Source organism: Telopea speciosissima, chromosome 8 (assembly GCF_018873765.1).
Source record: "Telopea speciosissima isolate NSW1024214 ecotype Mountain lineage chromosome 8, Tspe_v1, whole genome shotgun sequence".
NCBI lineage: Eukaryota > Viridiplantae > Streptophyta > Magnoliopsida > Proteales > Proteaceae > Telopea > Telopea speciosissima.
The window spans coordinates 36,563,516-36,818,644 of record NC_057923.1 but is presented as its reverse complement, the minus strand read 5'-3'; the positions used below and the strand labels follow the sequence as shown (position 1 = coordinate 36,818,644).

The following is a 255,129-nucleotide window of genomic DNA, read 5'->3' as shown; positions in this document are numbered from 1 at the left end:
GTCTTGGGCATGCAAGCTAACATTTTGTTCTAGATTGCAGTGTAGTAGCAATATCATACATCAAAGAAGTGTATATCAACAGGGAAGTTTATGCATGACAAACTAAAATAAAACCTATGACAGGATGACATTTTTTTTTTTACTTGTGTCTAGGAGGCAAGTTGTTCCAATCTTTTTCCTGTGAAATAGGCCTGTAGGTCTAGGTATGCTAGGTCACTCCAAACCTCGTCGACTAATGCAAGATAAATAAAACGGTCCTCCGGGCTACAGGTGTCAGCATGAGCTAAGTATACTATTAGGTACTTTACTGCTTGGTTTCTAATCCTCTGGATGGAGCTAGTCTCTTTCTTAGTTGTCTAATTTAGTGCATGTCATTGGGGTCTGCCAAGCCTGAACAACACAACCTGTCCCTGTCATGGAAAATTTTGGGCATTACTTAGGGTAGGTGTACTTAAAGCTACAAGAACTCAAGCAATACACATATGGAGAATTATAAAAGGATATGACTCAAGGATGTATGGAAGCAGTAATGTCTCACCAAATTTCACACAACAGCCAGGTATATGCATATTTGGAAACTTAAATGACGAAGCCAACTAATACCCTTACCTGCATTTCCTATATTAAGCATTGAGTTAGGTCTGACCATTGGCAAATATACTCTCAATGCTTGTGGCGTGGTACTGAAGATAACTAATTCTTCTTTCAATGACATTGAAATCCCTAGTCATGATGTCCATGTTATAGTGCATCTGGTCCTGTAGATACCTATGGTCACTAATCATAATTTTAAGCTTTTGGTTCAACTCATGTATGTTGTCCTCATCATAGTGATAGTCCGAATTAGCCTCAGGAAGTATCCCATTGTGAGTTTAGTTCTCCTGCTTGTGTGTCGGCATGTCACTCCCGATACCTAAAATATTCAGTTAGATTCACATATGGTTTTCCCGTCCTTACCTATCTATTTATAGATTTTCGATCACAAGTTCGTACATTCTAATATAGGTATATACATTCATACACATACATATGTATTATGCCATTCCCCATTCTTTAATCATTTCAGTATTATATTATTATTATTTTTTATCAATGGACCAAATATCACCATGTCCAATTAAATGTTTTCGGGGTGTCCATGATAACCCAATTATGCAGACTGGTTCAAGCCTCTGCAAGGAAAATAAAAGAATTTGTTGTTTGCCATTCTCTGGGCGTTTGGCTGTATCCCCAGTGCGAACGCCCAAGGAATCGGGGGCTGCCATTTTACTCAGTCCGAATCCCTTTTTCTCATTTCATTCTTCAGGTCTGTGAGCTCTAGAGCTTCTAGGTTGCGCCCAGAGGGTCTTGTATGTTACTCCCCCACATTCCAAGACACTCCATGAAGATTCCTCGCATTCACATGCGCCCTAGGTGAGTTCAAAGTGGATTTTCTCCCCTTTTCCCAAATTTTCTGAATTTTTCAGCTATATTTTTGTAAGAACCGTAACTCCTTTCTATTTGTTGCATTGCAGCCATGTCCATGAGCAAGAGACATAGTACGGTAAGGAAATTAGTAACCCTCAAGCTTCTTCGATCAAATCCATCGCCATCTTCATCTTCAACCGTCCCTTCTCCAAATGCTAGTGATGGATCCTCGTTCGATGAGCATGAGTTTGATCGATTTTGGTTCTCATGTTACCAACATGAGCGAGAATGGAAGGATTTCCAGGATAAGCAGGTGGTAAATGAGAGTGGTGAAGGTGGAGGACTTCCAACAATTCCGGCTTTAAGCGAGGTTCAATGCCCTAGGTTGGGCATCAATGCTATCTCCAACTCTCCCATGCTACCCGAACCTGGTTCGGCACTTTTATGGAAATCTCGTTCTGAAGACTGAGACACGGGGCTTCAGGCTCAAGAGTAGAGTGAAGGGGGTTGACATAACTCTTACTCTAGCTATCTTGGACAAAATTCTCCAGGTTCTAAACAGAGGGAAAAAGTGTTATCACAGGCCCAGGGTGGATGTCTCATATCAGTTCTCTCTGGAAACTAGAAATTTGGTGTTCAAGGCTCTCATTAGATCAGAAAAGGCTCCGAAGTCCGAGGGAGACTACAAGCCCACAGCTAGGATTTTGAATAGGTGCATCTCCTACAACATTTACCCCAAGGGTGGTAATTGGGGAAGTATCTCAATGCTACGGGCATATATTACCTATTTCTTACTGATGGTGGGTAAGGGAAATCTCATTCTGACGATTGAGACACGAGGCTTCGGGCTCAAGAGTAGGGTGAAGGGGTTGACATAACTCTTACTCCAACTATCTTGGCCGAAATTCTCCAGGTTCCAAATAGAGGGAAAAAGTGTTATCACAGGCCCAGGGTGGATGTCTCAGATCAGTTCTCTCTGGAAACTAGAAATTTGGTGTTCAAGGCTCTCATTAGTTCAGAAAAGGCTTCGAAGTCCAAGGGAGACTACAAACCCACGGCTAGGATTTTGAGTAAGTGCATCTCCTACAACATTTACCCCAAGGGTGGTAACTGGGGTAGTATCTCAATGCTACAAGCATATATTACCTATTGCTTACTGATGGCGGGTAAGGGAGGACCTGAACTCAACCTACCCTATCTGCTTATGGAAGTCATGTTTCATCATGCCATGAACCCAGCGGATGGGAATCTACCATATGGGAGGTCTCTTTCCCGGATTTTTGCACACTTTGGGGTTACCTTGACTGGAGAGTTTGAGGGAGGTGAGGTAAGAAGCCAATCGACAAGACTTCCATCAAGAAATGGTAGAGGAGCCAAAGAGCAGCTTAGAGGAGGAGGAGGAAGAGGAAGCTGGGGATGTAGGTGAAGGGGAAGAGACTAAAGATGTAGATGAATGGGAGGGTGATCATATGGATCCAGGTACACAGCTTGAGGATCTCCCTGTGTATGGCCATATAGAGGCTTCTGGTTCACATGCACCTCCCCCAGCACCTGGAGGTTATGGTTGGGAGGATAGGATGGGATAGCTAAAGGATATACAAACCCAGCTTACCCAGGTGTCATCAAGGATGGACCGTGGCTTTACTTCCTTTGAGGGAAGAGTGGGTTCCATTGAACAATGGCTAAACTTCTAGGATGCTCATTATCAGGTTAACTCACGTCAGCCTCAGCCTCCATAGAATCATGATCCAGCTCAGGAGTACTTCCACCAGCTCCGATGTCTCGAGTTTAGGAATTTATGTTTTACTTTCAAATTATGTTTTAAGTATTTCCTTATTATCAGCTCTACTTCTATTTTCTAAATTGTAATTGGAAGTAGTACCTCCAACCTTACACAAGATGTAATGGCCTATGCTAATTTGAATCTATGAAATCCTGTTTCCTTTATGTTATGTTAGCCCCTATGGTGTTTTATTAACAGAGTTATCTCATGTTGGCTTAGTTTTCTATTCGTTTAACTTTCTGTTATTAATTATCCTATCTCCGCTATTTGTGAATATAGAAAGAGCTTCTCGCTCTAATACCAAGCTCTGTAACACCCCAAACCACCCCTAGGAGGAATAGGCAAGTGACCCGGATTGCATGTTAACAATCTGCCAAACCCTAAGGATCCAGAAGTAGTTAATATCACTAAAAAACATACACACCCATAACAATGGATAAATAGAACACAGAGTGCTGCAGAAGCTAAAGCTTTACATTAAACATAAAAGTTAATATTTACATCATTGTTCTGGTTCCACTTCACCATTTCTGTGTAGTCTATACATTTCTAACCAAATAGCTTACATGTATACAAAAGTTAGCAAGAGAACAAAAGCTTAAGTAAGTTGTACAAAAGGAGGGAAGGCAGTAGATCCTATCTACCCAAAAAGAATCCCTAAGGTTAGGATAAGTATGCTGCCCATTTGGGCCATCCTCAAAAGTCACACTAATCACCCGCACCAGAGGGATAACCTCCGTCTGGGTCCACACCTGATGAGCACATTTATGTTTGAAATTATCCCATTTAGCTTTGCATTTTTATTTGCTTAGAATGGAGCTATTCGGGTACTTTTCTGTATTTTTAGGGTACATGGGTATTTTCGGTATATTGAAAGACTTGGAGAAAAAGTGCATTTTTGGAGCCTAAATTGAGAAAATCAATTTGGAGGAGTTCAATGCTACACAAGCCCAGCCCAATGAAGACCTCTTGTATTTTCGAGTTCAGGGGTTGGCCCCCACCTATCTCCATCGAATTTGGTCTTAGGGGGTCATGCGCATAAAAGATGCTGAATGGAAGGATTTGATGCAACCTAGGCACCAGTTTACCCATGGATTGATTCACATATGATCAAAGGCGAGATGGGAAGAAGTTTCACTGAAGACCCAAGGGCATAATTGTAATTTCAAAAAATTGGGAAATTTTCAGAAGATATCCGATATTGGGCTCATATCGTCCGGAACATTAATTGGAGCAACTTTAATTCTTGAATTGGGTTCATCTGGGGCCAGGATGGAGAGTTATTTGCACAAAGAGGATTTTGAATTTAGGTTAAATTCTCTATCCTCCCTAATATCTCTCTCTCTCTCATCCCACTACAGTTCCTAACTTTCCTACTTCTCTCAATTCTCTTCTCTCTCTCCTATAGCTTCTCTTCCCTATAATCTCTCTTCTCTCACATGCTGCCCACATATCACTCCCATCTCCCCACGGCTCTATCACCTAATCTCTCCTAAAATCCTCCACGATCTCATCTCCCTCATGATTCCCAATCCCTCTCCCCCATCTCTTGTTATATCTCTTCACTTCCTCACACTTCCCCATCTTTTCTTTATCACTCTCATCTCTCCCATCTCAGACTAACTCTCCAACGTCCACAATACAACACCATTACCGAACCAGCATCATCTCCATCATCACTTTCTTCCAATGTTTTTCTTCCTGGACAGCAACTCGTAGAGATTGCCAAGCACACCTCCATCCAGCGCCTCATCGTCATCATTGTTGTTGCATCACTGTCCACCTGCGTATTGTGTTCCATGGAAGATCACTACTACTGCCCCTGTCTCTTAGCGCCATGATCGGCTAAGTATTCTCTATCTTTAGGTGTAGATGAACCAATGGTAGTTGTTATTTAAAATTCTGGTTTGCATTCTTAATTGCTTGATGTTGAGACCCCATCCCTATTTAGATGATTTTGATTGATGTATTTAGTTGAGGAATTTTGTTTCTGTGATTCAAATTTTTTTCCTTCAAGCAATAGTACTTTTTCTTTTGTGATTGTACCGATGATGGATTATAGCTGAACGAACTAAGCGTACCAAGCCCTATAGCAAAAGACGATAGTACTCATCAAGATAGTCCATACCTAGGAAGAACCCTACATTCTGTGGTGTTATTAGGCCCGTGGTTATAATAAACCAAAGCATGCCACTGAATTGAATAACAACCCATTGAGGATTCAAACCCTAAAGATAGTCCTCTCCCGTATTTGCATATCATTGTTAGCTTAGATTCGTTTCTTTCATTCGTAGTTTAAATCATATTTATTGCACTTTAATTTTCATTACTTTCATCTAATCATCTTAGTAATTTAGCCTTCCAGTTCCCTGTAGATCGACCCCTTACTTGCTACTTGCTAGATTAATTTAGAGTTTTATTTTTGACCGGTTAACGACACGATCAAATTTTGGCGCCGTTGCCAGGGAACCGAGGCATGGTTGCTAAGATTGATTTGTGTTAGTGTGTTTTAGTTCTAATTTTATAATTCCAGAATTTAACTTTTTATTTTTTTATTATTAGGTTAGTTTGAGTACCGTATAACTACCATTCTCTTTGTTTTTACAACAAACCGAGTAGATAGAGTAAGGACAGATTTTGCATTTGGACTGCTCTTTTTAGTTTCGGTTCTTTTCTAGATTTTATGTAATTAGGGTGTATTTTATTTTATGTAATTTTTATTTCCATCATTAAATTGGTTGTTTCGATTTAATTTTAATTTCCCAGCCCCTTAAGAACATATGTGTAACCGTTCATCGGGAGGCAGCACGTGGAATTGCGCAACCGCCAACACCAGGTAAGTATTTTCGTTAGTTTTAATTAGTTATTTTTTTTAGTTCTGATTTTTATTTTTATTAATTGGTTTTTTTATTAGTTACCACGTTTTAATTTACTAGTTTTAATTTTTGTTTAATTAGCACATTCAACTAGTTGTTTGTTTTATGCATGGTCGTCGTTCCTTGCACCCTAACCTAACTACCCTTGACCTGAAAATAAAGCAATCTTGGGCTAGACCTAAGGTAGTAATAAAATGGGTGACGAAAACCAGCCAAGAAGGCTGTTGAGTGAGCACTTCACTCCAATTGCCTACATCCCTGCGTCTTGTATTCAATTGCCTGCCATTCAGGCCGCTCAATATGAGATCAAGTCCAGCATCATACGGATGTTACCATCCTATTATGGACTTGCTAATGAGGAGCCTTACAAGCATCTTCATAAGTTCTTAGAGGTATGCTCTACAGTCAAAATCCAAAGCCTCTCTAAAGATGCCTTAAAGTTGCTTCTGTTCCCATTTTCCTTAAAGGACAAAGCTAAACACTGGCTTCATTCCCCAGATTCAGTTAGGATTTCTTCATGGGCAGGAATGCAGCAGGAATTTTTGAAAATTTTTTTCCCATTGGCCGAACTAATAGCCTTCGGTGAGTTATTACCAGTTTTTCCCAATTAGAGGGCGAGCAATTACCAGTTTTTCCCAATTAGGGGGCGAGCAATTTCATGAAGCGTGGGAAAGACTTAAGGAATTACTTCGGAAGTGCCCCTACCATGCTGTCCCAAAATGGCAGTTAGCCCAGTGTTTTTATGATGGTCTCCATGACCGATATAGGCAGATGGTGGACTCCTCTTGTGGAGGAACATTTATGCATAAGAATGAGACCGAAGTGTAGGATCTTTTTGAAACTATTAGTGAAAGTTCCCAACAACACGCTTCAGGCTCTCGAGCTGAAATTCCACACACAGGGCAACCAAAGAAGGGTGGTCTCTATGAGATCAACCTAACTATTGAGATGACTGCTAAGGTTGACATGCTGTCCAAGAAATTGGACTATTTGATGCCTATAGGGCAACATCCTATATCCCCTTTCCCAATGAGTTTCCTTCCACCCAATCAGACTGAAGCCTATGCCCTATGTGCTAGCCCTAGTCACTATGTGATGGACTATCCTTCGGCTGCACAATACCTTGAGTTTGTTTAGGAACAGGTACAAGTGGCTCAACGTTTCCCTACACCGAGTAATGGTCCTTTTTCCAACATTTATAACCCGGGATGGCGAAATCACCCAAACTTTTCATGGAGAAACTCAGTGCCTAATAATCCTCCAAACCCACCATATAGGTCACCATTTAATGTTCAAACCAATGCCTATAGGGGTGGATAGCCACCATATCCTCAACCCCAATAGAATCAACCCTTTGAGGAGAAGGTACTAAACTCATTAAGTGGACTTGAGCAGAACACACAACTGCTACACTCACATACTCAGTCAATTAATAAGCTAGAGAACCAACTAGGTCAGCTAGCCAATACTATAAGTAGGAGGGAGGCTGGTCAATTGCTGAGTCAGCCAATAGGTAACCCAAATACTCAAATGAGTCCAGGGAAAGAACAGGTCCAATCGGTCACAGTCCTGAGGAGTGGTAAAAGGGTGGGAAAACCTGATGCACCCTTAGCCACTAATGGGACCTTACCTACTAAGTCTCAAAACCACGGAGAGCCTGAGTCAACCCTAGAGAATTCTGGTGATGGTGTAGAAACACATGAGTCCATTACTGAAACACCACTTGTGGAAATCACTCATCAGTTCCCAAGGAAGGGGTTGCACATTCCTATTATGGAGGGACCGTCACCTGATTCCTACATTTCAAATGTCCCTTTCCCCTAAGCCCTTTAAACACCAGCCCCATACTTTCTAGATAAAAAGGGTGCAAAGATGCAAGAGATGATAGACTTATTCCACCAAGTTCGCATCAATCTCCCCCTTTTGGATGCTATAAAGCAAGTTCCTGCTTACACTAAATTTTTAAAAGACCTCTGCACCCAAAAGCGTATGTTGAGAACACAAATCCCTAAGACCGTCCATTTGACTGAACAGGTTAGCTGTGTAATTTCCAGTAACCTACCCCCTAAGCTTAAGGATCTAGGTGCACCTCTTATTTCCTACATCATTGGAGATCTCTCCATAAATAGCGCACTACTTGACTTAGGGGCTAGTGTGAATATCTTGTCTAGTTTGGTATATGAAAGATTTGGCTTAAGAGAGTTGAAACCCACTGAGGTCATCCTTCAGTTGGTTGATCGTTCAGTCAAGACACCTCGTGGATTGCTAGAGGACGAGTTGTACTTTCCTGTGGACTTCCTTATCCTTGATATGGATACAACCACCATAGCCAAGCTTCCCCCTATCATTTTAGGGCACCCCTTCTTAGCTACTGCAAATGCTTGCATAAATTGTAGATCGAGTGCCATGGACATCTCTTTTGGGAATAAGAAATTTAGGCTTAATATTTTCAATGCATCCTTAGGTTCCATTCGAGAGGAAGAGTGCTTTGCATTAGATTTATTAGATGAAGTTGTGGCTGATCATACTTCTCACATGCTTATTGATGATCCTTTACAGTACTATGTAATGTTTGGAGATGAGTCTGAGGCATATATTGAAGAGGTGAACACTTTGCTAGATTCCTCATCCTCTTCAGAACGGTCACCTTGGACAGTTAGGTTTGAGTCTCTTCCCCCTTTGGCTACATCTCCCCAGCCTTCTTCTCTATTATCCCCTCCAAAGTTGGAGCTTAAACCTCTCCCTTCCACCCTTAAGTATGCATTTCTAGGGAAAGGAGAGACATTGACTGTTATTATCTCATCCAATCTTTCATCCACGCAAGAGGCTCAACTTTTGAAAGTTCTTTCTGAGTACAAGGCTACCATTGGTTGGTCCTTGGCTGATCTTAAGGATATTGACCCTTCAGTCTGTATGCACAAGATCTATTGTGAGGAGGGAGCAAAACCCTTTAGGGACCCATAGCATCATTTGAACCCTAATATGAGAGAAGTAGTAAAGTGGCTTGATGCTGGCATCATATACCCCATCTCGAATAGTCATTGTATCAGCCCCACTCAGGTTGTCCCTAAAAAGTCCAGCATCACGGTTGTTCCCAACGACCAAGGTGACCTTGTCCCAACTCGTACCACTACGAGTTGACGTGTTTGTATTGATTATCGAAAGCTAAACAAGGTCACCCATAAAGACCATTTATCTCATATTCCCATTGATCCTTCCACTTCTAAGATGGTTTAGGAAACCTTTCTTGATGAGCAGTTATTTATTGTACCTTCTAAACCAGCTCCTTGGTATGCCCATATTGTGAACTACTTTGCAAATGGGAGGATACCTTCTGATTGGGGTACATCAGTTAAGGATTGCTTCTTCTCATCGCTTAAGTACTACTATTGGGAGGATCCTGAGTTATTCTGATACTATTTAGATCAGGTCATTAGATGTTGTGTTCCTGAGAGTGAGTTCCAGAGTATTTTATCTTTCTGTCATACTCTCGCCTGTGGGGGACACTTTGGTGGTAACAGGACTGTAGCAAAGGTGCTGCAGAGTGGCTTCTATTGGCCCACTTTGTTTTGGGATGCGCCTATTTTCTGTAAAACTTACGTTAGATACCAATAGGTTAGTAATCTTTTCTAATGAGACATGATGCCCCTCAATCCTATTCTAGTTGTTGAGATTTTTTATGTTTTGGGGATTGATTTCATGGGCCCATTTCCTACTTCGTTTGGTCATGACTACATCCTAGTGGCAGTCATGGGTCAAGGCTAAAGACACCAAGACTGATGACCATAAGGTAGTTATGTCCTTTATTCAGAGTCACATTTTTAGCCACTTTGGTTTCCCTAGAGCTATCAACAGTGACGGTGGCTCTCATTTAAGGCACTGGAGAGTTGGAGCCTTGTTGAAAAAGTACTCCATCACTCACAAGGTCCACTACCCCCTATCATCCATAGACATCTAGTCAAGTAGAGGTTTCTAACCGTGAGATCAAGTGAATCTTGGAGAAGATAGTTAGACCTGACCGTAAGGATTGGTCCACTCGTCTAGGTGACGCTTTATGGGCTTACCAGACAGCTTATAAGACTCCTATTGGTATGTCTCCATATCGATTAGTTTTTGGTAAAGCTTGTCATCTCCCAGTTGGGTTGGAGCATTGGGCATTTTGGGCTATCAAGACATTTAATTTTGACATATCCAAAGCTGGCTCCACTTGTCGTCTTCAGTTATCTGAATTGGATGAATTGTGCAATGATGCTTATGACAACTCGCGACTCTATAAGGACCAGACTAAAGCTTTTCATGATAAACATACAGTCCGAAAGTCCTTTGAGCCCAATCAGCGAGTGTGGTTGTTTAACTCCAAGTTGCATTTATTTCTTGGAAAGCTTAGATCTCGGTGGGATGGCCCCTTTGTGGTAGTGGATGTTTCCCCTCATGGTGTTGTGGAGGTTCGTAACCCTCAGACTAGACATACCTTTAAGGTCAATGGCCAACGACTGAAGTCGTATGTCGATGGCCTTGCTGATGACCAACTTATTGAGTCATTGGAGTTGCATGATGTGATCCTTGACTCTCCATGAGTCATTCTAAGTCTGGCTGAAGACTCTAAACTTAGCGCTTTGTGGGAGGCAACCCACCATTTTTCTTTAGACCATTATTTTCTTGTGGTTGTTTGTGTTTTGTTTTTTTAGGTAGTTGTTCCAGTTTGCTAGATGCACTGCTCTGTCGTATCTTGATGATTCTTGCTATCAGGTATATTCCCTCCTTATCCTTATTCTTTATTTTCTTCATGCATTGAGGCCACTGCATAATTTAAGTGTGGGGGGGGTGTGAGCTTGATTGGCAGATTTTTATTTTGGCTCTTGGTAATATTTACTTGTCTTTTTGTTACTTTGATGCGAAGAGTAGGAGAACCGTAGGAACCCTAATCTAAAGTAATGAAAACCCTGTTGAGAGGACGGTAGCTAGTATGTATCTTGAGGTGGGATTTGACTCAAACAATAAGAGCCCCACCTTGTCTGAATTGACGGACCGCCTGCCTGTCTTGTGATTCCTTGAGCTTTTGGTTAGGAGTTGAGACCAAGTTTTGGCATGACAAAAAAAATAATAATAAAATAAAGGAAGGAGATAACAAAAGTAAGAGTTGAATTCCTTAGAGCTAGACAGGGCACTCCGCCTCAGGAAGCGAGGTGACTTGATCGATACTCCTTGGGGATAAAACATCTGAAAAAAAACTCTAGCATCACTATCCTTGTTGATATATGTAAGAAGCAAAGCTACCAAGTAGCTCGGCTGTCTTGTGTAGTGACCATGCATGGTGTTTGAGGAACAGTAGTGGCGTAACAAATGGAGTTCAGTGTGATTCAAGAAAGAAAAAAAAAAAAAAAAGAGAAGAGAAAGAAAGAAATGTCATTGCCTTGGTACAATTGTATGGTAAAAAATGCTCCGAAACCTAAGTCTTTGGTTCCCTTGACGTTATGAGTGGTCTTACCTTAAGTAAGGTGGTGTTTGGAAGATATGAGAAGATTCTCTAATTAAGATGTGTACCTATTGCTAGAATCAATACTGGGTAATAAGAGCTCAAGTGTGGGGGGTACCTTTGTCTTCTTGATCTTAACTAGAGTATCTTGGTTTCGGATTTGGTGTGTGCTTCTTACCCTTTCTCAAAGTTTAAATTTGCAATATTTTTGGAATCATGAATTGTGTGTATATTCCCTACAAACACTCACGAGACAAAATTCGTCCACTAGGGGTAACCTAGGGGTTTAAAGGGTTGTTGCACATGCTAAGTGCAACCGTGATTCCTACGAAAGTGAGTTAGGGTTTTTGTTTTCTTTATTTTCTTTTTGCTCAAGGACTAGAAAAATCTAAGTGTGGGGGTATTTAATGAGCACATTTATGTGTGAAATTATCTCATTTAATTCTGCATTTTTATCTACTTAGAATGGAGCTATTTGGGTCCTTTACTGTATTTTCAGGGTACAGGGGTATTTTTGGTATATTGAAAGAATTGGAGAAAAAGTGCATTTTCAGAGCCTAAATTGAGAAAATCAATTTGGAGGAGTGCAATGCTACACAAGCCCGGCCCAATGATGACCTCTTGTATTTTCGAGTTCAGGGGGTGGCCCCCACCTATCTCTATCAAATTTGGTCTTAGGGGGTCATGCACATAAAAGATGTTGAATGGAAGGATTTGATTCAATCTAGGCACCAGTTTGCCCATGGATTGACTCACATGTGATCAAGGGCGAGATGGGAAGAAGTTTCACTGAAGACCCAAGGGCATAATCATACTTTTAGAAAATTGAAAAATTTTCAGAAGATATCCGATATTGCGCTCATATCATCCTGAACATTAATTGGAGCAACTTTAATTCTCGAATTGGGTTCATCCGAGGCCAGGATGGATAGTTATTTTCACAAAGAGGATTTTGATTAAATTTAGGTTAAATTCACTCTCCTCCCTGTCTCTCTCTCTCATCCCACTATGGTTCCTAACTTTCCTACTTCTCTCAATTCTCCTTTCTCTCTCCTATTTCTTCTCTTCCCTAAAATCTCTCTTCTCTCACGTGCTGCCCACATATCACTCCCATCTCTCCTAAATCTCTCCCATCTCCCCACGGCTCTATCTCCTAATCTCTCCTAAAATCCTCCACGATCTCATCTCCCTCACGATTCCCAATCCCTCTCCCCCATCTCTTGATATATCTCTTCACTTCCTCACGGTTCCCCATCTTTTCTTTGTCACTCTCATCTCTCCCATCTCGAACTAACTCTCCAACATCCACAATACATCACCATTACCGAACCAGCATCATCTCCATCATCACCTTCTTCCAATGTTTTTCTTCTTGGACAGCAACTCATAGAGATTGCCAAGCACACCTCCATTCAGTGCCTTGTCATCACCATTGTCGTTGCATCGCCATCCACCTGCATATTGAGATCCATGGAAGATCACCACTGCTGCTCCCTGTCTCTTAGTGCCATGAGTGGCTAAGTATTCTCTATCTTTAGTTGTAGATGAACCAATGGTAGTTGTTATTTAAAATTCTGGTTTGCATTTGTAATTGCTTGATGTTGAGACCCCATCCCTATTTGGATGATTTTAATTGCTGTATTTAGTTGAGGAATTTTGTTTCTCTGATTCAATATTTTTTTCATTCAAGCAATAGTATTTTGTTCTTATGTGGTTGTACCGATGATGGATTATAGCTGAACAAACTAAGCGTACCAAGCCCTGTAGCAAAGGACGATAGTACTCGTCACGATAGTCCATACCTAGGAAGAACCCTACATTCTGTGGTGTTATTAGGCCTGTGGTTATAATAAACCAAAGCATACAACCGAATTGAATAACAACCCTTTGGGGATTCGAACCCTAAAGATAGTCTTCTCCCGTATTTGCATATCGTTGTTAGCTTAGATTCGAGTCTTTCGTTTGTAGTTTAAAATCAGATTTATTGCACTTTAATTTTCATTACTTTCATCTAATCATCTTAGTAATTTAGCCTTCCAATTCCTCGTAGATCGACCCCTTACTTGCTACTTGCTAGATTAATTTAAGGTTTTATTTTTGACCAGTTAACGGCACGATCAAATTTTGGTGCCATTGTCGGGGAATCGAAGCACGGCTGCAACATGATTAGCTATGGGTTGGTGGTTTGGGTCCAAGCATCAAAGAAATCAGGTAAGCATAGCTATAACCAGACTCATAGCACCATTAATCCATATAATTATCATGAGATCAAGTCATATTTACCTACTACAGTTGCTATCCTAAGCTATAATTTAATAAACATAGCAAGCATGCAAAGATCTATGTCTTTAATCAACCATTCATAAGATGTATACATGTTTTATCATGAAACCCACTATCTAACATGGTTGGAAAACAAAATTTATGTACCAACAGACTGTAATAGAGTAGATGATGAATAAGTCATAAGGAATTGAGCATGCATGAATGATCCATAGCTGTCCTAGTGTTCTAGATGATGATTCTATAACAAAACATGCTTGGTGTCACGCCCCTATCCCAAGCTTATGCCATAAGCGCAGTCAAGAGAGTGATTAGGATGACACACATCACCCCAATTCCTACCAGGATCAATGACACAGTGTCCCAAAGCATAGTCAACAACCTAGGACCCACCCAAATAATTACATTTGAGCAAAGGGAAGTAAATATTCCAATCATTGTCAGAGTTATCATAAGCGGAAGCAATATTTACATAAGTAGTTACAGTATATTCACCTGACTAAGTGATAATATAATAGTTAGTGCTGACACCAGCTGACCATGACATAACTACTTAAAAATATAGTAAGTTATTACAGAAATGTTCATAACGGGCACAAAGCCCCCAAAAGAATCAAAAGGAGGGGACAACTCCCCAACAACATCAATGCCCATATGCACAACCATCACAGAGGTAACCATCGCCGTGTTCCTCTGACACGTACTCAGGCTCCTCTGCGCCGATACTATCATACTCCGCCGACTGAACCTCTAAGCTAGCCAAGTAACCATCCCCTGCATCAAAATCTAAAAAGTTGTGTACACAGGGGGTTAGCTCCACTAAGCCAGTGAGGGGAAAGGGGAGTGCACAAACACACAATCACACATAGTCCATAATGCATGAAATGTTAAATATATTTTCCACCTAACAAATAGTCTAAGTCATGGTATGTGCTACTGTGATAACTCAGGAGACACTGAGGGTCACTTATCCTATCGTCCGAGTGAAACCTCAATTATCATGAGGGAGCCTATGCCGATAGAAGCCATAGACTACCCAGTGGCCGACCCAGACATCATGTGCTCGGACTATCCAACACATAAACCCCTGTTGGCAAGGGTCGTAGCATAAGGGAGCATAAATTCTAGCCACAGTTATACAACATGCAATTCCTATCGTCCTGAGAGGTATTCCGGGTGCATCAACGTCCCATTCGATCTAGTACTAGGGTACCAGCATGGCACAATGCATACTGACCAGGATGACAAGCAATGAATATAATAATAAGAACTTTGGGGTTCCGGCACTGGCATACCCGGCACCGTAACCCAATATAATAAAGTAAAGCAATATGTTCTCATATCATCAATTCATATCAATCATGGTTTTATATGCAAGGATGCAACATAGCAAGAATGAATGCAGCACATAAACCATCGTATAATCTATGTAGTTATACTTCTACATGTATATATCAAGCCTAAACATTACCCAAAGCCCACTCACAGTTTGTTTGCTTGTCGATCGGTGTGTTTGGTAAGGTTTGCTCTAGTGTACGCACTCCCATACAGATTCTAAATTCTGAGGATGCATGAGAACAGTGTTAGAAGTGTATAAGTGAGCCCCATAAAGGGTCCCAACAATTTACTTAAAGTTTGGGCCAAGATAGCAGGGGCGGATGCAGGAACAGAGGCAGCCAGGTGAGTCCAGTCGTGAATCCGTCCAGGCCATACCCAGAAAATATAGTGAACGGACTCACGGGCGGATGTAGAACATGGATCCACTCGTGCATCCGTCCAAACCCTAAGATTTTCCTGAGAGCGACCTAAGCTACGGACGATTCACTAAGTGAGTCCACTCATGGCTCCACCCAGGTTCAATAGCCAAGTTAGACTGAACGGACTAACCGGCGGATACACGACAGTGAGTCCGATCGTTCATCCGTCGCCATTCCTTTGAAAGCTACGAAGATCTCCACCTCCAGCCCTTCATTCATGGATCCATAAAGGTCCTAGGGTTAGGGAGGTGAGTCCAAACCTTCATTGGGGGTCCAATACACATAGTCCATTAAAGAACTCAAAAGCTTTAAGAGATTGGATCCATCTCCAAGGTTCTTCTCAGGACTAAGCTAGGTTTCCAATGCTTGAACAGCATCTAGGTTATTAAATCCATAGAAGCATTAAGGGAAGAGGATATATGTCTCAAATGAAACATTACATGGGGTTTATTGGGTTCCCAGGGGAAACCCCAAGCTTGGAATTGATCCCAAGGGGATCTCCAAACCCGAAAATGGAAAAGAGAGGGACAAAGATGACGTAAATTACCTCAAGCTTGGATTTATGGATGGTTCTCCACCTCCACAACCCCTCTAAGCTCTTCTTCTCCAAGTCTTCAATGCTTCCACAGCTCCAACATTTTGGGTAGGTGTAAGGAGTAAATGAGACTTAAAAGCCAAGGTCTTGGTCTTATGACTAATCCCTACCTAGGGCCTGTTTGGATTGGGCTTTTAGAGTTAAAACTCATTTAAAATGGTAAACTCACAAGCCAAGGGGACCACGAGTGAAGCCAATCCTCATCTAGGTGCCTAATTAGGAATGTCCGGGGCATAGGGTATGGGTCCCACCCAAGAAAACACACAAACGCCATAAACAGCACGGGTGGACTAACGGGTGGATTCAATCTTAGTGAGTCCGCTCATGCGCCCGTTGCTGCTGTAAAGGGCAGAACCCAAGAAAATTGGTCGGGCTTTGGCCCAGACTTCAGGGCCACTAAGGGGAGAATATACTATCATTCACAAAGGTAGTATCTTACCCCTCGACCATCACGATGTGTCCTTCATGATCCTGAATAGTTTCCCAATCACGATGCTAAGCTCATCGCCAAAAGAGGCATCTAGGTGTGGGGACACAGGGAACGCCTTTTGATACTCTTCACTCCGTGGACTCATGCTAGGAGGATGATTGACGAAATCATCATCGATAAATCTTCCCCACTGTCAGTTAAGAAACCTCTCCTCCATAGGCAGTCCCATGAACTAGTTAATGATCTTGTGGCTAAGTTTGACCATAAGTGAAAATAGCTCACCAATGTACACAGTGGCAGAAGCTATACGTCACAAGAGAGAGAAATTATAATTAATTATAAATTCGGGCATGGGTGTAACATCCTCCCCACCTTACAAAAATTTCATCCCCGAAATTGTCTTACCTTGTAGGAATCCAAGGGAAGGGTACTTTGCTCGTATTTCCACCTCGGCTTCCCAGGAGGCTTCTTCTTCTGTGTGGTTGCACCACTTCACTTTCACATAGTAAATAGGTCTATTGTGGAGATTCACCACCTTGCTGTCCAAATTCTTCTTAGGTTGTTCTTTATAAGACATATCTACTGCCAGCTCTGGTGGTTCCTGGGATAGAACATGGCTAGGGTCATGAACATACTTTCGCAACATAGACACGTGAAAGACATCTTGCATGCCATCCAAGGATGGTGGGAGCGCTAGCCGATAAGCCACATGTCCAATCTTTGCAAGAATTTTATAGGGCCCAATATATCTCAGGCTTAGCTTGCCCTTCTTGCTGAACCGCATCACGCTCTTAGTAGGCGATACTTGAGAAATACCTTGTCACCAATAAGGAATTCTAGATCCTTCTGTCTTTGGTCTGCATAGGCCTTTTGCCTAGACTGGGCAGCCTTGATTCGCTCGCGGATCAAGTCTACCTTCTCATAGGTTGCTTGGATCAATTTCGGTCCAAGGATATGCTGCTCACCTACTTCGTCCCAGTACAATGGAGTACAATATTTCTTCCCATACTGAGCCTCAAATGGAGCCATTCCGATAGTAGCTTGGTAACTATTATTGTAGGTGAATTTGATAAGCGAGATATGCTCATCCCAAGTGCCCTGCATATCAATGGCACAGGCTCGAAGCATGTCTTCCAATGTCTATATTGTCCTAGTCGACTGCCCGTCGGTCTGTGGATGGAAGGCAATGCTAAAACTCAATAGGGTACCTATAGCTCTCTGGAATCCACCCCAAAACTTGGATGTGAACCTAGGATCCCAATCTGAGATAATGCTAACTGGAACTCCGTGCAGGCGAACCACATTATCAATGTACAAGCGGGCCAGCTTATCCATAGAATAGGTGACTTTGATTGGAATGAAATGAGCTATCTTTGTCAACCTGTCCATAATAACCCATAGAGCATCAACACCTCTGGGTGTACAAGGTAGTCCAATGACAAAGTCCATGGTGACATGTTCCCACTTTCATTCTAGCATGGGCAATGACTGTAAAAGGCCATGGGGCTGTTGCCTATCTGCTTTCACTTGCTGATAAGTGAGACACCGGGCCACAAATTCAGCTACATCCCTTTTCATCCCACTCCACCAGTAATGTCCTTTTAGGTCTTTGTACATTTTAGTACTACTTGGGTGAATTAAATAGGGAGATTCATGTGCTTTTGACAACACTTCCTTCCTCAGCTGATCATCTTTAGGAACACATAGGTGATCCCTAAACATGAGAACGCTGCTATCTGTTAATGTGAAATCCAAATCTTGCTGTGTGTCACCCTGAATGGCTTCAATTATCTCTTGAAAGCGTTCATCTGAAGCTTGAGCTGTCTGAATCCTTTTAACCAAGGTTGATTGTACCAATAAGGCTGCTAGGGATAGTGTAACACCCTCTACCAATAACTCCAAATCCATCCTCCTAGCTTCTTCTATAAGCTCCTTACTAACAGCCAAAGATGCGATGGATAGGTTCTAGGATTTTCGACTAAGAGCATCTGCCACAACATTTGTCTTACCCGGGTGGTAATGGATAGTGCAATCGTAGTCCTTCATGAGTTCCAACTAGTGCTTTTGTCTCATATTGAGCTCCTTTTAAGTAAAGAAATATTTGAGGCTTTTATGGTCACTGTAGATCTCACTCTTTTCTCCATATAGATAGTGTCTCCGGATCTTCAGGGCAAAGACCACAGCCGCTAACTCTAAGTCATGAGTTGGGTAATTCCTCTCATAATCCTTCAGCTGACGAGAAGCGTAGGCCACCACTTCTTCATTTTGCATCAAAACACAGCCGAGGCCCATTTTCGATGCATCATAATAAACTATCATCCCTCTGGTACCATTTGGAATGGTAAGCACCGAAGCTGAAACCAGACGTCACTTCAGGTCCTGGAAGTTTCTCTTGCAGTCATCTGACCACTCGAGCTTCCCTCCCTTTCAGGTCAGTCGATTCATAGGAGCAGAGATTTTGAAAAATTATCGATAAATCTCCTATAATAGCCGGCTAGATTGAGGAAACTGTGAATATCTGCTACACTCTTGGGCATCTCCCAGTCAATTACGGACTGGACCTTACCGTGGTCAACTTCAATAACCTTCGCAGATACCAAATGACCTAGGAAGGCCACTTGTTGTAACCAGAAGTCACACTTGCTGAACTTAGCATATAACTGCTTCTCTCTGAGGCGCTGTAGTACAAAGCGAAGGTGATCAGCATGTTCTTCTTCGCTCTTGGAGTAGACCAGGATGTCATCAATAAATACGATAACGTACTTATCCAGCACATCATGAAACACCCTGTTCATTAGCTCCATAAAAGCTGTCGGGACATTGGTCAGCCCAAAGGACATAACCAAAAACTCGTAATGTCCATATCGCGATCTGAACATGGTCTTGTTGATGTCACTACCTCTGATCTTTAACTGATGATACCCCGAGCGGAGATCAATCTTGAAGAATACCCTTGAGCCTTCCTATTGGTCGAACAAATCATCGATCCTAGGCAGCAGGTACCGATTCTTGATCGTAAGCTTGTTGAGTTCACGATAGTCAATGCACATATGCATACTAACGTCCTTCTTCTTTACAAATAAAATAGGTGCACCCCACGGGGAAACACTTGGCCTGATGAATCCCTTCTTCAATAGATCATTAAGCTGCTCTTGAAGTTCTTTCAGTTCTGATGGGGCCATCCTGTATGGTGCCTTAGACACTGGGGCAGCACTGGGCATCAGGTCAATCATGAATTCCATTTTTCGATCCGGTGGTAACCGTGTGAAGCCTTCCGGAAAGACATTAGGAAAATCTCTTACTACACTTATCTCTTCCATAGGTGTAACCTAAGCTTTAGTGTCTAGCACGGAGGCTAAGTAACATTGACAGCCTTGTGCTAAGAGCTTCTGAACTTGGAGAGCTAAAATAATTATCTTTCCAGGCTTTTTACTTTTGTTGCCCTTGAACATAAATTCATTGTCTTCTCCTGTCCTGAAGAGTATCTTTCTCTCTGCACAGATCAGGCTAGCTCCATGAGTGGACAACCAATCCATTCCCAGAATGATATCAAAGTCTCTCATATCTAGGATGATCAAACTGCCCTCAAGTCTATGGTCGCTCACTCAAGCAGGGCAAGAGTTGAAGGCTTGGTCAAGCTCGACCTTGCTTCCCGTTGGAGTACAAACTATCAGCTTTTGTTCCATACTAGCCTATTCAATTGCTAATTTCTCGGCAAAGGAAGGTGATATAAAAGAGTGCGACGCTCCCGAGTCAAATAATACATATGCAGGTAAGGAGCACACAAAAATCATGCCTGACAAACACCGAATAGCCAAACATGATAAACTCAACATAAATAATTCGACCAAGGTGGTTGAGCACAATACCTGTGATACCACCAGGGTCAGATTGGGCTTCTTCATGAGTAACAGAATAAACCCGCCCCTGAGTCTTGCTTGCTGGAGGAGAAATGAGTGGGCGAACAGCAGTCTTTGCTTGGGGCACCTTGGAAGTCACAACTGGCCATGAACTCGGTTGTCGAGGTTGTGGACAATCCTTGGCCATGTGGCCAGACTCCTTCCAATTGTAACAAACAAGGGTCTGGGTCCCATAATAAGGAGCAGATGTAGCTTTTGACACTAGAGCCACATTAGGTCTATGGGACTGAATTAGAGCTACATTGTTGTAGGCCTCTCTCCTCTAGAACTTATTAGGTCCCCTAGAGTCATGAGATGGCATTGGCCTTTTGCCCGCTTGTATAGCCCTATAGTTCTCCCTCTGCTGATCTTCTATCAACTTGGTGGCTTCAACCACTTTGGCATAAGTAGGGTACTTGTGTAGTACCACAGAAGTACTCAGACTGGCTCTAAGTCCCCCTTTCAAACCTTCTTGCTTTAACGTCCTCAGTTTTCAAGTGTTTCAGAGCAAAGTAGAAATACTTCTCAAAGATCTGTTGATATTCAAGGACCAACTTAGATCCTTGATTGAGGCTCATGAATTCAATCTCTTTCTTCTCTAAAAAATTCCTTGGGATGTAATTCACGAGAAAGGCTTCTTTAAATTGGGCCCAAGTTGCATTTGGGTATTTGACCCAGAAATGTTCCTTCAAGGAACGCCACCATGCATCAGCGTTACCTCGGAGTTGGAAAGTAGCACATCGAATTTTCTCGAGATCACTACATGGTAGTACCTTAAAGATCCTTTCGAGATCCCGTATCCAGGTAGCCGGGAACATAGAGTCATGGATCAACTAATAAAAAGTAGGAGGATGATGCTTTTGAAACTTCTCAGAAAGTTTGGAGGCATCGGCCCATTCCGGTACCATATTTCTGAATGGTAAGGCAGCCGGAGGAGGAGGAGGTGGATTTTGGTTCACTTGTGCTGCAGGAACTTCATTTGGCCCAAGAGGAAGAATGATAGGAGTGTTGTAAGCTATGGGATTTGGGACTGCGTGCACCGGAGGTGGCACTCTTAGTCCTTCCCGACCAACATTTTGAAGCTGGGCAGTCACATTCTGCATAAAATCGCGCTGCTCATTCTGGGATTCCCAGTGTTCCCTTTGCATATCACACAAAATGTTCCCCAAGAGCGAGGTAAAATCCGCATTAGTGCTCAAGGGAGGTGGCGTAGGAAAACCTTCCTCGGAAACATCACCGGCATCTTCCCTATGAGGGGAACGATTCCGGTTGTGAGTATTGACCATGATTTAGCACCTGATATATTTAAGATGCGTCACATGTTAGCATAAATTTCTATACAAGGTGTGTGTAACATCACTGATGAGCACATTTATGTGTGAAATCTTAGGGCCATAGAGCATGCATTTTTATACTTGGAACGGAGCTACTCGAGGTTTTTTGTTTGTGTTTTTAGGTTTTAAGAGAATTCTCGTGAAAATGGAGCAAATGATGCTAAGGAAACGTTTTTAAGCTGTTTAGTGGTGTTTGGCAATAGCCGGAAACATCCAGGAGTCGAGAAAATAAAGTTTAGATTGAGCACTGAAATAATCATGCCAATTAGTTAAATTTGAAATTGAGTACAGTGGGCCCCTTAGCATAATTTTGAGGTGTTAATAGTATGGATGTGTAGCCCGTCGAGTCAGCTACGCAATGGTTCAAACGGCACTTGATTCCGAGTTGAAACGAAGAAGTTACGGCTGTTTTCGTAACGATGCGCGAAAATGGCATTTAGGGGTTTGTTTGTAATTATTGAAAATTGGCCGGGACAAAATAAAGCAAAAGTTCAGATTCGAGGGGCTTTAGCATAATTATCAAAAGTTATCTTTTCTGTTAGCCGAAAGATTCCATTTCGAAGGCTCTAGAGCAGTCCAACTTCAACTTGAGATATCTTAGGCTCCCGAACACTAAATTAGGCGAAATTTGGGTCTATTTTAGGTGATTTTTCGCAAGGAATGTAACAGTGAGGCCTATATAAGTATCCCATGCTCCACATTTTTTGAAGGACAGAATGGGGATTTAATTAATTCTTGAAGGGAATCCTAGTCATCACCCTCACTCTCTCTCTCCTTCAACTTTCCAAGGGTACTTTAGGGATTTTACTTTGGATAGATTTTTTTTGAAGAAGATTCTCTCATCCTTGGAAGGTTAAAAAGTCAAAGATGTTTTGATCTCATTGCTTGGAGAAGACACCTACAAAGAAAAGGAAGCACAAGAATAGAAATAGAAAGTCCACTTTTTGAAAAATAGAAGGTTTATGTAGCTAAGATTTTTATCGCTCCCACTTTCTATTTTTTCCTTTTTCTTGGGGTTCAAGCCTTTTTGTAAAGGAAGGAGAAGAGAATATTTCTCCACCTTCTTCTCTCTTCTTTTCTCCTTCTCCTATAAATACCCCTTGCTCTTAGGTTGTAAGAGTGTTAGTTCTAATTCAGTTTTAGTTAATTCTAATTCAATTTCAATTCAATTTTTGGTGCAATTTTTAGTTTAATTGCTTAGTAAATTTCTTTTTCTTCTCCTTCTAATTTGTGATTTTTGGCTTTCTAGTTCTTAGTTTTTATTTCATAAGTTTAATTCCATGGTTGTAATAGGTTTAATTCATGTTTTAATTTCAATTTATGTCTTCAATATGGTTGTAATCCTTTAATTCTAGTTTAGTTTTAAGCTTTCTAGTCTAGGCTTCTAATTCTAGTTAGAAGAGTTAGAGACTTGGAAGAAAAAGCCATGCAAGGATTATTCAAGTGTTCAAGCTTCTTCAACTATATTCATGCAAAGCCTAATTAATTCATACACTTTCAACTTTGGTAGAAGGGAGTATCAATTTCTTATTTTTAATTTTATGTTCTTCTTCTTCTTAACCTCTTAATTCTTCTAGTTTTTAATTTCTTCTTCTTATTCTCTACCTCTTTCTTCTTCTATTAGTTTTATTTTATTAGTATTCTCATCTCCATTAATCACTCTATTCTATTAGGAATTTTCATTCTCCATTGTTTTTATTTTCATTCCCATTCTCTATCTCTCTAATTCAATCATGTTTTTAGGATTTTATTTTTTCAGTTACTATTGTCATTATACATTATGGTAGGATTTTAATTTAATTATTTTTGTTTTAATTTCAGATTTGGTAGCGCCATTTCAAGTGTGGTAGAAGCATGCAATTTCAATCCGGTTCAAGCCCCTTCGGGTTTTACATCTCTAATCTCCTAGTCTCATTCTCCTTCTCTAATCTCCATCTTTTTGTTTTTTTTTTTTTATTTTTTTTTTATTTTTATGTGATTGTGATGTGTGGCTGCAATTTATTCTTTCAAATCCGCATTAGTTTTGATAGGTTAGATGCTTATGTGTTAGGATGCCAATTCAATTCCTTAGATGCGTAATTTTGATAGATGCTTGTCAGTTAGGATGCGTTAATTTTCATTAGTTTAATTAGTTTAATTTAACATTTTAATTTGATTCACTTTGCATTGCTTTAAAGTGAGTAAATTAGGGTGGTGTATATCTCCTTGAGTTCGACCCGTAGCTACGATTGATCTGTATGCTTGCTGTTATTATTTCTTGCAAACAATCACATAAGAAAAACTAGGGGCCCTAAGAGTAAGGCTGAGCTAAAAATATAGGCCAATAGCCCTTTAGACCACGGACAGATCCTTGGATCGTGGTTCTGTTTGTTCATCCGCTCAGTTCAGTAGACGAAAGGTCAGGGTTTTTATACTCAGCGAATTCACGGGCAGATTCACGATAGTGAGTCCGGTCGTGCGTCCGCTCAAAAAATTTTCATAAGAATACTAACCGCGCAGTTCAGTTTTTTTTTATCTTGTTGGTTAAAGGTGGAGGAATAGAGCAAGAGGAGCACAAACCTTGTCCGCTCGAAATTCTCAGCCCCAAGATCGTGGCTTTGAGTCTCTCCATCCCCAAATCTCCTCTCCTAACCTCAAGGTATGTTATTCCCTTCCCATTTTGGTTCCCTTGAATTGATTTGGATCTTCTTCTAGGGTTTTAACTAGGTTTTCTTCCCCTTTTTCTCAATATTGGGTTTTGTTGCTTGGAAAGATGTGGAAATCTTATTTTTCTTGTTCCTTTAAGTTCCAAACCTAATTGTGATCATGTTTAAACATTTAATACCCATCGATTAGGGCTAGGGTTAGTCCAACCCTTGCCAAAACCGAAAATATCCCGTTGTTTTGGTGTTTTGACTTTGGATATGAAATGTGTTGTTTATGCTCCCCACCTTACATGAGTTGGTTATAGATTGTTGATGTACTATTACTTGTTTGGCACCCATGTTAATGTCTCCACGAAAATTTGAAGGAATTCCCAAATTTTGTCATTTGAGAAGGAATTTTATTCTTAGCCTTGGGTGTAGGTATATTACCCCTTTTTTTGTTCTTTTAATTCCCTTTTACTGTCCTAATGATTTTTTGACCAATGGTTTGTTATATTTTGTTTTGAATTCCCCTATTTCATTAACATTGGAGTGGTCACTCACCCTCATTGTGTTCCTTGTTTTTAATTTGATGTGTAGATCATTTAGGTGGAAAAATGACTACTAGAACAAGGGGAAACAGGGCTCCTGCAGTAGCAGCAGCAGCAGCACCGGCTCTAGCCCCAACCCCAGTCCACTTCAATGCTAATTTCTTTATATCAGTCGAGGCGGAGGATCTATACACCAGAAAGCTTCGCCGAAGGAAAATTGAAGTAGGCAGAGATGTCATCGTGGAGGAGCTAGTGGCCTTTAAAGTGGGGCCAAGATTTGAGCACTTGGGGTGGTTCAACATGTTGGTCTTGCCCAGGTACTACTACCCCAAGCTGATTGGGCATTTCTACTCCAACATGACGGTGGTTCTAGAGGATGCAGGGAGACTGCGAATCAATCCTTTTGTGAAGGGAGTCAGAATCTCATTTAATGAGATCGAGTTGGGAGTCATCTTAGGAATTAGTTCTATGGGGAACCGGGTGTACCATCCACCTGGGAGAGATCCTTTGACATGCATGTCTAAGCCAGAGTACCAGCACTTATACAACACCATGACCAATGACAGGTTTGAATACCGGGTTAAAATGACTGCTTTTGGAAATTCTCAGCGGATTTTGACTATGATAGCCAAGTCCAATTTGGTGCCAATCAAGGGGCACAACACTGAGTCTTCCCTCATGTCTGCTACTCTGGGATACTGCTTGCATCAGGGTACCCAAGTAAGTCTGACATATGTCATTATCAAGCACAGGGAGCAAGTTCAATTCAAGTCTAGAATAGAGAAGACCCTACCCTATGGAAGGCTTCTTACCCGCATCTTTCAGCATTTCCAAGTCAACTTGGAAGATGAGCCACCTTGTGAGAGCTACAAGGAACCATTTGGGAGAAACTCCCTGGTCCGCATGCAGATCGTAGCCAACACATATAGTGATGGGGAGCCAGTGGTCCCAGCAGGTGGTGGAGATGTGGGTGCAGAGGCCAGTGATGAGGATGAGGGAGGGGTTCCAGTGCAGGCTGCTGCTGGTGCCTCCAGTTCTAGGACTTCAGATTTGGGTGTTGTTTTAGATGCCCTAGGCCAGATGAACATCAACATGGCCAGGCTCAACTCAGATATGTTAAAAGGTTTTGCAGGTGTTCATGGACAGTTTGCCTCCTACAACCATCGCTTTGAAAGGATGGAGAAGGATATTCATAACATCAATGCATACCTGTATTACGAGGGCAATGATGAGGATGAGGGCAGTGATGATGAGATGGGGGATTAGGCCCTAAGTCTACTGGAGTTTCTATTCACTTCTCCTAGTTTCAGTTTCTTCTTTTGTGGTTTGGTTTGGAAGTTTGTGAACAATATTTTTATTTTGGCTTGTCTTTATCTTTTTTTTTTATTTGAATATGTAATTATAGTCTTGCCGGCTGAAATTTTGGAACTTTCTCTATGGGTTTGTATGTGATTTGCTCGCCTCCACAGGAGGTTTGAGCAACAGACAGCTAGACGTAGTTGGAACTTACATCTATATATATATATATATATTAACTCTTTTAAACTCTCAAGTTGTCCATATTATTTTCTATGGTTCTCGAATTTCTCCCTAGTTAGTCTTCTTCTTAGGTTTTGCACACATTCCCATTATGCCTGTTAAAAGCTTTTAATTTAGACCCTATTATGTAGAGTAAATCAAGAGCCCTTGGTGGACCATGTATGGTGCAGAGCATCACTCTCTGATACCACACTATCACGCCCCTATCCCAAGCTTATGCCATAAGTGTAGTCAAAAGGGTGATTAGGACGACACACGTCACCCCAATTCCTACCAGGATCAACGATACAGTATCCCAAAGCATAGTCAACAACCAAGTACCCACCTAAATAATTACATTTGAGCAAAAGGAAGTAAATATTCCAATCATTGTCAGAGTTATCATAAGCGGAAGCAATATTTACATAAGCAATTACAGTATGTTCAGCTGACTAAGTAATAATATAATAGTTAGTGCTAACACCAGCTAACCATGACATAACTACTTAAAAATATAGTAAGTTATTATAGAAATGTTCATAACGGGCACAAAGCCCCCAAAAGAATCAAAAGGAGGGGACAACTCCCCAACAACATTAGTGCCCATATGCTCTGTAAAACGTTAATGGACTGGGCCCAATTTGTGCGCCCATAAGGGGCTGGCCGCGTGAGACCCGATGTAATACCCATGCCCAAAATATAAGGGTAATTTGGATTTTTTACTTTGTGTGCAGAATCTGTACCAATGGACCAATGAAGGGTGGAATTGTGGTTGTTAGCATGCACACTAGAGGTAAAACCTTGCTAGTATTTTATTAGTATTAGTGCAGGGTATGCTTATTTTTTTTTTTTTTTTTTTTTTTTTTTTTCTTTGTGCATGGTTATATGTTGCTAGTATCCAAATATATTTATTTATAAGTTTATTAACATCTAAGAGAGGTTAGCCTAGTGGTTAGGACCCCATATGGATTTGAACAAGTCTAAGGATCAATTCTTGAGGGAAGCAATTGAAAGGAATTTTATTTGTTTTGCTTTGGATAGCTTGGTGGACACAATATTGACTTTTGACTTGGGGACTATAATCAATATTGAAAGGAGAAGAAAGATTCTCTTTGTCAAGTGTACTTGAGAAGTTGAGATAAATTAAGGGAAGGGAGAGAATGAAGAAACTTAAAGTTTAATGAATCAATAAATTGTAAAATAAATTAAGAGATTAAAACTTAAAATTTAATTAAAAGGGGGTTGAAACCTATTCTAACAAGTAAAGAAGAGGAAATAAAGAAGGATTAAAGAAGAAGAAATAAAGAAGAACAAGGAGGAAAAACAAAAAAAAAAAGAGAGGGAGAAAAGAATTTCACGTAAGAGCAAGAGAGAAGAGGATTCATTGGACTTGTTTTTTTTCAAAAGGTATACATTTTAATGTTCTCATACTCTATTTCATGATCATTTGAATATAGGAGATTGATTCTTGAGGTTGTATTGTTAAAGTGTACAGTTTTGGATAGATTCTGTCCGCTGTTAGAAAAAAAAATTGTATCTCTTAATCGGTGAGGATTTTGGACCCCAATTTTGATGGAATTATAGATGACATGTAGATGAAATATTATTTCAAATTTGAGGCCCATCCAATTTCGTTTGGTATCCCATCTGAATGAGAACTTGGGACTAATCTGTTGTCTTGGCAGAATTTGAACCTAAACTTGGGAATAATGAAAGCCCAACTAATACTTGGAATTTAGGCTTGAAATTTGGTTTGCATCATTATTATTTAGTTTAGTTTAATACCAAAAACAATTTGGATTTAATAATGTTTGGGATATGATATTTATATATATATAATTATGTTGCGCAGATTCTGGCAGAATCTGTGCACTAAGATTGAAACAAATGATTTAAATATAAAATAAGATAATTTGGAGATGATTTTTGGTGGAGATCTTGGTATTAGGGTAAATTGGTTCCCTGTAAATTTTGAGAGTCTCCAAATATGTACAAGGGGGGAATATTGCAATTTGAGGGCTGCCCATGTTTACAAGTTGGGTACAGCTTTGTAAGGGTACATAAACCTATTGATTTTGCTATTTATAATCTATGTAGGGGATATTGGATCGTTATTTTTGTGATTTGAAGTGCAGTGAGAATTGAGTTAAAACTTACAAGGTGAGTGAGACCCCGCAGAACCTATGTATTATTTTCATATACAAATCTCTTTTCTTTGATTTGTCATTTTGTGAAATTTCATGATTTGAAACAACATGACTATTTGTGCATAATTGTCTTGAAGTTTATTTTGAAGTATTATGCATGTTTTGAAATATATTTTGATTTTTATGGAAAGAATGCATGATTTTTACTTTATTAAAAGTATGATGAGACTTGTCATTTTATAAGATATGATTTGAATGTAATATTGTTGGACTGCAACCCTTTCAACAGGGGGTTATGTGTTGGGGTGGATTGTTGAGCACAGGAGTGAGGCAAGAGCATGACGTTTAAGGACATGGTCCGGTTCTGTGAGCCAAGAGCTCGAAGCTCACAATTCCATTATGTTTGGTATGTGGACCGGGGGGTGAGGCAGAGCGTGACGTTTAAGGAACGTGGTTTCCCCTCCATAGGAGCCCGCTACCGGTTCTGTGAGCCAAGAGCCTGAGTCCCATCCTATTGATTATATTGGTGATATGTTAATTTTTAGCAGTGCCATTTTATGAACCTACTGAGGCTATTAATTGGAACTAGATTTATGAACTTTTGAACTCATGGCATGTTTTACTGGAATTTGTGATATTTTCAGATTTATATAACATATGTTTTGAGATTCTATTATATTTCAGGATATGCATTTGTTTATCGATATTTATGTTCTATTTCCCCTTACTCATTAAGCTTTTCCCAAGCTTACCGCTTTATTTAACCACACAAAGGACGAGAGTCAGGAGCCATGCTCATGTGATGAGTGCACTGGAGTTATTGGAGGAGATGATACTCAGATTGGGGATGATTAGAAAATTTATGGAATTAATTATCCTTTTTTTATTTAGAACGATTGTAATGATTTGGGTTTGTATTTGACCCTGATACATGGTTTATTTTAATATTTGGATGGATGGATGTAATAGGGATTTATTTTTACTTTTAGTTGTGGTGCCACCAAAACCTTAGTTTTAAATATTCGAATTCATATTAATCGAATGCTGAATTTAACTGTTTAAGTCTTTTGCTGTGTTATATGATGGTATTATTGAGGATTTATTTGGAGATTATGACTAATGGTTCAATTTTGGTTCATTTATCTAAAACCATTTCGATCTTGTGGATTTGTGTGACGACCCTTACCCCTAGGCCGGTTTGGGGGCGTTACACCCAAGCTTTGGAGGGGTTGGTCACTTAAGTGACCAACCGCTCCCCTTTTCTATTCGGTCTGGACTTCTAGTGGAAGTCGACCAAGTGAGAGGTGCGCCCAGGGTTTTTTGTCTATAAATAAGTATTAGGCTTAAACCCTAACACAAAGAATTCATATCTCTTTGAAAAGCCGTCTCTCTCCCTCTCTTTCAAGTTCTATATTTTCCTAGGGTTTCTATCGTTGCCTAGGGTTTTGTGGGGTGGAGTTCTTCTTCGTGAAGGAACCTTTTGACATTGTTCGTGATCGTGGTCTGCTCGTAACTACAAGCTACATTCGATCATCCCTTCCGCTGCGATTCCATTCAGTTCAGGTAATTCCTAAACCTCTGTGGTTAATAGAATGCTTATTTTCTAACAGTGGCATCAGAGCCGATTAGGGCTTGTTGTTCGTAGTTTTTTTTTTCTCTTCCCCTTCGCCTATCGATCGACCCTCCTTTGCAATGGCGTTGGCAAACGGGGCGACAGTAGCACACGGCTGCTATTGTTGCCATGTGCAAGGTACGCCGCAGCCTGCTACAAGTTTTTTTTTATTTAAAAAAAAAAGGATTGAGTGGGCAGCGGCCATGCTCGGTAGTGGCCAAGCACGGCCGCTGCAATCGGCCATGGTGTTTTTTTTTTACTTGGCAGCAGGAGGTTTAAATAAGATAAAAAAAATGATAAAACGGGGCAGCAGCCATGCTCGGCAGTGGCCAAGCACGGCTGCTGCAATCTTTATACGAATGAGGAAGAGGAAGAAAGAATGAAAGTAATGATAACATTATTAAAATAAAAAAAAATCATTACTATGTAATCATGAGCTTTTTGTTTAAAAAAAAAAACCTTGGAGAGACGTTCTCCCCTGTGGTGAGAATGGCCTCAATATGCCTCATTCTAACCATTGTCACAAAGTTGGATTTGGAACTCTACCAAATGGACGTTAAAACTGTTTTTCTCAATGGAGAACTGGATGAAGAGATCTTTATGGCTCAGCCTGTGGGCTTTGAAAAGAAGGGACATGAGCACAAAGTATGCCGTCTCAAACATTCCATCTATGGCCTTAAGCAATCATCCAGGCAGTGGTACATTAGATTTCACCATGCCATTACCACTGCGGGTTTTGACATGATTGAAGAGGACCACTATGTGTATGTTAAACGGTCCAAGGCAAGGTTTCTTATCCTGTCATTGTATGTTGACAACATCTTATTGGCTGGGAATGACATTGGAATGATTGTCTCCACTAAAGAGTGGTTGTCCTCTACTTTTGAGATGAAGGACATGGGTGAGGCCAACTTTGTGTTGAGCGTGAAGATTGTGAGGGATCGCATTAGGAGACTTCTTAGTTTGTCTTAAGAGACTTACATAAAGAAAGTCCTGGAGCGGTTCCATATGAGCAACTCAAAATCCGTTGATACTCCAATTGATAAGGTATGCACTTTGAGCCTAGACCAATGCCCTAAGAGTGATGAAGAGAGAAACCAAATGTCCAAAATACCCTATGCAGCGGCAGTAGGCAATCTGATGTATGCGATGATGTGCACGCGTCCAGATATTTGCTTTACCGTTGGCATGCTGAGCTGTTACCAGAGTAACCCAGGGCTAGCTCAGTGGTAGGCAATAAAGAGGATACTTCAATACCTACGTGGCATTGCAGACCTCTCGCTCACCTTCAGTGGTTTAGACTTGAGACTAAGAGGCTACAGTGATGCTGATTGGGCTAGTGATAGAGACGAGCGCAAGTCCACTTCGGGGTATGCGTTTGTCCTGGGAGGCGGGGTTGTCACTTGGAGTAGCAAGAAGCAGACCTTCATCGCCCTATCCACGATGGAGTCGGAGTACGTCGCATATTTGACAGTAGTACAGGAGGCCGTTTGGCTCATGAGGTTCTTGCAAAGACTTAGTGTTTCTGCTCACTCAGACGACGCTGTGCTTATACACTGTCACAGCACGGCAGCGCTTGTATTTGCGAAGGACCCCAAGTTCCGTGGCAGAGCCAAGCACATTGACATACGGTATCACTACATTCGAAACATGGTAGCGGGAGGTGAAGTGGTTCTTCAGCATATCTCCACTGGCAATATGTTGGCTGATCCTTTGACTAAGCCCATTGTCGGAGATGTTTTCCTAGTTCACGTTAGGAACTTGGGACTCAGGCAAATCTGATATGTATTTGCTTTGAGAACACTTTGTTTGTGATGGACATTTATCTGTATTTCTCTTACATTTATTGATGAGCATATATTTGTTTGAGTAATCTTGTGTGTATACATTCATTGTTTGTAAAGATGTCACCAGGCTTAGAATCGACCCACTCACATGGGTGATTCGGCTCGGCGCTGGGGTGTAGCGAGCGAGATGAACCCATGAGCATGTGTGCTCTATGGCGCCTTAGTTAGAGCTAAGATGAGACCTTTTCTTGGTCCAACTTGGAAGACACCACACTTCCAAGTAGCCTGTTAGAAGCCAGATGTGAGGTTCTAGGCAGAATCCATGAGGGTGACTATGTTAGAGACTCAAGTTAGGCGCTTAGAGTAGCGACTAGACTAAGATCTGTATGGCGTTTATTTATTGCGAGTGACAAGCCCACCCTAGTGGGAGTTACGCCATAGCCTGCACATCATACTACATGTGCTTATATTGACCGATTATGAGAGTGACCGAATGGATCCCTGCTTCCTCACTGTGTGAGCCACGTGGATTATATTAATCCCACAATACCCTTATTACCTGAGACGATGTCATGAAAAAGATGCCCAATGACGCTACTTTGACGTTCTCCTTAGGACCATGGATGATGCGGTCCAGCGGGAAGCGATTGGGAAAGCTATTAGGGATATTTGGATTGACATGAGGGGCTTAGGGAAAACCATTAGATGTTACACCTTTGTTATGTGACTCATTGCCCGGGCACCGCATAATATTTGTGATCGACGCAGTCATGAGTACATTACATACCAAGGATTAACACTACTCATCATGAGGGATCGAGAGTGTTAAATTGGGTGTAAGTGGATCGTTTGGGGTATTTTGAGACTTTTGAGAGTGATGTACTATGTTGGCTAGATGGAAGTTTGATATAGTACTCCTACCTTGTACCATCTCGACAGGTCGCACGCCCCATTACATGTATGGAGGATAACGCGGAATGAGAGAAACTTGAATGCATAATTAAATTTATGCACCCTATATGGGCGAGTGGGAGATGTAAAGCATTAATGGGCTGGGACCAATTTGTACACCCACAAGGGGCTGGCCGCGCGAGACCCAAGCTCTGGAGGGCTCGGTCACTTAAGTGACCAACCCCTCCACTTTTCTATTTGGTCTAGACTTCTAGTGGAAGTCAACCAAGTGAGAGGGGCGCCCAGGGTTTTTTTGTCTATAAATAAGTATTAGGCTTAAACCCTAACACAAGGAATTCATATCTCTTTGAGAAGCCGTCTCTCTCCCTCTCTTTCAAGTTTTGTATTATCCTAGGGTTTCGTTGCCTAGGGTTTTGTGGTGTGGAGTTCTTCTTCGTGAAGGAACCTTTCGAGATTATTCGTGATCATGATCTGCTCGTAACTGCAAGCCGCATTCGATCATCCCTTCCGCTATGATTCCATTCGGTTCAGAAAATCCCTAAACCTCTGTGGTTAATGGAATGCTAATTTTCTAACATGCTCAATCATCACAGGGGCAACCGTCATCGTGTTCCTCTGACACATAGTCAGGCTCCTCTACGCTGATCCTATCATACTCCGCCGATTGAACCTCTAAGCCAGCCAAGTAACCATCACCTGCATCAAAATCTAAAAAGTTGTGTACACAGGGGGTTAGCTCCACTAAGCCAGTGAAGGGAAAGGAGAGTACACAAACACACAATCACACATAGTCCATGATGCATGAAATGTTAAATATATTTTTCACCTAATAAATAGTCTTCATGGTATATGCTACTATGATAACTCGGGAGACACTGAGGGTCACTTATCCTATCGCCCCAGTGAAACCTCAATTATCACGAGAGAGCCTACACCGGTAGAAGCCATAAACTACCCAGTGGCAGACCCCGATAGCCATCACTACCCCTAACCTGGCCTCTCCCACCTCCACAGACATCATGTGCTCAGACTATCCAACACATAAACCCCTGTTGGCAAGGGTCGTAGCATAAGGGAGCATAAATCCTAGCCACAGTTATACTACATGCAATTCCTATCGTCCCGAGAGGTATTTCGGATGCATCAACGTCACATTCCATCTAGTACTCGGGTACTAGCACGGCATGGCGCATACAAACCAGGATGACGCAATGAATGTAATAATAAGAACTTCAGGGTTCCGACACCGGCATACCTGGCACCGTAACCCAATATAATAAAGTAAAGCAATATGTCCGCATATCATCAATTCATATCAATCATGGTTTTATATACAAGGATGCAACATAGCAAGAATGAATGCAGCACATAAACCATCATATAATCTATGTAGTTATACTTCTACATGTATATATCAAGCTCAAACATCACCCAAAGCCCACTCATAGTTCATTTTCTTGTCGATCGATGTGTTTGGTAAGGTTTGCTCTAGTGCATATACTCCCGTACAGATTCAAAAGTCTGAGGATGCGTGAGAACAGTGTTAGAAGTGTTCAAGTGGGTCCCATAAAGGGTCCCAACAATTTACTTAAATTTTACGCCAAGACAGCAGGGGCGGATGCAGGAACGGAGACAGCCAGGTGAGTCCGATCATGAATTCGTCCAGGCCATACCCAGAAAATATAGGGAACGGACTCACGGGAGGATGCAAAACATGGATCCGCTCGTGCATCCATCCAAACCTTGAGATTTTCCCGAGAGTGACCTGAGCTACGGATGGATTCACTAAGTGAGTCCGCTCGTGGCTCCGTCCAGGTTAAACAGCCAAGTTAGATTGAACGGACTAACGGGCAGATACACGACAGTGAGTCCAGTCGTTCGTCCATCGCCATTCCTTTCAAAGCTGCAAAGATCTCCACCTCCAGCCCTTCATTTATGGACTCATAAAGGTCCTAGGGCTGGGGAGGTGAGTCCAAACCTTCATTGGGGGTCCAATACACATAGTCCATAAAGAACTCAAAAGCTTTAAGAGATTGAATCCATCTCCAAGGTTCTTCCCAGACCTAAGCTAGGTTTCTCATGCTTGAACAACATCTAGGTTATTCAATCCATAAAAGCATTAAGGGAAAAGGATATATGTCTCAAAGGAAACATTACATGGGGTTTATTGGGTTCCCAGGGGAAACCCCAAGCTTGAAATCGATCCCAAGGGGATCTCCAAACCCAGAAATGAAAAAGAGAGGGAGGAAGATGAGGTCATTTACCTCAAGGTTGGATTTATAAATGGTTCTCCACCTCCTCAGCCCCTCCAAGCTCTTCTTCTCCAAGTCTTCAATGCTTCCACAGCTCTAATGTTTTGGGTAGTGTAAGGAGTAAATGAGACTTGAAAGCCAAGTCTTGGTCTTATGACTAATCCCTACCTAGGGCCTGTTTGGATTGGGCTTTTAGAGTTAAAACTCATTTAAAAGTCCATAAGGCCGATGGGTCCACCCAAATGGTAAACTCACAAGCCAAGGAGACCAAGGGTGAAGCCATTCCTGGTCTAGGTGCCTAATTAGGATGTCCGGGGCACAGGGTATGGGTCCCACCCGAGAAAACACACAAAGGCCTTAAATAGCACGGGCGGACTAACAGGTGGATTCAGTCTTGGTGAGTCCGCTTGTGCGTCCATTGCTGCTGTAAAGGGCAGAACCTAAGAAAATTGGTATGGCTTTGGCCCACACTTTGGGGCCACTAAGGGGAGAATATACTAACATTCACAAAGGCAGTATCTTACCCCTCGACCGACACGACGTGTCCTTCGTGATCCCAAATAGTTTCCCAATCGCGATGCTAAGCTCATCACCAAAAGAGGCATTTAGGTGTGGGGACACAGGAATGCCTTTCGATACTTTTCACTCCGTGGACTCGTGCTAGGAGGATGATCGATGAAATCATCATCGATAAATCTTCCCCACTACCAGTTAAGAAATCTCTCCTCCACAGGCAGGCTCGTGAACTGGTCAATGATCTTGTAGCTAGGTTTGACCACGAGTGAAAACAGCTCACCAGCGTACACGATGATAGAATCTACACGTCACAAAAGAGATAAATTATAATTAATAGTAAACCCAGGCACAGGTGTAACACTTGGACATGGTTACATGACTGAGATTTTGGGCTCACACACAAGGAACAGAATTTGGAACATGGGGAGTGGGGCAGAATAGACTCTAGTTTGATTATCTTCAAGCTAAGGTGAATTCGGCCAAGGCTCCTAGGCTCAATTTCCTTCTTCTCCTCTTCTTCTCCTTCCTTCTCCCTCTCTTTCCTTCCTTTTTCCTCTCCTCTCCAGCATTTGGAACAGTAGGGGAAATGAAAGCTAAGGCTGGCCCCTATTTATAGGCCATGGGTTACTAAGGTCTCTTTGGCCTAAGCTGTCCCTATTGAAAAATGCATTATTCACTTGATTCTCTCTATCTTATCTATGTATGTGGGGCCCACATGGTTCTAAGGTTGAGGGATGGCCTATATAAATCTAAAGGGATGTTTTGAATGTGTTTATTAGCACTGCACATGGTTCCCATAAGCCTGGAGTGCAAAATACCCTTTTCAACCACTTTGGGACATGCGCTAGGCGTTTGGGTGCAACTACTAGTGCATCGCTCAGAGAATTAATTTTTGTTGTGGCCTTACACAGGGGTTAGGACTTTCACCTGGGCATCTTCCCCCACACATTTATCAAGGCAAGATAGATGTAATTGTGGGTATGGCCCCTAGGTACACATTAGGGAGAAATTAGCTGGAGTCAGAGTCATACATCAGGTGATGGGCTCAGCAGCTGCATGATGTTGCAACCCACCTTCTTACAGGTATGTTGGATGCCATCCGCAGTGGCTCCCTACTAATCTTAACCACTGGGGTGACACACCACAAGGTATTTGAGTGGGTGATCTCGGGCTCTGATTCTACAGGCAGGGTTCCAGTTAGTTTGGGACAGGTTTAACAATTGGACCCTTGGACTAGTTCATTGATGACTTTGATTTGATCTTGGACACTATTCCAAAGGTCAGTGTGCCTGTCCCATAGTCTCCAATATCGTTCATCCATTCTTCGATTCACATCGCGGAGTTCTTCCATTCGTTCTTTTTGGGCCACAATAATGTTCCGACTCTCTTGGATCAGTTCTTCAATTTGCTCCCGACATTCTCTAAGGAATATTTGCATACCCTGTCGATGATTATTCATGTCCCTGGTGTGCCCTTGAATAAATTGGGCTAGATTCTTAAGCTCTCGAGCCATCCCCGTTAAGGACCTTACATCTTCGACTTGCTCATATTGCCAATATGTTCTTCGACTATGATGTCCAAATAGGTGAGGGCCTCTTGCAACATGGGCCCCCTAAGAGATGAGTTGGCTTCCTTTATGATGTGATAAGTCCTTTCTAGAATGTGGTACAGACTCTCATCTTGCTCCTAATGATCAAGACCAAGTGCTATGATTGCATATCTCAATTATTGGACGGTTGTGGCAAGCTCGTCCCTTTCTTGATTATGATCGTGTGACCGATTATCTTCATTCGGACTGTTGGGTGATCAATGAGGTGGGCTATATTATTGCTCGTTAGTACTCACATCAACCCAATAGCCCTATTGGCCTTCTTCATTTAAGCAACTTTCAGGTATTGACTCGTCGGGAATTTCTTCCTCTTGATGGGAATGTTCTTCGGTAGATTCTGGGGAAACCTCATCATTGCCAACCCCTATGTTTATCATGAGGACATCGCTAGGTAGAGCTTCTGCTCGTTAATAGTCACATCAACCCAATAGCCCTATTAGCCTTCTTCATTTAAGAATCTTTCAAGTATTGACTCGTTGGGAATTTCTTCCTCTTGATGGGAATGTTCTTCGGTAGATTCTTAGGAATCCTCATCACTACCAACCCCTATGCTTATCATGAGGACATTGGCAGTCACATTGCCAGGTAGAGCTTCTGCTAGAACGAGAGCAGTTAGGGCCTAGACCAATTCTTCAGTCCATTCTGCGACAGGAAGATCAGGCTGGTTTTTTACCGATGTGATCAAGGCTTATAGATTGATGGACCGATCTTCCTCTTCAAGATTGTTAATGACTTAGAATTTTTGTCATACTACGGAAGGGGGTTGTTCTAAACATTGGGTTGATTTGACTGGATTGCAAACTTCCCCTCATCAAGTAATCTTGGACAGCATGTTTCAGTTGGTAGCACTCATCAGTCGAATGCCCATTTTATTGATGGTATTCACAGAAAAGGTTGGGCTTGTACCATTTGGGTAACTGGTTCGGCAAGTTAGCCGGCTGGATATTTGTTAAGAGTCCCTTTTGGATCAACTTCTTGAGGACTAGGCTCAATGGCATGCGTATATCCGTAACTGTCTTCTCTGTCGGTTCGACCCTGCCCTTAGGGCATTGTTATCAATCACGAGTGGAGCCTCTATGTGTATCACCCTGAAGAAGGATGGTAGTATGCGGTTGTGTATCGACTATCGCGAGCTGAATAAGTTGACCATCAAGAATCGATATCTGTTGCCGCGCATCGATGACCTATTTGATCAGCTACAAGGAGCAACAGTTTTCTCCAAAATTGATCTTAGGTCGGGATACCAACAACTAGAAATCAAGAGCGGCAACATTTATAAAATGGCGTTCTGAACTCAATATGGACATTATGAATTCCTGGTTTTGTTGTTTGGGTTAACCAAAGCCCCGACAGCGTTCATGGATATGATGAATAGAGTGTTCCATGACGTGTTGGATAAGTTCGTCATTGTGTTTATTGATGACATTTTGGTGTACTCCAAGAATGAAGAAGAACACGCTTGACAACTTACTTTTGTGTTGCAGCGGTTTGCGGGAACACCAACCTTACGCCAAGTTTAGTAAATGTGAATTCTAGCTTCACCAAATTGGATTCCCGGGACACATCATCACTGAGGACAGCATTAAAGTAGACCCAGGAAAGGTGAAAGCAGTTCTCGAGTGGGAGACTCCGAAGAGTGCCACTGAGATCCAAAGTTTCTTAGGATTGGCCGGATATTACCAATGATTTATCAAGAATTTCTTGCGAATTTTGGCACCCATGATAAAACTTACAAAGAAGGGAGGGCTCCAAATTTGAATGGAATGAAGCATGCGAGAAAAGTTTTCAAGAACTGAGGAACCAATTGATAACAACTCCTGTCTTGACCATTCCGGACGGCACCGGAGGAATGGTAGTATATACTGATGCATCCAGGACAGGATTGGGTGGCGTCCTAATGCAGAAAGGTAAAGTGGTCGCCTACACCTCCAGACAATTGAAGGAACATAAAAAGAACTACCATACTCATGATTTAGAATTAGCAGCGGTAGTTTTCACGTTAAAGATATGGCGGCATTACCTATACGATGAGAAGAGTGAAATCTTCGGTGATCACAAAAGATTGAAGTATTTCTTCACCCAGAAGGAGCTGAATATGAGACAGAGATGGTGGTTAGAACTGATGAAGGATTATGATTGTGAAATCCAGTACCACCCTGGTAAGGCAAACGTTGTTGCAGATGCATTAAGTAGAAAATCTCAGACAGCATCTCTCGCTTCCTTGGTTGCAAGCAAACAGTTATATGAAGAAGCTCGGAAATTTGATCTGGAACTCGTGATCGAAGGAATGGCTATACAATTAGCAACTATGGATCTACAACCGTCGGTACAGGAAGAGGCAAATGCGAAGCAACCATTAGACCCCGAACTGGCCAAGATTATTTAGGAAGTACAACAAGGAGTCCATAAGGACCCAGATTTTTCATTAGCTCATGATGGTGCATTAAAGTTTCGAGACAGATTGTGCATGCCTGATGATTATGACGTCCAAGACCGAATCCTTAAAGAGGCACACAGCTCACCCTACACAATCCACCCTAGAAGTACGAAGATGTACAAGGACTTGAAGAAGTATTACTGGTGGATGAGAATAAAAGATACCATAGCAATATACGTGTCCAAGTGCCTCACCTGTCAACAGATAAAAGTAGAGAGACACCGACCGTATGGATTATTGCAGCCACTCCCTATACCTGAATTGAAATGGGAAAGGATTACTATGGATTTCATGACTAATCTGCCCAACAACAGGAAGGGCATGAACGTGATTTGGGTGATTGTAGACGGATTGACAAAGGCAGCTCACTTTATTCCAATCAAGATAAGTTATTCAATGGAGAAGCTTACCCAATTATATATAGAAAATATAGTCTGCTTACATGGTGTGCCTGCTAGTATTGTGTCTAACAGAGATCTTCGATTTACCTCAAGGTTTTGGAGGAGTTTACAAAAGGCATTGGGATCTCAACTGAATCTTAGTACAGCCTTCCATCCGTAGACAGATGGACAATCAGAAAGAACTATCCAGACTATCAAACCCTACCCCTGACTGGCTAAACTTGCTGTTGAAGAATAGGAACCCCTAACCATGCAACCAGGATCACTGTGGAGCATCACTCCAGTGACATGGATCAATAAAGAAACCCAGTGCATGTCCTGCTATACACCTATCAGAAGATGGATAGCAGACCCCTGCAACTGTGCAGCTCATAGCCTGATATATGACTTGGATCCCAGGTAATCTCTCTCCTCCCCAAATAGTGGGACCCACCCATGAAAAATGTGTACAAATCTCCTATTTGACATGTGGGGACAATACCATGACTTAGGGTCAAACCCTGTGCAAGCCCCATTGAAATTTAGCTTGTTGGAATTCTCTGGGCGATGGCACTAGGCGATGCAGCAAGGCCCAAAGACAACCCAGTAACTAATTTTGCATATTTTTAATTAATTTAATTATGGGGACCACCCATTATGGACATGGGCACCCTCCACTGATAAAGGGGAGTCTGAGGGACCACCTCATGCCCTCAATTCACTGTGGACCCCACCAGAGAGCCCAGAATCAGTCAGAATTAGTTCAAAAACTGATTTTCAAAAGAGACCTTCTCAGGAAAACAGACCTCAGTGAAGGGGGGGTCTATAAATAGGGGGGAATAGAGCTCATTTAGAGCTTTCTATCTGTTGGAGAAACCGTGGGAGAGTAGAGAGAAAAGGAAGGAGAAGAAGAAGGAGAAGAAGGAAGAAGGGAGGAAGAAGAAGGTAGCTGCCACCACCTCCATCTAGGTTGGAACCGAGCCTCTCTTAACTCTGTGCAGGTATAAGAACATCCTATATGCCTGCTGTTTCTATTCTCCTCTCTGATTTTCTGTGTTTATACTCTCTGGGCAGCCCAAACTAGCTAGGGTTTGCCCAGATCTGATCCAGATCAACCATGCACACCTTGTGCATGGAGGATCTGAGATTTTTATAGAAAAATAAAAGTCTGATATGCTGTTCCTGGGAGCCGAATCTGGTTGTGCCCTACTGCACTGCCCAAATTTGCTCTAGATGAACTGATTGGAGTTTTGGATGCAAGCTAGGGCTGCAGAGACCAAACCCTAGGTGGTTGCAGCCCTGAACCATTGTTTTTTAGACTTTTCCAGCCTTGCATGTGGCTGAAATCAGATTCCCAAGCTTGGCAAAACCCTGTGATACTATTCACTGGGACTGTCTGGGCAGCCATTGGTAGCCTGATGAGGGATCTGATGGATGATCCAATTGGACCAATAGGTGGGCCATATCAGGGGCTACCAAACCCCCTGATATGCAGGAGAACCAATCTGACCTCAGCCCATAAGGCCCCACCTTGGAAACTCAGCCCATATCGATTCGACAGCCACTGGGCGATGCAGACATCGCCTAGAGCCAACGCCCAGCGAAGGAAATTGGCTAGATTGATGGACAAACTTGGGGGATCTCACCCTTTGACCCCTGGACATTATAGGAAGGCTGGAAAATTCCCAAAAAGCCCTTCCTCATAGCTGTCCTTAATTGGAGATGCTTTGGAACCCTAGTGGGCCCCGCAAGTAGAAGAAACCCTGCTGTGCTTGGTCCTATAGCACAGACAAGCTGTGGACAGCACTGTAAACATTATCTGACCTAGGGTCTGGTACAACCATTGAAATGACCATTTTACCCTTTGAGCCACTGACATTGGTTGATGCACCGGGACATGACCTAAGGCCCAGTGTAAGGCCAATGATTCCAAGTAAGAACCAACTGAACCCCAGGTCAACCCAGTAAGTTTAGGGTAACCCTAGGACTTCCAGTGATAGACTGACAACTTAACATGACAACTTTTGATTTACATTTAGGACTTGATCCCATGCTCGAGGACCATTATCAAACTGCTGTGGGAACTAAGTTTGCAACTGAGGTCTTAGAACCCAACTCAGGTGAGTGAATAATACTATCATATGTGTAAATGTAATTATGATTTGATGCCGGCTAATAAGAATTGAATATATTTGCTGTGTTATTTACTTCTGTTCGAATTACTCAAATCACTGCATAATGACTGTCTGATGATCAACACTGTGAATTCTTCTATGATGATTGTGAATGTTAGACTAGATGCCGTAGTCAGCTTGGAAATGAGGCCCGTGGTAGCCCGCAGTATGGGATGCGGTTGACACCACCTAACTCATACGATGCCATATAGACATGGGGCTAGAGTTTCATCACTCGTGCTACACACCCTTGCCAATAGGGGTTTAGGTGTTGGATGCCTGTGGGGGCGACCATCAAAAAATGAGAAAAGAGAAAAAGAAATGAAAAGAACACCGGAATGGTGCACACGGGCTTTAAGCCAAAAAAGAAAAGAAAAGAAAGAAAGAAATGGATTACCCCATGGGTTAATCACAGAGGGCTGGTCGGGCTGACCTTGGTGAACGAATGCGGGAGCTAACTGGTCCTCTCCGACAACTCAATGGGTGTATTACCGGAAGGGGTTAGAAGCCCGCACCAGGGATACATGTATTGGGGATTGTAGTAGCACAAACCTAACTTAGTTGTATTGCTAGGTGGCTAATAATTAAACTGGACTTGCATATCATATAGGATCATATGAATTGTGAATTGTGATTGCATATGCATGCATGATTGATGTTATTTGCTCATGCGCTCAGCGGGGCTCACACTCTATTATACAATGTTTTCTTAGATGATTTTGCAGGTGGATGCCGCTATGGCATGGCAAGTCATCTCAAGGAGGAGACTTTTGGCTGTTACAATGATATTAGTGTGGACCCTGACGGTGGTCATACCGATCTTGAGCACATTTTTGGTGGTTGTTGATGAAGACCATTGAAGTGTGTTCGTGACAGCTTTTGACTTGGGGGCTCCTTTTTGGGTTAACTGGAGTTATCCCTGTTCTGACTTGGTTGATGTAGTTTTTTTTTCCTTTTTTTCTTTTTGGGGTTGAATATGCTCGCCCTGTACATGTCTTTGAATGTAGTACTATACTTATCAGCTTTGTTTCTTTGTTTTCTTTGTGTGTGGATTGGCGGAAAATGTAAAACTTTCATATGTATATATTATCACCATTTCCCCGTATCACTATGCTTCCTTTTATGTTTGAACTATAGTTCATTTGTTGTTGCACTCTGACCTTACTTATGGTAAAGAGATGGTTGTGGTTCCATGATCGTAAGCACTGCTTCTAGATCCGTGGGATTTGGCGGATTGCCGTTATTCAATTTGGGTCACCTACCTAATCCTCCGAGGGGTGGTTTGGGGGTGTGACACAAACTCTAGAGGATATGCTTCGAGCCTGTGTTTTGCAAATGAACAATAGTTGGGATGCTCACATACCCTTGGTGGAATTTACATACAATAATAGTTATCACTCCATTGGCATGGCACCATTCGAAGCTCTTTATAGACAGAAATGCCAAACTCCGCTATATTGGGATGAAGTTGGTGAACAAAAATATCTCGAGCTAGAGATGATACAAGCAACCTGTGACAAGGCGGATGTCATAAGAGAGAAAATCAAGGCAGCCCAGTCAAGACAGAAAAGCTATGCGGATAATTGAAGGAAAGACATTGAATTTGAAGTCGGGGACAAAGTATTCCTCCGAGTGTCTCTAACAAAGGGATTGCTACGTTTTAACAAGAAGGGTAAGTTGAGCCCGAGATTCATTGGTCCATATGAAATTCTTAACAAAGTGGGACCCGTAGCATATCGACTGGCATTACCACCATCTTTGTTGGGTGTCCACGATATTTTCCATGTGTCGATGTTAAGAAAGTACATCAACAACCTGACGCATGTATTATCAACTGAACCTGAACAGTTGGACGTGGATATGACCTACGAAGAGCAACCTACGGAGATATTGGACAGAAAGGAGCATAACCTCCGTAACCGCATAGTCGCCTTCATAAAAGTTTGATGGGGAAACAATCCCATAGAAGAAGCTTCGAACATGAGGAAGAAATGAAAGAGAAATATCCTCAACTCTTCGAATTGCAAGGTAAACAAATTTCGAGGATGAAATTTTTATAAGTTGGGGAGAAATGTCAAACCCTACCCCTGACTGACTGGAATCTTGACTGAAGGATAGGAGCTTCAGACATGGCATCCAAGCATACTGTGGAGTATCACTCTAGTGATTGAGATTGATGAAGGAACCATGTGCAGATCTTCCTATACACCTGTCAGAAGATGGACAGCTGACCCTTGCAACTGTACAGCTCATAGCCTAATGTACTACCTGGACTCTAGGTATTCTCTCTCCTCTTCACATCTGTGGGACCCACCCCTGGTAATGTGTGTAAAAGATCCTAAAAGGTATGTGGGTACAAGGCCCTGACCTTGGGTCAAACCCCTGTGCAAGCCCACAGAGTTTCAACCTTGCTGAATTCTCTGGGCGATGCACTGGGCGATGCAGACATCACCCAGAGACATCGCCCAGAGTGCAAAATAGTACTATTTTAATGATTTAATTTGTGGGGACCACCCATATTGGACATGGGCACCCTCCATAGGTTGAGGGGAGTCTGAGGGACCACCTCATACCCCTGGACCATTAATTCTAGCAGCAAGCCATCAAACTCATGGTCACAATTAGATAATGGAGGAATTTCTTTGTATTCTGAAATCAAATCTCAATTCCTGATAAACATCAAATAAGAAATAGAACATGACAATGGACAACAATCGCATACCTAGATCGATCGATCAATCAGAAAGGGATTAATGGCCGCCATGTTCTTTGGCGTCTTCTTGGTGTTCGAGATGACGACGCTCTTCGAGGGAGAGCGACTAGGTAGGAGAAGATCATGCCACCGAAACAGACATGGTAGAGAGGATCAATCGAGTCAGTCATGATGTACTTGCTATGATAGTTATCCAAACCTCTATTGATAACTTGTTTCACGTGATTACTGGAGAGAAAGGAGGGGAGAAAGGGATGCCTGCAACTCATCTTCCCCAATTTGGGGAAGATGAGTTGTAGGTGTTTTTTTTTTTTTTTTTTTTTTTCTTGTAAGGGCAATCCTGTTAGTTCAAGTTTAATTTTTAACATTGTTAGTCATGAACTGACGGAATGGGCTTATTTGTTACCGTTTGCAAACCTCAGGGGGGTAGGCAAAATTTTCCAAAACCGGGGGTTGAAAATATCCTTCCTTTAAACCTCAGGGATGGTATGTGTAAATTTCCCTTTTTTTTTTTGGTGAGAACCAAGAAGGAAGGTGTTGAACTCACGTACCCACCAAATATATAAACAAAAAAGAGGGAAAATTTCACGGACACCCCCTAAAAGTATCCAATATAGCTGAAACTTACCATATTTTGGCAAAAAGGCACAGACTACCCTTATTTTATGAAGATATATGAACTTAGTCCACTCCATTAGGCTTTTGGGGTTAAGCTGCTGTTAGATTTATCATAATGTCCAAATTACCCTTAGAAGGGATAAATTACCATAATACCCAATAAACAAAACAGTTCATTGTTTTACCAGCTAGGGCTGAAGGAAGAAGACGATGGAACTCATCTCCATAGCTGGGCTGTAGACAGTAACCTCCGCCATTGCTGAACCCATCTCCAAGCTTGGAAGACAAAGAAGGAAAAACCCCCTCTCTGCTTGTCACATCTGACCTCTCTTCTCTCCCTTCTCCCGCTGCTGTGGGCGACACCAATGATGACGACGAAGACCCTTTCAACTCTTTCGGGACTGTTCTTCTGCTACTTGTTTGAGGAATCGCAGTGTGGAGTTTGAGGTCGGTGGGTTTTGACAAATTTTCCCTATTTGTCCTCTTCATTTCACTAAACCTGAAGTAGAAACCCAGCGTTCCCATTTTTGATCTCCATCTCCATCATCTAGCATAGGAAGTGGTTTTGCCCATCCGACAATGAAATTAGGTACCTTTTTCTCTGGAAAATCGAGGGTTTCAGAGAGTAGAATACCACCAGTTGATCTGGAACCGTATGTGATTATATAAGGAGGGTAGATCTGTGAACAATTTCTCGAATTGGGTTCACAACCACTGCATCTCAATTGAACGTCAGAGCTGTGAAGCCAACTGCATTTCAAATTTTCGCAGCCTACAATCTTGATGGAAGAAGACAATTTGGGGATGAAAGTTGGGATACTTGAGGGGTTTTGGTTTACGAAAGAACAGTACATGCAGGTATAATGGCGGGTACAGGGGAATCAGACCAGATCACTACCTTTGTCCATTATAAAGGGGATGGTCTGAGGTGGAGTACCGAAGCTGAGGGAAATGGAGTATCCTCCATAGCTGTGAGGGAAAAGAGGGGTTTTAGAGAGAACAGAGATTTGAGGGTTCTTTAGGTGTTTGGCTTTGATTAAAGAGTCAGAAGCCAGGTGGGTGAGCTTCTGCCATGGATCTGCAGAGGGGTTCTTGTTGAATTGTGAAAGAGAGAAAGAGAGAGATATATCCAATTTTTTTGAACCTTCAATGTATAGATTAAACATCAGCTTAAATGAATTTCGATGGTTCCCCTTCTAAAAGAAAAAAAACCTTCAAGAGGTTTGTTGAGAGCTTCTTCTTTGCTTTCTCTTCTCTAAAAACCCTTGCTAGGTTTTCTAGGTTTGAGAGGGATTGTGTGAGAATTACCATAGTAGCAACAGGGAAAAAATTGCAGTGGCTGATTAGCCACGGCAGTGGGGTGGGGGTGGGGGAAAAAATTGCTGCGGCGGTGGGTTACGGGAAAACAGAGGAGGTGGGTCCTGAGACTTCTCGTCGGAGAGAAGGGGAGTAAGAGAGAGAGAGAGAGAGAGAGAGAGTTGTAGATGCAATCCTCGACATTGTTGAGGTGCAGAACAGTTTCAATTGTCGCACGGAGACGGGGTTGCAGGGGAGCAAGAGAAGGAGGGCTGGAGGGGGTGGCGGTGGTGGTGGTGGTGGTGGTGGCGGCGGCGGCGGAAGAAACAGCAGAAGGAGAAGAAGGGGAGAAAAAAGAAATAAAAAAAAAGTCATTAATTCATCATTAAGGGTATTATAGGGATTTCACTATGGTAAGGGTAATTTTGTCATTTCAAGATAGGATCGATAAAGTTCGAAGAGATCGCTGAAAAACAGAGCTTGAAGAAAGCTGTTCTTCACACTCTAAAGGGAAGAATATGGTATTTCCTAGTAAATTTTCCCTAAAAATTACTAAGGGGTAAAATAGTCATTTTAAACTTTGGATGATACTAGGAGGGTAAAATCGACATTTTATCTTGGGATATTTTGCCAAAATATGGTAAGTTTCAGCTATATTGGATAACTTTTAGGGGGTGTCCATGAAATTTTCCCAACAAAAAAACCGTCAAAACACAGAAGTCAAGGTGTTGAACCCACGTAACCAACCGGTTCCGGGTTCCGGGTTCCGGGTGCGGAGTTCGGAATTCGAAATTCGGAATTCGGAATTCGGAATTCGGAATCGTATCCCCGATACGCTCCCCCACCATTGATCCTTCTCTTCCAGAGCGATTGAGAGATGCGACGAATCGCACCTCACCTCGCCACGCCAAAAGAGAAAAGACTGCTACGAACTCGAAGTCGAAGAATAGTCAACAAACATAGCCACAGGAAGTGGCGTGTCCAATACGACGGTTGCTCAAAGAATTCGAAGTCTGAAGAAGATTTGTCAGCAAAACCTTATAAGATCAATCAATCCATTAAAGTCAAATGGAACGTAGCCATGGTCTTCCGGTACATCTATTCATCTTCTCATTGTCATCTCCTGTAAAGCTTTGTAAACGCGTCAAACAATGTCCATCACCCGCTCCCCTCTCGACTCCTGGGACTTTACGCTCCCAGGTCCACCAAGCCGCAACAATGGCGGATGTGCAGACTGCAGTATCAGCGGCCTCCTCGTTTACGGCGCCGGAAGCAGCGTCGCAGTCGTTGACGCGCGATCCATGCAGCTCCTCTGCGTCCTGCCCATGCTTACTCCCTCTACCTCCCCCACCGCTCTCACCCCCTTCGTCACCTCTGTCCGCTGGATCCCTCAGCCCCTCCGCCGCGACGTTCTCACACACGAACCATCCAATTCCCACCTCATCCTCGCCGTCGGCGACTGCCAGGGCCGCATCGCTCTCTGGGATTTCCGCCTCCGCCTCGTCCTCCTCTGGATGGAATTCGATCCTCCCTCCGACAGATCCAAGCTCGGCGTTCAAGATCTCTGTTGGGTCCGCGCTCGTGCCGATTCATGGATCCTAGCCTCCCTTAAAGGCCCTTCTCTCCTTGCCCTCTGGAATATCACCACCGGTCGCTGCATTTGGAAATACGACGCCTCCCTCGAATTATTGTCCTGCATTCGTCGTGATCCCTTCGATTCTAGGCATTTCTGTGCATTGGGGCTCAAGGGGTTCTTGCTGTCTGTTATGGTACTTGGGGACGGTGACGACAATGTTGCTATCAAGGAGCACCGGATCCCGACTGTTAGTGATTCTAATGAGTTGCACAAGTTTGAGAGAGACGCTGCTTCTGGTTCTACTGCCCCTGCGCTTTCCGTGTTTCCTCTGTTTGTTGCGAGGTTTAGCTTCTCACCGCAGTGGAAGCACATTCTTTTTGTTACTTTCCCCAAAGAGCTCGTTGTGTTCGATTTGCAATACGAGACCTCGCTTTCTTCGTCTGGGCTGCCCCGGGGCTACAGCAAGTTTCTGGATGTGTTGCCCGATCCGGACAATGACGTGCTCTACTGTGCTCATCTTGACGGAAACCTCAGCACCTGGAAGCGGAAAGAGTAAGTACGCTTGGACTTGCATCAATCTTGTTAGTAATTCGGATTTTCTAGTTTAGACTAAAAATAGTTGCTGCCATTACTTCTTACAGTTTATTGGTCAATTAAATGCGTAAGAGGTTGTAAGAAAGGTTTCCATGTAGAAACAAACTGGTATCTAAGTTCCACTTCTTTTGATTACCATTTAGAACCTTGTTTTTATGTTCATCTCCACCACACAACCTCTGACTTGTGCTTCTTATGTAATATTTATGCATGTAATTAAACTTATTGTCTATGGTTCTAATGGTCTGAATCATGGAAAGAAAACTACATGCTTTCCACTTGGTATCGACAGTTTCGACAGTTTTGAGGTCGGTCGAAACATAGTTGAACCACCTTGAACCAGGCCTATATAATACCTCATCTCGACCGAGAAAGGCATATCTCGACTTGCCTTCGACAGAAACCCCTCCAACTCGGTAGTTTCGACAGAAACCCCTCCAACCAAGGTTTCCCCAGGAATGGGGAAAACAGGTTTTGACCAAATCTCGGTTTCCGCTAGGTTCAAACCTGGTCGAAACCTGGTCGAAACCCGAGTTCTTGATCCTTGGTCTGAATCTTGTTCCTTTATAGTTCAAGGGAAAAAATAAAGAAGATAAAAGAAAGCCTTAAGTTAATTAATCAACTTAAGAGATCATCTACTATCTTCTTCATATTTATCTTTCGAGCTGCATTATCATTGCTTGTGCTTTCTTCATCAAATATGCTGTCAATTCCTCTGTTTCTCACAACCTTTTCTAATGGATGGCTTCTTGTGACCGTGGACCAGTTTAGTTGTATACCATCCTGTCCAGCCCAGGGTTGATATTGACCTTTGCTATGCAATTAGTTCAATGTGGTCTTAAGAAAAACAATGAGTGTAGTGTGTGCTGTTCATATGCAGCAGTTATCCACATGACACGGATACAGTTTGTATGCACTTATACTCACAAATACATATTACACTCATTCCTGGAAAGAAAATTGCTGTTTTTTATTAGCCATTTTCAGTTGGTTGTTATTGATTACACCATTGACGTTGCTTGAATTACAAAACCAATTTATCAGCGAATGATTACTTTTTCATAGCCGATATATATATATTTTTTATAAACATTGGATGTCGTGAGCGGAAGATAGTCAAAATTATAGCCAGTCACTAGATGCATGGGTAAGTTAGGATTTATTCTTAGATTTACAAACACATTCTTCATATTATGTTTAAGCCAAGATTGTAACCTTAAATGCATTCTTTAATCTCCCTATTCAATCCCTTGTACTTACCCAGCTTGTATGTGTGAATAACCCATCAAACCCTAGGGTATGTGAATCCAAATGATTATGGGACCCAAAAACCCTAGTTTAGAAGAGGGTACTTATAGTTAAGATGCATGCTAAACCCTTTGGGTATGCCTATTTGAGCCAAGAACCCAAACCCACAAAACCAAATTAAGATTTGGGTAATAAATGAAAAACGGTGGATGATGTCGGGCAATAACGGTAGATGCAGCCCAGGTGTCCATCTACCGTTTTAAGCATGACCCATTTACCGTTTCTTCACTGCCAAGAAACGGTAGATACAGTCCAGAACTGTATCTACCATTTTACCATTATACACCTACCGTTTTTCTTTTTACCCTTTTGAACCTTTTGATCATAGTTATCAAGGCGGCAAGGCGACCACGGCGTTTGAGGGCCTTCCAAAGCGCCTTGGCGATAGGGCGGCCACAAGGCGTCGCCTTGGCGAACAAGGCGTTCTAGTATTCTTTTTCTTATATAACCATTTTATTTGGTACAAATAGCATATTAAAAATTATATAATTCTACTTTGCTAAATAAATATTAATGATTCAAACCAATGCAAGATATTCATAAAAAAAACGAATTAACAAACTAAGTTCATCATATTATCATAGAAATATAGCATATAAATGTGGAACAACATTATAAATTATTAAATATAAAGAATAAAGGATTGCTAATACTTACCTCTATGATGCCAAAATGAGTGCCTAGGCAGTAGGCCCTAAGGTAGGAACAGCAGCATAAGAATTGCTGGTGGGGGAGGAGAAGCCACACTATCATATCATGATTTCGACAAAATAACAAAATGACGTCTACGATATGTATTCACAGGTCCACATTGTCTCAGGATGAGGATATATCATTCAATTTATTATAGGCAAAAGAAATGAGGATGGAAAAATAAAAAAGAAAAGAAAGAAAAGAATATAGTGCGTCACAGGGAAGGAGAAGGAAGAAAAAAAATTGTAAAGGAGGAGGAGGATGAGAAGAAACAGAAAAAAAATCGATTATCAGTAGGCCTAGGCATTAGGCCCTAAGGTAGGAATCGCCGATGGGGGTGGAGGCTGGAGGAGTAGCAGCAGCATAAGAAAAAAAAAAACGAAAAATCGAGGGGACAATGGGACATGGAGGCGCAGCAGCAGAATAAGAAAAATAGAAGAGAAGGAGAAGAAGAGTAGAAGGTTACTTACCTTGCTGGAAACGTGGTAGTCGGAGGAAGCTTCGTCGGAATCAAAGTAGCTGGCAGGAGAAGACCAATGCCAGAATTGATGGAGACTTGGAGTTGTTCCTTAACCGCAGGTTTTTTCTCCCAAACCCAAATAACGAAGATGAAAAGTCGAGGGTTTCAGTTTTGGACTCTAGTTGAAAAAGAAGAAGAAAAAGTCTTTTATACCCTTGATAACATTTATCTCAGTTTAGATAATACATACACCAGCCAATGAAAAGTTAGTAAATAGAATAAAACAATAAAAATAAATAAATGGGGTTTTTATAGTATTGATCCAATGTATCTTAGTGTAGATACTCCATATATACTTTCAAATAATAAGTTAGGAAATAGAATAAAAAAGTAAATACATAAAATAAATTTAACAACAAAAAGCGACCGCCTTGGTCACAAGGCGTCCTAAGGCGTCGCCTTGGTCGCCTAGGAGACGTCGTGGTGACTAAGGCGGTCGCCTTTCTTACATACCATAAGGCGCTCCACCGCCTTGCTCCCATATTTCCTCCTGGATGCCATGGCGTCGCCTTAATAACTATGCTTTTGATGGTTCTTGATTCCCTTGGGGACCCATGTATTGGTCATTTATATGTATTAATGTGTATTTAGGGCACCCAAGTACAGGGTCGTCTCACATTTTAGAACGCCGGATCACTTAACGCATAATCGACTCGGATCTCAAGGTGAGGAAATCGGATAGCTGAACCTATTTTGAAATGTCTAACATTTCGTTATGTGATTGTCATACATATACATGCTTTACTGATTGTCGAGATTGATTGATTAATGATGGTGTTAGCAAATTAGCATTCCATTAATCACAAAGGTTTAGGAATTACTTGAACCGAATGGAATCGCAGCGGAAGGGATGATCGAATGCGGCTTGCTGTTACGAGCAGATCACGATCACGAACAATCTCGAAAGGTTTCTCCACGAAGAAGAACTCCACACTACAAAACCCTAGGCAACGATGGAAACCCTAGGATAACACAGAACTTGAAAGAGAGGGAGTGAGACGGCTTCTCAAAAGATATAAACTTAATTGTGTTAGGGTTTAAGTCTAATACTTATTTATAGACGAAACCCTGAGCGCCCCTCTCACTTGGTCGACTTCCACTAGAAGTCTAGACCAAATAGAAAAGGGGAGGGGTTGGTCACTTAAGTGACCGACCCCTCCAGAGCTCGGGTCTCACGCGGTCAGCCCTTTGTGGGCGCACTAATTGGGCCCATCCCATTTACGTTTACATCTCCCACTCGCCCACACAGGGCGCATAATTTTAATTATGCATTCGAGTTTCTCTTATTCCGCGTTATCCTCCATACAGGTAATGGGGCGTGCGACTTGTCGAGATGGTACAAGTTAGGAGTACTATATCAAACTTCCATCTAGCCAATATAGTACATCACTCATAAAAGTATCGAAATACCCCAAACGATCCACTTACACCCGATCTAACACTCTCGATCCCTCATGATGAGCAGTGTTAATCCTTAGTATGTAATGTACTCATGACTGCGTCAATCACAAATTCGACACGTCGCCCGGGCAATGAGTCACATAACAAAGGTGTAACGTCCAATGGTTTTCCCTGAGCCCCTCATGTCAATCCAAATATTCCCAATAGCTTTCCCAATCGCTTCCCGCTGGACCGCATCATCCATGGTCCTAAGGAGAACGTCAAAGTAGTGTCATTGGGTGTCTTTTTCATGACATTGTCTCAGGTAATAAGGGTACTGTGGGATTAATATAATCCACGTGGCTCACACAGTGATGAAGCAGGGATCCATTCGGTCACTCTCACAATCGATCATCATGAGCACATGCAGTATGATATGCATGCTATGGCGTAACTCCCACTAGGGTGGGCATGTCACTCGCAATAAATAAACGCCATACAGATCTTAGTCTAGTCGCTACTCTAAGCGCCTAACCTGAGTCACTAACGCAGTCACCCTCATGGTTTCTGCTTAGAACCTCAAATCTGGCTTATAACAGGCTACTTGGAAGTGTGGTGTCTTCCAAGTTGGACCAAGTAAAGGTCTCATCTTAGCTCTAACTAAGGCGCTATAGAGCACACATGCTCATGGGCTCATCTCGCTCGCTACACCCCAGCGTCGAGGCGAATCACCCGTGTGAGTGGGTCGATTCTAAGCCTGGTGACATCTTTACAAACAATGAATGTATCCACACAAGATTACTCAAACAAATATATGCTCATCAATAAATGTAAGAGAAATACAGACAAATGTCCATCACAAACAAAGTGTTCTCAAAGCAAATATATATCAGATCCGCCTGAGTCGCAAGTTCCTAATGTGAACTAGGAAAACATCTCTGGCAATGGGCTTAGTCAAAGGATCAGCCAACATATTGCCAGTGGAGATATGCTGTAGAACCACTTCACCTCGCGCTACCATGTCTCGAATGTAGTGATACCGTATGTCAATGTGCTTGGCTCTACCATGGAACTTGGGGTCCTTAGCAAATGCGAGCGCTGCTGTGCTGTCACAGTGTATAAGCATAGCGTCGTCTGAGTGAGCAAAAACGCTAAGTCTCTGCAGGAACCTCCTGAGCCAAACGGCCTCCTGTACTGCTGCTGAACATGCGACATACTTCGACTCCATTTTAGTCAGGGCGATGCAGGTCTGTTTCTTGCTACTCCAAGTGACAACCCTGCTTCCCAGGACAAACGCATACCCCGAAGTGGACTTGCGCTCGTCTCTATCACTAGCCCAATCAGCATCACTGTAGCCTCTCAGTCTTAAGTCTGAACCACTGAAGGTGAGCGAGAGGTCTGCAGTGCCATGTAGGTATCGAAGTATCCTCTTTATTGCCTGCCAATGAGCTAGCCCTGGGTTACTCTGGTAACGGCTCACCATGCCAACGGCAAAGCAAATATCTGGACGCGTGCACATCATCGCATGCATCAGACTGCCTACTGCCGTTGCATAGGGTATTTTGGACATTTGGTTTCTCTCTTCATCACTCTTAGGGCATTGGTCTAGGCTCAAAGTGCATGCCTTGTCCATTGGAGTGTCAACGGGTTTCGAGTTGCTCAGATGGAACCGCTCCAGGACTTTCTTTATATAAGTCTCTTGAGACAAACTAAGAAGTCTCCTAGTGCGATCCCTCACAATCTTCACGCCCAACACAACGTTGGCCTCACCCATGTCCTTCATCTCAAAAGTAGAGGATAGCCACTCTTTAGTGGCGACAATCATTTCGATGTCATTCCCAGCCAATAAGATGTTGTCAACATACAATGATAGGATAAGAAACCCCGCCTTGGACCGTTTAACATACACACAGTGGTCCTCTTTAATCATGTCAAAACCCACAGTGGTAATGGCATGGTGAAATCTAATGTACCACTGCCTGGACGATTGCTTAAGGCCATAGATGGAACGTTTGAGACGGCATACTTTGCGCTCATGTCCCTTCTTCTCAAAGCCCACAGGTTGAGCCATAAAGATCTCCTCGTCCAGTTCTCCATTGAGAAAAGTAGTTTTAACGTCCATTTGGTAGAGCTCCAAATCCAACTTTGTGACAATGGCTAGAATGAGGCGTATTGAGGCCATTCTCACCACAGGGGAGAACGTCTCATCATAGTCTATACCCTCCTTTTGGGTATATCCCTTTGCCACAAGACGTGCTTTATACTTGTCAATTGATCCATCTGCCTTTCGCTTGACCTTCAGGACCCACTTGTTCCCGATGGCCTTGCGCCCAGGTGGAAGATCAACTAACTCCCAGACCTTGGTTCTTACTCATAGAACTCAACTCATCTTCCATAGCAGCTTGCCACATTTCCTTAGCTGGAGAAGAGAGCGCCTCACTCACTGAGGCTGGCTCATCCTCATCCCTCGGGGCACAGACGAGGGCAGCGTCCCCTTCGATCTCAAAAAGACGTCGGGGAACGTGTCCACGTGCGCTCTTACGGGCAGAGGGTTCTTGACCCGCAGGTTGTGCGCTTTCATTAGGTAGCGCACTCCCACTGGGCTGATGATCACTCTCACCCTCTCTGGCGATCTCTTGATGAGTGTTTAATTCCTCACCCTCGCCAAGAGTAGGTGAGACGCTTTCATCAGTCTCTATCTCAAAGAGATCACGGTCTCTGCTAGCGTCACGAATGCTAGGGAAATCGGTCTCTAAAAAATCCACATCGCGGGATTCATTCTCTGTCATTCCTCCATCTTAATGTTCACCGTACACTACATAGCCTTTCGAGGTATCGGAATATCTTATAAAGATACTCTTTTTAGCTCTAGGGCCAAGTTTCCCAAACTTATGGGAGGTACTATGAACATATCCTACACATCCCCATGGTCGCATATGCCCCAAAGTGGGCTTTGCGCCTTTCCACAATTCATAGGGAGTGGAGGAAACTGACTGTGACGGCACACGGTTAAGGACGTAGGCAGCAGTCAACATAGCCACCCCCCAGAAAGATATTGGGAGGTTGGCCTACGCCATCATCGATCTAACCATATCTAAAAGCGTCCTATTCCTCCGCTCTGCTACACCATTTTGCTGTGGAGTGTGGGGAATAGTCAGCTGCCTAGTGATTCCTTTTTCCTCTCGCATCTCTTTAAATTGATCAGACAAATACTCGCGTCCTCGGTCAGTGCGCAGAGTTTTTAACCTCTTGCTTTGCTGATTCTCAACCTCTACTACAAAGCGTTTGAAGCAATCTAGCGCTTCGTAGTGGTGAGCGATCAGATACACAACCATATCGCGAATAATCATCGATAAAGGTGAGAAAATAGGAAGCACCATGACGTGCCTTCTCATTGGTCCGCAGATGTCCGAATGGACAAGCTCTAGGGTCTGGGTTGCCCGTTTAGCCTTTCTAAAAGGCTTTCGGTGGGCCTTACCGGCTAAACAGGCCTCATATGTCGGTAGGTTGACTTTAGCAAGTGAGCCAAGAAGGCCTTCGCGAGCTAACCGTCCTATCCTATCTCGACCAATGTGTCCTAGTCTAGCATGCCAAGTAATTGAATCTGGACTAGTATTAGAATCAACTACAAAAGATGAAGAGGAAACAATAGGAATTATCAAATCTAATTTAATAAAACCATTCTCAAGCCTACAATGTCCAAAATTACTACCATCCAATCGTATCTCAAAAGAGTCACCATAAAAAAAAATGAATATCCTAAAGTCAATAAGGCAGTAACTGAAAGTAGATTATGCTGGATTTTTGGTGCGTATAACACATCATGAAGTAGCAAGATGTGCCCAGTGCGCAAGGTGAGCTGGTAGGTACCAACTCCTCGAACTACTTCACTTGTGCCATTCCCCATGTAGATACTTTGGGCGCCATCCGAAATCTTTCTATAATCTACGAACCCCCCTCGATCTCGCGCTATGTGTCTTGTTGCACCTGTATCTACAATCCAATCAGATTGGATTTGGGCAACCAAAACGTGTGTACATACAAAAGTACAAGGAGAGAGAGGCGGAAATGGTACCTGCTTCACTTCAGTGCTATCACGAGCGAAGTGCCCCATCTTCTGGCAGTTATAGCACTTGACCTTAGTGATATCTTTCTTTCCACCTCGCTTGCCACGTCGGCGCTTGGTGGTCTTACGCCCAGTTGGCGCAGCTTTCTGAGCTTGATCCTGATTCCCAGTGGTCCTTTGTCTCTTGCGCTTAGACCCATTCTTACGTTGCCCCGCTTGGGCGACAAGGGCATGTGATTGGGTCGTCTCTAGGCGCTCTGCCTCTAGTTCCACATGAGCGGCAATGTCGTTAAATGTCTTGACAGTGTCGTTATGTGTCAGAACTATCTTCATCTGCCCCCAAGAATCAGGCAACGTCCTGATGATGGCTTGTTCTTGCTGCTCATCGGTAAGGTGTACCCCAGCATCATCTAATTTTCGGATCATGTCTTTCACGACCCTGAGGTGTTCAATCATAGTGTGCTTGGGGTCCTTACGGTACATCTCAAACTTCAAGGTCATAGACCTAAGTCTGGTCGTGGATGTACCACCACAGTCGAGCCTTACCTGGTCCCACATGGACTTGGTAGTCTCGCACTTCTCATACTGGCCGATAAGATCATCGTGTATCGTGCTTTACATAAGAAAATATGCACTATGATCTCTCTTAAACCAATTGTTGTAAGCCTCTTTTTCTTGATGGTGACGGGCGGTAGTACCCACTTCGGGTGGGGCCATCTCAGTGGTCAGGAGGTCTAGATAATCTTGCTCATTAAGCAAGAACTTGGCCTTTCGGTGCCACATGTCATAGTTGGTGCCATCCAACTTGTTGCCTTGGTTAAGGTCGGCCACAACAGTTTTAGAAGTCATCACTACAATGTGCAAGGGAGGACATTTAGTATACATCTATAAATCCACAAATTTGTTCAAGAAACCTTAATTAAAATTAATGGTACCCTTTCCCACATGGTGAGACCAAAAACTTCGCTAAGCTGGTAATCAAATCTCACAATGTGTGGGTCTGAGGACGTGTAACTTTAACTGATTTCGAACAAATGTAGGAGAAAAACAAGAATCTCCTAACCACAGTTTAATGCGCCATACATACGGGTGCGCAAGGGACTCATACAAGAGACCTAAATTTGGTACTCGAAGTGATATGCCAAGTCGGTACAAGGTTGTGATACGCAGTGCAATAGCTCCCATTACATGGCTTCTCAAAAAAATATATTAAAATTACAACCGGCTCTTTACATACAAGATCCCTACTACAAACTACCGGTGAGCACTGCACTTTGTATCACTTCCAGGTACTAACTCTAACGCACATCTATCCAAATAAATATGTCACTTGACAAGTACCAAATCCATCCCATATGAAATAAATAATAAAACACATGGTTGCATGGGATAGGGTGTTTGATAGCAATACCCTAATGGCAGCGTCAAACCGGCCTGTACCGCAATGGGGGGAATCATATGTTTCTTTATTAACAAAGTGGCCCTGGGCGATCTCCAATACACATGGGAAAAATATGGGACGATTTGGGATAACACCATATCTCCCATTTTTCTCTCATGGATCTCATTAATGGGGGGTGTACAAGGGCCACAAGAACAAATCATAAACAATACATATACCAAATTATATGCATAATAAAAAATATGATTTATCCCTAGATCAAGAAACCATATAATAACCAACTCAATAACAATCCCCAATGCATGCATAACAGATCAAAGCATATGCATAAAATAAAAAACCATATCATATGCATGTAGTTAAAACTATATCATATGCATTTTGTTAGGACCAAAACCCCATATTATGCATATAGTTATAACTAAAAAACAAACATATATGCAATGCATTATAACTAAAATAAAACAAACATAAGAATAGGATTTTTTTCTTCTCTTTTTATTATCCATGGGCAGCCCACCATGCGGCTGCCAACAGGTTGCCTCTTTCTTTTTTAAAACATTTAAAAAAAACTATTCACCATGGCAGGCCACCATGCGGCTGCCAACAGATTGCTCCCTTTCTTTTTTTTTTAAATCATGTGATGCTCTTTTCGTTCTTCTTTTTCCTCTTCCTCTTCACTTTAAACTATTGCAGCAGCCGTGCTTGGCCACTGCCGAGCATGGCTGCTGCTCCCCTTTCATCGTTGTTTTTTTTTTTAAAAAACATGCTGCTGCCAGGTAAAAAAAACAACGCAGCCTGGGAACGTTTGCAGCGGCCGTGCTTGGCCACTGCCGAGCATGGCCGCTGCCCACTCAACGCCCTTTTTTTTTTGTAAATAAAAAAAAACTGCAGCAAGAAAAAAAAAGCCTGGCTTCAGTGCGCCTTGCACATGGCAGCAACAGCAGCCGTGTGCTGCTGCCGTGCCGTGCGCCAGGGCTGCTGCCAAGGGGGGTCGATCGATAGCCGAAGGGGAAGAGAAAAAAAACTGCGAACAACAAGCCCTAACCGGCTCTGATACCACTGTTAGCAAATTAGCATTCCATTAATCACGGAGGTTTAGGAATTACCTGAACCGAATGGAATTGCAGCGGAAGGGATGATCGAATGCGGTTTGCAGTTACGAGCAGATCACGATCACGAACAATCTCGAAAGGTTTCTCCACGAAGAAGAACTCCACACCACAAAACCCTAGGCAACGATGGAAACCCTAGGATAACACAGAACTTGAAAGAGAGGGAGTGAGACGGCTTCTCAAAAGATATAAAATTAATTGTGTTAGGGTTTAAGTCTAATACTTATTTATAGACAAAACCTTGGGCGCCCCTCTCACTTGGTCGACTTCCACTAGAAGTCTAGACTAAATAGAAAAGGAGAGGGGTTGGTCACTTAAGTGATCGACCCCTCCATAGCTCGGGTCTCACGCGGCCAGCCCCTTGTGGGCGCACTAATTGGGCCCAACCCATTTACGTTTACAGATGGAAATGCTTCCATGTTGAGCGTAGATGCTAGGATGTATTTACTCTCAAATTATTATAGTGATGTGATATTTGAATGAGAATATGGTTATGTGATGAGAATGAGAATGTGAATGTGAAAGAATGATGAGACAGGTATGTGCGATGAGAATATATTTGGCTTTATGAGTTGAGAATAAACATGGTATTGTGCGTTGAGATACTGTGAATGCGTGATGAGAATAAACATGGTGACACTTGTTGAGAGTGAATACGGCTATGTATGTGAGATGGATGTGGTTTTGGTGTTGAAATACGGGAATAACTAATGACTGTGAAATGTGTGAGAATGGTGGGATCCAAGTACCAAAGTGTGCGCCGGACTTGGGATCGATAACTAAATTGTTATTGGAATGTGCGCGTGTAAGCTAGAGGGGGCGAGAGGATAGCGAGCTCGGTTGAGGGACTATGGACTCGACCTCTGGCCTACATGCGTACATACTCTAGTAGGCATTAGATGTTGTTGGTTAGGTTGGTATCGTTCCTAGTGCTACAACCCTTGCCAACATAGGTCTAAGTGTTGGATAATCCCCACAGGAAAACCAGCTAGCCCGATAGAGGGATTGGGAGCGGCGATTTCGATGTAGGACCGGAACCGTGGTAATGGGATTAGTTCGGGGGTTTGCTACGTAAACTAGTGATGCCGATCGAGGTACTGGGGCTGGGGAGTCCGATGGAGGACCGGGACCGCAGGCTCCCTGTGCAACTTGGGTTTGACATCACCGAATAGGCCATTTGGGCGTGAGTGATGGAGGGTTGGGGATGCTACCTAGGGTGTTGCAGTAGCACTATACATGACTTAGACTTAAAGTTAGGTTCACAAGTTATTATTGCATTCATGCATCATGATATTGTCATCCATGCATATTATATCCAATTGCATGATTCGATTTTCTCATTGGGCTCATTCCTCGTGGAAACCTCTTTTAGATGGTGATGCAGGTATGGAGGAGCCAAGTGGCTCAAAGTATATGGCCCCTGAGGGCGGTAGTGGCAAGGACTAGTAGGCCCCTGAGGGAGGGGAGCATGGGCCAGGCTGCTATTGCGAGACGTGCTACCAGGGAGAGTAGCTTTATTGGATGCTGGGCCGGTGACCCCTTTTTGAACATTTTATATTTTGATATAAGGTTACTTGTTACTTCATCATTTTGGGTCCCGTCATGAATGATGTATTAATTAAATACTATTTAACACATAAGTCCTGATGGGAATATAACATAACTCTGATCATCGGTGTAATGCCTTGGAATATGGATAAACTTCAACAGCTATGGTATTTGTATTATCACATAGCTTCCGTTACTCTGATTATAATGATATATTCTCATCTTACCTTGTTATATCATGTGTGGTGTGGATGAGTTAGCTTAACTACTGCATCTGTGATCTTGGCGGGAGTGTGGGAATGTATTTATACGCTTTGGTCACAGATTTTGGTGGTTCAGGAATCAGGGTGTGACAAAAGGACTGTTGTATGCAAATCACAATTACTTGAGAGTGGAAGGCTTCACTGATGCCGATTGGGCTGGGATCCATTACAGACAGGAGATCTACCTCAGGCTATTGTACCTTTGTGGGAGGTAATTTGATTACATGGAGAAGCAAAAAACAGCATGTTCTAGCCAGATCCAATGCTGAGGCAGAATTTAGAGCTATGGCTCATGGAGTGTGTGAACTCATATGGTTGAAAAGGTTTGTTCAAGAACTGGGATTTGACACTAAAAGCCCTATGAGACTCTACTGTGATAACAAGGCAGGCATCAGTATTGCCCACAATCCAGTGCAACATGACAGGACCAAGTACATTGAAGTGGATCGATACTGTATCAAGGAAAAGATAGACTCAGGCTGCATTTGTACTCCTTTTGTGAAGACCGGTGACCAACTAGCGGATATCGTCACCAAGGCTCTGACCTCTGTTCAGTTTGATACTCTCCTGTGCAAGCTGGGAATGCATGACATTTATTCTCCAACTTGAGGGGGAGTGTTAGTGTTGTTAAAACTCATGTGATAAGGGTAGTTTCAGAACTAGTCTTATATCTAGTTGCCCTATTGTGTATTTTTTACTTTTTACTTTTCTTACCTTTTACCTCCCTAGGGAGGTGTATGTAATATTATCAAAGTCTATTGATGAAGTAATATAGGTGTAGAGAGCTATCTCTCACAATATGCATTCTACCGAAATATTGTTCTCCTTCTTCCTCCTCTCTTACTGTCTTAACCTAAAATCCAACTCAAAGAACTAATGTAAGACTCGGTTACTAGTCCCAAAAACCCACAAAATTCAAAAATTGGAATAACTCAGAATTAGAAACTTAGGGTTTCCAGCCAAACCAGCCATGTGATGGTGATCAAACTTGGATCGAGTGTAGAGGTTGGTAACAGGAATGTCTGCTCCAAATTTCATGCAATTGTGATGGTTGGATGCGGAGATATGAGAGAAGCACCAAAATAGACGGTTAAGGAAAACCTCACTGCAGTGCTGAATTTAGGCTCCAATGGTGATCAAGTATGGGACTCAATGGTGAGAGACCTTCCTGCAACTTTGGTCCAGTTTTGATGGTTAGAATTGAAAATAGAAGGTTAATGGTGCAGGCTAATCCAGCCAATGGAATGGAATGGAAGTGGGGTTGAGTGGGGTGGATGATAGGAGTGGAGTTGTGCTTCAAAACCCAGCAACTTTTGATGGAGGGATAAGGAATTATGCAGTCTTGAAGTTAACTGCAGAAACCCAGGAAGAACTTGAATCCGCAGGGGTTGTGCAACCTTGTCTTGTCAAATCAGCAGCAGCAGCAACAGCAACAATACTCTGAGGTGAGGGGGGATCACAGCAGCCTTCGGATGGTTTTCACAGTGTCAGCAGCAGGTTCAGAGATCACAGCACACAAGGAGATCAATGGAGTAGAAAAGAAAATAGAGATGAGAAGAAAATAGAAAGTGGGGGATAAGTGGATTAGGCTCTTACAGCCAGGCTCCTTCAGCCCTTCAAGTCACAATCAAAACTTGAGAAAGGAATCATAGTTTTCTAAAAACAATTATCATTCAATTAAGAAATCCTGGGGTGCTTCTAAAAGCCATTACAAATATATAGAGGACTATGCTTGCACCTCAAGTCAGAAGAAAAATAGAAACTTAACATACTTGCAACATGAAAATAGAAACTACTTTATATAATTAGGACTGAAATAAAATAGCAACAAAATAAAATCTTCACTCTCCAAAAGGTGCAGCTGAAATCTTCATGTGGTCCCCATCAAAGATGCCATTCGGCGGCCAGAACTTGCAATTAAAAATTTGTCAATTGAAATTGACATTTATACCCTTCACGTAAAGACTTGAAGTAGCCATAGAACTAAAACTCGCGAGATCTTACGAAAGTCTCGCTTTTTCAAGACCTCGAGGCAAGATCTTAGGCGATACAATTTATTACCCCATCTCGACCCGAGATATCGACCCGACCTAGATGTCTACCCAAAATCAAGCATATTAGTTCCATATCTCGACCGAGAGTCAAGATCTCGACTCTACCTTGATCGAGAGGTGCTCAGACCTTGCTCCCAAGCTGCTGCCAGCCATTTTTTGCCATGTTTCACCTGGATGTCGTTGTAGAAGCTTCCGGAGACATCATTCAGCTACTGTGGTGCAAGATTTGTGCATGATTTGTGGTTCTTCAACTCAATTTTTAAGAACTTTTGAAAGGTAAACCATTTTTTCCACAAATCTTTTTTTTTTCTTGAAAATATTTGTCCAAACCTTGGTAGATTCATGTTAATTTAATATATGTTACATAACTTTGGCCGATCTATCACTTGATGGAGTCCGAATTTTTTTTTTTCTCATATTAATTTTTATTATATTTTCTTAAAAAAAAAATGAATATTTTGAATTTTTTTTTGAAAATATAGGATGAATAGTGATTGTTTGGAAGTGATTTTCACATAGATCGAGAACTCGCGAGATCTCGTTGAGTTTCTCGGTTTTTGGAAAATCCGAGACGAGATTGCCTGCGAGTCTCAAAAGTGTAATATCTCGGCGAGATCTTGGTTTCGACCCTTTTTTTACCCCACCTACCACTTAAATACCTTACCTAACTTGCCAAAACTCGACATATCTCGGTGAGATCTCGGATCTCGGGTCCAGATCTCGGGTTGACCCAAAGTTGAGGCTTCGAGTTGGGAAAAAAAAATGCACCAACTCGGCGAGATCTCTACTCGTCTCGGTTTTTCCAAGAACCGAGTCGGTACCGAGACCCGAGTTTTAGTACCTTGGATTTTCATGTATGTTGGACACCTTTGGATGCTCTATGGCCTCCTAGAGTCATTTTTTGTCACCCATAAAAAAAATTATTTTATTTTCCGGAATTAATTAAAATACTATTAAAATTTGTAAAAAATATCAAATATTAAGGAAAAATACCTGTTTTTGTTGGAAAACTATGTACAATATATGTACTATATGTCCAAATTAAAATGGTGTCAAATACATCTTTCCATTATAATGTTTTATACTTTAAGGTATAAATACTTTTCATAGAAATTCTAAATTTTATTTTTAATTAAGAAATAAATACTGGGGTTGGGGGATAAATATGAGATAGCTATTTGATTTTTCTAGTAGCTTGACATGATGTTTAATAGTTACTGATACATTACTTTTAATCTTGTTAATTTTTTACTATAGAACCCCGATGTCGGAGGATAAAAAGAAGTCCAAGTGTAGATAGTGTAGGAAGTTGCTAAATTCTGGAGGAACCACTAGATTAAAGTAGCATTTGGCTGGTGGCTATAAGGATGTTCTCAAATGTACAATGTAACAAGTAAGACATTGTACATTTGGCTGGTGGCTATAGTTACTGATACATTACTTTTAATCTTGTTAATTTTTTACTATTACAAGCTTTTTTATGTAACAATGTAACAAGTAAGACATTTGGTACACAATGGGGATCGTAGTGATATAGCATGGCAACATGGAACCCCGATGTCGGAGGATAAAAAGAAGTCCAAGTGTAGATACTGTAGGAAGTTGCTAAATTCTGGAGGAGCCACTAGATTAAAGCAGCATTTGACTGGTGGCTATAACTCTATAAGGATGTTCTCAAATGTACCAATGTTCCTTATGAGGTGCAGTAGACCATAGCAAAGCACATGAGAGGAGGAAGAGAAAAGAAAGCTACTAGGGAAAGGCAACAAAGAGAGTTTGATGAGGCAGTGCTTGAGAGGCCTAGTGTAGAGATCATTGGAGATGATACTAGATATAGTCCTCCTCCTGGGGAGTTCTAATCAGAGGCTGAGCGGAGAATCTACCAGCAGACTTTGGTAGAGAGTAGACAAAGTGTTCAATTTGAGAATATGAGAGCATATGAGCAGGCAAGAGGAGCTGGTGGATCTGGCTCAGTTGCACCACAAGTAGTGCAACAAGATGAGAGGAGGAGAAGCACAAGACATAATCCCCATATCCCACGGCCCCTAACCCAACCACGAGTTATTGAATGTATATTTGCCTAAGGAGAAAAAAGGAGTTGAAAGAGTACATTGAGGGTCTGAAGCCAACGTGGGAGATGTATGGGGTTACCATTATAGCTGATAGTTGGATTGGACCTACTAGACAATTCATTATCAATTTCATATTGAGTTGTAATGGAAAGACAATATTCTTGAAGTCTTTGGATGCATTGGAGGAAGTAAAGGATGCATCATATTTGTATAGGGGATTGAAGAAAGTGGTGTAGGATATAGGACCAATTGGGATAACGGTTCTAACTTTAAAAAGGCTGGGGAGAAGTTGATGAACAAGAAGAGTAAGAGGATCCATCTCGTTTGGACTCCATGTGCAGCACATTCCATTGATTTAATGCTGAAGGACATAGGGAAGACAACTTTGGTGGCAAGTGTAGTCAAGAGGGCACGAAAAGTAACCACATTTTATGCATTAGCCATGTAGAGGGAAAGATGCAATGGTAATTTAGTGAGGCCTGTTGTCACTAGATTTGCCACCAATTACATTGCATTGAAGAGCTTTCAGACGAAGGTGGTAGGTCTGAGATCCTGACAGACTTGCTGGGGGCTTCTGCTGGATCTCCGGATACTGTTTTTTTGGATGAATAAATAATTTTATTACCAAAGGAAAGAAAAAGGGGGGGGGGGGGGGGAGGGCAACAAGCGTGGGCCAAATATAAGACTTGCCAAAACAGCAAGGGCTAGCAAAATAAAAGGCAAGAGCCCAAACAAGAACTACACCCTAAGCAAACAAAGCAAAGACCAACAAGATAACCCAGAGGCAGCCATAGCGAAACAAAACCTCTAGCTCGGATCCACAGTCTTACAGCAAAAAACATGATCTCTAGTAACCAAACTCAGAGGCAAAATCTTCTCAGCGTAGGGAAGGGAGTAGGCAATGTAGGGACGAATCTTAGGGAAAGGAGGGGAACTGGGGTAGTGGGGTTACGACGGCGGAAGACAGTTAAAGGCGGGGGGCTTTAGGTTGGGGCTTAGAGAAGGGAGCATCAATAGAAGAACTAAGGCCCAAACAAGACTGGGCCAAGAGACCAGGGTTGGAGTAGAGGGGCGAGGTACTAGGAACAACTGGACTGTTATGCCCAACTGGCCCAAGAGGCCCCGCCGAAACATCGGCAGAGGAGGGGGAGATGGGCCTAACCATTGGGCCCATGAAAGGGGGATCTGGCGTAGAAGATAAGAAGGGCTTTTTGATGCCCTTGAGATAGGCGGCAATCCTGAAGCTAAAAGGGGGAGAAATGGGAGAGAAGGAGAAGGAGAAGTCAGGGCGACAGAGGGCGAAAGTGACTCAACAACAGAAGAGGACAGAGTCTCTTCAATGGTGGTGACAGAGCCAGTAGGGATTTGAGAGAAAATCTCGCTAGGCTCAGGAGAGAAGGGGTCAGGTTGGTCAGGCTCAGTTCTCAAGACCAGAAAACGATTGTGACCGATGGTTCCTGATCGGAGAACCAGAGGGCAATCGGATGGGGTCTCATGGCCATGGGGGGAGGTGGAGGCGGAGGCACAGCGGTGGAGCTTGTTGCGTAGATGACTTTGACGACGGCCTCGAACAGCGGGAGGAAGAGCAGAGGGTTGGGGAGAGGACATGGGAGGAGGATACAGAGAGATGATGTGGCTATGGGTTTCAGGAGGGATCGCAAAGCAGGCTATGGGCTGAGGAGGAGAACTGGAGGGGGCAACAAAGGAGTTGTTGGCCGGAAAAAGGTTGGTGGTGTCAGTGTTTAGGGTGGAAGGGCAGTCCAAAGGGGATGGTGGTGCATTTATCGGCGGAGTGGCCGAAAGTTTACAGGATAAACAATGGGGAGGGATCCAGCCATATTTGATGGGCTGATTGAAGGAGAAGCCTTCGTCATTAACAACAAGCACAAAGGATGGCAGCGGGGAGTCAGCTGGAACATCCACACAAATACGAGCAAACGCGAGACGATCCTGGAGCTTTGTTCTACCATCAGAGTAGAGGGGTTTTCCAAGCACCGAGCCAATCACGTTAAGCCCTTTCTCACACCAGAAGTACAGAGGGAGACCAGGGAGAGAAACCCAGAGGGGCAGGGAGCTTAGGTTAAGCCGGTTCAGCTCAAGATATCTGTTCCATTGCCCGAGGAAGAGAGGCTTTTTACCGACGTTCCAAGGACCACCATCCAGAACTCTACTTTTGTCAACATCATCAGCAAACTTGAAAATAAAGAGGCCATTATCAAGTAGGTAAGTTTCAAAACCATTGCTGGTTTTCCATTGCTTTGTAAGGGAAGCCTTTACAAGGGGAAAGGGGGGCGGGTACCCAAAAAGTGCCCAACAAGGCAGTTTGCCCATTTTTTTGCTTCAAAGGACTGCAGGTCAGCTTCATAATGGGCTGCTTTAGAGCCACCGGTTATGGTAGGTGGGACAAAATGAAGGGGGAAACCTTCACGGAGGGAGGGAGAATTGCTGGGGCAAAGGGAGGACCAAGATTTGAGCTCGGGGAGGGAAGGCGATGATGGGTTAGGGGGAGGAGGAGCCCTGGGTGGTGGCGGCACCACCCCAGGGAGGACGGACATTGAAGGGTACTCCTTCCTACATCCGATCGAACTTGAAAGTCAGTTACCGATAAGATGTCATCTCTATCTTTGCCAGGCTCCATACTGGGTTTGCCGGATGCAAATCTGGTGGCATTCTGCCAATCAAGGCTCTTCAAGCCCTAACCATTCGGACTCGCTGGTAGGTTGGGAAATACAGCCCGAGAGGGCTTTTCTAGCCTAGGGTTTTGGGGATTTTCATGGGTTTTCACTTCCAAGCCCAAATCCTCCATGCATAATGCTTCTAGCCATGATTCCAAACTTGAAGATGAAGAAGCCATTTTCAAGCATGAAAGTCTTGACTAAACCCAGGGGCTTCCATTGATTGAAAAGGGAGGATTTGACAATTGGAAAAGGGGGGCGGCTACCAATAAAATCCCCTACTAGGCAGGTTTCCCATTTGCGAGCTTCATTGACCAGAAGGGTAGGATCGTATTGAGCAACCTTGGAGGTGCCATTAATGGTGGGTGGAACAAATTGCAGGCGAAGGCCATCTCCAGTAGGAGACTTGGAGTTGCCAAACAGAGAGGACCAAGACAGGCTAAGGGCTGGGTGACCAGTAGAGGGGGCGGGGGGTAGGAGGGTCCTTGGGTGGTAGCGACGCCACCCCAGGGAGATCGGACATGGGAGCCTATATCATCGGACCTCAGAGAGGAGCTGCGAAAAGTTTTTATCCAAGCACCGAGATCGTGTGTTTTTAATGTTATTCTGAAGTTTTTTTTTTTTGGTCTATCCTACTCAAGGGCCCACAGGCCAACTACAAGCTAAGGGGGAAGGCTAAGACAAGCCCACAATCTACAACTAAGAGGGGGGGGGAGGGGAGAGAGAAGTGCCTTTTTGGCACAAGACGCAATCCAGGAGAGTCGATCCCTTAACCTCCTGTGGGGCATGCACTCAACCGGCAATGCCTCCAACCAACCGAGCTGCCGGTTGTTTGCATTCTGAAGTATCACTACTATCAATGTAGTTGCTAAAGTTTCTGCATTATGTTGTGGTTATTGCTTTAGACATAGTTTGGGAGATATTGTAGCACAACATCTATTGGCTGAAAGTTTTCTCATATATGCTGATATTAAACCATAAAAAACCTGGCTACTTGCAGCAATAGTATTTTCTCTACCAATGTTGGTATTGTAATATTTCTTAGTGGGTGATTATTGGTCTTTATTTTGATGCCTGGTGCTTCTATCTGTCATGCTTACATTTGTTATCTATTAAAATTTGGAGATCATTTTCTTTCATCAATATAAGTTACTATTGCTGATCCCCCAACACACCCCTTCCCCACCTCCATGCAAAAAAGTTCACCTGTTGCACTTTTTTTTCTTTCTTTCTGAAAGCTCCTTGGAGCATACTTTATCTAGACTTCAGTAAATTTATTTATGCACTTATTCTTGCAGTGGAGAACAGGTTCATATGATTTTCTCAATGGAAGAATTATTACCCTCGATTGGAACACCTGTTCCTTCTCCTTCTGTTCTTGCTGTTGTCCTCTGTCAATCTGAAACAACTCTCCAGAATGTTGGCAAGCTTTATTCTGATCCATATGATGCTTCTTCACTTGCTCTGGATTCTGATAATCTATTAGATTCTTGGCATAAACCTTGTCTCATTTCTAAGACGTATCTGATCTCCATTACTGATGATGGGAAAATATGGAACTGGCTGCTGACAGCTGAAGGGGCTACAGATACTCTGAAAGATATCACAAATTCAAACTTGACAGCTGATGTAAGTGAAGTGACAGTTCCAGAAAGACTCACTAGCTCAATTGATACTTCCACCCTTGGACATGAATGCAATGCAGTGAAAAAGTCAGAGCTTGTGGATAGAAGTTTTGGTTGCAAATCAAAATTGGTCCATAACTTTGCAGATCTGTCATTTAAGGTTGGTAAAGAAACTTCTCCTGACCAGTATGGCATACTAGTTTCTACTTTTGTATGTTTAGATGGAAGAGAACACATGAATAAATGACATGAAGGGAGTCTGAACTGAGATTATATGAACTGTACCATTTTATTAACCAAGTTTTTTAACTTGTTATTCTGTTCTGATGCTGGCTTCTGGAAAAGAGCATGTAAAGTTTTTTTCAACAAAAGCTTAAGCCAGGACTGCAAGGATACTGCCAGTTGGTAAAAGTTACTGGTTTAGCTTTTCAGCTCTCACAGCTGAATTTTAACATCTATCCTCATTTTTCTAGATTGTCATATGCTAGCCTATATAAGATTCCAGTCATCTTGCATTCTTTCGGAAATATAATTTGATATTTGAATGTCATTTAAATGATCTATGCTACATTGCTACCACTGATTGTGTGGTAGTAAGGTGTTTGTAACATTTATATTTCTAGTCATTTAGACCAGATCCGTGCTATCATCAGGGTTGTGGTTGTTCCTTATTATGGTTAGCAACAGATTGGGTTGAGTTGGATCACCCTTATCCAACCTGAATCCAATTAGGAAATGATCGATCTGATCCAATCTGATGGATCACTTACATAGTGAGTTGTGAGTTGAATTGTAATCAATTAGATTGAATAATTAAATATCTCGTTATTTTGTACATAATTCAACACTCCCCCTCAAGTTGGAGCAAATATGTCAATCATGCCCAACTTGACTAGATTAGGATGGAACAATTTTCCAGACAATCCGTTAGTGAAGATATCAGCAACTTGATCGGTAGACTTCATTAAGGGAACAAATCAACCCTTCTTCCAACTCCTTAATGAAATGCCTGTCCACTTCAACATGCTTGGTGCGATCATGCTATACAGGGTTGTGTGCAATGCTGATTGCAGCTTTGTTGTAAAAGTACAACATCATACGAAGATGAACAGGAACATCAAGGTCTTGTAACAAGCCTTCCAGCCAAAGTAACTCACAAATGCCTTGTGCTATAGCACGAAACTCTGCTTTAGCACTAGAATGAGCCACCACATTCTGCTACTTTCTGCGCCAAGTGACAAGATTGCCTCTTACAAAAGAACAATACCTAGAGATAGACTTCCGATCTACCAAACCAGCTTAGTCAGCATCGGTATATGCCTCTACCTGTGGGTGACCATGAGGAGACAGAAGAATGCGTTTTCCAGGAGCTGACTTTAATTAGTGAAGAATCTGAAGAACAACCTCCATATGAGAAGAATAGGGCTCATGCATGAACTGACTCACAGTACTCACAGCAACAGCAATGTCTGGATGTGTGTGTGAGAGATAAATCAGCTTCGCCATTAGTCTTTGGTATCGGCCTTTATCAACAGGTTCACCCTCCTTTTCGTTGAGACGGACAGTAGCCTCCATAGGAGTATTTGAAGGGTGACACCCTAACAAACCAGTTTCAGCCAATAAGTTTAGTACATACTTCCGTTGGGAGAGAAAGATGCCTTTAGAAGACATGGCAACCTCAATCCCAAGAAAGTACCGTAGTTTCCCTAGATCTTTAATCTCAAACTCCTACCCAATAAACTTCTTCAACTGGCTGATCTCATCTCCATCGTTGCCAGTAACCACAATGTCATCCACATAGGCTATAAGAACAGTGAGTTTTTTCTCAGCCCTCTTTATAAAAAGAGTGTGATCAGCATTACTCTGCTTATAGCCTACAGAAATCATGGCCTTGTGAAAACGACCAAACCATGCGCTAGGTGACTGCTTCAGCCTATAAAGTGCTCTCTTCAATTTGCACACTTTACCTTGATTACTGTCTCAAGAAAACCGTGGTGGAATATCCATGTACACCTCCTCACCAAGTTCTCCATTTAGGAAGGCATTCTTCACATCCAGCTGTTGTAGATCCCATCCAAGATTTATTACACAAGATAGCAAAACCCGAACTGTATTCAACTTTACAACAAGAGCAAAGGTCTCCCGGTAGTCAATCCCATATGTCTGAGTGAAGCCTTTTGCAACCAGACGTGCCTTATATCGATCCATAGTCCCATCAACCTTCTGTTTGATCACAAACACCCACTTACATCCCACTGGTTTTTTTCTTGGAGGAAGAGCTACAATATCCCAAGTGTTATTTTTTTTTTAAGGCTCTCATTTCTTCCAACATAGCTGCCTTTCACTTTTCATCTGCATAAGCTTCCTACCAATTTTTAGGAATAGAAATAGAAGAAAGAGAGGACACAAATGCATGAGAAGACGGAGAAAGAGAACTATAAGAAACAAAGCGAGAAATGGGATGCAGGTTGCATGTCCTAGTACCTTTGTGATGAGCAATAGGTAGTTCGGAAGGAGAGGTCTCACCAGGAGGAGGAGGATCTGGATCTTGAGCCTGCAATTGGATAGGTGTTGGTGCCATAGTGGATTGATGCTGCCTTCTTTTGGAGCATCTCTTTTGGTAGTTGATGACATTCGAGTTGTCAATTCTCTTCTGAAAGTCACTGATGGTTCTCTGGACTGGAGTCAACTCCCCCAGACTAGGAACATGACTATCATTATTTTCTACAAGCTCCCCCCTGTAAAGGAATCCCTTCGGAAGAAGGGGCAGCAGCCAAAGGAGGCTGGGCAGCCGCTATATTAGGCTAGGTAGCAGCCGAAGGAGATGGGGCAGCAGCCGAAGGAGATGGGGCAGCATCCAATGGAGGCTGGGCAGCAGCCGAAGGAGATGGGAGAGGAGGAACTTCAAGGGGAGGAAACACAAACACATCTTCACTAGAACTAGAATTCTCCCCCTGAAGATGTAATGATGGATAATAGGAAAGACTTTCATGAAAAACAACATCCATATTGATTAGAGTACGACGGGAAAGGGGATGGTAACACTTATAACCTTTCTGGGTTGGAGAGTAACCTAAAAAAACACACCGCAACCCACGAGGTTCAAGTTTGCCATGAGATTTCGTTTCTCTGGCATAGCACACACAACCAAACACTTTGGGAGGAACTACAAAGGTGGAATTCCCAGGTAAAAGTTCGGCCGGACTGCGGGAGTCAAGAACACGGGAAGGCAACCGATTAATGAGATAGGTTGCAGTGAGAGCAGCACCCCCCCAATATTGGGAGGGAACATGGCGTGAAAACATCAACACCCTGGCTACTTCCAACAAGTGTTGGTTCTTCCTTTCAGCCACACCATTTTGGGTTGGGGTATCGACACAACTAGTCTGGTGAATAATCCCATTGTCGGCAAAATACTTTTGAAATTGAGTTTCCTTATATTCTGTGCCATTATCACTTTTCAAAACCTTGAGAGTATCTTGGAATTGAGTTTGGACCATTTTATGAAAATACTGAAAACAGGAAAAAACTTGACTCTTGGTGTGCATAAGATAAACCCATGTATGTCTAGAATGACAATCAATAAACGAAACAATCCAATGATGACCAGAAAGGGAAGTTTTATGACTAGGGCGCCAAACATCATAATGCACCAATTGAAAAAGTGAAGAACTCCTTTTATTTGAAATTGAATAAGTTGAACGTGGCTGTTTGGCCAGAACACAAGCCTCACAAAAAAAATTGGTCTTATCACATGTTTTGACCAAAGTAGGAAGTAAAGATGCTAAAATCCCTAATGGAGGATGACCTAATCTAGAGTGCCACTGGTAAATTTCAGAAGAGACTAAGGAGTTCTGATGTGGAGATGGTAATGGGGGTGGAGTGAGATGACCATCATCAAGCAGGTACAAGCCGCCATGCATTTTACCCAATCCAATCATCTTCCTAGATGTCAGATCCTAAAAAACACAATGGGAAGGAAAAAAGTCACTTTGCAGTTAAGATCACGAGTAATACTACTAATGGAAAGAAGGTTAATAGTAAAAGTAGGAATATGCAAAACAAAAGACAAAGGAAGGGAGGAAGTGCAGTTGATGATTCCTTTTCCAGATATGGAGGATAGGGAACCATCAGCTACTTTGACCTTGTCTTTCCCAGAAGTGGGAGAATACCGATGGAATAGGCTAGAGGAACCGGTCATGTGATCCGTAGCCCCAGAATCTATGATCCAAGGATGGGAAGTTACAGAAGCACAATGACCACCAAATGGAATACCTGACCGGGCAAAGTGCGAACCTGAAGGAGCAGAAGAGGTGGCAGGAGCTGATGTAGTAGTGGCAGCAGCAACGGAAGACCTTAGCACTCGTAGGGAAACCTGTAGATCATCTTGGGATAGACCAATGTCAGTAGCTGGGGCTGTAGGAATAGATTCAAAGTGGTTCGCCTTATTTTTTGTCTTCTTCTTGGCAGCCCGTGTTGCCTCAAAGTCAGCTGGTTTCCCATGAAGCTTCCAGCACTTCTCTTTGGTGTGGTAAGGCTTGTGACAATGCTCACAAGTAACAGTCCCTGTAGTAGAATCACCAAGAGAAACATGTCCGACAGGTGCAGGGCTAGCCTGGGTAGCAGTTTGGAGGGCTGATCTGTCAGTAATAGGAGGGTGGAGCATAGCAGCCTGACGGTTCTCTTCAAAGGAGACCAAAGCATAGGATTGTTCAAGTGTGGGAGAAGGGGAATGACTCAACACTTGAACACGAATCTGGTCATACTCTATGTTCAAACCAGCCATAAAATCGTACACCCTGGTTTTGTCCAGATGCTTCTTATATGCAGTGATATCAGCACCTGTAGTGGGATGGTAATCAAAAAACTGGTCCAATTTGCTGCCAGAGACTGCACAAAGTAGCATAATACTTGGAGACAGATAACTCCCCCTGAGTAGTATTATTGGCCTTCTTCTGGAGTTCATACACCTGTACATCATGACCGAGCTGTCCATATGTCTCCTTGCAAGCAAACCAGATCTGATGGGCTGTATCAAGGAGAAGAAAACCATTGGCAAGGTCTGATTGCATTGAGCGAATCAAAGAGGACATAATTATACCATTGTTGGAGATCCATCTGGTCAAGAGAGGGCCAGGGGCAGTTGGCATAGCAATAGTACCATCAATATGGCCAGTAAGCCCGTGGCCAACAATAGCAAAGTATGCCGAGCGAGATCAGATCAAATAATTGCTCCCATCCAGTTTGATAGGATTAGGGAGGAGATCACGGTTGTCATTCCTACCAAGCCCATCAGCAGCAGAAGTGCCAGTAGAGACTTTAGAGTCTCCTAAAATGCAGCAGAGAAACCCAAATCGCAGAGAAGGGCTCTGGTGATGAGAAACCCAAGAATTCCTTCAAATTAAGGGCTTAAAATTGGGGGAGAATCCCCTTTCAATGGGAGAATATATGTCTCCAAAAATCAGCAGCAATAGACAAGTGTAACCCCTAGATCGATATTGTCAGGGTTTTGAAAAAAACCCTGTTTGGCTGAAATCGATGTAGGGAAGAATGGGCCCAAAAACTGAATTGTTGAAGCTCAAATTGAAGTCGAGTGTGCCTTTCTAAGTAGAGAACCAGCCTTCAAAAAATCAGAACTACTAGAAGTCACCAACTTCTTGATCGATAATTGTCAGGGTTTTGACAAAAAAAACCCTGTTTTTGTGAAAAATCAATCTTAGGAGGTCTTGAATGCAATTGGAGATAGGAACTGAATCAGAGGAGAGAGCCTGCTGCAGTTCTTGGTCTTCAAAGAGGAGGATTGGTCCCTTGGGAGCAATCCCAAAAAAAACCTGAAGTTCCAAAGATCGCAGACAGGTAACTTTGTCCCTATTGATCAAAAAATTGCAGCATGGAAAGAGGTAATTGAGGGCTGCAACTGGATCTGTAGATCACCTCATCAGTGCTGCCCTAGTGGGAGAATGGAAACAAGGGGATCAAGACAGAAGAAGAAGAAGAAGAAGAAGAGAAGAAGAAAAAATTGAGATTGAAGGGGAGAAAAAAAAATCAAGAGTGGAGGGAGGGGAAGGTCCCTAATTCATAACCTGCTCTGATGCCATGTTGAGAGATTTTAGAATTAGAGAATAATGCTTCGGTGGTCTAAGGTAGACCCTAAGCCATATATTTATATTAAGAGATAGAAAATACATGGACAGAATTGTCCTTAACATAGCCGACATGGCTGTACTTGAAATAAATATAGGAAAAAGACCAGAATTCTGGTGTACATAATTCAATAGCTTTGCTATTTATAGGGTTCAGATGATAGAACAGTGTAGGATTTCCCAGACGATAGACCGTTGTGGGGATTCCCTTGCTTGATAGGTGGTCTCTTGGGTAGCACGCCTGTCAGAGGGTCATGAGAATGGTGTGACTCTCTTCAGTTAGGGTTTGCCTAATTGGTTGGTTACCCCTCGGGTTTGGTTAACCTGGGAGCTTAGTTGCTTGTTGGGCAAGTTATGAGCTGCTGAGGTGGTGACCGAATGGCCTGGATGTGGAAGCTGCATATGCAGTGACAATGAGGTCCATTTGGCATGACAGGTTGAATGGGATGAGCTGAAGTCTGACCTTATGGGCCAACCTGAAGTAAGATACCGTTCTTTACTAGCCCTCGGGTGGACCTAATAGACCAGGACGAGCTGAAGTCCGACCTTATGGGCTGACCTGAGTGGAGATACCGTTCTAGACTAGCCCTCGGGCCGACCTTAAATATCGGGATGAGCCAAAGTCCGACCTGAGTTATCATCTTATAGTTTAGTAATAATTTGGTTCATCAGAAGGTATGAAATTTGGTTGACATTTCATCTTTGGCTTTTTTGTGGTAATTTCATTTTTACCGCTGAATATACAAGGATAAAAGTCCTAACATGGTGGACCATATAGGGAGCTAGAATCTAAAACCTGACACGTCGCTAATCTCAAAGAGGACCAAAGATTCTGATGTAGCATCCGAGAGGGATTCTTGCAGGATCAATTTTGGAGGACAACTAGATTAAGATTAGGTTGTGTAGGACCAAAGGAGGATAGAAGGGTTGCTAGCTAGGGAAGATGAAGAGTCACCTAGCCACGGTTTGAGTTTAAGGTTGTTTGAGTTTAAGGCGGTTTGAGTTTAAGGTGATAGATGAAGTTGAAATTAAGAGAAAGAAGGTAAATAGAAAATAAAAGATAGCTTTGGGTGCTAGAGATACACTAGAGCCCACCTTAGGAGTCTACCTAGGTCCACCAAAAGAGATCCACTTTTGGATGTATTTGTTGAGATCAACAGCCACTTGAGATCCATAAGTAAATTTCTCAAAAGAGAATTGTTTTTTTTTTTGTTTTTTCAATTCATGGTTGCCAAGAAAGCTCTCATGATTTTACTTATTTAGCCGAGGCATGGAGGCTAATGCCTCTTGGAACTTACAAAAAAGTAATAAAGAGACCTTTGGGATTCCAAGACAAGGAAATTCCCTACAAGTCAGAATGATGAAAACTAAGCAAAACTTTAAAGATTAACACTAGACTCTAGTCAAAATTAAGTGACTTAACTAATAGTCTAGGAATAGGAAAAGGCTTAAATATGCCTTGGAATACAAAAAGTCAAAATACTAGAAACTAGGAAAATTAAATAGACATTTTGCTGGGATTGAAAAGGTCACTGCTGGGATTAACCAGCAAATACCCACACAACCCTGACCAGGCTTGCTGGCCATGGGCCTGGGCTGGGGCTAGGCCTACTGTTGGCTGGATTAGCTTGGGATGATGGTTCTCCTGCATCAGATTCTCTCTGCGTAACTCAAAAGGCCAGACCGTGTTGAGATGCCTCTCAACACGGATCATGAAGGAAGAAGCCTTTGACTATATGTATATACGGATAAGTACAATACATATTTTTTGGGGAGTTGATAAAAACAAAAGGGAAAATGATTAAAAGGCATCTCTAACCCACCTGAAAAAGTAATTAGTCTTCAAGAATTATAGACCTAATCTATATATGTAATGTTAGTATAATATAGGTACTGCATAAGTGTAATCCAACAACAACAACAAACTTAGCCTAGGTACTGCATAAGTAGATGTGATATTAATTGGTTCGGACCATGCTTGGATTGGATTGAGGAAACATCGAATATGCTCTGATTACTAACTGGATCAGTTTTAGTAATATTGGATCATGATTGGATGGAATGATTGCCTTATGAATTTGCCATAATCGAATTGGATCAGATCTGATCAGATCTGATCAGATCAAGATCCGATCCTTTGACTGCCCTAGTGTTTGTAGTTGTTTCTTGAACTGTATTTTGGTAGAATTTTGTTTTGTGGGTTTGTAAGTTAATGATCTGCTGTATTGTTCAAATGGTTGTAGTTGTTTGACTACTTGGTTTTCATTCATCAGTTCACTACTATCTTTGGTTTTTTAAATTATAGTTATATATTGATACGTGCAAGATAATTTGAAAGAGAAAATAAAATAAAAGAGAAATTATAGGGAGAGAAATAGAGGAAGAGAGATAAATTTGGGGCTTTACAGACGAAGACGCGGGACGTCCTGGCACAATTAGGAGGCTGCCAATCCTCTTCTCACGGTAACTCTTAAGAGGTAATTTAGGGGATAATAATCTACCAGCCTTTTCATTTATAATCACTATTAAATAGGGCTGAATAGCCGTTACATAACTTACAACTCATGACTCCTCCCACATCTGAATAACTAACCCACTAACACTGATAGTTATCCTAACTAACTCACACTCAATATTAACTCACGCACATCACAAATATAATAATTAATAAATATAAAATAATAGTTAATATATATAAATAACCATATAATTAGGTATGTAACATATATATTAGTACTATTGCTGTTTTGGTTGTCGTTTTTACTGTTCTGCTGCATCGCTAATTCGATGCCTTTTGGGACCAATAAACCATATGGTGGCAAGATTGTTTCTGGTTTTTGTTTGCTTTGCATATTCTATGCATTAAGAGGGAAAGAAATCTCATTTGGTTTCTTCATTGTATTTTTGGTTCAATGATGCAGATCAGCTTAGTTGGCCAACTTCATCTTCTTTCTTCAACTGTAACAACACTAGCAGTGCCATCACCTTCATTAATGGCTACTTTGGCCCGTAAGCTTGTTTGCTTTTTTTTTTTTTATTTTTAATTTTTTTTAATTTGAGTTTCTGTATAAATTTTGTTTGCAGTTTCAATAATTTGTTTTGAAAGATATTATATAATTAAACTGTGTGGTTCTATGTGAAGGTGGGGGGAACCATCCTGCTGCAGCTGTTCCACTGGTTGCTTTAGGAACTCAAAATGGAATAATTGACGTGATTGATGTTTCTGCCAATGCTGTAGCAGCTAGCTTTTCTGTACATAATAGCACTGTTAGAGGATTGAGATGGCTGGGAAATTCTCAGCTGGTTTCATTCTCGTATACTCAGGTATTTCTTGTCAGAGATGAAATCTTATCTATCATTTTTATTTTCCTTTCCTTTTATAACTTGGTAAAGAACAAAGAACCAATCAACCAAACAAAGAAGAAGATGTGAACAAGGAGAGAACAGAGAAGAGAATACGATGGAGAATAGAGGAGATTCTGAACCCAGCGACAGTGTCAGAGAGATGACTCTATCGCTGGCAGCATCCTTTATTTATAATGGGAAATATATATTACAATAAGATTAGGAAAGCTAGAAAGAAAAGCACTAGAAAGTAAATGATGTATCTCGGCTGTCCAAAACCGGCTGCAGGTGTAGGGATTCTTCCCTACACCAGCAGTAGGATAGGTGTAGGGATTCCCCCTACACCAGCATAAATCGTGGGATTAGGTCTAGGTCTTTATTTAGACTTTGTTTGCTGAAGTTGTAGTCCTAATTGGGATTCCTAGTTTAGTTTTGAATCCTAGTTGGGAATTCTAGTTCTATTTTGAGTCCCAGTTGAGTTTGATTTTTATTTCTTTGTTCAGCCATTGAAGCTATAAATATAGTTGTAACTTGTAATTGCTCAAGAGAGCCCACGATTTGAAGTAAAAAAGATATTGCTTTTAGCATCAGAATGTCCTGAGATAGGCTGTGAGTGTGAGATGCCCAGGCTGAGAGAGCCATTCTATTCCTCATCCCCCTTCTATCGATTTCATCAACAAGACCCAAGTCTGTCTTAGCCGATCTCTAGAAGAACTATTCAAGTTGCTGGAAATTCTCTGCACGGCTCAAGAACATCTTCAACAGATCTTGTGTTTGCTTCAACCCTTCAAGAAGGCCATTCGATCACTGTTTGAAGAAGGATCAGACCACAGCATTGTTTGGAATCTGGTTTTCTCCATTGAAGACTTGAACTGCTTGTACTCCAAGCTATTGTTTCTGCCACTTCTGAACTTCAAGTTATCAAATCTTATTTTTGAGCACAGCTTTTTGTCATCATTTTCTCAGCTCATTCCAAATCTGATATGCGATTGGTGACTGGTTTTTCTGAAACCCTAAACTTTTAATTTTATCTTCTACCTTCTAATTTTGTGATCTAGCATATCTTTACATTAGGCCATCAGCATTGCCCCTAATTTGGAGAGTTAATCCCAACTGTTGGGACCTGCACTCGACCTAAGTTTCAGCCCCATCAGTTGGTTAATTTCAGATCTCTGTGGCACTTCTAATTTTTGTTTTACAAACCTTAATTGGTCTGCTGATATTGGTTTACTTGCTGCCTGGGTTTATTTCTGCTAGGGTTGACTACTTCTAGTCATAGTTGTCATGGTGGTTAGGCGACCCAAGGCGTTGGAGAGGGTCAAAATTAAAGGCGACAACAACTAGATGAACAAGCCGTCCAAGGTGCCCGGACGCTGAACGTCTAGGCGACGCCTTGACGACTATGTTTCTAGTTGGCTCTACATTAGTAAAGTATCCTAACTAGTAACAACTAACAAGACTAGCTACAAATAGGACTGTCTCACGATAGGGACACTCCTATTGTGAGTACTAGCACACAATCACACAACACATTACCGCCAGCACCAGGTGGTCCAATAGGGTCCACTACTGTAACACCTTTTTTGTTGTAGCGGTATCTATTGTTTCCTTTTTCAGTTTTAAGTTTTAACATTTGACTGGCTTCTTTTCCTTCTGCTTTGTCCCTTTGATTAATGCCTTGAACATTCTTTTTATGTTCGATAAAATTCTTTGTGCTATTGATATTTGAAGGAACAAAAAAAAAATTGATTTCTCATCACTTATAAAGCTCCACGTATGAAATTGCCTCAATGATTATTTTGCGTATATTTACTTATTTATAGGTTTCATTAATTTTTTTTATATTATTTCTTTAGTCATCAGTCATCATCATTTAATATGTTGAATACTATGGTGTTCAGGTGAACGAAAAAGCTGGAAGGTATACTAATACACTCGTTGTCACCTGTCTTAGAAGTGGACTTAATCTAACTTTTCGAGTCCAACAAAAGCCAGAACGTGCTCCAATAAGAGCTTTAAAGGCTTCTTCATCTGGAAGGTTGATTTGAATCCAAAACCAGGTTTTTCATATTATCAATTTGCTAGATCCATTTGCAATTAATATTATGTGATAATATCATTGTATGTACCCGCTCCTAAAATCCCAGGATATAAGTGGTCACATGACATTTGGAAGGCTACTTATTTTTCATTTCAGATTATGATTCTGTGCATAGTTGTCACGGTGTCTAGGAGACCCAAGGCGTTGGCGGGAGCTTGGAACCAAGGCGAAACCAATAAGGCGACCAAGGCACCTAAATGCCTAGGCGACACCTTGACAACTATTCTCTGTTTAGTTTATTTGATGATTTTCCTTCATCTGTGTCTGTTTTATATTTATCAATTATGCATTTGATGCAACCAGTTGGTCACCTATGGCCATGAAAAGTAGGTATGACACTGGTCTGGTGTACCTGTGGTCTTAGGTTAAAACATGGTTCAAGAACTTGGTTTTGGGCCAAGATCTCGGCGAGGTGGTGTAAATTTTTTGTTTTATTAACTCGATGGCTGGTTTCGGTAGGTTTTAGACCTAGTTTGGGCTTGAAACTTGGTACTCAACCTATTTTAGGCCATTTAAATACAATGGCATTATCAGATTTTGCAAAAACAAAATCCTAATAGGAGTTTCACTTCGGACCCTAGGTTGGTAAGCGACGACACACTAATAGGCCCTATACTACACATAATTTTATAATTGAAAGCAATCAAATCATACAGTTAATATAAAACAACTTAAATAAACATTACAAATGTAAAAGTGTACACAATACATCAATCTTAACATATTACATATATCTCTATCACAAACCACCCTAAAAAATCCTCAAAAATTAGGCCAAATGCACATTTCTCTGTCGAGTTCACCGAGATAGTCAATTTCTGGAGAGATCAACTGTCTCGATCAAGCTATGTACATTATAAATGTAAGTTTGGTCCAAATCTCGGTCGAACTTGTCACACCCTACTCCTTAACACCGGGCAGTGTGACTGGAAAACACCCTTGTATTCCACACCAACACCAGGATTAACTCTTTGTGGTGCCATAAACACCAACCCAACAGTACAAATATAATTAGAGTCTCTGTGGAAGCATATAATTAAATAATTATACCATCATAATATAAAATCTATTGAGGTGATATCATATAAGTAATTGAAGTTTATTCCATCAAGCAAGGTTATCAATATTATATTATGTATATAAAAGTCCAAATCATTTAAAGAAGATATAATCAATTAATTACAACCCAAGTTCAAATCAAATGTTCAAGTAACCAAAGGGCCTCAAGCCTGCTCTACACCACTCCGTAAGCACAAGCCTCGCACGGGCACTCAGGTCAGCGCTCCTCCTCACTGGGAGAACCCCAAACATCTAACCCAACGCCATAATGGTAACCAGGATCTGTCTCAACGAGATCCGTGAAACCTGCATCCACATCGAAAAAGAGAGAACCCTCAAGAGATGAGCTTCACTAAGCCCATTGAGCAATTAGATCATGCAAGCAAGCACAAACATATATAAATGATGATCAGTACATATGATGCATGAATGCATTGTTGATTTTCCATCTAACATCACAACTAAGTCCAGGTTAAGTACTACTGCAACACCATAGGTAGCATTCCTGACTTTAGTGTCATAAAGAAGATGACAATCCGACAATGACAAACGTAACTTGCACTGGAAGCCTGCGGTACAAGACTCCTCCCTGAGATTGTCCGCAAACCCCTTATGCAAGCCCGTCCTAGTGTTCAGTTTGAAGTCACGGTTGGCACCTGAACTTCTCTGCGGGATACACCTGTGGGCTTGCCTGACACCTTAACTGCTGTCGGTAAGGGTCATAGTACTGGGTACAACCACATCCTAGCCAACATACAACTATATGCATTATAGGGTATGCACATGCGCAGGCCAGAGGTCGAGTCCATAGTGCCGAAAGAAAGGTTGGCTCGACTACCCTCTCGCCCCCTGTAGCTTACACATACTCATACAAGAGTACAGCGAATGTGATACTGAGATAATGGTCGGCCGGTCACAAACCCATTTCCATCCTAATGCAACAGTTATCACTAATGCACAGTTACACTACATGACCGAATACTTAAATGATTCATGGCGATCTTAAGTCCGGTGCCCACTCACGGCACTTGGATCTCATTGCTCACATTCATCTCATAACCCTCATCGCATAGTACTCGTGATCACCATTCACATTCACATCTCATCACATAACCAATATCCACATTCTCGATTCCATCATAACAATTCAATCACAAGAATATTGCCTAAGTCTCTAGCATTCTATCATAACTAATCCTAGACTAACATCCATATAAAAGATAATCTAAGTAAGCATGCATAGTGAGTATAGCATCAAGACATGTTAGCATAACACATGCATGAATGGCATACATCTTTCATAAATGAGAAACATTCCCAAATTATAGTCAAGTATCTAATCCACTCACTATCGTCGTATGTATATAATCTTGGGTCCCGTGCATATGTACGCGCTTGCTGCTGGTGTAAGTTACCTTGAAGAGTCAAATTATAGGTGTACATTAGGTGAGAGAAGGTCTGGAAGTCAAACCCTAAGTCAAACTTCAAAGACAACAAAATTTGGTCTTTGCGGACTGTCCTTGTGGACTGTGGACCCATTGTCCTCAGGCTGCAGACTGTGCAGTCAGAACTCGGTTTTCCTGAATATTCCATTCTTGATGTAGGAGGAGCGGACGATGCTGCACAGTCCGCAAGCATTGACCGCTCAGGCCAGTTTTTTTATGTTTTTCAGCAAAGGCCCGAGCCAACATTGTTCCAATGCCATGGGGTCAGCAGGGGATCGAATGTGGGGGGTATTTCTAACCTACGATGCTAATTATTATAGGATCTCAATCCAATTAAGGTTCTATAAGGGAAATGGAGTTCTAGGTCAAGAATGCTCAAATTGAAGATCCTTTTCATGGTAGCTGAGTGGTAGGGCTGGGAATTAACTAATTAGAGTCAGCAATTGTTGTCTCTAGCACCCAATTGAAGGATTAAATAGAGTAGAGCAAAAAGCCCTATGGTCTGAGCATGAATTGAACAGCTACCACCTAAAATCTAGAAGGAATTGCATAGAATTTAAGTAGAATGGATAGCTTATAGTGGAAGTTAGATTAGAAGTTTAGAACAGCAGTAGGGGGGCTTCTAAGCTGGAAATGGATTGAACTACTCCTCTTCCACGAGCTCCAAGGTAGAGTATGAGATCCTAATTGGTTGGAGTGGAGGTGAGGCTCAAGAACAGCTGAAATGAAGTTGGGACAGCAATGGGCCTCTTCCTCCTCCTCCTTATTCTTTTCTTCTCCTTCCTCCTCTCTTCTTTCTTTCTTGCTATCCACGTTTTCCCCTCTCCCTTAGGTTGAAGAATGAGTTGAACTGAAGTGGAGGCTAGGGTTTTACCAATTATGGACAAGGATGCTAAGGGCTGTTTGGCTAGGATAGGGTTTTATGCCTAGAAAGTGTTTAAAACACATATGAGTCCAAATAGGTATTAGTTTAGGAGTATGGATGATTAGGATAGGTCAATTAGACCTAAATTGATTTGGGAGTGTGAGGTGTCAGCCCCCAGGTCAAAGGATGAGGTGTCCTTAGTCAAAGATCTGATTTCTGGGCATTTTTAGCTTCTGCGGACATGATCCGCAGAGGGCATATCATGCTGAATCCAACTCCAAATGCAATGGGGTTTTCTCTGGGGTCTTTGTACACGCAAGGGGGTATTAATGGGTGATGATGGCAGACATAAATTCCATAGAAAGTATGTATAAGTGTTGAATGTTCACAGATTACCCGTTGATCCGTGACCCGGACCTAGATACATTAAAGTGTCCAGGTTCATTATGCACATGTTGCACATGTGATTTGACTAGGATTTTATTTCCTTTATTGTAATGATCTCTGATTATAAATAAAGAGCCTATGGGCACATTGTTCACAAGCCATTATTCAAAGATTTCAACATGGCATTAGAGCCAATCCGAGAATATGGGATCTAAAAATTTCTTTCCTTTTTTGGTTTTTTTCTCTCTTCTCTCCATCGTGAAGTCACCCTAGCAGCAGCACCACCGCCAGTCTTCCTCCAGCACTCCACACCACCGCCAGCCCCTCACACCACCGCCAGCCTCCTACCAGCCCTCCGGCAGTCTTTTCCCACCTTTTTTTCACACCACCGCCTCGCTCCCGCGACTCTCTCTCTCTCTTTTTTTCTTGCGAGAGGACTTCCCGCCTCCTTGCGATCCTTTTAGACCCTCCCTTGGTGGTGAGTTGTCTCCCACCAAGGGCTCTTTTTTCCCTTAAAATTTTTCCCCTATGCAGCAAACAAATCTGCGCTTTTTTTCCCATTATTATTTATTTTCTGACCAGTCACCATGCTTGACAACTCTGACGTTACGTCTGCTTCCTATGGCCCTGACGGCACATCGCAGCGTGACTTTGTTCCTTTTCCAGCCAGTCCTATAAATTTAAATGGGGCCAATTACCTCCTGTGGTCTCGTTCATGCTTGTTTGCAATCGGTTCCCGTGGTCTCTCTGGCTACATCACTGGAACCTCTGTCAGGCCTGCTGAAACTGGTTCTGCCCAAGATCGGTGGGAGAATTTTAATTTTCTGGTTATGTCCTATTTGGTGAATTCCATGGAGCAAGAGATTGCCGGACGTTATCTTCTTGATTCGGCGGCCAAGATATGGAAAACAACCAAGGACACATATTCTCAAGTTGGGGATACCGCTCAGTCCTATGAACTTTGTCAAAAGATTCACTCTACCAAGCAGTTAAAGTTGTCCCTTTCACAATATTATAACACCATGTGTACTCTGTGGCAATAGTTGGAATTTTTGGGCACCTTTACTGCAACAAGTGCTGCTGGTGCAACGACTTACAGAAAATGGGAAGACAGTGTTCGTGTTTTTGAATTTTTGGCCGGGCTCAATATTGAATTTGATCCGATCCGGTCTAATATTATGAATCGTGATCCTCTACATACTCTTGAGCAGTTTTGCCGAGGACAGTCGACCTATAGCCATGGTTAATCCTGTCCCTCAGGAACGATTGGCTCTTATTTTGGGTTCACAGTCTTCTGCCCGTGGCAGTACTTCCCGTTCTGTCCCTAGTGATCAGCCATCTGGGGATCGTCCTCCTATTAAATGTGATCATTGTGGAAAGGAGTGGCATACAAAGAATCGTTGTTGCAAGCTACATGGTCGCCCTGCAGACACTCGGGGGCGGGGCAGGGGTGGTTCCAATCGGTCTATTGGCACACGTGCAAATCAGGCATCAACTGAAGAGCAACCTGCGCAATCTCTTTCTCAAGTTATGGCTGAACTCAATCATCTCAGGGATATGGTGACTCGTTTTGACACGTCTTTTTCGGCATCTACATCCTCTTCATTGGCTGCCTCTGCTGTTTCTGTGCCTTCTACTACTCCTGCCACTCCTTCTCCAGGTAGTTCATTTAGTGGGAACTGCTCCTCTATCATTCCCGATTCTTGGGTGATTGACTCTAGGGCAACCGACCATATGACAGGTTCTTCATCTCTTTTTTTCAAGTATTCTCCTTTATCTGGTCATATTAAAGTCCGTGTTGTTGACGGATCTCTTTCTTTCTATCTTGGGAAAGGGATCTGTACTGTGCACATCTTCTCTTTGCCTTTCCTCTGTCTTGCATGTTCCAAAATTCTCTGCTAATTTATTTCAATTAGTAGTATAACCAGAGATATAAATTGCATAGTGACTTTTTTTTCTAACCATTGCTTGTTTCAGGGCTTGGAGACGGGTCGTATGATTGCATGTGGTAAAGTGGTTGGTGGTCTTTATGTACTTGATGGTGTGCCGGCAGCCTTGACATCTCAATCTTCCTCTACTGAATATGATTCGGCAATTTTGGAGTTGAATAATTGGCATACACGTTTGGGCCATCCCCTTATAGGGGTTTTATCTGATCTTTTTCCTAGTTTGGTTAAACGATGTAGTAAATTTAATCTTTCTTGTGATGCTTGCATTTTAGCCAAGCAAACTAGGATGGTTTATCCTATTTCTGATAGTAGAAGTTTATGACCTTTTAATTTGATTCATTCTGACGTTTGGGGCCCTGCCAGGTGTGTTTCTACTTCTGGCTTTCGGTGGTTTGTCACCTTTGTTGATTGTTGTAGTCGGACCACTTGGGTCTACTTGATGCACAATAAGAGTGATGTTTTCCGCTGTTTTACCCTATTTCATAAGATGGTTCAGACCCAGTTCGATGCCAAGGTAAGAATTCTTCGGTCTGACAGTGGCAAAGAATACATGGATGGTGCCTTTCGTTCATACTTGGAAACTCATGGGATTATCCATCAGACCTCTTGTGTGGATACACCTGCTCAAAATGGGGTCGCTGAACGCAAGAACAGGCATTTACCTGAGATGGCTCGATCTCTGATGTTTGTTATGGTTGTTCCCCCTCGTTTCTGGGGTGATGCGGTCCTCACAGCCACTTATCTTATATATCGGCTTCCCTCAAGAGTCTTAGGAGGACGGGGGTTGGATGTTTTATTGGGCTCCTCGACTTTTGTTGTTTGGTTGTGTGTGGTGTTTGCCCGCAACCAACATGTTCATGGCAAGTTCGACCCAAAGGAACTTCGGTGCATTTTTCTTGGCTACTCGTCTACTCAGAAGGGCTACAAATGCTACCATCCTCCAACCAGAAAAATATTTGTTACCATGGATGTTGAGTTTCGTGAATCCGAGGCCTACTTTTCATTACCGGAACCTCTGCAGGGGGAGATGCCCAGTTCAGGGGGAGAAAGACTTGAAGAATTATTCTCAGGGGAAGTTTTTTCCTCCTCATGGACCATTGTCCAAAGAGACCACTACCACACTACCTACTCGATTAGCACTTGTTCCGAGACCTCCCACTCATTCTCCTGGTAAGCCTCCTTATGATCCCAGTCCGGATTTACCTATTGGTGTTCGGAAGCCAAAGCGGAGTTGTACTCAACATCCGATTTCTAATTTTGTATCTTACTACTCCCTTACTCCTTTCCATGCCTTTGTGTCTTCATTGTCCTTTGTTATTATTCCTAACAATTGGTAGGAAACAATAGCTGAGCAAAAATGGAAGGATGCGATGCATGAAGCAATGCATGCCTTAGAGAAAAATCAGACCTGGTATTTGATAATTCCTCCATCAGGAAAGAGACCCGTTGGCTGTAAATGGGTATTTGTTGTGAAACATAAATCTGGTGGTTTAGTTGAAAGGTATAAAGCAAGGTTGGTTGCCAAAAGTTCATTCAAACCCAAGGAATCGACTATCAAGAAACCTTTGCTCTTGTGGCAAAGATGAATACAACGAGAGTCATCATTTCCTGTGCCGTGAATCAAGGTTGGGATCTTCAACAACTTGATGTGAAAAATGCCTTCTTACATGGAGAGTTGGAAGATGTCTACATGGAGATACCTCCGGGTTTTGCCTCACCAAACACTCAGGGAAAGGTGTGCAAATTGAAGAAAGCCTTGTATGCCTTAAAACAGTCTCTCCGGGCCTGGTTCGGTTGTTTCCATAGAGCTATGGCTGCTAATGGATATCAGCAAATCAATCTGACCACACGCTATTTGTTAAAAGAGTGGGACAACATATCACTATTTTGATTGTCTATGTAGATGATATAGTGATCACTAGAAGTGATAAACAAGAAATTCAGCGGTTGAAGACCTATTTGAGTACCGAGATTGAGGTCAAGGACCTGGGCAGGTTGCGGGATTTCTTGGGAATAGAGGTTGCCTACTTTGCTAAAGGTATATCTCTTTCTCAGAGAAAGTGTACTCTCGATTTATTGAAGGACACTAGGATGCTTGGGGGGTAAACCTGCCGGTATACCTCTGGAACCTAACACACACTTGAAGAGTAAGGATGGTGACCCTATTGATAAGGGCAGTTATCAGAGGTTGGTTGGGAGATTGATATACTTGTCTCATACCCGACCAGATATTGCATTTGCAGTAAGAGTAATCAGCCAGTTTATGCATGATCCTCACTCTTCTTACTTAGAGGCAGCATACCGATTCCTAAGATACCTAAAGTCCTCTCCTGGTAAAGGAGTCCTATATTCCTCACATAGTCATCTCCGGGTAGAAGCTTATACTGATGCGGATTGGGCAGGCAGCCCTGATGATAGAAGGTCCACCTCTGGATATTGCACCTCTGTTGGAGGAAATTTGACTAGTTAGAGAAGCAAGAAGCAGGCAGTGGTTGCTCGGTCAAGTGCTGAAGCTGAGTTTAGAGCCATGGCATAAGGCATTTGCGAACTTCTTTGGCTCAAAGGACTTCTCCAAGATCTTGGATTGTCAGTTGACCTTCCAATGAGACTATTGCGACAGCAAGTCCGCAATCAGCATTGCCCATAATCTAGTCCAACATGATCGCACCAAACATGTTGAGATTGATCGACACTTCATCAAGAAAAAGCTGGATCAAGGGGTCATCTGTGTTTCATTTGTTCTAGTGATCAAGTGGCTGATACTCTTACTAAGGGAATTGGTAGTAAATTATTTTGTTCTATTGTTAGCAAGTTGGGCATGTTTGACATGTATGCACCAACTTGAGGGAGAGTGTTGAATGTTCACGGATTACCCGTTGATCCGTGACCCGGACCCGGATACATTAAAGTGTCCATGTTCATTATGCACATGTTGCACATGTGATTTGACGAGGATTTTATTTCCATTATTGTAATGATCTCTGATTATAAATAAAGAGGCTGTGGGCACATTGTTCACAAGCCATTGTTCAAGGATTTCAACAATAAGATAGAAGGAAAACGGGGCCTTATATTCTCATGCATCGATTATTGTTAACTACAATGTATAATATAATCAAGGGGTCTAAAGCTAGATGCTCACCTAGTCGAAGTCTTCTTCCAGACCTCCAAAGAATTTTCTCATCTCGATGCATACCTCGCAAAGGCACCAAGTGTCGATGTTACAAGACACTGGATGTTTTCTTCAGTACTCTTCACTTCTAGGGTTAGTGCTTGGAGGGAAGTCAGTGAATTCATGGTTAACGAACCTTCCCCATTTCTGATTGAGGAATCTCTCTTCAACAGGCTTTTCCGTTCTCGGGTCGATGATCTTGTGTTGGCTTAATCATCAGCTTGAATAGCTCGCTAGCGTAGGGAGCTTCCGAAGCTACGCTACTGTTAGAACTGTTAGAATCGTAGGGGTATTTTGGACCCTCTTTTTGTTTCTTTTATTTTTTCTGTTATATGGGCTTTAGTCCCACATTGCTTACTTGTATTTCTGTCCTCTATTCTCAAGGATATAAATAAAGAGCTTGGGGTGATCATTAATCATCCAAGCCTTACTCTAATTCTAAATCTGTTAACATGGCATAAGAGCAGGTTTTGAATTAGGGTCCTCTACCTTCTATTTTCAGCTCCTTCTTCCTCTTCTCTCTCTCTCTCGATCTCCTCTTCTCTTCTCTCTTTTCTTCTTTTGTTTTCTATGCTTCAATAGGGCAGCACTGATGAGGTGATCCATAGATCCAGCTGCTGCCCTTTCTCACCTCATTCCATGGTTCAATAAGTTTTTTCGATATCAACTACACCTTGGCTGCGATATTTGAAGCTTCACATATTTGATTGATTCCACCTCAACTGTAAGAAACCAATCTCCCTTATTGAAGATCAAGAACTGCAGCAGGTTCCTTTGTTGAATTTTTTTTTTCTATCTCAGATCTGCCTTGAAGACCTCTTAGATCAATTTCTCCAAAAACAGGGTTTTGAAATAAACCCTAACAAATATCGATCTAGGGGCTGCTGTCTTCTGTTGGGGTTGATATTTGGAGGGGTGCTCAGTCTCTTCTAGACCCACACTCGAGTCAAGTTTCAGCTCAATCCAGTGTTTTTTTTGCAAGTTTCTCTCCCTACATCGATCTCAACAAAATCAGAGTTTTTTTTCAAAACCCTGAAAAAATTGATCTCAGGGTTTTGAGCCTCTGTTGGTGCTGATTTTTTGAAGGTTGGTTCTCCAGTTATAAAGACATATCTGCCCCCAATTTGAGCCTCATCAATTCAGTTTTTGGGCCTATTCTTCACTATATCGATTTCAGCCTAACAGGGTTTTTTTCAAACCCTGAAAAAATCGATCTAGGGGCTACACTTGTCTGCTGCTGCTGATTTTTGGAGACACATCTTGTGACATTGAAAGGGGATTCTCCTCTAATTTTCAGCCTTTAATTGGAAGGATTTCTTGTGCTTCTTGTCACCACAGCGCTCCTTTGCAGTTTGGTTTTTTTGGCTGCATTATGGGTGACTATGAAGTCTCTACTGGCACCTTTGCTGCTGATGGGCTTGGTAGGAATGACAATCGTGATCTCCTCATGGTACTAAATCTCGTTTTGTTTTGGTGTTTCGGTCTGATCGAAATTTCGTCGAAATCTCGGTCGAAATATGGTATTTTTCTGTGGGTATAAAATGCAAAAAATGACCGAGATTTCCGAAAATTTTGAAACGAGATGACCGAAATTACCGAGATTTCCGAAACGAGATGACCAAAATTTCCAAAATTTCATCAAAATTTTCGAAATATTGCATTTTTTCATATCGGACTTGCGTTTTGTTTCGGACAGGTCGAGATACTCGAAATATTCGATATCTCGACCGAAATTTCACAAGTTTTAGTACTATGGATCTCCTCCCTAATCCTATCAAACTGGATGGGAGCAATTACTTGATCTGGTCCCGTTCGGCTTACTTTGCTATTGCTGGCTGTGTGCTTACTGGCCATATTGATGGTACTATCACCATGCCAACTGCTCCTGGCACTCTCTTGACCAGATGGATCTGCAACAATGGTATACTTATGTCCTATTTGATTGGCTCAATGCAATCTAACCTTGCCAGTGGTTTTCTTCTCCTTGATACAGCCCATCAGATTTGGTCTGCTTGCAAGGAGACATATAGCCAGCTTGGTAATGATGCACAGGTGTATGAACTTTAGAAGAAGTCCAATAATACTACTCAGGGGGAGTTATCTATCTCCAAATACTATGATACTTTGCGCAGTCTTTGGGAGCAATTGGACCATTTTATTGATTACCATCCCACTATAGCTGCTGATATCACTGCGTATAAGAATCATATGGACAAAACTAGGTGCTGAACATGGAGTATGACCAGATTCGTGTTCAAGTATTGGTCATTCCCCTTTTCCCACACTTGAACAATCATATGCTTTGGTTTACTCTGAAGAGAACCGTCAAGCTGCTATGCTTCATCCTCCTGTTACTGACAGATCAGCCCTGCAGTCTACTACCCAGGCTACCCCTGCACCTGTCGGACATGTTTCTCTTGGTGATTCTACTACAGGGACTTTTACTTGTGAGCATTCTTACAAGCCTTACCATACCAAGGAGAAGTGTTGGAAGCTTCATGGGAAACTAGCCGACTTTGAGGCTAAACGGGCTGCGAGGAAGATGACAAAAAATAAGGGAAACCACTCATCTGTTCCTACAACCCCGGCTACTGACATTGGTCTATCCCAGGATGATCTACACGCTTTCCTACGAGTGATAAGGTCTTCCGCTACTGTTGCCTCTACTACATCAGCTCCTGCCACCTCTTCTGCTCCTTCAGGTTCACACTTTGCTCGGTCGTGTATTTCTTTTGGTGGTAATTGTGCTTCTGAAGCTTCCCATCCTTGGATCATCGATTCTGGGGCTACGGATCACATGACCGGTTCCTCTAGCTTATTCCATCGGTATTCTCCCACTTCTGGGAAAGACAAGGTAAAAGTGGCGGATGGTTCCCTTTCCTCCATATCTGGAAAAGGAATCATCAACTGCACTTGCTCCCTTACTTTGTCTTCGGTTTTGCATATTCCTAATTTTACTACTAACCTTCTTTCAATTAGTAGTCTTACTCATGATCTTAACTGTAAAGTGACTTTTTTCCTTCCCATTATGTGTTTCAGGATCTTTCCTCTGGGAAGACGATTTGATTGGGTAAAGTACATGGTGGCTTGTACCTGCTTGATGATGGTCGTCTCACTCCACCCCGTTACCATCTCCACATCAGAACTCTTTAGTCTCTTCTGAAGTTTACCAGTGGCACTCTAGATTAGGTCATCCTCCATTAGGAATATTAGCATCTTTATTTCCTACTTAAGTCAAACTATGTGATAAGACCGATTTTTTTTGTGAGGCTTGTGTTCTGGCCAAACAGACACATTCTACTTATTTGATTTCCAATAAAAGGAGTTCTTCACTTTTTCAGTTGGTGCATTTTGATGTTTGGGGCCCTAGTCGTAAAGCTTCCCTTTCTGGTCATCGTTGGTTTGTTTCTTTTATTGATTGTCATTCTAGGCACACATGAGTTTATCTTATGCACACAAAGAGTCAAATTTTTTCCTGTTTTCAGCATTTCCATAAAATGATCTAAACTCAGTTCCAGGCTGATCTCAAGGTTTTGAGAAGTGATAATGGCACCGAGTATAAGGAAAACCAATTTCAGAAGTATTTGGCTGATAATGGGATTATTCACCAGACTAGTTGTGTCGATTCCCCAGCCTAAAATGGTGTGGCTAAAAGGAAGAACCGACATTTGTTGGAAGTGACCAAGGCGTTGATGTTTTTGCGCAATGTTCCCTCCCAATATTGGGGGGATGCTATCCTCATTGCAACCTATCTCATTAATTGGTTGTCTTCTCGTGTTCTTGACTCGCTCAGTTTAGCCAAAATTTTGCATGGGAATTTCACCTTTGTGGTTCCTCCCAAGGTGTTTGGTTGTGTGTGCTATGCCAGAGACACGAAATCTCATGGTAAACTTGATCCTCGTGGGTTGCGGTGTGTTTTTTGGGTTACTCTCCAACCTAGAAAGGTTATAAGTGTTACCATCCCCCTTCCCGTCGTATTCTGGTCAGTATGGATGTCATTTTTCATGAAAGTCTTTCCAACCATCCATCCCACATCTTCAGGGGGAGAATTCTGGATCTAGTGAAGATGTGTTTGTGCTTCCTTTCCTTGTGGCTCCTCCTCTCCCATGTACTTTGGAGTCTATTTTGGCTGCTGTCCAGCCTCCTTTGGAGCCTATTTGGCTACTCTTCAGCCTATTTAAGAGCCCACTTTGGCTGCTGCCCCTTCTTCCGTAGGTATCCCTTTACAAGGGGAGCATGTAGAAAATAATTATGGTCGTGTTCCTAGTCAGGGGTTGTTGACTCCAATCTAGAAAACCATCAGTGAATTTCAGAAGAGAATTGACAATTCGAATGTTTTCACCTACCAAAAGAGATGCTCCAAAACAGGACAGCATCAATCCACTGTGGCATAATTGCCGGCTCAGGATCTGGATCCTCGTCCTCCTCCTCCTGGTGAGACTTCTCCTTTCGAACTACCTATTGCTCATCGTAAAGGTACTAGGACTTGCACCTTGCATCCCATTTCTTGCTTTGTTTCTTGTAATTCTTTTTCTCTTTCTTTTTGTGCATTTGTGTCTTCTCTTTCTTCTGTTTCTATTTCTGTTCCTAAAAATTGGTAAGAAGCTTATGTCGATGGAAAGTGAAAGGCAGCTATGTTTGAAGAAATGAGAGCCTTGAACAAAAAAAATCCTTTGGATCTTGTAGATCTTCCTCCAGGGAAAAAACCAGTGGGATGTAAATGGGTGTTTGTGGTCAAATAGAAGATTGATGGCACTGTGGATTGATATAAGGCATGTCTGGTTGCAAAAGGCTTTACTCAGATTTATGGGATTGACTACCAGGAGACCTCTGCTCCTGTTGCAAAGTTGAATATAGTTCGGGTTTTGCTATCTTGTGAAGTCAATCTTGGATGGGATCTACAACAGTTGGATGTGAAGAATGCCTTCCTAAATGGAGAACTTGGTGAGGAGGTGTACATGGATATTCCACTAGGGTTTTCTTGTGAAAGTAATCAAGGTAAAGTGTGCAAATTGAAGCGAGCACTTTATGGGCTGAAGCAGTCACCTAAAGATTGGTTTGGTCGGTTTCACAAAGCCATGATTTCCGTGGGCTATAGCAGAGTAATGCTGATCACTCTCTCTGTATAACGAGGGCTGGAAAAAACGTTACTGTTCGTCTCAAAGAAAAGGAGGGTGAACCTGCTGATAAAGGCCGGTACCAAAGACTAGTGGGGAAGTTGATTTTTCTCTCACAAGCATGTGCAGACATTGCTGTTGCTGTGAGTACTTTGAGTCATTTTATGCATGACCCCTATTCTTCTTCTATGGAGGCTGGCTATTCTTCGGATTCTTCACTACTTGAAGTCAGCTCCTGGAAAAGGCATTCTTCTGTCTCCTCATGGTCACCTACGAGTAGATGCATATACCGATGATGACTGGGCCGTTTTTGCAGATCGGAAATCTATCTCTGGGTATTGTTCTTTTGTAGGGGGCAATCTTGTCACTTGGCGTAGCAAGAAGCAGAATGTGGTGGTTCGTTCTAGTGCTAAAGCAGAGTTTCGTGCTGTGACGACACAAGGCATTTGTGAGTTACTTTGGCTGAAAGGTTTGCTACGAGATCTTAGTATTCTTATTCATCTTCCTATGATGTTGTACTGTGACAACAAAACTGCAATGAACACTCACAATCCAGTACAGCATGATCGCACCAGGCATGTTGAAGTAGATAGGTATTTTATCAAGGAGAAGTTGGAAGACAGATTGATTTGTGTTCCCTTTGTGAAGTTTACTAATCAGGTTGCTGATATTTTCACCTAAGAATTGTCTAGGAATTTGTTCCATCCTAATATAGTCAAGCTGAGCATGATTGACATTAGAACTGTTAGAACCATAGGGGTATTTTGGACCCTCTTTTGTTTCTTTTATTTTTTCTGTTATATGGGCTTTAGTCCCACATTGCTTATTTGTATTTCTGTCCTCTATTCTCAAGGAGATAAATAAAGGGCTTGGGGTGATCATTAATCATCCAAGCCTTACTCTAATTCTAAATCTGTTAACAGCTACAGTACACACACAAGTTCAAATTAGTACGAATTGGGGCACGGGTGTATTAGAACTGAAATCTCGAACCAAGATCTCGATCGAATTGGGGTAATATTTCATTCGCCCTAAGTCATCTTGCTTTTTTCAAAAAGAGAGATATTATCGAGATCTCGGCGAGTTCTAGAACTATGTGCTAAAAACTGAGTAAATTACATAACCCTCCCTTGGACTATGGCCCGATTGCAAGCCCCTCTCCTCGATTTGAAACAGGACTCGAACCTACCTTACATATTAAAAGGTCTTACAATTAGCCCAGTCCGTTAATATGAGTCCGTTAAGTGATGACATCAGGAGGAACTTCTTTCTTAAATGGTAAAATACCCTTGTAGAGAGGTGAATTTATCTTTTTACCCTTGATTGAAACAAAAGAAACATCAATGCACAGTCACATCCCTTAGCCTACATACAATGAATTTGGACATCGTTATCCTCAACAGTCCCCCTTAAGTTGGTGCATATATATCCCTCATGCCCAACTTGGATACAACAGCATGAAATGGCTTAGAAGTCAAACCCTTAGTGAATACATAAGCAATTGGTCTGCAGTGGTGACAAAAGGTATGTAGATCAGGCCTTCTTCAAGCTTTTCCTTAATGAAATGGCGATCTAGCTCAATATGTTTAGTTCGATCATGTTGAACTAGATTATGGGCAATGCTGAGTGCAACCTTGTTGTCATAATAGAGCCTCATAGGAACTTCAGCAGTAACACCCAGATCTTTGAGAAGAATTCTTAACCTGAATAGTTCACAAACTCCTTGTGCCATGGGCCGATATTCAGCTTTTGTACTTGACCTAAATACAACAGACTGTGTCTTGCTACGCCACATGACCAAATTTCTAGCTAGGAACATATACTATCCAGAGGTGGAACGTTGATCATCTACGGATCCTGCCCAGTCAGCATTAGTGAAGGATTCTAACTTTAAGCTATTGTTATTAGAGAATAAGAGACTCTTCCTTGGTGCAGACTTGTTAACAAGTTTAGAATTAGAGTAAGGCTTGGATGATTAATGACCATCCTAAGCTCTTTATTTATATCAATGAGAATAGAGAATAAAAGTACAAATAAGCAATGTGGGACTAAAGCCCACATAATAGAAGCATAAAAAACATAAGAGAAAGGTCTAAAACACCCTTACGATTCTAACACTCCCCCTCAAGTTGGAGCAAATATGTCAATCATGCCCAACTTGACTAGATTAGGATGAAACAATTTTCCAGACAATCCCTTGGTGAAAATATCAGCAACCTGATTAGTAGACTTCACAAAGGGAACACAAATCAATTTGTCTTCCAACTTTTCCTTGATAAAATGTCTGTCCACTTCAACATGCTTGGTGCAATCAGGCAGTACTGGATTGTGAGCAATGTTGATTGTAGCTTTGTTGTCACAGGACAACATCATAGAAAGATGAACAGGAACACCAAGGCCTTGTAGTAAGCCTTTCAGCCAAAGTAACTCATAAATGCCCTGTGCCACAGCACGAAACTCTGGTTCAGCACTAGACCAAGTCACCACATTCTGCTTCTTGCTACGCCAAGTGACAAGATTGCCTCCTACGAAAGAACAATACCCAGAGATAGACTTTCGATCAGTAGTGTCATACCCCGGCCCGATTTCTAAGGGCCAAGTATAACTGGATGTGTCTCACATCCAACTAACCCACCAGGATCGCAAGTGCTGTACTCTATTCGCAATCATATCTACAAATACAAAATTAAAAGTAGCGGAAGCAATTAAATGCATAAATAAGGCAGCAATAAAGGGAGACTAAACTGAACAGTGATATATATACATATTCAAAAGACCAGAGTTACACTGATTCTTCCATAAACAAAAGAATTAAAACAAAAGGTCTTATGTACATAAACTATACAAAAGTGTATAAGTAAAAGAGGGGAAGAAGCCTGAATCTACCAGTATCTCAGGAGAACGCGTAGTCATCGCACGAGCACGAAGCATCGTGCACCACCGTCTGAGGAGCATCAACTCCAAAGGCTGAAGGAGAGTCCTGCGTAGAGGAGACTCCCACAGAAGCAGCAACAAGATCATCTGAAAAAAAATAAGGATCCACGGGGGTGAGCTCCACCGAGCCCAGTAAGGGAAACACACAAGCAAGTGCAAATAGTCCATGATGCATGACCTAGATCTAAGAATGCACCTATCAGCAATACTAAGTCTCATGAGGTATAAGTGCTACTGTAGTACGTATGATATTCCCAGTCACGGAATGAACTCATCGGTCTTCCCAAGAATACCACTCTATTATGGTGGAAACCCGCCAGTTCCGGCATGAACTCATCGGACCCTAGCAGACCCCCAATGAGTAACCCTATTGTTTGTTCCCACAGCGAAGTACACACGCTAACATGGGATAGTGAATGACATTCCGGAATTAACCCCTCGGACCTACCACGGTTATCCAACACCTCAACCCCTGTTGGTAAGGGTCGTAGCACTGGGTTCATGCCAATCCTAACCCAATGCATACTATCATGATGACATATGAATCATAATAGATAATACAACAATTCTGTCCAACAACATCAACATCATAATAAATTCCAAGAATCAAGTAATAAATGCAAAATGCAATATGGAAATGCAACCTAATATTATGCACATCTAATGCAAAGAAGTTAAAGCTAACAAAAATGCATGATCAGTGTTGTTAGTATGATGCATGACATGGCAACCATAACAAAACAAAATTAAATATCACAAACACGCCGAAATTAAAGTCAAAATTCCCTTACCTGAATTGTAGCTTAGCCTATTGCAATTAACTCTCCAAGACCCAGCAAAACAGACAAGAACAGTAGAAACAGACCTATAACAGCATACAAATATCACTCATTAGGTCCTGAGACAGTCCAAAGCCAAGTCCCATAGGGTTTAGGTCATATGGGCATAAAAAAGGGGGAGCCGGATGCAGACTTCCAGGGAGCCGGTCAACTGCCCCTGGGCCTGCAACAGCATCCGGCCCAATGTCTGAATTTGGGGGTTTTGCTTCAATTGGCCAGATCTTTGCATGCATGGTCCAAATTTGGTGTTTTAGATTAAACTAAGGTGGGTCAGTCTAATTAGAGGTTCAATTTCATGTGTGGCTTCCTAATTTAGGGATTTTATCAATTAAACCTAAATTAGTTGGCTTAGGGTTTATTTCATAGTTAATAGTTTCAGCAACTAGGGTCAGATTGGGGTTAATCACACAATTTCAGGTTAATTGGTCTAGGACTGTTTAATTCATAGCAAAATTTCAATATTCAAGCTCAGCCTTGAAGCTTTAATGGTGGTAAGCTTGTTTAGGTGAATTTAGGTTGGAGAAGAAGGGAAGCAAAAAGAAAATTAGCAAGTTTTTCCATGGTCTACCTGAGTGTGGAAGCAGAAACAGGTGTAGGCAGCCCTTCAATTAAGCAGTTCAGTCTCATTTATGAAAAAGAAATTCTTGCCATTGTCAATGCTATTCAACGGTTTAGAATTTATCTTTTACCTGAGAAGTTTCTTATTCGAACTGATAATCAAGCGGTTCGTGATTTTCTTAAAACCAAAATCAAAGAAACCAATTCTCGCCGTATTAATTGGGCCAATCTTATTAACCAATATCAGTATGCGATTGTACATGTTAAAGGCACTGACAATTTTCTGGCTGATTATCTTAGCAGGCCGCCGACATCATGAATCCTCGGCATCCCCCTGATAAGGGTAAAGGTAAAGCTCACGCGACACCACATCGCAAGAGCAAAAAGAAAGCCTCTTCTCTTGGCTTACTCCCTACCCCCCGTGGTGGTATTCTCATTAGAGAACCCCAAGATATGTAATGGCGCATACCTACCCAATGGACTCCCCACTGGTTACACTCGAGTTCCCCGCCACAACAGCGGAATTCTCTCCTTCCCCTTCTCAGCCATTTAGTCCCTATTTCTTCCCCGGAAATAGTCAAGAACAGGACAGTCAGGATCCTTTTTATTTGTGGAATATACCCCCAGCCAGCTACTCCCAGATTGTACAACAACAATCAGCGGCTAATATTCCGCCTTCACAATTTGGTCAGTCGGTCTCCAACACCACTGACTTCTTTCTTCACGATGGCATACCTACCAAGTGGTACCATCAGTTGAACACTTTGTGGAAGACGCAGGTTGCCGGCCAGAAAAAGCCGTTTCGTACTGCTCTTACCGCCTTCTCCAAGGCTCTTGGATCTTTCTATGCCAAGCAGCTTAGCCTTCAGTCTATTGTACTCGACTCAATTAGACACACTGATTGGGACGATGTTACTTCCCCTGAGAAAGTACACTTTCTTATCGTATTAGATTGTATCGAAGATCATTTAAAAGATGCTCTCTTCCATAAAGCATACAAAATCTGCTTATATTTAAAAGCTAAAGAAATCCTTCCCTGAAATATTTCCAATGATTCAACGTCTATCAGAATCATACCCAATACCAGCTTATCAAGATTTTATGCTGAATTTCCCAAAAATATAATACGGATCGAACAACATAATCAGCACCGCCTTATCTTCTACCCTGCTCCGAACCATGGAGTACTGCTGCTGTTGAATGGGGACTAGTAGGCCAACTGGTCTTCTCTAGTGATAATACTGCTGTCCTCGACCAATTGCCCATGATGATCAGAACGATGATCTCCCATGCTGTCGCCAATTGGAGATTCACTGGTGGACTTGACTTCACCATCTACAGCACCCTCGGTTGGTGTGAACGCGAACGCTTCTTTCAGCCTATCGGCTCCGGCATCTCCGCCTGGCCTCTTGCTACGCCTTCGCCAACCCCTCCTTGTTACAGATGAAGCCGAAGCTCTGCATATTGCTAATTTGCGGATCCATGCGGAAAGCTTTGTACAAACAGTCCTTGATCGCCTTACGCGAAAGAAGCTCTTGAACTCACTCATCCTAACGGTTGTCCACGATACCGTTACCTTGTCTCAGACGGAAGACGACTCTTACGTCGCGATTCATGATGGATTACGAGATCCCGATGAAGTTGCTGCCGATACATTCCAAGCGAGTCGACCAGCTCCAGACGCTCTCTCCCGTTCTCGACATCCCTGGCACTCTCCTCGCCGATGTTGCCGAAGCCGTTGAAACCATGGCTGCAGCCGACGCCGCGAACTTGTCGCTTCAAGAAGCCGCCACGACGCTCTCCTCAACGAGCCCAATCCGCTCTTTGCGGTCACGCACGAAGATGACATCAATCTCGGATCGACTAACGCTATCCCCACGTCATCCGCAGTCCCACATGATGAACAAAGGCCGCCGCCCTACCGCCGCCCTACGTCACCCAGGACGTCATCTGGACCCCTGAACAGTGCTGAATAGTACCAGCCGCCCTACGTCAAGACATGTCAAGCATTATTCCGGAATTGAAATAAAATTTTGGAATCCGTGAGCCGACCTCTCCTTCTATATAAGGCAACTCATTTCTTCAGAGAAAGCAGACCTAGCTCCGCCAGCTCTCGAGTTCCGCCTCTCTCTTCTCTTCTTCTCTCTCTCTTTTGTAAATTGGTATCAGAGCTTTAGTACGCTCTTTTTCTTTTCTTTGTAACCGCACCTGACCAAACAGGTATAGAATTTGTTAATGATCTCTAGATAGTATCGAGGATCTACAAAGGATCGTCAATCCTATCTTCTGATCTGCAACAGAGTGAAAGAGGCAGACTTATTGCCAACTTATTGTAAGGTTATGCACATATATTGAAGTTTTTTGTTTTGTATTTTCTTTCTGTATGCCCCTATATTGCAGTTTCTTGTCTTTCCTTTCTGTTCTTTGTTGAGACCTATGAGCACACAACCAAAGACTATCTGCGAAGTGATAGATCGCTGAGGGTTACCCCCTTTGAGTACTGCGAAGGTCGTTTTATCGATCTAGAGTTCTGGTTAGCACACACACAGGTTGGTTTATTGTTGTTTATTTCTTTGCTTTTATCTTGTGACTTCCACGGCCATATATTTGCATAGGAGATTGATGTCCTGAGGAACACCAGGTTGGAAGAACCGTACGTGTTTAGGACCCTTGTCTCTCCCAGTATTGCAAACGGGTTTAGCCCCCAGGAAGTTATCTTTTTAATTGCTTAGTTAATTCATGGCATCTTTTCCTCCTTGTTTCGTGATGACCCACTCATCCCATATGACCACAGATTCACGCACAGCACGATCGCACTAGCACTAGCGGTGCACTTAATTTTTTAATTGATCTCACATTAGAACATAATGAAAAAATATCAAAAAAATTAAAAACCCCTCTCACTCTCTTGTCAGATCTGGTTGGAACCCAACCAGAAACACCCCCTGAGTGCCCTCCCCGGGCTACTTTTCTAGTTATAAGCACTTTTAATGAGGATTCTTCTTCTGAACCTCCTCCTCCTGATGATAATTATATTTATCATAAAGAAATTATGGATCATTGGAAAGATCGGTATAAAGCCTCCATAGATGATTTGGAAAAAACCCGCCTTCTCTCCATGATGCAACAATTCTATGTTGACAACCAACAGAGTTTTGTCGCACATAATTTTGTGCTTTTCTCTGACGATGACGACAACGATGAGATTCTCAACGAATCGTCCTCTGACTCAGTTTCGTCCTCCTCTGACTCAGACTTTGAGTCACCCCCCGAGTCTATCCCTAACTCATCTCCTGTTATCCACAGTATCCCAACTGTCGGTCAATCTTCTTCTTCTAAACGCAAGGTCGGTCCAACAGACCATCTTGACACTGATGCGGACTTTCAACCCCACACCGGGGCCCGCACTTCTTTTGGTACTGACGATGTCTTTACCACCTCCATCAACCTTGAGGTTCCCATCCTTACCCGAAAGGACGACCTCCATAAATATGGGTTAGTCTCCTATGGCACTTATTTGGATCTTACCAATATTGCCATCAAGGATTATGATAAGGCAATCACAGAATGGGCTCAAACCTTTTCTTTGTTGATTACCAATAACAAGACCACATGGAAAGTAGAACAATTCTTAGAATACTTTTGTGGTTCCTTGCAAGGTGATGTCTTGCAATTTATTAAAAAGTTTGACCAAACCGAAGATGGGAAAGTTGCAAAAACAACCCTTCTGACTTATGTCTCAAACCCTGAGAAAGTCTTGGTCGAATTCACGAAACTCTTAAAATCCGAGTTTTGTGGTTATCATCACCCTGACAAGCTTGCAGAAGATGTCAGTTTCAACCTCACCAAGATTAAGCTTAACAATTTAAACGAATTTGAAGCTTTTTCTAAAAAATATATGTCTCTTTTTCAATTATTAGATCATACAAAATCTGATTATTGGAAAGAACAGTTCTTTCCTAAACTCCCTCCTCCTTGGGATGAATTATGTCATACGACATACCCTGGTTTCATCAACGATTCCAAATCCGTTGATACGCTTGGCAACCGAATCAATTTCGTGTTTCGCCATATCTTAGATCACTGTTTAAAGGCACGCGCTGCCAAACAGTTGAAACAGAAGGTCTCCCCCGGCCTCTGTAAGGATCTTCTTCAAAACGAATTTGAGTTTGGTACTAAGCCATCTCAATTTTCCAAACCTAAACCTAAGTCTTTCAATTCCTTTCCTTTTCGTTCCAAGAAAAAAAGGTATCATTGGAAGAAATTCCATAAAAAAGACTTTCCTTCAAAGGACTCTTCTTCGTCCACGAACAAACGTTTCACCCAAAAACGTTTTGTTTCTAAACGTACCCATTACACTGGTAAAAAGGACAAATCTCAATGTACCTGTTACCTCTGTAATGAAAAGGGCCATTTTGCCAATGAATGCCCTAACAAATCCAAGAATGCCCGTAAAATGATTCGTTACCTAGACGAATGTAATTACGAGATTCTTTTCTTCTCCGAAGTTTTTGACCCCATAGAACTTCTCTATGAAGTCTTCTCTGAATCAGATTGCTCTGGTTCTGATGACGACTCCTCTGATTTCATCTTTATAGAAGACGAGTCTACTACCGATTCGGCTCCTATCGAAAGCCAACCGATTCCTTCTGCTGAAAATGACTCGGTTTCTCTTATTCATCTTATTCGTGAAGATGTCTCTTTTGACCCTAATCTCTTCACTAAGCTTAAATCCATTAAGCATGACGAGGTTTACAAGCTTTCCAAGCTTAACCTCTGGTCTCGACGTTTCTTTGACCAAGCAAGTGGCAATTCCACTGCTCAGTCTACGGATGATGCGTCTCTTGAGATCTCCCTGTTCAATCCGGCTCAAATCCAACGATTAGTAGCCAAACATCCTCGTTTGAGATACATTCATATTGGTCTCATTCAGATTGAACTCACAGCTCTCTTTCGTCAAGGACTGTTTGTACAGGCTTTCTGCATGGATCTGCAAATTAGCAATATGCAGAGCTTCGGCTTCATCTGTAACAAGGGAGGGGTTGGCGAAGGCGTAGCAAGAGGCCGGGAGGAGATGCCAGAGCTGATAGGGCTGAAAGAAGCGTTCGCGTTCACACCAACCGAGGGTGCTGTAGATGGTGAAGTCAAGTCCACCAATGAATCTCCAATTGGCGACAGCATGGGAGATCATCGTTCTGATCATCATGGGCAATTGGTCGAGGACAGCAGTATTATCACTAGAGAAGACCAGTTGGCCTACTAGTCCCCATTCAACAGCAGCAATACTCCATGGTTCGGAGCCAGGGTAGAAGATAAGACGGTGCTGATTATGTTGTTCAGTCCGTATTATATTTTTGGGAAATTCCAGCATAAAATCTTGATAGCGCTGGTATTGGGTATGATCACAATGACGTTGAATCATTGGAAATATTTCCCGGGGAAGGATTTCTTTAGCTTTTAAATATAAGCAGATTTTGTATGCTTTATGGAAGAGAGCATCTTTTAAATGATCTTCGATACAATCTGCAATCTGAAGAAAGCTGTGTACTTTCTCAGGGGAAGTAACATCGTCCCAATCAGTGTGTCTAATTGAGTCGAGTACAATAGACTGAAGGCTAAGCTGCTTGGCATAGAAAGATCCAAGAGCCTTGGAGAAGGCGGTAAGAGCAGTACGAAACGGCTTTTTCTGGCCGGCAACCTGCGTCTTCCACAAAGTGTTCCACTGATGGTACCACTTGGTAGGTATGCCATCGTGAAGAAAGAAGTCAGTGGTGTTGGAGACCGATTGACCAAATTGTGAAGGCGGAATATTAGCCACTGATTGTTGTTGTACAATCTGGGAGTAGCTGGCTGGGGATATATTCCACAAATAAAAAGGATCCTGACTGTCTTGTTCTTGACTATTTCTGGGGAAGAAATAGGGACTAAATGGCTGAGAAGGGGGAGGAGAGAATTCCGCTGTTGTGGCAGGAACTCGAGTGTAACCAGGGGGAGTCCATTGGGTAGGTATTGCCGCTGTTACTTGGGGTTCTCTAATGAGAATACCACCACGGGGGTAGGGAGTAAGCCAAGAGAAGAGGCTTTCTTGTTGCTCTTGCGATGTGGTGTCGCGTGAGCTTTACCTTTACCCTTATCAGGGGGATGCCGAGGATTCATGATGTCGGCGGCCTGCTAAGATAATCAGCCAGAAAATTGTCAGTGCCTTTAACATGTACAATTTCATACTGATATTGGTTAATAAGATTGGCCCAATTAATACGGCGAGAATTGGTTTCTTTGATTTTGGTTTTAAGAAAATCACGAACCGCTTGATTATCAGTTCGAATAAGAAACTTCTCAGGTAAAAGATAAATTCTAAACCGTTGAATAGCATTGATAATGGCAAGAATTTCTTTTTCATAAATATTATAATTTTGTTGCATACGGGGTAAATTTGCCGAGTTATATCCGCAAATTTGTTCATCAGAAGGGTTTTTAAGGGGTCGTGCTTTCAGGACACATCCCCAATGTTCATTGCTAGCATCTGTCTCTAAGATCAAGAGATCACCAGCAAGAGGGAAATAAACAGACGGGCAAGATTGGGTAATCTCGGTCTGTATGTCAAGGACTATCTGTGTGTCAGATGGAGTCCAAGAAAAGTCAACATCTTTTTTCAATTTTAATAAAAGACTTTTCTTTAGTTGAGAGGTCTTTTATGTAATTGCGTCCATAGTTCAGGATACCTAAGAACTGTTGGAGATGCTGTTTGTCGCGGAGGACAGAGGGAAAATCCTTAATTTTTATTAGGATGTGATCTTGGAGTTGGAGGCCTTGATCACTAAGGATGAGACCAAGAAATTCGATTTGAGTTTTTTCGAGTTCGATTTTCGGGGGAGAAAGGATTATTCCATGGGTGAGGAATAAATCACTGATGATACGAAGGTGTTTCGTATGTTCAGTAGGGGAATCGGAGAAGACGAGAATGTCGTCTATATACGCCACACAAAAAGAGAGGGAACCAAAGATGGAGTCAATCCAACGTTGGAAAACTTGAGGGGTAGTACATAATCCGAAGGGCATAACCGTCCATTGGAAATGGCGATTAAAAGGAGTGGAGAAAGCTGTTAGAGGTTTGGAGTCCTCGGTGAGCTTAATTTGCCAGAAGCCAGATTTTAAGTCAAACTTACTGTAAATCTTAGCCTGTTTGGCACGGTGGATAAGAACGTCTTTTCGCGGAATGAAATATCCGTCAAAGACAATTTGTTGGTTTAAACGTTTATAGTTTATAACCATACGGGCTTTGCCACGTTTTATTTCCGCATGATTGCGTACCATAAAAGCTGGGCAAGAGTGAGGACTTGTTGATGGTTCAATAAGTCGGAGAGCCAATAATTCGGAGATCTGTTTATCGAATTCTTCGATATCGGCTTTGATGTAGAGGATGGGTTTTACCCGAATAATCGTGTTAGGATTAGTGAGTTGGATAGAGCACCAACGAGGGCTTTTTTCCCAATGAAGGAGGGGTTGGTCAGTAAAGTGAGAAGAGAGTTTGTCAAGGAGCCAATGAGAACTGGCGGTGGTGACAGACTGTGACCGATCAACAGAAGTAACCTGTTGGAGAACGGAAGAAGAAATCCGTTAGGGGGTAAAACTGAAATCATCACAAACAGATTTGTGAGATAGGAGTAAAGGAAGAGAAACATCACCAGTAGGATGGTGTAGTTGAACAGAATCAGAATGCAGGATGAACGGTAGATACTTATGCATAAAGTTCGTACCAAGAATGAAATCACCATGCATAGTGGGAAAACAAGTGATTTTTGGAATTAGAAAACGCTTGTTTTGGAAGAAGATTGGGATATAGTGAGCACGATACTCAAGGGTCGTTATGGGACCCGAAACACCACTAATATACGTGGGTTGTTCCAATTTTTCCCAAAGATGGCCAGGAAGTGCAGTTGATTTACAAATGCATCCGGTAGCACCGGTATCCATGAGGACATCGAGAGTGTATGGTTTGAAACCGGAGAAATCAAAAGAGCCCGTAACATATGTGTAGTTTTTGGGGTTTTGATTCGATTGAAAGAAAATATCGGTGTCGGATGTGACATACCGATGAAAGATATTAATGACAGCAGTAGAATCGGTGTCAGAAAAATCCTTACGAAGGGGAGCTTTGAATGCTCGAGCAGAAGGGGGTATCCAGTTCTGCGGGTTCAATCCAGGCAGATTGCGTGGAACATAAGAAGAAACTGAATGGCGAGAAGAAGAGCCAATCGAGGTAGTAGATGAGCCAGGTATGGCGGATCTAAGAGAAAGAGTACTCGAAGTTCGAGGTGGAGAAGGAGAACCAGTAGAACGTCGGCGAAAATAAAGATTATTTCCAGAAGCCTGTAGTTCAAAGGTAGGAGGAGAAGGAGCAGTGATATTTTGAGGGGTATCAAGAATATCGGAGAGCATCCATTCCTGTGGAAGTTGGATATCAAACGAGGTTGAATCTCGTGTTCGAAAGGTTTTGGTTCGAAGAGTTCGACGAACCGTTTATCCGGAAGAGGCAATAGTTTGGTTGAAGTAACGTTAGTTAATTCGTGCAAACATTTCCAGCTAACAGCGATGTTATGGCTGTCGGCTTTCATGCCAGTCCATTGGGTCTTAATTTTAAGAACCACTGAATCACAAAGATTGGGATCCTGGACAGAGAGGAAGAAGTTGGGTCTAAGTTTGAACCAGACCGAACCGTGAATAAGGTTAGACTCAATTCCACCGATTAAGGCATTAATTGGGTCTGAAAGGAATCTTTTGTCAAAGACAGCAATGATAACAGGAGTGTCTATACCTTGACGAAAGAGAGCTGTGAGTTCAATCTGAATGAGACCAATATGAGGATGTTTGGCTACTAATCGTTGGATTTGAGCCGGATTGAACAGGGAGATCTCAAGAGACGCATCATCCGTAGACTGAGCAGTGGAATTGCCACTTGCTTGGTCAAAGAAACGTCGAGACCAGAGGTTAAGCTTGGAAAGCTTGTAAACCTCGTCATGCTTAATGGATTTAAGCTTAGTGAAGAGATTAGGGTCAAAAGAGACATCTTCACGAATAAGGTGAGTAAGAGAAACCGAGTCATATTCAGAAGAAGGAATCGGTTGGATTTCGATAGGAGCCGAATCGGTAGTAGACTCGTCTTCCATAAAGATGAAATCAGAGGAGTCGTCATCAGAACCAGAGCAATCTGATTTAGAGAAGACTTCATAGAGAAGTTCTGTGGGGTCAGAAACTTCGGAGAAGAAAAGAATCTCGTAATTACATTCGTCTAGGTAACGAATCATTTTACGGGCATTCTTGGATTTGTTAGGGCATTCATTGGCAAAATGGCCCTTTTCATTACAGAGGTAGCAGGTACATTGAGATTTGTCCTTTTTACCAGTGTAAGGGGTACGTTTAGAAACAAAACGTTTTTGGGTGAAACGTTTGTTCTTGGACGAAGAAGAGTCCTTTGAAGGAAAGTCTTTTTTATGGAATTTCTTCCAATGATACCTTTTTTTCTTGGAACGAAAAGGAAAGGAATTGAAAGACTTAGGTTTAGGTTTGGAAAATTGAGATGGCTTAGTACCAAACTCAAATTCGTTTTGAAGAAGATCCTTACAGAGGCCGGGGGAGACCTTCTGTTTCAACTGTTTGGCAGCGCGTGCCTTTAAACAGTGATCTAAGATATGGCGAAACACGAAATTGATTCGGTTGCCAAGCGTATCAACGGATTTGGAATCGTTGATGAAACCAGGGTATGTCGTATGACATAATTCATCCCAAGGAGGAGGGAGTTTAGGAAAGAACTGTTCTTTCCAATAATCAGATTTTGTATGATCTAATAATTGAAAAAGAGACATATTTTTTAGAAAAAGCTTCAAATTCGTTTAAATTGTTAAGCTTAATCTTGGTGAGGTTGAAACTGACATCTTCTGCAAGCTTGTCAGGGTGATGGTAACTACAAAACTCGGATTTTAAGAGTTTCGTGAATTCGACCAAGACTTTCTCAGGGTTTGAGACATAAGTCAGAAGGGTTGTTTTTGCAACTTTCCCATCTTCGGTTTGGTCAAACTTTTTAATAAATTGCAAGACATCACCTTGCAGGGAACCACAAAAGTATTCTAAGAATTGTTCTACTTTCCATGTGGTCTTGTTAATGGTAATCAACAAAGAAAAGGTTTGAGCCCATTCTGTGATTGCCTTATCATAATCCTTGATGGCAATATTGGTAAGATCCAAATAAGTGCCATAGGAGGCTAACCCATATTTATGGAGGTCGTCCTTTCGGGTAAGGATGGGAACCTCAAGGTTGATGGAGGCGGTAAAGACATCGTCAGTACCAAAAGAAGTGCGGGCCCCGGTGTGGGGTTGAAAGTCCGCATCAGTGTCAAGATGGTCTGTTGGACCGACCTTGCGTTTAGAAGAAGAAGATTGACCGACAGTTGGGATACTGTGGGTAACAGGAGATGAGTCAGGGATAGACTCGGGGGGTGACTCAAAGTCTGAGTCAGAGGAGGACGAAACTGAGTCAGAGGACGATTCGTTGAGAATCTCATCGTCGTCGTCATCGTCAGAGAAAAGCACAAAATTATGTGCGACAAAACTCTGTTGGTTGTCAACATAGAATTGTTGCATCATGGAGAGAAGGCGGGTTTTTTCCAAATCATCTATGGAGGCTTTATACCGATCTTTCCAATGATCCATAATTTCTTTATGATAAATATAATTATCATCAGGAGGAGGAGGTTCAGAAGAAGAATCCTCAGTTAGAGTGCTAATAACAAGAAAACGTAGCCCGGGAGGGCATTCGGGTGTTTCGTCAGTTCCAACCAGATCCGACAAGAGAGATGAGAGTGGTATCTAATTTTTTTGATATTTTTTCATTATGTTCTAATGTGAGATCAATTAAAAAATTAAGTGCACCGCTAGTGCTAGTGCGATCGTGCTGTGCGTGAATACTGTGGTCATATGGGATGAGTGGGTCATCACAGAAACAAGGAGGAAAAGATGCCATGAATTAACTAAGCAATTAAAAAGATAACTTCCTGGGGGCTAAACCCGTTTGCAATACTGGGAGAGACAAGGGTCCTAAACACGTACGGTTCTTCCAACCTGGTGTTCCTCAGGACATCAATCTCCTATGCAAATATATGGCCGTGGAAGTCACAAGATAAAAGCAAAGAAATAAACAGCAATAAACCAACCTGTGTGTATGCTAACCAGAACTCTAGATCGATAAAACGACCTTCGCAGTACTCAAAGGGGGTAACCCTCAGCGATCTATCACTTCGCAGATAGTCTTTGGTTTTGTGCTCATAGGTCTCAACAAAGAACAGAAAGGAAAAACAAGAAACTGCAATATATGGGCATACAGAAGTAAAAATATAAAACAAAAACTTCAATATATGTGCATAACCTTACAATAAGTTGGCAATAAGTCTGCCTCTTTCACTCTGTTGCAGATCAGAAGATAGGATTGACGATCCTTGGTAGATCCTCGATACTATCTAGAGATCATTAACAAATTCTATACCTGTTTGGTCAGGTGCGGTTACAAAGAAAAGAAAAAGAGCGTACTAAAGCTTTGATACCAATCTCTGACTCAGTTTCGTCCTCCTCTGACTCAGACTTTGAGTCACCCCCCGAGTCTATCCCTGACTCATCTCCTGTTACCCACAGTATCCCAACTGTCGGTCAATCTTCTTCTTCTAAACGCAAGGTCGGTCCAACAGACCATCTTGACACTGATGCGGACTTTCAACCCCACACCGGGGCCCGCACTTCTTTTGGTACTGACGATGTCTTTACCGCCTCCATCAACCCTGAGGTTCCCATCCTTACCCGAAAGGACGACCTCCATAAATATGGGTTAGCCTCCTATGGCACTTATTTGGATCTTACCAATATTGCCATCAAGGATTATGATAAGGCAATCACAGAATGGGCTCAAACCTTTTCTTTGTTGATTACCAATAACAAGACCACATGGAAAGTAGAACAATTCTTAGAATACTTTTGTGGTTCCCTGCAAGGTGATGTCTTGCAATTTATTAAAAAGTTTGACCAAACCGAAGATGGGAAAGTTGCAAAAACAACCCTTCTGACTTATGTCTCAAACCCGGAGAAAGTCTTGGTCGAATTCACGAAACTCTTAAAATCCGAGTTTTGTGGTTATCATCACCCTGACAAGCTTGCAGAAGATGTCAGTTTCAACCTCACCAAGATTAAGCTTAACAATTTAAACGAATTTGAAGCTTTTTCTAAAAAATATGTCTCTTTTTCAATTATTAGATCATACAAAATCTGATTATTGGAAAGAACAGTTCTTTCCTAAACTCACTCTTCCTTGGGATGAATTATGTCATACGACATACCCTGGTTTCATCAACGATTCCAAATCCGTTGATACGCTTGGCAACCGAATCAATTTCGTGTTTCGCCATATCTTAGATCACTGTTTAAAGGCACGCGCTGCCAAACAGTTGAAACAGAAGGTCTCCCCCGGCCTTTGTAAGGATCTTCTTCAAAACGAATTTGAGTTTGGTACTAAGCCATCTCAATTTTCCAAACCTAAACCTAAGTCTTTCAATTCCTTTCCTTTTCGTTCCAAGAAAAAAAGGTATCATTGGAAGAAATTCCATAAAAAAGACTTTCCTTCAAAGGACTCTTCTTCGTCCACGAACAAACGTTTCACCCAAAAACGTTTTGTTTCTAAACGTACCCCTTACACTGGTAAAAAGGACAAATCTCAATGTACCTGCTACCTCTGTAGTGAAAAGGGCCATTTTGCCAATGAATGCCCTAACAAATCCAAGAATGCCCGTAAAATGATTCGTTACCTAGACGAATGTAATTACGAGATTCTTTTCTTCTCCGAAGTTTCTGACCCCACAGAACTTCTCTATGAAGTCTTCTCTGAATCAGATTGCTCTGGTTCTGATGACGACTCCTCTGATTTCATCTTTATGGAAGACGAGTCTACTACCGATTCGGCTCCTATCGAAATCCAACCGATTCCTTCTTCTGAAAATGACTCGGTTTCTCTTACTCATCGTATTCGTGAAGATGTCTCTTTTGACCCTAATCTCTTCACTAAGCTTAAATCCATTAAAAAATTAAGTGCACCGCTAGTGCTAGTGCGATCGTGCTGTGCGTGAATACTGTGGTCATATGGGATGAGTGGGTCATCACAGAAACAAGGAGGAAAAGATGCCATGAATTAACTAAGCAATTAAAAAGATAACTTCCTGGGGGCTAAACCCGTTTGCAATACTGGGAGAGACAAGGGTCCTAAACACGTACGGTTCTTCCAACCTGGTGTTCCTCAGGACATCAATCTCCTATGCAAATATATGGCCGTGGAAGTCACAAGATAAAAGCAAAGAAATAAACAGCAATAAACCAACCTGTGTGTGTGCTAACCAGAACTCTAGATCGTCAATCCTATCTTCTGATCTGCAACAGAGTGAAAGAGGCAGACTTATTGCCAACTTATTGTAAGGTTATGCACATATATTGAAGTTTTTTGTTTTGTATTTTCTTTCTGTATGCCCCTATATTGCAGTTTCTTGTCTTTCCTTTCTGTTCTTTGTTGAGACCTATCAGCACACAACCAAAGACTATCTGCGAAGTGATAGATCGCTGAGGGTTACCCCCTTTGAGTACTGCGAAGGTCGTTTTATCGATCTAGAGTTCTGGTTAGCACACACACAGGTTGGTTTATTGCTGTTTATTTCTTTGTCAGGGTGATGATAACCACAAAACTTGGATTTTAAGAGTTTCGTGAATTCGACCAAGACTTTCTCAAGGTTTGAGACATAAGTCAGAAGGGTTGTTTTTGCAACTTTCCCATCTTCGGTTTGGTCAAACTTTTTAATAAATTGCAAGACATCACCTTGCAGGGAAGCACAAAAGTATTCTAAGAATTGTTCTACTTTCCATGTGGTCTTGTTATTGGTAATCAACAAAGAAAAGGTTTGAGCCCATTCTGTGATTGCCTTATCATAATCCTTGATGGCAATATTGGTAAGATCCAAATAAGTGCCATAGGAGGCTAACCCATATTTATGGAGGTCGTCCTTTCGGGTAAGGATGGGAACCTCAGGGTTGATGGAGGCGGTAAAGACATCGTCAGTACCAAAAGAAGTGCGGGCCCCGGTGTGGGGTTGAAAGTCCGCATCAGTGTCAAGATGGTCTGTTGGACCGACCTTGCGTTTAGAAGAAGAAGATTGACCGACAGTTGGGATACTGTGGGTAACAGGAGATGAGTCAGGGATAGACTCGGGGGGTGACTCAAAGTCTGAGTCAGAGGAGGACGAAACTGAGTCAGAGGACGATTCGTTGAGAATCTCATCGTCGTCGTCATCGTCAGAGAAAAGCACAAAATTATGTGCGACAAAACTCTGTTGGTTGTCAACATAGAATTGTTGCATCATGGAGAGAAGGCGGGTTTTTTCCAAATCATCTATGGAGGCTTTATACCGATCTTTCCAATGATCCATAATTTCTTTATGATAAATATAATTATCATCAGGAGGAGGAGGTTCAGAAGAAGAATCCTCAGTTAGAGTGCTAATAACAAGAAAAGTAGCCCGGGGAGGGCATTCAGGGGGTGTTTCTGGTTGGGTTCCAACCAGATCTGACAAGAGAGTGAGAGTGGTATCTAATTTTTTTGATATTTTTTCATTATGTTCTAATGTGAGATCAATTAAAAAATTAAGTGCACCGCTAGTGCTAGTGCGATCGTGCTGTGCGTGAATACTGTGGTCATATGGGATGAGTGGGTCATCACAGAAACAAGGAGGAAAAGATGCCATGAATTAACTAAGCAATTAAAAAGATAACTTCCTGGGGGCTAAACCCGTTTGCAATACTGGGAGAGACAAGGGTCCTAAACACGTACGGTTCTTCCAACCTGGTGTTCCTCAGGACATCAATCTCCTATGCAAATATATGGCCGTGGAAGTCACAATATAAACGCAAAGAAATAAACAAGAATAAACCAACTGTGTGTGCTAACTTAACTCTAGATCGATAAAACGACCTTCGCAGCACTAAAGGGGGTAACCTCGCGATCTATCACTTCGCAGATAGTCTTTGGTTGTGTGCTCATAGGTCTCAACAAAGAACAGAAAGGAAAAACAAGAAACTGCAATATCTGGGCATACGAAAGAAAATACAAAACAAAAACTTCAATATATGTGCATAACCTTACAATAAGTTGGCAATAAGTCTCCTCTTTTCACTGTTGCATCGAAGATAGGATTGACGATCCTCGGTAGATCCTCGATACTATCTAGAGATCATTAACAAATTCTATACCTGTTTGGTCAAAGTGCGTTACAAAGAAAAGAAAAAGAGCGTACTAAAGCTCGATACCAATTTACAAAAGAGAGAGAGAAGAAGAGAGAGGCGGAACTCGAGAGCCGCGAGCTAGGTCCGCTTTCTCTGAAGAAATGAGTCGCCTTATATGTAGGAGAGGTCGCCACGGATTCCAAAATTTTATTTCAATTCGGAATAGTAATCACGACGTGCTGCGACGTAGGGCGGCCGGTACTATTCAAGACCGCTCGTGGGTCCGATGACGCCCTGGGTACGTAGGCGGCGGTATCGTTTCATCATGTGGACTCGCGGATGACGCCGGGGATGACGTTAGTCCGATCCGAGATTGATGTCATCTTCGCCGTGACCGCAAAGAGCGGATTGGGCTCGTTGAGGAGAGCGCGTCGTAGCTTCGAGCGCAAGTTCACGGGCGTCGGGCCGAGCCATGGTTTCAACGGCTTCGCAACATCGGCGAGGAGAGCGCCAGGGATGTCGAGAACGGGAGAGAGCGTCTGGAGCTGGTCGATCAGTTGGAATGTATCGGCTGCAACTTCATCAGGGATCTCGTAATCCATCATGAACTGGGTGACGAAGAGTCGTCTTCCGTCTGAGACAAGGTAACGGTATCGTGGACAACCGTTAGGATGAGTGAGTCCATGAGCTTCTTTGTGTAAGGCGATCAAGGACTGTTTGTACAGGCTTTCCGCATGGATCTGCAAATTAGCAATATGCAGAGCTTCGGCTTCATCTGTAACAAGGGAGGGGTTGGCGAAGGCCACATGGAAAGTAGAACAATTCTTAGAATACTTTTGTGGTTCCCTGCAAGGTGATGTCTTGCAATTTATTAAAAAGTTTGACCATACCGAAGATGGGAAAGTTGCAAAAACAACCCTTCTGACTTATGTCTCAAACCCTGAGAAAGTCTTGGTCGAATTCACGAAACTCTTAAAATCCGAGTTTTGTGGTTACCATCACCCTGACAAGCTTGCAGAAGATGTCAGTTTCAACCTCACCAAGATTAAGCTTAACAATTTAAACGAATTTGAAGCTTTTTCTAAAAAATATATGTCTCTTTTTCAATTATTAGATCATACAAAATCTGATTATTGGAAAGAACAGTTCTTTCCTAAACTCCCTCCTCCTTGGGATGAATTATGTCATACGACATACCCTGGTTTCATCAACGATTCCAAATCCGTTGATACGCTTGGCAACCGAATCAATTTCGTGTTTCGCCATATCTTAGATCACTGTTTAAAGGCACGCGCGCCAAACAATAAACGAAGGTCTCCCGGCCTCTGTAAGGATCTTCTTCAAGACGAATTTGAGTTTGGTACTAAGCCATCTCAATTTTCCAAACCTAAACCTAAGTCTTTCAATTCCTTTCCTTTTCGTTCCAAGAAAAAAAGGTATCATTGGAAGAAATTCCATAAAAAAGACTTTCCTTCAAAGGACTCTTCTTCGTCCAAGAACAAACGTTTCACCCAAAAACGTTTTGTTTCTAAACGTACCCCTTACACTGGTAAAAAGGACAAATCTCAATGTACCTGCTACCTCTGTAATGAAAAGGGCCATTTTGCCAATGAATGCCCTAACAAATCCAAGAATGCCCGTAAAATGATTCGTTACCTAGACGAATGTAATTACGAGATTCTTTTCTTCTCCGAAGTTTCTGACCCCACAGAACTTCTCTATGAAGTCTTCTCTAAATCAGATTGCTCTGGTTCTGATGACGACTCCTCTGATTTCATCTTTATGAAAGACGAGTCTACTACCGATTCGGCTCCTATCGAAATCCAACCGATTCCTTCTTCTGAAAATGACTCGGTTTCTCTTACTCATCTTATTCGTGAAGATGTCTCTTTTGACCCTAATCTCTTCACTAAGCTTAAATCTATTAAGCATGACGAGGTTTACAAGCTTTCCAAGCTTAACCTCTGGTCTCGACGTTTCTTTGACCAAGCAAGTGGCAATTCCACTGCTCAGTCTACGGATGATGCGTCTCTTGAGATCTCCCTGTTCAATCCGGCTCAAATCCAACGATTAGTAGCCAAACATCCTCGTTTGAGATACATTCATATTGGTCTCATTCAGATTGAGTGCTAATAACAAGAAAAGTAGCCCGGGGAGGGCATTCAGGGGGTGTTTCTGGTTGGGTTCCAACCAGATCTGACAAGAGAATGAGAGTGGTATCTAATTTTTTTGATATTTTTTCATTATGTTCTAATGTGAGATCAATTAAAAAATTAAGTGCACCGCTAGTGCTAGTGCGATCGTGCTGTGCGTGAATACTGTGGTCATATGGGATGAGTGGGTCATCACAGAAACAAGGAGGAAAAGATGCCATGAATTAACTAAGCAATTAAAAAGATAACTTCCTGGGGCTAAACCCGTTTGCAATCATCGAGAGACAAGGGTCCTAAACACGTACGGTTCTTCCAACCTGGTGTTCCTCAGGACATCAATCTCCTATGCAAATATATGGCCGTGGAAGTCACAAGATAAAAGTAAAGAAATAAACAGCAATAAACCAACCTGTGTGTGTGCTAACCAGAACTCTAGATCGATAAAACGACCTTCGCAGTACTCAAAGGGGGTAACCCTCAGCGATCTATCACTTCGCAGATAATCTTTGGTTGTGTGCTCATAGGTCTCAACAAAGAACAGAAAAGAAAAACAAGAAACTGCAATATATGGGCATACAGAAAGAAAATATAAAACAAAAACTTTAATATATGTGCATAACCTTACCATAAGTTGGCAATAAGTCTGCCTCTTTCACTCTGTTGCAGATCAGAAGATAGGATTGACGATCCTTTGTAGATCCTCGATACTATCTAGAGATCATTAACAAATTCTATACCTGTTTGGTCAGGTGCGGTTACAAAGAAAAGAAAAAGAGCGTACTAAAGCTCTGATACCAATTTACAAAAGAGAGAGAGAAGAAGAGAGAGGCGGAACTCGAGAGCTGGCGGAGCTAGGTCTGCTTTCTCTGAAGAAATGAGTTGCCTTATATAGAAGGAGAGGTCGGCTACGGATTCCAAAATTTTATTTCAATTCCGGAATAGTAACTGCTGACGTGTGCTGACGTAGGGCGGCTGGTACTATTCAGCACTGTTCAGGGGTCCAAATGACGTCCTGGGTGACGTAGGGCGGCGGCACTATTTGGTGACGTCGAGTGACGTAGGGCGGCGGCACTGTTCATCATGTGGGACCTGCGGATGACGTCAGGGATGACGTTAGTCTGATCCGAGATTGATGTCATCTTCGTCGTGACCGGCAAAGAGCGGATTGGGCTCGTTGAGGAGAGCGTCAGCGGCGGCTTCTTGAGCAGCAAGTTCTGCGGCGTCGGCTGCAGCCATGGTTTCAACGGCTTCGGCAACATCGGCGAGGAGAGTGCCAGGGATGTCGAGAACGGGAGAGAGCGTCTGGAGCTGGTCGATCAGTTGGAATGTATCGGCAGCAACTTCATCAGGGATCTCGTAATCCATCATGAACTGGGTGACGAAGAGTCGTCTTCCGTCTGAGACAAGGTAACGGTATCGTGGACAACCGTTAGGATGAGTGAGTCCAAGAGCTTCTTTGTGTAAGGCGATCAAGGACTGTTTGTACAGGCTTTCCGCATGGATCTGCAAATTAGCAATATGCAGAGCTTCGGCTTCATCTGTAACAAGGGAGGGGTTGGCGAAGGCGTAGCAAGAGGCCGGGCGGAGATGCCAGAGCTGATAGGGCTGAAAGAAGCGTTCGCGTTCACACCAACCGAGGGTGCTGTAGATGGTGAAGTCAAGTCCACCAGTGAATCTCCAATTGGCGACAGCATGGGAGATCATCGTTCTGATCATCATGGGCAATTGGTCGAGGACAGCAGTATTATCACTAGAGAAGACCAGTTGGCCTACTAGTCCCCATTCAACAGCAGCAGTACTCCATGGTTCGGAGCCAGGGTAGAAGATAAGACGGTGCTGATTATGTTGTTCAGTCCGTATTATATTTTTGGGAAATTCCAGCATAAAATCTTGATAGCGCTGGTATTGGGTATGATCACAATGACGTTGAATCATTGGAAATATTTCCCGGGGAAGGATTTCTTTAGCTTTTAAATATAAGCAGATTTTGTATGCTTTATGGAAGAGAGCATCTTTTAAATGATCTTCGATACAATCTGTGAGCACGATACTCAAGGGTCGTAGTGGGACCCGAAACACCACTAATATACGTGGGTTGTTCCAATTTTTCCCAAAGATGGCCAGGAAGTGCAGTTGATTTACAAATGCATTCGGTAGCACTGGTATCCATGAGGACATCGAGAGTGTATGTTTTGAAACCGGAGAAATCAAAAGAGCCCTTAACATATGTGTAGTTTTTGGGGTTTTGATTCGATTGAAAGAAAATATCGGTGTCGGATGTGACATACCGATGAAAGATATTAATGACAGCAGTAGAATCGGTGTCAGAAAAATCCTTACGAAGGGGAGCTTTGAATGCTCGAGCAGAAGGGGGTATCCAGTTCTGCGGGTTGAATCCAGGCAGATTGCGTGGAACATAAGAAGAAACTGAATGGCAAGAAGAAGAGCCAATCGAGGTAGTAGATGAGCCAGGTATGGCGGATCTAAGAGAAGGAGTACTCGAAGTTCGAGGTGGAGAAGGAGAACCAGTAGAACGTCGGCGAAAATAAAGATTATTTCCAGAAGCCTGTAGTTCAAAGGTAGGAGGAGAAGGAGCAGTGATATTTTGAGGGGTATCAAGAATATCGGAGAGCATCCATTCCTGTGGAAGTTGGATATCATGCCAATCGAGTATGGTTTGAAACCGGAGAAATCAAAAGAGCCCGTAACATATGTGTAGTTTTTGGGGTTTTGATTCGATTGAAAGAAAATATCGGTGTCGGATGTGACATACCGATGAAAGATATTAATGACAGCAGTAGAATCGGTGTCAGAAAAATCCTTACGAAGGGGAGCTTTGAATGCTCGAGCAGAAGGGGGTTTTGGAAGAAGATTGGGATATTGTGAGCACGATACTCAAGGGTCGTTGTGGGACCCGAAACACCACTAATATACGTGGGTTGTTCCAATTTTTCCCAAAGATGGCCAGGAAGTGCAGTTGATTTACAAATGCATCCGGTAGCACCGGTATCCATGAGGACATCGAGAGTGTATGGTTTGAAACCGGAGAAATCAAAAGAGCCCTTAACATATGTGTAGTTTTTGGGGTTTTGATTCGATTGAAAGAAAATATCGGTGTCGGATGTGACATACCGATGAAAGATATTAATGACAGCAGTAGAATCGGTGTCAGAAAAATCCTTACGAAGGGGAGCTTTGAATGCTCGAGCAGAAGGGGGTATACACCTTTACCTTTACCCTTATCAGGGGGATGCCGAGGATTCATGATGTCGGCGGCCTGCTAAGATAATCAGCCAGAAAATTGTCAGTGCCTTTAACATGTACAATCTCATACTGATATTGGTTAATAAGATTGGCCCAATTAATACGGCGAGAATTGGTTTCTTTGATTTTGGTTTTAAGAAAATCACGAACCGCTTGATTATCAGTTCGAATAAGAAACTTCTCAGGTAAAAGATAAATTCTAAACCGTTGAATAGCATTGACAATGGCAAGAATTTCTTTTTCATAAATATTATAATTTTGCTGCGCCGGGGTAAATTTGCCAGTGTTATATCCGCAAATTTGTTCATCAGAAGGGTTTTTAAGGGGTCGTGCTTTCAGGACACATCCCCAATGTTCATTGCTAGCATCTGTCTCTAAGATCAAGAGATCACCAGCAAGAGGGAAATAAACAGACGGGCAAGATTTGGTAATCTCGGTCTGTATGTCAAGGACTATCTGTGTGTCAGAAGGAGTCCAAGAAAAGTCAACATCTTTTTTCAATTTTAATAAAAGACTTTTCTTTAGTTGAGAGGTCTTTTATGTAATTGCGTCCATAGTTCAGGATACCTAAGAACTGTTGGAGATGCTGTTTGTCGCGGAGGACAGAGGGAAAATCCTTAATTTTTATTAGGATGTGATCTTGGAGTTGGAGGCCTTGATCACTAAGGATGAGACCAAGAAATTCGATTCGAGTTTTTTCGAGTTCGATTTAAAAGCAGCCCCTTCTTCTCTCTCTTCTCTTCTCTTTTCCCCGTTTCTTTCTTCCTTCTCAAGGCTGGAACGAAATTTCTTAGCTTTCTTAATTTGTTTGTGATTTATGAATAGTTAGAATGAACTACATATATATAGTTAGTACTTAAGCACTAAGGGGCAGCTTGGTCATTTGGGCATAATATTAGATTTAAACCTGAATATTTGTATTTATTGCCTTATTTTCACCATAGAAAGATGTCATGCGACATCAGGGGTGATCCGGATACGCGTAATTGTCTGGAACAGGATTCCCCACTGGGGATATGGGTCCCACAGAGGCAATTTGACTAAAATACCCCTCTAATTCTATTTGGTCGTACAAAACATTATATAAATACATTTAAATTATATTTACAATAATTCTAATTAAGGGAAAGCTTCTGCATAGTCTCCAGGCAACAAATCCGACATAGGTAACTCCAGTGCAAGGTTCCATCGGGGTCCTCTGACTCCAGAAGGCCAAGTTGGGAAGGATCCTGGAATCCTCTATAGGTGTGTTGAGTATTTCATCTATGTCCTCGACCGATGCAGCCCATAGCATCTAAGCAATCATGGACACAGAGCTTGAACCTGAGATCATGCAAGTTCCAAAAAGTTTAAATTTATTGCGGATTTTACACTCCACCCCCCTCATTAGAATTTCGTCCTCGAAATTGACGCAGTTGGTAATCCGAACAGTTGAAGTCACTTCAACTACATTATAACTTACACTCTTAAGTCGTCTCCTGTATTGGGTACCGTACGATCTATTGGTCGATGGCTTTGTTGACCGGTTCCGGGTCAGACAGCATTTTAAACTGACCGAAGACACTACTCCCATTTCCTAAACTCTCCTATTCTTTCTGTAAACACACAAGAATAAACAACATGGGGGTCCTAGAGTATCTAATGTAGGCTGGGAACAATCCATTACAAGGCTCACTCAGCATTCGACAAAGTAAGTATCTACACTAAGAATCCAAAGAAAATATTCTCATTAGTATTGTTATCATTATTTTCGTTCTTATTACTCTTTAGTATTTGTTTATGTTCTTCTTGTATTTAAATTCCATTCTGTTCATGATATCTTCAGATAATTCGATTATTATACTTTTATCAATATTTTTGAAGTTTGGGTTGTACTGTATAAATTTGTACAATTCTTGCTTATAGGGTTTTTCCTTTATGAAGACTTTCACTTCTGGTTTTGTAATACTTAACTCAACTGTAGGATGAATTGGAATATTGATGGGATCCCTATTGCTCACTCCCAATAACGGAGGGGACATTCGGGGACCCATTACTCCACTCATACCTATCGTTTTGCAAAGTATTATCAAATCTTTCAGTTTCAGTCCCTTTCTATTCTCAGTTGTTCTTGTGTTGACTGCATTATGTTTTAAGTGAAGGAATTCAAAATTTTTTTTTTTTTTTTTAAGAAGAGCTTGTTATTCTAATACCTTTCAGGTGTTTGGCAGGATGCCTAAACTAGCATTCCTAGGTCTTTCATTATGAAATCCTTAAATTTTCCTATACCTTTCAATACTTGGATTGTTCATAAGTTTTCTTATGTGAAATTTCTTCTTATCTAGGAGGTTCTCCTTCTAATACTTCAGGTTACTTAAAATTTGATTGGGGTTTTAATAGATCCTAGGCCTTAGGTAAGCCTAGCCTAATTATATCAAATGTTATTATTCGCTTCTACACGTGTCCTATGGCTGCTTGGGTTGCTTTCATAGGGGGTTCAGTCACCTATAGTGCTATACTTTTTTTGGGTCTAATTTTCAATGCACTTTCCATGAAATTAGGTTAGTTCCTTATAGTTCGTATTAGGGATTTTATTGTGGTTTACTTAGTAGTCCTATTTGATCTTTGTTAAAGCCTATATATGTTTTTATCTTCATTAACCCCCTTGTATCAGTTGTGAGATGAGTTCCCATTTGTCTAGCTGTCTCCTATCCTTTTTCTTTTGTTTACTTAATCTAAGCAATGTAGTATTATTCTTCTTTTTATTTATTTAGTTATTATTATTATTATTATTATTATTATTATTTTTTTAAGGCAGTCCTAAGCTATATTATACTCCTAAGTCTTCACTTTTGTCACCCACAAACATAAATTCTTTCTCGGCTCTTGGCTTGAATAAGACTTTCCTCTCTGCATAAAGCACAACTACTTTGTATGCCGCCAACCAATCCATACTTAATATGAGTTCAAAGTCAGTCATATAAAGTTGAATCAAATGGGCAATCATCTCCTGGCCAGAAATCTTTACTGAACACGGTCCAGATACAGTGCTTAGTTCTATCACTGACTCTATGGGTGTTAAACAGTGCATATGCTGGTGATAAACAAACAGGAATGGTACCTATATGATAAGGACTTAGTGTATACACATGCATGATATCAAACAATGAATATACTAATGATGCATAGACAAGGGTGATACCTATAGCAACTGTTTGGTTTGCCCTAGCATCATCAGCAGAGACGGAGATAACTCGCCCCTAAGGCTGGTTTCCTTGTTGTCGATAAGGGAGTATGGGTCTCTGGTTGTAACAGGACCTTGAAAAGTGACTCGCTTGACCACAATTGTAGCATTTGGCTTCTTGATTGGCAGTAGGTATCGATGCTTCAATAGCCCTTATGGTGGGGTTTGCATATACCGGCTTGGGGGCCGATGGTTCTGAATCACTCTTTTGAGACTGAGATGGAGCTGAGCTATAATAGGAGGGCTTGGAGAACTTGTTGTATTCTCTGTCTCTAAACGGTACAGACCTCTTGCTAAGGCCTTGGTTTACTTGATAGGCTTCTCTTTGTTTATCTGCCACTCTCTTTGCCAGCTGTACTACCTCAGAGTAACCCTGGGTGGGTCGAGTAGTCATGATGGAGGCAATTTGTGGCCTCAACCCTTCTTCAAATTTCTGAGCTATAGCTTCATCAGTGTTTAGATGAGGAGGAGCAAAGAAGAAAAGCTCCTCGAACTTCTATTGGTATTCCAACACTGATCTAGGTCCCTGTGGCAACTCAGCCAATTCAATTTCCTTCTTCTTCCTTACACTGGTGGGAAAGTAGTTTCCAAAGAAGGCTTGCTTGAAGATCTCCCATGTCAGAATTGGGTGGGCAGCCTCTAAGTTAGGCCTAGTTGTCTCCCACCAAGCTTCTGCTTCAGACTGAAGCTTATAACCAGCACAGGTAAACTTCTGCTCTTCGGTATAGCCTAGAAACTTAAAAGCCTTCTCCATTTCTTTTACTCATCTCACGGGCTGCAGTGTGTCCTGGGTAATCCCAGCAAATGTGAGTGGCTGGATCTTCAGAAACCTCTCCATTAGGCGACCTTCTACATCATTATGCTGTGCAGGAGGGGTAGGGACAGCAGGGGCTGCCTGTGGAGTCTGTAAATTCCTAATAACTGCTTGGAATTGATCACCCATGGCAGTGACCATGTGATGCATTTGCTGTTGCTGCCTTTCCATTATAGTGTTCACAAGGCTAGCAACGTCATGTATAGGCATGTCAGGAGGGTTTCCTTGTGCACCCTCAGCTGGAGGATCATTATGGGCAGGGTTAGAGGAAGAGGCTGCCTGTGCACACCCCTTCAGTGGTACGCCTCTGAGAAGTGTTAGGATGCTGGCCCACCATAGTTGATCAGCTGAGGAAGAAATCAAACTATTAGCATATACATTTATAGTTTGATACAAGAATGTGCATATAAAGTATGAATGCAGCAACTGACAATATAGTATGCTTCATCATACACTATATGCAATATTAATAATAATAATAATAACGACACAAGAATACATATTTTAGTATCATAAGGTATTTAATTTCTTTCTCTATTCGCACTTGTTACAATAATACATATTTTTAATGTACATGTTTAACCTTATTTTATGTTCTATCTATTTTATTATTTTGATGTATCTTAGGTTCTATTTTATTTTATTTATTTTTATTTTTATTTTTTATACAAGTCTCACAATCAAGTTTCTTTTTACTTGGTAGCTTTTAGTTAAGGTTTTTATTTAACCCTAGACCGGACTCACCTTCAGATCAATGAGTCCAAGAGCAGCCGTATCATGAACTTGACTGCGAATAGAAATAGAGCATGATTACTCTGATACCACTTAAATGTCACACCCCGGCCTGGTTTCTAAGGGCCAAGTATGACTGGATGTGTCTCACATCCAACCAACCCACCAGGATCGCAAGTGTTGTACTCTATTCGCAATCATATCCACAAATACAGAATTAAAAGAAGCGGAAGCAATTAAATGCACAAATAAGACAGCAATAAAGGGACACTAAACTGAACAGTGATATATATACATATTCAAAAGACCAGAGTTATAGTGATTCTTCCATAAACAAAAGAATTAAAACAAAAGGTCTTATGTACATAAACTATACAAAAGTGTATAAGTAAAAGAGGGGAAGAAGCCTGAATCTAGCATTATCTCAGGAGAACGCGTAGTCATCGCACGAGCACGAAGCATCATGCACCACCGTCAGAGGAGCATCAACTCCAAGGGCTGAAGGAGAGTCCTTCGTAGAGGAGACTCCCACAGAAGCAACAACAAGATCATCTGAAAAAAAATAAGGATCCATGGGGGTGAGCTCTGCCGAGCTCAGTAAGGGAAACACACAAGCAAGTGCAAATAGTCCATGATGCATGACCTAGATCTAAGAATGCACCTAACAGCAATATTAAGTCTCATAAGGTATAAGTGCTACTGTAGTAGGTATGATATTCCCGGTCACGGAATGAACTCATCGGTCTTCCCAAGAATACCACTCTACTACGGTGGAAATCCGCCAGTTCCGGCATGAACTCATCGGACCCTAGCAGACCCCCAATGACTAACCCTACTGTTTGTTCCCACAGAGGAGTACACACGTTAAAATGGGACAGTGAATGACATTCCGGAATTAACCCTTCGGACCTACCACGGGTTATCCAACACCTCAATCCCTGTTGGTAAGGGTCGTTGCACTGGGTTCATGCCAATCCTAACCCAATGCATACTATCATGATGACATATGAATCATAATAGATAATACAACAATTCTGTCCAACAACATCAACATCATAATAAATTCCAAGAATCAAGTAATAAATGCAAAATGCAATATGGAAATGTAACCTAATATCATGCACATCTAATGCAAAGAAGTTAAAGCTAACAAAAATACATGATCAGTATTATTAGTGTGATGCATAACATGGCAACCATAATAAAACAAAATTAAATATCACAAACACGCCGAAATTAAAGTCAAAATCCTCTTACCTGAAATGTAGCTTAGCCTATTGCAATTAACTCTCCAAGACCCAGCAAAATAGACAAGAACAGTAGAAATAGACTTATAACAACATACAAATATCACTCATTAGGTCCTGAGACAGTCCAAGGCCAAGTCCCATAGGGTTTAGATCATAGGGGCATCAAAAAGGGGGAGCCGGATGCAGACTTCCAGGGAGCAGGTCAACCGCCCCTGGGACTGTAACAGCATCTGGCCCAGTGTCCGAATTTGGGGGTTTTGCTTCAATTGGCCAGATCTTTGCATGCATGGTCCAAATTTGGTGTTTTAGATTAAACTAAGGTGGGTCAGTCTAATTAGAGGTTCAATTTCATGTTTGGCTTCCTAATTTAGGGATTTTATCAATTAAACCTAAATTAGTTGGCTTAGGGTTTATTTCATAGTTAATAGTTTCAGCAACTAGAGTCAGATTGGGGTTAATCATACAATTTCAGGTTTAATTGGTCTAGGACTGTTCCAAAACAGTCCAATTCATAGCAAAATTTCAATATTCAAGCTCAACCTTGAAGCTTTAATGGTGGTAAGCTTGTTTAGGTGAATTTAGGTTGGAGAAGAAAGGAAGCAAAAAGAAAATCAGCAAGGTTTTCCATGGTCTACCTGAGTGTGGAAGCAGAAACAGGTGTAGGCAGCCCTTCAATTAAGCAGTTCAGTCTCAATTGGTGGTTCTTATGCTCAATTCGAAGTATGGCGTCGAAGCTTTCAAAAGCAGCCCCATCTTCTCTCTCTTTTCTTCTCTTTTCCCCTTTTCTTTTTTCCTTCTCATGGCTAGAACGAAATTTCTTAGCTTCCTTAATTTGTTTGTGATTTATGAATAGTTAGAATGAAATACATATATATAGTTAGTACTTAAGCACTAAGGGGCAGCTTGGTCATTTGGGCATAATATTAGATTTAAACCTGAATATTTGTATTTATTGCCTTATTTTTTCCATAGAAAGATGTCATGCCACATCAGGGTTGATCCGGATACGGGTAATTGTCTGGAACAGGATTCCCCACTGGGGATGTGGGTCCCACAGAGGCAATTTAACTAAAATACCCCTCTAATTCTATTTGGTCGTACAAAACATTATATAAATACATTTAAATTATATTTACAATAATTCTAATTGAGAGAAAGCTTCTGTATAGTGTCCGGGCAGCAAATCCGACACAGGTAACTCCGGTGCGGGGTTCCATCGGGGTCCTCTGACTCTAGAAGGGCAAGTTGGGAAGGATCCTAGAATCCTCCATAGGTTTGTCGAATATTTCATCTGTGTCCTCGACCGATGCAGCCCATAGCATCTAAGCAATCATGGACATAGAGCTGGAACCTGAGATCATACAAGTTCCAAAAAGTTTAAATTAATTGCGGATTTTACAAGTAGAACCAGCCCAGTCAGCATTGGTATATGCCTCTATCCGTAGGTGACCATGAGGAGACATAAGAATGCCTTTTCCAGGAGCTGACTTTAAGTAGTGAAGAATCCGAAGGACAGCCTCCATATGAGAAGAATCGGGGTCATGCATAAACTTACTCACAATACTTACAGCAACAACAATGTCTGGATGTGTATGTGAGAGATAAATTAGCTTCTCTACTAGTCTTTGGTACCAGCCTTTATCAACAAGTTCACCCTCCTTTTCTTTGAGACAAACAGTAGCCTCCATAGGAGTATCTGAAGGGTGACATCCTAACAAACTAGTATCAGACAACAAGTCTAGGACATACTTCCTTTATGAGAGAAAGATGTCTTTAAAAGACTTGGCAACCTCAATCCCAAGAAAGTACCGTAGCTTCCCTAGATCTTTAATCTCGAACTCCTACCCAAGAAACTTCTTCAACCGGTTGATCTCATCACCATTGTTGCCAGGAACCACAATGTCAACCACATAGACTATAAGAACAGTGATGATTTCACTAGCCCTCTTTATAAAGAGAGTGTGATCAACATTACTTTGTTTATAGCCCACAGAAATCATGGCCTTGTGAAACCGACCGAACCAAGCTCTAGGTGACTGCTTCAGCACGTAAAGAGCTCGTTTCAACTTGCACACTTTACCTTGATTACTGTCACGAGAAAACCTTGGTGGAATATCCATGTACACCTTCTCACCAAGTTCTCCGTTTAGGAAGGCATTCTTCATATCCAGCTGTTGTAGATCCTATCCAAGATTGACTGCACAAGATAGCAAAACCCGAACTGTATTCAACATTGCAGCAGGGGCAATGGTTTCCTGGTAGTCAGTCTCATATGTCTGAGTGAAGCCTCTTGCAACCAGACGTGCTTTATACCAATCCACAGTGCCATCAACCTTCTGTTTGACCATAAACATTACATCACACTGGTTTTTTCCCTGGAGGAAGATCTACAAGATTCCAAGTATTATTTTTTCTTCAGGCTGTCATTTCTTCCAACATAGCTGCCTTCCACTTTCCATATGCATAAGCTTCCTGCCAATTTTTAGGAACAGAAACAGAAGAAAGAGAAGACATAAATGCACGAAAAGACGGAGAAAGAGAACTATAAGAAACAAAGCGAGAAATGGGATGCAAGGAATTGGTAGTTTGGAAGGAGAAGTCTCACCAGGAGGAGGAGGACAAGGATCTGGATCCTGAGCCGGTAATTGGATAGGTATGGGTGCCACAGTGGATTGATGCTGCCCTCTTTTGGAGCATCTCTTTTGGTAGGTGATGACATTGGAGTTGTCAATTCTCTTCTGAAATTCACTGATGGTCTTATGAACTGGAGTCAACTCCCCCTGACTAGGAACATGACCACCATTATTTTCTACAAGCTCCCCTTGTAAAGGAATCCCTGTGGAAGAAGGGGCAGCAGCCAAAGTAGGCTCCAAAGTAGGCTGGATAGCAGCCATAGGCTCCAAAGTAGGAGGAGCCTCAAGGGGAGGAAGTATAAACACATCTTCACTAGAACTAGAATTCTCCCCTGAAGATGTGGTGATGGATAAAAGGAAAGATGTTCGTCATAGACACATCCATACTGACCAGAGCACGACGGGAAGGGGGATGGTAACACTTATAACCTTTATGGGTTGGAGAGTAACCAATAAAAGCACACCGCAACCCACGAGGGTCAAGTTTACCATGAGATTTCGTGTATCTAGCATAGCAAAACAACCAAACACCTTGGGAGGAACCACAAAGTTGGAATCTTTGTAAAAGTTCAGCCAGACTGCGAGAGTCAGGAACACGAGAAGGCAACCGATTAATGAGATAGGTTGCCGTGAGGATATCATCCCCCCCAATATTGGGAGGGGACATGGCGTGAAAACATCAACGCCCTAGTCACTTCCAACAAATGTCGGTTCTTCCTTTTAGCTACACCATTTTGGGCTAGGGTATCGACACAACTAGTCTGGTAAATAATCCCATTATCAGCCATACTTCTGAAATTGGTGTTCCTTATACACGGTGCCTTTATCACTTCTCAAAACCTTGAGACTAGCCTTGAACTGAGTTTGGACCATTCTATGGAAATGCTGAAAAACAGGAAAAAACTTGACTCTTAGTGTGCATAAGATATACCCATGTATACCTAGAATGACAATCAATAAAAGAAACAAACCAACGATGACCAGAAAGGGGAGTTTTACGACTAGGGCCCCAAACATCAGAATGCACCAACTAAAAAAGTGAAGAACTCCTTTTATTTGAAACTGAATAAGTAGAACGTGTCTGTTTGGCCAGAACACAAGCCTCACAAAAAAAAAAATCGGTCTTATAACATGATTTGACCAAAGTAGGAAATAAAGATGCTAATATTCCTATTGGAGGGTGACCTAATCTAGAGTGCCACTAGTAAATTTCAAAAGAGACTAAGGAGTGCTAATATGGAGATGGTAACGGTGGTGGAGTGAGACGACCATCATCAAGCAGGTACAAGCCACCATGCACTTTACCCAATCCAATCGTCTTCCCAGAGGCCAGATCCTGAAACACACAATGGGAAGGAAAAACAAGTCACTTTACAGTCAAGATCACAAGTAAGACTACTAATAGAAAGAAGGTTAGTAGTAAAATTAGGAATATGCAAAACTAAAGACAAAGTAAGGGATGAAGTGCAGTTGATGATTCCTTTTCTAGATATGGAGGAAAGGGAACCATCAGCTACTTCGACCTTGTCTTTCCCAGAAGTGGGAGAATACCTATGGAATAGGCTAGAGGAACCGGTCATGTGATTCGTAGCCCCAGAATCTATGATCCAAGGATGGGAAGCTACAGAAGCACAATGACGACCAAATGGATTACCTAACCGGGCAAAGTGTGAACCTGAAGGAGCAGAAGAGGTGGCAGGAGCTGATGTAGTTGAGGCAATAGCAGGGGAAGACCTTAGCAATCGTCGGAAAGGCTGTAGATCATCCTGGGATAGGCCAGTATCAGTAGCTGGGGCTGTAGGAACAGATTCAGAGTGGTTTGCCTTATTTTTTGTCTTTTTCTTGGCAGCCCCTTTAGCCTCATAGTCAGCTGGCTTCCCATGAAGTTTCCAGCACTTCTCTTTGGTGTGGTAAGGCTTGTGACAATGATCACAAGTAACAGCCCCTATAGTTGAATCAGTTGGAACTTAAAGGTAGGTCGAATCTGGTAAGAGCAGAGGTTTACAGCAAGACGAAGAGGGAGAGAAGAGGAAAGAAGAAGAAGAAGAGAAGAGAATGGGAGAATCGATTATGTGTGTTGAGTGATTCTCAACACACATATTAGCTTCATTAATTAACTCTTCCAAATTACACAAGCCTCCCTAGGGAGGTAAAGGGAAATAAGACAAGAAAGTAAAAATACAACTTAGTCATGTCTTATAACTAGACAATGACAGAACTACCCCTATACAAGATATTCTAACAACTCTAACACTCCCCCTCAAGTTGGAGAATAAATGTCCTACATTCCCAGCTTGCACAATAGAGTACTAAATAGACTAGGAGGGAGACCCTTGGTGAAGATATCTGCTACTTGATCACCTGTCTTCACAAAGGGAGTACAAATGCACCCAGAAGCCAGCTTCTCTTTAATGAAGTGACGATCAACCTCAATATGCTTGGTTCGATCATGTTGAAACGGATTATGGGCAATGCTTATGGCAGCTTTGTTGTCATAATAAAGTCTCATTGGCCCTTCAGTTTCAAAGTTCAAGTCTTGAAGAAGCCTTTTCTGCCATATAAGCTCACATACTCCATGGGCCATGGCCTTAAACTCGGCCTCACCACTGGATCGAGTAACAACTGGTTGTTTCTTGCTCCTCTAGGTAACTAGATTACCACCCACAAAGGTACAAGACCCAGAAGTAGATCTCCTGTCAGAGACTGAACCAGCCCAATCAGCATCTGTGTAGCCTTCAATCTGCAAATGGCCATGCCTGGCAAATAGAAGACCTTTTCCTGGACAGGATTTCAAGTATCTAATGATGCGATACACTGCATCCAGATGTCCACTCCTGGGAGCATGCATGAACTGACTCACCACTCCAACTGCATAAGAGATGTCTGGTCGAGTCAAGGAGAGATAGATTAGTTTCCCAACTAACCTTTGGTACTTGCTTGCATCTATAAGAGAAGAACCACATTCATCACCAAGTTTATGATTCGGATTAATGGGGGAAATGGCTGGTTTGCACCCCATCATCCCTGTCTCTTTCAGAAGATCCAAGACAAATTTCCTTTGGCAAATGTTGATCTCTTTCCTTGATCTAGATACCTCAATACCCAAGAAGTATTTCAAGACTCCAAGGTCTTTGATCTCAAACTGTTTAGCCAGATAAGACTTCAATCTATTTATCTCAGCAACATCATTCCCAGTCACCACAATGTCATCAACATAGACAATGAGAGCTGTAATTGTACCATTACCTCTCCTTATAAACAAGGTATGGTCAGCTTGACTCTGATAATACCCATTCTTTAGAATGGCTTGTCGAAATCTCTTAAACCAGGCCTTAGGAGACTGCTTTAGGCCATAGAGAGCTTTCTTCAACAAACACACTTTCCCTTCAGCTGAGGGACACTTAAAACCAGGTGGAGGCTGCATGTACACTACTTCTGCTAAATCTCCATGAAGAAATGCATTCTTCACATCTAATTGGTACATTGGCCAATCTTTATTGGCTGCTACTGAAAGAAGAACCCTGATGGAGTTATGCTTGGCTACAGGGGCAAAAGTCTCTTGGTAGTCAATGCCATACATCTGACTATACCCTTTTGCAACCAGCCGAGCTTTGTACCTTTCCACTGTACCATCGGATCTATACTTGATTGTATAAACCCATTTGCATCCAACTAGAGTTCTCCCCCTGGGAAGATCAACAAGTGTCCAAGTATTGTTCTTCTCTAGAGCTACCATTTCCTCAGTCATTGCTTGCATCCATTTTGGATTGGATAAGGCCTCTGTGACATTTTTGGGAATGGAAGAAGACTCAAGAGCAGTGGAAAAAGCAATACCTGTAGGAGAAATGGAGTCATAGGAAACAAACTGGGCTATGGGGTTAGTACAGGCTTTCTTCCCCTTTCTCATAGCAATGGGAAGATCTAATTCAGAAGGAGAGGAATTACCTGAGTGAAGAGGATGAGACTGAGGATGTGGATCCAAAGAGGGATTTTGGCAGGGTTGCTTATACCATGGTGGCTTCCCTTTTCCATTCAACAAGGATTTACCTCTTGTGAATACTCCATCTTCTTTGAATCTTATACCCTTGTATTTTGTTTCCCTGCTAGCATCACCACCACTACTAGCATCAATTTCAACAACACCATCATCAACAACATCCATTTGTTTGTACTTTCCTGTGAGAGTGCAGACCTGCAATCGTGACCAGTAGAGAAGAAGAGGGAAGAAGATGGAGAAGGAGAAGAGAAGAGAAAGATGGAGAAGAGAGATCGATAGAGAGAGCAGGAAAACTCCCTCACAATTCTAATTAATTGAATTGTGAGGGGAACAATATTACTTATATTGAATAAAGCCCATTACAAGAGTAAATACCTAAACTACCCTTAATATAGAAAATAAACTATAAACATAAATAAGTCAGAAATCAAACCAAACACCCCCTAGACTACTAAACTAATTGACATCTTTAACACTCCCGCTCAAGTTGAAGCGTAGACATCACCAAGAACCAGCTTGGAACAACCATCCAAGAACTGAGGTCGAAACAAGGCCTTCGTAAACATATCTCCAAGCTGAAACTGCGAACGAACAAAAGGAGTGACAATGAGCTTCTTCTGAACAGCATCTCGAACAAAATGACAATCAACTTCAATGTGTTTGGTCCGTTCATGAAAGACAGGGTTGTTGGCAATGTAAATAGCAGCTTGGTTATCACAGTACATTTCCATGGGCTGATTACTGGAATAACCAAGCTCAATAAGGAATGAATGAATCCACATCAACTCTGCAGCAGTATGAGCCATGGCTCTGTATTCAGCCTCAGCACTAGAACGAGCTACAGTCGTCTGTTTCTTGCTCTTCCAAGTGACCAAGTTTCCTCCAAAGAAAGTATAATAACCCGTGGTCGATCTTCTATCGCCATCAGAACCAGCCCAATCCGCATTAGAGAACCCAACCACGTTGATATGACCATGGCGACAATACACTAATCCCTTACCAGGAGCACTTTTGAGGTATCTTAGAATGCGACAGGCAGCATCCCAATGTACTTGCTTAGGGTTCTGCATGCACTGACTAACGACCCCTACAGCAAATGAGATATCTGGACGAGTAACTGTGAGATAAATAAGTTTACCAACCAAACGTTGATACTGATGTATGTCACCAAACTCTTTGTCATCAGAAGCACCAAACTTGATGTGGGGATCCATAGGAGTATCAATAGGTTTACAACCTAACATCCCTGTCTCATCAAGTAAATCAAGGACATACTTTCTCTGGGACAGGCTAAGACCTCGAGAGCAGCGAACAACCTCAATGCCAAGAAAGTACCTGAGGCAACCTAAGTCTTTGATCTGGAAATTATCATGTAAATAAGTCTTCACCTGTGCAATTCCAGAAGTATCATTACTAGTAACAATGATATCATCGACATATACTGCAAGAATGACCACGTTAGACCCCTGACGCCTAACAAAAATAGAGTGATCAAAATAGCACTGAGAGAACCCATAACCAGCCACAATACTGCTGAATTTATCAAACCATGCATGGGGAGACTGTTTTAGTCCATAAATTGCCTTATGAAGGCGACAAACCCGGACACTATCCTCCCCCTGAACAACATACCTAGGAGGTTGCTCCATATATACCTCCTCCTGGAGATCACCATATAAGAAGGCGTTCTTCACATCCATCTGAAATAGAGGCCAATCAAGATTGATAGCCAAGGAAAGTATGATACGAACAGAATTCAAACGAGCAACAGGAGAGAAGGTCTCAAAATAGTCGATCCCATAGGTCTGTGTAAACCCTTTAGCAACCAAACGGGCCTTGAGCCGTTCCACAGTTCCATCTGGATTGTATTTAACTGTATACACCCAACGACACTTAACAAGATCCTTACCAGGTGGTAGATCCACTAATGACCAAGTCTTACGAGAGATCAAGGCATCCATCTCCACATCCATAGCATGTTTGCACCTCGGGTGAGACAAGGCAAGGGTATAAGAAGTGGGAACAAAGGTAGAGGATAATGTAGTAGCAAAAGCACGATAAGAAGTTGGGAGATGAGCAACAGAGACATAATTTGCCAATGGATAAAGTGAACTATTTTGAGTGCAATTACGAGTACCTTTGCGCAAAGCAATAGGACGGTCATGAGCATCTAAAGGAGGATCCGCAGGCAAGGACTCAGCTGGTGGCGGTAGAGGGGCAGCAACAACATTTTGAGGTAGCACAGGCGGCGGCTGCTGTTGGGCCCGGCGGTGATAGACCCGCAGAGGATTGGCAACCAACGGAAGAGGAGGAACAGTAGGAACAACCGGACCAGCAACACCAGTAGCAACAGGGAGATCAATATCACTGGGAGAACCAGGAAAATAAGGAGTATTTTCGAAGAAAGTCACATCAGCGGAGACAAAGTGTTGGTGAGAAACAGGATCAAAACATCGATACCCCTTCTGGGTACGAGAATAATCAAGAAACAGACACTTGATAGCCCTAGGAGACAATTTATCAAGGCCAGGGCAAAGAATATGAACAAAACATTGGCAACCAAAAACACGAGGAGGAAGAGAGAAAGCAGCCCGCTCCAGAAAAACAGCATTAAAAGGAATTTGATCATGAAGAACCGAGGAAGGCATGCGATTAATCAAGAAACAAGCAATCAACACTGCATCAGCCCAATAGAGTTTAGGAACATTCATATGAAACATTAATGATCTAGTAATGTCTAACAAATGGCGGTTTTTGTGCTCCGCCACACCATTTTGTTGTGGTGTATAAGAGCAACTTGTTTGATGAAGAATGCCATTGTCAGAACAAAAGGAAAAGATCTCATGTTGAACCAGTTCCAGAGCATTATCAGTACGTAAAATTTTTAAATGAACACCAAATTGAATACGAATTTCATTATAAAATTGTTTGAAAACAGAAACAAACTCAGATCTATCCTTCAAGAGGTACAACCATGTCATCCGAGAATGATCATCAATAAAACTGACAAAATAACGAAAGCCCAATCGACTCTTGACCCTACATGGACCCCAAATATCAGAATGGACTAACTGAAATAAAGAAGTACTCCTAGACTCAGGACTAAAAGGAAAAACAGTACGATGATGCTTGCCAAGCTCACAAGCTTCACACTCAATACGGGAGACAGATTTGCAGCTAGGAACCAGATGTCGCAGCTTGGATAAGGAAGGATGTCCTAGCCGATAGTGCCAATGTAATGGACAAACATCAGAAGCAGTAGCAACAGCCGCTGTTGGAGAAGTTGCCAAATCAAAATAATAGAGACCACCCTTCTCATGCCCACCACCAATTGTCGTCCTCGTTGCGAGATCCTGGAAGACACAATGAGATGGATGAAAGATTATAGAGCAATTTAAAGATTTAGTTAACTGACTGACAGCCAAAAGATTAAGAGGCAGCCTAGGTACATGAAGAACATTAGTCAAGGAAAGATTAGATGATAAGGGGATATCCCCATGGCCAGTAACAGGAATAAAAGATCCATCGGCAATGGAAATCCGAGATGAAGTAGTAGACTGAGTAAAAGAGGAAAATAAATTAGGCTTACTAGTCATATGAGAAGAAGCACCGGAGTCAATGACACACGGAGAGGATGAAGAGGCGAAACATGCAGTAGTACCTGAGTGGGCGAGAGTAGCTGTAGGAGTAGAAGATGATGATGCCTCCAGTTGTTGAACTCGTTGTAACAGTTGAGAAATCAGGTCACTAGAAGTACTACCACCATCAGTAGGAGACCCATGATTAGTGTTAGAGGGATGCACAGAATCAGCCACTCCATCAGAGACTGCGGCATTGGCAAACTGCTCACGAGTCCATTGTGGTTTGCCATGTTTCAGCCAGCATTTTTCAACAATGTGGTTAGGACGACCACAATGAGAACACCATCGAGAACCACCATCACCAGAAGAGGAACCAGCCAAACGACCATGACCAGTTCCAGAACCACGACCACCTCGAGAAGAGGTACCACCACCACGACTATGCCCTCCAGTAGAAGTAAAAAGGGCAGAATTATCCTTAGAGACAGGAGCTGCATCAGATTTGACCGTGGAAGGAGAAACAACCCTTTGTATGCGACAGTAAGCTTCATTCATAGACGGGATCTTCTAACCAGTCAATAATTGGCTTTTGACTGACTGAAGATCAGAATCTAACCCAGAGAGGTACTTAGCAACAAGAAATTCAGAACGTTGAGCCTTAATCACAGCAGCATCAGTAGATATAGGCTGGTACACATTGAGTTCCTCCCACATGCCCTTCAAAGAGCTGTAGTATTCGCCAAGAGATTTTCCCTCTTGCTTGGAGGAGAAAAACTTTTCATACAAATCATAAATCCGTGAAAGATTAGTGTCTTGAGAATAGCTCTCCTTGAGTTCTTCCCAGACTCCCTTGGCAGTTTTATGAAACATCACATTTGAGGCTATGGAGGGCCCCATGCTATTCCAAAGCCTGCAGAGGAGGGTTGCATTCTCAGCCTTCCAATCTTTATATTTATCATCAGTAGAGGCTGAAGGAGTCATAGTAAGGTAAGACATCTTCCGGCGAGTAGTAACATATACCTCAAAGGCTTGAAACCAAAGAAGATAGTTCGAAGCACCATTCAACTTAATGGTAGTAATCTGAACATTAAAGTGATCTGTAGGAGGCTTAGAATCAGCCATGATAACCAAGTAGATGATATCTCAAAGCTTGGACAGATGCAGCCAACAAATAGGACAGGCCAAAACAAATCGATTTCAGCCAAAAAAAACCCAAAATAAGGCAGAAAAACAGAGGACCCGATAACCTTGAGAGCAGCAGCCAAAAAGGAGACCAATTTATGGCCAAATAATCACGAACAGCAGAGAAGAAAACCCCAGACCAGCAGCCAATGTAGAGAAAAGAAAAAAAAATCCAGGAGAAGCAAAATCGATTTCCACAGGGTTTTTGGAAAATCGATTTCAGGTTGGGGCAGAACACACTTCAATCATCCACCTTGCAGACAGCCAAACAGTAGCACAGCAGGGAACCCTAGTCCTTCATTATAATATGACTAGGGTTCAGACAATATAAGGCAGCATATGGTTGTTGTGGACCACGATAAGAGAGAACACAGAAAAATCTTCAAAACTGCAGGAGAGGAGCAGATCGTGGATCAGAATTTCTGTTCTGATACCATGTGAGAGTGCAGACCTGCAATCGTGACCAGTAGAGAAGAAGAGGGAAGAAGATGGAGAAGGAGAAGAGAAGAGAAAGATGGAGAAGAGAGATCGATAGAGAGAGCAGGAAAACTCCCTCACGATTCAATTAATTAAATCGTGAGGGGAACAATATTACTTATATTGAATAAAGCCCATTACAAGAGTAAATACCTAAACTACCCTTAATATAGAAAAGAAACTATAAACATAAATAAGACAGAAATCAAACCAAACACCCCCCAGACTACTAAACTAATCGACATCCTTAACATTTCCAATATCAAATAGGAATGGGGCAGTGGAGGTAGGCAAGGGAGATAGGAAGGGAATGACATCAGCATTCTGTTCACTGCTAGTACTCTCCCCCTGAACAGAATGGCGAGGGGACGAAGAAAAAAAAGGAATAGACTCAAAGAAGGTGACATCTTTGGAGAGAAGTCGCCTTCGGGAAGGAGGATGGTAGCACTTATACCCTTTGGTGGAATCAGAGTAGCCCAAGAAGATGCACTTGAGAGCTTTGGGATCAAGCTTGGTACGGGCTGATTTGTTGACATGTACATAACAAACACAACCAAAGACTCGTGGAGACTAGGGAAAAACTGAGGATTGAGGAGAAAGAAGAGCCAGGGGGTTTGGAGCCAAGGAGTGGAGTTGGCATCCGGTTAATAAGAAAGGCAGCGGTAAGAAGTGCATCAGACCAGAAGGTCTTAGGCACGTGCATACCAAAGAGAAGACCCTTGGTGATTTCCAGCAAATGGCGGTTTTTGCGCTCAGCCACCCCATTTTGCTGTGGGGTGTCAACACAAGCCAGTTGATGGTGATGCCATTATCAGAAAAGAACTGTTGGAGCCCCCATACATGTACTCATCCCCCTTATCAGATCGAACAATTTTGATGTGAATACCAAACTGAGTACTGATAAGTTGATAAAAATCCTTAAAAGCATCACAAACATCACTCTTTTGTTTCAACAAAAAAGTCCAAGTAGACCGAGAATAGTCGTCCACAAATGAAACAAAATAACGAAATTCAGATAAAGAAGTAGTAGGAGAAGGCCCCCCAAACATCAGTATGAACAAGGGAAAAAGGTGCAGTAGATCTATTACCACGATAAGGATAAGATGTGCGACAATGTTTAACGAAAATACAAGATTCACACTGAAAAACATAAGATTAACGAAAAGAAGTAAACAAGTGGGGTAACTGTCTCCTCATAACAACAAAAGAGGGATGACCCAAATGTTGATGCGAAAGCATAACAGACTCCAAAGTACTACGGTCATTCCAACCACAAACATAAGCTGCAACAGTATATTGAGCAGGTAACCGTGGCTCAAGAAGATAGAGTTCTCCTTTCTCAGTCCCACTGCCAATAACCCTCTTTGTCTCCAAATCCTGAAAGACACAATAAGAAGGAAAGAAAGTGACACAACAATGTAAGGATTTGGTTAGGTGACTCACTGATAATAGGTTAGTAGCAAAGTCGGGAACATGAAGGACAGACTCAAGGGAAATAGAAGGAGTAACTCGCACATTACCCTTACCAGAGACAGAAGAAAGGGAACCATCAGCAACCCTTACCTTGTCCCGGCCAGAGCAAATGGAGTAGGAATCATAGTATTGTGACATACCAGTCATGTGATTAGAGGCTCCAGAGTCAATAATCCAGGTGGGTGCAGTAGGAGGAGCAGACGAGACCTGTAGAGCTGAGGCAGAAGTAGTAGACCCTCCAGAGGTAGAACTAGTAGCTGACCCTCCAAGATGAGACATCAACCGACGGAGGGCTGCAATATCATCCTGTGAGAGGGAATCAGGAACCGACTGGGGTCCAGGTGGCTCAGACTCAGATGTCACAGAGTGAGCCCTAGCTCCCCCTCGCTTGCCTCCACGGGCACTATATGAACCACCACGCATACCAGGGGGCTGTCCATGAAGATTCCAACACCAGTCCTTGGTGTGTCCAAGCTTGCCACAATGATCACATTTGTATCTCTCACGGTGATCGCCACGAGGTGGCCCTTGGCCTTTCCCCCCACTTTTCCAGTCTCTGTGGGAACTAGAAATAAGAGCAGACCTCTCTGTTGATGGTGCAATATCCATAGTGGTCCTCCTGGTTTCCTCACTTTGCAAATAGCTGCTCACGTCATCCAGAGATGGAAAGGGAGATCTCCTTAAGATTTGCATGCGAAGAGGCTCATATTCAGGGTTAAGACCACCAAGCAAAATAAGGATCCTTTCCTTTTCTTGGCTCCTGTAGACCTTTGCCTGATCATCAGACTTGGACAACTGGAGATTGTTATAGTGATCATATTCCTCCCACAAGCTAATAACAGAGTTGTAGTACTCAGATATACTCCTATCACCTTGTTTCATATGAATGATCTTTTGGAGGATTTGATACACTTTCGTTGAATCTCCAACTCTATCAAAAACTTTGGATACACTGTCCCAAATATCTTTCGCAGTCTCCTTACTCATAAACCTCCGACCTATCTCAGGTTTCATGGAGAATATCAGCCAAGTCATAACAGTGGAGTTCTCAGTCTCCCACTTGAGATAGCCTGTATCGGTTGTAGCAGGAGCTGTGATAGACCCAGTAATGTTCCCAACTTTCCCCTACTGCGTAGGGACAACTTCATAGAACGGGACCAATCCAAATAGTTGGTATTGTCCAACTTCACAACCGAGATCTGGGTGTTGGGGTTATCAAAGGAAGCTATGGTTGGGAAACCACTACTTGGGCTGCCGGCTGTAATTGGTTCACTGACCTCAGAATCTTGTCCAGACACAGTAGACATAATGGGCAAACACTTCAACAATCAATATAAGTTGTTTGCGCAAGTGGGGTAGAGTATACCCAAACAAGGAGGCAAACCAATACACAAATGGTACTCAATCAACCAAACCACTAGGCTGAGACCAAGCCTAAAAAACAGCAAGCATATAGAGAGCAAAAAATTGCATAACTTAAAACCAAATTCTTCTAGCAGCCAAGAACCTTTAGTCCATAACATCCAATAAGTGTATCAAGATGCAATGCATTCCATTCTCAATCACATTCAGTCATCCAATACAGCAAGCTTCAAAGAAAGCAAAAAAAAACAGAGCAGCCGATACCTGTATAGCAGCAAGGAAAAATCAGTAGCAGTCCTCTTATCCTCCACCTTCAAGAACAGGCTCTTAGGGCTTCAAGAAGGCTCTCCCATACGATGTAAATGGGACAAGTTCCAAGGCCAGCCAAGCTGCCAAAGGCAGAATCGAATCTGAGACAGTCCAAGGCTGGCAGAAAAACAGGGTTTGCTTCCAAGATTTCAAAACATCTAGAAGCTAAGTAGCATTCCTTTCAAAAAACAAGAGATTAGGGGTCTGAAACAACACCCCTAGGCGATGCAAATCCAATAGGTCTCATGCCAAGAGATGGAGAAGAGAAGGAGAACCAAGAAAAATCTTCACAGGCTGGTGGTAACTTGGCAGTCATCTTCCATAGCTTCAAATCACCCTCAGCAGCTCCTAAACTCTCTCCATATGGACTTAACTTGGAGAATACCACTCCCAAGACTGTAAGAAATATAGTATCTCACATATACAACCTCTAATGGAACCCCCTTTACATTTATAGGGTTCCAAAGAGAGGAGAAGATAACCACTGAGCTCAGCTGACTCTCAAACCAGAGATGTTGGCTCTGATACCAAGTTGGAAGTTAAAGTTAGGTCGAATCTGGTGAGAGAAGAGGTTTACAGCAAGAAGAAGAGGGAGAGAAGAGGAAAGAAGAAGAAGAAGAGAAGAGAATGGGAGAATCGATTATGTGTGTTGAGTGATTCTCAACACACATATTAGCTTCATTAATTAACTCTTCCAAATTACACAAGCCTCCCTAGGGAGGTAAAGGGAAATAAGACAAGAAAGTAAAAATACAACTTAGTCATGTCTTATAACTAGACAATGACAGAACTACCCCTATACAAGATATTCTAACAACTCTAACAGAATCACCAAGAGAAACATGTCCGACAGGGGCAGGAGTAGCCTGGGCAGCAGATTGGAGGGCTGATCTGTTAATAACAGGAGGGTGGAGCATAGCCGCCCGGCGGTTCTCTTCAGAGGCGACCAAAGCATAGGATTGTTCAAGTGTGAGAAAAGGGGAATTACCGAATACCTGAACACGAATCTGGTCATACTCCATGTTCAAACCACCAAAAAATCATAAACTTTGGTTTTATCCAGATGTTTCTTATATGCAGTGATATCAGTAGCTGTAATGGGATGGTAATCAGAAAAATTGTCTAGTTGCTGCCAGAGACTACACAAAGTAGCATAGTATTTGGAGACAGATAACTCCCCCTGAGTAGTATTCATGGCCTTTTTCTGGAGCTCATACACCTCTGCATCATTACCGAGCTGTCCATATGTCTCCTTGCAAGCAGACCAAATTTGATGGGCTGTATCAAGGAGAAGAAAACCATCGGCAAGGTCTGAGTGCATTGAGCCAATCAAATAGGACATACGTACACCATTGTTGGAGATCCACCTAGTCAGGGAAGGGCCCGCTTCAGCTCGCATGATAGGAGTGCCATCAATATGGCCAGTAAGCCCACGGCCAGCAATGGCAAAGTACGCAGAGCGAGACCATATCTTGTAATTGCTCCCATTCAGTTTGATAGGATTAGGGAGAAGATCACGGGTATCATTACTACTATACCCATTATCAATAGAAGTTCCAGTAGAAACTTCAGATTCAGCCATAAGTCCAGCAGAACAAACCAAATCACAGAGAAGGCTATGGTAGCAAGAAACCCAAATTATCCTCCAAATTAAAGACTGAAAATTGGTGGAGAATCTCTTTTCAATGTCACAAGACGTGTCTCCAAAAATCAGCAGCAACAGACAAGTGTAGCCCCTAGATCGATTTTTTCAGGGTTTTGAAAAAACATTGATTTTGTTGAGATCGATGAAGGGAGAGAAACCTGCAAAAAAAGCACTAGATTGAGTTGAAATTTGGCTCGAGTGTGGGTCTAGAAGAGACTAACCACCCCTTTAAATACCAGCCCCAACAGAGGACAGCAGCCCCTAGATCGATATTTGTTAGGGTTTTGAAAAAAACCCTGTTTTTGGAGAAATCGATCTAGGGGGTCTTCAAGGCAGAAAAACTTCAACAAAGGAACCTGCTGCAGTTCTTGATCTTCAATAAGGGAGATTGATTCCTTACAGTTGAAGTGGAATCAATCAAATATGGGAAGCTTCAAATATCGCAGCCAAGGTGTTGTTGATATCGAAAAACTTATTTAATCATGGAATGAGGTGAGAAAGGGCAGCAGCTGGATCTATGGATCATCTCATCAGTGCTGCCCTATTGAAGAATAGAAAACAAAAGAAGAAAAGAGAGAAGAGAAGAGGAGATTGAGAGAGAGAGAGAGAGAAGAGAAAGAAAGAGCTGAAAATAGAGAGGTAGAGGACCCTAATTCAAAACCTGCTCTGATGCCATGTTAATAGATTTAGAATTAGAGTAAGGCTTGGATGATTAATGACCATCCCAAGCTCTTTATTTATATCAATGAGAATAGAGAATAAAAGTACAAATAAGCAATGTGGGACTAAAGCCCACATAATAGAAACATAAAAAACATAAGAGAAGGGTCTGAAATACACCTACGGTTCTAACAAGACTTTAAGTAATGAAGGATCCGGTATACAACCTCAAGATGGGGAGTCGTTGGATCATGAAGAAATCGACTAACAATTCCCACAACATAGGCAATGTCTAGTCTAGTGTGAGAAAGGTCCATGGTTTAAAGTATCGGTATCGTGTATCGTATCGGTCGGGTGATTTTGAGAGACATATCGTATCGTATTAGAGATACGTATCAAACGATGCAGAAACACATGGAAATGGTCAAGAAACAAATGGAAATACACTTTTGGACAAAAAAAACAATATAAACAAGCAATATAGTCACTCTATGTCTCTATCATGCATAACATTAAAATGGAGAATAATGTGTAAGTAGACAGGTGCGATAAATTGAAATTGTTATAAAAAATGAGGTTTCTTATATGTAGAGTCACTCTATAGCCATGAAGAGTGCCGGTGTGGTTCAAACGCATGGTTGGAAGGGTCTTAAAGAATAGGAGCGACAAGGATGATGTTGTGCACTGACCGAATATAACTACAATACTGACCCTAGTTGTAATACTGATGGCAATGTGTCTCCCACTAAAAAAAAAAAACTTTATGGAAGACATTTTCGTTTTTGGGTGAAAAATCATGGATTTGAATTCAAATCCTTGCAAATGTTCATCATGCATGCATCTAATAGCTGGTTGAACCTAAATGCATGTATATATAGCAAAAAACAGAACTAAAAAGCAAGATTTGGAGAAAAAAATCAAGTTTTTTCAAGAACATACCTTTTCCTACGAAATCCCCTTCAATCTTGGATTCCAGCTTCTTGGATGATGCAAATGATGGTGGCTTTTTCACAGATTGAGTCGTTTTTAGGTGTTGAATGGAAGCCCTAACTTGATTTGTTGGAAAGAACCAATTTTTCAAGGTTTAGGGAGTGGCTGGAGAGTGGTTTTTCTGCTTTTGCACTTGCTGGGTTGAAAAGAGTACTTTTTTGTGACTTTAAGTGGACTGTATCGATAAATATCGATACGTATTAAAGCCATAATGTCGGGAATGAAGGACGTATCGATATGTATCGAGCGTATTGTATTGTATCGACACGTATCGGCCGATACAATACAATATAATCAATACATTTTATTTTATTTAAAAAAAAAAGATACTTATTGCATTGTATCGTATCGATACCCTGCAATACCGATATGTATCAGCCGATAGGATACGATATGGTGTGATACTTTCATCCATGGGTATATCAGTCGTCCTACAAGGCACTGATATCTTTTCTTATCAGCCGGATCACCTCCTATGCTGCTAAGATGGTGATTTTCCTCAATGGGAGAATCAACAGGCTTACTCCTAGCGTACCGGTTTCTTCAAAAAGATCAAGAACATACTTCCTTTGGAAAATGAAAATTCCTTTTGTAGTGCGGGCAACTTCAATCCCTAAGAAGTATATGAGCTGTCCAAGATGCTTAGTTTCAAATTCTGCTGCTAACTAAGTCTTCAGTGAGGAGATTTCTACATCATTGTTGCCCATTATAACTATATTATATACATAGACAATAAGGGCAATGATTTTATTTTCTTGTGTTTGCAAACAAGGTATGGTCAGTTTGACTCTGTTTGTACCCAAACTTTAGCATAGCCTTCTGGAAGCGACCAAACCAAGCTCCAAGAGACTGCTTGAGGCCCTAAAGAGATTTCCGGAGTCTACACACTTTACCAACTGTGGAGTCTGAACTAAAACCAGGAGGGCTGTCCATGTAGACTTCTTCCAAATCCCCATTTCGAAAGGCATTTTTGACATGAAGTTGCTGAAAGTTCCTTCCAAGGTTTGCAACATAAGATAATAATGCTCGAACAGAGTTCATTTTTGCAATAGGAGCAAAGGTGTCTTGATAGTCAATACCGTAGGATTGTGTGAATCCCTTGGCAATCAATCTGGCCTTGTACCTTTCAATAATACCATCTGCCTCTTGTTTGATGGTAAAACCCATTTACATCCTATTGACTTTTTCCTTCAGGACAAAGAAACAATTACCAAGTATCATTGTTCTTCAAGGCATGTATTTCTTCTATCATTGTATCTTTCCATTCCGGGTCTGAGATAGCTTCTTTCTAGCCCTGTGGGATAGATACAGAGCATAACGAAGAAACAAAGGCACGATAGGAAGGAGATAATGACTTAAAGGACACAAGATTAACAATGGGAAGGTTAGCATCAGAAGGTGGAAAGGGATTATTAACAGGAGAGAGACTATTACCTTGTGTTGGATCTAGCTTAGGTGGCGTAGATGGAGATGGTAAAGTAGGGCAGGCTTTTCTTTCTTTCGAGTATAAGTAATGACGTCCTTGTTACTTGGATTGGGTTTCTCTCCTTGAAGATGAATAGTATCAATCATAAGAGGGGTAGTAGAAGGAGTCTTCCTCTACTAGATTCTCCCCATGAAGAGATGACTTGTAGTAGGATTGGGTTTCATGAAATGTGACATCCATTGTAACAAAGAGCGCTTTCGACTGGGGGGATGATAGCACCGGCACCCCTTTTGGGGGTGGACTACCCTAAGAAGATGCAACGGATTGCCCTAGGATCCAACTTGGAACGAGAGGGGGAAGAGTTGTGCACAAAATAGACACAACCAAAAACCCTGGGAGGAAGGTGAGAGGCAAGAGAATGGTCCATAAGCTGGCTGACCGGAGTCTTGAAGTGAAGGACACTTGAAGGAACCCGGTTTATAAGAAAGGCAGCAGTAAGAACTGCATCCCCCCTATAGAATTTTGGAACATTAGTGCTAAACATCAATGCCCGAGTAACATTAGGAAGATGGTGATTTTTCCCTTCTGGGATGCCATTCTGTTTGGGTGTTCAAACACATGAAGTTTGAGAAATAATGCCATGAGAGTCAAAGTACTAGAGGAAGGATCCATCAATGTATTCAATGCCATTATCACTATGTAAGATCTTGACTTTGGCATTAAAACGTTGCAAACCATATTGTGAAAAGATTGAAAACAAGAAAATGCCTTGGATTTGGTATGAAGAAGATAAACCCAGTTCAAGCGAGTACAATTGTCAATAAAGGTAATAAACCATTTAAACCCACCCCTAGCAACAAATTTAGAAGGACCTCATAAATCTGAATGTATAATAGAAAAGGGAATCAAACTTTTATTGTCACTAGGAAAATAAGAAGACCGGTATGTTTGGCAAATTCACAAGCATCCCGATGTAAATCATCCAAAGAATAATGTTTAACTAATGAAGGAAATAAATGACGTAAAACATGATAAGATGGATGCCTCAGACAATGATTGCCACTACTGGAACTGAGTAAGAGAACTCTCTGCCCGGGTAAAGGTATTAGCGGAGATCAACAGAGAGGGAGTTAGAGAGCTTGAGTTTAAGTAGTAGGCCATCCTGGACTTTACCATGTCCAATCATTGCCCCCGTCGCTAGGTCTTGAAAAACACAATGAGTAGAATAAAAGTGAACACTGCAGTTAAGTTCAGTAGTGAGACGAGAACTAGAAAGCAAATTGGCACATAAATTAGGAACATGGAGAACAGATGATAAAGATATGGTAGGAGAACATGTAGTGCCTTTACCAGAAATGGAGGAAAGGGAACCATCAGCAACCTGGACCTTGTCCTTACCAAAACAAGGAAGATAGGTATGAAAAAGATCCAAAGTGCTGGTGATGTGGTCTGATGCCCCAGAATCAAGGAGGAGCCAAGAGTTACTAGACTCAGAACATACTTGACTGGGCTAAATGAGAGGCAGACAAGGTAAAGGGTGCTATGGTAGAAGATGCAGAACCAAGCTGAGTCATCATATGTTGGAGCTGGGTCACGAGTTGTTTTGCAGACAGAGATGAAGTACCAATAGGAGCCTCAGTAGACTCAGTCAAGTGAGCCTGGAGATGAGTCGAACCAGATTTTCCTCCCTTCCCACTCTCTTTAGGATGGTCATGGAGTTTCCAGCAGGTCTCCCTAGTGTGACGAGGACGACCACTGCAGTCGCATTTCACGGGGTCACAAGTAGCACCAGACTTGCTAACAATTCCAGCAGTATCCACAAGTAAAGAGGGCTGTGGAGTAGTGACAAGGGCAGACTGAGTAGGGACAGCAGGAGGCATCATAACAGAACAGAGACGATGCTCATGCTGAATCATATTATAAGCCTCAAGAAGTGTAGGGAAAGAGCTCCTGTTCAAGACCTGAATGCGAATCTAATCATATTCTGGGTTGAGACTAGTGAGGAAATCATATACCCTGTAGAGAGATTTAAAATTAGGGATGGGCTTGGATGATTTGAGTCACCCCAAGCACCTCTTTATTTATAAGAGTAATAAAAGAATAATCATATGTACATGAGCAACGTGGGACTAAACCACATACAAACTACTAAATAAATAAAGAGGAAAAAAGTCCAGAATACCCCCCACGGTATTCTGGCCCATATCTAACACTCCCCCTCAAGTTGGAGCATATATATCATGCATACCCAACTTGACTAAGATAGGATGAAACAGTTTGCTACTCAGTCCTTTAGTGAACACATCAGCAAGTTGATCAGTAGTCTTCACAAAGGGAACACAAATGAGGCCGGCTTCGAGCTTTTCTTTGATGAAATGTCAGTCAACCTCTACATGCTTAGTGCGATCATGCTGGACAGGATTATGAGCAATGTAGATGGCAGCTTTATTGTGGGAAGATGGACAACAACACCAATATCCTGCAATAATCCTTTAAGCCATAGAAGTTCACAAATGCCTTGGGCAATCACACGAAACTCGGCTTCAGCACTAGACCTTGCCACAACATTCTGCTTGTTGCTACGCCATGTGACAAGGTTCTCACCCACAAAGGAATAATAGCCAGAGATAGATTTTCTGTCAGATTAACCAGCCCAATCGGCATCAGTATAAGCTTCAACCTTGAGGTGACCATTGGGAGATAAGAGAATTCCCTTTCCTGGAGCAGACTTCAAATACCTCAAAATACGACGGACTGCATCCATATGAGAGGAATAGGGATCATGCATGAATTGGCTCACCATAGTTACAAAGAATCGCTATGTCAGTCCGTGTGAGAAAGATAGATTAGTTTGCCCACTAACCGATAACCACCCTTGTCAACAGGTTCACCCTCTTTCTCCCTAAGTTTTGTAGTAGCATCTATAGGAGTATCTGAAGGATGACAACATAGCAGCCCTGTCTCAGTCAATAGATCAAGGACATATTTTCTTTGAGAAAGAAAGATGCCCTTTGAAGAGCGAGCAACTTCTATCCCTAGAAAATATTTTAGAGAGCCTAGATCTTTGACCTCAAACTCACGGCCATGGAGAAGCTTCAAATTCCTGATAGCAGCATCATCATTACCAGTCACCACGATATAATCCACATAGACTATGAGTAGAGTAACCTTGTCACCCACTCGTCTGATGAACAAGGTGTAATCAGCATTGCTCTCTGCTTATAACCTGCTGAAATCATAGCCTTATGAAATCTGCCGAACCAGGCCCTAGGTGACTGCTTCAACCCATAGAGAGCACGTTTCAACTTACAGACTTTACCCCTAGTCCTGTCATCAGAGAAGCCTGGTGGAATGTCCATATATACCTCCTCCTCAAGCTCCCCATGGAGGAAGGCATTCTTTACATCTAACTACTGAAGATCCCACCCAAGATTTGCAGCACAAGATAATAACACCCTGATAGTGTTGAGCTTTGCCACTGGTGCAAAGGTCTCCTGGTAGTCAACTCCATAAGTCTGAGTGAACCCCTTTGCAACCAGACGTGCCTTATACCGATCCACTGTACCATCAACCTTCTGTTCGACCACGAAGACCCATTTACATCCCACTGGTTTTTTCCCTGGAGGAAGAGCCACAAGATCCCACTTGTTATTTTTGTGTAGTGCTCTCATTTCTTCCAACATTGCAGCCTTCCACTTTCCATCTGTATATGCTTTCTGCCAATTTTTAGGAATAGAGACAGAAGAAAGAGAAGATACAAAAGCACGGAAAGGAGAAAGAGAACTATACGAAACAAAGCGAGATATGGGATGTAAAGTGCAAGTCCTAGTACCTTTGCGATGAGCAATAGGTAGGTCAGAAGGAGAGGGATTATCAGGAGATGAAGGATCCGGGTCTGGAGCCGGCAATTGGATGGGTACTGGTGCTACAGTGGGTTGCAACTGCCCTCTGTTGGATCTTCCCCTTGTATAGGTGATGATGTTGGAGTTGTCAATTCTCTTCTGAAATTCACCAATAGTCCTCTGGACTGGAGTCAGCTCCCCCTGGATAGGAACATTAACAACACTATTTTCTATGGTCTCCCCCTGTAAAGGATTCCCATCAGGTGAGGGAGGAACAGCCAGAGGAAGTTGGACATCCAAAGTAGGCTGGGCAGCAGCCGTGGGTGGTGGTAAAGTAGGTTGGACAGCAGTCGTGGGTGGTAAAGTAGGCTGGACAACAGCCTGAGGAACCTCTGGTAGAGGAATCTCAAAAGGCACCTCTTCACTAGAACTCTCCCCCTGAAGAGGTGGCGAAGAATAGTAAGAAAGGGACTCATGGAAAATAACATCCATACTAACCATGGTACGGTGGGAAGGGGGATGCTAACACTTGTAACCTTTCTGGGTTGGAGAATAACCCAAGAAAATACAACGAAGTCCCCGAGGTTCAAGTTTGCCAGGAGATCTAGTATCCCTAGCATAACACACACAACCAAACACCTTGGGGGGCACAATAAAGGAGGAATTTCCCATTAAAACATCAGAGGGGCTACGAGAGTTAAGAACCCTAGAAGGCAACCTATTGATGAGATAGGCCGCAGTGAGTACCGCATCCCCCCAATATTGAGATGGGACATTCCTCGCAAACATCAAGGCCCTGGCCATCTCTAAGAAGTGGTCATTCTTTCGTTTCTGGGCAGGGGTATCAACACAACTAGTTTGATGAAGTATGCCATGGTCAGCCAAATATTTTTGAAATTGTGACTATGTAAGTCTATATACTCTGTTCCATTATCACTTCTCAAAACTTTGAGAGTAGTCTGGAACTGAGTTTGTAACATTTTATGAAAATGCTGAAAACATGAAAAAACTTGATTTTTCGTGTGCAAAAGATACACCTAGGTATTCCGAGAATGACAATCAATGAAAGAGACAAACCAACGATGGCCAAAAATAGAAGGTTTATGACTAGGGCCCCAAACATCAGAATGCACCAAATTAAAACAAAAAGAACTCCTTTTATTTGAAATAGGATAATTTGAACGTGTCTGTTTGGCCAGAACACAAACCTCACAAAAAAAGTCATCCTTAGTACAAAGGGTAACCAGACTAGGAAATAAATGAGCTAAAATTTCGAAAGGGGGAGTGACCTAACCTAGAGTGCCACTGGTAGAGTTCAGAATACCCCCTACGGTATTCTGGCCCATATCTGACATACCCATTCTATTTTCATTTTCTTTTGCAAACGTGGCTGCATCAGTACTGCTCGTCATGGGAACGAGGTTATAGAAATCCAGCTGCTGCCATAATGTAGTGAGAGCATAGTAATATGCAGACACAGATAATTCTTTTTGTGTAATGTCCCGAACCTAGCGACGAAGCTCATAGATTTGAGTATAGTTACTAGCCTGACCATAAGTATGCTTCACTGCATCCCATAACTCCTTGTCTGAATTAAGGAGAACAAACCTGGAAGTAATGGTAGGCTCCATGGAGTTCAATAGGAACGACATAATCAATGCATCATTAGCTAGCCAATTGTCCTTAGGCGGAGCTTCAGTGGGCATGGGTGTATCACCAGTAATTTTTCAAAAACTGGTTACCATGAATGGTAAGGAGGCACACACGTGACCATGCAAGGTAGTTAGATCCATTCAATTTTGTTGGTCCTGGCTGAAGAGAATGGTAATGATGGGGAGCAGTAGGGCAACCCAAGTTGCTACTCCCAGAACCAAGGGAAGTACTAGAACCTTTTGGTCATAATGGTGGAAAGAAATTCCTCACAGGAAATGAGAAAATGCCAATCTCAGAGAACCATGTAGCAAGGCAGCAGTTATGCTCACAAAAAGGGCTAACAGGGGCTGTCGGATCCCCAAGAAGGCAACAAGAGGTCAGCGATGTGCTTAGAAGGGCCGGCAGAAGGCTCATGAGGTGCTGGGGAGGTTGCGATGACCTAGAGAAGCACGGAAGGGTAGGCGGAGCCTTGGGAAGCTCCAGCAGGCGGCACCAACAGAAGGAAAAAATGCCCCTGGGAGGGCTGACGGGGGCAGGCGGTACCCCTGTAGTCGTCGGCAGGGGGCAGTAACCAGTGGCAGGGCTGGTGGAGGGCCAGGCGAAGAGGTCAGGCAGGCGGCAGAGGGCCAGGCGGAGGTTGGAGGACAGCGACAGGGCCAAGCAGGCAGCGGAGAGCCAAGCGGAGGCTGGCGGATAGCGGCAGGGCTTAGGAAGCCCTAGGCGAGAGAAAAAGAGCTGCTGGGGTGCTGGTGGTGAGAAGAAGGGCGGTGGCAGTAGCCCTGGAAAGACATGTTCGAATTATAATGGTTGGGTGGTTAGGGGTCAGCAATGTTTAGCGTGGTCTAACATGCATTAACACATGTTCAGTCAACCATGCTGAACCATGAGGCCGAAGCCTCGGCGGTGGTGGTGATGCGACGGTGGCGGTGGTGGTGAAAGATTTCCCAAAAAAGATTGGGCACTCTGATACCAAGTTGAGAGAAAAGAAAGAGAGAATGATTTGGCTTATCAGATTTGATAGAGACCGCTCTTATTTATATTGAGAATAACTGGTTACAAATACGATATGATGGCTAGGGCTGAGTCATAGCACAGTCACAGCCCTTAGCCTACATACAATGAATCTGGACATAGTTATCTTCAACAAAGATCCATAATGAGATGGCAAGAAGCATCGCACCAACCATAACCCATTCATTTCGTGTGACAGGAGTCACAGGACCCATCTGCTACAGCTTCTTTGTAGGCATAGCAGGGGCGAATGGTGTGTCCTTGATTTCAGGAGGACAAAGCTTATATAGGATAAATAGGGTAACTAAAAGAGAAACACATGCGGGCAAACTAGCAGCATTGAACCAGGAAACCCTCGGGCTGGCAATTTTGACCCCAAGTTCTTCAGCGAACTTGAGGCAAACAGGTTTTGACCTGCAGCAGTTGGGAAGAGAGCACTTGTGTTTGCAGAGGACTGTCATGCATCACACAAGAGCAATGAATAATTAGATGCGATATTGACAGATGATCAAGTTCAGAAGATGAAGAGAACAATAACTTATTTTCAGTTTCTGAAATGTGACAGTACCAATTGAAATATTTTTTGTAAGTGAATGATTGAGAAAGAGTACCCTCGGCCACACTCTGGAACGGATCAACAATCCAATCATGGGTGTGATAAAGGAGTCATTCTGAACTAAATAGATCCAGAGCATTTTGAAAAGATGCTATAATCTGTTCGGCTGTCCAAGAAAACTGAAAAATGAAAACACCTTTTGTTGAATGGAATAGTGAAAAATGAAAACCTTTTGTTGAATGGAGTCATAAATGACCTGAAATCTTCATTAAGGACGAGGTAAAATTGAAAATTGAAAACTTATTATCTCCAACTATTTAGGAAAAAGATGAATGAAAAGATCCTTACACCTGGAACTGGGACTGAAACAGATAGGTAGCAAAGCATGCTGATTGCTCACATAGAAGAAGACCAAACTCAACGAATCAGCGAGATTTGCAGGGATTGTTCATGGTTCCAAGTTGGTATTTTGGCTTATACTCAGTTTCTGCAAATTGGTGAGCCCAATGAAGAATGTGGAAGGAATCGATCTGAAGTTATTGCTGTCTAAGTAAACCTCCTGGAGATTTGTGAGGTTTGCAAGGGTGGGTAACGGCCCTGAGATACCATTGTTTTGAAGAGCGAGGGTTTGAAGCTGGGTGAGTTGATTGAGATCTGAAGGGTACCAGATTGACCCTTGGAAGTGAGGTTAATGGTGGTGACCCTGTTCGAGTTGTCATATTTAATGCCTGACCATGAACATGGGTCGCTACCCCGTCTTTAGGGATTGAGGAGAGAGAGAGAGAGAGGCGGCTAGTTTCTTCATGATTGCAGCGTCCAGCGACGGCAGGATAAAACAGACAAAGGAAGATGAAAAAGAAGGAAGAGATGATCAGAAGTGAAGGAGACAATAGGATTTGCGTTCTCCCATTGCGGTGTTTTTTTTATTCTCTCTCTCTCTCTCTCGTTGCAGCTTTAAGTGTTCGCCAGAGAGTTGCAGCTCTCTTTCTGCCAGAAAGTGCAGGAGATTCTGAGATTTTCTTTGCCAGAGATGGGTTTGGAACACCCCAGATGATTCCCAATGGTTCTTCTTATCTTTTTGAAATCCAAAATCTATTTTGGGTTGAAGATGCAACAAGGGTAAACCTGTCTTTTACTAAACTTCAATGGTAAGGAGATTATTTTCTTTTTCCTTGCAAACCTTGTAGCTGTTCTTTGAGCATGGTGATGCACAAGCAAATGTGGACACATTTTCCACTTCTTCTCGGCAATATGTTTTCCCAGTCGCGGACATTGTTGTTGATCCGATGGTAACCTTTTCTTTGTCTCGATCCCAAGTATTTTCCTAGTCGCCTTGCAAGTGCAGTCTCTTCTCAAGGTATGTTGATTTCCTTCGGTAGGCTTTCTCTCCGGCATGATTTTCAGCTAAGATGCCTTCCTCTCTGCCTCTTTGATGTCGTCGTCTCCTCCTCCTCCCTCTCCTCCCTTGATTCAACCCCTTATCTTGCTGTTGCACCCCCTTGGAGTAGTCTCTTTGGTCCTGCCCCTTCTTCCACCCGAGAGGGCCTTCCTTTGCACTTCATCCCCCCTTTCTTTGCTCTTTGCCCCCTTGGTCTGCTAGATGATGAAGTAAAACTCTGGGAAAATTGCCTTGTCGGCCATTTTCTAGGCTCTCGTTCCCCTTTCCATATTGTGAAGCTTTCCCTTACCAAGCAATGGAGGCCCCAGGGAAACCTTGACATTCTTCTCATTGACAATGGCTTCTTCGTCTTCAAGTTTTCTGATGCTCTTGACAAAGTTTGTGCACTCGGAGGTGGCCCTTGGCAAGTTGGGAAGAAGCCTGTCTTCGTCAGTGGCACCGTCTCCTTCAATTGAGGAAAGTCGATTTATCCACCATTCCATTATGGATCTCCCTCCCTGGCCTTCCTCTTCATTATTGGTACACTGATGGGCTAAGTACTGTTGGATCAGTTGTGGGAACTCCTCTGTTTTCTAATGCTAGAATAATGAGAAAAGTTTGTCTTGCATTTGCTCGCATTTGTGTCGATGTTAACGCTGATGGTCCTCTTCCCACTTTCATCACTGTGAAGGAAGGAGATGACTTCTCCTTTGAGCAAGAGATTCACTATGATTGGATTCCTCCTCTTTGTCTCTTCTGTAAGACAATTAGACATGAATCCTCTCTCTGTGCCCCAAAAGTTGCTGAGATCACCCAAGCCGATCTCTACGAAGATACTAATGAGGGCTCCAATCCAGTGGAGAACCGCCATACTCAAACGAACTCCATTGTTCATCAAGGCCAGCCTCTTCCACCTCCCAGAGGAAGAACCAGGACTAGGAATCGCCGGAGAAATCAGCGGCAAGAAATTCCGGCTTCTAGTCCTCAAGCAACAGTGTTCTCCAGGCATTCTCCGACCACTGGTTTACCCACTGGTCACTATCGTTTTGCTGCTCTGAGCACTAACGATTCTGCAGCTCTTTATTCCACCCTCGAGCCTCCATCTGGTCAGTTACGTTCGATAGGTCGCAATCAGCAACGAGGTTCCTCTCCTTATTGGAATACCTTCGATCGTAGCCTCTCTGAACCACGTTACACTATGTAGAATCGTTTTTGTTTGCATAAGGTTGATCGAAGACTTTCTGCCCCTCTGAATCTGCAGTCTAATGTCGCCTTCAATCCCTTTTGCTCTGGCACAGAAAATCTAGAAAGCTCTCTGATGCTTGATTCCTTGTGTCGAGACCCCTTATTGAGAGTTTGAGACAACCTCCTAACCCCTCTACGCTCTTATCCACTGTGGTCCAATCCGAAGCCGTGAAAGATCTTCAAAGAGCTGCAGGCAGGCCATGATATTCTCAAAAGAACTAATAGAAGCCTTTGAGAAGATCATGAGATCATCAGCGGAGGCAAGGTGAGTTAGCTTGAGAGCTTTGCATTTGGGGAGAGGAGCAATGAGCTGCTGAGCTATGCAAATTTGGATGCTTCTTGAGAGAACTTCTAGGGCCAAAGTGAAGATGTAAGGGGATAGGGGGCAGCCTTGACAAATTCCCACTGAAGATGGAAAATAACCAGCTGGGCTACCACTGACCAACACTGGGAATCTTGGAGTGAAAATACACTGGTGAATCCAATGGATGAACACATGAGGGAAGCCCATCTAGATCAAAACTTTATCAATAAAATTCCATCTCAAAGAGTCAAAAGCCTTGTGGATGCCAATCTCCATGAGAGTGGCACGGGAATGAGAGTTTCTGTCAAATCCTCTCACAATCTCATTGCATAGGAGAATGTTGTCTGAAATGCTTCGCCCTGGGATAAAAGCAGACTGATCCTACTGACAAGGAGATCCACTACTGACTTTAATCTAGTAGCAAGGATCTTAGTAATAAATTTGTAAAGCAGGTTGCATAGAGCAATAGGCCTAAAATCCCCCATATTTGATGCATCCTCTGTCTTGGGGATAAGGCAAAGAAAAGTATGGTTGATTCTTTTGATTTGATTGGGGTTGAGAAAAAAACCTCTTGACAGTCTTTATGAGGTCTTCCTTGATGATGTCCAAAGAAGCTAGGAAGAATCCCAAGCTGAAACCATTAGGGCCAGGAGCTCTATTTTCTTTGAGAGAACGAATGGAAGCAACAATTTCATCTTCAGAGGGGATGTCCTGGAGAGAAGGTGGCAGCTCTGTGGGAATTGATTTACTCAACAAATTGTTAGGAATTGGGCCTGAAAACTCCTGTGAATCACTGAAGAGATTTTTGAAATAATCAACCACTAATTCCTTAATGTCCTTGACCCGATGTATAGTAGAACCATTTGAATCTGAAAGCTGTAAAATAGAGTTCATATTGGTTCTAGGCTTCAAAGAGCGGTGAAAGTAAGCCGAGTTGGAGTCACCTAATTCCAACCAAGTGATCCTGGACTTCTGCCTTGGAAAACTTTCCTCTTAGAGAAATAAAGATGAGAGCTCAGAGGAGGTAATTTTTCTTCTTCTACAAGTGGAGCATTGAGGAAATCGGTTTGAAGAAGAGTTTGGATATTAGAGAGCTTATCTTTACAATCAATAACCCTTTGAGAAAAAATATTACCAGAGGAGGTGGTATTCCAATCTTTGTGAGTAAACTTGACATTCTTAAGCTTCCTGGCAAAAGCAATGAGGGGGGGGGGGGGAGGGGGGGAGGAGAAAGCATGAAGAGGTTTATCCCAAGCCTCGTTCACAGTAGCAAGGAAAGTAGGGTGGGAAGACCACATGTCAAAATATTTGAATGGTTTGGGCCCAAAAGAAATATAGGGTTAGATAAACAGAGATATAGGACAGTGATCAGATATACCTGGATTGTCAAAAATGGCATGGGAAGAGGGAAAAGTGGAGAGCCAGGCATCATTTCCCAGCACTCTGCCTATTTTGCAAGCGATATGGGAGGTACCAGCACGTTTATTATTCCACGAAAGTTTGAGGTCAGACCATCTGATATCATTAACCCCAATGTCCTCAATGCAATAGTTGAAAGCATCCACAGAATCAAGATCTAAGTGGTCACCTCCTTGTTTCTCATGATCATAACGCACTACATTGAAGTCACCTCTAAGACCCCACGGGAGGGTACCAATCGGACCAGCAATGGAGCGGAGATCAATCCATAGGGATAACCTTTCAGCGGGGTTGTTTGAGGCATAAACAAAGGTAAAGAGGAAGCTAGAATGGCCAAGGCAATCTGAGAAACTGAGGTGAAGGAATTGGGAGGAGGAGGAAAGAAGGGAGAGGTTGATTTTAGAAGGGTCCCAAATTAGCCAAATACGGCCATTAGGGTGAGAAGAGTAGTTAGCTAAGAGGGACCAGCCAGAGGCAATGGAGTTTAGGATTTTGGCAGCATTTGCCTCTTTTATGTGAGTTTCTAAGAGGCAGAAAAAACTAGCACGAAGAGATTTGATTCTAGAATGAACAGTAGAGTGTTTGGAGGGGGAGTTAAGACCCCTGGTATTCCAAATAACTTCTTGATTGATTGAGACATCCGGAGAGAGTGCAACTCAAGCCCAAGGGGGCTGGGGCAAAAAATGCAAGCTTGGGAAGAGCTCCTATGACGCCTGTGGTAGGAGCGGAGATGATAGCAAGGAGTAATGGCCAAAGGCAAAATGGGGGTCGAAGGATTCTGGAGGCATAGGCGAACAGGAACTAAACCGGGTGAAGAAGAGATTTTCGGGTTTGGGTTAGGAAGGAAAGACACCTCTGCCCCCTTGTTTTGAAGAGGAGAGAGATAGACACACGGGAGTGCTGGCGTATGCCACACTCCCAGATAGAAAACTGCTTCCCCAAAAATATGCATAATTAGGTACAAAGCTCCTAGTTGGGAGTTGGGGCTCTGGATTAACCGGTGACTGATATCAACAATCTTCCCTTTGGACTGGAGCTATCGTTTGGCTATCTTAATGGGTCCTGGAAGATTCTCTGATCAGATTTAGATGGCTAGAGCTATCTCTGTTCCATGAACATTGTGCTCTCCTGGAGGTCAAGATCTAGTAATTGTTAGCAGATGGGCCAACAAAGTCCAAGAGAGTGCAGAGATGAAGTCCATGTATGTTTGTTACTTTCCTACTTATTACAATGTGCTTGTGGTGTTGTCTGATTTTGCTCGTGTTTTGTATTGTTTTTTTTTTTCGTGAGGCTCAGCTATATTTTTGTTGTTGTACTCTATTCTTCTTTCTTAATGAAGCTGTTATTTATTTGGTAAAAGTGAAAAAAACCCTTAGTTGTAGTTTGGCCGTAACCACTAAATATACAATTATACATATTGGTGTAAATAATTTGTATTCATTGTATGGCCAAGATATATCTAAAATTACTGAAAAATAAAAAATAATTTATACTCTCAGGTTTTTTTTGGTTAGTTGGAAATGATTGTTTTATCCTCCAACTCTTGAAGACATTTTTCAAATGGTTAATTTACTTTGTATGGAATATATATCTGCTGTTATGTTGGTTATCTTATCATGCCTTGTAGTGTTGAATATTCTTTGATATGACACAGAGCTCATTTCAGGTATCTTCTCATTTTGTTTCGTGATGCACCTGTGGAGGTGTGGGCTATGACAAAGAATCCAATAATGGTATGCTATCTTCCTAGTTCCTTGTGTTCTTGTTTCTGTCGTACACCAAATCTGATTTCAAAACTATACATTATCCATGGAAAAAGAACTCGCCGACCGAAACCACCGAGATTTTCAGTTTTGCAAGAAACCGAGACGAAGTTAAAAAGGGAATTTTAGAAGTGCATGGTTTCGGTGGGTTTCGACTAGTTTCGACCATGTTTTGACCATGTTTCGGTAGTTTTGACCTGAATACCTATATAATTGCCACTTATCCCCATTAAAACTTGAGGAAACCTGGCTAGAATTAAGGACAGGCACTTATTTATGCCAGAAACAAGTGTATTTGTATTTCATTTACTTAAGATATTATTTATAAATAAGCAAATACCCCCTATTTGAATCCAATAAAAATAGTTAAGAAGTCAAATTTAAAAAAGATAAAAAGTCAACTCCCCAGTTCAGCAACGAAAATTGGATTTTCGGCGGTAGGTGAAATTTTCAACTTTCTAACGCTAGGGTTTTTCTCAAATCTAAAAATTCCATAAAGCTTAATATGGTAATACATTACTAAAACCAAAAGTACGGTAAAATATTCATTTGTTTTAGTGTCTTCAAAAAGTATTCTAACAAATCCAAGATTGCTTAAATCTGATTTATATTGAAGTAGTTATGTTCTGGTCAAAATTAATTTGGTGTGCGCGAATGCTGTCAAAGTGGCTCTGAATGAAAATAATCTTTAAAGACATCAAAACAAATGAATATTTTATCACACTTTTGGTTTTTAGTAATGTTTTACCATATTAAGATTTGTGGAATTTTTAGATTTGAGAAAAACCCCAACATTAGAAAGTTGAAACTTTGACCTACCATCGAAAATCCAGTTTTTGTTCTTGAACTGGGGATTGACTTTTTATCCTTTTGGAATTTTATTTTTTAACTATTTTTATTGGATTCAAATAGGGGGTATTTGCTTACTTATGAATAATATCCTAAGTAAAAATTACTTTAATGATATTTGGTATAAATAAGTGCCTGGCCTGACAACTATGATTCGTAGTACACTATGTGTATACTAGTAAACTTTCAACAACCACAAGTACTATTTTGAGTGTTTTTTTGTGAAAATAGAGCATGCAATGTGTTTAGAATGTCAAAAATAGATTGTACACAAAAAATTAGATAAAAAAATCATTTCTGGGTCTCGAAACCACCAACTCGAGTTGGCTGAGAAAAAATCATTGGTTTCGTCTAGTTTCGACCATATCTCAGTTTCTTGCTGGTCGAAAACCGAGATCTTGATCCTTGACATTGTCATACATAGATTTTATGGACGGTGTTGAGGAAGCTTCATTTACAGTTTCATATTCAAGTTTATTTAATGATGTAATTGATGGTTCTTTTTATGGAATCTAATAAAAGAGCATCTCGGTGCATGAGGCTCCCGCTACTACAGGGTCTAGGAGGGGCAAATGTACGCAGCCTTACCCTCGCTTCACGGAGAGGGCGGAGAGGCTGTTTCCAAGTTGTTTGGTAGCTAGTAGAAGTTTCTGAAAACTTGTTTCCTTTTTTATCAATATTCATGCACATGCAACACTACACAAAAACAAAAATATTGGGTACTCCGTATGACTAGTTCCCGCACCATCATCAAAAACCTTTTTCTGAGGAGCTTTGTTGATTAGGTGTTATTAACTACAAAAATCCTTGTGCAACTGAATTACGTCTTATCCTACTTTTGGTTGGCCACATGGATCCTATTCTGCCATTAGTCTGTGTTTAGGGCCATGTTTTGTCCAGCATAAGGTCAAAAGAATTAGTTTTTAAGATTCATGTTTGAAGGATCTGGTTATTGTTGAACTGACTTCAGCACTGATATGGGGGAGCGGGGTGAATCTGTGTATCAAAATAATCTTCTGCTTGCACTATGATCGACAATATACCTGTGCACATAAGCTTGTTGGAGCTGTCCAATTTTACCAGTCACCAGTTCACATGCACTCCTGCCTTCAACCAAGAATGGAAAAGGCCCCTACCAGGAGATGCATGTCCATTCTACAAAACAAATGTACGTCTATTCCAATACACAACCACAACCAAGGTTTAAAGTAGTGGTACGTATCGTATCGTATCAGCTGATACGTATTGGTATCGGTCGGTACCCATACGTCTTTAAAAAAATGGACTGTCTTGGATAGTATCGAAATGTATCAGCCGATACAGGCCGATACGATACGATACGATTCGACCGATACATATCGATACAGGTGGTTTAATATGTATCGATACGTATTGGTCGATTCGGCTCGATACATCTCGATACATACTGATACCATTGATACATTCCATAAAAAAAGCCCTTTTCACTCACAAACTCGATATAGCTCCTATACTAACGGAAAAATGAAGGAAAACTGTTAGAACTATTAGAATCGTAGGGGTATTTTGGACACTTATTATGTTTCTTTTATTTTTCTGTTATGTGGGCGTTAGTCCCACATTGCTAATTTGTATTTCTGTCCTCTATTCTCAAGGATATAAATAAAGAGCTTGGGGTGATTGTTAATCATCCAAGCCTTGCTCTAATTCTAAATCTGTTAACATGGCATCAGAGCAGGTTTTGAATTAGAGTCCTCTACCTTCTAATTTCAGCTCCTTCTTTCTCTTCTCTCTCTCTCCCTCTCGATCTCCTCTTCTCTTCTCTTTTTGCTTCTTTTGTTTTCTATTCTTCAATAAGGCAGCACTCAAGAGGTGATCCATAGATCCAGCTGCTGCCCTTTCTCACCTCATTCCAAGGTTAAATTAATTTTTTAAAGACTGGTTCTCCACCTATAAAGATATATTTGACTCCAATTTGAGTCCCAACAATTCAGTTTTTGGGCCTATTCTTCCCTGTATCGATTTCAGCCTATAGGGTTTTTATTAAAACCTTGAAAAAATCGACCTAGGGGCTACACTTGTCTGCTGCTGCTGATTTTTGGAGACATATATTGTGACATTGAAAGGGGATTCTCTTCCAATTTTCAACCTTTAATTTGAAGGATTTCTTGGGTTTCTTAGCACCACAGCCCTCCTCTGCGATTTAGGTTTTTTTGCTGCATTATGGATGACTCTGAAGTCTCCACTGGCACTTCTGTTGCTGTCTTACTGATGGGCTTGGTAGGAATGACAACCGTGATGTCCTCCCTAATCCTATCGAACTGGATGGGAGTACTTATTTGATCTGGTCCCGTTCGGCATACTTTGCTATTGTTGACCGTGGGCTTACTGGCCATATTAATGGTACTATCACCATGCCGACTGCTCCTGGCACTCTTGACCAGATGGATCTCCAACAATGGTATACTGATGTCCTATTTGATTGGCTCAATGCAATCTGACCTTGCCAATGGTTTTCTTCTCCTTGATACAGCCCATCAGATTTGGTCTGCTTGCAAGGAGACATATGGCTAGCTTGGTAATGATGCACAGGTGTATGAACTTCGGAAGAAGTCCAATAATACTACTCAGGGGGAGTTATCTGTCTACAAATACTATGCTACTTTGTGCAGTCTCTGGCAGCAACTAGACCACTTTTCTGATTACCATCCCACTACAGCTGCTTATATCACTACATCAGGGTGTATGATTTTTTGGCTGGTTTGAACATGGAGTATGACCAGATTCATGTTCCAGTATTGGGTCATTCCCCTTTTCCCACACTTGAACAATCATGTCCATTGGTCTCCTCTGAAGAGAATCGTCGGGCTGCTATGCTTCACCCTCCTATTACTGACAAGTCAGCCCTCCAGTCTGCTGCCGAAGCTACTCCTGCACCTGTCGAACATGTTGCTCTTGATGATTCTACTACAAGGATTGTTACTTATGAGCATTGTCACAAGCCTTACCACACCAAAGAGAAGTACTGGAAGCTTCACGGGAAACCAGCTGACTTTGAGGCTAAACGGGCTGCCAAGAAGAAGACAAAAAAAAAGGCAAACCACTTTAAATCTATTCCTACAGCTCCGGTTAATGACACTGGTCAATGCCAGGATGATCTACAGGCTTTCCTATGAATGCTAAGGTCTTCCACTGCTGCTGCCTCTACTACATCAGCTCTTGCCACCTTTTCTGCTCCTTCAAGTTCACTCTTTGCCCGATCAGGTATTCCATTTGGTGGTCATTGTGCTTCTGTAGCTTCCAATCCTTGGATCATAGATTTTGGGGCTACGGATCACGAGACTGGTTCCTCTACCCTGTTCCATCGGTATTCTCCCACTTTTGGGAAAGACAAGGTCAAAGTGGCTGATGGATCCCTTTCCTCCATATGTGGAAAAGGAATCATCAACTGCACTTCCTCCCTTACTTTGTCTTCGGTTTTGCATATTCCTAATTTTACTACTAACTTTCTTTCCATTAGTAGTCTTATTCGTGATCTTAACTTTAAAGTGACTTTTTTTCCTTTCCATTGTGTGTTTCAGGATCTGGCCTCTGGGAAGACAATTGGATTGGGTAAAGTGCATGGTGGCTTGTACCTGCTTGATGATGGTCGTCTCACTCCACCCCCGTTACCATCTCCACATCAGAACTCCTTAGTCTGTTCTGAAATTTACCAGTGGCAATCTAGATTAGGTCATCCTCTATTAGGAATATTAGCATCTTTATTTCCTACTTTACTCTAAACATGTGATAAGAACGATTTTTTTTTGTGAGGCTTGTGTTCTGGCCAAACAGACACGTTCTACTTATTCGATTTCCAATAAAATTAGTTCTTTACTTTTTCAATTGGTGCATTATGATGTTTTGGGCCCTAGTTGTAAAGCTTCCCTTTCTGGTCATCGTTGGTTTGGTTCTTTTATTGATTGTCATTCTAGGTATACATGGGTTTATCTTATGCACTCAAAAAGTCAAGTTTTTTCCTGTTTTCAGCATTTCCATAAAATGATAATGGCACCAAGTATATGGAACACCAATTTCAGAAGTATTTGGCTGATAATGGGATTATTCACCAAACTAGTTGTGTCGATACCCCAGCTTAAAATGCTGTGGTTGAAAGGAAGCACCGACATTTGTTGGAAGTGACCCGAGCGTTGATGTTTTCGCGCCATGTTCCCTCCCAATATTGGGGGGATGCTATCCTCACTGCAACCTATCTCATTAATCGATTGCCTTCTCGTGTTCTTGACTCCTGCAGTCTGGCCGAACTTTTACATGGGAATTCCACCTTTGTGGTTCCTCCTAAGGTGTTTGGTTGTGTGTGCTATGCCAGAGACACAAAATCTCATGGTAAACTTGACCCTCGTGGGTTGCGGTGTGTTTTCTTGGGTTACTCGCCAACCCAGAAAGGTTATAAGTATTACCATCCCCCTTCCTGTCGTACTCTTTAGATTCTCCTATGGAGGCTACAGTTCGTCTCAAAGAAAAGGAGGATGAACCTGTTGATAAAGGCCGCTACCAAAGACTAGTGGGGAAGCTGATTTATTTCTCACACACATGTTCAGACATTGCTGTTGCTGTGAGTACTTTGAGTCAGTTTATGCATGACCAGTAGTCTTCTCATATGGAGGCTATTTTTGGATTCTTCACTACTTGAAGTTACCTCCTGGAAAAGGCATTCTTTTGTCTCCTCATGGTCACCTACGAGTAGAGGCATATACCGATGCTGACTGGGCTGGTTCTGCAGATCGGAAATCTATCTCTGGGTGTTGTTCTTTTGTAGGGGGCAATCTTATCACTTAGCGTAGCAAGGCATTTATGAGTTACTTTGGCTGAAAGGCTTGCTGCAAGACCTTGGTGTTCCTGTTCATCAACCTATGATGTTGTACTGTGACAACAAAGCTGCAATCAGCATTGCTCACAATCCAATACAGCATGATCGCACCAAGCATGTTGAAGTGGACAGGCATTTTATCAAGGAGAAGTTGGAAGACGGATTGATTTGTGTTCCCTTTGTGAAGTTTATTGATCAGGTTGCTGATATTTCACCCAGGGATTATCTAGGAAATTGTTCCATCCTAATCTAGTCAAGTTGGGCATGATTGACATCTTTACTCCAACTTGAGGGTGAGTGTTAGAACTGTTAGAACCGTAAGGGTATTTTGGACCCTCTTTATGTTTCTTATATTTTTCTGTTGTGTGGGCTTTAGTCCCACATTGCTTATTTGTATTTCTGTCCTGTGTTCTCAAGGATATAAATAAAGAGCTTAGGGTGGCCTTACTCTAATTCTAAATCTGTTAATGAAAACTCTCAACCAAGAGTCTAAAATCTTACATTTAATCTTGGTTTTTCACACTTTTGGACTAAAAAACGAATCAAGGAGTGCTACAATATCATCCTTTGCATCATCCAATACTCTTCATGGCTATAGATGATTACAACATGTAAGAAACCTCATCTTTTATAACAATTTCAATTTAATGCTCTTGTTTGGTAATACATTATTCTCCATGTTAGTGTTTATGCATCATACTTGTTATATATTGCTATTTATATATTTTTTTGGTCCAAAAGTGTATTTTTGTGTGTATTTTGACCATTTCTAGGCGTAGTGTTTAATACGTATCTCCGATCCTTATGCGATACGATACAATACGATACGTCTCTTAAAATCACCCGACCAATACGATACCCGATACCGATACTTTAAACCTTGACTACAACACAAAATATGTGTATCGGCAATTTGCCTACATCCATGGAGCAGTACCCCTTTGGATTTCACATTTGCCCAATACTCTCCTCCAGTTTCGACTGTCTATACAATTCAGGACTTCTCGTGCTTCAGTCCTTGATCATACAAGAACATAGGGGTACAACCCCTTTATCTAGCTCTCTACAACAACAACAAACTCACCCTTTGTCTAGCTCTCTAGTGGACACTAAATCAAACACCTACTGGGCACCTACCCAATAGCCCCTTGCAATGATGAATTAATTGTCAAATTACAAATTCCCCACGCATATACATCATAACTACTTAACTAGGTTATACATCAACAAACATCAAAACCTAGCCAATTACAATGGAAATTTGATAAGAGATTACCAAAGTGGATTAACCACTTGGAAGAACACTGCCATCCTCCAACTCCACGGTTTCGTCGGTGTTCAAATGCCACTTTGAGTACGCTTACATCACCAAGGAAGCAGCCTCCAACATCAAAATACCCAAATCACCTTCTCAGCCCAAACATAGGTTTTCTGCTCACAATTTCCCTTCTCAGACAGCACAGTGACGTTCTTCCCCAAATTTCGAGGCTACATCAAAAAACCTCACCTCATTTGGGCTTAAAATTTCCCTTCTCAGACCCCTCCTTTCCTTTCACTCCCTGTACCCTCCCCCTAACGCCTCCCGTCACAGTGGTGTTGGAAATCCCTCTCCTTCCCCCTCTCGTGGTCGCCGCCGGCAGCGATCAAAATCTGTTCACGGCCTCCCCTTTGCTCCTCCTTCTTGTCCGGTGGTCTCCAGTGGTCTTCGGACTGTTGGTCCTAACCGTTTCCTCCCTTTGGAATCCCTACCTGACTCCTCTTCTGCTAACGTTGCTACTCTGACCTCCTCTTCTGCGCCCCTACCGATGTCCCCTTCCTCCGTTGAAGAGCCCCTTTTATTATACCCGCACCCAAGGTCCCATTACTCTTCACAACCACCATCGATTGGGCATTGAAGAGAGGAGAAAGAAGAGGGAAGAAGGCTAGGTTGGTGAGGCTTGATTGCTTGGAGGTGGAATCTTGGCTTCCAAGCGTCTAAAGGTATAGCTCATACCTCTCTCTCCTCCCCACCGTTCCATTTTCGATTTTGGGGATCCCACTTTGGTATGGATCGACCTAGGGTTCTACTTAGGATCCAAGTCTTGTGCTTGGTGGTATATTGGACTCCCCCTTGGGGTTTTGACATTAATATTGAACCCCAAGAATGTCTTACTTGCAACATTGTTGTTGTTCTTAACTCCCATTACCCATAACCCTCGAATTGACCAAGGGAAGGTTTAAACTATTGTAAACCCTAAAACCTATGGATGGTTGGTTACCTAGTGACCCTAGGAAGGCTTAGATCACCCCTCCCTAGCTCTTAAAGCTATGGGATCTCAAGGGTTGAAGGTGGAAGTGAAAATCCTTCAAAATTTCGGACAGGAACTTGGATGGATCAACCAACGGATCCAGCATCGTGCTTCCGTCCGTAAATCCGTCCAGTGTATTTAGGTGACTGGCTCGAACAGAACCAGGGACGGACTCACCCTGTGCCTCCGTCCATAGATCCGTTCCCTTCGGGAATGTCTCAAGGTATTGGACGGATGCACGAACAGATCTATAGGTAGGTTCCGTCTGTGAATCTGTTCCTTATGATTTCACCCCATAGCCTGGATGGAACCAGGAACGGACTCACTCTGCTACCTCCGCCTCTGAGTCTGTCCGTGCTATCTCTTGTTAAACTTATCTTTGACTCTTGGGACTTAACAAGGGGCCCACCTACACTCTTCTAACACTTATCTCACGCATCCCTTGGCAGTCTAACTTGTTCAGGAACGTGTGTCCGACAACCTCTTCTAAACACCCGAACATTACGTGAATCTTTGGTAAGTGGGTTTTGGGCTTTGTTTAGGTTTGTTTATTTTTCCAATCATGTATTACGTGCTAGTGCATCATTACCAAGCATGTTGCATATTGCATATTATTTAATTGATATGATTGTGATGAGATGTTGGCTTTATCTTGTATCGGGTTGCGGGGGGAAATACCGCTGGAACCCCAGAAATGATTATGGTCTTTAAATTGCTTGTCATATTGGTCTGTATGCACCGTGCCGTGCTGGTACCCGAGTGCTTGATGGTATGGGATGTTGATGCACCCGGAATACCTCTCGGGACGATAGGATTTTGCATGTAGTATAACTATGGTTAGGATCTCTGTACCCTTATTCTATGACCCTTACCAACAGGGGTTTAGGTGTTAGATAGCCAGAGCACCTGCCGCCTGTGGAGTGTGGGAGAGGCCAAGCCAGGGATAGTAATGGTTATCGGGGTTTGCCACTAGGTGGTATTGAGGCTTCGATCGGCGTAGGCTCCCTTGTGATAATAGAGGTTTCACTGTGGCGATAAGTTATGTGACCCACGGTGTTTATCCGAGTTATCACAGTAGCATATACCATTGACTTAGTTTGATTGCTAGGTGTAAAATCTATTCACATTGCATACATCATAGACTATTTGTGAATTGTGTGTTTGCTCATTCCCCATCCCCTCACTAGCTCAGTGGAGCTAACCCCCCTGTGTACACCTCTTTTTAGATTTTGACGCAGATGGTGGTTACCTTGCTGAACTTGATGCCCAACCTTCTGAGTACGATGATATAGGCGCCGAGGAGCCTGAGGCTATGTTTGAGGAACATGACGAGGGTTGTCCTTGCGATGACTGTTCTTATGGACCATATTGATACTTGGGATTGTTCCCACCTTTTGTTTACTTTTGGGCCTTAGGCTATGTATAAACATTTATTGTTATACATATATTTTGAGTAGTTACGTCATGGTCAGTCGGTAAACCGTACTAAACATTATCTTGTATCACTTAGCCAGTTGAACATATTGTAACTGCTATTTAAACGCTTCCACTTTGTAATTAATCTACTTTGGAATGAAATGTTCCTTTATCTTCGCACTTGTAATTGTTACGCTTTATACTGTATATTGACTATGGATTGGGACATTGTGTCAGAGATCCTGGTAGCTTCATAGGGTGACGCGTGTCGTCCTAATTACCCTTTTGTATTAGATTATAATCCATATCGGAATAGGGGGCATGCCAACATGGTATCAGAGCGTGATACATTACACCAACCACAGTCTAGCAAAGACTCCTGATCTACTCTATACAATAGGGTCTAAAATTAAAAGCCTCCAACAAGGATAATTGGAATGTGTGTGGAACCTAGGAAGAAGACTAGCTAGGGTAAAATCCGAGAACAATAGCGAGGTAATAGAGACAACAGTAGAATTAAAGAGTAGATATATATACATCCGTTCCATTACAATCAGCTGATTTATACATAAACCTCCCATGGAGGTGACTACATCATCATAAGTGCCCCCTCCGGAACATGCAGTTCCTCCCTCTCCAGCTCCTGCAGCTGCTGCTGGGCCTGGCACCTCTCTGGCACTCGCTGCTGCCGGGACTCCTTTGGCATAAGTGGTGCCAGTTCCACCTCTTCCTCCTACTCCTGAGGCTCCACAAGTTCCAGTGGGGGCACCAGCTTATGCAGATCCCTTTAAACTTTCGAAGAAGTTTCAGAAACACCGTCTTCCTGTGTTCGAGAAGCCGGCCGGTGATACTTTACTACCAGCCATTGGATTCGGAACCTTGAGAGGGTTTTCGAAGTGCTTCAGTGTACTGATACTGAGAAGATCAGGTGTGTGGTGTATCAATTTCAGGGCGATGCCAATTCTTGGTGTCTTGCCACTAAGGAAAACTTCTGGGCCACACACCCTAATGCTACATGGGCTCAGTTCACAGAGGTCTTCCTATAGAATTTCTTTCCTCGAAACTTTCAGGATAGAAGGGAGGAAGAGTTCATGAATTTGTACCAAGGCTCTAAGTCAGTCCTCTACTATCAGCAGCAGTTCGATTTGTTCTACTTTGCACCTGCTCACCAGAAGCCTGACGGTGTCAAGGCAAGGAAGTTTGAGAAAGGGTTGAGGGCTACCCCACCTATGCTGAGGTAGTGCAGGCGGCTAAGATCATTGAGGATGAGCAAAGAGAGATACAGGGCTATCCAAGCTGACAAGAGGCCCATAACCTCTTATGATTCTAGAGGATCTGGCATGCTTCAGAGAAGGGGATCTTACATTGCTGTGTCCCCGATTCAATCTCGTAAGCCCGATGGGCCCAGACCCCCATCGAACCCTCAGACCCTCACATGCTATAACTGTAAGGAAGCTGGGCACATGAGCAGAGATTGCCCCAAGCCCCACCAAGGAAATTCATGGCCCACTGTGTCTCCAAAGGCACCTCAAGCTAAGGCATCTGTTCGCTCTCTTCTCCCTGCCTCAGCCAGTAGAACTCAAGGGCGGGTGTACTCTGTCACCAATGAAGAAGTCCGGGTTGGTCCTGGCGTTATCACAGGTAATGCACTCAACTCTTGAGATGTGCATTCGTGTAAGTTTTGTTTCCATGATTGGTTGTCTATTGTTTGTCAGGCATGATTTATGTTTGCTCCCTACCTGCTTATACCTTGTTTGACTCCGGTGCATCACACTCCTTCGTATCCCCTTCTTTTGCGAAGAAGTTGCGTATCAAACCAAAGAAGATGGCTCAAAACCTAGTGGTTAGTACACCAACAGACAGTAAGGTCGAACTCGACATAAATTGTGATCCTTGTCCTGTACGTGTATTTGATCACGAACTAGTGGCAAGTTTGATAGTCCTTGACATGAAGGACTTTGACGTCATCTTGGGAATGGATTGGCTGTCCACTCACAGAGCAAACCTAATTTGTGCCGAAAGGAAAGTCCTGTTCAAACCAGAGAGTGGTGTAGAGTTTGTGTTCAAAGGTATTAGGCAGGAGAAACCCAAGAAAGCTATTATCTCTCCTCTCCAATTTCAGAAACTGTTTGATGAGGGATGTCAGTGTTACCTGGCATCTTTGGTAGATGCAGAGATGAAAGTCAAGCCTTTGGAAGAGGTAAGTATGGTAAGAGACTTTCCAAATGTCTTCCCGGAAGATCTGACACGGTTGCCACCAGACCGTGAGACGAAGTTCATGATTAACCTGGTACCTGGTGCAGCTCCAGTGTCCAAGGCTCCCTACAAGCTACAGGATGGCCCCATCTGAGTTGAAGGAGTTACAAGAGCAACTAAATGACTTATTGAAGAAAGGTTTCATTAGACCTAGTATGTCTCCTTGGGGAGCGCCTGTGTTGTTTGTGAAGAAGGATGGTAGTATGCGGATGTGCATTGATTACCGTGAGCTCAACAAAATGACGATCAAGAATTGGTATCCTTTACCTAGGATCGATGACTTATTCGACCAATTACATGGTACCAATGTTTTCTCAAAGATTGATCTCCGATCGGGGTACCATCAGCTGAAGATCAGATAAGGTGACATTAGCAAGACAACATTTAGATCTCGCTATGGTCATTATGAGTTCTTGGTCGTGTCCTTCGGGCTGGCCAATGCCTCGGCCGCCTTCATGGAGTTGATGAACCGGGTGCTCCATGATGTCCTAGATAAGTATGTTATCGTCTTCATAGATGACATCATGATCTATTCCAAGAGTGAGGAAGAGCATGCAGATCATCTCCGTCTTGTATTACAGCGATTGAGAGAGAAACAACTGTACGCCAAATTTAGTAAGTTTGAGTTTTGGCTGCAACAAGTGGCATTTCTGAGACATCTTATTTCTACCAAGGGTATTGAAGTTGACCCTGGCAAGGTAAAATCAGTAGTTGACTTGGAGACACCCAAGAATGTAGCAGACATTCGCAGTTTTTTGGGTCTAGCGAGCTAGTACAGAAGATTCAATGAGAACTTCTCAAGGATTTCCGCTCCTGTGACACTACTGACCCGAAAGGGAGTGAAGTTCGAGTGATTTGATAGCTGCGAGAATTGCTTCCAGAAGTTAAAGCAGAGGCTGATTTCTGCTCAAGTACTCACTATTCCAAATGGTACTGGAGGGATGGCAGTCTACAGTGACGCATCCAAAATGGGGTTGGGTTGTGTTCTGATGCAAGATGGGAAGGTAGTAAGTGGTCTACGCTTCTCGACAGTGGAACGATTATGAGAAGAATTACCCTACCCATGATCTAGAGCTTGCAACTGTGGTTTTCGCTCTGAAAATCTTGAGACATTACTTGTACAGCGAAAAGAGTGAGATCTACAGTGATCACAACAGTCTCAAGTACTTCTTTACATAGAAGGAGCTCAACATGAGGCAGACTTTGTCTTTAGCATCTTTAGCTGTCAGTGAAGAGCTTATTGAAGAAGCTAGGAGGATGGACCTAGAGCTACAGGTAGAGGGTGTTACCTTGTCTATGACAGCCTTATCAGTATAGTCGACCTTGGTGGAAAAGATCAAGTCGGCCCAAGCCTTCGATGAAGAGTTTCAAAGAATCATTGAAGCAATCAAAGAGGTCGCACAGCGAGAACTAGACTTTACCTTGACTGAGAGTGGAGTCCTCATGTTTAGAGACCGGCTATGCATTCCTAATGATACATAGTTGAGAAAAGAAGTGTTATTCGAAGCTCATGACTCTCCATATTTAATCCATCCAGGTAGCACAAAAATGTACAGAGACTTGAAGGATCACTACTGGTGGAGTGGAATGAAGAGGGATGTAGCTCATGACTCTCCTTATTTCCTCCCTTTGTGTGCAGGTTATATCCTGCGTCTCGACTGTTTCGTAGTGTCTCGAGCCGGTATCAAACCGTCTTGGGTTGTATTGATCGAGACGGTTTGTACTGGTCCAATACAATTTGTTTTTTTACTGCCCCATCTTTGTACCGTACCATATCGGTAGCTACAGATACATATCAGGTGTATTGGCCCGATACATATCAATGCTTAATTCCTTGGCGCTGCTGGGTCATTGATTATGTCAATACGAGGACTGTATTGACTATCCTGTGGTTGATGTTGAGTAGACCATTAGATGTTTGGGAAATCCTTACGTTTAGTGCTTATATAGATCAGGTGTGTCTAAGTTGATGTTTTGTTGGATACATGGTACAAAATTTCGCGATATATCGCCGAAATTTCGGTAATTTCGACACTACCGAGACGAGATGGGCTTCTGAAATGAAAAAAGTTCAAATTTCAGCGATATTTCGGTAAATTTCGGTATATTTCATAGAAATACTGTGTATTGAGCAGTATATTTCAATAAATTTCATAGAAATACTTTGTGTATTGAGTATTGAACTATTGGCTATTATGAAGTTCATGAGTTATGACTTATGCACTTATGACTTGATGAGTTTAAACTAATGGCTACATTTGACTTTATTTTTGTTTCATTACTTTGTTTAAATTTTTTATTATGTCTTTTATTAATTAAACAATATGTATTTAACTATTTTATACAATAGGGTCCGACTGTATACAGTCAATCAAGGGTGCAAATCCAAAACACCACTTTGAGTTCATTTTTTTTGCAATATGAAGGTTTAAATGTGTTTATTTAGCTAAAAAAATAAGGGTGTCCATGAAGTATCAGACCTAGATATGGCCAAATACCCACCGAGATGGACTCCCAAAATATTGCAGAAAAAATGCAATATTTCGGCGAAATTTCGCCAAATTTCGGATATTTCGGCTTGGATACACCTGCTTTTCTGTATACTGTAGCATGGGTTAAGAATTTGGCCACACACATCCAGTTCTTATGGATCATCACTGTTGATTTCATTTTTATAAAGTTAAGAATTTGGCCACACACATCCAGTTCTTATGGATCATCACTGTTGATTTCATTTTTATAATTAATGACTTTAATTTCTGGGGGCCATTATGTCAACTGTCTGTGAGATATGCAGTGGGATCCAGTCACCTAATGATTGTCCTATGCTCTGAGACACATTTTTACTTTTGGACTCCCGCACCTGATGGCTTGTGTTGGAAGCCTTATTATCTCTTTTGACTGCATGGACCTACTCAACCTTGGGATCTCAAGGCAGGATGTTATGAGCTCCAAACGCTGTTTTAACTTTTTACTTTTTAAGTCTTTGACTGGAAGGAACAGCAGGATCTTGTGAGAATTGTGACTATAGAACTCCAAAGAAGGATTTGGTTGCTTTCTGGGTTTGGACCCATAAAGAATTTAAGGGCTTCAGGTTTTCTAATTCCCCATCAAAAACAAAAAGGTGGGAAAGAAATTATTAATGTCTAAAATTGTTAACAGCTAATTTTACTGTTCACTGAGACTTAAAAGTGTTATCCCGTATGACTTCAAATGATGCGTTAATTTTCTTTTTAGAATCTACTATCACTTGCCTGCAATGTTGAATCTGGGAATTATTATTCCATCTTGATCTGTTGTTTCTTGCATTAAGCATCTTATTTGTTGTATCCGGTGGACACAACTACAAGTAGCAAATGTTTGGTTATATGTATTCTATCTTGTTCATTTAGTTTAAAATTGTCATTTACTCATGCTTCACATTTTCTTGGTAAGAATACCTAGCATGAAAGTATAAATAAACTATAGTTTATGATATTCATGATTGTCATTTCTTTATATTTATTGTCCTTTATTTCCTCATGTAGCTTAGATCATTGGCTCTTCCATTCACAGTATTGGAGTGGACGCTTCCAATGGCACCACGACCAGTTCAAACTGGACCTTCTAAGCAGTCATCATTTGCCACCAAAGAGCGTATCACTGGGGCCTCTGTGTCAGGTTCCCCTACACATGCATCTACGTCAGACATTAGTAAGATTTTTTCACCTGAAATTCTTAAGTTTTATTCAGGGATTTGAAGTTTTTACATGCCTTTATTTGGAGATTTTGTTCAAATCTGTCATAACATAGCAGTTGCTCTAATTTTGCAGAGACAACAAGCTCAGAAGGATCTGCAGAGGACACCTCAGAAAGTTTTGCGTTTGCACTTGTCAATGGTGCTCTTGGAGTTTTTGAGGTTTATGGGCGAAGGATAAGGGACTTCAGGTATATTGGTTTTGCCATGAGCATTCAGATATTAGTTTTGTTTAATTGTGTGCTTGTTGTGAATGACTCAATATTATCTCCTGAATTACCTGTAAAAAGCTATTATATCCTTTTTTATTTTAACATATGGTAGTTGCCTCTCTGCCTCTCTGGAATTATCTGATCTTTGTGCCCCAAGATGTTATTTTCTTTGTTAGTTTCCTTTGTCTTAGTAGAACATTTTTATTTTATAGAAATAACATTTATCCAGTGGTACTAAATTACTAAACTATCCTGGAATTATTGCTGAAGTTTGGTTCATTTGAAGCTATGCTGTCCACGATTTTCTCTTCAGAATGCTCTTCAGCGCTCTGCCCTTCTGGTTATACATTTTATTAAACAATAGCAAATTTGCAATCCATCTTTTGTGTCTGCCTTCCTCTTTGATTGTTTGTGTTCATAAATGGGAGATTGCTTGTGGGTTGGTCGTGTGTTAGAGTCTCTTTTTTGAAAGGATAGAGGCAGTACATACTCCAGATGTTACATATTTTGAGGTGCTTGAAGGTCGCAGTGGAAGCGACACGCAATGACCACACAACAAAAAATTTCCCGCAAATGGATTTATATAAATATAGACATTAAAACAAACAACTGGGAGCGGCGGTTACCTAGAATACACTGGTAAAATATTCCTCCAATCATAGTTGTCAAGGCGTTGCCAAGGTGTCGCCTAGGTGCCGCCAAGGCATCCAGGCGGTTTTGTTGGGGCCTAGGCGACATCCACCTTATTGCAAAGCGCCTTGCACTGGTTTTTATTGGTATCAAACCCGGTATTAGCCCTTATTTATGCCAAATATCATTGAAGTAAATGTTTTCATTTACTTAAGATATTTTTTATAAATAAGCAAATACCCCCCCTATTTGAATCCAATAAAAATAGTTAAAAAATCAAATTCCAAAAGGATAAAAAGTCAACCCCCCAGTTCAAGAACAAAAATTGGATTTTAGACTGTAGGTAAAATTTTCAACTTTCTAATGTTGGGGTTTTTCTCAAATCGAAAAATTCTATAAATCTTAATATAGTAAAACATTGTTAAAAACCAAAAGTGCAGTAACATATTCGTTTGTTTTGATATCTAAAAAAATATTTTCATTCAGACCGATTCTCACAGCATTCGCGCATACCAAATAAGATATGACTGGAACATAACATCTTCAATATAAATCAGATTTAAGCAATTTTGGTTTGTTGGAAAGCTGGTTTTGTGCTCTACCTAATACTAAAAGTCTCATGTAAAAATAAAATCACCTGACTAGTTGAACTTCTTAGAGAACAAGAACAGTTCTCTAAATCGAGAACAATTTAATTACTTATAGATAAGATCGTATTTTCTAAGAGCAGTATAAACCAAATGTGAGACTCGTATAAACCAAGTGTATGTTTGATTGTTTCAAATTTCCAATAGCTTGCTTCTTCAGTTCTGTTTTCTTCTAGTTCTATGTTGATTTTTTATGACTTGATGTGGCCCTTAATATTGATTTTTGATGACTTGATGTGACTTAATGTGGCTTAATGTTGATTTTTGAAGACTTGAGAAGCCTTAATGTTGATTTTTATGATATAAGGCATATATTATAGCATACTAAAATATTGTAGCATACTAAATAATGTTAGAAAAGGGGGAAATAAAAAATAACACTTGGGGGCGCCTTGTCGCCTAAGCACTTAGGCACCCCTCCAACGCCTTGGGTCGCTTTGCCTCCTTGACAACTATGCCTCCAATGGAATGTAGCTCTGGTGATGATCTCCGCCGATTGCTCCTTCTCCAATGGCTGTAACTCAAGCTTGAAGATGACGCGACTCTCTCTTCTCTTTAAGTGTAGAGACAATAATTGTAACGAAACTAAATGGGAGACTCTCTCTTCTCTTTAAGTGTAGAGACAATAATGTTACAATAATGTAACTCAACCAAGAAACTCGCCGAGATCTCGGTCGTCTCTTTTTTGAGAATTTGAGACGAGATGGAATACGATATTAAAAAGTACAAGATCTCGCCGTCTCGGCGAGGTCCCGGGTTGATCCATAAAATGACCCATCTACCAGTGTATTTACTTACCTAACTCGACAGAACTCAACATATCTCGGTCGAGTTCTGTCCAAAGCTCCCAAAACTACTCTCTTCTTCCCCATTTGAAGCTCCTTCTTCATTTTACCTGCGGATTTCAAGGCTTGAACTTCGGGAGAGGTGATCCAGCTGCACATTTGAAGATTCAACAACACATCTTCAAGATTCATCACAAATTTGAAGGATTTTTCAAAGGTAAATTATTTTTCCTCAAATCTATTTTTTTTAAAAACAATTGTTCAATCCTTGGTAGATTCATGTCATTTTAAGATATGTTACATAACTTTGGACGATCTCTCACTTAATGGTGTCCAAATTTTTTTTTCTGTTACTATTTTTTTGTATTATATTTTCTGCAAAAAAAAAAAAAAATTATTTTTTTGAAAAAAGAATTGAAAAAAATTGGATGAATAGTGATTGTTTGGAAGTGATTTTCATGTATGTTGGGCAACTTTGGATGCTTTATAGCCTCATGGAGTCATTTTATTTTTTCAGCCATTAAAAAAATTATTTTATTTTTCAAAATTAATAAATATATTATTAAAATTGTAAAAAATATATATAATATTAAGGAAAAATACCTGTATTTTCACCTCCCCGTATTCTAACTAACCCGTAGAAATATTTCCCCAGCAATGTAACCATGTGGGGCCTACTTATGGGCCTATATAGTGGCTATGGTCAGTTTCGGATGATGACATGAGTATGAACACCATGCTTGCAAGTTTCGAAAGCATGAGTATATATACTATTAGTGAGTGACAGTCATGGCATTCATCTCAGCCTCATCATGACTATGATTATGGCCAGGAGAGCACCGGTTCCGAATATAGTGGCTATGGTCAGTTTGGGAAGTCAACACATGAGTTTGACAATCAAAGCATTGGGTCTGGTTTTGGGCCCCATATTCCCAGTCCCAAACCAGCCATACCCATACATGCCTCAATATGACAGTAGCAGTAGATCTCTCGCCTCAAACCAACCGCCTTCGCCTCTTCTATACCCTAGGATAAGGGAGTTGGAATATGTTGATGACAACACTTATATGAGTGTTGTGGCAAACTATGTGCAAAACTACAGCAACACTATGACATGGGAATTCTATGTGGATATGATTGAGACTGAATACATTAACATATGACTTTTTATGTAACATTTTTTTAAAGATTGATGTATTATACACTTTAACATTTCTAATGCGTATTTATGTTATTTTACATTAATTGAATGTTTTGATTGCTTTCTATTACTAAACTATGTGTAGAGTAAGGTATTTTAGGACGTCGTTGCCTACCAACCTATGGTTCGAAGTGAAACTCATATTTGGACTTTGTTTTTGCAAAATCTGATAGTGCCATTGTGTTTAAATGGCCTAAAATAGGTTGAATACCAAGTTTCTGACCCAAACTAGGTCTAAAATCCACCGAGTTGAGGCTTCGAGTTGGGAAAAAAAATGCACCAACTCGGCGAGATCTCGTCCTCGACTTGACTCGATTTTTCCAAGGGTCAAGTTGGTATCGAGTTCCGAGTTCTTGAACCATGTAAGGGACTTTCTAATTTTTAGTTTCTATTTCGAACTCAATCCTTGGGCCTTTATATATTGTAATCTGCCCATAGAGGCACCCCATGATTTGACTAGTTGAATGAAAAAAAATTGCTTTGAAGCAAAAGATTCTCTTGTGCAATGGCTGTGACATGAAGGGCTGGGAGGCCTGGCTGAGAGAGCCAAAATCCTTCTAACCCTTTCCCTCTTCTTATCCTATCTTCTCTCCCTGCCCTGCTTGATATCCCTTGCTGTGTTTGTCACTGCAACTGCTGCAACTGATCACCACTGAAGTCTGGAAGCTGTTCTCCAAGTAAGTTCTTGGCTGTTGCTGCTACTGCTCCCTGCAATTCAACTTGATTGCTGCAACTTCTGGGCTCAATATCTTCACATCTACTGGTCAGAATAAGCCAAGATTTGGACGAGTTTCTCACTGACCCTGGACCTCTACTCGATCCAAGTTTGGAGAGATTCTGCCGGCTGATTTGGTCTCTACCTCCTAAGTTACTAATTCTGATTTTATTGCTATTATGATGTTTGAAACATGGATCAAAGCATATTATTGGTACCTAGTATGATTATCTGTTTGAAACATGGATCAGGATCTTTTTATCTATTTTGTTTCTTGTTTGAGTCATTGTTCAAACATCCTTCTCTTGCATTATTTTGGTTTTGTTTTATCCTCTTATGTGAGCTTGGTTTGTTTCCAGACCAAAGTGGCCTTCTTCCTCATTTGTTTCATTAGATGGATTAGTTACAGCAATGGCCTACCGTCTTCCCCATGTAGTATGTATCACATATTTTGGGAATTTCCAAATTTCTAGTAGATTGGAAACTTCATCTTACAAAAGATTGCTTTGAAGGTAATGATTGCATTATTTTTCAGGTTATGGGGGACAGGTCAGGGAACATACGATGGTGGGATGTAACCACTGGGCTCTCATCTACATTTAACACGCATAGAGAAGGGATCCAAAGAATCAAATTCTGTCCTGTTGTTGCTGGAGACTATAGCAGAGGACGTATTGCTGTGCTATTTTATGACAACACATTTGGTATATTTGATCTTGTGAGTGCAAAAAAGTTGTACGTGCATACCAGATTATTTATGCAATAAAGGTTCTATGGCTGCTTTTTAAGTAATTCTGCGGTGGAGGTTGCTTTTAGCCGTTGTACATGTATTGACTTGCTTTTCTTGGAAATTTCTATCTTCTTGTGTTTCCTTGGTGGAAATTTTAATAGAAATAATATGCTTTGATGATTTTGTTTTGATCAACTTATTCTAGAAAGCATACATGGAAATCAAATTTTGTTTCTCTAAATTGTCTATTCATTTCACCATGGGAACCCTAAAAGCATGCATGGAAACCCATATTCTGGCTCACTGTGGAATGTTTGTCTTAAAACATTAGTTGATAAGAGGAACAATCCTATATGTTATTGTAACTTGCAAGCAATGTTTGAAATTTCACTTTCAAGTGAATTTTATTGAAATTGGCAAAAAATTTATGTTTCCCCAGGGATTTAAATCAGCGCACCAGGCAAAATCTCATACATTGCCTATAAGTCTGCATAGTTAAAAAAAAGGGGATGAAAAGAACACCTATTAAGCCATATCACATGGACATCAAGCTACTTGACTTCATTCAAAGGGGAATCCTGACTGCTGAAAAATTCAGATTTTGTTCCTTTTCATCTCCCCTAAGATAGGGTTCCCACTTCTAGCGACCTATGAGACAAAATAGCGATAACCAAATAAAGAAGTGGTGGGAGCAGGTCCCCAAACATCAGAATGCACAATATGAAAGGGAACAATAGACCGATTACCATGGTAAGGATAAGAAGAACTACAATGTTTAGCAAACAAAGATGGTTCACACTGAAATACATGGGAAGTTTAAATAGAAGAAAACAAGTATGACAACTGTTTTTTCAAGCACCAAAAGATGGATAGCCTAAACGTTGATGCCAAAGCATCACAGAATCAGCAGTACTGTTGTCACTACACCCACACACATATGACTAAGCTGTAGTAAAAAAATATGGCTTGAGTTAAAAAAGGTATAGAGCCCTTTCTTCTCACGTCCACACCAATAATCCTCTTCATTACCAAATTCTAAAAAATACATTGAGAAGGAAAAAATGGGATAGCACAATTCAAGGATTTGGTTAAGTGACTCACAGATAGGAGATTAGTGGCCAAATTTGGAAAATGAAGAACAAACTGTTTGAGATGGAAGACTTGGGTGCTTTCCGTTACTTTGTTGGTATTAAAGTCATTTGCAGTACGAAAGGTCTTAATTTGTCTGTAATGTCAAGCTTGGTGCGTCTGATGACAAAGATTTTGAAGATAAGCATCAATATCGAAGACTTATATATCTCAATGTTACCCAACCTGATATCTTTGCGGTTGGTCTGATTAGTCAGTTCATGCGGACACCTAAGCATGTTCACTGGGAGGCAGCCTATCCTATACTGAGATATCTCAACGGTGCTCAAGGAAAGGGACTTACTTATCGTCATCATGGTCATTCTAATATTGTTGGTTATTCTGATGCTGATTGGGCTGGAGCTGATGGTGATAGACAGTCGACTATAGGGTATTGTACTTTCTTTGAAGGAAATTTTTTTATATAGAGAAGTAAGAAACAGACTACTATTGCTTGTTCCAGTGCTGAAGCAGAGTACAGAGCTATGGCTCACTGTTTTGCTGAGCCGATGTGGCTTCGCTCCTTTGTCAAGATTTTGGTCACTTTGCCAACAAACCAATGGAAATGTTTAGTGATAACCATGCGGCCATTTATATTGCTAACAACCCTGTTTTTCCTGAGAGGACGAAGTATATGGAAGTAGATTGTCATTTTGTTTAAGATGCAGTAATGAAGAAATTGATTTCTACTCTGTTCGTTGGTTCCCATAATCAACTTGGGGATTTGTTTACAAAAGCTTTGTTTTGGAATGGCTTTCTTCAAGGGTGTTCAAAGTTACGTATGAATGATGTCTATGCTCCAGACATAGTTCAAGAACTCGCTGAGATCTCGCCGAGATCTCAATAATATCTCTCCTTTTGAAAAAAGCGAGACGAGATTTAAGCCGAAATGAAATATTACCCTAACTCAGTCAAGATTTCGGTTCGACCGAGATTTGGACCAAGCTTACCGTTATAATGTACATATCTCGACCGAGATAGTCGAGATCTCTCCAGAACTCGACTATCTCGGTGAACTCGACAGAGAAGTGTGCATTTGACCTGATTTTTGAGGATTTTCGACGGTGGTTTATGATAGAGATATATGTAATATGTTAAGATTGATGTATTGTACACTTTTACATTTGTAATGTTAGTTGTTTTAAATTAATTGTATCATTTGATTGCTTTTAATTACTAAATTATGTGTAGAATAGGGCCTATTAGTACGTTGTTGCCTACCAACCTAGGGTCCAAAGTGAAACTTCTATTTGGACTTTGTTTTTGCAAAATCTGATAGTGCCATTGTGTTTAAATGGCCTAAAATAGGCAGAGTATCAAGTTTTAGGCCGAAACTAGGTCTAAAACCCACCGAAACCAGCCTTCGAGTTCAAAAAAACAAAACTTACACCAACTCGGTGTTTTGGCTGGGCGAAACCTATACCGAAACCGAGTTCTTGAACCTTAGCTCCAGCTTGAGGGAGAGTGTTAAGTGTTAGTTTCCGTTCTATGTTATTCTGTTTTTTATTCTTTGTTATTAGTGTTAGTAGGAGTGAGAGGTATTTTAGGTACTGCTGTGTTTACTCTTAAGTCATTTTACGGTGTACTTGATTAATATAAATATGTATTTTCACTGAGTATTATTTGTATCTAATTATCTATCAAGGGCAAAAAAAGAAGCTGAGTAACTGTTTGCTGTCATTACCTTTTTATGAAAGTAATGAAATGATTTTAAATCTTGACACGTTTCGTATTTGCAGGATACACATGATCCATTGGCCAATTCCCTTTTGCAACCTCAATTTCCTGGAACTCTTGTATTGGAACTTGATTGGCTGCCTTTGCGAACGGATAAAAATGAACCGCTGGTGCTATGCATTGCTGGAGCAGATAGCAGTTTTCGCCTTATCGAGGTTAATATGTATGTGTATGTGACAATTGAAATATTCATTTATGAGTAGTTACTTGGTCCTTTCGTTTTCATTCTTGATCCCAATTTTTATGCTCATATAAAAAAGCATATCAAGGTTGTATTTCTGATACTGTACCATTTCCATGTCACTATAATTTCTTCAGATACAGCCATATTCTAGGAAGAATCTGATTAGAATGGGTTATTACATTATTACAACAACAACAACTCAGCCATATCCCAATTATAGGTTATCATATTATTATGGTGACTTATTGTTGCTTACAAACTAAAATTTTGTTTCAATGATCTCAGGTTTTAGCTTTGATGCCACAAGTTTGTAGTATTATGTGAAACGAAGTAGTTTTCGGACTTTCTCTCTCATGTTACATTCTGTGATTAGCCACTGCTGTACTTAGTGGCCATGGTGGCATGATGAAGCTCGATTCAAATCAATTAGCTTTCTCCAATCAATTTGAGAACTGAGGTCTGCCACCTGAATCCTGTTCTGCTGTTCCACCCCATTTAGGTTGTATCTTCTGTTGAACAATAAGTCCTCATATCTTTTTGTCACTGAAACATATCTCATATTTGGCCTTTCCCTTGTCAACTAAGTTCGAGGTCTCGGTTTTGGTCAGGCCAGTAACCGAGTTGTTTTGGCCGAAACCCCAGATTTTAGCCGAAACTAGGTTTTTTTTTTCTTTTTTTTTCTTTTCAAATTTCAAACTTTGGTTTCAATGGCCATATGACCTAATTAGGTCATGAAACTTGCTAGACAGCCTATTTTAGGGCCTATAAACATAATACATTCTTAAAAATCACACCCAAAATGGTAGTTTGACTTCAGGCCCTAGGTTGGTAGTAATTTAAGTAAAAAAACTGAAATAATCAATAGGAATGAAAAAACATCAAATTTATAAACCATTTCATAAATCATACGTCTAACATTACATTCAAATATATTGGGGTCAACATTCAACAATACAAGCAACAACTAACTAGTCACCCTGCTCATCCTATAGTCCTAGACTTCTAGTATTGTGAACGAGTGTCGGGCCGGATCAAAACTACTAGAATGTTGCTTGTGCCTAATTAAGTTTTCCTCTGATCGAATCACAGAAGTTGGCCATGTCATAGTATGGTGGAAGAAACGTTCGAAGTTGTCCAAAACAGCCCTATAAATGGAATCATCAAGATACTCAAGGTACCCTAACGTAGGGTATATATCTCTGAACCATAAGGAATTCGATTAAGAGCCACTGCTACTGGATGGTGCGTGCGGAACCGGAAAGGGCGCCGGCATGTATGGTTGGGGGTCGGGAACCAAAGATGTCCACAAAACTTGACTCAGTGTGTCACTAACCCTCATACTCAGAGGCAGAGGTATTGATGATGAAGTGCTAACATGCCCAAACTAACCATACCCAGTGTAGTGACTATAATCGGAACCAGTGCTCCCCATGCCATATGCATATGACGGTGCACGCCACTGCTCCCCATGGGCCCATACATACCACTCTCCATACTCATGCCTCCTGTTATACCATAAAATGGTCACCCACTAATAGCGTGACACGTGGTACTTAAAAGAAACCCAACCAGGGAAGACCAAAGAGTTATACCCGTACGACATTCCAAACACGAGAGTTCGGTACGACTTGGCAGACCGACTAACCAAATGGGAAAAATCTGTTGTAGACAGATGAGTCACCACGCCTTGGCTCATCACCACCAACTAGTATGGTTCTCCAATAAAGGCAGCCATACCCTACGCCACAATCGCGTTAGTGAGCATTTAAGAATGCCCACTAAACAAGGCTCCCTGATAAGTGGGAGGCCTTATCAGATAGGGACTCTCCATAACCTGATGAACAAGAATACTCCCTCTTTGGAGCAGGCCGACGCCATACTTTCGGCTGAGGACACGAGGCACACTGCCATGGTTCACTCAGGAACGATCAGCGCATGTTTCTGGTTCTCAATCTTCCCGTGGAAATTCTTCTCGTCCTCCTACTGATCGGCCAACTAGTGATCGCCCGCCTATTAAATGCGATCATTGTGGGAAGCACTGGCACACCAAGGACTGATGTTGGAAGCTTCATGATTGTCCTGCTGATACTCATGGGCGTGGAAAGGGGGGTTTCAATCGGCCCAGTTCCTCTCGTGCTAATCAAGCTGCTACTAAAGATCCATCTGAACATTCTCTTTCCTCTGTGACGGCTGAGTTGCAAAATCTGCGGGATATGATTAATCGCTTGGACACTTCTTCTTCGGCATCTCCTTCCATGGCGGCGTCTATCTCTACCTGCTCCTTCCAATACACCTTCTTCCACAGGTATTTCTTTTGGTGGGAATTGCAACTCGGTCATGCCTGACTCTTGGGTTATTGACTCAGGGGAAACCGACCATATGACAAGTTCTTCCTCTGTTTTTACCACATATAATCCTCTTTCAGGCCAGCCAAAGGTTCGGGTTGCTAATGGGTCTCTTTCTTCTGTGTCTGGGAAGGGATCCGTTCAGTGCACCTCCTCTCTCACTCTTTCCTCTGTTTTAGATGTTCCTAAGTTTACTACTAACTTCTTGTCCATTGGTAGTCTAACTAAGGATTTAAACTACAAAGTAATATTTTTTCCAACTCATTGTTTATTTCAGGATTTGGAAACGGACAGTACGATTGCATGTGGTAAGATGGTTGGTAGTCATTTTCTACGTCAATCAACCTATTTATTTTCTAGTTCCTATATGGCTGGCTGCATCACTTACTATTGGATCTGTTGAGTTATTATCTTATACTTGTTGGTTCTATTGAGCTTTACTACATACCTTGTTGATTCTATTGATTGGCTTCTGTAAGCATGACTGGTTAACCTGTTAATGCTGCCTTTATGTGGAATACTGCTGCCCTGTTCTTGAGACAGAGTATCCTACTATTGGAGATCAAATTTCTTTCACATTGTTGAAGAGTTGGATTTACTACCCTGGAGATTGGTTTCTATTTGGGATTACAACAGTGTGTTCCATGCTTATTGGTTGCGACTACGAATCTACTCAGTTATGTGAAGCTTTTCTACAAGTTTATATCCAGTTTACTTTGGGAGCTTGATCCTAGCATTGTTCACCAATTTAGATCTGATCCAAGTTTTTTGAAGATTATTATATCAATTCTGCAGATATCTTCGTTAGTTCTATTTAGCATGTGGGAGTTCACAAATTGGAGTTTAACACACTAGTTCTTCCGTGTTTGAAGATTGATCAAGTTTTGAAGAATGGTGCCTTCTCCTTATAACAAATCAGACCTGTTTTTTTATTTTATTCAAATCTGATCCCACTGCCTTTTTTCCTTACCCATCTCCCATACCATACCTTTGGCATTTACCAATAACTACTTTGGAAGTTTATGGTAAAATCTACTTTGCCATTACTTCCTCTTTTCCATTACCCATAGCACCTTTGGAGAAATCTGGAAGGTTATCCTTTTGCACTATCTCATTCATCATCTCTGTTATGTCCACGTGTACTACTACACTTGAGGGGGAGATTACGTACAGTACACCTGCAGACATTACAGAATGCAAAACATGCAGGAACATTGGTGCAAAATATAGAAGATCAGTGTTTCCACCATTGCCATTGGGTATCCTTTGTTATTGAGTTGAGTTTGGCGTAAGGGAGAGATTGAAGTATTAAAGTATTGAAGATAATTGGTTGTTGCTTGCCTATTTGAGGATTTGTTGCCTACCTATATGAGGATTTACAGTTGGGTTGATTCAGTTGTTTTTCGCTTCCTGATTCAGTTTATTCCGCTGCTTGCTGCCCTAGTCTTTCACTTCAAGATTTTATACCACTATAACAATCTGAGATTCATCACTGGATAGCTATTGAAGATCGTTGAAAGCTACCTTTTTGGAAGAAATTCCAGGCCCGGTTTGCTGATCATGTTTGTCCAAGTTTTGAAGATCTATTTTTTATGTTCTTGAAGGTTTATTTGGGAGCTGCATTCATCTATCAAGTTGGACTTTGCTGCAACATTGTTTTATCTCATTTTATTCAAGTTGGATATTAGTGCCTTGTATGTGCCAACTTGAGGGGGAGTGTTAGCATTATTATGGAGTTTTTTTCTTATTAGTTCAAGCTGGAGCTTCTTTTTACTTATATGTATAATCCAGCTTGAGGGGGACTGTTGGAATATGTAATCCAAAATACCGTGGGGGTATTCTGGTCCTTTTGGGGGTAGTTTAATTCTTATGTCATTAGGTTAAGTTGCTGCTCTTATAGAGTCAGTTAGTTAGGGGTAATTATGTCTATTTCAGCCCCTTTGTAACTTTCCCCTCTATTATAAATAAAGGGGTTTACCTATCAATGAACAACACATTCTATTCTCTAATTCTCTCTTTCTAACCCACGGTTCTGCTAACATAATGCTATTTCATGCCTTTCATCTATCTCTTGTCCTTGGATCATTGATTTAGGTGCTTCGGACCATATGACTAGAGCATCAGGTATTTTCTCTTCATTTCGTGAGTCTTCCTCCAATGTATAGTTAGCTGATGGATCTCTTTCTAAAGTTCAGGGTACAGGCATTGTGCATGTTACCCCTTCTTTGTCATTGTCCACTGTTTCTTATTTGCCCAAATTTCCATTTAATTTATTGTCTGTACGAAAATTCACCAATGCTAATAATTGTTCTGCTACCTTTTTTTCTGATTATTCTGGGTTTCAGGATCTCAAGTCGAGGAAGACGATTGGTAAAGGTCGAGTATCTGGGGAACTATATATTCTTGAAGACGCATCCACTGTGGCATGTTCAAGTGTGGCACTTCCTCATCAAATCCATTGTCGTTTGGGTCATCCTTCGTTGTAGAGCTTGAAAATTTTAGATAGTAGGTTTTAGTCATTGTCGAGTTTGCATTGTGAGTCTTGTCAGTTTGGAAAACTTCACCTTATAAGTTATCCCCCTTGAGTCAATAAACGGGCTGTTCAACCCTTTTCTTTGGTTCATTCAGATGTGTGGGATCCGTGTCCTATTACTTATATGTTGGGTTTTCGTTACTTTGTCACTTTTGTAGATGACTTTTCAGAGTTACCTGGATTTATTTAATGAAAGATCGTTCTGAGTTATTTTCCATTTTCTATGCTTTTGTGCTTGAAATTCATAATCAATTTACTACTTCATTGAAAATTCTTCTTAGTGATAATGCAAAAGAGTATTTCTCTACTCCGTTTAATGAGTTTATGATTCAATACGGGATCATTCATCAATCCTCCTGTGCGGAAACACCTCAACAAAATGGTGTAGCCAAAAGGAAGAAGCAGACATTTGATGGAAGTCAATCGATCTCTTTTATTTGAGAAGAGAGTGACTAAAGTATTTTATGCTGATGTTGTTTTGACTGCGTGTTGTCTTATTAACCGCATGCCTTCCTTAATTTTAAGTGGTGGTATTCCATATTCTTTGTTGTTCCCTTCTCACCCCTTGTTTGTCTTACCACCACTGGTGTTTGGGAGTGTTTGTTTTATTCGGGATCATCATCATGGTCGCTCTAAGTTGGATCCTAGAGCTCTTAAATGTCTTTTTGTGGGGTATTCTAAAACCCAGAAGGGTTACCATTGTTATTCATTTGATTTAAGGAAATACTTTATTCCAGCCAATGTATCTTTCTTTGAATATACTCCATTTGTTGAATCCTCGCTACCTGTTTCAGAATTGGACGATGACCTGCCTCTTTATGTTGTAGACACTTCTTCTCCTTTGCAGGTGTAGACACTGAAATTTTGCCACCGCCCTTGGCAATGATGACAACAGGATACGGATGGAAAATGTCGCGCCCATACTAACTGTCACCCCCACCCTAAAAGCGAAGGTGGAACCTCGTCCCCTAAGGACCGCAGTACTTACAATGGCGACTCCGCTGGGGACTGTTTGGGCAGTAAAATGCCCATCCTTCCGGTACTCTTCACTCCGAGGACTCGTCCTAGGAGGATGATCGACGAATTCACCATCGATAAATCTTCCCCACTGCCGGTTAAGGAACCTCTCCTCCACAGGCAGGCCCGTGAACTGGTCAACTATCTTGTGGCTAGGTTTGGCCACAAGTGAAAACAGCTCACTAGCGTACACGACAGCAGAATCTACACGTCACAGGAGAGAGAAAATATAATTAATAGTAAATCCGGGCGCGGATGTAACACTGAGACTCAATGATAATCGCTCTCTATACCACTTTCATGCACATACACACAGCATGGGAACACATTAGCCATGTAGTTAGTCGTTGGACCCCATGTGCATGGGTAATTCGCGGCGAAGCTACAGCTCTTGATACGTACTTTAAGAGATTAGTAATCACCGACGAGGACGACCACTAGTGTGTTGTGGGGTGCTTCAGCCACTCAAAAAAGGCACTAGCATGGTTGTTCTTGGATCATGTGATCTACTCTTCAGGTATATTAAATGGATCACTTAACCATGACTCGCATAAGCGGTAGGTATATCGATTCTGTCAAGAGTGACCGTTTATGTCCGATAAGCCCACCTATGTCATGCATCATGTTGGAAAATAGACTAAATATGATAGGAATGCGATAGAAACTAACTTTTGTTTAGCATGTTTAAGGCCCAATTTAAGAGTAAGCAATGGTTGACCTTGTTCTAATACAAGATGCTAAGATGGTGTCTAGAGGACTTACCTCGTTTTGAGTGCCAAAAGGTACCTAGGGTGGTATCTAATGGCTTTGTCTCATTTTGCGCACCAAAAGACGCGTAAGATGGTGTTTGGAGGAATCGTCTCGTTTTACATGCCAAAGGGTACCTAATGTGGTATCTAAAGGTTATCTCGTTTTGCATGCCGAAAGACACCTAAGATTGTATTTGGAGGGTTGCCTCGTTTTCCATGCTAAAGTGTACCTAGGGTGGTATCTAACTACTTTATCTCATTTTGCGCGCCAAAAGATGCCTAAGATGGTGTCTGGAGGACTCGCCTCGTTTTGCGTGCTAAAGGGTACCTAGGGTGGTATCTAAAGGCTTTGTCTCGTTTTGCATGCCAAAAGATGCCTAAGATGGTGCCTAGAGGATTCTCCTTGTGTCGTGCCAAAGGGTACCTAGGGTGGTATCTAATGGCTGTCTCGTTTTACGCGCTAAAAGACACCTAAGATGGTGTCTGGAGGACTTGCCTCGTTTTACGTGCCCAAGGGTACCTAGGGTGGTATCTAATGGCTTTGTCTCATTTTACGTGCCAAAAGACGCCTAAGATGGTGTCTGGAGAACTCGCCTCGTTTTGCATACCAAAGGGTACCTAGAATGGTATCTAATGGCTGTCTCGTTTTGTGCGCCAAAAGACGCCTAAGATGGTGTCTGGAGGACTCACCTCATTTTGTGTGCCAAAGGGTACTTAAGGTGGTATCTAATGGTTTTATCTTGTTTTACGCGCCAAAGGACGCCTAGGAAGGTGTCTGTGGCCTCGTTGTACGATGCACATCTAATCGAAAATAAATTTCAAAATAACTAAATAAACAGGAATATTAAACAAATTATGGGAAGGATGTTCATACCAGTGGGGACTTGCCCCATATGTGGCCGCAGATGTGGCGACCAATGTCTCTTAATGTGTCGCCAGTAACATACCACCCGGCCCAAGCATCCTCGTCCGTCGTACCCAACAAGGGACCGTCGGTGGACTGCCTAGCATGTCTGCGAAGAGCCATCAAAAAAATGTAAGTATGACGCGAGGGGAAAAAAGGCAGAGCTTCTCTACGAAAATGGGAGTGAAAAAGGTTGAAAATGACGTTTTATTTATAGGGGGGAAGTTTGTTACCACGGTGCCGTGTTTGGGACCACGGTGCCGTGAATGGAATCTGTCGCCCACTCCACGGTGCCTTGACTAAAAAAAAAAAAAAAAATTTTTTTTTTTAGTGGTGCCACATCACCCTCAATTATCCGTTTTTGGTCAAGTGGTGCCACATCATCCTCAATTGTCTATTTCCAATCGAGTGGTGTTACATCACCCTCAATTATCTGTTTCCGGTCAAGTGGTGCCACATTAGCCTCAATTATTTGTTTTTGGTCGAGTGGTGCCACATCACCCTCAATTATCCGCTTCCGGTCAAGTGGTCTCGCATTACCTTCAATTGTCCGTTTCCGATCGAGTGGTGCCATATCACCCTCAGTTATTTGTTTTTGGTTGAGGGGTACTACATTACCCTTGAATGATTTGGTTTCAACTGAGTTTTCTTTTAAAGTTTATCTAAAGATTTCATCGTGATTAACCGCTTGCAACTCTGCCGCCTTTGAGCAAAGCGTCAGCAGTACATGCTCTTAGTAACAAAATCAATCGTTCTTTTGTCTTTGCCCTACGACTGTTGGCACAGGCCGCAGCCAAAGAGGGGCAAACTGTAGACACTGAAATTTTGCCGCCGCCCTTGGCAATGATGACAATAGGATACAGATGGAAAACTTCGCACCATGAAAGATAGTCCACGGCGCCGTGTTAATTTACCACAGCATTGTGGAAAAGGACAAACGTCACCTAGGTGACGTCATCCACAGCGCCGTGGTTACCATCCACGGTACCGTGGTTAATGACCACAGCATCATGATCTGTGGGGCACCCCTATAAATAGGAGGGCCCCCCTTACCTGATTCTGATGGAGAAAAAGGCAAGGGAAACCCTCCAAATTGACTGTCCAACCTCCTCTTCCCCGCTTTCGGGCCATTTTGAGTCATTGCGAGTAGTTTATCCCTCCAAATGGATAGATCCTTCGACTATCCTACTTGAGTGATGAGTGCTTCCCTCCTAACTCAGCCGTTACTCCATTCGCATACGGGTAGCGAGAATCCCTTTTCATAGCCGTTATTCTATTCGTATACAGATAAGAAAGAACATCTTCATCAAGCCGAGATTCTGCCCGAAGAACCGGTGACGATACGCCCATTCGTCTCCACCTGAGCCAAGGGACCTCTGATATTCAAGGAATTTTCGGGTGAAGGTACAATCATTTGTTTATCGTTGCAATGTAGTCTTTTGTGTTTTCCCGTTTTAGTGTATATATTGTAAATAAAATGCATCTGGTACGACCATTTTAAGCATACTTTACAAGGAGAGAATATTCGACATTCAGCATCTAGAATAGAAAGACCGATCCAATCGGACAAGATGGGTGCCTAACACCTTCCCATACTTGTAACCTAACCCCTTACTCGATCTCTGACCAGACCATACAGAATCTTGAAGCCCATGTCCACTCCCGCAGGATAGGGCTACCAAATCGGGTCCTAGGCCCTAATTCTAGGTGGCAACTCCATCCCTATGAAGCATGACCCCCATCCCCATGATAAGTTGTCAAACAACAATTGGACACCAAATCCCTGCGGCCCCCACCCTAAAAGCGAAGGTGGAACCTCGTCCCCCGAGGACCGCAGTACTTACAGCAAGATCCTTTACCAGCAGCGCCACCTCCTACTAAGCCACAGGTTGTGTTTCACCGTCGCTCATCTGCCGAGCCGACACCTCGCACTCCAGCTTATGACAGATATAGCACTCGGTTAGCTACCTCTACCTCGTCTTCTTTGCCTCCAGATCCGGATCCTCCAATAGGTACTTCTCCTCTTCTCCTCCCATTCCTGTTATTTTTTATTTAGATGTCCCTATTGCTGTTCGTGAGGGTGTTCGGAGTTGTACCCAACATCCTATCTCTAACTTTGTCCTATTCTGGTTTGTCCTCTAATTTTGTTGCTTGTTTATCTGCTCTTGAGAGTCATCCTATTCCTAAGTCTGTTGCAGAAGCCTTGTCTGACCTTGGATGAGGGCTGCTATGACTAAGGAATTATCTGCACTGAAGGAAAATCAAACATCGGACCTTGTTTCTTTACCCTCTGGTATGTCTACCATTCGCTGCCGGTGGATATTTGTGGTGAAAGTTAATCCTGATGGGTCTGTGGCTCGGTTGAAGGCCCGTCTTGTTGCTAAGGGATATACCCAGGTTTATGGTATAGACTACCTAGATACCTTTTCTCCTATTGCAAAACTTGCTTCTGTTTGCATTTTTATTTCTTTGGCTGTTACGCACCATTGGCCTTTGTTTCGGTTGGATGTCAAGAATGCTTTCTTGCATTGTGATCTCCATGAGGAAGTGTATATGGAGCAACCTCCTGGTTTTGTTGCTCAGGGGGAGTTTGGTAAGGTGTGTAAACTGAAGAAATCGTTGTATGGATTGAAACAGTCGCCAAGGGCATGGTTTGGCCGATTTACAGATGTTGTGTTGAAGTTTGGACTGACTCGATCTGAGAGTGATCATTCGGTGTTTTTCCGACATTCTGATGCAGGGATGATATTTTTTGTAGTTTATATAGATGATATTGTTATCACAGGAGATGATTCTTCAGGTATTGAGAGCTTGAAGACACATTTGGGACAGCAATTTCAGACTAAGGATCTAGGACATCTGAAATGTTTCTTGGGTATTAAGGTAGCTCAATCATGGAGAGGGATTTCGCTCTCACAGCAAAAGTATGTTCTTGATTTGCTTTCAGAGACAGGTTTATTGGGATCTAAACCTTTGGATACCCCTATGGATCCTAATTTGAAACTGATGGCAAATGATGGTGATATTCTTGATGATCCAGAGAAGTATCGGAGACTGGTAGGGAAACTCAACTATTTGACTGTGACTAGACCTGTCATCTCCTTTCCTGTCAGTGTACTGAGTCAGTTTATGTCCTCTCCTCGGACGTCTCATTGGGATGCAGTTATAAGGGTTTTACGCTATGTCAAGAAAGCTTCGAGCCGTGGTCTTCTATATTCTGATCATGGTCATCGGAGGATTGAAGGCTTTATTGGTGCTGACTGGGCAGGATCTCTAGTTGATCGAAGATCCACTTCAGGTTATTATGTGTTTGTTGGAGGAAATCTTGTTTCATGGAAGAGCAAGAAACAAACCGTTGTAGCTGGGTCCAATGCAGAGTCGGAGTAACGTGCTATGGCACATGGCACTTGTGAGCTGATGTGGATTAAACAGTTGATGGCAAAGCTTAGGTTTGGTGATGATTCTCCTATGTTACTATGGTGTGATAATCAGGCTGCCATTCATATTTCTACCAATCCTGTCTCTCATGAGAGAACGAAACACATTGAGATTGACTGTCATTTTATTCGTAAAAAGCTGCAACAAGGGATTATCTCTCCTTGTCATGTTCGAACCGGAGAGCAGTTTGCTGATTTGTTTACAAAGTCTTTTGGGAGTGTGAGAATAGATTATATTTGTAACAAGCTAAGCATGATTAACATATATGCTCTAGCTTGAGGGGGAGTGTTAGAAGTTGTCGATGTAAAGGGGGAGGGAGTCGTGAATTAGCACTAGAACTAATTCACAATTCCCTCTTAGGGGTGTTTTGGTCTTTTAGTTTTTACCCTATTGAAACCTATTAATATTGAATGATTTGGGGGCAGTCTAATTTACGGCTGTGACTCCCACCTTGCACAACAGCTCTTCTTCCTCTTCCTCTTCCTCTTCCTCTCTTCGTCTTCTTCCTTCTTTCTACTTCTCTTCATAATTATTACATGGGGATTGTTTCAACCTATAAATTGCCTTATAAAGCTTGCAAACTTTGGTAGAATTCTCCCCATTAGCAACATACCCTGGAGGTTGCTCCATATAAACCCCCTTTTGAAGATCATTGTACAAGAAAGCTTTTTTTGATATCTATTTGATATAAGGGCCAGTCCAAAATAACAGCCAGAGAAATAAGAATATGAACTGAATTCAGACGAGCAACAGGCAAGAAAGTCTCGAAGTAATCAACACCGTAAGTCTGAGTTTAACCTTTAGCAACCAAACGGGCCTTAAGCCGCTTAACAGAACCATCCAGGTTGTATTTGATAGTCTAAACCCACTATCACTTAACAAGATCCTTCCCAGTAGGTATTAGGTAATGAAATCCAAGTCCAAGTATGCCTAGATAATAAAGCATCCATCTCGGTGTCCATGGCAGCCTTCCAACCAGGGTGAGAAAATGACTCATTGTGGGTTTTAGGCACAAAATTAATAGATAAAGCAGAAGCAAGTGGGTGATAGTGGGATGGAAGATGAGAAATGGAAACATACTGCTCAATAGGATAAACGGTTAAAGATTTGTGGGACTTTTGAGTACAAGAGCGAGTACCTTTACTGACAGCGACGGGTAAGTCGATGGAGCCTTCAGCATCAGAATCAGATTGAGTGTCGGGAGGAGCAATGTCTGCTGTAGTAGATGGCAGATCCGGAACACTGGAGTAGAGTGTAGTGGACTAGTTGTCGTGGTCGAGACAGTGGGTGCGGATATAGTAGTGGTGGTGGTTGGTGGTTGGTAGTCGACGTGGCGACGGTGATAGACCCGAACTGGTGGAGGGGAGGGGATTGGAATGGTCACAAGTAAGGGAGGACCAAGAAGATCTTCATTGTTAACTATGGACGGTATAGAAGAACAAGAAAAATAACGAGTATTTTCAAAAAAGGTGACATCAACACTAATAATTTTTTTATTAGAAAACGGATCAAAACATTTATTTATACTGGTCGTCCGCTCAATTCGGAGCTGATCGACTGCCAGTGCTGATCGACTGCCAGTGCAGTAAGGCATGTAATTTTGTCAATTTGGGATAAAGCTGAGTAGTTGTTGTTTTAGTATAAGGCATGTGTTAGAAGATGATTTGTCAATTTGTGATTATACAACAAAAACTCAGTCTTATCCCAACTAAATGGGGTCGGCTACATGGATCCATGCAACACAATGTAGGGAAAACTGAGGTCCACACAAAGGGAAAAGAAAGTACGAAGACTGAAGAATAAAATGAAGAATTGAGAGAAGAGAAGTGAGAGATGGGAAATGAAAGTAAGAGGAAAGAGGTACAGCCCAGGAAGTTAGGAAGATCTCAGCTACTGTGAATTTGTGATTATATGATTATTTAATCTGCAATTATATGATTTTTTTTTCACTTATTTTGTAATGCTGTGATTATAAGATCATTTAATTCCTTGATTTTGCAATTCAATTGGGCTGTTAAATTATCATTTATTGGTTGAGTTTGCTATTGCTGTAAAGTGTAATGGGCTGTTAATATATTCATGTATGTGTAAAATACTAGTTACTAGCTTTAATGGGCTGTTATACATTAAAAAAATGCTATGACACCTAGGCAGGCACCTGTCGCCTAAGCACTTAGGTGGCCCTCCAACGCCTTGGTCGCCTAGGCGCCTTGACAACTATGGCTAAAAGAGCCAGGGGAAATCCCAAAAGCACTATGGGAGAAGTGGTGAGGAAGGAGAAGTGGTGAGGAAAGACATGCATAACTTAGGCCTTGTAACAAGTATAGCTTAAAATAGAGCTGATTGGAGGGTAAGGATCCATGTAGCCAACCTCATTTAGTTGGGATAAGGCAAGGCTGAGTTCAGTTGAGTTGAGTTGTATGCTTAAATAGACTGAATCCATAGACCTACGGAATAATTTTTTCCAACTAATGTGAAAGGTATTAGATTGCCACCTTTTCTACCTAGAGCAAAATGTTATCCATAAAAACTTTCGCAATTCAAACTGATGATGTATTGACCATGCTTCCAGATAGCATAACAATTTCTTGGTTTGCCTAGATAAAACTTTTTCTGTTTGATATATATATTTTGGATACTCAGATAATTTGGTTTGACACCTACTTTTTGTGCAGTAGTGACAGAAAATCTGGCTTAAATTCCCAACGTAGGACTATTAAAGAGAGATTTAGACCAATGCCCATATGCTCTCCCATTCTACTTCTTACACCACATGCATTGGTAACTTCCTACACCCTTCTATACTATCTAATTATATCAGTAATTCTGATGCTAGGAACCAATTATTAATCATGTTCATATTATCCCCGATAAGGACTGTCTTGTAGCTGAATATGCTGATGATGTAGCTAATATGGCCAAGAATCAGCGCATTAAAATTGGTCTGGACATCGGGCCACCTGGGCTGTTCAATTAATTTAGGGTTCAGATGTTTTTAGTAAATTAATTTTAATTGTAACAAGAATACATGAATTGGGCTCTTGGCGCAGTTGTTAAAGCATTAACTTGGTGTCTCTGATATCTGTCTTCAAGTCTCAGTGCTTGGATGTTTTTCTTTTATCTTTTCAAGATAAATTACAGATCCTCGTGGCTGGTACAGTCCTTCCCATCCATTTTGAACTGTCAGAATGATCTGAATCATTCAGATCCTATGGTCCTTGTACTGACTATCTTAACCTGGAGGTTGGTGGTCCAAGTTCACTTATTTCCCAAAAGCCCATTCAAACAAAGCATAGTGTTTGACAGTCAACCTCAGAATTAGAATTTTATTCTGTTTTAATTTCAAAGTGACAATGTAGAACCAGCAGAAATGTGTTTGAGCTTGTCAAACCCCGAAAATCTGGCCATTTATAGTTGCTTATTGGATTTTTCCACATGCCATTGTTTATCTTCTTTGTGCAGGCACTACGAATGATCTTGCAGTTGGGTGTAAAGCCCTCTTGGTTTGATAAATGCAGTGAAACTAAAGATGCAATGCCTTATCAAATTCCTGTAGCTGCCTCATCTGCAGCAGACCTTCGGAGTTTTATGATTGATACTGATCTTCCACCTATAGGTGACTCTGTGGTGCCAGAATTGCTTCTCAAGGTTTTAGAACCATATAGAAGAGAAGGTAGGTTTTTCCTTTGTTCTCTACCTTGTATCTTCTCTCCTTCAGTTTTCCCAGGAGCTTAATGTCAACTATTTTATCGTTTGCCTACCTTTCCTTTTTTATGTGTTGTTTAAGGCTGCATACTTGATGATGAGAGGGCCAGGCTCTATGCTGCTGTAGTAAATAAAGGTGCGGCTGCCAGATTTGCCTTTGCTGCTGCGGTCTTTGGCGAATCATCTGAGGCACTCTTCTGGTTACAGTTACCCTGTGCCCTTTCCCATTCAATGAATAGATTAACTGAGAAACATCATCAGAAAGTTCCAGCATCTGCATCAGCATCAGTTCCAGAGCTTGAAGGCGCATCTATGCTAAATAGGATAACATCTACTGGAAAATCAATGGCAGGGAGTGAGAAGAGGGATAACATTGTAAGTCATTTATACATTTATAATTTATTTTGGTTGTTTTCAAATTCACTCTTAGGTGCTTGTGTCACTTAATGTCAAAATCTAAAGTTCTTATTCATACCTCAAAAGCAATATTGTATATTCCTTGTAGCTTATATGCCATTTTCTATATTCTGACACGGGCTATGTGACTGGCGCATGGTAGAGTTATGGTCGACTTAAGTTGATGGCCTTTGAGCAAGAAGAGTTGTGGGAAAGTGCTAATGAGCGTATTCCATGGCATGAGAAATTGGAAGGAGAAGAGGCCATCCAGAACCATGTACATGAGTAAGCATCGCCTCCCCCTTCCCTTCTTTCTCCCTCTCTCTTGTGACCATATTTTAATTTCTGAGGGATGGGACTGGTGTAGTAGAGATTATGAAAATTCATTTGAAATAATGTAAAATTTTTAAAAACTGTCGGACACTTAATGGGACTGATATAACTTTCGTAAGATTGAATATAGTATTAGTGAAGATTCTAATACATCTTAACTGCGAGATTGATTCCAACTATCTAGTGGATGGATATTTTTTTTAGAGGGACTATCACCAATAAGTATCAGGAACCATCCTAAACACATGGTCTAGTGTTTGGACAGCCCTAGTTCATTGTACAGCTCTCCAGGGGTATTCTGTGTTATCTCAGAGTCTTGTATGTAAATGCTTTCTATTGGGTCAGCATAGAGGTTCATAAATGTGGTAAATAGGCTTCATGGTGTGGTTTAGAGTCTTCTCTTTGATGACTTTCTGTTAACTATATAATTTTCAGGCTTGTCTCAGTTGGGAACCTTGAAGCTGCAGTTTCTTTGCTTCTTTCTACCCCTCCAGATGACTCTTATTTCTATGTCAATGCTCTACGTGCAGTTGCTCTTTCCTCTGCTGTGTCAAGATCTCTTCATGAACTCGCTGTTAAGGTGAATACTCATTTCTCAATTGCAAATTTTTGAATGGTGCTTTAGGTTCACTATCTAAATGGTGATTGAAGTTTTTTCATTTTACAACTTGATATAAATTTGAATTCTTTCTGGACATTGTGTTCGGTTTAGGTTGTTGCAGCCAATATGGTGAGAACTGATAAGTCATTGTCTGGGACACATCTTCTGTGTGCTGTTGGAAGATACCAGGAAGCTTGTTCTCAGGTTAGGTTCTATATGTTAAAGCAACTTATTAATCAAATTTAGAAGTGCATGATTCAGATCTGGGTTCAACTTGGGAACTAGGATGTCATAGGCTCAACCAGAATATTGCTTAATGTATTTATTTATGAGTTTCTGTTGTAAATTTTTTTTTTCATTGTTTTTTTTTTTAGATTTTTCTGAAGCAGATTTGGGCTTCTTTGGGTTAGGTTACTCTGTTTCAGGTCTACCTGGAGCCTTAGTTGGTCAAGTATTTGGTATAATATTAGAGAGTCTGTTAGGTCTGCTGGTAATAGTTATATTTTTACTTGAGTTATTTAATCAGCGTTCCAAGTGTGAATGGCAGTTCTACAGCTGTGGTCCATATTAGTCTATGTCAGTGTCATGGGTGGTCAGATTATAGTAGGTAAATTATTATAGCTTTGAACACTTGGATTGTGATATTGTACTTGGAATAGACATTGGACGAGTTTGTTTCTGATAAATCTATTACTCTGTAGCTACAAGATGCTGGATGCTGGACAGATGCAGCAACTTTAGCTGCGACACATTTACACGGATCTGATTATGCAAGGTTTACTTTTTCTCTTCCTAGTAATTTCTGTCAAATTTCCTGCTACTATGTAAATTTAAACTTCCATCAGAATTTTGTTTCTCTTGGTTTTAGGTGTTTGATAATTAAATACCTAAAATGGCCATAGGAGTTGTGAGGAAAGACATGCATAGTCTAGGTCTTGTACCAAGTATGACCTCGGATAGAGCCTACTGGAGGGCAAGGATCCATATAGCAGACCCCATTTAGCTGAGATTCTTCTGATTTACTGGGATGTGCCTCTTTGCTCTTACTTTCATCTTTCATTTTTCTATTTATTTTTCATCTTTCATTTGTCATGTTCCCTTTTTCATTTCTCATCTCTTTTCTCATCCTTCTTTTCCCATCTCTTCATTCCCCTTTTTTGGTTAGACCACAGTTTTCCCTACTCTGTGTTGTTTGGATCCATGTAGCCGATCCCATTAAGTCTGAGTTTGTTGTTGTTGTTGTTTAGGTGTTTGATACTTCCACTCTCATATTTGAATGACAAAGTGGAGAAGTGGTTTTGAAACTTGTCACAAACTGCAGGGGATGAACTAGGGGGGAATTGTTTCAGAACTCACAACAATACATGAGAAGGAAGGAATTATTTTAGAAGTTTTTCACAGGAATAATGACTACAAATATTTCAGTTTTTTTTTTCTATTTCTTTGAATGATGTTAACAATTTTGAACTTCTACAGCTACCATGTGGGGATGGGAAGAAGCTGTTTAGTAACACTTTTCACCCAAGAAATCTGTTCTGTAACTTCACACTTTGCATGATGGATGGGAGCACTTGTATTTCACAGCTTGCTTTTGAATGCTTGTCTATTCAACATTTTTACCAGGAGGCTTAAACAGAAAACCTGGATAGCACTTAGCAACATACTTACTGTGTATGCTTTGTCACAAGAATGTTTTGTGAAATAATTTGCGCATAAATTCATTGTGAGAAAAGTGGCAAATTCATGTGGTATTCAGGTTGTAAAAGGGAAAAGTATCAGTTGCAATTTGGATTTTATTCACTATGTGATTTTTGGATTAATGCCTAGTTTATTGGATCAAATGTAAGTCCTGTGCCACAATTGAAAAGCGAGTGTGTGATCTATTAATACTGTGTTATGATTATGCACATGATTAACTAAAGAATATTTCAATTTGGATGATCATGCAGGGTGTTGCAGAGGTGGGCTGATTATGTCCTTAGCACTGAGCATAACATCTGGAGGTACCACCACCCTCCTAGGTTTACTATCCTTGAACTCCAGCATGTGTCATAATTGTAAAACTCAACTGTTGTTCTAACATTTATGTAGGGCTCTGATATTGTACATTGCAGCTGGTGCAAAGGAAGAAGCATTAGCTGCACTTCGTGATGCACAGCAGCCAGACACGGCTGCCATGTTTGTTCTTGCTTGTCATCAGATCAATGCTGAGATTACCTCCCAGTCACAAAGTTCAAATGAGCTATCAAAACCCTCAGCTGAGAACAAGCAATCCTTCATCTTGCCTCACCTGAACCCAGAGCATGAGGATGTGATTGCTGTCAGTGAATATTATGGACAATATCAGAGGAAATTGGTACATCTATGCATGGATTCACCACCAACTTTCGACTGAAAAACTGCAATGAGATTAAATCCACCGATTATTTCTGCTGGCCTTGTGTTACAGCCAGAGAATTCAAGACCAGGTGAAGAATGCCAATATTTGCTGACCAAGCTCTTAAGCAGGAGTGTTGTGAAGCAGGTTCTTTCCAAAGCCAGCTTTTTGTCCAAATCCAAGGGAAAAACTGGCAAGAAGAAGTGGAAGCGACACATTATTTCCTTGGGGGAATAATTTTCAATGACCAACAACTAAAATCATCAAGTTCTGTAGCTTGGGATATGCTGCAGCAATAACGATTGAGTGATAGGGGTATGATGTTCCTCAAGTAGATTTGAAATGTTTTGATGAGCTTATGGGAAAATTTGGGTTAACCCAGGAAGGGGACTTTAGTGTCCACTGTGGCTTCGAACAGTTATTTAAAGATGTCAATGTACCGACATTGTCTTCCGTGTAGTTCATATTTACATTGTACATGGAGTCTTCCTCTTCTTTCCTCCATTATTTATGTGAGATTTTTTGTATATCGTAAAAAGGTAAAGCTTTATATATACAAGTGTATATATAACAGATCTCTAATTATGTGATTCTTACTTGCAACTTCGCAGATGTTACTTTCCAGAGAAAAAAAAGGGTTTTTTACAATTACCACCCCAAAAACTTTGATATCTATTATTAATCCCCTAAAAACTTTCAAACAACTATTACCCTCCCCTGTTGCATACTAATAACTAACTGACCCCCACCGTTACATTTCTGTAACGGAGAGGGTTAATCGTGACAGTGTACCGTTGTCACGGATTTTCTAAGACCAAAATGCCCTTTTGGGGTGGTAATTGTAAAAAAAAACTCCACCCCATAACCGTCCCTTCTTCTTCTCCTCCTTCTCCTTCTTCTTCCTCTCCAACCCCAAACCTTGTTTTCTCCACTTGAGGTCACCTACTGTCATGGGGGAAAGGAATATGTGTCCTTTCTGAGATGCCTTTCTCGGAAATAAAGCCAATCAATGGTGCTCAAATGGCCCAAAAAAGTGAGAACTATTGATGCTCATTTGCAGGCTTAACCCTCTATTATCTATCGCTTCTGCGTTTTTAGTTCCTAACTGATAAGATCAAATTGGGCAAAAGAAAAAAAAAAAAGGATACAATAAGATCACTCTCGCAGTTGCAGGTGGTGGTAGTGTTAATTGGTATTGCTAAAGATACAGAGAGGTTCAATCAATTAAAACTCAAAGACGGAAAATTGATCACAAAGGATTCAATTCCATTACTGGATAATACAAACAGAACGACAAATGACAAATCAAATTAAAAAGATTCTCCATTTTCTTTTCCAAGGGTCAATATAGATTTGATTACTCCATTCTAATAAACATTTCTTCTGAAAAATAAGAAATGGAAAACAAGGATTACAGAACGATCCATTCTTCACTTTTTATGATCTGTCATCCGATGGATTTCTCTATCACCGTCTTGGTCAGTATCCTCATCCTCCTCGTCCAAATTTTCTTCTTCATAATCCATATCCTCTTCGTCGGAATCAGACCCTTCTAAGAACTCCTTGTAGTCTTCGTCTTCCTCTTCGTCATCTTCGCTGATAGGTCGTCCACGGGCGTATCCACGAGATTGATCGGCAGGAGATGGAAATCGAGACACGAATGGATCATTGAACGCAAATGAAAGATTACGTTTAAGGCTTTCCGGCGAGGCTGCGATTACTCGGTGGCAGAGAATGGATTGTTGAGATGAGGCCGCCACCAGCCTCAACATCTTCGAAGCAATGGCTGCCGATGACCTCAACATCATTTCTCTCTCAAATGTCAATTGCAAGAACAACGCAGGGTTTAGGGTTTTAGGTTTCTCCTGATGCCTTTTTATAGGAGATTGGTGGGCACAGGCGTTCCGACTTCGAAGGTATGGAAAAGTCCAAAACCCTAACAAATCCTAATAAAGAAGAAGAAGAAGGAGAAGGGACGGTGATGGGGTGGGGTTTTTTTTTACAATTACCACCCCAAAAGGGTATTTTGGTTCTAAAAAATCCGTGACAATGGCACACTGTCACAACTAACCCTGTCTGTTACGGAAATGTAACGGTGGGGGCCAGTTAGTTATTAGTATGCAACAGGGGAGGGTAATAGTTGTTTGAAAGTTTTTAGGGGGATAATAGTAGATATTAAAGTTTTTGGGGTGGTAATTGTAAAAAACCCAAAAAAAAAAGAGAAAATTTCAAGACTACACGAAATTATGACTTAAACTGATTATATCTCATTAGAAATCAAATAAGAACCAAATTTTCTGGTTATCCAGCTTACACAAATACAATAATCAAATTTTCACTCCTCATTTATTGCCCTGCAAATGCAAAGCTTCGATGCCCTACCCTTGGATTGAATTAGGAAATCTGAGTTTAGGACAGAAGTGAGAGTTCAAAATCTAGAACTGTACTTTCCAAACTAAATTTTTGAACTGAACTTAAAAAATAAACAGTTGACACAGTATCCTGCTTATAGAAATAGGATTTCATAAGCAAGTCTAGGTCCAAAAATTGTTTCATTAATATTCAAGCGAGTCCATATTCTTACACATAGGACATACTTCATTCGCTTGCTTTGTCAAACATATATGAAGGCATGGCAAGTGCGATCCATGCGGAAGCATAAACAAGATCACAATATCGATGGAGAAGTCATTCAAAAATTGAACGAAGCAGGGATCGATTATTACCTAAGCCTCACAGATGCAAGACCTCCAATCGATGATAGCCCTTTCACGATCGTTCCACGCATCACGCAAGCTTTATGTTCCCACACGGTCAAGCTGTATATCTCCTCTACACACCAAGGAACATACCACCTTGATTTCTTCTAGGATCAAACACCAAAGAAGAGAGAAGGGAGAAAACGGATTTTGGAGAGGGAGAGAGAGCTCAACGTTTTTGGGTTCTTGTGTATCTTCTATGTGATTTTGCCATCCACAAAAATATATATTTGTGTCTCACACAATCCCAAAAGGCTATCTCACATGGGTGTGATATATTAAGTTTCCAAATATGACTCAATTATCTACCCATCCAATCTTTCTCAATTAGGAAAGATCTACATTGCTAGAGGAATCCAATATTGGGTGGAATATCCAATATTCCCCCATTGGCTTTCTTTTTCTAACAATCTCCTCCATCCTACTGTAAGATCCAATCTTACAAGAGGATCATGAAAAGAAAACCATGATCAACCATTACAACGTAGATGAATGGAACCGAAAGGAAAGGGGTAGGATCGCAATGGGATTCCACTCAGCTTCTAAGATGTGCAACATCGAAGATGCTAAGCAGATGCAATAACCTACGCCCAAGGTAAGTAGTTAAAACATGCATCAGTCCCCCCACGAAACAATGTTGGATGGTTCAATATAAGGCATGTGTGCGAGACTGTCAATCCTCAATGAACCAATACACCGATGGAGAGATTCAATTACCTTGATTGGACCGAGAGAAAACATTTCAAACAAAATGTTCAAGAAAATAGATAATGTTATATATATATATATATATATATATATATATATATATATATATATATATATATATATATATATATATCTCTAAAAAGATTTCAAAAATATTTTGAAAAATGCTACCGGATCCGGATTTTGGTCCAATCTTGTGTAGAATACTCTCCTCAACATACTCTTAACTTATTACCAAAGAGGAAAGTATAACCATCCAAAATAAGCCTACTTACAGAAACAATGTTTCTCCTGAAACGAGGAACATAAAAACAATCTCTCAAAATTAAAGTACTATTATCAAAAACTAAAGTAAAATCTCCAAAGGCCTCAGCAATGGCCTCAGCACCTGTACTTGTTCGCAATCAAACTTCATCCTTACTCAGTCTTCTTGTCAGCTTGAACCCCTGCAACAAGTTGCAAATATGGGCGGTAGACGCCGAGTCCACCAACCATGTGTAAGTAGGTTCCTCTGACAAATTAGACTCATAAAGGACCAAGGTTTCAGAAATACCTTCTTCCTATGTCTCCTGCTTCTTTTTCTGAGCAGCCAGAAAAGCACGACATTCCTTCTTCCAATGTCCGTCTTTCTTACAATAGAAGCAAGTCCCCTTGCCCTTGTTCTTCTGAATTCCCTTGTTGCCAACCTTAGGGTTTTTGCCCTTGTCAGCCTTCTTCTTCTTCTTCTTGCCCTTGGGCTTTGAGGAAGAAGACTTGTCCTCTGTAGTCAAGACCTCCACTTTCTGCTTCTTAGATGCAGCTTCCATTTCTTGCAACATGTTGCCCAGCTCAGGGAGTTCCACAGAAAGTTAATTCATGTTATAATTAACAATAAACGATTCGTAGATCTCCTGAGGCAAAGAGTAGAAGATGACATCCGTCTTATAATTCAGCTTGAAGGACGTCCCAAGGTTCTCCAGTTTTTGGAACAAGTTCCCCATTTTCATGACATGGTCAATAACTGGAGTACCTTGAGCCATCTTCGTGCTATGGAGGAGTGTCACTAGTTGATGATGGGCATGGCTTTCTTCTCTCCCATACATCTCCTTCAATTCCTCCATCATGTCCTTGGTCAAGTACAGATCCTTGACCGAATCAGCGATGGTCTTCTCTAGAGAACTCAACACGAGGAGTTTTGTGTTAGAGTTCTTCTGTCGAAACAACTCATAGGCAGGCTTAGAATTGGGGTTCTCCTCATTAGGGAATTCAGGCTCATCTACGTCCAGGACAGACATTAGACCTTCTGCAGACATGAGTAACTTGATGTTCCTCCTCCAGTCAACATAGTTAAGGCCGGTCAAAATATGATCTTTGATAAGGGCGGCATAGTTCATTTGGGTTGACATTTTTAAAATCTACATGATGTACAAAAATTAATAGTTAGCATGATCTACAACCATTGAAATAACTGGGGTAAGGACAATCAATGGTCAATCACACCTTAAGCTTCCCTCTAGCTTATAGGGCATGAATTGGAAACCATCAACCCTCATGCTCTTGACTTAGCCTATTGGAGTTCATCATTCGCATCTTGGTTGGGTGGCCTATTCTGTCCGTCACTTAGACTTCCAATGTAATTTGGCCACCTGAGTGTCATGCCCATTCCTATCGGCTGACACACACTCAAGTCAAGTGTTTACCCTTAATTTTGGAGGAAACTATGGTATTTGTGGGTTAATGCCTATTATCATAGTACATATACCACTGACTATATTCTCTACCTATCACATGTGAGATGGGTGCAGACAATTTCATCAATTCACCCAAATATTATCCTATCGGCATCTACAATGGTGGATCAATGAAAATTCTATACTCACCAATTAAGGGAGGCCATGAGAATCCCACCAACCAAGGTTTTCTATATCACACTTGTATTAAAATGAAGAAAAATGGGAACGCATATAAACCACAAACATACATCCAATGTATAAACATAATAGTATATCCATCCAAGGAAAACTATAAACATATCAACACCAATGGTTATGGGATAGCATCTTTAATCAACATGAGTTCATATCCAGGATAAACTCACTTTGATTAAAAGATGGATGGGAGCAATCATAGCCCCATATGTCACTCCCACTCATGACAATTATAGTGTGATAATGCATATGCAACTAACTATTACAGGAAAATTTCAAAACTGGAATAAACTTGGACACTTCAAGTGAACAAGTCCTTCCTTCAATCTTCTCTCCAACGAACAGGCAAGATCCTTGATTCACGATCCAAATCACAACACGATCTCTAAGCGGTTACAATGAATAATTTTAAACTAATTCAAAAAATATTACAACCCTTTTCAAATAATTAAAATTACATAACAGGAAACCAGTCCACCAAAATTGGACTACCTAGAGGATAAAAAGGAAATTACATATAAAATCACATCCATGCCATGCCTAGCACACACATACATCTAATGCATATAATTTTTAAATCCCATAATCATGGTCCTCATTACATATATGATGCTCAAAAAAAAAATTCTAATATTTAATGTGAAAATTGCCCAAAAACACATAAAAACATCATTCTATGACTATCCAAGTCATTATGATCATGTGCATCCAATGCATCCATCATACAATCATTACCATGATAACTTATGTCACAATGGTTATGTGGATTACATGACCATTACCATGATAATCCAATGTCACTATGATCATGTACATCACATAGCCATTATCATGACAACATATGCCATAATGGTCATGACACATACCCCCACAAAGCCATCACATACATGCTTAAAATAAAATTAATAACCATAAAATTATAATAAGCCATTATGCCTATTGGGGAAGGTGGGTGAGGGGAGGAATCTCTCCACCCATCTTCTCCAATGAAATTCCCTTCAACAAGTAAACCAGAATTTTTTATTTTTTTTTTGTGAAAAACTACTACACAAAAATAGCCAAAAGGGAAAATGATGAAACAAAGTGCACAAAGGCACAAGGCAGCATCGCACGTAGCAAAGCTGCCCATGCACGCACGTGGCAGCCAGCCACGCGTACACACGGCAAGCAACCAGGTGCGCACAAAGAGGGGGGCATGGCACGGCATGGGGCTGGGATGCGTGCAGTAGGTGGGGCGCACGTAGGCAGCAAGACCGCAGCCCACTTGGTCGCATGCATCTCATCCCAAATTTTTTTTTTTTTTTTATAAAAAAATGAATTCAATTTTTGAGAGCATCACATAAATAATGAAAAATTGAAAACAACCCCATCGATAAAGAGGCTCTGATGCCACTGAAGGCATGGCAAGTGCGATCCATGCGGAAGCGTAAACAAGATCACAATATCGATGGAGAAGTCATTCAAAAATTGAACAAAGCAGGGATCGATTATTACCTAAGCCTCACAAATGCAAGACCTCCAATCGATGATAGCCCTTTTACGATCGTTCCACGCACCACGTAAGCTTTACGTTCCCACACGGTCAAGCTGTATATCTCCTCCACACACCAAGGAACACACCACCTTGATTTCTTCTAGGATCAAACACCAAAGAAGAGAGAAAGGAGAAAACGGATTTTGGAGAGGGAGAGAGAGCTCAACATTTTTGGGTTCTTGTGTATCTTCTATGTGATTTTGCCATCCACAAAAATATATATGTGTCTCATACAATCCCAAAAGTGTCAAACCCGCCCCTGACTGGCTGGGGATTTGAAGGTAGGACAGGAAACCCCTGACATGGCATCCAAGCACACTGTGGAATGACACTCCAGTGATTGAATTTAATGGAGAAACCCCGAGGATATCTTCCTACATACCTGTCAAAAGACGCATGCAGACCTTTGTAGTTGTATAGCCCACTGCATAATGTACATTCTGAGGAAGGTACCATCCCTTGATTCTAGGACCCTTGGACGTAAACCCTAGTTCTAGGCTAAACTAATGATGACCCTCATTACCTTGAATGTTTTAGATAAAGCATTTTTTTTTAAACCCAAACATCAATTTGCATGATTGATTTGATGATGAGAACCCAATTCCATACATACATCTTAAATCCCAACATAAATGACAAATTCTGCAAATTTACAGATTGACCTTCACTTATTTAAAATGATATAACTCCACCACCCAAGCTTCATTTGTGTTGATTCCAATTTTGTTAGAAGCTAGACTCATAGGGTTTCATTTTGTTAGAAGACACCATTACCTAGTTATTCCTATAAAGTAGTTAAAAATTTAGCTCAAGTTGCTGTCAAAATCGGATCCTGCTGTTTTGACAGGTTGACCTTTGCGTAATAAAAATATCATAACTTCATAATCCAATCATTGTTTTCTGAATCCAATTTTCCTAGAAACTAGATTCATAGGGATTCATTTTCTTAGAAGGAACCATGATCCAATTATGTATCTAAATGGACTGAAATTTCATTTCAATCCAAATAATTCTACAGATGAATTCTCTAGGCGATGGCACTGGGCGATGCAGCAAGGCCCAATGACATCACCCAAAGTAGGAAATTACTGTATTTTAATGAATAGATGTGTGGGGACCACCCAACATGACCATGGACACCCTCCACTGGTAGAGGGGAGTCTGACGGACCACCTCATACCCCTGGTTCAGTGTGGACCCCACCAGAGAGCCCAGAACTGAACAAAATCAGTTCCAAAAATCAGTTTTAAAAGAGGGACTGAAGGCAAACAGGCCGTAGTTGGCCTTGTCTTATAAATAGGAGGCCTTGGGCTCATTTTAGAACCCTTGGCAGATCTGAATCCGAGAGAGAAAGGAGAGGAAAGAAAGGAGAGAAAGAAGAAGAAGGAGAAGAAGGAAGAAGGAAGGAAGAGGAAGGAGCTGAAGCAGCCCATCCCAGGCTGATCCGAGCTCACCCACAGCCCTATTCAGGTATGGAAACCATGTATATACCTGCTGTTCACTATCTCTTCCCCATGCATGCTATGTTCTGCAACCCTGGGCAGCCCAGACAAGTTAGGGTTTGCCCAGTCTTGGTCCATATCAGCCCTGCAGACTTTGTGCATGGTGGATCTGGGCATTTTATTGAAAATAAGTGTTCACTTATGCTGCTGCCTTGGCCAAAATCACCATGCACAGCCCAGATCCCCTTCTGGCTGATGGATTGAAGCCCAGACTGCACGCCAGGGCTGCAGAGACCAAACCCTAGGTGGTTGCAGCCCTGAAACCCTGTTAAACATGCATATCTAGCCTTGCATGCGGCTGAATCCAAGATTTCAGGTTTGACAAAACCCTAAACACTATTCACCAGGGTTACTTGGGCAGCCACAGTCAGTCTGACTGGAACCCTGATGATGAAATCGATTGGACCATGAGATAGACCACCACATGGGCTACCCAGATCCCTAAACATGCAGAGGATCAAGTGTGGGCCCAGCTCTACAGGTCCCACCTTGGAAACTCAACCCAAGGTCGATTCTGTAGGCACTGGGAGATGCACTGGGTGATGCAGTAAGGCCCAGTGATGGAATCTTTCAGGAATAAAGGGGCAGATCTATATTTTCCTATTGGCCTTGATCCCTAGACACTATGGGATGTGAGAAATGACAAAAATGTCCTTCCCCCACATCTGTCCATATGTGAAAAATATTTTGGAACCCTAAGTGGGCCCCGTAGGTGACTGTGCACTGCTGTGTTGATTTTACAGCACTGACTTAAGGTGGACAGCAGTGTAATTATGTCATAAACTATAGGAGGACCATGTTCTGACCTAGTGGCAGGTACTGGTACTATAAATGACCAATTTGCCCCTGTGCCCTAGCACTGGCTCATACACCGAAACATGACCTAAGGCCCGGTGTAAGGCTCAGTGATTCCAAGAGTAAACCAATTGAACTCCGAGTCAACCCAGTGAGCCTAGACCAACACTAGGTTATCCAAAATAGTTTGAATAATTAAAATAACACATTTTTAATTTATTACTTTAGGATTTGATTTCGTGCTCGAGGTACACAGCTAGATACGGGCCAAAACTGAACAAACAACTGAACCGGTAGGATCAAACCAAGGTGAGTGGAATTACACCATGAGTGTAGGTATAACATGACTGATGGGTCATGACAACAACAACAATATTTACTGTCTTTAATTACTTTAAATTGTTTTATATTCTCATTTGAATTCTAAATCTTATCTGATGAACATTGGAAATGTATGATAATGCTTGTATGTGGAATTGCTAGATTAGATGCCATAGCCGGCTTGGAAATGAGGCCTGTGGTAGCCCATATTATGGGATACGGTTGACACCGCTTGACTCATACGATGCCATATAGACATGGGGTTAGAGTTTCATCACCCGTGCTACGCACCCTTGCCAACAGGGGTTAAGGTGTTGGATGCCTGTGGGGGCTACAATTAATGTCAGGAGCTATATGCTGGGCTTTATGTCACAATTAATGTTAGGAGCTATATACCGGGTTTTATGCCACAATTAATGTCAGGAGCTATATGCCGGGCTTTATGCCATAATATAATCCAAAGAAAAAAAGAAAAGAAAAGAATTGAGCTAAATACTAATGGTTACCCCATAGGTTAATCACAGAGGGCTGGTCGGGCTGACCTTGGTGAAAGGATGCGGGAGCTGACTGGTCCTCTTCGACAACTCAATGGGTGTATCGCGGGAAGGGGTAATTAAGCCCGCACCAGGGATACATGTATTGGGGATTGTAGTAGCACTGACCTGACTTAGTTGTGATGTTAGGTGGCTAATAAATAAAATGAACCACACCTCATGTAGGACTCATTTGGTTGTGCTTGCATGTGCATGCATGGTTTATATTTCATTCACAGGCTCGGTGGAGCTCACACTCTTGTATATCTCTTTTAGTTGATTTTGCAGGAACGGGTTTGCTAATGGGTGAGGAAGCTATCGATGGAATTGTAGATCTTCCTCATCTTGTTGCTTGGCGACGATTTTGTTATTATTTAAGGTTCTTTCTTTCAAGAAGTGTATTACCAAGATAATGTACTTATTGAACATAAAAGGATATGTATATGGTATAACATAGGTATTTGGGATTTTATTATTGATAATATAAATCATCTGTGGATAGTTCGATCTTCCGTTGCACTCTGATATTCTTTTACTATCTTTTAACCTCAATGTGTGGTTTGTGACGTGTAAATACTGCTTCTAGATCCTTGGGGATTGACGGATGTCGTAGGATATCCGGTCACTTGCCTAAATCCTCCCAGGGGGTGGTTGAGGGTGTGACTAAAAGGCTATCTCACATGGGTGTGATATATTGAGTTTTCAAATATGACTCAATTATCTACCCATCCAATCTTTCTCAATTAGGAAAAATCTACATTGCTAAAGGAATCCAATATTGGGTGGAATATCCAATATTCCCCCATTGGCACAGTACCCTGCTTATAGAAATAGGATTTCATAAGCAAGTCTAGGTCCAAAAATTGTTTCATTAATATTCAAGCAAGTTCATATTCTTACACATAGGACATACTTCATTCGCTTGCTTTGTCAAACATATATTCAAGAAGAAACAAAAAGGACTTCTTGCAAACTTGGACATGAACCTAGATGAACTTGGACATGAACCTAGATGTAAATGAACTGATGGGCATGACGCATCTCATTATTTGACCATTTCATGTGTAGGTGAGTATATAAACAAACTGAAGAGAGAGAAAGAAGGCAACATGGCTACTTTGATACACAAGGCACCCTAAATTATAAAGAAATGGAAAAGAAGGAAAAGATCAGCAATGTAAGCTTCAACACACATCATACTGCTACCAAAAAAAAAACAAAACACACATCATACAAAAATAGAATCCATCAACAAATAAACAAGCCCAGATAAGAAGGTAAAACAAACAAATCAGAGAGCCACTCAACAAGATAACGTACAAGTTACAACCTGCATAGAATAGCCGAGCCATACTCAGCCTCTATGACCAGCCTTCACATGCTTACACTTTCCCTAAAGATCTTCACATATCAAATTATTGATGAATCTTAGATTTGTTGACAATTAATATGCCTAAACTCTAATCCTTATTTCACCACATTTCATTCGTTGAACTTCCATATCATGTCCATTTTGTGAATTCACCTAGAGGGGGGGTGAATAGGTGAAGTTAGCGGAATATGCTAAAATAATTTAGAATAAAAAATTATCTAAGTAAGGCAAGTAAAGTAAACAAGCAACAAAGATAACACACAAGATTTATAGTGGTTCGGCCAAGCTTGCCTATGTCCACTCCTCTCACCATAGAGAGAATTTCACTATGTCAAATCTTGAGTAAGAGCAAGAGGACTTGTACAACTCTTGAGAAATGAGCAAGAGGATTCAACAACAACTAATCTTGATTATTGAGCAAGAGGACTCAACCTACTCTTGAAGCAAGAGAACTCAAAACAACATATAAAATGTAAATAAATACTAAGATTAAAGTTACCTCAACCTTAGTGAAGCTTTGCTACCTTTCAAACTATGAAGCTTTATGCAAAATGAGTGAAGGAAGCAAAGTGAGAATGAGTGTCTTGAATGAGTGCTTGAATTCTCACTTGAGATTGACTTGTCTTTAGAGGCTCTTAATTGTGATTAGTAGTGATGTTTAGAGCCTTAAACAAGTGGGTATTTATAGGCTAGGTGGCTTAAATTAATTAGGAATCCAAGTAAGGATTGGATTCCACAAGCCATATATAATCCGATATGCTGGATTCTAATCTGGTATGCCGGATTACATAATTTTCTTTTTAAACAGAGGAATAACAGTCAAATTATACTCAGTAATACATTGATCTGGTATGCTGGATAGCCATCCGGTATGCCAGATCAGGGTAAAAAGGAAGCAGGCAGGATCCGGTATGCCAGATCTTTATCCAGCTTACTTAGTAAAGCCATTGTGACCATTTTTCTGAGATTCCCATTAATCCGGTATGCTGGATGGGGATCCGGTATGCCGGATTGAGCATTATCAGTGGAAATAGTCCAATATTAATAAGGGGTTGGTTTGGGAGGGTTCCAACACCAAAAAGTCAAAAGTCTAAGGGGTCAATTTACCACCTAAGGACATTCTAAATGGATGTATGCGTGCGTGTGTGCATTACATCAATTGTGACTTAAAAATTACACATGTTTAATTACAAAGTCTTCAAATCTTCAATCTTTCAAATGCTTATCGCCTTTAGTCTTCAAGGTATGACTTCCATTTCTTTGAGATCATCTTTGAGCAATGTTCTTGTGTATACAATCTTGTGCATATGCATTTGTATAAACTCCCCCTCACTTGGTGTTACGCTTCAAATATAACTTAAACACAAGCATTAGTCCAAGGATGGTCTTATTTATTATCATCAAAACATCTATGTCATCATGGAGATGACTTGGAGTATATAGGGCCATTTGCATTTTCCTAACAATCTCCCCCTTTTTGATGATGACAAATAATCCAAGTGAATAAAATAATGGAACAAATAGCAATGCATAGAAGCAAGAGCAATTTCATCATTAATATCAAAATATTACATCAAATAATCATAATAGTTCCATTACAATCTATTCTAAGCCAAATACTTCTTCCCCTTTGTCATTGTCAAAAAGAGGGGCATTACACATCATGCATTAGGATCAAAGGGTAGAATAGAGCTTGAGGCACCAGGAAAAGGTGGTTGAACTCCTTGAGGAGTGGCTCCCAGTGTGTCAAGAGAGAGATGATCAAGATTGAAAGCAAGTGAATGAATAGCATTGAGAATTTTATCTTGGCGAACATTTAAGGAGTCAAATCCGGTCCTCACATCATTGTGAAGAGATGTCACATCCTCTTGAATTGTTGTTGACCAAATTCAAGTTCCATGATATGAGAATTTGCTTCGTCCATGTAATCATCGATGTTTGACACCTATTCTTGTAAGGAAGCCGGTATTCCTTCTTGATCTTGACTAAGGGGGGGCACATTCTCATCCAAATCTTCTTCTTCTTCAACAAACACATTAGAGGGAGGAGGAATCGCAATGGTATGAAAGCTATTACGAGTGATGTGTTAGAAAGACAAGGTAGATTCTTCCTCTCGAGTGAGATCAAGACCAAAGACTCAAAAGAGACGAGTGAGAAGCCGCCCATAGGGTAGATTAGTAGCTTTTGGGGGTGAGCACACAATTCCATATACCTCATAATGAAGTATAGAAGACAAGTAGGTGTATTGGTATAAACACAGTAAGTGAGATAGGCTCAAGGGGTGAGACACTTATTTCGATCACCTCCCCGAGGGATAAAATTGTGTTGAATAACATAGAATATGACATGAAGAATAAGGTGAAGTCTTCCAGTTACCACGGTTGCCACCTGGGGATACCAAATGAGAATTCACTACTCATACTCTTACTAAAATCATGACAGAGAGATTCATTTGTAGATCCAAATATGATGTCATCTACATATATTTGAACAAGAATTAAGTCTTTATTCTTATGTTTCACAAAGAGAGTTGTATCTATCTTACCCATTGTAAAACCATCATCGATCAGAAACTTACTTAGCCTGTCGTACCATGCTCTTGGAGCTTGTTTCAAGCCATATAAGCTTTCTTCAGCTTTTATACATGGTCCGAAAACTTTGGGTCTTCGAATCCAGGTGGTTGGATGATGTGTACTTCTTCATTGATGAAGCCATTTAAAAATGCACTCTTCATGTCTATTTGATGTAACCTGAAATTCTTATGACAAGCAAATACAAGCAACATTCTAATAGATTCAAGTCTGGCTACAGGTGCATAGGTCTCATCGAAGTTGTCACACCCCAAACCACCCCCTAGGAGGATTAGGTAGGTGACCCGAATTGCATAACGGAAATCCGCCAAGTCCCATGGATCTAGAAGCAGTGCTTACATTCATGGAACCACATTCATTCACTTTACCAAAGGCAAGATCAGAGTGCTGCAGATAAACTACAATTTCAATAATAAAAGGAAGCATAGCGATACGGGGAAATGATGATAATATATACATAAGAAAGTTTGTACATTTCCCACCAACCCACAAACATAGAAATAAAGCTGATAAGAATAGAACTACATACATAAATATATACAGGGTGAGCATACTCAGCCCCAAAAAGAAAAGAAAGTAAAAACTACAACAGAACCACAGTCAGAATGGGGATAAACTCCTAGCAGAAACAAAAAGGAGTTCCCAAGACAAAAAGCATTAGATGCGCTCTCAACGGTCTTTATCAATGATCACCGAGAAAGTACGCAGGATCGGTATGACCTCCATTGGGGTCCACACCAACATCATCGTAAAAACCAAGACTCTCCTCCTCTAGATGAGCCTCCATGCCACAACGGCATCAATCTGCAAAATCATCTAAAAAGAACATATATAACAAAGTGTGAGCCCCACCGAGCTCGTGAGCAAATCATATCATCATGCATGTATATGCAATCACAATCCACAGTTCATATGATCCTACATGATATGCAAGTCTAGATTATTTATTAGCCACCTAATAATACAACTAAGTCAGGTCTATGCTACTACAATCCCCAATACATTAATCCCTGGTGCAGGCTTCTAACCCCTTCCCGCGATACACCCATTGAGTTGTCGGAGAGGACCAGTCAGCTCCCGCATCAATCACCAAGGTCAGCCCGACCAGCCCTCTGTGATTAACCTGTAGGGCAATCCATTTCTTTTCTTTGGCTTACAACCCATATTCACCATTCCGGTGTTCTTTCTCATTTATTCACCATTCCGGTGTTCTTTTCATTTCTTTTCATTTCTTTTCTCTTTTCACATATACATATGGTTACCCTCATAGGCATCCAACACCTAAACCCCTGTTGGCAAGGGTACGTAGCACGGGTGATGTAACTCTAGCCCCATGTCTATATGGCATTGTATGAGTCGGGTGGTGTCAACCACATCCCATTCTACGAGCTACCACAAGCCTCATTTCCAAGCTGGCTATGACATCTAATCTAATATTCATAATCATCATATAAGAATTCACAGTGTTGATCAACAGACAGTCATTATGCAGTGATTTGAGTAACTTTAATCAAAAGTAAGTAACACAACATTCATGATTAAAATTCTTAATTGCCGGCATAATATCATAATTACACATGCATATATAATAATATTATTCACTCACCTGAGTTGGGTTCTAAAACCTCAGTTGCGAACTCAGTGACCTCGAGCGCGAAATCAAATCCTAGATGTAAATAAAAAATTGTCATGTTAAGTTTTCAATCTGTCTTTGGTAGGTCTAGGGTTAACCTAAGCTTACTGGGTTGACCCGGTGTTCAGTTGGTTCACACTTGGAATCACTGGGCCTTGTACTAGGCCTTAGGTCCATGTCCCGGTGCATCATCCAGTGTCAGTGGCACAAGGGTAAATTGGTCATTTCCATAGTTGTACCTGACCCTAGGTCAGATCAGGTCCACAGGCTGTTCACGGCTTGCCTGTGCTGCAGGACCAAGCACAGCTGGGTTTCCTTCACCTGCGGGGCCCACTAGGGTTTCAAAGTATTCCTCCACTAAGGACAGATGTGGGGAAGGGCTTTTTGGTCATTTCCCAACCTCCCATAGTGTCCCAAGGCCAATGGGTGAGGTTCTTAGAGCCAGATCATCATTCCAGCAATTTTCCATTCACTGGGCGATAGCTCTGACATCGCCTAGAGGCTATAATCGACAAATGGGCTGAGATTCCAAGGTGGGGCTTCTTGGGCAGTGTGCTCAACATCACCCCATGCATGTTAGGGTACTGTGTAGCCCCCGGGGTGACCTCCCTATTGGTCCAAATGGATCATCCATCTGGCCTACCATTTCCCTACCAGAGGCTGCCCAGATAACCCAGTGAATAGTGTCACAGGGTTTTCTCTAAACTTGGAATTCGATTCCAGCCACATGTAAGGTTGGAAATGGTTGTAAAACAGTGGTTCAAGGCTATAACCTCATAGGGTTTGGTCTCTGCAGCCATGACTCGCATCCAGGGCTTCAATCAATCAGCCAGAAGTGAATCTGGGCATTGCAATTGTGCACAACCAGAATCGGCTCCAAAGAATAGCAAAACAGAATTATAAAATTAAGTAAATAACTCAGATCTACCATGCTCAAGGCTTGCATGGCAAATCTGGAACTGTTCTGGACAAACCCTAGCTGCTCAGGGTTGCCCAGGGAGCAAGAACACATCAAACATAGAGATGAAATGGGGGCAGCAGGTATATGCAGGTATGTTTATACCTGGGCAGGTCTAGAGTAGCTCGAACCAGCCTTGGATGGGGGTGGCAGCTCCTCCTTCTTCCTTCTTCTTCTTCTTTCTTCCTCTCCTTCCTCTTCTTTCTCTCTTCTTTTCTCTCACGGTTTCTATTAGAGCTGAAAACTCTAAATGAGCCCAAAGCTCCCTTATTTATAGACCAAGGCCAACTAAGGTCTATTTGGCCAGCTGAGTCCTCTTTTAAAAATGCATTTTTAGCCTAATTCACAGCCATTCTAAGCTCTGTGGTGGGGTCCACACTGAACTAGGGGTATGAGGTGGTCCCTTAGACTCCCCTCTATCTATGGAGGGTACCCATGTCCATATTGGGTGGTCCCCACAATTAAAAATCAATTAAATATACAGAATCACTCACTGGGCGATGTCACTGGGCCTTGCTGCATCGCCTAGAGAATTCCAACAAGCTGAAATTTAATGGGGCTTGCATAGGGGTTTGACCCTTGGTCAGGGTATTGTCCCCACATACCTTATAGGAGATTTTACACATTTATAGAGGTGGGTCCCATTGTTTGGGGAGGAGAGAGATTACCTGGGGTTCAAGCCATACATCATGCAATGAGCCATTTGCAGGGGTCTGCTATCCATCTTTTGACAGGTATATAAGATGATCCACACAGGATTTTCTCATCGATCCAAACCACTGGAGTGATACTCTATAGTGTTCTTGGTTGCCTGGTCAAGGGTTCCTGTCCTTCAATCAAAATTCCAATCAGTCAGGAGCAGGGTTTGATAGAAGTCAATGCCTTCCTGTTGGTTATAGCCTTGGGCAACCAGTCTAGCCTTGTTTCTAGTTATGTTATCATCTTCATCAAGTTTATTTCTAAATACCCATCTAGTTCCAATAATCTTGGAGTTCGAGGGTCTTGGCACTAAGTCCCAAACTTGATTCCTTTCAAATTGGTTAAGCTCTTCTTTCATAGCAGTTATCCAATTACTATCCAAAAGTGCTTCTTTAATGTTCTGAGGTTCAATGGTAGAAATGAAAGCCATATTGGAAAAAACAGTTTGGATTTTACTCATAGTTTGTATACCTTTATCTAGGTCTCCAATGACAAGGTCAAGGGGGTGGTCTTTAATAGTTCTAATCTCTTTAGGAAGTTGATGTACTTGATCATTAGGTTCATCTAAAGTAACTTTTTTAATTCTTTTCCTAATTTCAAGTACTTCATCTTCATCATCTTCTTCTAGGTCTTTATACCTTTCTTTTGCCATAGATTCATCAAATCTAACATTCATAGACTTTTCCACAACTAGTGTTCTTTTATTAAACACTCTATATGCTCTACTATTTGTGGAGTAGTCTAGGAATATACCATCATCAGCCTTTTCTTCAAACTTTTCTAAGTTATCCTTAGTATTAAGAATAAAACAAGCACAACCAAATACTTTAAAATAATCAACTTTAGGCAATTTGTTATGGAACAGTTCATAGGGGGTCTTTAACAAGATAAGTCTTATCAAAACCCGGTTTAACACATAACATGTCGTGTGAACAGCTTCGGCCCAAAAATATTTTGACAAAGAGTACTCATTGAGCATTGTCCTTGCAGTGTCTTGGATCGTTCTGTTCTTTCTTTCAATGGCACCATTTAATTGTGGTGTTCTAGGAGCCGAGAAGTTATGAGTTATACCTTGTTTTCGATAAAACTCACCAAATTTTTTTATGTTATCAAATTCACCACCATGGTCACTTTTTATAGACGTGATCAAGTAACCCTTTTGATTTTGTATTCTCTTGCAAAGAGCTACAAACTCCTCGAATGCATCATTCTTATGTTTGAGGAAAAGGGTCCAAGTGAAACGGGAGTAGTTATCTATAATAACGAAAGTATACTTCTTTTCTCCTAAGCTTGTGGTTTGTATAGGTCCAAACAAGTCTAAGTGAAGTAATTGTAGAGATCTTGAGGTAGCGACAGGATTAATGGTCTTATGAGAAGCTTTAGTAAGTTTATTTCTTTGACATGCCCCACAATTGTGTTGCTTATCAAAATTCAACTTAGGTAAGTTTCTCACCAAGTTCTTAGAGGAGAGGGGTCTAATTATCTTAGGATTAATATGTCCCAATTTCCTATGCCATAAGGTTGCATCATCAAACTTAGATATGAGACAAGCATCATGAGAGTTTACACTAAATGTACAAGTATAAACATTATTCTTCCTACAACCCTCAAGAATCATGTTATCATTAGAATCTTTAATCTCACACTTGGAGGCATTAAAGCTAACAGAATAGCCATTATTGCATAATTGACTTACACTAAGCAAATTGTACTTAAGGTTATCAACTAAGCTGACGTTAGAGATTACTGTACTTCCAAATTTTATCAATCCATTTCCAATGATTCTTCCTTTGCTGTTGTCTCCGAAGGATACTCATTCTCCTTTTTGTTTATTGAGTTCCAAAAACAGCTTTGGGTTGGATGTCATGTGCTTCGAGCAGCCACTATCAATATACCATTCCATGTTACTCAAGTGTACCTACAAGATAAGAATGCTTAATAAAACTTTGGTCCCCATTAAGTGCTGGGTCCATCATTGTTAGTATTATACATTCCTCTTGATCTCCATACCATTTGGTGACCATTTGCCTTTTGGTTCCTATACTAGCTTGTGTATGATTGGGGGTTCCAAGGTCTTTGGTTTTTAGGTATTCTATATGAACCTTGGTTATTGAGTGGTCTTTGCACCTTAGTTGGAGTTTTACTTGATTTTAATACCTTTGGATGACTCCTCCTATTTTGACCATTATAAGGTATTATAGGATGGTGGAAAGATTGATTCATATGATGATATTCCCAAATAGTATGTCCCTTTTTGTTGCAATTATTGCATACAATAATTTTAGGGTTATACGGAGTCTTTCTTTTGGGATTTGGTTTGCTAAATTGAGGAGTTTTCTTTCTAGCATAACATTCCTCAATTGAGTGTCCTTTCTTTCTACAATAGTTGTAAAATTTCCTCTTTACTTTCTTACTTGTTATTTTACTTGAACTTGCCTCTTTGGTGTGATTTGAACCTTTGTTTACATTATAGCCTACTCCTTTCTTGTTGAAAGGTGCTTTGGAGGCATTTCCAAGTAAGATATCAAGGGTCTTTTTGTCATTTGTAAAGGACTCTAAGGCTTTACACAATTTATCTTTTTCTTCTTCAATGATATTTACTTGAGAAGTTAGAGTTGTGTTTTAGTCTTTGAGGATGTTTATCTCTTTTAAGAGATTTTTCTTAGTAGTAGCTAGTTCCATACTACTTTGGTAAAGGTCTTCAAAGGCTTCTTCTAATTCTAAGAAGTCCTTTTCCTTATTTAATGAAGAAGTAGTACTCACCTCATTTTTGGTTTCTTCTTTTTCGATAGCCATTAATGCTAGGTTTGTTTGTTCTTTTTCTTCTTGTGATTATTCATCATCCTCTTCTTCATCACTTGAATCAAAGGTATGTTCAACTTTGTTAGCCTTCTTGTATTTCTTCATTTTAGGGCAATCTTCTCTAAAATGTCCTGATTTCCTACATTTATAACATACAATATCTTTTGAAGAAGGGTCAGTGTTATCTTTAGAAACACTCTTACCTTTTTGGTCATTGGAAAATCTTCTCTTGTAGAATGAAGTTTTGCCCTTGTTCTTCAAGAATCTTGAAAACTTCTTGGATAGATAGGCAATCTCGACATCAGCTCATCTAGACTTAGCTTATCGATGTCCTTTGATTCCTTTATTGCTGTAGTCTTGGGTCTCCATTCCTTTGAGAAAGATCTCAAAATCTTTCGAACGTTCTCACCATTGGAGTAAACCTTTCCTAAACCTTTCAACTTGTTCACAATGTTAGTAAAGCAAGTGAACATGGCATATATGTCTTCATCATTTTTCATTTTAAACAGCTCATATTCATTTACTAACATATCAATTTTAGATTGTTTCACTTCAGAAGTATCTTCATAAGTAACATCAAGTTTATTAAACATCTCCTTAGCAGAGTCACACATACATGTCTTGTTGTATTCTTTTTCTCCTAACGCACATTGAATATAGCTTATAGCTACATAATTGAGTTGAACCTTTGCTTTTTCAGCTGGGGTCCACTCTTTCTTGAGCTTGTCTATAGAGTTTGGTTCATTCTCAATGACTTCCCATGCATCAATATTATTGGCGCACACGAAGTTCTTGAAGCGATTCTTTCAATAGGAGAATCCTTCACCTTCAAAGACGGGAGGTTGGATAATGTTATATCCTTCAATCTTGCGATTGACAGAGGATCCCATGGTCTTAAACCTCTTTGTTGGATTAAAAATAATCACGGTCTTGAGCTCCTGCTCTGATACCAAATGTGAATTCACCTAGAGGGGGTGAATAGGTGAAGATCGCAGAATATGCTAAAATAATACGAAATAAAAAATTATCTGAGTAAGGCAAGTAAAGTAAACAAGCAACAAAGATAACACACAAGATTTATAGTGGTTCGACCAAGTTTGCCTACGTCCACTCCTCTCACTCTAGAGAGAATTTCACTATGTCAAATGTTGAGTAAGAGCAAGAGGACTCATACAACTCTTGAGAAATGAGCAAGAGGACTCAACAACAACTAATCTTAATTATTGAGCAAGAGGACTCAACCTACTCTTGATTCCGAGTAAGAGAACTCAAAATAACATATAAAATATAAATAAATACTAAGATTAAAGTTACCTCAACCTTAGTGAAGCTTTGCTACCTTTTAAACTATGAAGCTTTATGCAAAATGAGTGAAGGAAGCTAAGTGAGAATGAATGTCTTGAATGAGTGCTTGAATTCTCACTTGGGATTGACTTGTCTTTGGAGGCTCTTAATTGTGATTAGTAGTGATGTTTAGAGCCTTAAACAAGTGAGTATTTATAGGCTAGGTGGCTTAAATTAATTAGGAATTCAAGTGGATCGGATTCTACAAGCCATATATAATCCGGTATGCCGGATTACCTAATTTTCTTTTTAAACAGAGGAATAACGGTCAAATTATACTCAGTAATACATTGATCCGGTATGCAAGATAGCCATCTGGTATGCTAGATCAGGGTAAAAAGCAGGCAGGTAGGATCCGGTATGCCGGATCTTTATCCAGCTTACTTAGTAAAGCCATTGTGACCATTTTCCTGAGATTCTCATTAATCCAGTATGCTGGATGGGGATCCGGTATGCCGGATTGGGCATTATTAGTGAAAATAGTCCAATATTAATAAAGGGTTAGTTTGGGAGGGTTCCAACACCAAAAAGTCAAAAGTCTAAGGGGTCAATTTACCACCTAAGGACATTCTAAATGGATGTATGCGTGCGTGTGTGCATTACATCAATTGTGACTTAAAAATTACATATGTTAATTACAAAGTCTTCAAATCTTCAATCTTCAAAATGCTTATAGCCTTTAGTCTTCAAGGTATGACTTCCATGTCTTTGAGATCATCTTTGAGCAATGTTCTTGTGTATACAATCTTGTGTATATGTATTTGTATAAGCTCCCCCTCACTTGGTGCTACGCTTCAAATATAACTTAAACACAAGCATTAGTCCAATGATGGTCTTATTTGTTATCATCAAAACATCTATGTCATCATGGAGATGACTTGGAGTATATATGGTCATTTGCATTTTCCTAACACATTTGATGTGTCCTTCCACCCTCCCCTTCCACACACACACACACACAAACAGAGAGAGAGAGAGAGAGAGAGAGAACCGGAATACATTCCAATGAGCAATTTGGACCACTGAATTTTGAGAAATCTCTTTGGATAAGAAGGTAAAATAGGAAGTGGTCTGAATGTTTTAATTTAGGTTTTCTCTGATTCTTAATAACACTTCGAAAATGCAATAACACTGATTCTGAATTAAGTAGCATGATGGAGGAACACAGATAGGCCCAACAGCTTCTATCCGAAGTGAAACAGTAGCATATAAGACATTCTATAATCCAACTATTCATCATGAAACCGACCATCCTTTGAAAAAAGCAATGAGCAAGCAGTATAAACTGTAAGCTTTGTATTTAGCGAAGTTTACAGCCTGTACTGGAATAAAAAATAGTGAATCCCATGAGCAACTAACATCAATTAACTACAATTTATCACCTTTCTAGAATATAATCTTCTACTCTTTTTTTCCCCAAAAAAGCAGATCATATTAAACTATTGAACTAATAAGATCAACTCAACCCGCAAGGAAAATATTTCCCACAGGAGAATTTATTCCACCAAATGAAACAGTGATCGTCTCCAGATATAGAGAAATCCCATATTGTGCTGATCTCAACCAACTATAGCACTAAAAAAGAACCAATCTAGAAACAACAAGTATGGCAGCATCTTATCTACTAAAACTGATCAGCTCACATTTCTAACATCAAAGAGGAGAATAGAGAATCGAAGAAGCCCCAAATCATAATCAGTTGCTCATGATCTTAACAAATAGATCAAAAACCATTTGAGATCGTGTTTATAACAACTAACCCATCAAAGAAAATCTAGTAAAGTTGCAAAATCAATCAATGTAATTACTTCATACCTGGAGAGATGGTATGAAGATATAAACCAATTGAAAGCCAATTTAGGAGCACTGGCTCTCATCTCCCTATAAACTATAAACCTATGCATAGCATCAGCACTTCACAGTGATTGCTAGGAACCCTAAAAACCTTTCTACAGAGCATAAACAGATCTTGGCTTTCCAAAACCATAAAAAAACTACCCAAAATAGAGATGACCGAGAGAGAGAGAGAGAGAGAGCGAGAGAGAGAGAGAGAGAGAGAGAGAGAGCAAGAGAGAGTTGCAGAGACTGTGAGAGAGGAAGCGAGAGAGAGAGGGAGAGAGAGCGAGAGAGAGATGAGAGAGTGAGGGAGAGAGAGCGAGAGAGGGATGTGAGAGTGGATTGTTGTTCTTACCTTGATTTCAGGAGTTGCAGGTAGGGGTCTCCTCCTCTGCTCCTTCTCTTCCCCTTCAGTCACAAGTGCTTTCTCAAAATGAAGTTTTTCACAATTTTGTGCCCTCCCGATTTTCGTTCTTGTTCTTTACAGACCGTCTCAGAGACGGTCTATAAAGAACGTTCTTTGATGGAAAGATTCCTCTGGTCTGTTCTAAAAGAACAGAAAAATGAACCGTCAAACCAAACAAAAATTCAAGTTTTTTTGTTCTTAAAGAATGGAAAAACAGTTCTGAACACTGCTTAGACATTTAGCAAACGTAGCCTAAGTCTCTACAAGAACCTCCTGAGCCAAATAGCCTCCTAAACTATTGTCAACATACTCCAACTCCATCGTGGATAGGACAATGTAGGTCTGTTTCTTACTACTCCAAGTAATAGCCCCACCTCCTAAGACAAATGCATACCCTAAGGTGGATTTGTGCTCGTCTCTATCACTAGCTCAATCAGCATTACTATAGCCCCTAAGTCTCAAGTCTAAACCACTGTAAGTGAGCATGAGGTCTGTAGTCCCACGCAGGTATCAAAGGATCCTCTTTACAGCTTGTCAATGAACTAGTCCTGGTTTACTCTGATAATGGGTAACCATGCCAACTACAAAGCATATGTCAGGACGCATGCACATCATCATGTACATCAAACTGCCTATTGCCGCTATATAGGGCACTTTGGACATTTGGTTTCTTTCTTCATCTGTCTTAGGATACTGGTCTAGGATCAAAGTGCATGCCTTGTCCATTGGAGTGTCTATGGTTTTCGAGTTATTCATATGGAATCGCTTTAGAATCTTCTTTATGTAAGTCTCTAGAGACAAACTAAGGAATCTCCTAGTGTGGTCCCACACAGTCTTTACACCCAACATAAAGTTGGCTTTACCCATGTCCTTCATCTAAAAAACAGAGAACAACTACTCTTTAGTGGCGACAATCATTTCAATGTCATTCCCAGCTAATAGGATATCATCAACATACAAGGATAAGATAAGGAACCCTTCCTTGGACCATTTCACATATATGCAATGGTCCTCTTTTATCATTTCAAATCCAATTGAAGTAATGGCATGATGAAACTTTTGAGACGATTGCTTAAGGTCATAGATGGAAATTTTGAGATGGCAGACTTTATGCTCTTGTCCCTTGACTTCAAAACTCACTGGTTGAGCCATAAAGATCTCCTCGTCTAGTTCTCCATTGAGAAAAGCAATTTTAACTTCCATTTAGTAGAGTTTCAAATCAAATTTTACGACAATGGCTAGGATGAGACAAATTGAGGTCATTCTCACCGCAAAGGGAGAACATCTCATCATAGTCTACACCCTCTCTTTGGATATATCTCTTCACTGCAAGGCGTGCCTTATACTTGTCAATTGAATCATCTACCTTGCGTTTGATCTTGTCTTTTACAGACTCCACTAATGACTTAACGATAGATCCCTGAATGTATAGTGAGGCTTTAGAATCCCTCACAATAAAGTTTTTGTAAAACTCAATGTATTCAGGATTATCATTTGGGTGGGGTTCTTGGTGAGGTTTGCTCATTAAGAACACTGATGAGTCCTTCTACAGTTAGGAGCAACTTAATGCTCCGGTACCAGTTAATATAGTTGGGTCCAGTTAATTTTGAATCACTTATAAGGGCTAATAAACTTGAATTAACGACAGCCATCATAATTTAAATCTACACGACTACACATGTATAAGTTCGATCACATGAATTAATAATCATCGATAAAATAATAAAAGTGAGCAAACATCATCAATGGGCTTTCACAATTCAAGTCTCCCTCATGACTCGTAAAGTGAATTGGATACCTACTACCCATGTATGCATAACTTACCCTGTCAAGAGTCATTATACACACCCCGCCAGTGTGGACTATGTTGTCCACCCCTAGGGCTCCCAATATTTTTAGCCCCCTGAGTGCCATGTCTAGATCCTGTCGGCTAACACACATTCGAGTCATGTACATACCCATCACATTAGTTAGTGTCACAGAAACATAAAGGATGGTCCACTGTCGCAGTGCCCCCTCAGTATCCATACCCTAACTTATCCAAAAGGAGATAAATATAGATAATTAAGTGATACGACCCATAGTTGTCAAGGTGTCGACTAGGCGACACCTAGGCGTCCAGGCACCTTGACCAACTTAGTTGCCTAGGTGGGCACCTTGGATGCCTTGCCTGCCTACTTGGTGTCGCCTTGAATTTGGACCCTCTTCATCGCCTTAACTCACCGAAATGCCGTGACAACTATGATACTAACTGGACCTTAGCCTATCGGTATCAACAAGGCGATATGACAAAACTTCTACATTTATCCTCAATGGGAGGCCATGAATTTCATTTACCAGGTTAGATTAATCCATATCATACTTGTATTACCGTTAAAGAGGGATAATAACAACTCTCACAATTCATGACATGGACAGCAATATACCGTTAGCAAGCATTAAAGTGATTATGGGATGACACCAATTTTAAATAGAAGTGATAATTAAACCCTCTCATAAAAAATTAAAAGAGATCTAATAACTTTCTATGAATCATGGGTGCATCATCATGCCAAAGATGTTTTAGATACCATGCCTCATCCATCTCCTCCGCTCGATCATGTCTTCAAAGTTGGTGATTTGCATCTCCATAAGCTTTGAATGTCACATGTGGATCAACATCAACATGCCTTGGGAAACCTAACTCTGCTAAAAATTGAAATCCTAGAAAAATTCTATACATTTTCCTTTCCAACAATAAAAAAACCCCATTGAGAAATCAACCCACCATTTGGGTTGCCTATGGGGTGGATTACATTTATTATAAAAAAGAAAGGGAGAGAGAGACAAAGAGAGAGAAACATCACATCCATCCATAACCCATAAAGAAACCAACGCATCGCATGCATAAACACGCCATCCATAAAATAATGAAAAAGAACGAAAAATAGTAAAAATATATTTAAAAGATCTATATTATGCCAAAATAAATGGACAAAATGAAAATATATACTTAACAGTGAAATTTATCAAAATGTAAAAAATGCAAAATGGGGGACCACTCGGCTCAGGTGGAGATGGACAGACTACCTGCGGCCTCTCTCTTGTCAGGTAAAATAATGGCTATAAATGGGGTATTTCATAGCTCAGACTTCGGGTAGAGTAACAACTATACCATTGTGAAAGAGGGATCTCATAACTCAGACTTTGGGTAGGGTAATGACTATAAGTGGGACTCCTACTACTCGGACTTCGGGCAGAGTAACAACGTCACTGGGGATGGAAGAGCATATTGCTCGGACTTCGGGCAGTACTACAACATCATAAGGACTAGACACCAATAGGGCTTCCACGCCTTAGTCACCAATAGGGGGCCCCCTAAAGACCAAAATAAACAAAAACTGAAGCCTAAAAAGACGGGGAAAAAATGGACAGAACCTCTCTAGGAACCAAAACCTCCCTTTTTCTTCTCTCTCTCTCTCGGAGTGTTTCAGTCTGTTTCTAATCTTTTTAGTCTGTTTCCAGTCTTTTTTTTTCCAAGGGTTATAGAGGGTGGTTCCCAAAGTTCGATGGTGCCGCTGAAGCCTTTGACGATGCCTCCCAGACTTTTGACGGTGTCGCTGGGCTTTGGCGTTGCTACCTAAGGTTGGACAGTGCCACCGGGCTTCTGACAATGATGCCACCGATAGTCTGGCGATGCCATCCAACCTCTTGGCGGTGCCTTCGGTTCTCCAGTGCCGCTTCCCAATGTTTGGAAGGCTCCACCGGACATCCCGATGGCACCACCAGTACGTCTGGTGGTGCCACCGAGCCCTTAGGCGGTACCACTGACCCTGGGACGACTCTGTTTGGCTTCGTTTGGTCTTTGGGTTATCATTTTACAAGATTGATCATTCTTTGATTTTTTTTTTTTGGGTGTTTTCGTGGGTTCTCGGTTGACTTGAGAGAGATCAAGCTAATTAATTCTGCAAATAATTCACAAATAATTCAGCCGAATCGAATTTTACAGAATAATACGAATAATTCTGACTGAATTCGACTTGAAAATAAAAGTCGAAAAAATTCGTGATGTTTTCGAGTTTTTTTAAAAATCTGGAATAATTCGACCAAGTCAAATAATATTTGAATAATTCTACCTTTTTTTTTTTTGGTAAAAGAATAATTCAGTTATGTTAAAAACCAAATTATATCCAAAATCAAATTACGTTTTTTGGGGTTTGAGCTATGTTAAAAACCAATAATATCATGTTATGCTTTAGACCATTGTAATTCTTGTTTTGCTTTTATGGAGTATGGAAGTAGATAGACTAAAAATTGCATGTATTCCAATTTTTTTGTTACTTGTATCTTATGCAGGTATATTAATTGGTTGATAATGTTAAACAGATACTATAAATATTAAAAATAATGTCTGAATTGTTTGCCCAACTTTTTTTTTTTTTGTAAACGAATAATTCTCGAATCCGAATCTGGTTCTGAATTTTATTATGTCCGTTTTTTTTATCGCTTTTTTGACCAACAAACGAATTATTCCAAATAATTCCCGAATCCGAATTTATTAACTATGGAGAGATAACATTTGTCCATGCCCTATTGTCATCATCGCCGAAGGGGTGACAAAATTCAGTATCTACAGTTAGCCCATCTTTGATCGAGGCCTGTGCCACAGCTGAAAGGCGAAGAAAAAAGATCACTTGATTTTGTCTCCAGGAGCCTGCCGTCACTTTGCTCAAAGGTGACAAAATTGAAAGATAAAACCATTCTTCGGTAAATCGATCGATTAGCCATGCTGGTTGCCTACCATATAGCTAGCTCTTTGATAAAATCATATATGCAAATATGATTTTTAAGTCATGATGCTTTATTGAAAATGATATAAGCATTATAAAAATTTATTACACACCAACAGGGGTGTGCCTCATGTGCTGATGATAGTTTCATTGTTGAAAGTCATCCTTTGCTTTTGAGTCTCTAATGGAACCTTCACATTTGTAGCCAATCCAACAACTTCAAGTAGTCTCACTACATACCAAGTCATGTCGAGCTGCCACCAGTCCAGTCCATGGCGAGCTGAGTACTCAAAGGCATGATGGTTGTTGTGCCACCCCTCTCCAAGTGCAAGCAAAGCTACCCACCTGCACATATATATCATTCAGAATCACATAATCTCACTAAGAAGAATGTCTTCATTCAGATTCAAAATTCAGACTCTGGAAACGAGTAAAGGCTGAAGCTCATTACCAATTGTTCCTGGATAGATCCCCAGTGTTCCATGAACGTGACATGCCGAGTTCACTAGCCAGGTGACATGGTAGACCCACACAATTCTCACACCCTGCATTGCCAACAATTCCACAGACTCAGCTTTCAACTAGAATCAAGTTTTCCTGCACCCAAACCTTTTTGTTCTCTTTTTTCATTTAATTTAGTCGTACATCGATGTAAAAATCTTTACTTCATCTTACCAATTCCGATTTTTAGGATTTTGAATAATTCTAGCTGATTTTGACCACTTTTGATCCATTTCAAATTGACATCAAGGAAGATTGTACTAAATAATACCAAGGAATTGAGATATATGATTTAGCTTCTTAACTCCAAGATATTTGTAGTCACTTCAAACAGTAGGAGAACCAAACCCACGATCATGGATACTAATCATTGTGATCATAAGTCTTCAAAAGTGCGATTGAAGGTGGGGTGTGCCATCAGTCATTCTTCTTAAGATCGTAGTTGCCACTTTTGATGAAAACAGGGTTCTTGCAAGTCGACGTCCACAATACAATAGCCCAAGTAGGATGACAGATCCAGATCCTCTACTGCTGAACTGCCCGGCAGGACCGTGCTCCCCAGACAAAGTGCTGCGTGCAATGACCGCTTTATTCCCACTCGGATAAGGCAATTAGCAAAACACCTCACTTATTGGGCTCGACAGTAGAGGATCCAAATTCTAGGATGACGGGTGACACACCTCACTTATTGGGCTAGGCTGGAACTCAAAGAGTGTGTTCAACAAATCATAAAAAAATACTACTAAAATTGGCAAAACAATAAAATGTTGAAAACGCAAATACGAGAGATAGATGAAAGCACTTCAAAGATGTTTATAACAATCAAATTCGTTCTCTATTTATAGAAGGAAGGTGTTCCTGCTTGGACATCCCGATCCAAAACACTGCAAGGGAGGTGACTCCCACCATATTTTATTTTAGTCGACCAAACTAGTCAACCGCCTATCGGCCCTATCCAAGTAGGTGGACTCATGGACTCTTCTTCCATTAGATAAAAACTATACACGACAAGGAAAACTATGCATGCCAATTGTGGATAATTAAAACAAAACTGGAAAAGAAGTACGTTTAATCATAACATCTTTTAAAAACCTTTTGAAGTACATCATAGACTTATCCCATGACCAATTCTAGGGTTTTTAACTTTGCAACTAAAAGAAGGTAAGCAGCAAGCATGGACTTTCGAAAACTAACGACTAAGAAAAAAGGAGAGAGTTTTTCTTACACTAGTAGTGTAGAAGTTCAACCATCCTAAAGTCCTATAACTTCGGATGAAGTCAATAATATCCTCCCTGTTGCGTCAGGAAACTGTATCAGAGCGTCCTGTGCCTGCAAAATGAGATTAGTAGAGAGGACCGGGCTGTGCCGACGATTCTAATCCGATGCCTAAGTTAGAATTCTTGCAATAGATGAGAATAATGGAATTCAGGTGATCGTAGAAGGATGTTACCTCCCTTATTAATAATGGATCATGGGCAGAATCGTGCCCCGATAGGAGTGCTGGGTTCTCGGAGTGGAGTGAGTGGGTTTTGGAGTGATTTTAGGGATAACGTTTATCCCTAACTTCCAACATGGGCGATAATTTCAGGCCATGCTGGCCCATGACAAGCTCTGAGTTAGTTAGGTGAAGTGTTGAGGTTGCCCCTCCCTGGCACGGGCCAGGTCGCTATTATTTGGATGGCGACGTAGCGACTTCCTACAATGGCACGAGTTGCGCTCTCGTACCGTACCTTGCGATGTATGCCGTTCATCTGGCCTCGCTCTTGATGAGCTCATTGGCTCGCGTCTGGTATTCGTGGCCTCAGCTCGTTCCTTGCGTACTCATAAGCTCGTTCTCATAGAGAGAGATCTCCTGACTTATCACGAGCCCCCCACTCCCTTGGGCGTTCTCACCCAGGGGAGTTGAATCGATTTTGAACTTTCTAGCATCTACTCTTGCGCGTGCGAACATGACGTTTCGACGGCTGGATATAACTTGACGCTCCATTCATTGGTTGACGCGTGGCTTAGGTCATAATGATGCCTCGATCCAAACCCTCGTCGTTTCAACCTGGCGACGTTTGGCGTCCCATTCGTTGGAGGCCACGTGACCATAGGCATTATGATGCCTAGGCTTGATCTACGACCGTTCGATCTCTGTCGTGCCGAAGCGCCTATTGGTAGCTGGACACGTGTCGTGGGTCTTTATGACACCTCGGGTATGCTCAACGTCGGCACCTCGGGTATGCTCAACGTCGGCCGTTCTCGGCCCTACGATGGCTTTTGCCCTTGATCGTTGGATCTGGACGATTCTTCTTCCTCTCTTGGCCTATAAATTGGGGCTTTCCGTCCCACTGCACTTCTTATTGCTACTTTACGATTTTAAGCTTTCTGTCTTCTCCTTCTTCCTGCTGCTCAATACTCTGGCATTCTGCTATTCCCGTCGATCATTCGCCAGTGTCTTCACCAGATTCTGGTCTTGCGTGCTCATGCTGCGCGCTCTGCCTGTGCTTTGACCTTCGCACGAACTTCCCTCCTTTCGCGAATTTTCTAGCCAATAAGCTTCCTGTAACCATGTCTTCTTCTTCTTCTTCTCAGCCGTGGCTCGACAGGGTTTCCGGTGAAGTCCCGGGAATGAGTGGGGGCTCTGAGCCAGAAGTCAGTTCTGAGAGGACGCAGGAAGAGAGGTCCGCGCTTTTTCGGTCCAAGCGCTTCACCGTAAAGTATGACCATTTGGCCCGCTCTTCGTCTGCTCACCCTAGTGGAAGCACCTTGACCCCTGCTGTGGCCATGGAGGAGCGAACCGCCAAGGGCGGTGAGGCTCACAATGAGGAAGAAGTGGGGGATTCTGTCTCCAAGGCCCCTGAAGAGGGCACCACAGGAGTGGAGACCTATGAGAGCACTCTGACCAAGCGCTCTCTGATTGCTCTGAGGGACCAATATGGGTTCCCCCAGGAGGTGCACACCTGGGTGCCAACCCCAGAGGAGAGGGTGAACACTCCGTGCCCTGGGATGGTGTGCCTGTACGAGGTTGCATTTCAAAGTGGCCTCTGTTTGCCCGTTCACCAGTTTGTGGTGGACGTCCTTCGCCACTACACCCTTTCTCCGGGTCAACTGGTGGCAAACTCCTGGAAGCAGCTCTTTGGCTTCTACCTATTCTTCGCCCAACTTGGTCGCAGGCCATCATGGGCTGTCTTTGCTTTTTTCTGTATGTTGAATAAGACTACGGACGAGTGGTTCTACTTGGCCTTGCGCGGTATGAAGGGGTCATTGAGGATTGTGCGCTTTATAAGCCACATGTCCCAGTCTGCGAAGAAGTGGAAGGATCGCTTTTTCTATGCGAGCATTCCTGGAGACCCCTTCAAAGCAGAGTGGGAGAAGGTCCGGTTGAGCACCATGAATGCCATCTCCGTGCTGAGCCAGTACGACTAGGATTCTCTCAGCTTATGCACGTAGGGCGAGGCCTTCGACGTGCGCGGGCTGAAGAATGAGGATCTGTTGGTCAAGCACGGTCTGAGCTCAGCTCGGGGTGAGCGTCTTTGTCTTTTGTTTTAAATTTCATTTTCTTATATGCTTTCACGAGCCGAGCTTCTAACTTGTGTTTTCTTTGCTTTTCCAGTGAACTTCAAAGTGAACCTGAGGTTACTCCGCTCTAGTGTGGCGGAGGACAAGAAGAAGGCCCTTGAGGTGCAGGCCCAGTGCACCAAGGGCATCGTCATTGGGGGCTCTTCTAAGGCCCCTCCGTAGGAGAAGGAGGTACCCCCTCCGACCCTGCCACCGAAGGTCCCTCCAAAGGACAAAAGGGCCCATGACGACGTGGTCGACCTCTAGTCGCCAATCAAGAAGGCCGCCTTGAGAAGGACATCTCTGAGAAAGCCCCCTGGACACTACCCAGGGGGTGTTGATGGGAGCTCGTCCCAGACCTCCGAGAAGGGGAGACGCCGGCTCAACTTCTGATGGAACGTCTTCGAGGGAGACTCAGCCTTCGCCGATCTGAAGGTCGCGAAGGAGATGATGGACTATGGCCTTCCTTTGGATCTGACTGCCGTCCGCAAGCTCCCGAGCACTAAGCTAGCAAACTCGTTCACTACGGACTTCAAGAAGGTAACTTCTAGTTCTTGTTGCGTTGTCTTTCTTCTTACTGTAACTCAAACGTTTTCTGATATGGTGCTAACTTTTTAGGTCGCCCCTAGGGCGAGCGAGGTCCAGCAGCGAATGGAGGCCCTCGTTAAATTGTGCAAGGAAGAGAAGAAGAGGCGAAAGGCTGCGGAGGAGCAGGCCCTGGACATCGGGACCAAACTCTTGGAGCTCGAGGCCAAGGTCAAGGATAAGGAGGAGATGGTCAAGCTCCTGATGGGGCGCCAGGACAAGTTGGAGCAGGAGCTCGTACTAGAGAAGAGGAAGGTCGTGGTCGACCTGAAAGCAAATGAAGCAAGATCCATAGAGAAGGCCGTCGAGGCTTTCTCAGTCTTGAAGGAGCTTCATGACTTCATAGGCGAGAAGGTCGATGAGGGCTACAAGGTTGGCATGGGCGACACCGTTCGCTACGTCCTTAAGGAGAGCCCCGGCTTTAATTTTTCAAGGTTTAAGTATTATGCTCCTCCAACGCCGGAGTCTCCAGACCAGGACATTCTTACGGATGTCACCTCTCCTGCCCTTGAAGATGCTGCTATCCAAGCGACCTCCCCGTCTTGAGCGACCTTCCCACTTTGGTGGACCCTCCTGCTCCTAATCCAGCTCTCCCGGCCGATGCGGCTACTACTTAGACCCTCCCCCAGCTCAGAAGTGAAGAACTATACATTTTTTTTTGTACTACCTTTTTTTTCTTTTTTATTTTTTTTAAAAAATGTAAATATCCAACCTCCATCAATGAAGAATATTTTTACCAACACTTGAGTACTTTCTTTATTTCTCAAACTCCTTAGATTGCTTTCCTTAGAGGACAAACTTGGTGCCAATCCCAAATGCAAGTTTTTTGTGCCAACTCTCGAGGTCATCCTTCGGTGCCAACCTTAGAGGTCGGTCTTTTAGGCCAGCCTCATGGACTGGTCTTTCATGCCAACCTTTGAGGTTGGTCTTTGGTGCCGACCTTAGAGGTCGGGCTTTATGCCAGTCTCTAGGACTAGTCTTTCATGCCAACCCTTAAGGTTGGTCTTTGGTGCCGACCTTAGAGGTCGGGCTTTAGTGCCAACCCTTTGGGTTGGTCTTTTAATGTCTTCAATTAAATAATCAATCGAATAGACACAAAATTAAAGATTTAAATCAAAGATTTCATTGAAGGGGACAGCTCTTACAGCGGCTCTATTGGAAATTTTTTCTCAAATTCTCTGAGTTCCAAGGTCGTGGTATTTTGTTGCCCCCAGGGTCTTCAAGTGATATGTGCCTAGCCTTATCTACTTGGAGACCACGTAGGGTCCCTCCCAGTTCACATCTAACTTCCCTTGATGTTGAGGTTGGGAGGCGCTCACTTTGCGTTGCACCAAGTCTCATGCTCTAAATAGTCTTTCTTTCACTTTAGAGTTATAGAAGTGAGCCGTTCATTGTTGATAGGCTACGTTCCTTAGTAGGGCGTCCTCTCTGATTTTTTCTAGGAAGTCTAGATTGGCTCTCAGCCCGTCCTGGCACGTCCTTTCATTGAAGTTGAGGCTCCTCAGTGAGCCCTCTAGTACTTCTACTGGGGCCATGCTTCAGTCCCATAGGTTAGTCGAAACGGGCTCTCCCTCATGGGCATTCAACTAGTAGTTCGATACGACCGCAAGATGCTTGGTAGCTCGTCCACCCACTTTGCCTTTGCTTCGGTCAACCTTCTTTTCAATCCAGCCAATAGGGTTCTATTGGTGATTTCTACTTGGCCATTTTCCTGGGGTTAAGACACCGACGTCGCCCTCAACTCTATGTGGTAATGTGCACAGAACGCCCTGAACTCTGAGTTGTTGAACTGAAGCCCGTTGTCTGTTATTAGCACCTTAGGTAGCCCAAATCTATAAATGACCTTGTCCCTGAAGAATTTCTCCATCTGTTATCGCATAATCTTCGCTAGTGGCTCTGTTTCTACCCACTTGGTGAAGTAGTCAATAGCGACAACGAGGTATTTTCTTCCTCCAGAGGCTAGGGTGAAGTTGCCCAGGATGTCCATTCCCCACATGGCGAACGGAATGGGGCTAAGTACTGAGGCTAGCTCGGTGGCTGGTTGGCGTGGTATGGGCACGACTTTTGGCACTGCTCGCACGTTTTCACATACTAGATGGCATCCTTTTGCATGTTTAGCCAATAGAAGCCTAGCCGGAGCACCTTGTACGCCAAATGACGACCTCCCATATGACTGCCGTAGATTCCCTTGTGTACCTCTGCCATGGTGCGTAGGGCACGGCTGGGAGTTAGACACTTCAGCAATGGGGAGGATATCGATCTTTTGTATAGCTCTCCCTCTACCAGGGTGTACCTCATTGTGTGCCCTCACACTTTTCGTGTCTCGACCTTATCCTCGGGCAAGATGTCATCCCCCAGATAGGCGACATTTGGGTCTATCCAGCTCGGCTCCATCTCGATCGGTGCGACCTCTTTGACTTGGTAGGAGGGCTCGGACAAATTCTCGATATACACCGACCCGTCCAGTTGAGCTAAGGCCTCAGTCGAAAGGCGTGAGAGAGCGTCGGCCTTTTCCTTCTCGTTCCTTGATATTCTCTGCATCTCGAACGCTTCGAACGAACTGACCAGCCCCTTGGTTATGGTAAGGTATGACGCCATACGGTCGTCCTTGGCCTCATAATCCCCATTCACTTGATTCACGACCAGTTGTGAATCACTCTTTATTGTGAGCCTCTTGATCTGAATGGCCCTAGCTGTTTTAAGACCTGCTATCAGTGCCTCATACTCTGCTTCGTTATTGAACGTTGCGAACCCAAATCGCCGCGCAAACTGTATCGTGAAGCCTTCTGGACTAGTTAGGATAAAGTCGCTCCACTGCTTTCGGAGTTACTCAACCCGTCCACGAACATGGTCCAGGATGGTTTTGAACCGACCTCCTTTTCCATCTGGTCCTCTTGCTCTGGCTCGTTCTCGCCCTGGGTGCACTCAACGACGAAATCTGCTAAGGCTTGGCCTTTTATGGCTGTTCTTGGCTTGTACTCGATCTGGTACTCGCTCAATTCTACTGCCCATGCTATCAGTCTCCCTGATAGTTAGGTTTGTGGAGCACTTTCTTCAATGGCTAGTCTGTCACGACTGATATCGGGTAGGCCTGCAAGTATGGCCTCAGCTTTCTTGTCGCTTTGACCAGTGCAAACGCGAGCTTCTCGATCTTTGGGTACCGGCTCTCGGCCTCTAGCAGCACGTGGCTGACGTAGTACACCGACTTCTGCACCCCATTTTCCTCTTTTACTAGGGTCGCACTTACAGCTACTGGCGACGTCGTCAAGTACACCAACAACTCTCCTTTGGGGTCAGGCCGTGCCAGCAGAGGTGGGTAGGCCAAGTACTTCTTTAGATCTTCGAAGGCTCTCTGACAGTCCTCGGTCCATGTGAAGCCCTTCATCGCCTTTAAGTTTTTTAGTGTCTTGAAGAAGGACAAACACTTGTCTCCAGATCGCGACACGAATCTGGCTAGTGTAGCTATTCTTCCATTCAACCTCTGGACTTCGCGAACTGTCCTAGGCGGGCTCAACTCCTGGATGGTTCGTATCTTGGCTAGGTTGGCCTCAATCCCCCTTTAGGATACTATATATCCCAGGAATTTCCCAGAGCTTACCCCGAAGGCGCATTTGGATGGGTTTAGCTTCATTTGGTGAGCACGCAACACCTGGAACACCACATCATGGTCGGCCAAATGGTCCTCGGCTCGTATGCTTTTGACCAGCATATGATCCACGTACACCTCCATATTCCTGCCGATCTGGGCCTTGAACATTTTGTTGACCATCCGCTGATAGGTCGCCCCTGCATTTTTTAAGCCAAAAGGCATAACCAGGTAGCAGAAGTTCTCCTGATCTAAGCAAAAAGCTGTGTACTTCTCCTCCCCTTCTTTCATCAGGATCTAGTTGTACCCTGAGTATGCGTCCATGAAACTTAACCTTTCATGCCCCGCGGTTGCGTCTATCAGGAGGTCTATTCTGGGGAGAGGGTACTTATCCTTGGGGCATGCTTTGTTGAGGTCGGTGTAGTCTACACACATCCTCCATTTCCCATTGGGCTTTGGCCCCATCACCACATTGGCTAACCATGTGGGCAGCTGCTCTTCCCTAATAAAGCTTGAGGCTTTTAATTTCTCTATTTCTTCCTTCATCGCAGCTTGCCGCTCGGGGGGGAAGCCCCTTCTCTTCTATTGGACCGATTTTCTGGCTAGGTCCACGTGCAAGGCGTGCTCAGCGATGTGGCGTGGGATGCTTGGCATATCAGCTGCAGTCTAGGCAAACACGTCAACATTCTTTCAGAGGAACACCGCGAGCTCTTTCGCCTCTTCCTCTTTCAATAGGGCCCCAATCTTCATGGTCTTCGCGGGGTCCTGCTCATCGATCGAGATTTCAACGAGCTCCTCGACTGGTTCACCTCGTTGATAGCGCTGGTCGCCCTCACGATTATCAGTGACTTCCACAACGAAGGTCGTTCCCCTACAGTTGCCCTTGGTCTGCTTCAGGAAAGCAACGTGGCATTCTCAGGCTTTTTTCTACTCAGTTTGGCATTCCCCTACGCCGTTAGGGGTAGAGAACTTGACTTTTAGGTGCTTGGTGGAAACCACGGGTCCCAGCTCGTTCAGACTTGGCTTACCAAGTATAACGTTGTAGGCAATCGCGACCCGAACTACTATAAAGTTTACCGTTATGGTTTTTTGGCAGAGGTGGTCCCCACTGTCACCAGGAGTTCCACCAACCCCTCGATCGGGGTGGGCGCTCCTGAGAACCCGTACAAGGGCGCGGTCTCAGGCTTCAACATGCCAGGAGCAAACCTGAATTGTTGATAGGCATCGTAGGACAGCATATCTACCGATGCCCCGGTATCCACTAAGATCCTGTGAACCAGTCGGTTGGCTATAACTACCTGAACCACGATAGCATCATCATGTGGCCAGCTTAGCCCCTCCATGTCTTCATCAGAGAAAGTTATTACGGGCTTGGTTCGCGCTCTCTTCTCGGGCACTTCTGCCACTACAACGAACCGCGCTTTTGATTTCGCTTTTCGGGATGACTCCTGCCCCAAGCCTCCAAGGATGGTGAGGATAGCTGGCGCCGTGGAGGTATTGGCTTCAGTGTCAGCTCTCCTATTGTCTCTTCTGTCATCTCGCCGGTCTTCACGGCAATCTTGATCTTCTCTTCCCCTAGACCGGTCGTCCCTCTTTGGGTCGCTCTCTGTGGTCTCGCGACCTCGAGCATTGTCTTTTCCATCTTCCTTGACATATCGCCTTAGAATGCCCTTCTGGATCACATCCTCAATCTCCCTCTTTAACTGTCTACAGTCCTCGGTGTCGTGGCCGATGTCCTAGTGGAACTTGCAGTATTTCTTCTTATTTCTGTCCTTGGGCTTTGAGAACATCAGCCGAGGCCATTGTAGCAGACCTCGATCATAAACCTCCATCAGGATCTTGGTCCTACTGGTGTTTAGAGGCATGTAATCCGAGCTCTGGTCTCGGTCTGAGTACCGATCTGACCTTGGCTTCTTGGTGTCTTTCTTCTCCTCTTTCTCGCTCGCTCTTTTCTTCTCTGGGGCTTTGGGATCAGCTGTCTTTCGCGCCTTTATGATATCAAACATGTTGGCATACTGATAGCAGCGATCCAGCAGTTGGAGAATGTTGGTGACTGGGTCAAGAGCGAGCGACTTCACCAGGTCATGGTTGGTTACCCCATTGTGCAGGGCATTGAAGGCCATGGCATCATCTAGGTCTTTGATCTCTAGAGCTTCTCCGTTGAAGCGTGTGATGTAGTCCCTTATAGACTCATCAGGTTGCTATTTTACTGCCAGCAGGTTGGCAGCGGTCTTCTTTTGTTTGACACTACTCTGGAAATGGCTTACAAACGCCTTGGCCAGCTCCGTGAAGCTTCTGATGGAGTTGGGTTTCAGTTTGGCGAACCAGAGCACCGCTGGTCCTTTTAGGGAGGTTGGGAGAGAGCGACACGACATGACGTCAGATCCGCCGTACACCGTCATCATCGCATAAAAATAGCTGATGTGATCATTGGGGTCGCCCTTCCCGTCATAGGCCTCAAAAGTGGGAGGCTTAAAGCCTCGGGGGAGTTCGACCCTCATGATCTTAGACCGTGAAAGGGTGTTGGCCGGGCCTGAAGCTTTCCTTGGGAATGTTACCCTTCTCCAGGGCCTCTAACTTGGTGTTAATCTCTCTGAGCTTACGGTCAAGCTCGCTTTCAATGGCCCGGTTGGCAATTGGCTCGACCCGTTCATTGTGACCATTCCTCCCCTGTCGTTGGTCTTGTCTGACCGACCTCTGCTGATCGACTCACTCGGTGCGTGCGTCCGAGTTCTTGGTATGACTCTGTTCTGTTCGACTGTGGGTTCCTCCGTGCATTGAGGCAGACTGCTCCAACACGCGAGAGGGGTCATTCCTTGCAGGCAGATCTCCGGTGCTAACGATCCCCGGAGGAGGGAGATTCCTTCGGGAAGGGTGAGACGACCTGGCCCAGCTTCTGGTTCTGCGTGCTTCTTCTCTTGGTTCCCCCTGATCTTCTCGTGCTGGCCTTGGGAGGACCGGTGTTGGGGGCAAGATTAGTGTTGCGGCTGATGCAAGGTTGGCCGCTCTCACGGCTTGTAGTTCTCTGACTACCTCTCTGAGGAACTCGTTCTGCTGAAGGACTTGTCGTTCCAGGTCGTGTATTTGACCCACTAAAGCTGGCGCGTCTGGATTCATAGTCACCGGGACAAATCCTTTCGGCAAGGGAGGCGGGGGTGGTAGAGCCCTTGGTTTTTGGCTGGCTTGCCCTCCTTCTGGAATTGTACTTGGCCTAGCCGCTCCTGTTGCCGATGGCTGGGACCTGCCGTGCCTGCTACAGCCGTCGGTGGCTGGGATCCGATCGGCGCTACAGCTGTCCATCGTGAAGTTTGTTTTCCAGTTTGTCCACCTCCCCGGGTGTTTTTCGTCCCCCGACGGACTGCTGGGTTTTCTACAGCCTGAGGGACCTCGGGGTTGTTGGGAACCACGTTTTGTTCACCAGCCATGATCTTTGGTTGAATTGTATAGCTTTAGAGGCTTTGCGATTGTCTCTTCCCACAGATGGCGCCAATCTGTTGCGTCAGGAAACTGTATCAGAGCGTCCTGTGCCTGCACAATGAGATTAGCAGAGAGGACTGGGCTGTGCCAGCGATTCCACTTCGATGCATAAGTCAGAATCCTTGCAACAGATGAGAATAATGGAATTTAGATGATCGTAGAAGGATGTTACCTCCCTTATTTATAGTGGATCATGGGCAGAATCATGCCCCAATAGGAGTGTTGGGTTCTCGGAGTGGAGTGAGTGGGTTTTGGAGTGATTTTAGGGATAACGTTTATCCCTAACTTCCCTCACGCCTGATTAGGCACAACATCGGTGATAATTTCTGGCCATGCGGGCCCATGACAAGCTCTAAGTTAGTTAGGTGAAGTGTTGAGGTCGCCCCTCCCTGGCATAGGCCAGGTCGCTATTCTTTGGATGGCAACGTAGTGACTTCTTGCAATGGCACGAGCTGCGCTCTCGTACCACACCTTGCGATATATGCCATTCATCTAGCCTCACTCTTGATGAGCTCGTCAGCTCGCGTCTGGTATTCGTGGCCCTAGCTCGTTCCTTGCGTACTCATCAGCTCGTTCTCGTAGAGAGAGATCTCCTAACTTATCACTCCCCTATTGTGTGATATATTTTCCTGTCTATTTGAAAATCGCGATCACAAGCGAATACTTAATTATTTGAGAAGGAGAAAAGTTCTGTGTGGGAGAATGCACCATCCATGCCAAGACAAAGAACATGAAATGACCATCCGATCCTTTGACACCAATGCGCATGCTCTCTCGTTCTGGGGCAAGTTTGGTCACTAGTTTCTCCATTAGTTTCTTGATGTTGAGAGGGGACAGTGGTGTTATAGTTGATCATAGCTGGAGTTCATACGCCGCTATCATGAGGGCCTTGACCAGTGTATGATAACTAGTTCACACTAATCCATTAGGTAGTGATGTGTTTGTTATTTTACATTCTTTCGATATATCTTTCGTTGATTGTTGTCATATATACTTTTCATTACAGTAGTGGTGATAAGCAAATATGGTTATGATCATTTTGCTTTATTTTTTTTTTTGGATTTATATATACATATTATTGTATGTCTTTACATTTTGTATTACTTGTGCATGTTTTCACACCTGTATAGTTGTTGTGAATGCGAACATGGATGTGAGGATGTACTAAAGGAGGAGGTCCAAGAGGACGAAGCATTTGGATTAGAAGAGGACAACTACTATAAGAAACTTTATACTTTCTTTCAATTTTAGAAGAACTTATAATTTGTTTGAGTTTAATTTAATTTTGGATATTGTAACCTTTATTTCAGAATTTTAAGTTTAATTTGGAAATTGTAATAGCTTAGTTTAACTACCCTACTTTAGTTGAAGTCTTAATCTACATATTTTAGTCATATGTTTACGTTTTGGTTATACTCCGATTCATATCTCCTTGACATAAACAATCTTGTGGACCGTCAATGTCCCTAAACCGCTAGGGTGGTGTTGGGGACGTTCCAATAGGATTAGAGATTGCATTATCAATAAGACTCAAGAGACTAGAAGTCCATGGGGACTCTTCTTTGGTCAAATGCCAAATGCAAGGAAAGTGGAAAACTAAGGATAAGAAATTAATTCCCTATCAAGAACATGTTGAGACACTATCTAGGGAATTCGAGAACATCACTTTCTCCTACCTACCAAGAGATAATAATTAGTTCGTCGATGTGCTAGCAACATTGGCATTCATGGTTGAGATGGAATCTAAAACAAAGGTGCATCCATTCTCAGTTAACCTAAGACATCAACCAGCATACATTAATCACATCCATACCCTGACAGTTGATGGAAGACCATGGTATGCAAACATAGTGGATTTTATCAGAGAAGGACGATACCCTAAGAATGCTACAACCAAAGAAAAACGTTTCTTGAGGTGATACGTTACACAGTTCATTCTATTGGAGGATATTCTATACAAGAGGTCGTATGATGGAGTGTAACTGTTATGCGTTGACGAAGTGCAGTTGAAACTAACTATGGATCAAATCCACCAAGACATATGTGGGCCTCACATGAATACAAGGATGATGGCCAAAAAGATCCTCAGACTAGGATATTATTGGAACACCATGGAAGTCGACTATGCACAATAGATAAAGATGTGTCACAAGTGTCAAATATTTGGCAACCTCATACACACACCATCTTCAGAGTTGCACACTCTAAGTTCTCTTTGGCCATTTGCCACTTGGGGTATCGATGTCATCGGCCAAGTGGTCCCTAAGTCATCTAATGGTCATGAGTACATTCTAATAGCCATCAACTACTTCACCAAGTGGGTGGAAGAACAGTCCTATGCCAAGTTGATGGTATCCAAGGTGGCAAAATTCATAAGCAACAATGTCGTGTAACGATATGGAGTCCCTCACGAGCTCATATCAAATCAAGGGTCTCACTTCAAAAGAGAAGTGAAGAAACTACGTGACAAGATGAACATTCAAAGATATACATCATTACCTTATAGACCCCAAGCTAGTGGTGCACTGGAAGCTGCCAACATAAACATCAAGAGAATAATACAGAAAATGGCCGACAAGCATAATGACTGGGCCGACAAGTTGCCCTACGCACTTTGGGCATATAGAACATCCATCCAAACATCGATTGGGGCAACACCTTACTCACTAGTCTATGGAATGGAAGCAATCCTTCCAGTCGAATTAGAAATACCCTCTCTTCGGGTCATGATGGATAGCGAAATCCTAGAAAAAGAATGGATCAAGACTAGATTCTCAAACTAAACCTCATTGATGAGAAAAGGATGTGTGCCATGGACAACATGAAGAAATACCAACAAAGGATGATCCAGACATTCACTAAAAAGGTAGTGCCATGCTAGCTATTCATTGGTGATTTCATGCTCAAGGAGCAATGAGCCCTAATACACGATCCACGAGGCAAATTTAGGCCTAATTAGAGCGGCCCTTACATAATCAAGGAAATACTATCCGGCCAAGCAGTACGAGTGGTGGATCTAGATGGGATCGAACTCCCTTATTTGACAAACACAGATAAGCTCAAGAAGTACTACTTCTAAACTTCTTACACAACAGAACTACATTCGACCTGATCCCTTAAAGACTTATTAAGGGTACGTAGGCATCTTGGTGAAACAACATCCGGACCGGTCTCATAAAAAAAATCAATTAATAAAAATCATCATTCAATCAAGTTAAAGTTCAATCACAAGATCAAATTTTGAGCCACATCAAACAAAAAAAAAGAGAAGCAAGGTGCCAATGCAAAACAAACAAAGTAAAGTACTATTCTTGGCAATTAAACATCCTAATAGCTTAAGTCTTCCACCTTCTTCTGCAATTTTGCAATCCTTACCTTCAGAACAATCAGATCATCCGTGTCTTTACCATCATCTTCTTGTACTTCCCTGGAACGCTTGGAACTTGAAGAGCTTGAAGTTTCCTTCCGCTCCCATGTCAACCTCCTCCTTGCAGTCTTTTCTTTCTTCTTTCCTTGAGTTATCACCCAACCTTCATACTCAGCAGTCATTCCTCCATCATCAACAGCTCCTACGGTCTTCAGTATTGTTTTTAATCACCATAAACTTGCAATCCTTCCCACCAGTTCCTTGTTCAGCTGTTCCGACGGATAAAAATTCACCAAGTCCTTAAGAACGTCTTGAGTCAGTCTATACTGTCGATGATATCGATTGGGTATATAGAAAGAAGTGTGACCTAACCCCATCAGACGCACATAGTTACATCCAGAAGAATTCAATGCCGGTGTACTAACATCCCACCATGAGCACCGCCAGCGGATGTCATCAGAAGAAACACGAGATAACGTATGTTCCCAAGAGTTCCATCGGTGGTACTCTACCACCACCGAACGGAGACGATAGTGCTTGATCTTAAAGTCTCCTCTCATTGGTTTCAAGAACTGCAATCTCTCACAATGCCAAACCTGCCATACAAATGGAAATAAGGGTAATTCCAAATGTATGGCAAAAAAGAGAAAGAAAGAGAATTTACAAGAAAATACCTGCAGTAGATATGGGCTACCAGCAAAATCTTCACCACGAGGAGTATGACTCCCACTCAAGATATCAACCCGCTCATTGTTTCCGCCAAGATAGTAGGAACGATGTCACCCCCTCGTTGGATTTGCTTGACACTGATCGTGTCGTTAACCGGTCAAAAATAAAACCCTAAATTAATCTAGCAAGTAGCAAGTAAAGGGTCGATCTACGGGGAACTGGAAAGCTAAATTACTAAAATGATGAGATGAAAGTAATGAAAATTAAATTGCAATAAATCTGATTTTTAAACTAAGAACAAAATAAACAAATCTAAGCTAACAACGATATGCAAATACGGGAGAAGGCTATCTTTAGGGTTCAAATCCCCAATGGGCTACAATTCAATTCGGTTGCATGCTTCAGTTTATGATAACCACAGGCCTAATAATTCCACAGAATGTAGGGTTCCTCCTAGGTATGGACTATCTCGACGAGTACTATCATCCTTCACTTATAGGGCTTGGCACGCTTAGTTCGTTCAGCTATAATCCATCATCGGTACAACCACATAATAACAAAATACCATTGCTTGAATGAAAAATAATGAATCACAGAAACAGAATTTTCCAACTAAATACATCAATTAAAGTCATCCAAACAGGGATAGGGTCTCAACATCAAGCAATCAAGAACGCAAACTAGAATTTTCAATAGCAAACACCATTAGTTCATCTACACCTAAAGACAGAGGAAGCTTAGCCAATCATGGTGCTAAGAGACAAAGGGCAGCAATGGTGACGACAATCTATGGCGATGAAGGTGCTAGAACGGTGATCCTCCTCCCCTTGCAGAACCCAAGATCTAAAAACAAAAATATTAGAAGAAAGAGGGAAAAAATAGAGAGAAGAACAGAAGAGGGCACGGTTCTATGGCTGCTATCCAAAAATCCTCCTAATCAGTCCATGGGTTTTTATAGCTATTGTTTTCAAAAAAAGAATTTAATAATAAAAAAAAAAAACAAAAAGAGAACGTGAGAGATGGCAGAGAGGTAGAGATAGAATCCGTGAGGGATTTGGAAAGAAGAGATATAAGAGGAGAGAGAGGGGAGTGGAACAAAATTAGGAAAGGTGGGACCCGTGAGGGATTTGAGAGGGAGAGGGGAGGGATCTGAATCCTCTACGGGTTGGCTATAGCAGCCATCTGTCCTGCCCAGTAATAGGAGCGTGACATGTGTAAAGTACAAAATCCAACGGTAGATTTTAAATTTTTTTGAAATCCAAGAGTTAAGTGGTTTAATTGTATAAAACCAAACCCATCTCGACCAAAACCGTTTTTATCAAACCGGACCGATCTAAACTAAACAAAACTAAAACAAAACACTATTCATTCATCTTCCCATTTTCAAAATCAAAATCCTAACATCGTTTCTTCCCGCTCCTTCGACAGCCACTCCATCGTCTTCCTCCTCTTGCACCGTTTGGCGAAGTCGAAGATCTAAGTCGTCCCTCTGCAACTTCTGCCATCTGCCATGAACCGACTCCATCGTCTTCGTCCTCTTGCACCATCTGGTGTGAACCCACTCCATCATCTTCCTCCTCTTGCAACTGGCGCGAAGGTCGAAGTTCGTTGGTTGGTTCGTGCAGTGAGTCAATGACCCCTTCGTCCTTTGACCTTCAAAGTTTTGATCAAATCCCAATCCCTTTTCTCCCAAAGACCAAAGGCGAAGCCATCCATCCATGGCCTCGACCCTGACCCCTCCACAGCCACAACCCCAACTCCTCTCCATTAAGGCCACAGCTCGCAAGGAAGTGAGAATGACACTCGTTCGCCAGGAGCTTCTTTATCCGGACCAGACGTCTACGTCTTCGTTTACTCCTGTGGAATCGTCAAAACAGGGAAGGGCAATAGATTTTGAGAAGAGGTGGCGAGAGCAAAGAGCGGCGGAACTAGATGTAAAGGCTCGCCGCTTGAGGCTGGTTCTTGAGAATGCTATCAATCAACGATGAGATCGAGCACTTGATCGATGTATAAATAGAATGTATAAACATTATTTTTTTCTCCTATTTATTTATGATCTTCTTTTATATAACCTTCAATCCTTTGGCTTTCTTTTTGTTTGGTTTTTTCTTGTGTGTTTGATCTACTAGGTGATTTTTGTATATTCGATCATAAAAGGATTCATTTTTGTGCTCACAGATTTGTTGTAAATTATGAACTGAGTCCGGTCTTTGGTTATTCATTATTGTTAGTGGAGACTTGTCAGGGGATCTCTAAGCTTGTCCTCACAGCTTTGTTGTAAATTTCATTTTATTTTGCAAAAATTCATTCAAATTTCAGTTTCAGTCTCTCGACAAATGGAAAGCAATTGCATCAAATGCAACAACCAAAGCCAAGGTAATTGCAGGGCATGCTGTTGCCTTCTACCTGGCTGCAATACTTGTCAAATGAGGATTGGTATGAGGCTCCTGCTACTGCAGGGTCTGGGAGGGGCAACTGTACGCAGCCATACCAGAGGCTATTTCCATGTTTTGAACCTGCAATCTGACTGTTGCAATAGTGTAACTTAACCGTTGTGCCAAGGCTCGCATATTAAATGCCCCTCCAAATGCCCTACAAAACTTATCATTGAAGAATTTGGTATCTTTTTTATTGGATTCTGCCTATTGGAGTTGGTTGGAACTTACCATGTTCTGGACTTCCAGCTATCACTCCATCTTCAAAGAGATCCTTCTGAAATAGTCCAGATGTTGATCCATCCTTTTGGATTGTTTTTTAAGTTTTGAACCTCAATCATTTGAATTGCAAGAAATAAATTAGACAAAGCTTTGGATTATGTTGGTTAATAAACTACTTCCCTAACTGCATTACCTTATAATTCTATCTTGATCCATGATAGGAGACATTTTTTGATGGCTTCCCCTCCTTTGACGTACTGAAGAGGAAGCGAAATAAATTGCTTGGAATAACTGAGAGAGACGATGGGAAAGAAGTCGAGATGGCTCTTAGAAATCCTTCATGGGTGCAGTGCTGCATAAAATCTTATTACCTTGATAAAAGAGACATATGGGGAAGTAGGCACTTCAGAATATTCGGCACCAGGATAGTACTAAACTGAGTGGATATCAGTAGTTCAATCTTATATTTTGAAATGGATTATGATGTTGCACCCAGGTTACACTTCTGTATGTAAAAATGTAACCTTTGGCTGTGTACATTGTGCGTATATACCCACTCCCTTTTCAATGATAAACTAAAGTGGAAGTCCCAGGTGGTTGAGAAAATTAACCGAGTCTACTTTCCTTGTGTTCTAACTAGTGAAAAGCTTCTTACTCTTATAAGTAGCTTAATGTAAATGATGACTTCAATTACTCAGATTGGCTGATCCAAACTTAAATTTGATCAAGTAGTGGTGCTAATTGGGACGGTTCCATTTAATCAGGGTGGGTCTTAAATCAATTCCACAATTGGTCCAAGGCCAAACTGTCCCAATTAACTTGTTGGTTTCAAATTTTGGAACCAATACCAATTAATAATGGAAATGATCTGTTCTAGTTCCTAATATTTTCTTATTAGTATTAATGATAAAAAAAAATTTAATCCTACAATGATCAGTTCAACAAGCCTTATGGTGGCTTCATCAGCCATGGCTGCTGTTTCATCATGGTGATTGCATGACTGTTAGGCTTGGTTGCTAGTTCTCTAACTAGGGATAGAGGTCATGCTCATCAAGCCTGGAAAACTTGTCATATGTAAAATCACAGCTCCTAATCAAGATAGCTCTTAATCAGTTTCATCTTTCTAGAGTCCAGACTAGAACTGCCCAGATTAAGTAAATCAGAACTAAGAACTAACCCAACAGATTAGTGGGTAGGAATGTAAGATGTTTTGGTTTTTAATCGGTCTGGTTTTGTTCTGGTTTCAGATTGACAACCCCTAACGTTCTATTTACCACTTGCTATAGATTTTTATTTTCTCCCAATAGAGTATGCACTTCATTTCACTGGGCAGAAGGGCTTGGAGTTCTTTTCTCTGGATGAACTATCACATTGCTACACAGTTACATTTCCAATTAATTAGTAAACCAACTGGAATTCCTGATTCCTGTTAGTAGGTTATTATTTCAATTTTAGGGTCCTAAAATTTGGATCAGGTTTTAGATAATTGGGGGATCCGACTCCTCTCCAGCGCACATCATGTGGCTGGGGAGCTCCGATCTTGGGAGCTTCGATCCACTCGGCCGCCCACATCCCGGTGCACTGGCATGTGGATCTAGGCCTCCCCAGCTGCACAATGTGCATTACTGTAGACATGAACAGAAATAAAAGTACATAGAAGTTGAGGAGCTCAATCCGTGGGGGAGAGGAGCTCAATCCAGAATGCATTACTGTAGACATGAACAGAAATAAAAGCACATAGAAGTTGAGCTAAAGAGTAGAGTAAACAATTGACATTGACAGGATCCATTAGGCCCTGAGATGCTCTGGGGCACCCATAAATGCTCTGTCATTCTTGTAGACGATGAAAAACAATTGTTAATTGTGATCTCATTTCAAAGACTGATCCTCTGAACTTGGAATTATTTGGGGGTTAGAAAGACATGGCCATTGATGAGTCCAATAGAGTTTGTGGATGCTTTCCGAAGGCATTTATCTCAATTCCGGGATAAGGCAAATTTACTGATTAATCATCTCCAATCCTTTTGGTTAAAAACCTCAGCCCAAGATCTAAACATCTGGTTCTGCAATTGATCTTGATTTGATCTGGACAGTTTTCAAATAGGACTTGCAAAACAAGCAAGCTTATACTGTAATTGGACATTGAATGCACAAAAATGAATCCTTTTATGATCGAATATACAAAAATCACCTAGAAGATCAAACACACAAGAAAAAACCAAACAAAAAGAAAGCCAAAGGATTGAAGGTTATATAAAAGAAGATAATAAATAAATAGGAGAAAAAAATAATGTTTATACATTCGATTTATACATCGATCGAGTGCTCTCATCGTTGATTGATAGCATTCTCAAGAACCAACCTCAACCGGCGAGCCATTACATCTAGTTCCGCCACTCTTTGCTCTCGCTACCTCTTCTCAAAATCTATTGCCCTCCCCTGTTCGACGATTCCGCTGGAGTAGACGAAGACATAGACGTCTGGTCCGGATAAAGAAGCTCCTAACGAACGAGTGTCATTCTCACCTCCTTGCGAGCTGCGGCCTTAATGGAGAGGAGTTGGGGTTGTGGCTGTGGAGGGGTCGGGGTTGAGGCCATGGATGGATGGCTTTGCCTTTGGTCTTTGGGAGAAAAGGGATTGGGGTTTGATCAAAACTTCGAAGGTCCAAGGGCGAAAGGGTCACTGACTCACTGCACGAACCAACCAACGAACTTCAACCTTCGCACCAGTTGCAAGAGGAGGAAGATGATTTGCGCCAGATGGTCCAAGAGGAGGAAGACGATGGAGTTGGTTTGTGGCAGACGGCAGAAGTTGCAGAGGGACGACTTAGATCTTTGACTTCGCCAAACGGTGCAAGAGGAGGAAGACGATGGAGTGGCTGTCGAAGGAGCGGGAAGAGACGATGTTAGGGTTTTGATTTTGAAAATGGGAAGATGAATGAATAGTGTTTCGTTTTAGTTTTGTTTAGTTTAGATCGGTCCGATTTGATAAAAACGGTTTTGGTCTAGATGGATTTGGTTTTATATAATTACACCACTTAACTCTTGGATTTCAAAAAAATTTAAAATTTACCGTTGGATTTTGCACTTTACACATATCACGCTCCTGTTACTGGGCAGGACAGATGGCTGCTATAGCCAAGCCGTAGAGGATCTGGATCCCAGAGGGAGAGCTAGAGAGAGAATTGAAGTTGGAGAGACAGGGAGATAGGACCGTAGTAGATGAGAGAGAGATATTAGGGAGGATGGAGAATTTAATCTAAATTATCAATTTGATCAAAATTTTCTTTTTGAGAATATCTCTCCATCCTAACCCCGGATGGACGCAATCCGAGAATTAAAGTTGCTTCAATTAATATTTCGGACGATATGAGCCCAATATCGGATATCTTCTGAAAATTTCCCAATTTTTTTAAAATTTCGATTATGCCCTTGAGTCTTCAGTGAAACTTCTTCCCATCTCGCCTTTGATCACATGTGAGTCGATCCATGGGTAGACTGGTGCCTAGGTTGCATCGAATCCTTCCATTAAGCATCTTTTATGTGCATGACCCTATAACACCCTTTTTACATTTTTACCCCTGAGACCAAATTCGATGGAACTAGGAGGGGACCACACTTGAACCCGAAAATATAAGAGGTCTTCATTAGGCCGGACTTGTGTAGCATTGAACTCCTCCAACTTGGTTTTCTCAATTTAGGTACGAAAATGCACTTTTTCTCCAATTCTTCCCATATGTCGAAAATACCCCTGTACCCTGAAAATACAGAAAAGTACCTGAATAGTTCCATTCTAAGCAAATAAAAATGCAGAATTAAATGGGATAATTTTACACATAAATGTGCTCATCAACTACCTCCATCAACACAGGAGAAGCACCACAAGCACTAGAGCGGAGAAGGAATTGAGCAATCACACAAAATAGAAAGGCTCTCTTCCTACACTCCATGAAACCATTGTCACCTCTACGTTAACCCGTAAAAAGGCAAATAATAGCCAAGACATCGATATGATGACCATGCATAAAGTGGGGAAGACGTCCCCTTTCTAATCCAAAGAAGGACATGATGTCTTTGGAATAGTCGTCTTTCAAGAGGGAGCATATCATAGCGCCATGATGAGGAGAGAGAAAATATGCACGAAATTCTTCATAAATAGGACATACCTCAGCTGTACCAAAGTGGAACACGTGTACTTCAGGGATCCAATAGCGAGAAACACCTCGGAGCAAGTCCCATGCAAGCGCTATGTCCTTCATGCCCACCAACGGTTGAAGATGCACTCTTCCCAGGGCTTCACGATCATCCCTCAGCATAGAATCCATCCATGAACTCAAAGCCTTGTACATTACTTAGAGGAAGGCAAGAACACAGTAAAATAGAGAACGAAAGGGAAGAAACTCTTAAGAGGAAACACCCAAGAGCAAGGTGAGAAGGAATGAGGAGTTTCCACACTCCCTTGACCCCTTAATATAGCCCCAAGGATGAGCAAGGGCTCAAGAAGGGAAGGGGAATAAAAAAATCTTGCAACTTGGCATTCCAAAAAGGACACAAATAAGAATTGGAAACATGGAGTCGACGCTGAGAGACCCCGATTTGACAGGGAACCATATCATCATCGACATCGAGGCCCTGTCGAGGAATCTACTTCGATGTCGAGATCAGATGGTTCACTGTCGAGCAGTGCATTTTTACTGTCTAGGTTGATTCGATGGTCAGCTAATGCTATTCAACATTCACAAAATTAACTTCGATGTCGAAAGAAGCCTTTTCAATGTCGATCGACAACAACTCGATGTCTATACTGTAATTTCATAGCCAAAGATAATTTTATACATTTTTTAGCAGTCCGCACTGAACCAGTGGGCCCCTACCATCCCAACACATCATCCTACACCCTAGGGTCATGATGGACCATCCAACATTGCCTACATACACATGCACCACATTTCCACCTATCCACACAACCAATTGATCAAAAATCTTAAAATTGGATTAAAAAATAAATTAACCAAAAATCATTTCAAAATACTTACAGGGCTCAAAGGCCCATAACTGTTTCTCATCCTTACACGTTAAAAAAAAAAAAAAAAAACAAAAACTACTATTCTCAATCATCCTCGCCCTCTCTAGACCCATCTCCGTCACCATCCTCGTCTCTGTCCTCGTCATCATCATCCTCCTCGCTCTCCTCCCTCTCATCCTCGACCTGTGCTCCATGACCACCTATGGGATCGTCAATCTAGATCGTAGGAGACCTTGGCACAGGAACCTCTGCAACTGGGGTAGGCTGGACAGCAGCTAAAGCATCATCCCTCTCCTTCTGAAGCCGGTTGGCAGTCGCCTCATACCCTAGAATGTCATTCTCCTGCATTACAAGCATTAGCATACATTTCAATTTAGACTAACCATGCAGGAACTAACACAATACAAGAACCAACTTACCAACTGAAGAATACGCTCGTACTGAGAAGTGGCAAGCTCCTTCAATCCAGAGATCATTCCCAATAGGTCATCATACCTATAGTCGGGAACCTACACCAAGATTGATGGTCAGCTGTCATAAAGGGAAAGAAATCCAAATTCATAGCAAGGTCAAAAAACTTACGAAGTCAAAGCCGCAAGGATAGCTAGCCATAAAAGAAGAAGGACAAGGAATGGACACCTTCCTACCCTGATAGATGAAGGACCACCCAGGCACAGGGAAGAAGGCGTCTAACACCTTGTGTGAACATGCGGATGCCGAAGATGATCTGACCCCAGCATCACCAACAGGGGATGGCATCTTCTGAGGAGCAGACTTGAACGAGGTGGCCTCACGAGCCGAGGTACCAATGCCAGCTCTGGCAGCACTTGTGGTCTCTCCAGCCTCATAAGGCTTGTGCCATTCGGAGCCTAAGAGACAATTAGTAACCAAGAGAACAAATAGGAAAAACAAGATACCTGCAGACCCAAAGGAGTGAGTCGAATGCACATCAACTCCTTCACCCTATACCCACGGTAATGTCCCCACGAGTTAGGCTCAACGGAGGACCGAGCGTCGACACCTTTCATGTACTGATGCATCTCCTTCCTTGACAGCCTCTCAGGCTCGAGCATGAAGCTAGGAGCCCTCATAGGAATGCCAGACCTCTCGGTACTAGGCCACTGCCTATAGGCTCGATCTCCAAAGTACCAAGCATACCAGGAAGGCCCAGCGAAGACCATGTACTGAGACATAAGTCTTGTGGTAGCCTCTAGCCGAGCCTGCACGCCCAAGTCTATGAACTCGAAGGGCTGCCACACCACCTGTCAACACAAGCACATTTAGGTCAATGTCAAGCTAAATATAAGGCAAGAAAATAAGCAAAACAAAGCAAAATTTTACCTCCTGTGGTGAGAGCCGGTTCAGCATCTCTCTCACCTCTACCACTGGAACCTTCTTCTCCTTGGGACAAGTGTTATCAACCAACCACATCCCAGCCCGAGGAAAGTATGTATCATCTCTGGACCTCAATCTAGGGGTCCGTACCCCTAGATGATCATAGTACCAGTACTGCAACCAAGACAAGGAATGTCAATACAAGCAATGCATCACAAAGCAGGTATAAACAAAGCAAGAAAGCAAAGACAAAGGATTACCTCTGGTATGAACCAAGTGCCGTTGATGCACTAGGTGCGCCGCATGGCCAAGGAATCCAGCGTCCTTAGCATGTGGGCATAGCCTGCCCTAGCCCAGTCAAAGGCCTTCACCTTTGACAGATCCCTGAGGTACCACACCACGGAGATGTGGATCCTCATGCCACTGGTGCTGAATAAGGTGTTCCCCAAAAGATAGAGGATGAAACATCTCACCAGCTGGTCCAGCTTCTCACGGCTGGAGGAGTCAGTCACCGTCTTCTTCTGCCACTCACGACGGAACCACTGCACCTCCACATTCGACTCAGGAGGGAGGGACCCGAGCTGCTTTTTCAGCTCCTCCTTATTGTACTCCTATGCGCCAGGGCGCCCTGTCATAGCCTCACCACCAAACGATAGACCCGTATATAAGAAGTAGCAGAGGGGTGTGATCATCATCTCACCCACAGGTAGATGAATGTATGGGT

At 41.9% G+C, this 255,129-nt stretch overlaps 3 protein-coding genes across 6 annotated transcripts; 1 reads left to right on the top strand and 2 right to left on the bottom strand.

The window, feature by feature from the left end:
- Nucleotides 1–14,468: 14,468 nt before the first annotated feature.
- LOC122672269 lies at nucleotides 14,469–17,636 on the bottom strand. The gene is made up of 3 exons (XM_043869768.1): nucleotides 17,424–17,636; nucleotides 17,013–17,325; nucleotides 14,469–14,599 (listed from the first exon to the last, which is right to left on the bottom strand). The coding sequence occupies exons 1-3, from the start codon at nucleotides 17,634–17,636 to the stop codon at nucleotides 14,469–14,471; spliced, it is 657 nt and encodes a 218-aa protein (XP_043725703.1).
- A 30,398-nt stretch (nucleotides 17,637–48,034) lies between these two features.
- On the top strand, nucleotides 48,035–201,484 carry LOC122671651 (WD repeat-containing protein 11-like). Of its 4 annotated transcripts, none has more exons than XM_043869002.1 (20): nucleotides 48,035–49,114; nucleotides 69,551–70,037; nucleotides 78,942–79,029; nucleotides 79,163–79,344; nucleotides 81,267–81,403; nucleotides 159,334–159,400; nucleotides 174,616–174,781; nucleotides 174,901–175,015; nucleotides 179,374–179,449; nucleotides 179,550–179,732; nucleotides 182,612–182,772; nucleotides 196,455–196,560; nucleotides 197,242–197,452; nucleotides 197,567–197,859; nucleotides 198,044–198,165; nucleotides 198,649–198,793; nucleotides 198,926–199,018; nucleotides 199,516–199,589; nucleotides 200,764–200,817; nucleotides 200,929–201,034. In XM_043869002.1, the coding sequence occupies exons 1-20, from the start codon at nucleotides 48,138–48,140 to the stop codon at nucleotides 200,963–200,965; spliced, it is 3,774 nt and encodes a 1,257-aa protein (XP_043724937.1). In that variant the 5' UTR covers nucleotides 48,035–48,137; the 3' UTR covers nucleotides 200,966–201,034. The 4 variants fall into 4 exon arrangements, with proteins under 4 accessions (XP_043724937.1, XP_043724936.1, XP_043724935.1 ...); XM_043869000.1 differs by having other exon boundaries at nucleotides 48,036–49,114; nucleotides 196,458–196,560; nucleotides 200,906–201,484; XM_043868999.1 differs by having other exon boundaries at nucleotides 48,036–49,114; nucleotides 200,906–201,484.
- Nucleotides 201,485–229,777: 28,293 nt separating this feature from the next.
- Nucleotides 229,778–230,244, bottom strand: LOC122671778 (palmitoyl-monogalactosyldiacylglycerol delta-7 desaturase, chloroplastic-like). Its single transcript, XM_043869207.1, has 2 exons — nucleotides 230,112–230,244; nucleotides 229,778–230,005 (listed from the first exon to the last, which is right to left on the bottom strand). Exons 1-2 carry the CDS (start codon nucleotides 230,153–230,155, stop codon nucleotides 229,789–229,791), a joined length of 261 nt encoding a protein of 86 aa, XP_043725142.1. The 5' UTR covers nucleotides 230,156–230,244; the 3' UTR covers nucleotides 229,778–229,788.
- Between the last annotated feature and the right edge of the window lie 24,885 nt (nucleotides 230,245–255,129).

Bases quoted from the DNA above. Each gene is read 5' to 3' on its own strand.
- LOC122672269 (XM_043869768.1), bottom strand. From the start codon at position 17,636: ATGGCTCCATTTGAGGCTCAGTATGGGAAGAAATATTGTACTCCATTG. The intron at 17,326-17,423 runs GTATTTCTCAAG...ATTCTTGCAAAG, and splicing joins AATTCCTTATTGGTGACAAG to ATTGGACATGTGGCTTATCG. The intron at 14,600-17,012 runs GTAAGACAATTT...ATTTTGATGCAG, and splicing joins TTCCCTTGGATTCCTACAAG to GGGATGGTTACTTGGCTAGC.
- LOC122671651 (XM_043868999.1), top strand. From the start codon at position 48,138: ATGTCCATCACCCGCTCCCCTCTCGACTCCTGGGACTTTACGCTCCCA. The intron at 49,115-69,550 runs GTAAGTACGCTT...TTATTCTTGCAG, and splicing joins AGCACCTGGAAGCGGAAAGA to TGGAGAACAGGTTCATATGA. The intron at 179,450-179,549 runs GTATGTATCACA...ATTATTTTTCAG, and splicing joins CCTACCGTCTTCCCCATGTA to GTTATGGGGGACAGGTCAGG.
- LOC122671778 (XM_043869207.1), bottom strand. From the start codon at position 230,155: ATGTCACGTTCATGGAACACTGGGGATCTATCCAGGAACAATTG. The intron at 230,006-230,111 runs GTAATGAGCTTC...ATATATGTGCAG, and splicing joins GATCTATCCAGGAACAATTG to GTGGGTAGCTTTGCTTGCAC.